This window comes from Elephas maximus, chromosome 22 (genome assembly GCF_024166365.1).
Source record: "Elephas maximus indicus isolate mEleMax1 chromosome 22, mEleMax1 primary haplotype, whole genome shotgun sequence".
In the NCBI taxonomy this organism is placed as follows: domain Eukaryota; kingdom Metazoa; phylum Chordata; class Mammalia; order Proboscidea; family Elephantidae; genus Elephas; species Elephas maximus.
The window spans coordinates 18,077,179-18,351,247 of NC_064840.1; the positions used below are offsets into that span (position 1 = coordinate 18,077,179).

General features: G+C 42.1%; 2 protein-coding genes across 2 annotated transcripts; one reads left to right on the top strand and one right to left on the bottom strand.

Moving 5' to 3' along the window:
- Positions 1-441: 441 nt before the first annotated feature.
- Positions 442-12,003, top strand: ACADS (acyl-CoA dehydrogenase short chain). Its single transcript, XM_049865988.1, has 10 exons — positions 442-558; positions 2,238-2,401; positions 8,848-8,997; positions 9,243-9,354; positions 9,775-9,926; positions 10,153-10,323; positions 10,416-10,553; positions 10,684-10,779; positions 10,998-11,054; positions 11,185-12,003. The coding sequence occupies exons 1-10, from the start codon at positions 507-509 to the stop codon at positions 11,335-11,337; spliced, it is 1,245 nt and encodes a 414-aa protein (XP_049721945.1). The 5' UTR covers positions 442-506; the 3' UTR covers positions 11,338-12,003.
- Positions 12,004-62,921: 50,918 nt separating this feature from the next.
- Positions 62,922-241,736, bottom strand: SPPL3 (signal peptide peptidase like 3). Its single transcript, XM_049866007.1, has 11 exons — positions 241,460-241,736; positions 120,245-120,322; positions 92,574-92,662; positions 87,767-87,886; positions 86,970-87,048; positions 85,972-86,084; positions 68,514-68,620; positions 67,866-68,029; positions 66,921-67,120; positions 65,866-65,975; positions 62,922-65,171 (listed from the first exon to the last, which is right to left on the bottom strand). Exons 1-11 carry the CDS (start codon positions 241,480-241,482, stop codon positions 65,100-65,102), a joined length of 1,155 nt encoding a protein of 384 aa, XP_049721964.1. The 5' UTR covers positions 241,483-241,736; the 3' UTR covers positions 62,922-65,099.
- Between the last annotated feature and the right edge of the window lie 32,333 nt (positions 241,737-274,069).

Here is a 274,069-nt window from a genome sequence, read left to right on the forward strand (position 1 = left end):
GAAGAGAAGAACATTGCAGGCAGAGGAAACAATGATTGCAAAAGGCCCGGGGGCAGGAACAACCTGGCAGTGTCCGAGGAACAGAAAAGCCACCTGGTGTGGTTGGAGCAACGATAGTACGGGAATGGTAAGAATAGGATCGGAGAGGCAGGCAGGGGCCAAGAGTTTTCTGGCCATGGAGTTTGATTTTAAGTGAGATGGGGCAGCTGTCGACGGGTTTTAAGCCGAGGGTGGCTACCTTATTTATGCTTTAAATAGCTCCCTGTTGACTCTGTAGTCAGTCCATAGAGAGGCCCGTGCAACATTCGTATTCATGGAAGACGGCACGGACAACAAGCTGAAGGATCTTGGAGGCTGCACGCAGGCAGGACGCGGGAGGCGGGGCCTCTCAGGCCCCCCCCCCGGCTGGAGCACGTGACCGCCGCGCCCCGCCCCCCGTAGTCCGGAACCCGAGCGTCGGGAGCGGGAGGTCTTCCGGGGGAAGCGAGGTGTTGTCAACGTGGGCCATGGCCATGACCGCTGCGCTGTTCGCCCGGGCCTGCGGCCGAGTCCGCGGAGGTGAGTGCGCTCGGGCTCCGCACGGCGGGGCCGCAGCCTGGGGCCGGCCGAGCGAGCGTGACTCTGGGGGGGCCAGTCCTGCCCAAGACGCGGGCGGGCGGCGGCCCTTTCCGGGGCGCCCATGACCTTTGCCCCAGTTCGGCTGCTCAGACTACCTGCCCCGTCCAGCCCTGCAGTGACCTCCTACCCGGTCCTCCCGTGGCCCACGACCTGGCCCTGCACTGACCCCTGCCCTGACACCCCTGATCCTCTCTGTCCCCTTGTCCCCGCTCCCTGCCCAGACCTTCATCCCAGCCCAGTTCTCACAGCTGCGTGCACCGCCTCCACCGCTGACTTTACTCCCAGAGAGGTGAGGGGTGCGCCCTTCGCCCGGAGCCAGGCCTGCGATTGAACCCAGACCGTGTCTATGACCTTGGGCAAGACACTCACCTCAGGTGTCCCATGTGTATAATGGCTGCAGTGACCCTGATTGTAGCGCTAACCAGAGTTGTTGTGAAACAGTACAGTGCCTGGCATGTAAACAGGTGCTCAATCTATGTTGCTGCTGTTACCACTGATCACTTAATCACGGTTCCTTTCTCATCATTTCTCTCCAGGTGGAGCAGCAGTGACACGCATGGCCAAGGCTCCCTTTTCCTGGCCAAAACCCACCAACCCTGAATAATAATGACAATAGGGGGGAACCCTCAATGAGATGGATTGACACAGTAGCCTTAACAATGGGCACAAACATATTAAAGATCATGCAATTGGCACAGAACCTGGCAACCTTTCCTTCTGTTGTATATAATGTGGCCCTGAGTTAGAGCCAACTGGATGGCAGCTAATTGAGGCTCCTGCCTGCCTGCCAAACTGCGAAACTTACAGTTAGTATCTCTTTAACCCTCCCGCCCCCAGGAGCTGAGTACTAATGGCCTCCACGTTGTATAGAATCTGAGGTGCAGTAAAGTTAAGATCCTTGCCTCAGGTCACAGGTCTATGCTGTTGTTGATATTTGGTGATTGGATGAGATAGAATATGTAAAGTGTTCAACAAACCTAGTCAGAATTCACTTCGTGCAAGGCTTCTTGACAGGGGCGCTGTTAACATTTTGGGATGGGCACCTCGGAAGACAGGCCTAGCGATCTGCTTGAAAACCCAATGGAGAAGTTCTACTCTGCACACATGGGGCCTCCCTGAGTCAGAATTGACTCAAAGGCAACTAAGAGCAACAACAGTTTTGCCATGGGGGCTGTCCTTTTCGTTGTAGGATGTTTGGCTGCGTCCCTGGCCTCTACCCACTAGATGCCAGGAGCACCCTACTCTGCCGTTGTGACACCCAGAGTGTCTCCAGAGATTGCCCAATGTCCTTTGGGGGTCAGAATCATCCCCAGTCGAGAACCAGTGAGTTAGTGGATAACTATTATTATTGAGGAGCCCTGGTGGCACAGTGGTTAAACACTCAGCTGTTAACCGTAAGGTTGGTGACTCAAACCCACCAGTTGTTGCACGGGAGAAAGATGTGGCAGTCTGCTTCTGTAAAGATTTGCAGCCTTGGAAACTCCATGGGGCAGTTCTGCTCTGCCCTATAGGGCCAGTATGAGTTGGAAGTGACTCCATGGCAACAGGTTTTTTATTATTGTGATCACGCAAGGCCTCTTGCCTTCCTTCCCACTGACTCCTGCTCTTCTTGCTGGCAGTTCTGCATCCTCGGGACTGGCGGCAGTTACATACGATCTACCAGTCGGTGGCATTGCCCGAGACACATCTGATGTTGCGCGAGACGTGCCGGGACTTTGCCGAGAAGGAGCTGGTTCCCATTGCCGCCCAGCTGGACAAGGAACATCGCTTCCCAGCAGCTCAGGTGAGAGCACTCACCTCAGCAGCTCAGGATGGTGGCTTGCCCTTGGCTCTTGAATGAATGGTGACAGTGACAGCATGAAGCCCCGGTCAGGGAACTCAGAGGCAGGTCCTGGGACCTGAAAAATGCTTTGGAGGTTTCCCTTATTCAGCACGAGGCCTGTAGCCAGGCTTTAACCTCTGGGATAGCGATAATATTGGTGGTGGTAGACAGGCCGACGATGTGCCAGGCACTGTGCTAATAATAATGGTTATAAGCATTGAACTACTAACTGAAAGGTTAGTGGTTCAAACCCACCCAGAGGTGCCTCAGAAGAAAGGCCTGGCACTCTGCTTCTGAAAGGTCACAGCCTTGAAGACCCTACTGAGTAGTTCTACTCTGCACACTTGGGGTCGCCACGAGGTGGAATGGACTAATATCTGTGTTGGGAATATGACTGTCAGGAGTCCAAACTCTCCCTCCACGCTCTGGACCCACACATGTTCCTTTCAGCAGCTCTGTCTGGCATGTCCCCTCCCCCTTTCAGTGCCACTAGTGAAGATGTGTGTCCCTCCCATGGCACTTTCTCCTTCTCTGCTGGCTTTGATAATTCATTGTAATGGCCACACAGAACTCACAGACGATATTCATGATTATGGGGTTTGTTAGGGAAGCAACAGGTTGCAATTCAGAATCAGGATACAGTTTTTTGATCAGGACAGCCTCTTCCCAGCCGTGCCTAAAGGCAGGCCTCTCTCTGGCCTTTGGCCCCTCAGCCTGGCCTCTGCCCTGATGGGGCAACTGTTACAAAGCTCTAGCTTCACCAATAGGTGCCCAGAGGCACTCCATTCCTCCAGTAAGCCTTAGGCCAAAGGTGCTCAGCTCTCTTGCCCCGTGGTTCGGCAAGCCTAGCTCCACTGACAAGTGACCAGAGGCACCCCACTCTGCCAGTAAGCCTTGGCCCGAAGGCGCTCAGCTCTCTCGCTCCATGCGTTGGACGGAGAGTCTAGTTCTGCCAAACACCCAGAGGCACCCCACTCCACCACCAAAGCCTGGAGGGACTCAGCTTTCCTGCTCCGTGGGCTGAGAAGCTCACCGTGCCATCTCCTACCAGTTTCCTGGTTCTGCTGCCATGTCTCTGCTGCCGCTTCTCACCATCTTGCACTACCTCTGGTGTAACAGCTTTCTCTGTCCGCCTCCTGGATCTAGGACCCTGGGTCCAAAGGATGTACTCCACTCCTGGCTCTTCTTCCTTGGTGGTAGTGAGGTTCCCCTCTGCTGTGGGATTGGTTCTCTTTTAAGTCTAGTGGGATGGCAAAACTAACCAACTGACCAATCCCCTCCTCAGGGTTCTGTACACCTAATTTGCATGGTCCCACCCCTGCAAGAATTCCATGCACCTTATTGTTTGCATTCCTAGCAGGTTGTCCAATCCCCATGATGGGCCACAGACACCTTATTTGCATAGTCCTACCAGTCATTGTGGGAGTTCCAAGACCATGCATGGCTAAAAGGGCCATCTTAAGTAATTCACTGCACCACAGTCAGCCAAGGAAAACCCTATGGATCACAACTGTCTGATCCACAACCAATCGTGGGGATGGCACAGGACCGGGCGGCATTTCAGTCCATTGTGCACGGGGTCACCATGAGTCAGGGGCCAAATCGAGGGTACCTGATAAAAGCATTTGCTTTACGGGGCTGGGGAAGCTGCAAATTCTCCCAGATGGTGGCAGAAGTAAGTGTTTAAGGTCATGGCCAGAAGCCTCCACTTTTGCACGTGGGGGCTGCTCAGAAAGGATTCACCTGAAGCACCCACGTAGCCATAAAGATAACAGCCAAGAAAATCCTATGAAGCAGTTCTATTCGGTAGCCTGTAGAGTCGCCATGAGTCAGAATCGACTCGACAGCAACAAGTTTATCACTATCACTGTCACTGTGTATGGCGCCAAGCTCCCAGTTACAGACGCAAATCCAGGGATAAAGCCGGCAGAGGCATCAAACAACTAGACACACAGAGATAACACGGCATGTTCACAAAATTCAAAATAATACAGTTAGTGCTTTATAAGAATAACGTTAACATTTGAGGGGTTTTATTATATTCCAGGTTGTTGTTGTTGTTGGTTGCCATCAAGTCCATTCCAGCTCATGGTGACTCCATTGTGCAGAGTAAGCTTCCTGAAGGCAGGATTGGGTCCGGTTCATACGCATATCTTCCTGTCTAACACAGCAGCTTGCACATAGTAAGTGCTCAGTGTTCAAAAAAAAGTCTGTTGACATTTTTATTGAACCAGATGGTACGCCCCTCACGTAAGTGCCAGGCTCTGAATTTCCTCATGCCCTGTAGCACACATGCAGGGGCATGGGGCCTCTTTCAGTGGGTTGTTGTCTTTCTCTTTTTTTTTTTTTTATTATTTTGTTGTTGAGAATATACACAGCAAAACATATTCAGCCATTTCTACATGTATGGTTTAGTGACACTGATTACATACTTTGGGTTGTGCAACCATTCATCCTCTCCCTCTTTTTTCCAAGTTGTTCCTCCCCATTAACATAAGCCGACTGCGCAAAGCGTCCTATCTAACTTTTCAAGTTGCTTTTGTTGATTTGCTCGCATGTAGGTAGATCTTGAAAGAGCACAGTGCTCAAGGCAGACACTCTTTACTAATGAAGCTAAACTACTGTTTGGTTTAAAGAAGACTTCAGGGGATATTTTTGGTTTAAGGTTTAAAGATTATCTCAGGGCAATAGTTCCAGCCTCCATGGCTCCAGAAAGTCTGGAGTCTGTGAGATTTTCAGATTCTGCTCTACATTTTCCCCCCTTTGATCAAGATTCTATCGAATTCTTGAGGAAAATGTTCAGTAATGGTGGCCAGGCAGCATCCACTTCTTCTGGTCTCATGGCAAAAGAGGGGTTTTCTCTTGAATAAGCAGCAAATCTCCAACAAGTTAGAATCTTTTATTCTTTAAAGAAAATTAGTTTTGGTTGTAGTGAGAATGGGCACATTCAGCAAAAATTGAATTTTTGAAAAATGCAAGCTTTAGAAGCAACTGAAAGCATTGTTTTAGTATGAAGTTCCCACTGACCTTGCACCAGATATGAAGGCAGCAGGTGTTAAAGGCTCGCTGTTCGCTGCTGCTTGAAAGTGTCTTGCTCTTTCTCACACTTTTTCTTGGAAGTTTGGGGACCATTGAGCTTGGCCTGAGGTCCCTTGGTAATGGAAACAGTTTGCGCTCATCTGCTAACATAAAGGTGGGTGGTTTGAACCCACCCAGGCAGCACTGTGGAAGAAAGACCTAGCAATCTGCTTCCATAAAGATTACAGTTAAGACAATTCTATGGACCAGTTCTACTCTGTAACATGTGAGGTCGCCACAATGGGAACTGACTCATTGGCAATGGGTTTTTTTTTTTTTTTTTCCATGGAGGGTTGGGGTAGAGTTGGCCTATTTAGTGGTGTTGCTTCTTTAGGACGCAGGTCTGGGTTCCAGGTTCAGAGATGAGGGATCAAGAGTAAAGACGTGGGTGGCTCTAGAAGGACACACTTAGATTGCTCCAAGGATTAGGCTTCCCTGGGTAAAATGCTAAAATACCAAGGGAGCCTGGCTGCTATCCACCGACTACCATCAACTCCCTTAGGTCAGAAACAACTTATGAAACTAACACACACACCTTTTTTTTTTTTTTTTGGCTAGTTTTCATTTTATTTTTGCCTTTTTTTTTTTTTTTAATAACTTTTATTAAGCTTCAAGTGAACGTTTACAAATCCAATCAGTCTGTCACATATAAGTTTACATACATCTCACTCCCTACTCCCACTTGCTCTCCCCCTCTTGAGTCAGCCCTTTCAGTCTCTCCTTTCTTGACAATTTTGCCGGCTTCCCTCTGTCTCTATCCTCCCATCCCCTCTCCAGACAAGAGTTGCCAACACAATCTCAAGTGTCCACCTGATATAATTAGCACACTCTTCATCAGCATCTCTCTCCCACCCGCTGACCAGTCCCTTTCATGTCTGATGAGTTGTCTTTGGGGATGGTTCCTGTCCTGTGCCAAGAGAAGGTCTGGGGAGCATGGCCGCCGGGATTCCTCAAGTCTCAGTCAGACCATTAAGTTTGGTCTTTTTATGAGAATTTGGGGTCTGTATCCCACTGATCTCCTGCTCCCTCAGGGGTCCTCTGCTGTGCTCCCTGTCAGGGCAGTCATCGATTGTGGCCGGGCACCACCTAGTTCTTCTGGTCTCAGGATGATGTAGGTCTCTGGTTCATGTGGCCCTTTCTGTCTCTTGGGCTCTTAGTTGTCGTGTGGCCTTGGTGTTCTTCATTTTCCTTTGCTCCAGGTGGGTTGAGACCAATTGATGCATCTTAGATGGCCGCTTATTAGCATTTAAGACCCGAGACGCCACATTTCAAAGTGGGATGCAGAATGATTTCATAATAGAATTATTTTGCCAATTGACTTAGAAGTCCCCGCAAACCATGTTCCCCAGACCCCCGCGCTTGCTCCGCTGGCCTTTGAAGCATTCATTTTATCCCGGAAACTTCTTTGCTTTTGATCCAGTCCAATTGAGCTGACCTTCCATGTATTGAGTGTTGTCTTTCGCTTCACCTAAAGCAGTTCTTATCTACTAATTAATCAATAAAAACCCTCTCCCACCCTCCCTCCCTCCCCCCCTCGTAACCACAAAAGTATGTGTTCTTCTCTGGTTTACTATTTCTCAAGATCTTATAATAGTGATCTTATACAATATTTGTCCTTTTGCCTCTGACTAATTTCGCTCAGCATAATGCCTTCCAGGTTCCTCCATGTTATGAAAGTTTCAGAGATTCGTCGCTGTTCTTTATCGATGCGTAGTATTCCATTGTGTGAATATACCACAATTTATTTACCCATTCATCCGTTGATGGACACCTTGGTTGCTTCCAACTTTTTGCTATTGTAAACAGAGCTGCAATAAACATGGGTGTGCATATATCTGTTTGTATGAGCCTTCTTCTTTTTGATTGAAGTTCCTGAGTGGCACAAATGGTTAACACACTTGGCCGCTAACCAACGGGTTGGAGGTTTGAGTCCACCCAGAGACACCTCGAAAGAAAGGCCTGGCGATTTAATTCTGAAAAATCACCCATCGAAACCCCATGGAGCACAGTTCTGCTCTGACACACATGGGGTTGCCATGAGTCAGAGTCAGCTCCGTGGCCACTACTTCTTTTCTTTTTGATTATATCGTCTCTTCTCTCTACTGCCACCGCTTTTCTTTCCCTTGCTACCAGTCTCCCTGCCCCATTACCACCATTACTGCTTGTGTTGCCAATTTTTTTTTCTCAGAGAGTTCCCACGGCAGGCCATAGGAGGTTGCCAGAAATCTAGAGGTGTGGGCTAGTGAACCACAGCTACCACAACTTCCACCAGACCGAGCCCAGAACTAGGTGGTGCCTGTTACCACCGCTGACTGCTCTGGCTGGGATCACAATAGAGGGTCGCAGATAGAGTGAGAGAAAAATGTAGAACACACACACACACCCACCCCCCCACCGCCCCAGGCTTGCTGGTCTGACAGGCTGGAGAAACCCCAGGAGTATGGTCCCTGGTCACCCTTTTAACTCACTACTGAAGTCACTCCTGAGGTTCACTTTTCAGCCAAACTAGACAGTTCTATAGGGCCAACAATAACACACGTGAGGGACGTGGTGACTAGTTCAATCATGCATACGAAACTAATGGGCACACCAGCCGAAAAGCAAAGATGAGAAAGCAGGAAGGGATGGGAAAACTGGACAAGTGGAAACAGGGAACCAGGGGCTAGAGATGGGGAGAGTGTTGACACATTGCCAGGTTGGCAACCAGTGTCACAAGATGGGTTTGAACTGCTGAACTTTCGGTTAGCAGCTGAGCACTTAAGCACTGCAAAGCCAGGGCTCCTTCTCCATTAAGGTTACAGCCAAGAAAACCCTATGAAGCACAGTTCTACTCTGTAACACATGGGGACACCATGAGTCAGAATCGACTTGATGGCAAAGAGTTTGTGTTTTTTGGTTTACAGGGTGTTACTGATGTAGGAAGCCTCATGTGCGAAGGCCCTGTGGTGGGGAGGGGTGCATGTATGCGTAAGGGACTGAAAGGCGGTCAGTCTGGCACTGTGCTGTCCTGCCCTCTTACCCTGGAGGCCCCTGAAGACTTCCTCTGCCTTCTGCCTGTGGCTATGGACAGAGGTGACCCAGTGTGGAATGTGGGGCAGGAACCACTCTTGAGTGGCTTGAACGAATGGTGCCCTCGTGCAGACCTCAGCTAGGCTGGGTCTTGGACGTCTGGACTTGGGGACCATGAGGTGGGTGGGTGGTGGGATCATGTGGCCCGAATTCCTGCAGGCACTGGCTCATGGCCAGGAGGGCTTGGCGGGGGTGGGGGGAGTTGGGGTGGGCACTGGCCCCAGCAGTGGCCCTTTGCCATGACGACCTCCCCCGGCCAGGTGAAAAGGATGGGTGAGCTGGGGCTGCTGGCCATGGACGTGCCGGAGGAGCTGGGTGGTGCTAGCCTCGACTACCTGGCCTACTCCATTGCCATGGAGGAGATCAGCAGGGGCTGCGCCTCCACTGGCGCCATCATGAGTGTCAACAATGTGAGTGCCCCCGAGACCCTTGGGACACCCAGGTGGGGGGCTTCTATGGGCGGGTGGCACTCTGCCCATCTGTCCCAACGTCAGGAGGCCTGTGGAGGGCATCCAGGAATCTCCCAGCCCCTGTTCCCTGGAAACTTCTCTGGAGTTGGCCCTGCTGGGTCTGTCACCAGAGAGGACAGACCTTAGGGTTGCCCGTGGGCAGCGGTGGCTGGGTGTGAAAGCTCTGACCGCCCTGCTGTCCCCAGTCGCTGTATCTGGGGCCTATCCTGAAGTTTGGCTCCCAGGAGCAGAAGCAGCGGTGGGTCACTCCTTTCACCAGTGGTGATAAACTTGGCTGCTTCGCCCTCAGTGAACCAGGTACCTCGGTGCCCAGTAGGTTTTAGCCTGACCTGACCCTTCCCTCACCCAGAATCAGGGGGACAAGCTCAGATTGGAGCTGAGGTAACCCAAGAGGAGAGGTGGGAGCCCCGGGCCCATGCTGATCTGGGTCAGTGAGGAGAGGCCCTTGGCGTGAACGACATGAATGGCGGGCCAGCCTCTGCTGTGGGGTCTGCGAGGAGGACTTCGTCCTAGGGTCCCTTGGTGGGAAGGTGGCCTTGTCCTGCACGACCCCCGTGCCTTTCTGTGTTCGTCTCTGGGCTTGGGAAGCTTGCTGTCTGGCGCTCTGGGTTGCGGGGTCTCCAGTGCTCACCGGCAGGGGTCGGGGGCCATGGGATGAGGTGGCAGCAGGGGCCCCTGGTGGGATGGAGGCAGCGCTGGACACTGTGTGTGGGGCAGGGAATGGCAGCGACGCGGGCGCCGCCTCCACCACGGCCGTCGCAGACGGTGACTCCTGGGTCCTGAATGGTACCAAGGCCTGGATCACTAACTCTTGGGAGGCCTCCGCCGCCGTGGTCTTCGCCAGCACGGACAGACTCCAGCAAAACAAGGTGGGCGCCCCACAAAGGGCCAGTCGGACCCTGGGCTACAGTCAATTCATAGTCTCTAGATCCAGGCTCCTCGGCTTTGGCTGCCCGCGGTGGGGAGCTGGGGCTGCTCCAGCTCTCCCTGTGGCCTTCCACCGAGGACCAGCAGAGGGCGCCGTGGTCTGGGGTTCCGAGGGCAGTGGGGTGAGAGGCTGGTGGCTGTGGAATACATGGTCTGGGGCCTCTTTAGGGCATCAGCGCTTTCCTGGTTCCCATGCCAACGCCTGGGCTCACGCTGGGCAAGAAGGAAGACAAGCTGGGCATTCGGGCCTCGTCCACGGCCAACCTCATCTTTGAGGACTGTCGCATCCCCAAGGAAAACCTGCTAGGGGAGCCGGGAATGGGCTTCAAGATTGCCATGGTGAGCCTGGGCATGGGGGGCCCTGGGCGGAGGTGGGGGACCCTGGGCAGGGGACCCCCTGCTGCCAGCCACTGACTAGGCCTTCCCCACAGCAAACCCTGGATGCGGGCCGCATTGGCATTGCCTCCCAGGCCCTGGGCATCGCCCAGGCTGCCCTTGACTGTGCCGTGACCTACGCTGAGAACCGCAAGGCCTTTGGGATGCCCCTCACCAAGCTTCAGGTCATCCAGGTACTAGGTGGGCTTCAGGAGCGGGGCCTGGACACAGCCAGCTCCCACAGCCTCCTTTTTTCCCTCCTGTCCTTGGAGGGAAGTGGGGAAGAAGGGGCAACTGCTGACTGCAGGGGCTGGCTTATTGCAGTTCAAGTTGGCGGACATGGCCCTGGCCCTGGAAAGTGCCCGGCTGCTGACCTGGCGCGCTGCCATGTTGAAGGACGATAAGAAACCTTTCGTCAAGGTGCCTCTGGGGCGGGTTCTCCCCAGGCCCAGAGCTTGGTGGGCGAGGGGCTGAGGGGGAAGTTGGTAGGTGCCACTTCCATGGCCTCTGGGGGTTAGAGATGAGGGTGGGCCTGTGGGTTTTTGCTCCAAGGGGCCTCTCCAGATCTGCCCTGCTAAGGGGCCCATGAGATCGCCCCCCGACCAAGGAAATTTCTGACCACCCCTCCCTGTGGTTAGGAGGCTGCAATGGCCAAGCTGGCTGCATCGGAGGCTGCCACCGCCATCACCCACCAGGTGAGCGCCCCAGAGATACGTGCCAGCTGCCCCTCCCCTAGCTGGACCTCTTGGGTGGCTGGTCCTGCCCCTGACTGTTGTCCCCAAGCGGGGGGCCTTCTCTCTCCTGAGCCCCTGCTTCCCACCACAGGCCATCCAAATCCTTGGTGGCATGGGCTATGTGACAGAGATGCCGGCCGAGCGACACTACCGTGACGCCCGCATCACTGAGATTTACGAAGGCACCAGCGAGATCCAGAGGCTGGTGGTCGCTAGGCATGTGCTCAAGAGCTACCAGAGCTGAGCCCGTGCCTGCAGGGAGCCGGGCTGGCCTGAGGACTGCGGGGAAGGGGCACGTGGCCTCAATCGTGACTTTCGCTCAGAGATAGAGGTCTGTGCCTCCTCTTGCCACCACGCCGCCCGGCCCCTGCTCTGGGCTGGATGGAAGGGGCTCCTGTTGCTGCCTGCGGATGCCCCACACCTCCCCCAAACCCACGCTGCCTGGAAGCAAGTCTCAGGAACCCACTTCAGCTCAGCTCCCTGGCTTTGCTACTCCCCTCCACCACTGTGCCTTACTTTCTCCACCTGCATAGAAGTGGCCTTCTGGAGGAGGCAAGGGGGCCTCCGGGGCCCTTTGCTTTTGTTCCTGTTTCCTGAACTCTCTGCAGTCTGCTCTGCTCACAGGGCCCTGGCGCTCAGCGTGAGGACCTGCTGGGGCAGGCTCCAGGCAGCCTCTGCTCTGTCCCTTGAGTTCATGAGTTAAGAGAAGGTGTCTGGTGGGGCCAGAATGACCAGACCTCAAAGTAGCAGAGGCCTGGGGTTCTGCCTATCTTGCGGAGGTGTTGGGCTTGTGGAAATGGCCCAGAGCCCACTCACCCGTTCTTGGTAGGACGGGGTAGGGTGGGCGTTCCAAGTCATGCTCTGGGCCAGTGATTGTGGAGCTGGGTAATAAAGTGAACCTGTGTCCTGGCCTGGTGTCCTCAGCCCTCCGTGGTGCTTCTGGGAAGGAGATGGGCCCCTTGGAGCCGTGCGCGCGCACGTGTGGGAGTCTGTGTGTGTGTGTGTCTGTCTCTGTGTGTGTCTGTGTGTGTCTGTGTGTGTGTTGGGGCCACAGCACCTGCAGTAGGGTTCCATCTCTGCTCCGGGAGAAAGCTTCACTCAGGATTGGCCGGTGAAGTGGTTCAGGAAATAAGCTGGGTCCAGTCGGCTTCACTGAGGGAGCCTGAAGCAGGGAGCCTGAGGCAGGGAGGCTGGGCCAGGAAGGGCCATGTGGGTAAGGGGGTACTCTAGGCAGGCCTGGTGGCCTGGCCTCCCACTGGCTGGGAAGGGGGGACAGCAGGAGCCAGGCTGGAGAGGTCCTGAGGAAGCAAAGACCTTAGAGCATTTTTTCAGCGTAACTAGGTGCTCACTGTGGCCAGCACTCAGCCTGTCGGGAGGGTGACTGGCCCAAGGCCCCCAGTTCCTAATGGGTTGGCTTGGGCCAAGCTACCACCGCAGCCAGAGCGTGAGCTTTTAACCACTTGGTCTAGTGTAGAAGTGAAACAGCTGGAAGAAAAAATGAGCAAAGAAAGATGTCAAAGGAGGTGGGGACTCGTAACAGTAGTTGATGGGAGGTCTCGGGAGGGGAGGGCCGAGGGAGGCAGGCAACCCTTTAAGAGCTGTTATCAAGTGGACCAAAGGTCTTTAGGTGGTGAAAGGGTTTGTGCTCAACTGACTGCTAATCTAAAGGTTGGCAGTTCAAACCTACCCGGCAGCACTGTGGAAGAAAGGCCTGGTAATCTGCCTTTGTTAAGATTACAGTGAAGAAAACCCTAGGAGTAGTGTTACTCTGCACACATGGGGGTCGCCGTGAGTTGGAATTGACTGGACAGCAACTTAGAACAATCTAGTGGCTACTGAACGACCTGTGGCCATCGCTGCACGTGGATTCCTGTGCCAGTGCCCACCCACCACTGAAGGGACCCACCGTGATCCCCCAGCCTGCCTTTAACAGGGGCACCCACCTGAGCCTGGGAAAGGGTGACCCCATGGGAGGGGCACCTGGTGCAATCCACGTGTCAGCCAACTGATGCCCACGTGGTGGTCCAGTGCCCACCTGCTGGGGCTGCTGTAGGGGCTGTGGGTGGGGTGGCCAGGGTGGGCGAGCTGGGTACAGGGCAGCACCTGGGCTCAGGTGTGCAGGGATAGGGATAGAGGGAGCGTGCAGTCCTGGCCCCAGACAGCAGAAAGGCGTTTGTGCTGATTCCATTCCTGCTCCCTGCAACAATGCACAGGTGGAGTGGGTGCCCACGGGCGGGTTAGGGCGGGGCATACTGGGGGAGGGTGCACAGGTGATGGCTTTCCTACCGACAGGGTGCATTGGGGTGGTTGGGAACAGCCTCCTGTTAACACTTCGAGATCAGGCAGAGGGGCCTGGGACTGCATGAAGTTTGGTGATCCCGTGCCTTCCTTCTGGCTCCAGGTAAGCGCCTGAAGGGGCCTGTCTCCTGACTCACCTTCTCTGTCACTGCTGGACCTGCATCTGTCCCCTCCCTGGGCTCAGGTGCAAGAAAAAGGGGGAATGGAGTGGGGTTGGGACTTCTCCCCAGGAGCAGCCAAGTTTGACACCTCCCCCAGGTGGGAGGCAGGTGGAGGTCTGTCATTGCCAGAGTCACTGACCCTAGGCAGAGTCGTGCACGCAGAAACAGTGGGAAGGAGGGTTCAGGTGGTCCCCTGACCACTCCAGCTAGGTAGTACTGGCCCTGGACCAGGTGCGAGCAGGCGAGCAGGCACCGTGGTTATAGTTGTCTTGGGCCATTTTTCTAGCTGTTGGTGGGGGGGGTGGGTTGAGGCTCAGAGACAGAGAGCGAGGCTTCCACAGAGAATGCAGAGGGAGCCCGAACAGCCTCAGTCCTGCTGGGGAGAGCCAGCTCCCGATACTCAAGACTCTGGCCCCCATCTGGCTCAGGTGTTAAGGCCCCAGAAGGCTTCATGCCGTCCCGCCCTGAGAAGCTTCTGGACTTAAAGAGCCAACAGGAGCCAGCCTGAGCCACCCTGCAAAACCCATCAGGGCAAAGGGCTGGGGTGCAGCGGTGAGCCCAGGGCAAGGAGCAGGCCTGTGGATTCCCAATTGTCAGGTGTGAGCTCTGTTTCTGCTCCTCAGAACTGGATGGGCCACACTTCAGATAAGACCTCAGGGCCACAGGGCAGGCCTTGAAGGCTACACTGTCCCCATTTCATACATGAACTGCCCAAGGCTCTGAGCCAAGGGCCAGCCCACTACTCAGGTGCTTCAAGGAGCTACCAGATATCCGAGGCCTGCCTCTCTCCAGTGGGGAGAGATTCAATGCACAAACCCTTGGCTTTGATGAGGAGCAGGCCTGTGCTAGTTGAAGGTAGTAGCTTAGAACTAAATTCTGAACTCCACCCTGTGGTCCATATGAACCTGAACTATTGGAGAGCAGGTTGCAGACATGATGCCCCCTTGTCTAAATACTTCGGTGCGTGTTCGCTAAAGAACAAGCACAGTTACGGAAATTGGGAAGCTTACCCATGATGAACTGTGCCACCCACAGACCTTGTTCAGATTTTGCCATCTGTCTCAATGTGTCTTTCAGAGCGATTTCTCAATGTGTCCAAGGTCACGCATCTCAAGAGGTCTCTTGTCCCCCTTGCTCGGACAGGCCTCCAACTTTTGTGACTCTGGCATTTCTGAAGTATCCAGGCCAGTTGTTTTATAGAATGTCCATCAATCCAGATTAGCCTGCTAACTACCAGACTAGTAGCTAGGTAATTTCATGTTGCATCTTTTTTTTTATATAATTTTTATTGTGGTTTAAGTGAAAGTTTATAAATCAAGTCAGTCTCTCACACATAAACCCATGTACACCTTGCTACGCACTCCCAATTACTCTCCCCCTATTTTTTTTTAATGAGATAGCCCACTCTGTCCCTCCACTCTCTCTTTTCATGTCCATTTCGCCAGCTTCTAACCCCCTCCACCGTCTCATTTCCCCTCCAGGCAGGAGATGCCAACATAGTCTCAAGTGTCCATCTGATCCAAGAAGCTCCCTCCTCACCACCATCCCTCTCCAACCCATTGTCCAGTCCAGTCCATGTCTGAAGAGTTGGCTTCAGGAATGGTTCCTGTCCTGGGCCAACAGAAGGTCTGGGGGCCATGACCACCGGGGTCCTTCTAGTCAGACCATTAAGTCTGGTCTTATGAGAATTTGGGGTCTGCATCCCACTGCTCTCCTGGTGCCTCAGGGGTTCTCTCTTGTGTTCCCTGTCAGGGCAGTCATCAGTTGTAGCCGGGCACCATCTAGTTCTTCTGGTCTCAGGATGATGTAGTCGCTGGTTCATGTTGCCCTTTCTGTCTCTTGGGCTCTTTATTGCCCTGTGTCCTTGGTGTTCTTCATTCTCCTTTGATCCAGGTGGATTGAGACCAATTGATGCATCTTAGATGGCTGGCTGCTTGCTAGTCATGTTGCATCTTTTTGAAGGCAGTATTTTATTTCTGACATGGGTTGTCTGTATTTTAGCTTTTAATTTCCGGTGGTTTATCAATTATGTTAGTCTTTCAAAAACACCAACGATTGGCTTCATTGATATTCGATACTGTATTTTTAAATTAATTATTAATATTTTTGCAACCGTTACCACTATTTATTCCCCAAACTTCTTCATCACCCACAGACAGAAATCCTGTACCCCTTAAACAATAACTCCCCATCTCCCCTTCCTTCCATCCCCGGTAACCTCTAACCTACTTTCTGTCTCTATGGATTGCCTATTCTGGAAACTTCGTATATATGAAATCATACAATATTTGTCCTTTGTGTCTGGCTTATTTCACTTAGCATAATGTTTTCAAGGTTCATCCACTTGGTGGCATGTGTCAGAAATTCATTTTTCTTTATGGTTGAATAATATTTCATTGTGTGGATATACCACATTTTGTTTATCTACTTTTCTGTTGATGGACTCTTGAATTGTGTCCACCTTTTGGCTATTGTATAATTAATTGATTTGGATAGCTTTACTGTTCCCTTCTACTTTCTTTGGGTTTAATTTGCTGTGCGCTTCCCAGCTTCCCAAGATGAATGTTTGTGATTTTCAGTCTTTTTTCTAATAAAAAAATTTTAAATTGTGTATTTCTCTCTAAGCGTGGCTTTATTCTATAGCTTCATTCCATAATTTTTATATGTAATATCTTTGTTGTCACTCAGTTTTTCTGAATTCCCTTGTGGTTTCTCCCTTGACCTCTCAGTGATTTAGAAGCCTATTTCTCATTTTATTAACATGGGGTGTCGTTGGCTATTGATTTTTACCTTAATTGCACCATGGTTTCAAAACATCTTCAGCATTAGTTAGATTCTTTGAAATTTGTTGAGATCTGCCTCATGGCTCCATTTCTGTTCGTAGAAACTGCTGGTTTTGAGATTTTCTTTCTCATGTCGAAGCACGCAGTTGTAGTTAATTTATTTTGATTACTCTGTGGTGTCCTGTTGTATACATGTACTACACATAGTTTATTTGTCCTCCTGGGATGGGCATTTTTAGGTAGTTTCCAGTTTTTTGCTATTATAAACAGCGCTGCAGTGAACATTTTGGAATGTGTCTTCTTGTTTGTGTGTGAGAACTTGTGAGCATTTAACTAGAAGTGGGATTGCTGGCTGTTTGTATTCTCAATTTTGAGAGCAGTGGTGGTTCGGTGGTAGAATTCTTGCCTTCCATGTGGTAGAACCAGGTTTGGTTCCCAGCCAACACACTTCACACACAGCTACCACCTGTCTGTCAACGGAGGCTTGTGTGCGTGTGTCACTAAACAGGTTTAGCGGAACTTCCAAACTAAGACAGACGGGGAAGAAGGGCCTGTGGGTCTACTTCTGAAAATCAGCCAATGACAACCCTACGGATCACAATTGTCTGTGTTCTGTCGTGCATGGGGTCGTCATGAGCTGGGGCTGACTCAATGGCCTCTATCATCAACGACATCTTTAATTTTACCAGATATTTGCCAAGATGCTCTCCAGAGCGGTTATATCAGTATTCACCCCTCTAACAGTATATGGGAGTGTCCATTACACCACATTTTCACCATCTCTTGGTACCATCAGAAACTTTTACAATTTTTTTTTTCCAATCTGATTGCAATTTTGATTCACCTTGCCCTGGTTACTAGCAAAGTTACACGTTTCCCCACATTTATTGGTGAGCCCTGGTGGTGCAGTGATTCGGATCCTGGCTGCTAACCAAAAGGTCAGCAGTTCAAATTCACCAGTCACTCCATGAAAACCTGATGGGGCAATTCTACTTGGTCCTAATATAGTGTTGGTATGAGTTGGAATCGACTCGACAGCAACAGGTTGGGTTTGGAAACTCTGGTGGAGTAGTGGTTAAGAGCTACGGCTGCTAACCAAAAGGCTGGCAGTTCGAATCCGCCAGGCGCTTCTTGGAAACTCTATGGGACAGTTCTACTCTATCCTGTAGGGTGGCCATGAGTCGGAATTGACTCGGCGGCAGTGGGTTTATTGCCTATTCTGGCTTCTGCTGTGAATTGCCATCATCTCCTTTGTCTGGCTCCTTGGTTTGTCTGTTTGTTTCTTATTGATTTGTGATTGTCGCATGTGTACATTCTGGGTACTAACAATTTGTCAGTTCCCGGGTGGCGTAAACAGTTAATGCACTCAGCTGCTAACGAAATGTTGGAGAGTCAAGTCCACCTAGAGGTACCTCGGAGGAAAGACCTGGTGATCTACTTCCAAAAAATCAGCCATTGAAAGCCCTATGGAGCACAGCTCTGCTCTGACACACATGGGGCTGTGAGTTCAATTTGACTCAGTGACAACTGGTTTTAATGATTTATCAGATGTCTCATTGCAAATAGATTGATACTGTCTGGCTTTTCACGTCTTAAAATGGTTTTACATTTTAATGTTCACTCTTTAACTTTTCAAAATGGTTTTAAAAGCTTTACTTTGCAAACATTTCAAATACGCATTTCATGGTAAAAAGTGAAGGTCCCCTTTGCCCGGGGGTAGTTGGGTACACGGACCTTTTCCTGGGCATCTACAAACATCTATCTCATTTATTTTTTTCCCCTCACAAATGGGAATAACACTTTATGTGTTACTTGGCTTCCTTTGTTCACTTTACATTTTCCCACATGTTATGGATTGAATTGTGTCCCCTCAAAATACATATCAACTTGGTTAGGCCACGATTCCTAGTATGGTGTGGTTGCCCTCCATTTTGTGATTGATGTAATTTTCATATGTGTTGTGTGTAAATCTTAATCTCTGCCTGTGGTTAATGAGGCAAGATTAGATTAGGTTTAAAAGGATTAGGGTGGAATGTAACACCTTTACTCAGGTCACTTCCCTGATCCAATGTAAAGGGAGTTTCCCTGGTGTGTGGCCTGTACCACCTTTTATCTTACAAGAGATAAAAGGCAAGAGAAGTGAGCAGAGAGTGGGAGACCTCATACCACCAAGAAAGCAGTGCTGGGAGCAGAGGACGTCCTTTGGACCCTGGTTTCCTGCCTGGGGATGCTCCTAGTCCAGGGGAAGATTGATGGCAAGGACCTTCCTCCAGAGCCGACAGAGAGAGAAAGCCTTCCCCTGGAGCTGATACCCTGAATTTAGACTTCTAGACTACTAGACTGTGAGAAAATAAACTTCTGTTTGTTGAAGCCATCCACTTGTGCTATTTCTGTTATAGCAACACTAGATGACCAAGACACCACAGTACATTTGAACAACTCATTGTTTTATATATACATAAAAACCCATTGCCGTCGAGTCCATTCCGACTCATAGCGACCCTATAGGACAGAGTAGAACTGCCCCATAGAGTTTCCAAGGAGTGCCTGGTGGATTCTAGCTGCCAACCTTTTGGTTAGCAGACATACCTCTTAACCACTATGCTACCAGGGTTTCCATATATATATATATATATATATATATATATTTCTTTTTGATGGCAATATACACAACCAAACATCAATTCACAATTTCTCCATGAACAGTTCGATCACATTGGTTACATACTTCACATTGTGTCGTCGTTCTGCTTCACCTCCATTAATTTTGGTTCTCTGCCTCTTAAAGTTCTCATCTGTGCTTTAGATTAACTGCTGTCAGTGTGCACTCATATAGATAATTCTTATAAAAGGACTATGCTCAAGGCAAACATTCTTAATTAACTGGGATAAACTGTTGTTTAGTTTAACAATTGTTTCATCGGATAGTTTCTGTCCAAGGTTTAAAGATTATTTCCAGGCATTAGATTTGCGGGCTCCCCCGCACTGCATTTGAAGGTATGTTTCACACTCTTCCTCCTCTTCGTCAGGATCCACCTGTTGGGTCTTTGATCAGAACGTTTGGTAATGGTTTGGTTCCCAGCCAACACACTTCACACACAGCTACCACCTGTCTGTCAACGGAGGCTTGTGTGCGTGTGTCACTAAACAGGTTTAGCGGAACTTCCAAACTAAGACAGACTGGGAAGAAGGGCCTGTGGGTCTACTTCTGAAAATCAGCCAATGACAACCCTAGCTGGGCACGATCCATTTCTTCTGGTCTCATGGTATCTTAGTTATCTAGTGCTGCTGTAACAGAAATACCACAAATGGATGGCTTTAACAAAGACAAATTTATTTTATCACAGTCTAGTAGACTAGAAGTCCTAATTCAGGACATCAGCTCCAAGGGAAAGCATTCTTTCTCTCTTGGCTCTGGAAGAAGGCCCTTGTTCTCAATCTTCTCCTGGACTAGGAGCTTCTCTGCACAGAAACACCAGGTCCAAAGGACGTGCTCTGCTCCCAGCACTGCTTTCTTGGTGGTATGAAGCCCCCAACTCTCTGCTTACTTCCTTTTCCTTTTACCTGTTGTAAGATAAAAGGTGGTGCAGGCCACACCCCAGGGAAACTCCCTTTACATTGGATCAAGGATGTGACCTTAGCAAGGGTGTTACAATCCCACCCTAATTCTCTTTAACATAAAATTATGATCACAAAATGGAGGACAACCATACAATACTGGCAATTATGGCCCAGCCAAACTTATACACACATTTTTTGGGGGGATATAATTCAATCTATGACACATGGTAATGGATGCAGTAGTTTATGGAGGCAATTAAACCTGTAGTCTATTTCCTTCTCTGATTCCTGGATCTCCTTCTTCCACTGCCATTCCAGGGCTTGGAGACCAATTGCTGTATCTTGGGTGGATCTCCCAAGTTTTACGACCCCAGTCACTACTCACCGAACTTGGAGGTAGAATAAAAACAATATAGAAAGCCTAAAAAAACATTAGGCCAGTTGACTGGGTAGACCCATGAAGCCATGACCCTAAGCCTTCAAACCAAGAAAACTAATCCCGTGAAGTATTTGTTTTACCTCAATTTCGTGAGTCAGAGCCGCCTGCCGCAAATAGCCAGTTCTTGAGACAGGGGTGAGGTGGGTAGCAAGAGCTTTATTAGATATACCGGTATATGGAGACAGACGGGAATGCTCTCCTCCTAAAGTCGTCTTAAGGGAAAAGAGGCCATAAGTTTTAGGGACTTGTGGAATGTGCACTCTCTTTCTTCTGTTTGGTTTTGGTGGTCGTATCTCAAACATGTTGATCTTTTCCTGCCATTATCCCATCAGCTCAGGGGGTAGCTGGCGCCATCCTTCGTCTTATTTGACAGGCTTAGATCAATATCACTTGTTTTCCACAGTCTTAGAGGAAACATTGGCTAACACTTCACCATTTGGGGAGCTAACTAACATCAGGCTCTGACTTGGAGGCAGGGATGGGCTAGGGGAGGGAAATAAGAGAAAGAAGAAAGAAGAAAAAAAAATTGCCTCAGGTACGGTTCAAGATACGGCTGAGCAGCCGGCTTCCATTGTACCTACATAGTATCAATAGATGCAGAATTTTTTTTTGGCCGCTGTCGTATTGTAAAATTACGTAAAACATTTTATTTGCCATTTCATCTTTTCTTCACCCCCATTGTACAGCTAAGGAAGCCTGGTTGTGCAGTGGTTAAGCGCTGGGCGGCTAATTGAAAGGTCGGCAACTTGAACCCACCAGCTGCTCTGCAGGAGAAAGATGTGGCAGTCTGCTTCTATAAAGATCACAGCCTTGGAAAGACCGGACTTTCTGGCTTGACAGACTGGAGAAACCCTGAGGGTATGGCTCCCAACACCCTTTCAGCGCACTAATGAGGTCACTCCTGAGGTTTACCCTTCAGCCAAATATTAAACAGGCCCACGGAACAAAACAAGACTAAAGGACCACACCAGCCCTGGGGAGAGTCTGGAAGGCAGGAGGAAACAGGTAACCTGGTAATAGGGAACCCAGGTTGAGAAGGGAGAGTGTTGGTGTGTCCTGGGGTTGTTAACCAACGTCCTAGAGCAATGTGTGTACTAACTGTTTGATGAGAAACTAGTTTGTCCTGTAAACCTTCATCTAAAGTACAATTAAAAAAAAAAAAAGATTATAGCCTTGGAAACCCCATGGGGCAGTTCTACCTGTCCTATAGGGTCACTATGAATCAGAATTGACTTGATTGCAATGGTTCTTTGTTTTTGTTTTTTTATTGTTGGTATACCACTTAATGGTAACAGCTACATTAGTCTGGCTGTATAACCATTTCCCTTAAAAATAAAAAAAAACCTGTTGCCGTCAGTCAATTCCAACTCATAGCAACCCTTTTCCCTTGGTCAATGCCAGTTTTCCCATCACCACAGACAAAAATTTGCCACTTCCCAGTGCAACTCATTCTTTTTTAACAGCTTTTAAACATTCAGCTGTTTAGAAAATTTTTGAGCCAAAACCAAACCAACCAACCCCATTGCCGTCAAATCGATTCCTACTCAAAGCGACTCTACAGGACAGAGTAGAACTGAACCATAGGGTTTCCAAGATCGTGGTCTTTACAGAAGCAGACCCTCACAGCTTTCTCCTGCAGAGTGGCTGGTGGGTTTGAACCGCTGACCTTACGGTTAACAGCCGAGCTACTAACTGTTGTGCCACCAAGTCTGCCAGATTGCTCTCTAGTTTCTGTTCCTGCCAGTGCTCTGGCAGGTACTGTTTCCTGCATCTTTCCTGACACAGACAGCATCGGGCATCTAATTTTTGTCAGTCTGATGGTGGAAAATATCTCCTGAGTTGATTTTGTATTTTCTTAGTTCCCAAGGATGTCTGAGCATATTTTTCAAGTGTTTGTTTCTGAATTATCTGAATTTCTTTTTTCATATCCTTGACCTATTTTTTCTCCTCAATGCCTTTCTCCTGGTGAGCAGAAGAGTCTTAGACATTAACAACTCTCCCTGAGTTTAGACACCGCAGGCATCTACTTTTGGTCTGTGATCTCTGTTAATTTGTTCATAGGATCTTTGTGGAATAGAACTCCTGAGACTTTTTAAAATTTATTTTTATTGTTGAAAATATACACAGAAGAGCATACACCATTTCAACAATTTCTGTATGTACAATTCAGTGACATTTATTGCATTCTTCAAGTTGTGCAACCATTCTTTGCCTAGTTGCTTCTCCTCCATTAACATAAGCTCACTGACCCTTAGTTTCCTATCTAATCTTTCAAGTTGCTATTGTCAATTTGATCCATATAAATTGTTCTTTAAAAGAGCACAGTGCTCAAGGCAGGCATTCTTTACTAATTAAGCTAAACTCTTGTTTGGTTTAAAGCAGACTTGAGGGGATATTTTTGGTTTAAGGTTTAAAGACGATCTCAGGGCAATAGTTTCAGGGGTTCATCCAGCCTCTATGGCTCCAGAAAGTCTAGAGTCCATGAGAATCTGAAATCCTGTTCTTCATTTTCCTCCTATTGTAGAACTCCTGAGTTTTGATATAGTCAATTCCATCATTATTTTGTCCTTTCGGGAACATGTTAAAAAAGTCTTTATCCTTACATCATGAAGACTTTTTATCCTATATTTTCTTTTATTAACCTTTATAATTGTGCCTCACAACTCTGTAATTCATCTGGAGTCCACCCTTGTGGATGATGGAAGGCCCAGCTTTATTTTCTCCATGAAGAAAAAAAACCAAAACCAAACCCACTGCCGTCGAGTCAGAGTATAAATAAACCTCTAAAAACTAACGGTTTTTCTAACACAATTCAAAAACCAATTCATCCTTTCCTTATTGTTTTATGGCAAATTTATCAAGTTTTCAATTATAAATACTTACGACTCCTGATCTCTTTATTCTGTTCCCTTGCTTGCTCTTTTGAAAAGAGTCATTTACTATTCTCGCACTATCCTGTTTTAATTACAGTGGCTTTATATTTTGGCTTAATATCTAATAGGGTAGGTCTCTCCTTACTGCTTTTCTACTTCAAGATTGCTGTAACTATTTGTAGGCCTTTATTTTTCCATATATATTTTACAATCAGTTACATTCTTTTAAAAAAACCCAGTTGAGGTATTTTATGGAGATTGGATTTCATTTGTAGAATAATTTGGGGGAGAACTAACATGTGTGTTATGTTATCCTATCCACAAACGTACCTCTCTATTGAAATCACGATCTTTAATAGCTTATATTTTATTAAAAATTTTTTTTATTATACTTTAGATGAAGGTTTACAGAGCAAACTAGTTTCTCATTAAATAAGTAATGCACATACTGTTTTGTGACATTGGTTGCCAACCCCATGACATGTCAACACTCTCCCCTTCTCGACCTTGGGTTCTCTTTTACAAGCTTTCCTGTCCTCTCTTGACTTCTCATCCTTGCCTCTGGGCTAGTTTGCCCTTTTAATCTTGTTTTGTTTTATAGGCCTGTCTAATCTTTGGCTGTAGGGCGAACCTCAGGAGTGACTTCATTACTGAGCTAAAAGGGTGTCCGGGGGCCATACTCTTGGGGTTTCTCCAGTCTCTGTCAGACTGGTAAATCTGGTCTCTTTTGTGTGTTTGTGAGTTAGAATCTTGTTCTACATTTTTTCTCCAGCTCTGTACCAGTCCCTCTATTGTGATCCCTGTCAGAACAGTCAGAGCAGTCAGTGGTGGTAGCCGGGCACCATCTAGTTGTACTGGACTCAGTCTGGTGGCGGCTGTGGTAGTTGTGGTCCATTAGTCCATTTGGACTAATCTTTCCTTGTGTCTTTAGTTTTCTTCATTCTCCCTTGCTCCCAAAGGGGTGAGACCAGTGGGGTATCTTAGATGGCCGCTCACAGGCTTTTAAGGCCCCAGATGCTACTCACCAAAGTAGAAAGTAGAACATGTTCTCTATAAACTATGTTATGCCAATTGAGCTAGATGTTCCCTGAGATCATGGTCCCCACAGCCCTCAGCCCAGCAATTTGTTCCCCCAGGGAGTTTTTGGATGAGCCTATGGAGCTTCCTTGACCTTGCCTTATACATGTTGTGCTGGCTTCCCCAGTATTGTGTACTGTCTTATCCTGCACCGAAGTTACCACTCATCTATTGTCTGTTTAGTGTTTTTCCATCCCCACCCCTCCCCTCCATCATAACCATCGAAGATTGTTTCTTTTTGTGTGTACACCTTTTCATAAATTTTTACGGTAGTGGTCTCATGCAATATTTGTCCTTTTGTGATTGACTTATTTCACTCAGCATAATGCCCACCAGATTCATCCATGCTATGAGATGCTTCTCCGATTCTTCATTGTTCTTTATCATTGCATAGTACTCCATTGTGTATATGTACCATAGTTTGTTTATCCATTCATCTGTTGATGGGCATCTAGGTTGTTTCCATCTTTTTGCTATTGTGAACAATCTTGCAATGAACATGGGTATGTCTATTCGTGTGACAGTGCTTATTTCTCTAGGATATATTCCTAGGAGTGGGATTGCTGGATGATATGGTATTTCTATTTCTAGCTTTTTAAGGAAGCACCATATCGTTTTCCAGAATTGTTGTGCCCCTTATTTCGTTTGCTTGCCTTATTGCTCTAGCTAGGACTTCCAGCACAATGTTAAATAGGAGTGGTGATAAAGGGCATCCTTGTTTTGTTCCTGTTCTCAAGGGGAATGTTTTCAGCCTCTCTCCATTAAGAATCATGTTGGCTGTTGGTTTTGTATAGATGCCCTTTATTATGTTGAGAAATTTCCCTTCTATACCTATTTTATTGAGAGTTTTTATCAGGAATAGGTGTTTGGACTTTGTTGAATGCTTTTTTCTGCATAGATTGTGATGATCACGTGTTTTTTTTTTTTTTATAATTTAGGTTGTGATTACGTTCATTGATTTTCTAATGTTGAACCATCCTTGCATAGCTGGTATGAATTCTACTTGGTCATGGTGTATTATTTTTTTTGATATGGTGCTGAATTCTATTGGTTAGAATTTTGTTGAGAATTTTTGCATCTGTGTTCATGAGAGATATTGGTCTGTAATTTTCTTTTTTGTGTATGTGTGGTATCTTTGCCTAGTTTTGGTATCAGGGTTGTGCTGGCTTCATAGAATGAATCCAAAAGTATCCCTTCCTTTTCTATGCTCTGAAATAGTTTGAGTAGTACTGGCGTAAGCACTTCTCTGAATGTTTGGTAGAATTCTCCAGTGAAGCCATCTGGCCTAGGGGTTTTTTAGTGTTGTTGTTGGTGGTAGTTTTTTTAAATTACCTTTTCAATCTCTTCTCTTGTTATGGGTCTGTTCAAATTTTCAACATCATTTTGTGTTAGTTTGGGCAGGTAATGTGTCTCTGTAAATTTGTCCATTTCCTCTAGGTTTTCACATTTGTTGGAGTACAGTTTTTCATAGTACTCTGTTATGATCCTTTTTATTTCAGTTGGGTCTGTTGTAATGTCCCCCATTTCATTTCTTATTTGGGTTATTTGAGTCCTGTCCTGTTTTTCTTTTGTCAATTTGGCCAGTGGTTTGTCAATTTTGTTGATCCTTTCAAAGAACCAACTTTTGGTTTGTTGATTCTATTGTTTTTCTCTTCTCTATTTTATTTATTTCTGTTCTGATCTTTATTATTTCCTTTTTCTGGTGGCTCTGAGCTTCTTTTGCTCTTCTCTTTCTACTTGTTTGAGTTGTGTAGCCAATGTTTTGATTTTTGTCCCTTTCTTCTTTTTGATGTGTGTATCTATTGCTATGAGTCAGAATCAACTCAACGGCACTGGGTCTGGGATCTATTGCTATAAATTCACCTCTGAACACTGCCTTTGCTGTGTCCCAAAGGTTTTGGTGTGATGTTTTTTCATTCTCATTTGACTCTAGGAATTTTTTTATTCCATCCCTGATTTCTTCTACTACCCAGTGGTTTTTAAGCAGGGTGTTATTCAGTTTCCATGTAATTGATTTATTTTTTTTGCTCTTCCTACTGTTAATTTTTACTTTGATGGTGTTGTAATCAGAGAGGATACTTTGTATCATCTCAATATTTTGGATTTTGTTGAGGGTTGCTTTGTGACCTAAGACGTGGTCTATCCTGGAGAATGTTCCATCTGTGTTGGAAAAGAATGTATACTTTTCAGCTGTTGGGTGGAGTGTTCTATGTATGTCTGTGAATTCAAGTTGACTGACTGTGTCCTTTAGATCTCCTGTATCTTTGTTGAGTTTCTAGATGTTCTGTTCTTTACTGAGAGTGGTGTGTTGAAGTGTCCTACTATTATTGTGGAACTGTCAATTTCTTTTTCCAGTGCTGTTAGAGTTTGTTTTATGTATTTTGGAGCACTTTCATTGGGTGCGTAGATATTTATTATGGTTATGTCTTCGTGAAGGATCATCCCTGTCATCATTATATACTGTCCTTCTTTGTCTTTTATGGTGGATTTTGTTTTAAAGTCCACTTTACCTGAGATTAGTATTGCCACTCCTGCTCTTTTTTGGTAGCTGTTTGCTTGATGTATCTTTTCCATCCTTTGATTTTTTAATAAATTTATGTCTTTGTTTCTAAGGTGTGTCTCTTGTGGACAGCATATTGATGGACCCCCCCTTTTTTTTTTAAATCCATTCTGTCACTCTCTCTTTATGGGTACATTTAGACCATTTACATTCAGTGTAATTATTGATAAGTGTGAGTTTATTACTGTCTTTTTGTGGTGCTGAAATTTTCTTTGTTCTGCGTACTCTTCCATGATGAATTCCTTTTGCTTGTGGATTGTTTCGTTTCTTTTGTTTTTGTAGGTTTGGTTTTTACTGAGACTTTATGTTTTTCTTCTTTGTTTTGATGAGTAGGTTTATTACTTCCTTTGTGGTTGCCTGGAAACTTACCCTGATCTTCCCTGTTTGAACCAGCGTATTATTACTTGGTATCACCTTGCCTTCCTCTCCATTAGAAAGCTCTACACCATTTATTCCCTCTTTTATTGTTCTGACATTGTCATCATTTACAGATTAACCTCTCAGTTTCCCTGTTGTAGATCTTTTGGTTTTGAATAGTCCTTGAGAGTTCATTTCCTAGATTGGTGTCTGGCTGGTGTGATCTTCGGTCCAAAATTCAGACTGTCGTCTGATGTTGTTTGTTCTCAAACCAAAGGACTCCCTTTAATAATTATTGTAAGTTTGGCTTGTTTTTACTTATTTCCTTAATTTCTGTTTATCTGGAAATGTCCTAATTTCACCATCATATTTGAAGGAGAGTTTTGCAGGATATATTATTCTTGGTTGGCAATTTTTTTCTTTCAAGGTTTTATATATGTCATCCCATTGCCTTCTTACCTACATGGTTTCTGTAGAGTAATCAGAGTTTAGTCTTATTGTTTCCCCTCTGTATGTGACTTTTCATTTTTCTCAAGCGGCTCTCAGGATTCTTTCGTCTTTGGTTTTAGCAAGTGTGATTATGATATGCCTTGGTGATTTTCTTTTGGGGTCTAACCTTTGGGGATTCATTGAGCATCTTGGATGGCCAGCTTTTCATCTGTTGTATTAGGGAAGTTTTCTGTCAGCAATTCTTCAATGATCCTTTCTGTGTTTTCCATTTTCTTCCCCTGTTCTAGAACTCTGATAACTCACAAATTTTTGGTTTTGACTGTATCCCATATCATTCTCAGGGCTTCTTTGTTCTTTTTTCTGAGTTTTCCTTAAACAAAGTGATATCCAAGTATTTGTTTTCAATTTCTCTGATCCTGTCTTCCATTGTTTCAAACTTGCTCCTCAGACCTTCTATGACATTGTCCATTTCTGAAATCTTATTATTTATCTTTTGGGTTTTTAATGGTTGTTTTTGTATGATTTCCAGTTGTGAATTTATTTCAACATTTTGTTTCTGTATTAGTTTCCTGAATTCTTGCATTGTTTTATCTGTATTTTTCATGAATTTGTCTGCCTTCTCTATGAATATATCTATTTTTTCCTCATTTTTGTCCACTTTTTTTTCAACTATTTTTTTTTTTTTTATTGGATAGCTCTGAATATTAGAGATTTGAATTCCCTATCGGGTAGCTCCAGTGCCTTTTATTCTACTGGAAAGTCATCTGGTGTTTTATTTTGGATGCTTACTGGAACCACCCTGTCCTGTTTTTTAATATGTTTTGATATTGTCTACTGTCTTCGAGATATTCAGTAATTATTTCCTTCACTTATTGATTGTAGATTTTTTTGTCCTGTTTTTTGTTTTATTTGCTTATGCCTGAGCAGGCAGATTGTGTGTTCTTTGTTGCTTGCTCATCTATGGGCACAATACTTTCACCTTCTCATCCAATGGTCAAGACCAGTCGCTCATCTATGGTGCAGCAGGGCAGATCTAGCAGAAGGGGAGGGCCTATGGTGGGTTGTTTGTGGCATGTACTGTGGCTAACAACATGAGTCGGGGGTCAGGACAGGGCAGGTTCTGGTAGGCCATGCCTGTGCTTCTCGGGGGGTGCGATATTCAGTGCATGGTGCAGATGAGGGGGAGGTTGTGATGTGTGGAGCTAAATTGGGTATGGGAAAGAAGAAAGGAGAGAGAAACAGGAGACAAAAAGAAAAAAAAAGTACTAAAGGAGCCTACCATTGGAGTGGAAAGACAAGCAACTGAGAAATGAAGAAAAAGAAAAAGAAGAAAAAAAAGAAATGCCCCCAGGGATCCCACTGGTGAAGAAGGAAGTAGATCCCAGGCCTTGAGGCACAGCCTATCTAGAAGGGGTGGAGATGGAAGACAGCACCAGGTATTCAGGAGACAGGAAAAGAAGGTTAGTAGAGAGAGACAAGAAATCAAGAAATGAAGAAAAGCAAAAAGGAAAAAAAAAAACAAGGTCTCTTTTGGTTTCTTGCAGAAGTGTTTTGTAGTTTTCTTTGTATAAGTCTTTTACATCTCTGGTAAAATTCATTCCCAAGTATTTTATCTTCTTGGGGGCTACTGTAAATGGTAGTGATTTGGTGGTTTCCTCTTTGATGTTCTTTTTGTTGGTGTAGAAGAATCCGATTGATTTTTCTATGTTTATCTTGTATCCCAGTGCTCTGCTGAACTCTTCTATTAGTTTCAGTAGTTTTCTTGAGGACTCTTTAGGGTTTTCTGTGTATAAGATCATGTTATCTGCAAACAGAGATACTTTTACTTCTCTGTTACCAATTTGGATGCCCTTTATTTCTTTATCTAGCCTAATTGCTCTGGCTAGGACCTTCAGCACAATGTCGAATAAGAGTGGTGATAAAGGGCATCCTTGCCTGGTTCCCATTCTCAAGGGGAATGCTTTCAGACTCTCTGCATTTAGGACAGTGTTGGCTGTTGGCTTTGTATAAATGCCCTTTATTATGTTGAAGGATTTTCCTTCTATTCCTATTTTGCTGAGAGTTTTTATCATGAATGGGTGTTGAACTTTGTCAACTACCTTTTCTGCATCAATTGATAAAATCATGTGATTCTTGTCTTTTATTTATATGATGGATTACATTAATTGTTTTTTTAATGTTGAACCATCCCTGGATACCTGAATCCCACTTGGTTATGGTGAATTATTTTTTTGCTATGTTGTTGAATTCTATTGGCTAGAATTTTGTTGAGGATTTTTGCATCTAAGTTCATGAGGGATATAGGTCTGTAATTTTCTTTTTTTTGTGGTGTCATTGCCTGGTTTTGGTATCAGGGATATGGTGGCTTCATAGAATGAGTTTGAGAGTATTCCGTCCTTTTCTATGCTCTGAAATGCCTTTAGCAGTAGTGGTGTTAACTCTTCTCTGAAAGTTTGGTAGAACTGTGCTGTGAAGCCGTCCAGGCCAGGGCTTTTTTTTGTTGGGAGTTTTTAAAATTACCTTTTCAATCTCTTCTTTTGCTATAGATCTATTTAGTTGTTCTACCTCTGTTTGTGTTGGTTTAGGAAGGTAGTGTGTTTCTAGGAATCCATCCATTTCTTCTAGGTTTTCAAATTTGTTAGAGTACAATTTTTCATAGTAATCTGATATGATTCTTTTAATTTCAGTTGGGTCTGTCGTGATATCGCCCATCTCATTTCTTATTGGTGTTATTTACTTCCTCTCCTGTTTTTCTTTTGTCAGTTTGGCCGATGGTTTATCAATTTTGTTCATTTTTTCAAAGAACCAGCTTTTGGTCTTGTTAATTCTTTCTATTGTTTTTCTGTTTTCTATTTCATTTAACTCTGCTCTAATTTTTATTATTTGTTTTCTTCTGGTGTCTGAGGGTTTCTTTTGTTGCTCTCTATTTGTTCAAGTTGTAGGGATAATTCTTTGATTTTGGCCCTTTCTTCTTTTTGTATGTGTGCATTTATTGATATAAATTGACTTCTGAGCACCGCTTTCACTGTGTCCCAAAGTTCTGATAGGAAGTGTTTTCATTCTCATTGGATTCTATGAATTTCTTTATTCCATCCTTAATGTCTTTTATAGTCCAGTCATTTTTGAGCAGGGTATTGTTCAGTTTCCAAGTGTTTGATTTCTTTTCCCTGCTTTTTCTGTTATTGATTTCTACTTTTATGGCCTTATGGTCAGAGAAGATGCTTTGTAATATTTCAGTGTTTTGGATTCTGCTAAGGCTTGCTTTAGGACCTAATATGTGGTCTATTCTAGAGAATGTTCCATGTGCACTAGAAAAGAAAGTATACTTGGCTGCTAATGGGTGGAGTGTTCTGTATATGTCTAGGAGGTCAAGTTGGTTGATTTAGGCATTTAGATCTTTCGTGTCTTTATCAAGCTTCTTTCTGGATGTCCTGACCTTCACCGAAAGTGATATGTTGAAGTCTCCTACTATCATTGCGGAGCTGTCTATCTCACTTTTCAATGCTGATAGAGTTTGTTTTACGTATCTTGCAGTCCTGTCATTAAAAACAGGGTGCATAAATATTTAATATGGTTATATCTTCTTGGTATATTGTGCCTTTAATCATTATATAGTGTCCTTTTTTATCCTTTATGATGAATTTAGCTTTAAAGTCTATTTTGTCAGAAATTAATATTGCCTCTCCTGTTTTTTTTTATTGTTGTTTGCTTGATATATTTTTTCCATCCTTTGAGTTTTAGTTTGTTTGTGTCTCTAAGCCTAAGGTGTGTCTCTTGTAAGCAGCATATAGACGGATTGTGTTTTTAAATCCATTTTGCTATTCTCTGTCTCTTTATTGGTGCATTTAGTCCATTTACATTCAGCATTAATTACAGATAGGTATGAATTTAGTGCTATCATTTTGATGTCTTTTTTTGTGTATTGTTGACTGTTTCTTTTTCCCACTTAATTTTATGTGCTGAGTAAATTATCTTTATATATTGTCCTTTCCTCATATTCATTGTTGTTGATTTTGTTTCTGCTGAGTCTCTAGTTTTTCCTTGTATTTTATTTTGATGTGTAGGATAGTTATCTCCTTTGTGGTTACTTTATTATTTACTCCTACTTTTCAAAATTTAAACCTAACTTTTCTTTGTATCGCCTTGTCTTCCTTTCCATGTGGAAGATATATGACTACATTTCTTAGTCCCTCTTTACTGTTTTAGTGTTGTCTTCTTTTACATAATAACATCGCTGTTTCCCTGTTTTGAGCATTTTTTTGTCTTGATTTATTTTTTGTGATTTCCCTGTCTGGGTTGACTTCTGATTGCTGTGCCCAGTGTTCTAGTCTTGGGTTGATACCTGATATTACTGATTTCCTAACCAAAGAACTCCCTTTAGTATTTCTTGTAGTTTTGGTTTGGTTTTTAGGAATTCCCTCAACTTCTGTTTATCCGGAAATGTCTTAATTTCACCTTCATATTTAAGAGACAGTTTTGCTGGATATATGATTCTTGGTTGGCAATTTTTTTCCTTCAGTTTTTTAAATAAGTCATCCCATTGCCTTCTTGCCTGCATGGTTTCTGCCGAGTAGTCCGAGCTTATTCTTATTGACTCTCCTTTGTAGGTGCCTTTTTGTTTATCCCTAGCTGCTCTTAAAATTCTCTCTTTATTTTTGGTTTTGGCAAGTTTTATTATAATACATCTTCGTGACTGTCTTTTAAAATCTACCTTATGTGGAGTTTGATGAGCATCTTGGATAGTTATCTTTTCATCTTTCACGATATCAGGAAAGTTTTCTGCCATCAAATCTTCAACAATTCTCTCTGTATTTTCTGTTATCCCTCCCTATTCTGGTTCTCCAATCACTCGTCGGTTATTTCTCTTGATAGAGTCCCACATGATTCTTAAGGTTTCTTCATTTTTTTAAATTCTTTTATCTGATTTTTCTTCAAATATATTAGTGCCAATTGCTTTACCTTCAAGTTCAGAAATTCTGCCTTCCACTTGCTCAGTTCTGCTCCTCTGACTTTCTATTGAGTTGTCTACTTCTGTAATTTTATTGTTAACCTTCTGAATTTCTGATTGCTGTCTGTCTGGATTTTTCCAGCTTATTTAATTTTTCACTATGTTCCTGAATAATCTTCTTAATTTCTTCAATTGCTTTATCTGTGTGTTCCTTGGCTTGTTCTGCATATTGCCTCATTTCCTTCCTGATGTCTTGAAGGGTTCTATATATTAATCTTTTGTATTCTGCCTGTGGTAATTCCAGGAAGGCACTTTCATCTAGAAGATCCCTTGATTCTTTGTTTTGAGAGGTTGTTGAGGTGATCATGGTCTGTTTCTTTATATGACTAGATATTGACTTTTGTCTCCGAGCCATCTATAAGTTATTGTATCAGTTTATTTTATGTTTGCTTACTGTGTCGTAGCTACTTGTTTTGTTTTGATATGCTCAGATGGGTTGCTTGAGTAAGCTAGCTTGATTATTTTCACCTTTGGAGCTCTCATGTTCTGTCCACAGATGGCTACAGCTATCATCAGGTATACCAGTCTAGGAGTCCATTCACTTTTCTTGCATGAATTCAGCTCAGGTGTCCAGGTAGCTGATTATCAAGTATGTGGTACAGGCTCTGTCCTACAGTATTAGAGTGGCAGGGGTGATTGAGTATGTACTGGTATCTGGTTGCAGCAGGGGGTCACACTCTGAACAAGTCAGAGGGCTGAGAATCTTCCCCCACGTGTCTCTGAGGAAAATGTGTCCCTGTTCCCTAGAGTGTGCAGGTGGGTGGGCTCTGCCGATGGACCGTGGGCACCCAATGTTTTTGGTTGTAAAGACTGGGAGGTACCAGTTATCCTTGGACTCCTGTTGTGGATGGCTGGGTGACCTGAGTGGAGCCACCAGTCCTTAGGCCCCTGATATGGGTAGGTGAGGACTCCGTTTAATAGGCAAAGCAATGTCAAACATCAAACACCCACCTCTCCGCCGCATAACTGAAATGGTTGGAGTCTGCCAACAGGGGCCTATTCTCCTGAAATAGGCCCACACAGTTCCATGCAGAGGGGAATGGTACTCAAAGTCCATGGATTGTTTATGCCTGGACAGGAGCTGCTTCTGTCCTGAGCTCCCCCAGTTAGTGGAGCTGGCAAATTATCTTTTCCCTCAGTTGCAAATGTATTCCTTCTCCAAGGCCGGGAGGATGGCTCTAGGTGCTCAGCAGGGCCTATCTCAGGCCCAGGGAAGTCAGCCGCTGAAGCTGGCTTGGGAGAGGGGGAGGGCACTGTAAAACATAGGCAAGTACTTAGCTTTTGTGGAGAGCGCTGTTCTTCTCCGGTTCCAGAGGTCTAAGGAGGCTGTGTGGCTGGCTGCTTCTCCTTGAGGAAACTGAGGCCGAACGTTAGTACTAGCCCGCAGCCGCTGCTCTGGGAATGGTACCTGAGGGCTCCCCGCAATTCAGGTCCGGTAACTCCTCTCCGCTTCCGAACTGTCTCTTCCTCCCACTACCCCTCAGTCCGTTTTCTAAGCTTGTCTTTGATGTTCAGGGCTCCTAGCTTGTCATAAACATACTCATTTCACTTGTTTTTTCAGGTCTTTGTTGTAAGAGGGCTCGCCGGAAAGGTCTGTCTATTCCGCCATCTTGGCTCCGCCTCTTCACTTTGTTACCTCTTTATTTGATGCTCAGGGCTCCAGGATTGTTTGTCTCTGTTTCACTTAGTGTTTTGGGTCTTTGCTGTGGAGGGACAGCATGGTGCTTCTGTCTATAGCTCTGTGTTGGTTCCGCCTCCTGGTTTACAATGTTTAAAGAATCATGTATTTCTGTGTCTTTTCATTCTGGATTTCATTTGCATCCTCTGTCCTGCTTTGATCAGTTTTGTCAGGAACTTGTCTATTTTATTTATTTAAGAACAGGCTCTTCTTCCTCCATCCCTCCCCCTTGCTAGTTTATTGATTTCTGCCTTATTCTTGCTTTTTCCTAACCAGTTGCATTGAATACTTAGATCATTGTTTATAAAATGTTTTGCTTCCTGATAAATGTTTCTAAGGCTATAAATTTCCCTTTATGAACTAGCTACCCATGTCCCACAAAGTTTGGCCTTAAAAAAAAATGTTATTCAGTTTTAAATTTTGTAAATTTCCCTTATGATTTTGTTTTTAACCTAGGAGTCACTATTTTCCAGGTGTGTAATTTTTTTTAAAGATTTTAAAAATTGATTTATAATTGTATTGACTTATATACAGATAACAACTTGTGTGACATTGATTCTTTCAAATTTATCCTTTGGGGATTAGTACATTTTTTACTAACTTTTTAGTCAATTTTTGTAAATATGCCATATGCCATAGGTGCTTAAAAATAATATATTGTCTCTGACCGTTGGTAATAAAATTTTATATTTATATTCAAGCTAATTTTAATTGTATTATTCTAATCTTCTATATAGGATCCTGGGTGGTGCAAGCAGTTTGCAATCATCTGTTACCCTAAAGGTTGGCAGTTCAAACCCACCCAGCAGTTTTGTGGAAGAAAGGCCTGGCAAGCTGTATCCATAAAGATTAAGCCAAGAGAACCCTATGGAACAGTTCTACTCTGTAACACTGGGGTCGCCCTGAGTCAGGGGCTGACTCTATGGTAAGTAATAATAACAACAATCTTGTATATATTTACACTTTTTTTTTTGCCTGCTTTGGGAAACCCTGGTGGCGTAGTGGTTAGGTGCTACCGCTGCTAACCAAAGGGTCGGCAGTTTGAATCCACCAGGTGCTCCTTGGAAACTCTGTGGGGCAGTTCTACTCTGTCCTATAGGTCGCTATGAGTCGGAATCGACTCGACGGCACTGGGTTTGGTTTTGTTTGGCTTGCTTTGTTTCTAAAAGGACTGTGTTAAAATCTGCAACTTTTTGATTCATCTGTGTCTTTATACTCTGTCTGCTGTTGCTCTAATATATTTTGAGGTCATTTTAAGGGTACATTTTTATTCATTTCAGTCTGTTGTTCCATTTTACCAGTATATAAATCTCTTTGTTCTTTGAGTGTTTTCTTTTTTTTTTTTTTAATTTTATTGTGCTTTGGGTGAAAGTTTACAGTGTAAATTAGTTTCTCATTCAAAAATTTATACGTAAATGTTTTGTGACATTGCTTACAATCCCTACATTTTATCAGCACTCTCCCCTTTCCCTTTCCACCCTGGGTTCCCCATGTCCATTTGTCCAGTTTTCCTGTTCCTTCCTGCCTTCTCATGTTTGGTTTTGGGTAGCTGTCGCACATTTGGTCTCGAATACTTGATTGGACGTGTGTAATTGTTTTATAGGCATGTCTAATCTTCGGGTGGAAGGTGGACTTCAGGAGTGGCTTCAGTTCTGAGTTAGCAGGGTGTCTGGGGCCCATAGTTTTGCGGGTTCTTCCCATCACTGTCAGCCCAGTAAGTCTGTTTTTTTTTTTTTTTTTTTTTGTGAATCTGAATTTTGCTCTACGTTTTTCTCCCACTATGTCTGGGACCCTCTGTTGTGGTCCCTGTCAGAGCAGTTGGTGGTAGTAGCTGGGTACCATCTAGTTCTTCTCGGCTCAGGCTGGTGGAGGCTCTGGTTCATGTGGTCCGTTAATCCTTTGGAGTAATATTTTCTTTGTGTCTTTGGTTTTCTTCATTCTCCTTTGCTCCAAATGTGCTGGGACCAATAGATGTATCTTTGATGGCCACTCGCAAGCTTTTAGGACCCAGATGCTACTCACCGAAGTAGGATGTAAAACATTTTCTTTCTGAGCTATGTTATGCCAGTTGACCTAGATGTCCCTGCGACCTTGGTCTCCAGCCCTCAGCCCCAGTAACTCAGTCCCTTAAGGTGTTTGGATGTGTCTAGGAAGCTTCTGTGACTTTGCCTTGGTCAAGGTGTGCTGACTTCCCCTGTTTTGTGTGTTGTCTTTCCCTTCACCAAAGTTAACACTTGTTTACTATCTAGTGATTTCCCCTCCCTCATAACCATCAAAGATTGTTTTTTTTTTTCCTCTGCGTAAACCTTTTCTTGAGTTTTTATAATAGTGGTCTTGTATAGTATTTGTTCTTTTTTGCTTGACTTATTTCATTCTTCTTTTTCTCCCTTTGATTGGATACACTGATTTTTTCTTGTTTTTTAAAATCATGCATTCTAATTTTATTCTTCTGCTGGTTACCTCTAACTCCAACCAGTTCTTACGTTTGCTTTTTCCTGTCAATTTATTGAACTTATATTCACATCTTTTCCCAACACAGGGAAAGAACTTTAGCATTCTCTTATTTTCCTCTGGTCTCTCCTGCCCTTCTTACTCTTCCGTCTCCCTGCTCTTCAGCCATGTTCATATTTTCCAGTGTTTTGGATATTCCTCCTTTCTTCTTTTCCACCCTCTCAACTGCAATAAACCTCCAAGTTATCTTCTCTTTATTTCCTGTGTACCTGACAATTCTCCTGGATTTATTCCTATTCTTACTGAAGTACTTAATCCAGGACTATTTCTTTGAGGGTCGTTGTATTGTAAATATCCCAAGAGCTCAGAGTATCCTTGATTATCTTTTTAACTCTGGTATCATTGTTGAAAAGTCTGATGTTGATCCTACTTTTTTGTTTTCATTTGTAAGTGGTAAATGCACTTTTCTCTCTAGATGGCTTTAAATAATTTTTCTCTTGTTCTTAAATTTTACCATAATGTGCCTAAGGAAAAAAAAAGAAAGAAACACCAAACCAAACCAGTTGCCCTCAAGTCAATTCCAACTCATGGCAACCCCACGTGTATCCGTGTAGAACTGCGCTCCATAGGGTCTTCTTTCTTTTTCCCCATCTGGATCTTCCGTTTTACTCTTTTGTCATTCCATAGTCTGTTATTCATTCCATCTATTGTGTTCTTTATTTCATCTATTTTTCCAAATTCACTAGTTTTTCACTATAACTGCTGTCCCTTCTTTATATGACCAATATACTTTCTTATATCTTTGTGGACATTTATAATGTGTATTTTGAGTTCCTTGTCTGTCTCATTAATTATGGTTCATCTTGTAGAAGTTGTTGGGAGTGTTGTCTATCTTTTTATGGTTAAGATCAAGTGTCTGGTTATTTTTGCTTGTGAACTCATCTTTCTCTGGGGGATACCAGCAATTTTGATAGATATGGTGCCTATTAAAGGAGTCCCTGGGTGGCACAAATGGTTAAGCACTCAGCTACCAGCCAGTAGGCTGGTGGTTTGAACTCACCCAGAAGTGCCTTGGAAGAAAGGCCTGGCTATCTGCTTTCCAAAGGTCACAGCCTTGAAAACCCTATAGAGCAATTCTACTCTGCAACACATGAGGTCACCATGAGTGAAAATTGACAGCACCTACCAACAAAAACATAGTCCATATTTTTCCTGCTGCATTTAAAGAGAGAGGGAGAGGTTTGCCCCAAGGGGAGTAAATGAGCTTAGAGGTTAAATAATTAGACTTAAGGAGCTGTATCCACAATAAGAGGCTTGCCTCAGAACAGAGCCTAACTTCAACGCCTGCCCTCTCACCATGTAACCCTCTCTGCACCTCTCTTTAGCAGAAAGATTTTCCCTCCCTCCTCTCCCACACACACCCTAAGTTGCCCAGCACTAGAGAGAAGAGAGTGCTTGTGGGTCAGTCAACTGGCCTACATCTATTCTTACTTTTCACAGATGTCCCTGAGCAGTGCTGACTTGGTGCTAGACTGGTGTGGCTGTTTCTCTGTCCTTCAGTGATGAGGGAAGAGCTGATCATCTACTTAGAGCAACCTGGTCAAAAGGTAAGAGCAATGCCTATGATTTCCCCTCAGCCTGTTCCTGCAGTGAGGACAGTGTTAACACAGCAGGACTGATTTACTCAGTCTTTGCTGGAGCCGCGGCACTGACCCTTGGACTGAGAACTACACCCTTGGAATTTTCGCTTAGTTACTGATTAAGGATGTTATTCTGTTGGCTGGGGAGCATCGGGGCATGATGCAGCAGATTGTCAAAAATGTTTAACTTAGATGTTAAAATTTATGATGTGTACCTGGTATGCTATGGAGTCCTAAGTTTCAGTTACCACGGCTGGTTACATGGTAAGAATGTGCCTACTTGGCCATCTTTGTCATCAGAAACCTGGGCTCCAAGACCTGAATGGGCTTCCCTGGCAGAGCCATCTTGCGTGTGGTCCTTTGGTTCGCAGCTGGAAAGAAAGTCTGTCAGTGTGACTACTGTAGAGAGAGGGGACTTGGAAGTCTGCTCTTGACCTCACTTTTGCTGTACTAAACATGAACTCTGAGTATAACCTGGTATCAAGTTGTGTGGGTCTTTCTGGTGAATCACTGAACTAGAGAATGGTCATGGGACCCAGATATACTTGTTGTAGCCCCTGTGCCTCCCATGCTCTGGGCTGCTGTGGTTTCTCTCTACATTTGGCCACAAACAAGCCTCTTGCCTGGATTTTTCTTACAGTTTTCTCTCTCTCTTTTTTGAAAATGTAAATGCTTTCTTTTGACTCTATAGCATTCAGAGTTTGGCTGAGGAAGGGAGCTAGCAGCCTGTGCTAATTCACCATCTTGTAGGAAACCAGAAGTTATCCATTATCTTAAAAATTTGTTCATTGCTGTTATATTTGATTTTTTTTTTTTTTTTACTTCTGCACGTTTATCTGGGCATGTGGCAGAACTTTCATGTTAGTTCTTTCAATAGATTGCTTACTCAGAAAAGCTAAGACCATCATCGCTGCAAATATAATCCTTTTAGTATTTATTTATTTCTCTTATTTCTTTCTCTTGTCTGATTGCATTAGCACTGATAGAGTGACCACCCTTGCTTTAATGTGAATGTCTCAAACGTTTCACTCTAAACTATGGTATTTATTTGTTTTAAGTTTCTGGGATATAACTTTTAGCAAGTTAGGAAAATTTTCTTCTGCTCCTAGCTTGTTAAGAGGTGAACTTAATGGACCAAAGGGATTACAACTACTACAACTTTCACCAGACTGAGCCCAGAACTAGATGGTGCCTGGTAACTACCACTAACTGCTGTGGCAGGGATCACAGTAGAGAGTCCTGGACAGAACGGGAGAAAAATACAGAACAAAATTCAAATTCACACACACACACACACCCCAGGCTTGCTGGTCTGACAGAGACTGGGAAAACCTCAAGAGTATGTGGTGGGTTTAAGTCTCCCACTATAATTGTGGAGCTGTCTATCTCACTTTTCAATGCTGTTAGAGTTTGTTTTATGTATCTTGCAGCCCTGTCATTGAGTGCATAAATATTTAATATAGTTATATCCTCCTGGTATGCCTTTAATCATTATGTACTGTCCTTCCTTATCCTTTGTGCTGGATTTAAGTTTAAAGTCTATTTTGTCAGAAGTTAATAATGCCACTCCTGCTCTTTTTTTGATTGTCGTTTGCTTGATATATTTTTTTCCATCCTTTGAGTTTTAGTTTGTGTCTCTAAGTCTAACGTGTGTCTCTAGTAGGCAGCATATAGATGGATCATGTTTTTTTAATCCATTGTGCCACCCTCTGTCCCTTTATTGGTGCATTTAGTCCATTTACTTTCAGTGTTATTATGAGTTTAGTGCTGTCATTTTGATGTCTTTTTTTGTATGTTGTTAACACTTTCTTTTTCCCACTTAATTTTTTGTGTTGAGTAGTTTATATATTATCTTTTTCTCTTATTCATTATTGTTGATTTTGTTTCTGCTAAGTCTCTATTTTTTTCTTGTATTTTGTTTTGATGAGTAGGATTGTTAGTCTCCTTTGTGGTTACCTTAATATTTGCCCCTATTTTTCTGTTTGACCTAACTTTAATTTCTTTATATCGCCTTGTCTTCCTCTCCATATGAAAGATCTATGACTACATTTCTTAGTCCCTCTTTATTGTTTTAATGTTGTCTTCTTTTACATAATGACATTGCTGTTTCCCTGTTTTAAGCATTTTTTTTTAATTAACTTTTTTTGTGCTTTAAGTGCAAGTTTACAAATCAAGTCTGTGTCTGTTACAAAGATTTACATAAACCTTGCCATACACTCCTAATGCTCTCCCTCCAATGAGACAGCACAGTTCTTCCCTCCACTCTCTCTCCTTGTGTCCATTCGGATAGCTTCTGGCCCCCTCTGCCCTCTCATCTCCCCTCCAGAGAGGAGATGCCAACATAGTCTCATCTGTCTACTTGATCTAAGAAGTTCTTTCTTCACCAGTATCATTTTCCATCCCATATTCCAGTCCAGTCCCTGTCTGAAGAGTTGGCTTTGGGAATGTTTCCTGTCTTGGGCTAACAGAAGGTATGGGGACCATGGCCTCCGGCATCCTTCTAGTCCCAGTCTGGCCATTAAGCCTGGTCTTTTTACCAGAATTTGGGGTCTGCATCCCACTGCTCTCCAGCTCCCTTGGGTTCTCTGTTGTGTTCCCTGTCAGGGCAGTCATCGGTTGTGGCCAGGCACCATCTAGTTCTTCTGGTCTCAGGCTGATGTGGTTTCTGGTTTACGTGGTCCTTTCTGTCTCTTAGGTTCATAATAACCTTGTGTCTTTGGTGTTCTTCATTCTTCCTTGTGTTTTGAGCATTTTTTTATCTTGATTTATTTTTGGATTTCCCTATCTGGGTTGCCATCTGATTGCTCTGTTCTGTGTTCTAGTCTTGGTTGATATCTGATATTATTGATTTTCTAAGCAGAGAACTCCCTTTAGTATTTTTTGTAGTTTTGGTTTGGTTTGTATGAATTCCCTAAACTTCTGTTTATCAGGAAATGTCCTAATTTCACCTTTATATTTGAGAGACAGTTTTGCTGAATTTATGATTCTTGGCTGGCAATTTTTTTCCTTCAGTGCTTTATATGTCATCCCATTGCTTTTTTCCTGCATGCTTTCTGCTGGGTAGTCCGAGCTTAATTATTCTTATTGACTTTTCTTTGTAGGTGACTTTTCATTTATCCCTAGCTGCTCTTAAAATTCTCTCTTTATCTTTGGTTTTGGCAAGTTTGATTATAATATGTCTTGGTGAATTTCTTTTAAGATCTACCTCACGTGGAGTTCAATGAGCATCTTGGATAGATATCTTCTCATCTTTCACAATATCAGGGAAGTTTTCTAACAACAAATCTTCAACAATTCTCTCTGTATTTTCTGCTATCCCTCTCTGTTCTGGTTCTCCAATCACTCATAGATTATTTCTCTTGATAGACTCCCACATGATTCTTAGGGTTTCTTTTTCTTTTTTTTTTTTTTAGTTTTTATCTGATTTTTCTTCACATATATTGGTGCCAAATGTTTTATCTTCAATCTCACTAATCCTGCTTCTACTTCCACAGTTCTGCTCCTTTGACTTTCTATCGAGTTGTCTAATTCTGTAATTTTATTGTTAATCTTCTGAATTTCTGATTGCTCTCTATGGATTGTTGCAGCTTATTAAATTTTTCATTATGTTCTTGAAATAACCTTTTTAATTTCTTCAGCTGCTTTATCTGTGTGTTCCTTGGCTTGTTCTTTGTATTGTTTGATCTCCTTTCTGATGTCTTGAAGAGTTCTGTATATTAACTTTTGTATTCTGCATCTGGTAATTCCAGGGATGCACCTTCATCCAGAAGATCTCTTGATTCTTTGTTCTGAGAGCTTGTTGAAGCGATCATGGTCTACTTCTTTATGTGATTTGATATTGTTGTCTCCGAGCCATTTATAAGTTACTGTATCAGTTTATTTTATGTTTACTTACTGTGTCATAGCTTCTTGTTTTGTTTGTTTTGATATGCCCAAATAGGTTGCTTGAGTGAGCTAGCTTGATTATTTTCACCTTTAAAGCTCTAATGTCCTGTCACTAAATGGCTAGAGCTGTTATCAGGTTTGTGAGCCTAGGAGTCCTTTTGTTTTTCTTCTATGGATTCAGCTCAGGTGTCTAGGTAGTTGTTCATCAAGTGTGTGGTACAGGCTCCGTTCTACAGTCTTAGAGGGGCAAGGATGATTGGTGTAGGTACAGGTATCCAGTTGCAGCAGGGGGTCACACTCTCAAGAAGGCAGGGGGCTGACAACTGTCCCCTTGAGTGTCTGTGAGGAAAGCCCATCCCTGTTCCCTAGAGTGTACAGGTGGGTAGGTTCTGCAGATGGACCATGGGCACCCAGTGCTTTCGGTTGTAAGGACTGGGAAGTATCAGTTATCCTTGGACCCCTGTTGCGGGTGGCTGGGTGACGTGAGTGGAGCCACCAGTCCTTAGGCCCCTGATGTTGGTAGATGAGGACCCTGTTTAATAGGCAAAACAGTGTCAAACATCAAACACCTGCCCCTCCACCGCACAGCTTAAACAGTTGCAGTCTGCCAACAAGGACCTATTCTCCTGACATAGGCCCACACAGGTCCATGAACGGGGGAAAGGTATTCAAAGTCCACGGACCATTTATGTCTGGAAGGAGCTGCTTCTGTCCTGAGCTCCCCAATTATGAATTCCCCCAATTGTGAATTTATTCCTTCTCCAAGGCTGGGAGAATGGCTTAGGACGTTCAGCAGGACCTATCTTGGGCCCAGGGAAATCAACAGGCTCCATAGCCAGCTTGGAGGTGAGGGGCATGGTAAAATATATGCAAGTACTTAGCTTTTGCTGAAAGCACTGTTATTCTCTGGTTCCAGAGGTGTGAGTAGGCTGTGCGGCTGGCTGGTTCTCCCTGAGGAAACTGTGGCTGAACACCACCACGAGCCTGCGGCAGTCTTTCTTGGGAATGGTGCCCAAGGGTTCCTGGTGATTCAGGTCTAGCAACTCCTCCCTGCTTCTGAACCATCTCTTCCTCCCCCTGCTGCTCAGCCTGTTTTCTAACTTTGTCTTTGTTCAGGGCTCCTAGCTTGTCATAAATATAATCATTTCACTCATTTTTTTTTGGTCTCTGTTGTAAGAGGGATCACTGGTAGCATCTGACTACTCCACCATCTGGGCCCACCTCCATTTTTGCCTTATTTTGAGAGCCCTTGATGGACTTAGAGGGATGCCATGAGAATGTTTCTGTTTTGAAAAGTTTCTTCTGGCTGTGTGTGCAGAGCAGACAACGAGGTGGTGGGAGGGGGGTAGGTTGGCCAGAGTGAGGTAGGTTGTTGTTGTTAGGTGCTGTCAAGTAGGCTTTGACTCATAGCGACCCTACGTACAACAGAACGAAACAGTGCCCCATTCTGCACCATCTTCACAATGGTTGCTATGTTTGAGCCCATTGTTACAACCACTGTGTCAATCCATCTTGTTGAGGGTCTTCCTTTTTTCTCTGACCCTACCAAGCATGGTGTCCTTCTCTAGGGACTGGTCCCCTGATAACATGTCCAATGTACGTGAGACAAAGTCTTGCCATTCTTGCTTCTAAAGAGCATTCTGGCTGTAGTTCTTCCAAAACAGATTTTTTCATTCTTCTGGCAGTACATGGTATATGCAATATTCTTTACCAACACCATAATTCAAAGGCATCAATCCTTCTCTGGTCTTCCTTATTCATTGTCCAGCTTTTGCAAGAATGCGGGGTGACTAAAAAGACCATGGCTTGGGTCAGGCTCCACTTAGTCGATCTTCATCAGTAAGTGCTTCAAGTCCTCTTCACTTTCAGCAAGCAAGGTTGTGTCATCTGCATAACGCAGGGTGTTAATGAGTCTTCCTCCAACCCCGATGCTGTAGGAGGCCCCTATAATCATTTCTGGTGGAAACAGAGGAGATGGAGAGGAGTGTGTGAATCCCAGGGAGATTTAGAAGGCTACATGGACTGGATTCAGAGATGGATTGATTGGTCATGGGGTAGAGGGAGAAGGGTTCTGACTTGTCCAACTGGATGGATGGTGGTATCATTCTTGAGGAAATGGAACGTTTTGTTAGAGGTGGTGTTGGGAAGAGTGTAAGTTCTGTCTCAGGTACAATGACCTCTTTCTCTACACATTCTTTGTATTTTCTATGTGCATTGTCAAGGACAGAAAGAGGTTGTGTGTCATTCTTCAACTATGTGTTAACTTCTATCAATTTCTTGTTTTGCATTTTTTCTTATGTAATTTTACATGTTTGGCATAAAGATTAATCACAATGGCAGATCTTAGATATGTTTAATTAATGAAAACACTATTGTTAAGCATTCAAAATTATGGACGGTCCCTATCTTTGGCCCCCAACCCCATTCTCATCTCCAGAAGTAACCCTGGTTTATAACTTGGGTTGTGTATTATGGTCCTCACCTTTATGAGACTTTTGTTGGGTTTAATGCTTTTTTTCCAAAATTCAGCTTGATTGGACATTAATATCATGCCCTTGGTTTTTATGTGTATTTGCTTGGTATATCTTTGCTCAAACTTTTACTTTGAAATTCTCTGAGTTATAAAAACCAAAAACAAACCCATTGCCATTGATTCCGACTCATGGCGACCCCATGTGTTACAGAGTAGAACTGGTCCGTAGGGTTTTCTTGGCTGTAATCTTTTTTTTTTTAATTGTGCTTTAGGTGAAGGTTTACAAATTAGTTTCTCATTAAAAAATTCATACACATATTATTTTTTGACATTGGTTGCAATCCCCACAATGTATCAGCACTCTCCGCCTTTCCACCCCAGGTTCCCTGTTTGCATTCCTCCAGTTTTCCTGCCCTTCCCTGCCTTCTTGTCTTTGCTTTTGGGCAGGTGTTGCCCATTTGGTCACTTATTTTTGATTGCTCTAAGAAGCATGTTCCTCGCATGTGTTATTGTTTTATAGGCCTGCCTAATCTATGGCTGAAAGGTAAACTTCAGGAGTGGCTTCAGTTCTGAGTTAGAAGGGTATCCGGGGGCCACAGTCTTGGGGATTCCTCCAGTCTCTGTCAGACCAGGAAGTCTGGTCTTTTTTGTGAATTTGAATTTTGTTCTACATTTTTCTCCCTCTCTGTCTGGGACCCTGTATTGTCGTCCCTGTCACAGTGGTCAGTGGTGGTAGCCAGGCACCGTCTAGTTCTTCTGGGCTCAGGATGGTGGAGACTCTGGTTCATGTAGTCCATTAGTCCTTTGGACTAATATTTTCCTTATGTTTTTGGTTTTCTTCATTGTCTTTTGCGCCATTGGATGTAATATTTTCTTACCCCCCATTGGCTGTAATCTTAACATTAGCAGGTCTTGGAGCCTTTCTTTCACAGTGCCTCTGGGTGGGTTTGAACCACCAACCTTTTTTTTTTTTGTATATAAAAAAAAAAAAGCAAACAAAAAAACCCCCAAACCCATTGCTGTCGAGTCAATTTCGACTCATAACAACCCTGTAGGACAGAGTAGAACTGCCCTATAGGGTTTCCAGGAGTGGCTGGTGGATTCGAACTGCTGATCTTTTGGTTAGCAGCTGTAGCTTGCTGTAGCTCTAAACCAGGTTGTTAGGTGACAGTAAACTACTTTCGCCACCGGGGGACTTCAAGTTTTTTGTGTTAAATGTGAATTGTTTATTTTTTAATAAGGGAATTTATTCCACTTCCATTACTAGCACATTTTTTTTTTTTTAGTAATATTTTGTTGGGTTTTCGAAGGTTTACACAGCAATTTAGGTTCCCATTCAACAATTTCTATGCAAGTTGTTTAGAGACATTGGACAATGTGTGAACATTCTCATTATTTCCATTCTGGTTGTTCTGTTTCCATTAATCTAGTTTCTCTATCCCCTACATTCTCATCTTTGTCTTAAAGTAATTGTTGACCATTGAGTCTCATATATATAAATTTTTAAAGGAGCACAGTACTTACAGTGATATTCTTTATTTTGTGAGCCGATCTGTAATTTAGCTAAAAATTGACGTTGGGGGCTAGTTTCAGTTCAAGGTTTAAAGAGTATCTCAGGGCAATAGTCTTGGGGAGTCTTCCCATCACGACTGGTCTAGTAAGTCTGTTTTGTTCTTTTTAGAACTCAAGGGCTCTGTTCCACATTTTTCTGCCATTCTATCAGGGTCCATCATGTATTGCGGCCCTGATCAAAATGGCTAGTAGTGGTAGCCGGGCACCATCTAGCTTTTCTGGCCTCACGGTAGATGAGGCTGTGGTTTGTGTAGACTATTTGTCCTATAGGGAGCCCTGGTGGCACAGTGGTTAAGAGCTTGGCTGCTAACCAAAAGGTTGGTGGTTTGGACCCTCCAGCTGCTCAGCGGGAGAAAGATGTGGCAGTCTGTTTCCATACAGCCTTGGAAACCCTATGAGCAGTTCTACTCTGCCCTATAGGGTTGCTATGAGTCAGCATTGACTCAGAGGCAATGGGTAATGGGTATTTGTTCTGTAGACTAGTTTCTTATTTGAGTCTTTGGTCTCCTTTCTCTTTTGAGTAGAGACCAATAGTTGTATCTTAGATGGCTGCTTGCAAGCTTTTAAGACTCCAGGCACTACTCGCCCCAAAGGAGGATGCAGAACATAAACTTTATAAACTATATTATCCCAAGTGACCGAGATGTTCCTCGAGACTATGGTCCTAATCCTTGAAACCCAGGAAACCAATCTCATGAGGTGTTTGGTTATGCCTAAGAAGTATTCTTAACTGTGACCCCTCTGTGTTTTATTACCTATATGAATATATGTGCATACAGTCACACAGATGCATATACATATGCATACACATATATATACATACATGTACACATACCTACACACATGTGTGCCTACATACATATATACCCACACATATAGTTTTTGGTTGTTGTTGCTGTTGTTTCAAAATTATATATGTCACAGCAATTACCAACAGGTCCTTTTTTCTTGTGTACATTTTAGTGACATCTTTTACCTTTGTCAAGTTGTACACTTCACTCTTATTTGGTGATTACTAGCAGATTCTTGATCTTAACTTTCACCTTTTTCATATTATCCCCTTTTTTATGCCTCCTTATGTTTTGTGTGTGCTTCGTCTTTTGTCATGTGGACTTCTCTTAGGTAATTTGGTAATTTAAGTCTTTCTAGTGGTTGTTTTAAACTTGAAATAGTATGCTTAGATCTGTATTTCCAGTTTCTCACCTTCAGAAATAAACGGGGTGTCGACTTCTCCCGTGCCTTTCCGTACCCCTCTGCCTTTCACCTCATGTCTCTGCTGGCACATCCCTGGGCTCTTGTCTCAGTTGCTTATGACTGTACCATGTATCATCTACTTCAGGAATGATAAAAATTACACGGTGCTATGTCCTTCATTTCCTTCTGGGGGAAAGAAGAGGAGGTGGTTCTGTCTTGCTCCCCTTCACTCTGGGAGTGGAGATGGCCTGTGGCACCTTTGCCCCTGGAGGAGGGCAGCTGCTGGACACCTCTGAGGAGGTGACTCAATGGGGACAGCTTGGGCAGCCTGGCTGGCCCTAGAGAAGCACAGACCAAGAGACTGACCTGTGACCTAGAGTCTTTGTCAACTGCGGGCTGTCCTGGGGTGTGGGTCCTCACTTGGTGTACACTCTGACCCACTGGTTCTTTCCTGTCTCCAGGCTTTGCACTGGTTGTTCTCTCTGCCTGGCAAAGTTTTCTTTCAATCATTTAAAAAAGCTACTTAATATATTCACATATTTAACAACCCAAACAGTATAAAAGGCCGATAGTGAAGTCAGCCTCCATCCCATTCCACTTGTCTGCAGAGCAGTGACTATTAACCCGTTGCCATGGAGTGAATTCTGACTCATGGCAACCCCATGTGACAGAGCAGAACTGCTCCATAGGGTTTACTTGGCTGTAATCTTTATAGGAGCAGTTCGCTAAGCCTTTCTCTCGTGGAGCTGCTGGGTAGGTCTGAACCACCAAACTTTAGGTTAGAGATGTCTTTGCATGTACGTTGATATCTGCCTGTATCACTTGCTTATAAATAGGCTTACACCACACACTGTTTTGCGCCTGCATTTTCCAACTAACAATGTGTCTTGAAGATCACCTGATGTCAATACTTGTAGACCTGCCTCATATTTTTTAATGTTGTTGTTGTTAGGGCTGTCGAATCGGTTCCAGCTCATAGCGACCACTGCCTGGTCCTGCACCATCCTCACTATCGTCGTTGTGTTTCAACCCATTGTTGCAGCCACTGTGTCAATCTATCTCGTTGAGGGTCTTCCTCTTTTCCACTGACCCTGTACTTTGCCAAGCATGATGTCCTTCTCCGGGGACTGATCCCTCTTGACAATATGTCTATGGTATGTAAGACACAGTCTCGCCATCCTTGCTTCTAGGGAGCATTCTGGTTGTACTTCTTCCAACATAGATTTGTTCATTCTTTTTAATAGCTTCATGATACTTGCTTTTATGGATGTTCCATGATTTAAATCCACAAATCTGAGGACATCGAGTCCATCCACATTCTTTTACTAGTGATTACTGTACGAAACATCCTTGGCACATGGTAGTCATGTATGTGAACTTTTATCATCATCGTTCTCTTCTAATTCTCAAACCTCCATTACTGTTATTTCCATCTAGGATTTCCATTAGATGCAATTTAGACCGTCGCATTCTCTCTTCCGTATTTGTTCAGTTCTTTCTTCCTATTTCTATCTCTTTCTCTTTGTGCTGCATTCTGGGCATTTTCCTCAACTATCTTCAAGTTTAGTAATCCAGTCTCCAAGTATTCAGTCCATCAATTATAGTCTTTTTTTCTTTTTATTGTGCTTTAAGTGAAAGTTTACAAGTCAGTCTCTCATACAAACATTTATATACACCTTGCTATGTACTCCTAGTTGCTGTCCCGTTAATGAGACAGTACACTCCTTCTCTCTACCCTGTATTCCCCATGACCATTCAACCAGCTTCTGTCCCCTTCTACCTTCTCATCTCCCCTCCAGACAGGAGCTGCCCATGTAGTCTCATGTGTCTACTTGAGCCAAGAAGCTCACTCCTCTCCAGTACCATTTTCTGTCTTATAGTCCAGTCCAATCCCTGTCTGAAGAGTTGGCTTTGGGAATGGTTCCTGTCTTGGGCTAACAGAAGGTCTGGGGACCATGACCTCTGCAGTCCTTCTAGTCTAAATGCATTAAGTCTGGTCTTTTTACGAGACTTTGAGGTCTGCATCCCACTGCTCTCCTGCTCCACCAGGGATTCGATTACACTCTTTTTTGTTGTTGCTTTAGAATTTGAAAGCTAATTTTCATGTCTGAAATATTTTAAAGATAATTGCAAGCACAAGCACAGACAAGATTAAAAAATTCTCCAAATGTCGGTTTTACAGGCTATTAAAGCAATACTTTGGGCACTCATGAGCAAGACTCACCCCTGCACCCCCCAAAACATGGATTTCTGAATAACCTTTTTTTCTCAGATGATGGCGTTCTGCTGATTTCTTTCACTGTGAAGTGTGGCGTTGGTGGAGGTTTTTGTAGAAGCTTTTATCAGATTGAGGAAGTTCCTTTCTGTTGCTAGTGTGCTGAAAATTTTTATCATGAATGGATGTTGAATTTGGTCATATGCTTTTTCTACATCTCTTTTCTCCCTCTTTTTTTTTTTTGTCTGTTAATATGGTCAATTACATTGATTTTTGAATGTTAAACCAACTGTGTCATGGAATTAGTCCCACTTCCAAAAAACAACAAAATCCATTGGTGTGGAGTCAATTCCGAGTCCTAGCAACCCTGCAGGACAGAGCAGAACTGCCCCATACGGTTTCCAAGGCTATAATCTTTACAGAAGCAGACTGCCACATCTTTCTTCCATGGAGCTGCTGGTGGGTTTGAACCGCTGACTTTTCGATTAGCAGCCAAGTACTTAATCTGTGCACCACCAGGCCTTCTTAAACCCCCACTCAGTCATGATATATTGTTGGTGTTAGTTGCTACTGAGTTGAGTCCGACTCATGGCGACCCCACATGTGCAGAATAGAACTGCTCCACAGGGTTTTCAAGGCTGTGACCTTTTGGAAGCAGATTGCCAGGCCTGTCTTCTGAGGTGCATCTGGGTGGGGTTGAACCCCCAACCTTCCAGCCAGAAGTCAAGTGTTTAGCCATTTGTGCCACCCAAGGACTCCAATGATACATTACCCTTTTTATATTTGAATTCAGTTTGCTCAAATTTGTTAATTTTTGTGTGTAGGTTCCCGAAAGATACTGGTCTGCAGTTTTCTTATAATGTCTTTTTCTGCTTTTGTTCTTAGAGTAATGCTGCCCTGATAGAGTGAGTTGGGAAATGCTTCCTCTTCTTCAATTGTCTGGAAAAGCTTGTGTAGAATTGGTATTATTTCTTTATTAAATATTTGGTAGAATTCACCATTGACGCCATCTGGGCCTGGACTTTTCTTTGTGGGAAGGTTGTAAACTACAAATTCAAGTTCTTTAATAGATGGTGCAGTGGTTAAGCGTTCGGCTGCTAACCAGAAGTCGGCAGTTCGAATCCACCAGTGGCTCCTTGGAAACCCTATGGGGCAGTTCTACTCTGTACTATGGGGTCACTATGAGTTGGAATCAACTCTGTGGCAATGGGTTTGGTTTTGGTCAATAGATACAGGGCTGTTTAGGTTACCTAGTCCTACTCAAGGAGCTTTGGTGGTTTGTGTCTTTCCAGAATATATCCATTTCAACTAAGTTATCAATTTATTGGCATAAATTTATAATATTCCATTAACATTCTCTTAATAGCTGTAGCATTTGTGCGATGTTCCTGTTCTCACTCCTGATACTGGTAATTTGTGTCTTTTTTTCCCCTCATCAGTCTGGCTAAAGATGATTGATTCTATTGATCTTTTCAAAGAACCAGCTTTTGGTTTCACTGATTTCTCTCTATTATTTTTCCATCTTCTATTTCATTGATGCCTCTGCTTTTACCTTTATTTCTTTTCTTCTGCTTAACATTGAGTTTAGTCTTCCAGTTAGGTCATTGAGACTTTTCTTAATTTCAAATATGAGCATTTAGTGCTATAAATTCCCTTTAAGTATCGCTTTGGCAGCATCTTTTTTTTTTTTTTATGGTTTTATTTTTTCAAGACAAAAAAAATTTTTTTTTTCTACTTTCCTGTGATTTCTTTATAATTTTATTGTGGTAAAGTATGTGTAACACAAAATTTGTCATTTTAATCATTTTTCATCACCCCAAACAGAAAATCATGACTGCTTAAGCAGTAACTCCCCAGTCCTCCCTCCCTATAGCCCCTGGTAACCACTGATAAAGTTTAGTCTCTAGGCACTTGACTATTCTAGACATTTCATGTAAGTGGAATCATATTTGTCCTTTTGTGCCTGACTTATTTCACTCAGCATAATATTTTCAAGGTTCATCCATGTCGTGGCATGTAGCAGGACTTCATGTCTCTTTATGCTGGGTAACATTCCATTGTGTTTATGTACCACATTGTGTTTATCTGCTTATCTGCTCAGGGACATTTGGGTTGCTTCCTCTTTTGGCTACTGAGTACTGCTGCAATGAGCACTGGTGTACAAGTGTCTGAGTCCCTGCTTTCAATTCTTTTGAGTTGTTGGGTCAGATGGTAGTTCTTTGTTTAACCCCAGCAGTTGCACCAATTTACATTCCCACCAGCAATGCAGGAGGGTTCCAGTTTCTCCACATCCTCAACACTTGTTTTTTTTTTTCCTGCTTATCTGATAACAGCTATCCTAGTGGGTGTGAGGTAATATCTCATCTGTGGTTTTGATTTGCATTTCCCTGGGGACAAATGACTTTGACCATCTTTTCACATGCTTATTGGCCATGCGTATATCTTCTTTGGAGAAATGTCTATTCACATCTTTTGCTCATTTTTAAATTGGGTTGTCTTTTTATTTTTTTAATACATATTCTTGATACTAGGTCCTTATTAGATATGTTATTTACAATATTTTCTCCTTTTCTATGTGTTGACTTTTCACTTTGTTAGTGTCCTTTGATATACAGTGTCTTTTAAAATTTTGATAAAGTCCAATTTCTTTTTTTCTCTTTTGTTGCTTGTGCTTTTGGAGTCGTATCTAAGAATTCATTGTCAAAAAATAGTTTCTTGCAGGATTTTTCTAAAAGTTTCATGGTTTTGGTTTTTATATTTAGGTCATTGATCCATTTTCAGTTAATTTTTATATATGAAGTATGGGTCCAACTTCCTTCTTCCGCATGTGGAGATCCAGCTGTCCCAGCATCATTTGTTAAAAAGACAATTCTTTCTCTGTTAAATGGTCTCGGCATCCTTGTCAGAAATCAGTTGGCCATAGATGCTTGAGTTTATTTCTGGGCTGTGAATTCTAACCACTGGTCTCCATGTCTGTCCTTATACCAGTATCATATTGATTACTGTAGCTTAATAGAAGTTGTTTTGAAATTAAGAAGTGTGAGTCCTCCTACGTTTTTCTTTTCCAAGATTGCTTTGGCTATCTGGGGCCCTTTGCAATTCCATATGAATTCAGGATTGGCTTTTTCATTTCTGCAGAAAAGGTAGGCATTGTGTTGAATCTATGCATCACCTTGGGTAATAATTGAGATCTTAACAATATAAAGTCTTCTCATCCATGAACACAAGATGTGTCTCCATTTATTTAGGTCTTTTTAATTCCTTTCTTAAATTATTTTTTAGGTCATTTACTTGAGACTTTTCATTTCAAATATGAGCACTTAATGCTATTTATTTCTCCTAAGCACTGCTCAAATTCCTGGAAGTCTTAAGAGACGAATTTCTGGAGAATCTCCATTGATTTAAGAGATGTAGCAAAAGCAGTAAACAATAGTATCAGACTTTAAGACACTGAGTCTGGGGAGTTCAGAAGGTTAATCTACCTTAACAATGTGCTACAGAACACCAAAAAAACCCCAAGAAAAACAAAAACCTACTGCCATTGAGTCAATGCCAGCTCATGGCAATCCCATGTGTTACAGAGTAGAACTGCTCCATAGAGTTCTCTTGGCTGTAATCTTTACAAAAGCAGATTGCCAGGTCTTTCTTCTGTAGCAGCTCTGGGTGTGTTTGAACTGGCAACCTTTAGGATAGTAGTCACTTGCCAACCATTTGCACCACCTGGGGACCTTACATATACATATGTATGTATATATATGTACATGTATGTGTGTGTTCTATATATTGATCTTATTTCTAAATATTCTGTTATTGAAAGTGGTATATTAAAGTCTTGAACTATTGTTGTAGAACTCTCTGTATCTCCCTTCAATTCTGTCAGTGTTAGCATCATATATCTTGGGGCTCTGCTGTTAGGTGCAAGTTTTCTTTTAGCCCTTTAAGACATCAGTTTATTGTCTTCTAGCCTCCATGATTTCTGATGAGAAGTTTTTAGTCATTCGTATCTTCATATTGTTCCCCTATGCAATGTCTTTTTTTTTCTTTGCTGCTTTCAAAATTTTCTTTTTAATTTCTTGCAGTTTGACTGTAAAGTCCCTAGGTGTAATTTTCTTTGTATTTATCTTGCTTGGCGTTTTCTGTGATTCTTGAAACTTTCCCCACATTTGGAAGGATTCTGGCCATTATGTTTTCAAATATATACATATGGACTTGAAATATACACATATACATTTGAAACACACATATTTGAAATATATATATATATATATAGTATTTTTACACAAATAATGTGCGCCTTCTGCATTTGTTTGCCAGCCGTGAGGTATTTTCATAGGTGCTGCTGTGCTAGTTTTTATATGTTGCTGTGAAAAAAATTACCATAGCACACTTGCGAGGATGTCTCGCGGTGGGAGGGATGTGGCTGGCAAACAAACGCAGGAGGCATGCATTATTTGCATGAAAATAGGGTATACATTCATATTTGAAGTATTTTTTGAAATACATATATTTATGAATATACGTATACACACACAAAATTCTCTCCTCATTCTGAAACTCCAATTATGTATATTTTAGACTTTTCTGTTCTTCACATTGGATAATGACTTTTTCTCTATTTCAGGGGTTGGGAAAGTATGGCCCCTGGCCAAATCTGTTTATTTCATTTACTATGGCTGTTTTTACCGTACAGTGGCACAGATGAGTAATTGTGATGGAAACCTTTGACCTGAAAATTCAAAAATATTTACTGACTCCTTACAAAAAAAGATTTGTGAACCACTGCTCTATTTAAGTTTAATGCTAGTTTAATCTGTCTTTTCCAATATGCTGTTAATCCCGTCTATTAATTTTTTACTTCAGACATTGTATTTGAAGTTATAGAATTTTCATCTTTTTTGGTTTCTATTTTTCTGTTGATACTTCCTACTTGTTCACATTTATTATTTTCCTTTACATCCCTTGAAATAATTATAATAGCTGATTTAAAAATCTTGAATGTTAATTCTAATATTTGAGTCATCTCAAGGTCAGTTTCCATTATAATCGTCTTTCTCATGGGTATGGATCACATTTTCCTATTTCTTCATATGTTTAATAATTTTGAATTACGTCCTGGGCACTGTGAATAATACACTATAGAAATTCTACTGGAGAGTGTTTTTTTTAAGCAGGCATTTATTTTGGCTAAACTCAGATTTCAAACTCTGGATCCCCTGGGGTAGGCAGCAGCTGAATTTTTTTAAGTCTTAGGTTGGTTGCTTGGAGTCTGTGCTCAGGGTTCAGAGATTTTGGCAGAGTTTATACACAGAGTTTGGGGGTCCTTCTCTCTCCTTTTTCGTATTTACTTCTCACTTCTGAGCTAGTTGGGTCATCCTGAACCCCTTCCTTTGGTTCTTGAAGCCAGTAAGATTACAGGTTTCTATCCAAGTCTTAACTAGCCCATGCACTATTAATGGGGCCTTCCTTCAGGCAAAAAGCCATAAAAACAGGCAACTCAGTCCATTCCCTTCCAACCGTGAATTTACCTCTTCTCTTGATTTTGCCTGTTTTCCACTGATTTTTGCTTGTTTTCCACTACGTTTAGGTAGTTGTTTTCTATATTTTGTTGAGAATTTGTAGTTGTCATCTGAAGGAGTGTTGGATGGTTAAGAGCTGTTCTGACATTACCAGAAGTAGAACTCTAAGGCTTTCAGGGGTTATCTTCTGTATTTCATTTGTCTCTTAAAGTTATTTTTAGCTGGAGGAGTGGTTTGAACAAGCAGTTACTGGAGATAGGAACTGGAGATAGGAATAGCAGTTGACAGTTGTTTTTATGGTTTGTTGACTTGTTTTAATGCTTGCAATGGGGAATTCATAAGGTTAACATTGAAATCTAGTTGCTTCAAACGCTTCAAATGGACTCTACTTCTTGGTGGCTCTGCTCCCAAGGTGGTTCTGGCCTTTTCTGGCAGGAATGCACCCTCGTCCCTCCTTTCTAGGGACTCCTGATTTGTGTGAGGCAGCACCTGCTCAGTGAGTAATGGGCAACATTGCTGTAGCATTATGGGGAGGTCTCTGGCTGTTCCTCTGGACAGCAGGTTGGTCACTGCAGACCCCAGGCAGCCAAAACTCCAGCTCTGCCCTGATCCCCCATCACCACTACAGTCCTTCCCTGCTTACAGAAACTCTCCCACAGCTCTTTAAGATATATAAAAGTCATGTCTACCATACCTTCTCGCCGTAATAAATATCTGATAATGTGGACAATGAGCTCAGGCTCTGTTTGGAGGCAGGAAAACTTGAGGCAAATTAGGTGACTGCCTTAAAACTCAGTTTTCTGGTCTATAAAATGGGTAATAAAATCTTCCCTGCCTATACCATATCACAGGGTTTTATTAAAAATCCGAGATGACTATCATTTTGGATTTGGGGAAATGAGGGTAGAGGATGGATTTAAGAATTTTTGGAGCTAGAAGTTGGCCATTGATCCATCACTGAGTGTTTAATAACTTATCTGTATTTTCTGAGGGTGGGGGTCTATTTCTAACTCTGTAATGGGAAGATAGTATAATGGTCAAGGGCACAGGCCAGTGTTTAGAGCTTATTCCAACACCAGCTGGTGATCTCTGGGACTCGGGGAGCTCCTCTGTAAAACAGCAATAGTAACAGCATCTGCCTCGAAAGACTGTTGTGACATATAATACCTGATTATCATTGATAAAGCTGTCTCCATGAACTTTTTCTGAGCTCTCTTTGGGTCACGATTATGTCATTCAACATGTTCATGCTTTCTCCTTGCTTTGTGTCCTCCTGAAATTTGCTAAGCTTGGCAGTCATGTCAGTCAAATTATCAAGAAAAATGTTGAACAGGGCTTAGGGCAAAGCTCTGGGCTGTGCTTCCAAGTTAATATTGAGTTATGCCTCAGCTCATTTTGGATAGGGTTATTCAACCAGCTATTAATCTACTTCATCAAACGATCCTTTAGCCTTGGTTTCTCCACGTTATCCCCAGAGGACAGAGCATTTGCCAATTGCTTTGTTGACATCGACTCTTACTCTCCACCTGTTCTGGCTGCTGTCCCTCTCCTGCTTGGTGGACTGACTTGAGCCAAGTGGCTGAGAATGGCACTGTTCCTTATTTATAAATAGGCTGGGAGTTTGGCCCATTGAATCTGATGTTCCACGGATGTTTGGGAAGAATCTAAAAATTTGAGAACAAGCAATGCGGTCCCACAATTAACTGACAGAAATGTAGCTTCACAGTATAGGCACACTAAATGAGGAAACAGTTAAGTTTTCCTCAAAACAAGCAGCAGGACTCTAAAGTATACTAAAGTACAACAGGGTCCATTAGTATTTATTACAGAAAAAAAATCAAGTATTGCAAAATAAAATACGTCAATGCTGGTTTGTTTACAGAATCTGGCTAGAGGTTGATAATCTTGATCTTAAGAGCCAAAATGTTAAGGATCTATTAAGCAGAACCTGTTCCCAGTTGAGTTACTGCAGGAACAAGTTCTGGGCCTCTTCTAGGTCCCTCTGTGCTCTGCGCTGGAGACATTTCATGCTTCTGTTGTGAGCACTGGACTTAGTCTAGGTTACAAAACAGTTAAGGCTTAAGCTGACCTCTTAAGGAATGGCTCCAGGAAGGCCCTCAGGGATCTGGCAGGTTGCTCTTTAACCCAAGATGGAGCGTGAGGCACACAGGCTGGAGGACTCTCCAGAGGAGCTGTGGTCGCAAAGGGACTGTGCTAACCCCCAGGGCTATCCTGGGACTGCTCAGACATCCCAGAACATGGTCATATAGGATCTACTTGGGCTCACTTGTCACCCCCAAGAGCGAGCTGAGATGCCTAGCTCTATGTACAGAGCTTTGATCAAGTCCTTCAGAGTGAAGAAATAGTCAAAACCCTATACTGGCCTAGGCTTATGGCAAATATCCTATTATCTATTCAGAATCCACCCAGTTTTGAAAGTCTGGACTAGGATTCAAGTGTGGCCCCACTCCCCCACCCTCAAGCAATTGAAAGATAACCGGTTTTCTCAAAGAACTGGAAATATAAGAAACTGTGGTCATTTGAATAACGACATGGTGTGAGTCTGTTTAAATCTGAATATTTAAATTGTATCCTCACTCTCTGAAGACTAGTAACTGTGTGGAGTACATGAGAGCTCAGTAAACCACAAGAACTAAGAACAACAAAAAAACCCATTGCAGTTGAGTCTATGCTGACTCCTAGCAACCCTACAGGACAGAGTAGAACGGACCCACAGGTTTCCCAAGGAGCTGCTGGTGGATTCCAACTGCTGATTTTTTGGTTAGCAGCCTAGCTCTTAACCACAGTGCCACCAGGGCTCCCCAAACCACAATAGTACCAATATTCGCTCAGTACTTTGAGATACCTTTATCCCCATTTTGCAAATTAAGAAACAAAGTCTCAGAGGGTCACTAACCTAAGGTCATATGGTAGCCCTGTGAGGGATAAATGCTGACAGATGCCTTAACACACGTTAGGCTATGGGAGCAATTCTCCTCCTCTAGCTGCTGAGGTCATCTTGTGTATCCCCAAAGCTTTAAGTACCATGTCTAGACTGAAGACTCCCAATTCTTTAGCTTTCTGCTTCACTGGCTAGAACAAAACTCATCTTCTCTTGTCTTTTCCAAGTTTTGGCAATTAGTTGTCATGGACTGAATTGTGTCCCCCCAAAAAGTGTCTGCCAGTTTGGCTACGTCATGATTCCCTTGTATGACTGTCTACCATTTTATCATCTGATGTGATCTTCCTATGTGTTGTAAATCCTATCATTATGATGTAGTAAGATGGATTAGCTGCAGCTATAGTGATGAGATCTACTAGATAATGTCTTAAGCCGATCTCTTTTGAGATATAAAGGAGAGAAGGGAGCAGAGGACAGGGGGACATTATACCACCAAGAAAGCAGCGCCGGGAGCAAAGCGCATTCTTTGGTCCTGAGGTTCCTGCGCTGAGATGCTCCCAGACCAAGGTAAGGTTGATGACAAGGACCTTCCTCCAGAGCCGGGTGGGAAAGCCTTCCCCTGAAGCCAGCACCCTGAATTCAGACTTCTAGCTTATTGGACTGTGAAAGAATAAATTTCTCTTTGTTAAAGCCATCCACTGTGGCATTTGTTATAATGGCACTAGATGACCAAAACAGTTGTTCAGGTCAGAAATCTCTGAATCCTCACCCTCTGCATCTGATCTGGCCAGCAGGTTCTCTCGGTTGGTTCTTCTCATCACCTCCACCACTCCCACCCTAGTACGGGCCGCCATCCTCATCTCTCACAGGCTCTGCCATGGCAGAATGTCTGTACTGGCAAGGGAGGGCCTCCTGGCAAAATGTTACAAAGACCAGGTAGAGCTGGATGGTGATGGGGAGACCCACTAGGCAGTACCAATGGTGCCGGTCCCAGGGAAGGCAGCCTGGCGTGTGCTGGTGGAAAAGTGGACAGTGGTTGGTGGTGATACGGGGCGTGAGGTGAGGACAGGGATGCCCCTCCATCCTCTGTTCAGTGGAGCTTCTGGGTGGGGCCTGGTCTCCTGGCCCCTGTGGAGTGGCCCTGTCCCACCCTTCTGTGTGCTGGTGGGGGCGGCAATGTGGTCTACCACTGTCAAGCTGGCAAGACCGTGACTCGTCCATAGAAGGCTTTCTCATCTTAGGGGCCAGGGCTGCTACTCCCTGTACTATTAAGTCCTTTACTTCCTCCTTGAACTCCTATCTATGGCCTGCCCAGTCAGGTGTAGCTGCTGCAGGATGTTACTACACATCTGAGAAGAAGAAACAGAGCAGTTAAGGTACAATGCAGACAAGACGTGAGAAAATTCACTGTCTCCCAAGGAAAAGGTTCAAATGCAAAGGCTAGAAATGAAGCTGCATGTGTGTCATGGACTGAATTGTATCCCCCCAAAATATGTCAGCTTGGCTAGGACATAACTCCCAGTATTACGTGATTGTCCACCATTTTGTCATCTGAGGTCATTTTCCTATATGTTGTAAATCCTAGCTCTATCATGTTCATGAGGCAGGATTACAGGCAGTTATATTAATGAGGCAGGACGCAATCTACAAGATTAGTCTGTGTCTTAAATTAATCTCTTGAGATAAAGAAGTGAGCAGAAAGACAAAGGGGACCTCACACCACCAAGAAACAAGAGCCAGGAGACTAGCACATCCTTTGGATCTGAGTCCCTGTGCTGTGATGCTAACTGGTCAGGGAAGATTGATGACAAGGACCTTTCCCCAGAGCTGAGAGAGAAAGCCTCCCCTGGAGCCGGCACCTTGAATTTGGACTTCCAGCCTCCTAGACTCGGAGAGAATTTCTCTTTGTTAAAGCCATCCACTTGTAGTATTTGTTATAGCAGCGCTAGATAACGAAGACAACGTGCTTGCAAAAATAAAAACAAACTCACCGCCGTGGAATCAATTCTGACTCATGGCGACCCCGTGTGTCGGAGTAGAACTGCTCCATAGGGTTTTCTTGGCTGTCATCTTTTACCGAAGCAGATTGCCAGGCCTTTCTTCCACAGTGCTGCTGGGTGAGTTTCACCCAACAACCTTTAGGTTAGTAGCCTAGCGCAAACTGTGCCACCCAGGGACCTCACGTGCTATAGCTCTGAAAATCTAGGTGGGCCAGAGGGAATGTCTCAGAAGACTGGTGGGAATCTGCCTGGAGAGAGTCTTAAGGGAGGCAGAGGGATTGGCACTGATTCCCTAGGCTGGAATGCTGGCAAGTGGCCATACTTGCTGCCCTCTATCCATCTTTGTCCTTTGGACACCCACTTCCTGCCTTTCATTCCTCACAAGGCGAAAGCCTGCAGCCCACTGCCTGGCAGAATTCCCGTATAAGGCCTCCTTTCTTCTCCCTAACTGGTTGCCATTTCTCCATCTCCTTTTGATCTGTGAGAATATCCAGTGTGGCTGGAGATAGCTCACGAGCTCCTCTATTTCAGGACGTTTGGGGCCTCTCTACCTGAGAGCCAGTAGCAAGTATGACCAGTCCTACTGATCAGAAGACAGACTTTTTGAAACTGAAGGAGGAAACTGACCAGGCATGATCCAAAACAGAGGACCATAAACTAAGCCTAAGTCTACCACATGAATTTTTAATAACTCAAAATACTGTTTTACACAAATAACACGTGCCTTGTATTTTTTTTGCCAACTGCACAACCCCGCTTGTGCTATTTTTGTTAAGTCGGCTATGTTTCGTGTTATGTGGATGGGCACGTTATTTGCAACAAAATACGGTACCCTTTTTTTTTTAAAGCTCTCTAGTACAAGGACGCGATCCTCGCTAACAAGCACCGCACAAAGTTAGAATTCCCACAACTTACCTGCAGGACGTTTAGATTAAGTGGCTGGTGACTGCTGGCTCTGGGAGTAAGATTCCACACTATGCTGTGACTACAGATCCGTGTGCTTGCTGCAGTAGGAGACTAGCTTCTTTCAGGTGTCACTTTGGCTCAACATTGGCCTGTGTTCCATCTGGGGCACCAGGCATCTCCTGCACCAATATGGCACAGGAGAAAAGAGCACTTAGAACCCTGTTTTCCAACCTTCTCTTTGTGGGGCACCTTCGTTCCTCTGAAAGGATTCTCAGGCCGGGCCTTTGTGATTCACAGCAGGGCCTGGCGACATGGAGAGAAAGCACATGCTTGAGCGCAGTGCTTTGTCACTGCGTGACCTCACGTGTGGGATGTCTGCCACCCAATGTCAGACGGTCTAAAGCGACTGGTACATGACCCCAAGTTGGGAGCAGGATGTTTGGTTTTGTTCACTTGTGTCCAGTCCCTGGTCCAGCCTGGGCTCTGAAACGTGACTGATTTACCTCCAACGAAGGGGAAGTGCTCTGAATTCCAAGTGAAAGGTTGAGGAAAAAACAAATTATGTCTTAAGTAGTCAACAAAAGTATTGTTCTGGGGGAGGCCCCGCAGACATGAGAAGCTGGAGTCTGAAAGGGAAGAAAGTTGTCAGTTGCCGTTGAGTTGAGTCCGACTCCTACAGACTCCCCAGGTGTTATGGAGTTGAACTCCATAAGGTTTTCTTCGCTGTAATCTTAACAGAAGTGGATAGCCAAGCCTTTCTTCCAAGGTACCTGCTGGGTGAGTTGGAATCACCAACCTTTAGCAGTTGAGCGCAAACTGTTTGCGCCACCTAGCGACCTTCTGATGAAGTTAGTCTTGCCAACAGAAGGCAAGTCTATAACTTGGATAGGAGTAGGAACAATTTCTGGATTATTAAAAAAAAAAAAACTCGGCCCTGGCTTCTCTTTCCCGGAAGAGGGAACAGGCTTGAGTCCTAGTACGTGATTTACAGTATCTCAGTAAAAACTCTTGCGGCAGGGCTGGTGCCTGTGTCAGGAGGCATTATTCCTGAAGTGACCGCACTGTCACAAAGTGCCAAAAACACGGGATTAAGGCGACTGGTGGGGTGGTAACCCAGGTCAGCGCGGATGGAAGACCAGAAGCAGAACGGGCTGCGTTCCTTCCTGGCCTGTGCTTAGCCTGCTGTGCTTCTGCGGGGAAGGAGGATCGCACAGTTGACATTCTCAATGAGCGCACTCCACGTACACACAAAGCGGCTACATTCCGAGGCTTTGATGTAAATGTTAGGCTTTACAAAACACAAGTGTCTCCACACGACACTGCATTTGGTTAAGCAGTAATGTGAGAGCTGCTATGCAGACACGGCAGGTTCTATTTTTAACACTTTATCGGCAAAACAGAGAGAACTCACTTTCCCTCTGCCCTTACGGAGAACTAAGTAGTATTTCTGCTTTTTCCGTAACTTAACTTACCTGTTTAACCAAGGCCTGTGCTGGGATGCCACACACACACACACACACACAAAAACACAGAGAGAAGCCTGACTGCCCATGTCTCCACAGTACCAACTGTCCTGATACAGGGAGTTGTGCAGCAGACTTACTCAGAAATAAGGAGAAGCTGTGGTCAAGTAACGGAACAAGCTAGGCTCTGGAGAAACTTTGCTGTGGTATCTTCATTAGTTCAAATCAGACAGAACAAAGTTACCCGGAAGAAGTGATAGTCAACATCGAAGGCCTCTTTGGGGGACAAAAAGCCTCAGATGAGTGAGGCGGCGGGGCGGGGGGACGGGGTGGGGGCCGTGCTGAAACTTTTCAAACATGCCATGGCTAATGGGAAGATTTCCTGAAAAGAAGAACCCCAAAACCATAGCATCTGAGAACCAGAAATAAGATGAGGGCACAGTAGGGGAGGAGGGCTGTAAGGCCCCTCCCACCTCCGTCAGAGGAGCCCTGTGACTTCCAGAACTGGGGGTAAGTTTAGTGTGTCTACAGTGGGGAATTCAGGAGTGAAGTACTAACAGTTTTTCTGCTGATGTTTTAAGGGGTGTTTGAAAGGCTTTAAACTAGCACCTGGAATCCAGGTTACTTTCAGGAGTCCTGTGGAGGTATCTTCCCCTCTAAACCTGCACAGAAGGAAGTATGGCAAAAAAATTTCGTTCCTTCTGTCAGGGTCTCTCTGTCAGTCTTCCGAAAACAGGCAGACCAGCTAGGAGGTGACTTGGGAGCTCTGGTTAGTACCAGCACCCAGAAGTGAAGATCATGTGACAAAGGCTAGAAAGGAGTCATTTAAAAAAAAAAAAAAAAAACCCTCAGCAGGATTTGGAGACAACAGAGAAATGCAGCGTCCTAACTGCGCCATACTCCAGTGACAACAAAGTATGAACCACATCCGGGAGCCATACCCACAGGGACTTCAAGCATCAGAAATGACAGCACGCCAGCTGATGACACAGGGCAAGACAGAGTCCGGTCACTTATTTCAGGGAGAAGCCAGGACATGTGGACCCTCTCCCGCCTCTGCCATCAGGGATTCTCCGGCAGGTTCCAAGCTCCTCACAGCCTCTGAACAACGGGTGATTTCTTACCGGGCTTGGGGCTGCTTAGATGGAGGCCAGCTAGACGTCACTCACACTAGTTGCTCCAGCAAAGAGCTCAGCGCGTGGTCAGACTCTAGGGGGACAGGGCAGCCTGATCTTCCCTCCAAGTCCTGGAATTCAGGGCCCATCTCATTTGACATTTGTCCCCCATACCCAGTTGTCACCGCAGGTAAACCAGGACCACAATCAGAACAGCCAGGACAGGGTTATGTTGCTTTTTTCCTTTTTTTTTTTCTTCTTCAAGGACTGAGGGCATGGAAAATACAGCACACCGATGAAACAAAATGCCAAAAAGAAAAAAAAGAAAAAAAAATACAAAAAAATAGAAAATAGAAAAATGTATTTACAAGTAGTACATTACTGTGATCAGAAAGCACAAAGACACCTGCTGCTATAATACATGCATCGGTTCAAGAAGAAACTACGGAAAATCTGCGAGGGGGAAGCCTGTAAAAAGAAAAGAAGGGCCAAGAAGTTTAGAGTTTTCCATCCCTAATTTGCTACACTGATCAAAAACCAAGTAAGAGTCCCCTAAAGTCCATGAGTATATCAGTACAAATACTACACTGGTTTGTAATTGCAGGTTTGGTTGTGAACAGGAAAGATGATAGCTTATCCATATACAAGGAAGCCATAGCGGACTGCTCTACATGCTAAAAATTACAGCAAGCCCCCATCTGCTATACAGCATGATTTAGCGGGTTTTAATTTTTGTTTATTCATATATATCTATGTGTGTGTGTGTGTGTGTATAAAAACCGTGCCCTTGTTCACTGCCAACATGACATCTGGGGTGGACATGAACTCATTACAACAAATTCTTATGTGTATGTTGTAAGAAGTCACTCAAATGTCTGTGGATTTAATAAGTCACTTCACACCACAGAAAATATTTAATAAATCCAAAAAAAGGAAAGAAGAATATATTGACAGAAGAGCTTCTGTCTCATCTCAGTTCTCTGAAACTGAGTCCCCCAGAGGAAACTGGTCCCCAAGTTCTTGAGGGTTCACTGAAGAGACTTCGGTTTGCTAATTTTTTTCATCCTTTTAGTGTTCAAAAGTTTTAGAACGACTCCTTGCCGTTTCCAGTTTTTAAATAGTCAAATCTCCTTCTCTCCCACAAGTTAACAGTCTGGTGCAGATCCATAAAAGTGGGAGGAAGGAGCGCTGGGGAGGGGCCTGTCACATCAGGAAGGGGTTCCATCTCTGCAACCGTGGGGAGAGAAGGCGCCGCACGGGGCTCCAGCGCCTCTCCTTCAAACAAGCCCCCTGAAAATGCAAAATCTAGTCACGCTCAGTTCCTTCAATGGGTACACCTCTGAGTGCCAGGCCAGCTCTAAGACGAAACACCACCACGCTGAGAGAAAAGGACTAAGATGGCCACTCTCGTCACTTTCTGTGTGCTCCATCATACTTCCAGGAACCGGGAGCTGCTGGACTTGGAGTGGAATGGTTCAGACCACATCCGCCGTAGGTCACCCTGGGAAGGACGAAAAAGCCTAAGTCACAGGTTTAAACAACTTGATCAGGGTGCTTCTGTGAAGGATCAAAGGGGATTCACATTTTACTCACAGAAAGGCAGCCCACCATTCTTAGAAGAACTTACTAGGATAGATGCTCTTAGGCTCCCTGAGCCTTAGGAAAGGCTTCAGCCAACTCTATCCTCATGTAAGTTCTATCACTTAGGAGTCAAATGAGGGAGACAAGTTAATTAACTTGTGTCTGTTTCCTCATTTGTAAAGCGGGGATGATAATCAAATCTTGTAAGGCAGATAATGCTCTCTCTAGGTCTAGTTTTATCATACCTTGCCACCCCACTATTAAATCTTTCATAATTATTTCCAAACTTTACCGCAAGGTATTAAAACACTGTTAGGTGGCCATAAGGTGCCGCTTTTAAGAGAAACAGGAAGTCTCTATAGCTGGGCTCTTTGGATTTCCGTTAATTAACCTGCAACCAGGTGGTACAGTGGTCTAACTCATTACCATTTTCTGCCAGAGGCTTTGAGAATCCAGAAGAGATTGCTAACTCCAGGTTAGCAAACAGATACACATTGTCAAGATCAAGAGCTCAGGGGCTTCAGCAGAACCACCCCCAGCAAGGAGACTACATATCCAAGCACAGGGTCAATGCCAGTACATTGCTTTCACGGGTTCACAGCTCCTTCTCTCACCTTTAAATAGGCCATCGTGAGGAGTGGCAATAAGGTAAATGGCACCAAGTAGAGAAGGGCAGGCTGGGCTGCTCGGTGAATGCGAGATGCCACAGTAGCAGTTAGGAGACCTAGGAGGAGAGAGAAATGTTCAGGAATAACTCAAGGGGCCAGCCCTGAAAGGGCAGAAGCTCTGTTACTTGGTTGCCTCTTGGTAAAGTCTTGAGATTATACGAATTTAATGTGACAAAATTCTATTAAAAATGGAATGTGGAACAGCACAGCTTAAAAAAAAACCTTGGCCTCCAAGGACCTGTGACTGGCCAAGTCCCACTCCTTGCTCAGGATCAGGGGCTCAAACCCTCACTTACCATGTAGCCCAGAATGTGCTTGGCCTCCTTCTGTCTCCTGTGCTATGAGATGCTGGACTTGGAGGCCCAAGACCTGGATTCAAGTTCCAACTCCGCTACTTATGATGGCTATGTGACCTTGGTTCAGGCATTTCACCTCTCTGAGCCTGTTTCCTCATCTGTCTAATGGGATACTAGCACTCGCCTCTCAGAGTTTCGGGGCTAGAATGAAGCCATGTGTCTGAAAGTGTTGCTGGTCAGTAAGAGGCACTGAGGCGGGTGAGGGGCTCCTTCCACTGACTCTGCACTATTCCTTGCCAACTGCTGAAGTGCTCTAAGTACTGCCTTGTCTCTTCCTGTCTGCCCACAAGGGAGCTGGCTACAGAAAAAATGGGAGCTCTGGTCAGAGGTGACAGAGATACTAGAACCAATAAACGTAAAGTAGGAAATAAACATGACATTCATTAAACTCAAGCTGACCATAAGCCATTGTGTGGGATGTTCTTGGCTTTGAGGATCACCCTTGGTCTTCTCACAGTGTGCTTCTGCTGTGCTGCCAGAGGGGCACTGAGCTACTCATGATCGACATCTGTCATCTAATGGGCCAGTAGAGTTTCTCTGGTGGTGTCCTTCCGCCCAGCGTTTGCAGCTGGAAGACCTAATTTAATTCCAGGGGGTTGGAGAACGGCCAGAGGGGCTCGTCTGCAGTCTCTGGTTCACTCTTACCTACAAAGTACCCAATGAGGGTGCAGTGAAAGTAGGAGACCTTCTGCATGCGCCCAGAGATGTTGGCAGGTCCAGAGGCCCCACAGGAGTCACCACTGGCTTGTTTTTTGTAGTTGTCGTAACGAAGGACAAAGCACAGCAGCAGACCGGGCATCACGATGTCCCCAATACCCAGCATAGAGAAGTGACTGCCTGTGGAGCTGGAATGGAGTTTCACATGTTAGGGATGCCACACGCTACAACCCAGTTGCTACTCTTTCTGGGCAAAGTCTGCCAGCTTTTTAAGAAGTCAAAGAACTTCCGGGAATGGTGGAAGAAAAGTCTACTGAACAACACAGATTTTTAAGAGTTTAGAGATTCAAAATCACAAGAGTACTGGCAACAGAGGTCTACCACCTGGCCTGCAGTGCTTCAGCGGGGCACCTCGGAAGTGACTGCTGAAACCAACTGCCTAAGTACTGCCTCCTCTAGCAGTGCCAGGCAGTTCGTTCTTTGTGACACAGTGACTGCCGAGGCTTCCAACGACCACCACCAGACACGGGAGCTTAAAGCAGCAGGTCAACATCCCCAGGATTATACTACCAGGAACTGCAGAATGTCAGCATTAGAACTTATTTTAACAAATGTCTGAGAAATAAAAAAGATCCAGACCCCCCTGTTCATTCCCTCTAGCCAACTTCAGAATGTGGTAATGACACTTAACGATTGGTTGTTTGATAAGATCAGCTGGTAATAATCTTTGTCATAAATTAGTATCCCTCCGTGTAAAACCTTTGTAAGTCCATATTCTTTTCCTCATCTATAAAATAGAGATGACGACTCACTACCCCTTTTCAGTTATGGATTAAAAAGCCGTTGACAAAACACAGACTGATCAAGGCAGGGGACAGACAGGCCCAGGGAGGCAGTGGGCCACCTTCACAAACTGAGGGATGCCACTCCTACCTTGGGAAGACCAGTTTTCCAGGCAGAGACAGGCGAGGAACGTCACGCCCAACATTGGGTCCCAGATGGAGCTTGCGCGATAACACGTCAAGGGGGTTATCAGCTGGCTGCGTGGCCACCTTGACCATGACGTTGCTATTGAAGATGTAGGCTGAGAAAAACACCTGCGGAGTTGGAGAGAGGCCTTTAACAGAGGGAGCTGGAAGCCACCCGCTTTCAGCACGAGCTGTTCTTCAGAGCAGAGTCTCAGAACACTGTGACGTCGCTGCTTTCCTGACTGCGTGTGCCGAGGAGAAAGGGCGTATCTGCCCTTGGTGTGAACTGCAGATTTCTGAACTTCTCTCCACACCCAAAGATGAGCCCTTACTGTGTAACTGGGTGTGCTCCCCTGCAGATAACCATGTCTACCTGTTAACTCTCCCACCATAAGCATCACACGCTGACCACCTACTGTAATACGTCTCAACAGACAAACAGGGTCGGATAGCCGCCTGCTCACCTCTTAAGGCGTACAGCTCAGGACTGCAGGAGTGGTCACAGACAGTGGTCTTGCAGGCCAGATTTTGGACACTCCTGGCTGACAGTTCTCAGGTGTGAACGCACCACTTAAACACAAGGGAGAGCAGGGATGCCAGGAAACACACTCACCCAAAAGACGTCATAGATCAGAAGCCCTGAGAGAAGCAGGCAGGAGACCTTGAGGCTCGGCAGGCGGACAAAGGCGATCATGGCGACACAGAGGCCCATGGCCAGAGCTGGGGAGGAGACAGCACAGGCAGCAGTCAGTGTGTGCCATACTGACTCGTTGTCTTTCCGCCAACTATTCAACTTCTAAATCTAAGTTTTTAATACTTATTACAAACATAGTAACTGCACTGTAGAAAATACAGACAAGCAAAATCTAACAAGAGTTTGCAACTTTTGGCAAAGATCAGGCAGCCCTACGCTCCAGTCTCAGATGTTTGTACTTCACTAGTACAACTTCAGGTTCCTGGGTGGCCCAAATGGTTTGTGCTTGACTACAAACCTGAAGGTTGGCTGTTCGAACCCACCCAGTGATGCTGTGGAAAACAGGCCTGGTGATTGATCTGTTTCCGTAAAGATTACAGCTAAGAAAACCCTATGGAGCAGTTCTACTCTGTAACACATGGGGTCACCATGAGTCAGAATTGACTCAATGGCAATGGGTTTTAGGAGTGCAACTTTAGACCACACTGACCTGTGGTATTTGGGGGAAATTTCTTTTCTCATGCTACAGTGCTCAACTGTTTAAGACCCAGGAGATTCCCTATTTTGAACCACCAAGCTCTAACTTATCAAGAAAGGAAAGAACCTGGTAGGACAGTCACCCCCAACTCCTCTTCCACATATCAATATCCAGAAACCTAAATGTCATAAATGGAGCCCTGGTGGTGTAACAGTTAAGTGCTTGGCTACTAACTGAATGATTGGTAGTTCGAAACCACCCAGCAGCTCTGCAGGAGAAAAAACCTGGCAGTTTGTTCCCATCAAGATTACAGTCCAGAAAACCCTATGGGGTAGTTCTGGGGTCGCTATGAGTTGGAATCAACTCAACGGCATCTAGGAACGACAAGAAATGTCATAAAAACCAGATTTGCTCTGTTTGGGACATCCTAGTTCTTATTATTTCCTTTCCCCCATTACTATGGATAAGTGATCCTTGCTTCCTGTTTTAAAGTCATTTACACCCTAGACCACATCTCTTTTCATTTACTGAAGTATATCGTTTCAGCAAGTCCTCCTCTCCACTAGATTTTTCCCATCAATGTAAAAACGTGCTACAATTTCTTCTATCTTAAAAACCTCTTGTCCTAGAAATTCCCCTCCTAGCTACTACCCCATTTCTCTGCTTTCCTTTGTAGCAAAGGTCCTCTGAAGAGTTGTGTATTTCAGCGGTCTCTAATTCCTTTCTTCCCATTAAGTTTTTAATACTTATTACAAACGTAGTAACTGCACTGTAGAAAATACAGACAAGTAAAATCTGGAAAAAAATTACATCCCTACTACCCAGAAATTACCACTGTTAAGTATCTTCCCAGAATTTTTTATATATGTATTTTTATTTAATCTAAATGAGATTACAAAAGCTGCCTTTTTTAAAAGCCAACAATCTCTAGTGTTCATTTCAGTGAATTTTCATCTTCTTTAATCAAATTTCATCAATTGGCTCCAAGATGTCTTTTCCAGATGGTTTGTCCAAGCCAGTATTGAATCCTGTGCATCTGTGTATGTCTTTAAAATTTCTTTCAGTCTGTTACTGCTGCTGTTGTTAGGTGCCGTAGAGTCAGTTCTGACTCATGGCAACCCTGTGTTCAACAGAAGGAGACACTGCCTGATCCTGCACCACCATCACGACTGTTGCTATGTTTGAGCCCACTGTTGCAGCCACTGTGTCAATCTATCTCCTTGAGGGTCTTTCTCTTTTTTTGCTGATCCTCTCTACCAAGCACGATGTCAATCTTTGAGGAATGGTCCCTCCTGATAACATGTCCAAAGCACGTTGAGACGAAATCTTAACCATCCTTGCTTCTGAAGAGCATTCTGGCTGTACTTCTTCCAAGCTAGATTTGTACATTCTTTTGGCAGTCCATAGTTTAGTCAATATTCTTTGCCAACACCATAATTCAAAAGCATTAATTCTTCTTCAGTCTTCTTATTCACGGCCCAGCTTTCACATGCATGTGAAGCAATTGAAAGTATCATGGCTTGGGTTAGGTGTACCTTAGTCCTCAAAGTGACATCTTTGCTTTTTAACACTTCAAAGAGGTCTTTTGCAGATTTGTCCGATGCCAAGCATCGTTTTTCTTGACTGCTGCTTCCATGGGGGCTGATTTGGGATTCAAGTAAAATGAAATCCTTCACAACTTCAATACCTTCTCTGTTTATCATGATGCTGCTTATCGGTCCAGTTGTGAGAATTTTTGTTTTCTTTATGTTGAGGTGTAATCCATACCGAAGGCTGTGGTCTTTGATCTTCATCAATAAGTGCTTCCAATCCTCTTTGCTTTCAACAAGCAAAACTGTGCCATCTGCAGAACACAGGTTGCTAACGAGTTTTCCTCCAATCCTGATGCCACATTCTTCTTCAAACAGTCCAGCTTCTCAGACTATTTGCTCAGCATACAGGCTGAATAAGTGTGGTGGAAGGATACAACCTTTCCAGATTTTAAACCATGCAGTATCTCTTTGAATGACTGCTTCTTGCTTGGTCTACGTACAGGTTCCTCATGAGCACAATTAAGTGTTCTGGAATTTCCATTCTTCGCAATGTTATGTATGCATCATTTGTTATGATCCACATAGTAGAATGCCTTTGTATAATCAGTAAAACACAGGTAAACATCTTTCTGGTATTCTCTGCTTTTAGCCAAGATTTATCTAACTCTGATATTCCTCGTTCCACGTCCTCTTCTGAATCCAGCTTGAATTTCTGGCAGTTCCCTGTCAATGTACTGCTGCAACTGTTTTTGAATTATCTTTGCAACCTTATACTTGTATGTGGTATTAATGATAATGTTTGATAATTTCCTCATTCTGGTGGATCACCTTTCTTTGGAATGGGCACAAACGTGAATCTCTACCAGTCAGCTGGCCAGGTAAGCTGCTTTCCAAATTTCTTGGTATAGATGAGTACTTCCAGCATTGTATGATTGTTTAAACATCTCAGCTGGTATTCTGTCAATTCTCTGAGCCTTGTTTTTCGCCAATGCCTTCAGTGCAGCTTGGACTTTTTCCTTCAGTACCATCAGTTCTTGATCATGTACTACCTCCTGAAATGGCTGAACATCAATCAATTCTTTTTGGTATAGTGACTCTGTGTATTCCTTCCATCTTCTTTTGATGCTTCCTGTGTTGTTTAACATTTTCCCCGTAGAATTCTTCAATATTGCAACTCGAGGCTTCATTTTTTTCTTCAGTTCTTTTCAGCCTGAGAAATGCCAAGCATGTTCTTCTTTCCTTTTGGTTTTCTAACTCCAGGTCTTTGCATGTTTCATTATAATAAAATTTCAGTCTGGTACAGCCTTCCCCCCACCCCGCTTTTTTAATGACTTCTTGAGGCCAGGTCATTTGTCCTACACAATGTCCAACCTTCTGAATTTCTCTGGTCCTTCCCGATTATGGTTGGCTCTTTCCTCTATCCTGTGTGTTAACTATAAATGCGAAGTTATTATCTAAGGGTTAGATAAACTCAAGCCATTCTCTTTCATCTCTCTTACTTCACTGAAACTGTTTCTCAGGGTTACCAACGATACTCATTGCTAAACCCAATCAATGATCAATCTCTGTATTCATCTTACCTGACCCAGTGGATTGCTCCCTTCTTCTGGAAATACTTTCTCACTTGACTGTAACGCTACCACACTCTCCTGCTTCCTCCTACCTCACAGGCACCCCCTTCTCAGGTTCCTCTGTAGCTCTTGCTCAATTCCCAGACCTCCCTGGGCTCATCCTCAAATCTTTTTCTTACCTCCATTCACTCCCTTGGTAATCTCAATCCAATCTCCAGGCTTTAGAGGCTATATGTTGTCATCTCCCATGTTTTTATTTATCATCTGTGTATCTCCTTTGAACTTCAGACTCATACATGGCCTGAGCGACATCACTACTTAGATGTCTAATGTCGTTGTTAGTTGCCATTGAGTCAGCTCTGACTTCACCATGACCTTATGTGTAACAAAAGAAAATACCATCCAGTCCTGTACTTTACGTATAACAGAAGAAAACAGTATCCAGTCCTATGCCTTCTTCATGATCATCGGTATGTTTGAGTCCACTGCTGTGGCTACTGTGTCAATCCATCTCATTGATGGTTTCCCTTGTTTTTGTTGGCCATTTACTTTACCAAATATGTTATCTTTTTCTAGTGACTGGTCTTTCCTGATGACGTGTCCAAAGTAAGTTGTGTCAAAGTCTCACCATCCTTGCTTCTAAGGAGCATCCTGATTGTATTTCTCAGACTGATTTGTTTGGTTCTCGTGGCAGACCACGATGAAAAACCCTATGGATGTCTAATGAACCAGTTGCCTTTGAGTCGATTTTGACTCATGGTGACCTCATGTGTGTCAGAGTAGAACTGTCCTCCAAACAGTTTTCAATGGCTCATTTTTTGCAAGTAAACTGCTCGGCCTTTGCCTTTCTTCCCAGACACCTCTGGGTGGACTTGAACCTCCAACATTTTGGTTAGTAGCTGAGTGCATTAAGTTTACTGTTTGTACCACACAGGGACTCACGTTCAAAACTCAATTCTAAACAGAGTCCCACCATACTGTCCTATCTCAGTGCATTTATTCTAGTCTTCCATTTGGCCGATGACAACCTGTGGGGTCATTTTGGACTCCTCTCTTCTCTCACAACCAGCCTGAGACACCCACTGTCATCTCTTGCCTGGATGGCTGCAGTAAACTCCCATACCTGTTCTCTGCCTCCACCTTGTCCCCTACAGTCTCTCCTCCACAGAGTAGAAAGATTTTCTTAAAACCGAAGTCAGGTTTTATTGGTCCCCTGCTCAAAACCCTTAACCAACTTCCCATTTCATACAGAGAAAAAGCCAAAATCTTCAGTGGTTGGTAGGGTCCTACTATCTTTCGGACCATCTCCTTGTGCTAGTCACACTGGCCCTGCGGTTCCTTCAATCTGCCCAGCAGGTTCCTGATGCAGTGCTTTTGCACTTGCTGGGCCCCCTGCCTTAAACAATCTTGTCACAAATATTTACCTGGCTCATGCCAACTCTTTTAGGTTTTTACTTAAGTGTTTACTTGTTAACAACAATTCGATGTTCCTGCAAGGTGCATTTAAAATTATACATCCTTCCTATCCTTTTTTTTTTCTCTTGCACCTCTCAACATCTGATATACATTTTTTTTTTTTTAATTGTCTCCTGAAGAGGGCAGGGTTCAGTGTTGCATCCCTGAAGTCTAGAACAGGGCCTGGCAGATGATTGGTCTCTCCCTGCCTTCAGCTTTCCTCCTCTTTCTTCTGAAAACACAGATCTGGTTAGGTCACATAGCTGCTTATGAGTTTTCCATGGTTTCTCACAGTGGGATGAATGTAGACCTCCTTGGTCAGGCACTGCAGGTACACACGGGGATGTTCTCCATTGTGTAGCCCTCTGTTCCCAACATGCACTTCCTGCTGCTCTATTCTCTAGCTGCTCTATTCTCTAGCCACTCACATATCACACCTCCCAATGCCTACTATATTTTTCATGTTCTGCACAGAAGGCCCTGCCCCGGTTTCTTTGCCTGGAAAATTCCTCATTCTTAAAGTGCCAGGTCAGAAAGTCATTCCCCAGGGAGTCTTTCCTGATCTAACCAGAATAAGTTGTTCCTTCTTTGTAATGCCACAGAACTTTGAATATCTCTCAACTCATTCATCCACCCCATGATAGTGTGATTATTTATGTACAAGTGAGTCTACTCCTGAAACTAAGTGCTCCTGGTGGGCAGAAACCAAGTCTCAGTCTTTCTGTGGATCCCCCAGTACATGACACAGTAGGCAGTCAATAAATACTTGCTGAATGAATGAAAAACTATGTGCTATTACCTTCAAATTATTCTAAGAAAGAAAATTTACATGTATAAATATAAAAGTTATATTTATAAAACCAAAAAAGTTTTATTTACAAACAAGTTATATTTATACATAATTTCAGTAGAACTGGTGGTAAATTGTCGATATATGTAACAAAGCGGGTAAAGACAGCAGTTTGGTGGACCCTGGGCACATCAACTCAACAAATATTTAATGAGTTCCTACTACGTGTATTCTGTTGCATAAGCAAAAAATTTCCATATGTACAACAGAGAAAGGCTGGAGAGGCTGGTAACACCAGGAACAATGGCAAGACGTACGTACATGTACTCCCCCGTCACTGCCATTACCAAGCATTCACTGAGGGAGCAGTGCAGTGTGGATTTTGGAGAGGTGGTCAAGGCAAACTTCCTGACTTTATACTAATCTAGGATGCTCGTTATGTGCTAGGGCCTCCTTTAATTTTTTATAAGTTTATAAAAACAGAACCACACTGGTAACGTGTTCAAATTCCTGTTGTGTGAAATGAACATAATGAACTGTGTTTAACTAATTAGGGTTAACTTTTTTTTTTTTTTAGGCCTGGCAAAGATCGGAGCATTCAAAAGTGCAAAGGGAGACTGAGTAGAATCACCTGGCAGTCATCTTATCTGGATAGATGCTGCCAAAATGGCTGCGGCATTAAGAGATATACTTGAAGCCCGTTATATAAATGAACTCATGCCTGCTTTTTAAAGAACGGGATTTCTCATTATAATTATCTGTAAGAAACAAATGTCTGGCTGTGATGTGAACTGATAAACAGCACCTCGGCTGGTCTGAGGTGAGTGGTCAGTAAGCGCATGGGACAGAGGCACGGGTAAGAAACGTGTCTGCGTAAAGACTAGCTGGAGGTGACGGTGAAGGGGCAGCAAAAGGAGGTCTGTTCATGAGCTTACAACCAAATACATGGAATACAAAGCATCAAGGGAGAGGGAGAAACAAAGGCCTAAGATTAAGGATGGACAGGAGTATGTGGGCAGGATCAGAGGACTGACTGATGTATCTCACAAGATAAAGGTCGTGTGGTCTAAGCACCCACTTGCTGCTTTATCACTCATCTAATGCTAATCTTACCCCTACCTGGGTCTAAACTCAACATGGAAAAGGCGGAACTGCTCAGTAATAGGATTTTCCATGACACTAGACAATGTCATTTTATCTGTAATCTTCTAAACAAGAAACTCTGCATTCATTTTCAACTTCTCACAGTCTTTCAACGTATAGGCACTTTGGGGTTGTTGCCTTTGTTGTTCCCGCAGACCTCGGTCATACCTCCTCACGCTCCCTACTTTGACGTGTATCTCCTCTCTTACTGCCTTTTTGTAATTTTCAGGAAATTTATTTAACATTCCCCACATACTCTTCACAGCCATTGTCAAAAATAAGCCTAACACCATCTCCTACCTTAAGGTCAACATGCTCCCTGTTCTGTGATGAATCCTGTCTATATACCTCTATGCTGTCACAAAGCTGCACAACTCACACAGGATGGAGCTCTGCCTTGGAGTCTGTCTGCCTTTGTTTCTTATTCCTCAATCTAGTTCTTCTCTCCTAAATTACGCTGAGCAATATCCTTCCAATCATACCAACTCAATCTTCCTGTTATACTTTAAGTTCCATGTATGAAAAGAAGAAATGAATTCCTTTTGACTATTTCAGAAAAGGTTCTTAATATAAGTATGTTGACTATCCAATTCCCAACTAAATAGGGCCATTTCCCTGAAACACCCTCTCAACTATTCACCTAGGTAGCCTCTTTTTTTCTTCCTTCTTTCATTCAAAAGTGACCCTTAAAAATCTTAAGTTCTTCCAGGGCAAAAAGTGAGAACTATTCCTTGCTCCGTGCTGCCTGAGAAGCTCCCAAGACTCTTCCCCCATAGCTTTAGTAACAAATTTAGCTTTCGATTAAATGTAAAATAATCAAAAGTATTAGAGGAGTAAGTTATTAATCTTAGTCACTTCACTATAATTACTGTTCATATAATCTCTGGACTACATCCTTGTCTACTACAACCAGTGAGGGCAGGGACAAAGATAATGAAACCAAACCAGGCTAAAATGTTCTCTAAAAGGGTGACATGATCTGTAAGGCCTCAGCAGTGCTCACATGCTAAGATGAAGAATCTCTAAAAGCTACACCCTAAATGAACTAAGAGCCAGAGCCTAGCATTTAAAGCGAGAAAAACATCAGTCACTAGATTTCTGACACTACTATTTCCAATCATAGGTTAGCAACAACTCTGATAGGGTGAGGGGGTTGGACTAGACATCTGTCAAGACTCTTCTAGTCCCTGAACTGGTCAGGGGATGGAGACTGTGGCCCCTGAACACTAGGTGAGTGTGCTCGAGATTCACCAGCTTTTAGCTAACACCTATACCACCAGTGCTTTCCAGCCTTTTCCCAAACTCCAAAGGTTAGTTTGCCACATGAAACTGAGTTAGAACACAGGTACAGTAGCACTAGACTTCAGTTCAAGAAAGCTCTGAAGTCTTTTCTTAGTATTTCCTTGGTAACTTCATGCCTTGTCCTAAAATAGCCACATTTATCATCCTGTTTTCACTCTAGATTAACTTCAAAGGACAAGCTTTAATTAAAAATCTCCCGTTTAAAAACCCTACCACCAGATCTCACTGCCTACAAAATGGTTTCTGATTCTGCAGAGAAGTCTGGAAAGACAATTTCCATGCCAGAGAACATATTTCAGCATCCTACAGACCGTGGCTAGAAAGCAACATTATTGTAATAGCAGAAAACAAGTCACATGTCCAATACTAATCTGAGAAACAAGCATGAAAAATTAAATAGCTCAAAGGCTCTTTTTTTTTTTTTTTTTTTTTTTGAAGGAAAAATTCTGTACTTGGTGTAACGGCAATCTAATCAGTGCACAACTGGTAAGACGACAAGATCCTTGGTTAAATAAATATTGGGAAATTATAGTAATTGAAAATGACAGAAAATACCGTAAAGTCTACTACTTAGGGTCACTTAGTGGAGCCTCACTGAAAACTCACGGGCAAGTTTGAACTATTAGGGGGATTTCACAATGGAAATGTATTTCTGATAGTGGTCACTGGGAAAATAAAGTTTGTCCTTTATGACCAGTTTTCTATTGATTCTACAGTATAGAGGAAGAGGACCCAGTAGTAAAATGGACGCTTTTGCTTTCTGAGAGCTGCTTATCCCATTCATTCTTCTTTAGTGAGTCTAATAAACCTACCCCCACCCCCTCGCAGAGCACAATGAAGACAATTCTGCTGACTTGTTCTAAAGTGTGTTTAGGATGGCTGTGTAAATCGTTTATCTTCCAAAGAATGTCATCTTTCACTGTGCCAACCTTTTCTTTTTCTAGTGACATACTATTAGCAATGCTGTTGTTAAGTGCCACCTAGCTGGTTTTGACTCACAGCGACCCTATGTACAACAGAAGGAAACACTGCTCAGTCCTGCACCATCCTCACAATCGTTGCTATGTTTGAGCCTGCTGTTGCAGCCACGGTGTCAATCCATTTCGTTGATGGTCTTCCTGTTTTTCACTGACCCTCTACTTTACCAAGTGTGATGTTCTTCTCCAGTGACTGGTCCCTCCTGATAACATGTCTAAAGAAAGAAGGTCCAGAAAGCTTTACTGCATGCATGCCATTAAGGCTGGCTGTACTCTGAGGAGACAGCTCTTTCCCAGTCAGTTGTAGTCTGAGTGCCTTTCAACCTGAGGTGCTCATCTTCCAGGATTACATCAGACAATGTTCCGCTGGTATTCAGAAGGTTTTCACTGGCCAATCTTTTTTGGAAGTAGACCGCCAGGTCCTTCTTCCAAGTCTGTCAAGTTGTCTTAGTCTGGAAGCTCTCCTGAAACCTGCCCACCATGGGTGACACTGCTGGTACTTGAAATACTGATGGCATAGCTTCTAGCATCACAGAAAGATGTGAGCCATGACAAACTGACACATCAGTGGTGGGCATCTTTGATATGCAGATAACACAATCTTACTTTAGTAATAGTGAAATACTATCAGTAAACAGGTGTTTCTATTCTATGCAATGCTAGGGTAGAGTGGAGATGAGAGGATAAAGAAAATACTGCTTGCTATTTTGAAAGACAGCTAAACTTTGAGTCAACAGCTTAGTAAGGGCTTGAAACTCTTAGCACTACATATAAATAGTATCCCTTGTGTCTGGACATATGAATAAAGAGATCCATGAAAAGAGAGCCTCAAAAAGTTAGTGGGGGGATTACTTGGAACCTTAGACCACACAAGGGGCAGAGAGGCTTCAAGGTCGCTAAATAAACTTTGTTATATGTTTAAGCCTATCATTTACACCGGTGAGCTCTCAACCTGTCATTTAAGGACTCCATCATAAAACAATCTCTTTTAAGAATATGTAGTTCACAGTCATCCAAACAGTTAATTTACAAGGACTGAAATTAGTCTGGTTTAGATTTTAACCAACTAACCAGCATTTCAGGAAACTCTGGTGGCATAGTGGTTAAGAGCTAGGGCTGCTAACCAAAAGGTCGGCAATTGGAATCTACCAGGCACTCCTTGGAAACTCTATGGGGGCAGCCCTACTCTGTCCTATAGGCTCGCTATGAGCTGGACTCGACTAGACGGCAATGGGTTTGGTTTGGTAACCAGCATTTCTAAATAGCTTTGTCCCAGAGGCAGCAGAGAAGAAATGTCAGTGTTGCTTGCTTCCTTATCATGAAGCTACTGGACCAGATCAGACTTAAGAGATATAATCATAAAAATTGCTATGAGACTGATTTGGAATAATATTCATTACCTCTACTCCAATCATTATCATGATCAAGACTCTTTAATATTCTATAATACCTATTTTGAAAAGAAATTAATTCTATGGAAGTCTTTCAAAATCCCTACATGTCCAATTCATGTTCTACTCACTTCCTCTTAACTTTTATTTAACAAATCATTCTGCAGAAATCAAGAGATAATCTTGGGAACAATCTAACACACATACCTGCCACTTTCTCACTCTTAATGATACCCAGCTTACATAAAACAGGCATTCACCCAGAGCAACTAACTCGTTGTGTGACCTTGAATGTAACTTCTTTTCTCAACTTATTCTTTATCAACCTCCAGAAGCAGTGAAGAATTAAATATAAATCTCTAAGAATACTGAAAGCACTAATAATTTATTTGAGAAATTTAGCAGTTCTGATAATCACTTAAAAATCCTATACACTGCACTTCAGAATGCTTATATGCATAGTGGGCACTCAAGGACTGAAAGGGAATCATAGCAAGTGTTTTTTATAAGGAAATGTAGGATACCGAGATGAGAGACCAAGCCTAATGCTGTCAGGAATCTACAAAGGTGAGTTACTGCACAGACCATGCCTTGGGGATTTTGACTCTGCCTTGCTACTCGGAGTCATTAAAGGTCTGTATATAAGTCTACAGGGAACATTTCAATAGCTCAGTATATGATATACACTCAAAAAAGCAATGAACACCACCATATATTTTTTTCTTTCTATGAATTGTAACACAAGTTCAAATTTGTAGAACTACCACCACAGTTGGGGTACAGAGCAGTTATATCACTCCCCAAAATCCTTCATGCTATTATTTCTTTATAATCATACCCCCGCCCCACTCATAACACATGGCAACCATTGATCAGTTTCTTATCACTGTAATTTTGAGCAAAATATATTTAAAATGGTAACTGTCTTACATTTGTATGTTTTACAATTTCAAAAGTGCTTTCACTGTAATTACCACCTTTGATTGAAATAATATAAGTTTACAAGGCTTATGATCCCTCTCTTGTTTGTTCTCTCATAATATTCAGTTACTTTCAGCTTTTTACCAATTTACCTGGCATAGATAAACCCCAAATCATTGCAGTGGTCAAAGTTACTTGTGAGGGAAAAAAATTCTCTTGACGCAGAAGGATAAGTTTTTAGTTTTCCTTCAGGTTTTAAATTTCTTCCTCATTAAGACCATGTATTATAATAACATCCTTAGTTTCCTTTTCGTTGACTGTTTCCTGAGAGCACTGATGTGATACTGATTCTGGGTTACAGCATAAAATGCAATTTAAAATTCTTTTTGCCAAATTCTATTCAATCTGACCATGAGCAGAACGTCCTTGGTCTGGAGTTAATTCACATTTCTGATGTAAGTTTCTGAAAATTATAAATATAAAAACACCACTTAAAACAAACTGCATACCAAATACTACTCAGCAAAGTTAAGATCGGTCACAGAAAGTACGTATATTCTGATGTCATGGTGCTTACAGACTGTCTGAGTAACTTAGCTATTCCTGAACTTAAGGCATGGGCAGGAAGGATCACGCTGGGTGGCCCAGGATCAGACAGCTGGACCACTAAACGACAGGTCCTCTGTGCCCAGCCAGCCTGAGTTGCCCAGCACAGAGGAGCCTCTCAGATTTGGCAGGTGGTTCTAATTTCCAAGGCCTTGACTAACCTTGTGGTTGCTCAAAACAGATAAAGGAATAAATGAAATCCATACCTGTAATTCCCAATTTTCAAATTCCTCCCTTAAACATTCTTCAGGTAGAACAACAAATAGTATAAAACTGACTGTGTTTACACAGTAAAAGCTGGAACCTGTGTAAGGCGGAAACTTGTCAGAGGAGGAAAACTCAAATATTTTCCACTAATACAGAGGGACAGAAAAGTGGTAAGACTGCACCCTGTCAAAGGCGGAAAACTTGCGAGATGTGGAAAAACAAGGCAGTCCTGTGGAGTTCCGGCTCTTACGGATTTCAGCGTATTTTAACCTCTTTCCCTTCTGAACCACCAAAAGAAAGGAAAAGGTGAACAGACTTCGTGAGGCAGAGCAGTTAAATAAAAGTTTCTTGAAAATGAGAGTAACAACTGAATTAAAAAGGAGGTGGAGATAGCTCCAGGGTCTTAAATTATGAACATTTAAAAAATGTCTTAATGGAAAGGGTATAAAAAATAAAAAGTTGCTGTGTTGCTTGTTATGTGCCCTTGGGTCAGTTCCAACTCACAGCAACCCAATGTGCAACAGAACGAAACATTGCCGGGTCCTTCACCATCCTCACAATTGTTGTTATGCTTGAGCCCGTTGTTGCAACCACTGTGTCAATCCATCTCATCAAGGGTCTTCCTCTTTTTCGCTGACCCTCCACTTTACCAAGCATGATGTCCTTCTCCAGGGACTGATCCCTCCTGAGAACATGTCCAAAGTATGTGAGACAGAGTCTCACCATCCCTGCTTCCAAGGAGCACGCTGGTTTTAATTCTTCCAAGACAGATTTGTTTGTTCTTTTGGCTGTCCATGGTATATTCACCAACACAACAATTCAAAGGCATCAATTCTTTGGTCTTCCTTATTCATTGTCCAGCTTTTGTGTGCATATGAAGCAACTGAAAACATCATGGATTGGGTCAGGTGCACCACAGTCCGCAGGGTGGCATCTTTGCTTTTTAACACTTTAAAGAGATCTCTTGCAGACAATTTGCCCAATGTAATGCGTGTTTTGATTACCTGACTGCTGCTTCTGTGGGTGTTGATTGTGGATCCAAGTAAAATGAAATCCTTGACAACCTCTATCTTTTCTCCATTTATCATGATGTTACTTACTGGTCCAGTTGTGAGGATTTTTGTATTCCTGATGTTGAGGTGTAACCCATACTGAAGGCTGTGGTATTTGATCTTCATTAATAGTGCTTCAAGTCCTCTTCATTTTCAGCAAGGAAGGCTGTGTCATCTGCATGTCGAAGATAATTAATGAGTCCTCTAATCCTGATGCCCCATTCTTCTTTCTATGGTCCAGCTCCTTGGATTATTTGTTCAGCACACAGACTGAATAGGTATGGTAAAAGGATACAACCCCGACACACATCTTTCCTGACTTTAAACCATGCAGTATCCCCTTGTTCTGTTTGAACAACTGCCTCTTGATCCATGTACAGATTCTTCATGAGCACAATTAAGTGTTCCGGAATTCCTATCCTCCACGATGTTATCCATAATTTGTTATGATCCACACAGTTGAATGCCCTACCATAGTCGATAAAACACCGGTAAACATCTTTCTGGTATTCTCTGCTTTCAGCCAGGATCCATCTGACATCAGCAATGATATCCCTGGTTCCACGTCCTCTTCTAAATCCAGCTGGAATTTCTGGCAGTTCCCTGTTGATATACCACTGTAGCTGCTTTTGAATGATCTTCAGCAAAATTTTGCTTGTGCGTGATACTGATGATGTTATTCAATAATTTCTGCCGTCGGTTGGATCACCTTTCTTGGGAATAGGCATAAATACGGATCTCTTGCATTTGGTTGGCCAGGTAGCTGTCTTCCAAATTTCTTGGCATAGATGGAGGAGTACTTCCAGCTCTGCAACCGTCTGCTGAAACATCTCAATTGGTATTCTGTCAATTCCCGGAGCCTTGTTTTCGCCAGTGCCTTCAGTGCAGCTTGCGCTTCTTCCTTCAGTACCATCGGTTCCTGATCATTTGTTACTTCGTCCTGAAATGGTTGAATGTCGACCAATTCTTTTGGGTATAGTGACTTTATGTATTCCTTGCATCTTCTTTTGATGCTTCCTGCATCATTTAATATTTTCCCTGTAAAATCCTTCAACAGTGCAACTTGAGGCTTGAATTTTTTCTTCAGTTCTTTCAGCTTGAGAAATGCTGCGTGTGTTCTTCCCTTCCGGTTTTCTATCTCCAGGTCTTTGCATATGTCCTCATGATATTTACTTTGTCTTCTCAAGCTGCCCTTTGAAATCTTCTGTTCAATTCTTTCACTTCATCATTTCTACCTTTTGCTTTATAGCTACTTGATGTTCAAGAGCAAGTTTCAGAGATTCTTCTGACATCCATTTTCGTCTTTCCAGTCTTTTTAATGACCTCTTGCTTTCTTCATGTATGATGTCCTTGATGTCATTCCACAACTTGTCTGGTCTTCGGTCATTAGTTCCACACGTCAAATCTACTCTCGAGATGGTCTCTAAATTCAGGTGGGATAAACTCAAGCTCACACTTTGGCTCTTGTGGGCTTGTTCTAATTTTCTTCAGTTTCAACTTGAACTTGCATATGAGCAACTGATGGTCTGTTCTGCAGTCGGCCCCTGGCCTTGTTCTGACCGATGATACTGAGCTTTTCTATATCTCTTTCCACAGATTCCTGTGTATTCCATCTGGTGAGGTCCATGCGTATAAATTAGCTGCCGTTTATTATGGCGAAAAAAGGTATTTGCAGTGAAGAAGTCATTGGTCTTGCAAAATTAAATGTGGTTTCTGGTGTTGTTTCTATCACCAAAGCCATATTTTCTAACTACTGAAGTTTCCAACTTTCACATTCCCATCACCAGTAACTTTCAGTGCATCCTGATTGCATGTTTGATCAATTTTAGACTGCAGAAGTTGGTAAAAATCTCCAATTTCTTCATCTTTAGCCTTAGTGGTTGGGGCGTAAATTTGAATAATAGTCGTATTAACTGGTCTTCCTTGTAGGCATACGGATATTATCCTATCACTGACAGCGTTGTACTTCAGAATAGATCTTGAAGTGTTTTTTTTTTTAAATAATTTTTATTGTGCTTAAGTGAAAGTTTACAAATCAAGTCAGTCTCTCACATATGAAGTGTTCTTTTTGACGATGAATGCAACGCCATTCCTCTTCAAGCTGTCATTCGCGGCATAGCAGACCATATGATTGTCTGATTCAAAATGACCAATACCAGTCCATTTCAGCTCACTAATGCCTAAGACATCGATCTTTATGCATTCCACCATTTTATTTTTGACGATTTCCAGTTTTCCTAGATTCAAACTTCATACATCCCAGGTTCCAATTATTAATGGACGTTTGCAGCTGTTTCTTCTCATTTTGGGTTGTGCTGTATCAGCAAATGAAGGTCCCAAAGGCTTGACTCCATCCATGTCATTAAGGCCGACTGTACTTTGAGGGGGCAGCTCTTCCTCAGTCATATTTTGAGTGCCTTCCAACCTGAGGGGCTCATCTTCCAGCATATATCAAACAATGTTCTGCTGCTATTTATAAAGTTTGCACTGGCTAATTTTTTTCAGAAGTAGACTACCAAGTCCTTCCTCCTAGTCTGTCTGAGTCTGGAAGCTCCGCTGAAACTGTCTGCCATAGGTGACCCCACTGGTATCTGAATACTGGTGGCATAACTTCCAGCATCACAGCAACACACCGTTATTGTGTTAGGGTGATGAATTACAGAAGTTTTTTGGAAATGTCCTTACAAGATGCTGAGAGTGGTTTTGGTAGTAAATATGAAACATATACAAGGCTTCTGTGACTCTGCATAAGTTACTTAACTTCTCTGAACCTGTTCCCTCCCCTGCAAAATGGAATAACGATGGTATTCACTTCATAGAGTTGGTTGAGGATTAAATAAAATAATTCATGTAAAAGTCACACCAGAATACCCAATTCATAATAAGCAGTCAACACATGTTAGCTCTGTCATAATTTCATGATTATCATCATCAGTGAAGGGTAACCCGCATCTGCTACAGATGGCAGTCTAAGCTGTTAGAGCATTTCTTAGTAATAATATATAAAGATTCTAAAAACAAAAACCCTTTGTTCCAGAGATTTTACATCTAGGAATTCATCCTTAGTAAATAATTTGACACGTACGCCAAGAGGTGGAACAAGAATGTTGACCTTAGGGTTATTTATAATAGAAAAAGAAACGGGAACAATTTAAAGATCCAGCAATAGTTAATTATGAAACATATACAGTGGAGTACTCTAGAGTTAGTAAAAAAGGCTATGATATATCTTTATGTAATGATACAGACATGTATTTCTATCAGTACATAAGAAGGTTACAGAATAGTATAATCCCATTTGTCTAAGAAGAACTGTCTACAGAAAAACGTGGAAAGGAATGCTCATAGAAGCATCACTCGTAAGAGCTAAAAAGTGGAGACGACTAGAGCATGGATAAATAACTGTGGTATAACCATACAATGGATTATTATTCAGCCATAAAAAGGAATAAAGTACTGATAAATGCTACAACATGAATGAGCCCTGAAAAGCTTATGCTAAGGGAAAGAAGCCAGACATAAAAGGCCACAATGTATGATTCCATTTCTATGAATAGGTGAATCCACGGAGACAGAAAATAAATTAGAGGATGGCTGGGGCTGAGGTGGAGGAAAAGAGGGGAGTGACTGCTGATAGGTACAGGATTTGGAGGTGTATGTGATGAAAATGCTCTAAAATTGACTGCAGTGATGGCTGCACAAGTCTGTGAACATACTAAAGCTCACTGATTTGTCTACTTTCAATAGATGGGCTGTATAATATGTGAATTATATCTCAAAGCTGTTATTAAAAAATATGTTTAGAATGTGGGGAAAAAACATTCCATGGTACACGGTAATCAGGGGTAATGTTGCTAAAACACAGAAGGTAGAAAAATAGAGGACAGACCAATTTGACTATTTTAAAACTAAATTAAGCAAAATCCCAACTTGTCAGTTATAAGTTACTCACCATCCATAAGGAGCCAGTGGCCAGTGAGAACCCAGATGAGGACAAGCATGACAGACAGAGAGAACGACAGTAACTCAGCAGCAGTGAAACGCCCACAGCAGCCAAAGGAAATCCTGCAGAAAACACAACATTTATTGGGCTGGTGGGCAGACTTTATTCAATAACCAAACTCTCCTTGGTTCTGTATGATCAGAGTTCATGATGGCCAAATTACAATAGCAGGCAACGCCTAGGTAGCTGGAACCCCCAGTATCCAAGCCTCTTTGGAGTGAGCTGTAGAAAACTCAGAGGAATTGTACTTCTGCACTCACCTGATAACGTACTTCTTTAGCCCAAATGATCAAACATGAGTGTTTAGAACTTTAAAGTGACAATATCAAACTATGGAGAAGTACAGAGGAAATTCCATTCTTACAGGGAAAATAAAATGAAGAAAGTCAATGATTCATTTCATTTAACAAAGATGAACAAATATTTATAAGGTGGTAAATCTATGTGGTTCTCACCAATTCCTGAGAAAATCAGCTGCCTCAAGTGGCTGGTTTCCTAAGTGCACACAGCACCTCCACTCACACAGCACTTTGTTTCCTTAGAGAAATGGCTTTAGGAGTTAACGCTGGGATTAAAACCTACATGATGACTATATATTATATATCATCAAAGATGAAAGGCAGATAACGTTCAAGTTCATTCACCATGCTCCCAGTCCACTGACTCACTAGTAAAGGAATGAAAAGCATGCTTCCAAAGAGAAATGCCCATCTTTCAATAACCTGAGCAGGAAGCACATTACAAGATTTGTTTATACTTCCCCTGCCACGAAAAGATGCAAAAGGAACTACTCTCTTCTAGGTTTTAAGTTCAAACATCTCATTTCCCAGTCTTCTGGCATTTGTATGCTCCAGCCAGTCCCAGATATTCAGACTCCTGATAAGGCAAGTGAGTGTGAGATAAGCACACACAAGTTTATAACCTGGAGGAAAATCCCCAGTACTTACTTGTTCTGAGGTGAACAGGGTCTTGTTAAATACTGGCACATCGGGAGAAGAAGAAAAGCAAAAGCTATCGTTGCAAGAACTAGAGAAAGAAAACACAGGGTTCGTTTTTTTAAACCGATTATAGGAAAATGGCATGCCTTACAGAAACTTCATCATGCCCACAGTGTGTTTCTTGCCAAGTGAATACAACAAAATTAACTACTGAAGAAAAATATCTTCCTTTATTGCTGAACAGATAAGCTCTTAAAAAAAAGTGCCTGACTTGAAGTATGGGAAACATACGCAGGTTTTCTCAATCTCTCGTATCTTGACAAGAATATATAAAGAAATGGTGGGCTAGGGAATGGTCCCCTAAGAAGTCTTGCAGTGTTCTGTTGATGTTCTTTTTATACATTTCCGTCATCACTTAGCTTGAAAACAGATCAGAGAGCTGACAGCCAAATTATCTTGATTAGTAGGGGTTTTTAACCACCCCTTTACCAAAGTAAACCTTCTGGTAACCTACCAGAAATGGAGCTACAGCCAAAGCAATACTGCTCTGGTATCATGAAACACGTATGTTTTCAAATCCCTGGCCTTTCTTTCAGACTATGTGGCAAGTCTGAGCAGGTGATACGTATATCTCAGGTTTCCTTTTCTCAAATGGTTCAAAGGTAGGGTGGGGGGAGAAAAAGCCAGACTTATCCAGAAACACTTGTATGGCATGGTGTATAAATCTTAATTTTTGAATGATGATAAAAAAAAGGTGAAAACATTTCCTTTTACGTATGTTAAGAACAGACAGAGAAACTCATTACCTGCTGTACATATGGTAAAAACTACTTGAACTGAGTCAAAGAAGAAGAACATTACTAGAAGAGAGACAGATGCTCCAATTGGAAGGAACAGGGCCTGGGTAGAGTCAATAGTTTGGATACCTGAAAGAGACAAAAAAGGGACGTATTAACCACTTACTGTGTAAGATGCACTAGGCCCGCATGCTTTATATACGTTTGAACTCATCACACTGATGACAGATCTAATGATTCGCGTATCAACTATGGAATATCCAGGCCCTCTGATTCTCTCCTTCCCTATGAGGTTATGAGCTCCTTGCTATACTCATAGTACCTTCATTATAATAGGTGCTCAAGAAATACCTGAATTGATCTGCTACCTCCTGGTGCTTACCATCTGCGTGACAGGGTGCAAAAAAATAATTAAGAACATTAAGCGATAGTAAAGATTCAGACTAGTCAATCTGAGTACATTTGTAGTCTTGTATACAGGCTAGTAAAAGAGGTCGTTTAAACCCACAGACTAAAATAATTACTCATCTGTGGGTTTAATGGGCTCGTGTGTATTCTTTCCCACTGTTGCTAATAGTTGAGGATTGACTTCGGGTAGAGGGAGGAAGGGAAAAAATACCAAATTAGAAAAATTCTTTTATGGGAACATGTTAAGGTTTCAGAATAGGACATAAATGGAGGAAAACCATCTTTTGGGATAGAGTAGGGTTTATCAAAGTGCTTCTCAATTCTTGGCTGCTCATTAAGATCACCAGGAGAGCTTTAAACAATTTCAATGTCCAGGCCCAACCCCAGAGCAATTAGATTGAAATTTGCGGTAGTTAGGCTCAGCTAAAAACTCCACACACAATTCTGTGCATTCAGGATTGATGACCACTAATAGAATATTTGGTAGAGAAGGGAAACACAGCAAAATTTGAGTTGCTGAATGAGGAGAGAAAAAAGTACTGATTTTGTCTTGTATGTTACCCATTTTTGAATTAAAGTCCATGAAAAGGAGCAAAGAAGAAATGCTCATGTGATCCACTATAAATAAACAAACATTATAAGCAGAAGTCTCTCTTCATGCAACCAGGATGACCAAAATTAGGCACAAAGGGCTGCAATTATCAACCAACATTTAAAAATCACTCTAAAGTATTTAAATTTACCTGCTCCCAAAAAAGCTATTTGGGTGTTTTGGTGAGATAATACATTAAATACTTCTACAAAACAAAACTGCTTCTTAATGGCTAGGGAGATGAGTCAAATAATTCACTTAGGAATAGAGCAATTCAATTTAGGAAAAGTGACCTATGCCAGGACAAACAAGTGATCTGCAGGAGAGGTCTGTCCTGACTGGCAGTCAAGTCCACGCAGCCTGGCCCAGGAATCACACTGGGCAATAGGACTGGGCCAGGAATATGCTTACTTTCAAGTGCTTTATAGACATTTCTAAGAGTTCTAGGAAACTTCTAACTAAACTTCACCTAAAATAGCTTTTGAATTTAAATGCTCTGCAACAGTTCCAGTTAAGAATTAGAGGAAACTCCAGATATCAGATGCTTTTCACAAGAGAAAATAATGGTTTCCCAAATAAATGATTGTTTAGGATAAGCAGCAAATGTCTAAAAAATATTTTATAAATCTTATACATGTCCCCCACCTCCTGTGAACCAAAGCATCATATAGTGTACATATAGTTACATTGGTTCAAAATATGAACAGAAAAAGGGCTGGCTAGAACAAATACTGTTTAGTAAGTCAGGTATTTGTTTATAATAAAAGGAAGTTTTAGAAGCTCAGACTGCAATTAAAATGCAAAACTGAATACACAAAGAACCTTCTAGACTATCAGAATGCAGTTTTTTTTTTTTTTTTTGGAAAGCACAGATTTTTATATCAGAAAGTATCAGACATTGTTGCTTCCAGGTAGTTTTACAGAAGAACGCACAGGAGAGTTTACCAAACAGCAATGTCATAGGGCAAGTAAAGCTCCTTTAACCCCCTTGCTGTTGAGTCAATTCTGACTCATAGCGACCTTACAGGACAGAGTAGAACTGCCCCATAGGGTTTCCAAGGAGTGCTTGGTGGATTCGAACTGCCGACCTTTTGGTTAACAGCCGAGTTCTTAACCACTGCGCTACCAGGCCTCCAAAGCTCCTTTAGTTGCTGACAATATGCTACTTAAAATAGCATACATGACTTCGACATTATACTTCCTAAAGGTTTGGAGAGAGAATGTCCTGGAGGGGAAGGGGCTAATTAATTAGAAATTTTACCCAAACTCCAGCAACATAAAAACAAAACAGACATAACCGGAAGGACAAATGCAGTGCGTTATCTTGAAAGCCAAAATCAACACAAGAGATAGGCTGGTGATGGGATTAAATGTTGTTTACAGACATTATTTTCAGCATTCAATGAGCAAGGCTGCAGGCTAAATACATGTCAGTTCCTGGAACAGACAGTGTCTGATTTTTGTACCTCCATGTGAGAAGCACGTGGGAAACAAGGGATTTAAAAAGAGTCATTTCCTAGGGCAAATGTCCTAAGCAAACACTGCAGTGAAACCATCTGCAAAGGGAAATACTCATTTACAAAGTGATTCCCCCTATTTTGATTTTCGGGAATGAGACAGATTCTGACACTGGGTCTTTACCTGGTTCCTAGTAAGTTACTGGGATGGTATTTTACCTCATACAAGGATCTGTGTCATAAGTTTAAGAAAAGATTCATTCTATTTAAATGATTCTACTTACTGTATTCGTCATGCCCACTGTGCACTACTGGGCGACAATAAAACACATAACTGGCGGAAAACTCGGGAAGTGTAATTTGGTTGACTGAGCATAATGATAACCAGAGACACTGAAGTAGAAATTAAGTGATCTCTTAACATCCAATGTCCTTCATTAATATCTATCAATACATCTAACCTTACATTCAGAAAAACCAAACCAGTAGCTGCTGGGTCAACTCTGACTCATGGCGACCTCATGCATGTCAGAGTGGAACTGTGTTCCATAGGTCTTCTGATTTTTCAGATGGAGATCATCTGGCCTTTCTTCTGAGGTGCCTCTGGGGAGACTTGAGCAGCCATCCTTTCAGTGAGCAGCTAAGCATATTAACTGCACCACCTAGGGACTCCAACCTTGTATTAACCCACCGACATCAAGTCAATTCCAACTCATAGTGACCTTATATGACAGAGTAGAACTGCCCCATAGGGTTTCCAAAGAGCAGCTCATGGATTCAAACCGCTGACCGTTTGGTTAGCAGCCAAGCTCATAACCACTGCACCACCACGGCTCCATTCCTTACATTAGATGCCTGGTATTTCCTTCTTGTTAGGCTGGTGACTTTACCTTATTCTTTAAGTCATGCTCGCTGCCCCCTCTGTGTCTGTTTTATACGCTCTTCTCATCTGCAGCGGCTTCCTCTCCGCCAATCCAAGTTCACTGTTTTGAGTCAAACTCACCTTCTCCAGGGAAGTCCCTTACTTGACCCATTGTTCCTTATCCCCAACTTGCCTTTCTCTTGACTCTCTTTGTACATGGATGTCAAAATGATCTCTAGAGCTTACTCTGATCCATTGAGAGTAGCTGCTCATTCAGAAGGATTCTGAGGCTATCGCGAGGCTCGGTGAGAAAAAGTACCTGCCCCAGATACAGGAGGGAAGTGGTATTCGCCATCTCTTAGCACCCTTTAATACCTTGGAAAGTATTTTGGCCATGCTGCCTATATAACAGCTTGGGTAGCAGCTCTTGTACTTATGTATCTTTCAAAATATTGAAGAGAATGCCAAGCACATGATAGGTATCCAAAATAAATCTTTTAATATTGTAAAGCCAGTCTCCTTATTTCTAATTCACTTCTCTTTAGTAGTTAAGAGCTACTGCTGCTAACCAAAAGGTTGGCAGTTCAAATCCACCAGGTACTCCTTGGAATCTTGAATCTTTATGGGGCAGTTCTACTCTGTCCTACAGGGTCACTATGAGTCTGAATTGACTCGATGGCAGCGGGTGGGGTTGGTTTTCCATAATAAGCATCACCAATTTCCTATAACTCCATTAAGGTATAATATACATACCATAAAATTAACCCATTTTAAGTACATAAATCCATCTGGTTTTTTTTTTTTTTTTGGTGGGGAAGGGGTAAAGCACATTTTCATCAATGCAGTAAGACCCCTCATGCCTGTTTACAGTTAATGTTCCTTCCCACCTCTAGCCCTAGACAACCACTAATCACCTTTTTGTCTCTATAAATCTGCCTTTTTGGAAATTTCGTATAAATGGAACCACTCGATATGTGATCTTTTGTCTCTGGCTTCTTTCACTTGGCAAAATGTTCTGAAATTCATCCATGCTATAGCATGTATCAGCACCTGGTTCTTTGTATTGCTGAACAGTATTCCACTGCATGGGGATACTATACTTTGCTTGTCCATTCACCAGTTTATAGACATTTGCATTGTTTTACAAAGGGCATACTATTATGAATGATGCTGTTGAGTATCTGCCATATAACACACTTCTTTTCTAAAGCAAATATTTTTATAAGGTCCTACATATTAGACGAGATAATAATAATACTTAGTTTCAGAAGTACTTCAAGGAGCTAACTTTTAAGTCACTGAGTGAACTGATGATCAACACCTACAAAAGAATCAACCCCACCAAAATACTTAATGAAGTCATAAGCTGGCAGATACTACCTTTAAGAAAATAAACATTAATCCCTGAAGCCAGTGAAGTATTAACTGGGGGTATAGAAAGAACCTCAAATTAAGACAAGTACATGTGTGTAAGTTAATTAGCATGAAATGTCTTACTATTATTGGTGCTGTTGCCATTAAAAGACCCAGAAGAACTGTTGCTGTCTTTCTCCTTATCTTGATTTTCAAAGTCCATATTAAGAGACCTGTGAAAAGAAATTTCTAGGTTACATTTTGCTTAAGAAAGAAGTACATCAGACAAGTCAGTAATGAGATAATATTTTAAAATGCTAAGGCATTAGGAAAGAAAGGAAGATCTCTTTTGAACAATTTTGCAAAATGGTTCTTTGTTGACATTTAAAAACAAAATAAAACCATCTACATTCTTTCCAATATGTCAGTTCAAGCGTTTTCCTGGCTGCAGGTAAGCATTCCATTATGGCTGAATCTGCCAGATGTATCTCTGTGCACATTCTTAATTACATCCTTATAATAAATACCTAGAAGGAGAAATGCTAGGTCAAAGGACAAGCACAATTTTTTTTTTAAATTGTGCTTTCAAAGTTTACAAATCAAGTCAGTCTCATACAAAAACTTATATATACCTTGCTATGTACTCCTAGCTGCTCGCCCCCTAATGAGACAGCACACTCCTCCTCTCTACCCTGTATTTCCCATGTAGGTTCAACCAGCTCCTGTCCCCCTCTGCCTTCTCATCTTGCCTCCAGACAGGAGCTGCCCACATAGTCTCATGTGTCCACTTACACCAAGATGCTCACTCCTCACCAGTATCATTTGCTGTATTATAGTCCAGTCCAATCCCTGTCTAAAGAGTTGGCTTTGGGAAAGGTTCCAGTCTTGAGCTAAGAGAAGGTCTGGGGACCATGACCTCCCCAGGGTCCTTCTAGTCTCAGTGAGACCATTAAGTCTGGTCTTTTTACGAGACTTTGTGGTCTGCATTCCACAGCTCTCCTGCTCCATCAGGGGTTCTCTGTTGTGCTCCCTGTCAGCACAGTCATTGGTTGTAGCTGGGCACCATCTAGTTCTTCCGGGTTCAGGCTGTACAGTCTCTGGTTTATGTGGCCCTTTCCGTCTTTTGGACTCATATTTACCTGTGTCTTTGGTGTTCATTCTCCTTTACTACAGGTGGGTTGACACCAATTGATGCATCTTAGATGGCCAGAGCAAGCACAATTTTGAGACTATTACAACTGCTGCCAGAAAGGCTGTACCAATTTATTCTTTCTAATAGTGCTTGACTACTTATTTCTCTACACCTTGCCAACTTTGATTCAACCACAACAACAATCTGAGTTTCTGCTGTATCTGGAACTGTTCTAGGTAGAGGGGAGGGATAATAAATAGTGAGGAATAATAAACAGGCTCTCATGGATTTTACATTCAAAGGCGGAAGACCAACAATAAACAAGAAAACTAAGTGAAATATATGGTATATTAATGGAAGTGCTAATGAAAACCAGCAGGAAATGAAAGGGTTAGGCCTTGACATTTTAGATAGGGTGAAGGGAGAAGGCCTGACTGCCCTCTGAGTCAAGTCCTGAAGGAAGCTGTCATTGTTAATCTGATTGAGGAGGAGGCTAAAAATGTTATCTTACGTTTGTTTAAATTTACAATTCTTTAATTATTGAATAATTGTGTGTATGTGGGTCTGTCCATTTGATTTTTCTTTGTGAGCTCTATGCTTAAATTCTTAGCCCATTTTCTATTGGTATGTTTATTTAAAGAGGTTTGTGTGTCCAAAAGAACTTCCTGCAATAATGGAAATGTTCTATACTTTACACTGACCACATAAGCACTTGAAATGTGGCTAGTGTGACTAAAAAACTGAATTTTAAATTTAATTTTAATTACCTTAAATAACTTAAAAGCTAAAGCTGTAAAACTCTTAGAAGAAAATACAGAGGTAAATCTTGTGGGCTTGGATGTGGCAATGGACTCTTAGATATGACACCAAAAATACAAGCAACAAAAGAAAAAACGTGAAAATTGGACTTAGTCAAAATTAAAAACTTCCATGCTTCAAAGGACCCAAGAAGAAAGTGAAAAAACAACTTACAGGATGGGAGAAAATATCTGAAAATCATATATCTGACAAGGTACTTGTATCTAGAATATACAAAGAACTCAATAAGGAAAAGGCAACCCAATTAAAAAATGTGCAAAGGATCTGACTACATAGATATTTCCCCAAAGAAGATATACAAATGGCCAATAAGCACATGAAAAGATGCTCAACATCTTTAGTCATCAGGAAAAGACAAATCAAGACCTTAATGAAATACCACTTCACACCCACTAGGATGGTTACAACAAAAAAGTCAAGCAATAACAAGTGCTGGTGAAGACGTGGAGAAATTGGAATCTTCACATGGTCAGAATTCTGATGGGTTGACTTTCTTGTCTTTTTTTTTTTTTTTTTTTAAATAAAGAAGACTTGGATTTCAGAACATTCATCTGCTCGTATTTAACGTCTGGGAGTCTTATATTTCTCAAGCCATCAGAGAAAGGCACTTTAGCAGAGATTAAAAAGTACACTAGCGGCTCCACCTCAGTCAACCCTAGAGGAACTGTTATAGTGACTGGCTCCCAAGACAGAAAATTTTCCCTGTCAATTTTGATTAGTTCCATAACTAATAACTAGATACACCTGTTTTGCATTATATTTCCCTGCCAGGACACCTGTGGTAGTTTTCAGTACATGGATTCTATGGTTTTTAATTCATGTTTCTCATAGCTAAGCTAATCATTTGTGGGGATCTAAACTCTAGGACTGGTGATATATTTCATGAGAACCTGCCTGCAGTCACTGAAGACTGCTTTTCCCCTGTGGACACGCTTTGGAAAAGATGTGTATTAATTTCAACTGACTTTTTCAAATTTACTTATGAATGGAACTACTACACGTGTTATGCCTACTCAGAATCTGGTGACAGCAGGGTAATTTTACTGGAACTTTTACCCACATCTCTATCCTGGGAGCTAGCTTCTACGGACTGTCAGCTTCTATGCTTTCCTGCTGGACTGTAAAGTCAGCGGGCACCTCTTTCGTTTAACCCTAGGCACAGATGTTACACAGTCTCTCGAGATGGGGTGAATGAGACTGGGTGTTGAGAGTAGTGCAGGAAGGACCTAAGGGTTATTTAACGCCATTTCAATTTGTGATTCGCACAGGACTATTCACAACTCTCTCTTGGTTATTCTGAGGGAAGGATTTCTTCTCTTCAAATATCATACGTTGTGGCTAACCTCAAACCAGTTTTAACTGTTCCATTTTCTTAGAACTTACTTTGACAAGAACTGCTGCTGGGACAGGAAAATCTTAGGCAGGCTAATGAGGTACTCCTGAGGCAGAGGGGCCCTGCTGGCATCGTGGTTAAGAGCTCGGCTCCTAGCCAAAAGGTTGGCAGTTCAAACCTGCCAGCTGCTTCTTGGAAACCCTATGGTGCAGTTCTACTCTGTTCTATAGGGTCGTTACGAACAGGAACCAACTTGATGGCACCTAACGACAACAACTGAGGCAGAGGGAAGAAAAAGAAACAAAGTGCTCTTCTTTGGTCCTTATGTAATTTAAAGTTAACTTTCAATTTCTCGTTGCCTCAAATAAGCTTAGTTAAAATCAAACTCCTGTCAGATCATTAGAAGAAGAGCATGAGTTACTGCTACACAAAACAAAGACTGACTTAAATGAGGTTGTAGGGTCCCTGATGCTAGTTCAAACTGGGAAGATTCATATCTTCAGGTTTAACAAGATGAACAGGCCTAGGTTGAGCAGATCCCAGGCCACTGTGACTGGGGTTCAGTAATGGTTACCCACACTGTGCAGCTGATAGCAAACTTCAGTTGTTTAAGTAAAGCCTTTGCAGACGACTTGCCTCCAGAGCTATCCAGGGACCACTCTGAATCGTGGACCTTTGTCTTTACTTACTTCTTCATCTTTATTAACTCCACAGACATGAAATTGCTCGGCTGGACCTAGAACAGTCTGTTCCATCTTCACAGATACCTGCCCTTCACATCACCCTATCACCATCATAATCTTATATATACTATCAGACATTCTATCCTGTCTTCTTAACAAACAGCCAGTCTGGGTTACTGAAATCAATGTTTAAATGACCAAAAGAAGGACGTGAGCTATGGCTGTTTGATCACAGACAGCCATTTACCACTGCAGAAAATCCACCTAAATTATAGCATAATACTTCCTATTTTTACTTGTCTTTTCATCAACTCTGAAGTGGTTATGGGTCAAGTCGCAGGAGGTAAACAAATTTCCAATTACTGGTGCTCACACAGAACCTACATTAAGACACTAACAGAATCAGGGCAGGGAGACATGGTCTTCTAACTAAGTGCCCGAAAATTTCCTGAGGGTTAAAATAATGATAATTGTTCACCTTTACTGAGCTCTAACTGTCAGACACTGTGCTAGATGTTTTAGAGGCAAAATCTCATCTGATTCACAGAATAACCCTATGAGTAGGGTTACCACATATCCCAGTTCATGTCTAGTGTCCTGGTGAGATTAACATTGCCCTCCTTTCAAAAACACCCCAGTACCTTGGTCTGGATGGTAAAGTATATGATCATCCTGCCTCTTACAGATGCTTTAGTATCCTCACTGTACAGCATGGAAACCAAGGCTCTTATGTTACACTACATTATAGGACCCTGCTTGTCTGTATTAGCTCCCCTTCACTAAAAACAAAACGAAACAACCAGTTCCCATAATCCCTATCCCCAGACGTGTATACATTTGGTAAATATTTGTCTTTTTAAAAAATGAGGATTATCATATATACAACTTTGCAAATTATTTTTCATTCAATAGAATCTCAAGGACATCTTTCCACATCAGTTCCTACTATTTTTTACTCTGTGTTTTAAATAGCTGCATAGCATTTCTCCTTGAATTAACTTGATCTAATATTATTTTCTGGATGAACTTGATATGTTGTCGTCGTTAGGTGCCACTGAGTCAGTTCCAGTTCAGAGTGATCCTGTGCACAACAGAATGAAACACTGCCTGGTCCTGCATCATCCTCACAGTTGTTGCTACGTTTACGCCCTTTGTCGCAGCACTGTGTCAATCCACCTCTCATTGACGGTCTTCCTCTTTTTTGCTGGCCAAGCATGATGTCCTGCTCCAGATAACATGTCTGTAGTATGTGAGACAAAGTCTCACCATCCTCACTTCCAAGGAGCATTCTAGCTGTACTTCTTCCAAGACAGATTTGTTTGTCATTCTGGCAGTCCATGGTATATTCAATATTCTTCGCCAAAACTTTTATTCAAAGGCATCAATTCTTCAGTCTTCCTTATTCACTGTCCAGCTTCCACATGCATGTGAGGAGACTGAAAAGACAATGGCTTGGGTAAAGCACACTTTAGTCCTCAAAGTGACACCTTTGCTTTTGAACGCTTTAAAGAGGTCTTTTGCAGCAAATTTGCCCAATGTAATATGCTGTTTGATTTCTTGAGTGCTGCTTCCATGGGCGTGGATTGTGAACCCAAGTAAAATGAAACCCTTAACAACTTCAATCTTTTCTCTGTTTCTCCTGATGTTGCTTACTGGTCCAGTTGTGAGGATTTTTGTTTTCTTTATGTTGAGGTTGTAATCCATATGTACTAGACTGAATTAAAAATTATTTTCTGAGGAGAACCCTAGGCCTCCTTTGAGAATTTTCACTGCTTGCTTCAGGACAAGGGGAAACATGGTACATAGGCCTTGTCAGGCTTCAGTTTTGATAAAAATACAAATAAAAACGCACTGTGGGAAATGTTAAGACACTGAGGTCTTAACTGAAGTGCCAGCATGGCAGGTCATGTTCACTGCCACCGACATTTACGGAGAGAGGAATATTCAGGGGTAACCAATCGAAGGACAGTCCAGGCACTTCTCCAAATAATCCGAAATGTAACTGTGGATCAAACCAGTTCAGCTGTCAGCTGGGCATCCAGACCGCAGCTTTCTGCTGCCCACTGTGAACCTCCGATTTTGGCAAAACTGCTTTTACTGAAATGCATTTTGGTGCAATGCTACCAGCTTATGCTAAAAAAAAAAGTACTATAATTCATTTGACAAACATTTGAACGCCTACTATAAAATGCTACGAAACTCAGTGTTGTATCCTTTTTAGAGGGTCTTTGGGATAAAAGTCTGGCTGATCTTTCGACCAAGAACGGTTGCTATTTTCCTGAACTTTTTTTTTTTTAAATCTAAGAGCACTGTAAAGTTTTTAATTTCTTGCTTTCCCCCTTTTTTTTTTAAAGTTGGTTTTTAAGACAGCTTACTGTGGTATCTGGGGATCACTAATTTTTTTTTAGAAGTAAGGGTATTGGCCACTATGACACACATTTTCAGACTCACCCTTTGTCTTTTCTTTGGCCCCGTTTTACCTTATCTCATCACAATCTGTAAAACTTAGTAAATGGTCTGAAATCCTTTTGAACAGGGCAGAGCAAAAATATATAATTTTAGGAAGCCAAATGGAACTGAGAACATTATTAGTTTATTGGAAATTATACTTGCACCATCCATCTGAACTTTTATAACTGAGTACGCAGTGAATACTGAAGGAGATAAAAAGGGAAAACTGCAGTGTTTTTTTTTTTTTTTTAATCATTTTATGAGTACCATGTTTTTTGATCATCCTAATATTGGAAGCAGGCACAGTGAAAGGGAGAACTCACTTAACCAAGGTCAAGACTATATGGCTGAACTTGGCTTTCAGCTAAATATGTGTTCCTAGAAAACTTATAGTAGCTTTTTATAAATTTAAAAATACTTACAAATAAGCTGATTAAACTTGATAAACACATAAAGGTGATTGTCTGTGTAGTGCATAATGTACATAATCATTTCCCACATTATCTAATAAATTGTATTTCTGTAGGTGACGTTTTAACGTAGGACAGAAGGTTATGAGATGGCAAAAGGATCGGTTCAAAAGATAATAAACACACTGCACACCATTAGAACATCAATACATTTGTGAACTACACCGAGACCTGTTTTGGTTACCCTGGTCTAGCTTTACAATTATATGCACTGAGTATGAAGGGCAACACAATCAGATGAAGCACAGTTCCTATTATTATCTCCGCAGTCTTACTAACCTGGTGACATCGTCTTCCTACAGTAGCTCTGAGTATAAGCAAATAAACTGCCCTCATCATTAAAGCAAGCCCAGGTAGGTGCTTGTCTTAAAAAAACATAGTAGTTACTCTATAGCTATTTATTTTTTATATAGACGAAAAACCAAACCCATTGCCTTCGAGTCGATTCCAACTTGTAGTGACCCTACAGGACAGAGTAGAACTGCCTCATAGGGTTCCCAAGGCTGAAATCTTTACGGAAGCAAGACTGTCACATCTTTCTCCCGAGGAGGGGCTGGTGGGTTCAAACAGCTGAACCTTGGGTTGGCAGCTGAGTGCTTGAACCGCTGCACCACCAGGGCTCCTTCCTTTTTATATACCAGCTGTTTAATAATATTGAACATGAAGTGTATCTTCCTTTTTGACTTATTTCAAATCTGTTATTTCTTTTGTCCATGGCTCCTGATGGGACAGACTTTCAAATATGGTCTTGCCAGTAATAAACCTAAGATATTCTAAGCCAGCCTCATACTGTAATTCTTGGGTCTATCTGCCCATCAGAATGGTCCTTTTCTATTATTTTCATTTTTTCCCTCCAGTTAGTTTTTTGTTTCTCTAACGTTCTCCTGTAGGTTCGTCAACATATTCTGAAACATACTGATTAAATGTGTAATTATGCTATTTTTTTCTGAGCAGCTGGAAAGAGTAAGGAGAGACAGGTGTCTGCTTTAAGTAATACAGAAAGTCTAGCAAAACTCAGCCAAGCGATGGCAAAGGTAAGGGCTCCTGAAACCTAGGCTTTGCTTGCAATCTAGTTTAATTTGGTATGATTTTTACCACTGTACTTAGAAATGTGAATGCCTAGTGGGAAACAGCCAATGCAATTTATAAATCTTTTATTCAGTATTTTATGATCTTCCCCCTGGTTTATACAGTTTTAAATAAAGGCGATAATTTAAACGAGCAAACAAATATATTTCTATGGTCTCAAGTCAGAAGTGATAAGAACATATTTAAATGGTCAGGCTGTTGGGGATGGGGCAGTAAGGACAGTCTTATTCAAATTCAAGAAACATTTTTGTGCATATCCTATATGGAAGGCAGCATGATAAAAAAAAAAAAATGCATGATAGGATCATGGAATTCAGGGGAGGAGAAAGTTTCAGTAGTAAATGGTGGTAAACCATGAAGGATAAATCAAGGATGAAGACTGAGGGGATTTTTTTTTTTTGACTTAGCAAAATGGAGAACTCTGGGAACTTCAGGGGAGTTACAATTACAATAATCGGGTGTGCAACCTTACCCTTAATCAATGTGATTTTTTTCCATCACCGTTAACTCCTTTCTCCCCCTCCCTCCCACCCCTGGTAACCACTAATAAACTTTAATCTCTGTATATTTGCCTTTCCTTGTCTTTTTATAAGTGGGGTCATACAGTATTTGTCCTACTGTGATTGGCTTATTTTGCTCAGCATAATGTCTTTGAGCCGCACCCCTACTGTAGCACGTATCGTGACTTCGTTTCTCCTGCGGGCTGTGTAGTATTCCACTGTATGGACGCACCACACTTTGTTTACCTATTCATCTGCTGATGGCCGTTTGGGCTGCTTCTCCGTCTTCCGGCCACTGTGCACAGCGCCGCAGGAAGCACTGGTGTTATGAGTCTGGGTAGCTGCTGTCCAGCCTTCTGGTCACACACCTGGGAGTGGAACTGCTGGGTCATATGGTAGTTCTGTTTTTAGTGTTCTGAAGAACGACCACACCCTTTCCACAGTGGCTGTACCAGTCTGCATTCCCACCAGCAATGGGTTAGGGTCCCAATCTCCCCACATCCTCGTCAACATCTGTTATTTCCTGTTTGTTGTTGTTGTTTTCAATCTTAGCCAGCCTAGTGGGAGTGAAATGGTATCTCACTGTGGTTTTGATTTGCATCTCTCTTGATGGCTAATGATGCTGAGTGCCACCAGGGCACCTGGAGAGACTTGTTACTTGCCCCAAATTAAACAGTGACAAGAGTCAAACTAGGACCAGTATCAGTCTCTTGACAAATGATATTTTCTCTGTATTAACAATTTTCCATTAAAAATATGCTTCTCCTACAGGGCTCTCCATCTCAAAAACTGCACCACCACTCTATTCAGGTGTTCAGGCCATAGACCTCGGAGACATCCTGGATTCCTCCCTCCCACATACACTGTATCAATTTCATAAGCAATTCTTGTCCTAAATCTATCCATATCTCACTTCACCAACTATTAGCCTAGTTAAAGTCATCATCATTTATTGTTTGTACTACAGCAATAGCCTCCCAGGCTTTCCTTCTTCTACTCTTTCTCCCTACCCAACAATCTATATCCCACACAGAATCCAGAACAATTCTTCTAAAACACAAACCAGATTATTTCACTCTCTGCTCTCAGCTCTCTGTTGAAAGAGTTGACTGGATTGTTCTGGACCAACACTCCCATTGGTGTATCTAGAAAAACTGGACAAAAAACAAGATGTCTTTGTGAAAACACTGGCTATCTACCAAAGTAGTGAGAATTTACAGTACCTAGTTCTAGAAACGTGAAGCCAGGAATAAGGTAAGCCTGGCATCTGAGCCATTTTCCCCCTTGAAACAATTGCCGATTCTGAAGTTGGAAGAGATGGCTGAAATGCTGAGTAGGTAAAGAGTGCTTTCAGAAGCCCCACTGCACTGAGGAGACAAAAATTTTAAGAGTTCAGGGTCCACTAAGGAGGAGAGGCCCTGGCAAACACCCTAGGCTTTTTCAGTCGGAGCCAAAGGACTAAGTAAGACCTAGTTGTTAGGGTGAACTGGAAACAGAATAAACACAAAAAAAACCCAAACCAGCGCCGTCGAGTCGATTCCGACTCATAGCAACCCTATAGGACATGGCAGAACTGCCCCATAGAGTTTTCAAGAAGTGCCTGGCGCATTCGAACTGCTGACCCTTTGATTACCAGCTGTAGCACTTAACCACTACGCCACCAGGGAAACAGAACAGCCTTCTCTAAAATTAAAGCCCACCTTCAAGTATCTCAATCACCAATTGCATTAAATTAATCTGCCCACAGCCTACATGTCTACCAGAAACTGGAGTAAATTCTCTTTGGAGGAAGATAACAAGTTCAGTTTCACAGCTCTGTAATTTTTCAAAAACCACGTCTGAGAAGAAGTCATTATTTAACTGAAATCCAAAAGAAAAAAAAAAAGCATTAGAAACAAAACTACAGGAGATACAGATGTTGGTGTCATTAGGCATGGACTTTAAAATAACTATGACTAACATGTCTCATCATACATGAAGAAAGCAAAAGATCATTAAAAAGACAGAAAGACCAAAATGGATGTTAGAAGAGGCTCTGAAACTTGCTCTTGAATGCAGTACCTAAAAAGCAAACTGAAGAAATGATGAAGCTAAACGAAGATTTCAAAGGGTAGCTCGAGAAGACAAAGTACTATAATGAAATGTACGTAAGACCTGGAGTGGGAAAACCAAAAGCGAAGAACACACGCAGCATTTCTTGAGCTAAAATAACGGAAGAAAAAATTAAGCCTCAAGTTGCAATACTGAAGGATTCTACAGGGAAAATATTGAACCACGCAGGAGTCATCAAAAGAAGATAGAAGGAATACACAGAGTCACTGTACCAAAAAGAACTTGGTCAATGTTCAACCATTTTAGGAGATAGCATATGATCAAGAAACAACGGTACTGAAGGAGGAAGTCCAAGCTACACTGAAGGGACTGGTGAAAAATAAGGCTCCAGGAATTGACAGAATGCCAACTGGGAAGTTTCAACAAATGCATGCAGCACTGGAAGCACTTACTTGTCTACATGAAGAAATATGGAAGACAGCTTCCTGATTAAACCAATTGCAAGGGATCCATATTCGTGCCCATTCCAAAGAAAGGTGATCCAACAGAATGCGGGAATTACTGAACAGTACCATTAACATCACACTCAAGTAAAATTTTGCTGAATATCATTCAAAAGTGGTTGGAGCAGTACATGGACAGGGAACTGCCAGAAGAAGTTCAAGCAGAATTCAGAAGAGGACATGGAATGAGGGATATCATTGCTGATGTCAGATGGATTTGACTGAAAGCAGAGGATACAAAAAAGATGTTTACCTGTTTATGTGTGTCTTATTGCCTACGCAAGGCATTCGACGGTGTGCATCATAACAAATTATAAGTAACACTGTGAAGAACAGGAATTCCACAACAGATAAATGTGCTCATGTGCAACCTGTACATTGACCAAGAGGCAGTTGTTTAAACAGAACATGGGGATACTGCATAAAGACAGGAAAGGTGTGTGTCAGGGTTGTATCCTTTCATTATACTTATTCAGTTTGTATACTTAGCAAATACTCCAAGAAGCAGGACAATATGAAGAAGAACATAGCATCACGATTGGAGGAAGACTCATCCTTTCATTATACTTATTCAGTTTGTATACTTAGCAAATACTCCAAGAAGCAGGACAATATGAAGAAGAACACAGCATCATGATTGGAGGAAGACTCATACGCAGATGACACAACTTTGCTTCCTGAAAGTAAAGAGGATGTGAAGCACTTACTGATGAAGACCAAAGACCACAGCCTTTGGTATGGAGTATGAAACCTCAACATAAAGAAAACAAAAACCCTCACAACTGGACCAATAAGCAACACCATGATAAACAGAGAAAGTATTGAAGTTGTCAAGGATTTCATTTTACTTGGATCCACAATCAACACCCAGGGAAGCAGCACTCAAGAAATCAAATGATGCTATTGCGTTGGGCAAATCTGCTGCAAAAGACCTCATTAAAGTGTTTGAGCACTAAGCTGCACCTGACCCAAGCCACAGTGTTTTCAATTGCCTCACATGTACGTGAAAGCTGGACAATGAATCAGGAAGACCAAAGAAGAACTGATGTCTTTGAATTATGGTGTTGGCGAAGAATATTGAATATAACCACGGACTGTGAGAACAAACAAATCTTATCTTGGAAGAAGTACAGCCAGAATGCTCTTTAGAAGCAAGGATGGTGAGACTTTGTTTCACATACTTTGGACACGTTATCACGAGAGACCAGTCCCTGGAGAAGGATGTCATGCTTGGTAGAGGGTCAGCGAAAAAGAGGAAGACCCTCAATGAGATGGACTGACACAGTGGCTGCAACAATGGCTCGAGCACAGTAACGACTGTGTGATGGTAAAGGCTGTGTGTCAACTTGGCTGAGTCGCGATCCTCCGTGGTTTGGCAGTCCTATGATGTGATCACTTCCATGATGAGATCTGAGGTAATGTGATCAACTCCATGATGGGATCTGCTATGAGAAGCCAATCAGTTGAAAGGGAGTTTCATTGAGCATGTGGCCTGCATCAAATATAAGCAGACATTCTGGCAAGGCTCACGCACTTTTGTTCACTCTGGATCCTGCAGCTGGCTCCTGTTCGTGTGACCTCCGGTTCGGACTTGAGCTAGAAGCCTACCTGTGGTCTTGGTTTTCAAGCTTGGGATTCATCCATCTTCGAAGCCTGTGAGCAAGAGCTCTACTCTCTGACCTGCTGATCTTGGGTTTGCCAGCACCTGTGGCTACGTGAATCAGGAGAAGCCTCTATTCTGACCCACGGACTTGGGACATTTTAGCCTCTACAAATACATATATTTACATGCTTTGATGGTTTTGCTTCTCTAGAGACAGGCTGTGAGGATAGCACAAGACTGCACAGCATTTTGTTCTGGTGTACACAGGGTCGCTATGAGTCGGAACCAAGTCAAAAGCACCTAATGACAACGTGTTCAAAGAATTCAATGATTAGATGGAAAGTTTCTGCAAAGAACTGGAAATTATAAAAATGAATCAAAACAATAAAAGCAGACAAAATTGTTAAACGATTTCAGAGCTCTGGAAAATTGACCAGAGATACCTGACAAGTTGAGAAATGGTTATTCATGAAACCACTGAACTTTGGGTAAGAACAGTGGGTGTCTATAGCATTCTTCCTTGGGCTGCTCTTATCCCTCCCCCCACACGAGCTCCATTGGTGAGACGGTTCTACCAGCGTGGGCAAGTTGTGAAAACTAATGACTTCACTGCCAGAGGGAGCTGACTTGATTTGGAGCAGAGCACAGAAAAGCCCCATGCCCAGCCCCAGTGGTGTTGCCAGTAACAGTAATGATGTCAATGACAAACAAATGGGGAGACAAGCAGCTCAGCTAGCCTCAGGTTGCAGTCCTAGCTAAGGCAAGCAACAGAGCAGCAGACTTAATAGAAATTAAACAGGGAGATTTAGGAAATGAGACTGCCATTGTGGGTGTCAGTAAGCTTTCCATGTATCTATGCAAAAGAGATTTGAGGGGGCTCAATCAATTCACATATTCCTGGCTGACTATGAGCCTGGGTGAACCTATATAGAAGGTGCAAGAGAATCTAGTGAAAAAATAAAAGCTTGGGCAGACTTGAAAACTGCCTGAACTCTGAACATATACACAGATGGTGGAAGCTTTACTGACTCAAGGTATTTTACTATGACCTCTTACCAATCATTGACTGACTACTAAATTATGCAGACATGGAGGTGATCCCTAAGAAGCCAGGCTTAAAAAAAATTTTTAAAAGGGGGTGGGTGGGTGGGAGGCAGCAATATCAACAGCCACACAGCATAGGGGAAACAGATCCCACAGATTTAGTCCAGGCCAGTTATTAAACAAACAAAAAGCAAAAACTACTACCCTCAGGGTATTTACAATCCAGAGTTTCTGAAATATATTACTGAAAATGTCCATTTTTTTCAAAAGCAAAAAGTATGAAACGTTAAGAAGAAGCAAGGAAGTATACCGAAGGGGAAAAAAAAGTAGTCAAGAGAAATGGTCTCTGAGTAGTCCCAGATGCTGGACTCAAAAAAGACTTCAAAGCAGCTATTATATGTTCAAAGAAGTAAAGGAAACTATGTTTAAAGATTTGAAGGAAAATGTGATGACAATGACTCAACAGAGACTCTCAATAAAGAGAAAAAAAATTTAGAAAAGAACCAAACACAAATTCTGTAGTTAGGGGGTCAACAGCAGATGTACAATTACAGAAGAAAAGAGCTAGTGAACCTGGAGATACATCAACAGAAATCATCCACTCTGAAATACAGAGAAAAAAATGAACAGAGCCTCAGAGACCTGTGAGACAACATCAAGCATATCAATACACGAGTCTCAGGAGGAGAAGAGAGGAGAAAGCGAAGCAGAAAAATTACTTCAAGAAATAATGCTGGAAATTTCCCAAACATTGATTTAAAAAGAAAATCAACGTTCACACCTGAGAATCTCCATGAACCCCAAGATATATTTTCCTAGTAAAACAATCATATCCTAGTAAAACTGCAGGATCAGTAATAGTGCCATGCTGAGCTATAACTGAAGCCTGAAACAAAAGGAAAAAATCAGTAACGCTGACCTTGTCTTTATGTATTGATATATTATTATACTTCACATGAAGGTTTACAGAACAAACTAGCTTCTCATTAAGCAGTTAGTATACATACTGTTTTGTGACATTTGTTACCAACCCCACAACATGTCAACACTCTCCCTTCTCCACCTTGGGTTTCCTACTATCAGCCTTCCTGTCCCCTCCTGCCTTCTAGTCCTTGCCCCTGGGCTGGTGGTGTGCCCCTTTAGTCTCGTTTTGTTTTATGGGCCTGTCTACTCTTTGGATGAAGGGTGAACTTCAGGAGTGACTTCATTATTGAGCTAATATCCAGGGGCCATTCTCTTGGGGTTTCTCTCCAGTCTCTGTCAGGCCAGTAAGTCTGGTCTTTTTTTGTGAGTTAGAGTTTTGTTCTACATTTTTCTCCAGCTCTGTCTGAGACTCTCTATTGTAATCCCTGTCAGAGCAGTCAGTGGTGGTAGCCAGGTACCATCTAGTACTGGACTCAGTCTGGTGGAGGCTGTGGTAGTTGTGGTTCATTAATCCTTTGGACTAATCCTTCTCTTGTGTCTTTAGTTTCCTTCATTCTCCCTTGCTCCTGCAGGGGTGAGACCAGTGGAGTATCTTGGATGGCTGCTCACAGGCTTTTAAGACCCCAGACACTATTTACCAAAGTAGAATGTAGAACATTTTTTTAAATAAACTATGTTATGCAAATTGAGCTAGATGTCCCCTGAGACCATGGTCCCCACAGCGCTCAGCCCAGTAATTCAGTCCCTGAGGGAGTTTGGATATGTCTGTGGAGCTTGATCTTGTCTTTATTTAAAATGTTGTTATTTTTGTTAATCAAGGATTTGTTACACTGATTTTGATTCATTAATTTTTATTTTTAAACACACTGCAGAAGTTATTTTATCTCGGTCATTAGAGTTTTTTGGCATTCCCTTAAATTTTGCACCTGAGGCAAATGCCTCACTAATCTGACTCACCACACCCTAGTCCCAACCCAATGATAATAGAATACACATTTTTTTCCAACACACATGGAATATTCTTCAGGAAAGATCATAAGACAAGCCTCAATAAATTCAAAAGGGCTGAAATCATAAAAAGTATATTCTTTCACCACAATGGACTTGAATTAGGCTATTGACATTCCTTTCAACCACAGAAAGAAATCTGAGATATTCCAAAACATTAGGGAAGTAAGCCATACCCTTGTAAAGGATCCACAGATCAAAGAAGAAATCATCAGGGAAGTTAGAAGACATATTGAACTAAATAAAAATTAAAACACACCAATACAAAATCTATGGAATATAGCCAAAGCAGTGTTTAGAGGCAAATGTGCAGCATTAAATGCCTGTATTAAAAAGGTCTCAAATCATTAATTTGAGCTTCCACTTTAAAGGAGCTAGAAAAAGGAGCACAAACTAAAGCGAAGGCAAGCAGAAGAAAGGAAATAATAAAGATCAGAAACAGACAAGTTCCTAGAAAGACATGAATTACCAAAACTGACTCAAGAAGAAATATAAAATCTGAATAGGCTTGTAAGAAGTAAATAAGCTGAATCATAAATTAAAAATCTTCCTACATGCAATTGTAAGAGAGCTGGAGTACCTATACTGTATTTTTACACAAATAATGCGAGCCCTCTATGTTTGACAACCATTTCCTCTCCCCTCAAGAGGTATTTTTATAAGCGCATTACGCTGATTTTTTTTTTTTTCCCACAGCAACATGTATAAAAAACTGGCATAGTGGTGCTTTCGAAAACACCTCACAGGAGGAGCAAATGGTTGGCAAACAAATGTAGAAGATGTGCACGAGTCATGTAAAAATACAATACTAACATCAGACAAAACAGACCTTAAGACAAAAACTGTTACTAGAGATAAAGAGGGACTTACTGTAACAGATCAATCAATAAAATAGTTATGAATATATACAAGGTAAAAAGACAACCCACAGACTGGGAGAAAAACTCTTTGTAAAGCATTTATCTGATAAATATCTGAACTTCAAAACTCAACAATAAAAAGACAACCCAATCCAATAATGTGCAAAAGGTCTGAACAGACACTTCACCAAAAAAGGTACAGAGATGGTGAATAAGCACATGAAAAAATGCGCAACACCACTAGACATCAGGGAAATGCAAATCAAAACCACATAGCTTATCACTTCATACTCACTAGAATGGCTATAATCAAAAGCACAGATATGAACAAGTTTTGGTAAGGATGTAGAGAAATTGGAATTCTCACAGATTGCTGGTGGGAAGGCAAAATGGAGCAGCCACTTTGGAGAACAGTGGCAGCTCCTCAAAAAGTTAAAACATACAATGACCAAGCACTTCCACTCCTAGGTTATCTACCTAAGAGAAACAAAAAACCTATGTCCACACGAAAAACTTGAAGCAGCATTACTCAGCCAAAAAGTGGAAACAACCTGTATGTTCATCAACGGATGAATGGATAAACAAAATAGAGCATTACCCAGCAATAAAAAAGAATGAAATACTGGTACATGCTACATGATGGATGAACTGCAAAAACATTATGCTAAGTGAAAAAAGCCAGTTATAAAGGGCCACAGAGTGTCTGATTCCGTTTATATGCAATGTCCAGAACAGGCTAATTTATAGAGACAGAAAGTTGATTACAGTGGTTGCATCAGGCTGGGGAAGAGTATGACTGCTAACAAGAACAAGATTTCTTGGGATGATGGAAATATTCTAAAATTGGGTAGCGGGCAATGGTTACACAACTCCGAATAATTCAAAAACCACTGAATTGTGGATGAACTTTAATGGTATGTTAAATATATCTCAATAAAGCTGTTTAAAAAAAACCTACTACCAACACTTGGAAAGGGGGAAAAAAAAGAAAAATGCAGTGAACCAAACAGAAAAAAACAAAAACTAAAAAACTGTTCCACAAAAGGGGAAAACACGAAACAGAATTTCATAATTCTTATAGAATCCGGATTTCTGGAGCCACGGACGCTGGGATGAACTCCTGAAACTACTGCCCTGAGATAATCTTTAAACCTTAAACCAAAAATATCCCCTGAAGTCTTTTTTAATTTTTAAAAATTTTTATTGTGCTTTAAGTGAAAGCTTACAAATCAAGTCACTCTCTCATACAAGAATTTATATACACCTTTGCTCTATACTCCTAGTTGCTCTCCCTGTAATGAGACGGCACCACTCCTCCTCTCCACTCTCTATTTTTGTGTCCATTCAGCCAGTTTCTGTCCGCCCTCTGCCTTCTCATGTCCCCTCCAGACAGGAGCTGCGCATATAGTCTCATGTGTCTACTTGAGCCAAGGACACTCCTCGCCCAGTACCATTTTCTATCTTACAGTCCAGTCTAACCTGTCTGAAGAGTTGGCTTTGGGAATGGTTCCAGTCTTGGGCTAACAGAAGGTCTCAGGACCATTACCTATGGGATCCTTCTAGTCTCAGTCAGACCATTAAGTCTGGCCTTTTTAAAAGAATTTGAAATCTGCATCCCACTGCTCTCCTGCTCCCTCAGGGGTTCTCTTTTGTGTTTCCTGTCACAGTAGTCATCAGTTGTAGCCGGGCACCATCTAGTTCTTCTAGTCTCAGGATGATGTAGTCTCTGATTTATGCGGTCCCTTCTGTCTCTTAGGCTCATAATTACCTTATATCTTTGCTCTTCTTCATGCTCCTTTTGCTCCAGGTGGGTTGAGACCAATTGATGGATCTTAGATGGCCACATGCTAGTGTTTAAGACCCCAGACGCCACTCTTCAAAGTGGGATGCAGAATGTTTTCTTAACAGATTTTATTATGCCAACTGACGTAGATCTCCCCTAAAACCATGGTCCCCAAATCCCTGTTACTCTGGCCTTCAAAAAAAAAAAAGCATTCGCTTTATTCAGGAAGTGAAGTCTTCTTTAGACCAAACAACAATTTAGCTTAATTAGTAAAGAATGTCTGCCTTGAGCATTGTTTTTAAATTGTACTTCAGTTGAAGGTTTACAGAACAAACTAGTTTCTCATTAAACAGTTAGTACACATACTGTTTTATGACACTGGTTAACAACCCACGACACGTCAACACTCTTCCTTCTCAACCTTGGGTTCCCTATTACCAGCTTTCCTGTCCCCTCCTGCCTTCTAGTTCTTGCCCCTGCACTGGTGTGCCCCTTTAGTCTTGTTTTGTTTTATGGGCCTATCTAATCTTTGGCTGAAGTATGAACCTCGGGAGTGACTTCATTACTGAGCTAAAAGGGTGTCCAGGGCCCATACTCTTCGGGTTTCTCCAGTCTCTGTCAGGCCAGTAAGTCTGGTCTTTTTTTGTGTGAGTTAGACTTTTGTCCTACATTTTTCTCCAGGTCTGTCCAGGACCCTCTATTGTGATCTCTGTCCCAGCAGTCAGTGATGGTAGCCAGGCACCACCTAGCCGTACTGGACTCAGTCTGGTGAAAGCCATGGTAGATATGGTGCACCAGTCCACATATGGTTTTTTAAACAACTATCTATGTGGGATCAAACTGACAACAGCTACACGAAAAGTTAGATAGAAAGCTTAGGGGCAGTACATTTATGCCAGTAGGGGAGGAACAATTCAGAAAAAGGGGTGAGAACAGTGGCACAACTTGAAGAATGTAATCAATGTCGCTGAATTGTACATGTAAAGAAATAGCTAAATTGGCATATGTTCTGCTATATACATTTTCACAACAACAAAGGTCCAGGTTTAGATCAATTCTTCCATGGTGAATTCTTTCAAATATTTAAATAACACAATTCTACATTATCTCTTCCAGAAAACAGAAGAGGTAACACCTCCCAACTCATTCAATGAGGTCAGTATTAAGGTGATACCAAAGCCATAACAAGACGTTAAGAGAAAAGCTAGAGACAAATATCCCTCATAAACACAGAAGCAAAAATCCTTAACAAAGTATCAGAAAACCATGTCCAGCAACATATAAAAAGAATTATACACCATGACCACTTAGGATTTATCCCAGGAATGCAAGGTTGGCTTAGCATTCAAATATCAATTAATGTAACGTATCACACTAATAAAATAAAGGGCCAAAAACCACATAATCATCTCAATAGATACATAAAAAACACATGACAAAATCCAACACCCATTCATGACAAAAAGTCTCAGCAAACTAGGAATAGAAGGGACTTCCTCAAACTGATCAAGAGCATTTATAAAAAACCTACAGTTAATACGACAGTTAAGAGTGAAAGGCTAAATGTTTCCCCCTAAGATGAAGAACAAAGTAAGGATGTTTGTTCTTATCAGTTCTATTCAATACTGTCCTGGAGGTTCAAGCCTGGGCTCTAAGTTAGGAAACTCTCTGTATCTTCTGTACAATTTCTCTGTAAACCAAAAACTTCTCTAAAAACAAGTCTGTTAAAAACAAACAAATAGGTGGGGCCAAGATGGCAGAATAATCAGGTGCTTCCTGTCATCCCTCCTACAACAAAGACCCAAAAAAACAAGTGAATCGATTATATATGACAGTCTAGGAGCCCTGATCATTAAAGACAAAGCTGAAGTCAGAGTCTGACTGAGAGGCAGGGGGAAGGATAGACAATTCAAAAGCGGCAAAGATGCGCCAGTCATGAGGCTGCCAGAACCCTGCTGGCTGGGTCAGCCGGTGCATGTGGGCTGGGGTGAGCGGAAGTGTTTGGGACATGTCCCACCACGTCAGGAGAGGCTGGGCAGTGGCATGTCTGCACAAGCCTCCGGAGCTGGATGGAAGTGGCACTGGGCCTGTGAAAGTTAAGTGCAAGTGTCTAGCCCACCATGTGGGGGCAAAATAACCTCTCTCCCTCTGGGAGTTTCACAGTGGAGAAGCTCTTCCTTCCCCTCACCCACCCCCAACCCACTCCTTTCCAACACCAGTCTGGCAGTATTCAACAACTGCCACGTCCCCTAAACCGGGAACTCAGGGCAGGTTGGAAGGCCCTGCCCTTTTGTCTAGCTACTGGCATACGGGGTCCACAGACTCACAGCGCCCTTCACCCCTGCCTAGACCTGTGTGGGCCAATTCAACGCTGCAAGACCTCATTAGCATAAAACAACAGGGTATACATCTGAAGCTCATTTTCAACTGCAGTAGCCAAGCAGGAGCTACAGATTCCTGACATCTGACACCGTCCTGGCCATTAAAGAGAGACCTCACTCACCCACATCAGGAGCCTGAGGGTTGGCGGTACCACCTACTCCATCTAGCCACCTATGACAGGGGTTTGAGAGTAAGTGAAGCCTCCCAGCCCCTCCAGCCAACAACACCAGCTACCCAAGGACTGGCTGCCATACCCCCACCTACTATGTGCCCTAGGAGGACAGGGACACACCCTCCACCCAGGCACCCGGGGGCAGCTGTCAGCTCCCTGTTTTGCCCCGCACATAGCCCCCTATTGCAGCCAGATACCTGTGCATGATCCAAACACCCCTACACAGCCCTGTCCATCTAGGATTGTAGGTGAGAGTCTGCACCACACACTCAGTGACTGATGACCTGTACACACGTGCCACACCTGCACAAGAAAAGTGAACAGACTCCTGGGCTCGCACACCTAGTAGCTGCTCTAACCACCTGAAGACAGAATGTAAGAACTTCAAAGATGCCAATAATCAAAGTAGCACACATGCCCAGCCTACCTGGGCATATTGAAACAAAACAAAAAGCTAGGACACAGTACACTAACATGTTGTTGTTAGGTGCCGTTGAGTCGGTTCAGACGCATAGCAACCCTATGCACAACAGAACGAAACACAGCCCAGCCCTGAGCCATCCTTACAATTGTTGCTATGCATGCACTCATTGTTGCAGCCACTGTGTCAATCCACCTCGTTGAGGGTCTTCCTCGTTTCCACTGACCCTGTACTCTGCCAAGCATGATGTCCTTCTCCAGGGACTGATCCCTCCTGACAACAGGTCCAAAGCATGTACCATCCTTGCTTCTAAGGAGCATTCTGGTTGTACTTCTTCTAAGACAGATTTGTTCGTTCTTTTGGCAGTCCATGGTATATTCAATATTCTTTGCCAGCACTACAATTCAAAGGCGTCACTTCTTCGGTATTCCTTATTCACTGTCCAGCTTTCACATGCATATGATGCGATTGAAAATGCCACGGCTTGGGTCAGGTGCACCTTAGTCTTCAAAGGTGACATCTTTGCTCTTCAATACTTTAAAGAGGTCCTTTGCAGCAGATTTACCCAATGCAATGCGTCTTTTGATTTCTTGACTGCTGCTTCCATGGCTGTTGATTGTGAATCCAAGTAAAATGAAATCCTTCAGAACTTCAATCTTTTCTCCATTTATCATGATGTTGCTCGTTGGTCCAGTTGTGAGGAAATCCCAAACTGAAGGCTGTGGTCTTTGATCTTCATCAGTAAGTGCTTCAAATCCTCTTCACTTTCAGCAAGCAAGGTTGTGTCATCTGCATAACACAGGTTGTTAATGAGTCTCCCTCCAATCCTGATGCCCCATTCTTCTTCACATAGTCCAGCTTCTCGGATTATTTGCTCAGCATACAGATTGAATAGGTATGGTACATACAATAATATAATAACTTATTCACGGCTTGGAGACAACAGTCAATATCAAATCACTTAAAGAAGCAGCTCAAGATGGCTCCAGCAAGCGACTAAAAGAACCAGAAAACCTTCTGGAGGAAGATAAGGTCAAGGAATTACCTGAGTTAGAACTCAAAAGGCTAATATACAGAGCTTTTCTCCCAAAGATCAGGAAGGAGATCAGGCAAAACTCAGATGAAGCCAAGAAAAACACAGACAAAACAATAGAGGAATTCAGGAAAACACCACAAGAACAAAACGACAAATTTAACAGGCTGCTAGAAACCATAGAGAGACAGCAACTAGAAATCCGAAAGATTAACAATAAAAATTTAGAGTTAGACAACTCAATACTAAGTCATAGGAGTGGAATTGAGGCAACTGAAGTCAGTATTAATGAAATGGAAGATAAATCCCTTGACATCAATTTATTTGAGGTAAAATCAGAAAAAAAAAAAGAATTTAAAAAATGAAGAAAGACTAAGAATTACGTGTGACATTATCAAGAGGAAAAAGCTACGAGTGATCAGAGTACCAAAACTGGGCGGGGGGGGGGGGTGGGTAACAGAAAACACAGAGTCAATTGTTAAAGATTTGCTGGCAGAAAGCTTCCCTAATACATGAACAAGAAGAAGATATCTATCCAAGAAGCTCAACCAACCCCATACAGGGTAGATCCCAAAAGAAAGTCACCAAGGCATATCATAATCAAACTGGACAAAACCAAAGACATCTTGAGAGCAGCTAGGGATAAACGAAAAGTGACCTACAAAGAAGAACCAGTAAGACTAAGCTCTGACGACTCAGCAGAGACCATGCAGCAAGACGGCAATGGGATGACATACATAATGCCGTGATGGGAAAAAAATTGCCAGCCAAGAATTATATATCCCACAAAACTGTCTCTCAAATATGATGGTGAAATCAGGTCATTTTCACATAAACAGAAGTTAGGGGAATTTGTAAAAACCAAACCAAAAATTACAAGAGATATTAAAGGGAGTCCTTTAGTCAAAGAACCAACAATATCAGACAACAACCCAAGACTAAAACACAGGACAGATCAATCAGTTATCAACCCAGATAGAGAAGTGGAAAGAACAAATCAAAGACTGAAAATAGGGAACCAGAGACATCAATATGTAAATAATGACAATGTCAAAACAAAAAACAGGGAATAAATAGTCATAGAATTTCCACATGGAGAGGAATTTAAGGTGATACCAAGAAATAAAAATAAAACAAACAAAAAGACAAAAATTAAAGGCATGCAGATTTGAAAGAAGCAAAACTGTACTTGTAGACCACATGATCCCATATATAGAAAATCCTAAGGACTTCATATATAACATAAGCACCGCACAACCAAGGCTCCTACAAAATAACCACTGAAACTAGTAACTGAGTTCAGCAAGCCTTGTAGGACACTAGATTAATATTTAAAAATCAACTGTATTTCTATATACTTGGCAACAAACAAATATGAAATCAAGAAAAAATATTCTATAAAAAATTAAAAAGAAAAAATACTTAGGAATACAGTTAAAAAAGAAGTGTAAGTTTTCTACACTCAAAATTACAAAACGTGACTGAGGGAAATTAAAGATATTTATATGGAAATGCAAAGGACCTAGAGCAGCCAGGTGATCTTCAAAAAGAACAAAGTTGAAGGACTTAAACACTATCCCATTTCAACATTTACTATAAAAGCTACAGCAATCAAGACAGTGTGCTGCTGGTATAACGAGAGACATACAGACCAAAAGAACAGAAATGAGAATCCAGTGACAAGTCCTTACGCTTAGAGTCAACTGATTTTTGACAATGGTGCCGAGGCATTTCAGTGGTAGAAAGGATTATCTTTTCAACAAATGGGTGCTGGAATAATTGAATATTCACAGTCATAAAGCTGGAATTTAGAGTTGAACCTCATGCCATACCCCCAAATTAACTCACGATGAACCACACATTTAAATTTTAAGAACCAAAATTATAAAACGTCTTAAAGAAAACATAAAAGGTCTTTGTGCCCATGGATTGATACAACAGCAAAAGCACGATCCATTACAAAAAAAAAAAAAAATTGGTAAACTGGGCTTTATCAAAATTAAAAATGTTTATGCTTCAAAAGACACAACTATTAAAACAAAAGGCAAGCCACAGACTGGAAGAAAATATGTGCAAATCATATGAATCAGAGAACCTATATCTAGAGTATTTAAACAACTGTTACAACTCAACGTAAGAAGACAAACGATCAATTCAAGAAGGGATAAAAGATTTGAACAGGCATTTCACCAAAGATAAACAAATGGGTAATAAACACACGAAAAGATAAATAACATCATTTGTTATCAAGAAAATGCAAATCAAAACCACAATGAGGTATTAAAAAACTCAGAAAAACTTAAAAAAATAAATAAAACATAAAGCAGTGAACCAAGAAGGAAAAAACAAAAAATTTCCCCACAAAGAAAAGCCTGGTTTCAGATGGCATTGTTGTTGAATTATATCAAACACTTAAACTATCACACCAATTCTATATAATCTCTTCTAGAAAATGTTAGAGGAGGTAACATTTTCAGTAAGGCCACTTTAAGTATATATCATTAAAGACATCATGGTTTACTTTTTGCAGAAAGTGCATTATTGAAGTATAAAAGACATAAGGCACTGGACCAGAACCATTACCAAAGACAATTTCTTTGGTAATGGTTGTCATGTTACATCATCTTGTTGGGCTTCAGATTCCTCATTTGTAAACTAGGGAAGTTCACCAGGAAATTCTTTCCATCTATACGTTACAGTTCTTACACATTTATTATATATATATATATTTTAAACTTGTCCAATCCTATGAAAAATTTGGGAATAAAGGTGATGGCTGAACAGCACGATGAATATAATTAATGTCACTAAACTCTAAATGAGAAGATTGTTGAAATGGCAAGTGTTACATATATATTTACCACAATTAAGTAAACAGACACTTGCTCAATCCCAAATTATTACAATCCTTCTGGAAAACAGTATGTCAATATACAGTAAGAACCAGTGCATATTCTCTGGCGAAGCATTTAGGCTTCTGAGCATTTACTTTAAAGATACAGCTCAACCAAAGCAACACAAACAAACAAAACATAAAAAATGGCCAGTGCAACATCATCTGTAACAGCAGAAAACCACAAACAACCTATATGTCCAACAAGAGTGAAATAAGACAGTAAAACAATTTAGGAAATTACCAAAAACTGGTAAGAAGATGACTGTAGAAAGTATTTTTGTTAGGTGATAAAAACTCAGAAAACACACGCTTTAAACTGTAAGTATATGCCAAACCAAAGGTAATTTGCATAAACAAAAGTAGTATTAGGGCTGTGAAGACGGCTTTTTTTTTTTTTTTAATTTCAAAGTCATTCGAAACACTGCAACACTATATACTCAAAGGGAAAATCAGAAACTTGTCCAAAGGGCTGCTGTTGTTAAGTTGCTGATAAGTCATTTCTGACTCATGGCAATCCCATGTGTAAAGATACGAAATATTAAGATTATGCTGATAAGGTTCTGTGTCGCTATGGTTTGAATAATGCTTCCTAAGAGTCTAGAGTTCTCAATTAAGTCTCAATGATGAAAGCTTTACAAAATAAAAAAACCCCATAAAACCTTTTATCTGTTTACAGTTGAATTATCAAAATTATTTTACTTGTTCTACTCAATGCTGAGGTAAAACCTACATGTGTGTGATTTCACAAAACCCATTGCCGTTGATTCCAACTCACAGTGATCCTACAGGACAGAGTAGAACTGCCCAATGGGGTTTCCAAGGAGCTGATGGTGGAATTGAACTGCTGACCTTTTGGTTAGCTGCCAACCTCTTAACCACTAAGCCATAAGTGCCCCTAAAAGTATGCATTAAAATCCAGATATAAAAAACAAACAAACAAAAACAACTAGATGCTGTCAGGTCGATTCCAATTCATAGTGACCCTACTGGACAGAGTAGAACTGCCCCACAGAGTTTCCAAGGGAGTGGATGGTAGATTTAAACTGCCAACCTTTGGTTAGCAGCCAATGTCTTAATGGCTGCGCCACCTGAGATATAAGATTAGATAGCTCAAAATCCTTATGCCTGGCTGTTTCATTTGTCACCATCACTTTCTAGTTCTCAGTTCAAACTTCTTAAGCAGCCTTCATTTTCAAGTATGTCAGCCACAACAATATTTGGATTATAAAGCCACTAAGCTCCTTTCAAGGAGCCCTGGTAAAGCAGTGGCTAAAGCACTCAGCTGCTAACTGAGAGGTTGGTGGCTCAAACCTACCAGCGGCTCCACAGGAGAAAGACGTGGCAGTTCCACTGTCCTATAGGGTCGCTATGAGTCAGAATCGACTCATTGGCAATGGGAAAGTTCCTTTCAGGGGCGCTGGTGCTGCGGTGGTTAAGTGCTTGGCTGCTAACCAAAAGGTCCGCAGTTCAAACCCATGAGCTGCTCTGCGGGAGAAAGAAGTGGCAGTCTGCTTCCATAAACGTTACAGCCTTGGAAACCCTATGGGGCAGTTCTATTCTGTCTTATAGGGTGTCTATGAGTCGGGATCGACTCGATGGTAACAGTTTTTTTTTTTTTTTTAATAAAGTTTCTTTTAAGTAAGGATAGTGAATAGAAGAAAGTGAGTGTCTGTCTAGCTTTTTGATTTTCCTTGCTATCCCTGTGGCTGCCTGCTAGGACGGAAATTTCACTGGCACTTCGGCGGTCAGCAGAAAGAAATACTTGGTAGTGCTGCCATGCACAGCGTTAATAATATTAGGGTGAACCATCTGAAACTGTCATTCTGTAAGTCAAAAAAGTTGACTGCTGGCAAGTCCATATAGTTCAACCTATGTCAATGTCTTTGAATCAACAACAAAAAAATTCATAAGGGTATCATGTAATTTACTGAAAAGAACTTTAGGACAAGATAAAGAAGTTAACTAGTTTCTTGAGTATATTTATGTTGCGTTCTCTGATCTTTGTAAGTCTATTAAAGCGCTCTCTCTGAGAGCACAGTCCATGGTCTTCACCTGCTGCTGCCACAGTAGATCCAGGGTACCCGTAGTAGAGAGAGAAAAAAAGTTTTCCTACCACTTAAAAGTTGCCTTTTTCTTGATTTAGCATTTGTTTAGTTGCTGCATCCCTCCAATTACTTTTAGAGTTCTTACAGAGCTGAGAGGACCAGTTTCTGGTTGTTGCCCTTGGTGATCACGTGGGAGAGGGGTAAAGTATGGAACTGCTCACCCAGTCATCTTCCAGGAAGTCTCCGGTAATTTATTTTTGCATTTCAAATTCTTTCTATTTAAACTTCCTGTTCCCTTTGAGACTGTAGAATCACTGTCCTGGACCTTAACCTTCCCAATAACGAGCGCCCTTATATGAATCATTATTTTTAGAGCCAGAATATAAGCAATCTGTTTTTGCTTGCTTGCATTTATATGCCAAAGTCATAAGCAAACCCCAGAAGTGTTTAACAGCAGCTAATTAAAGAATAAACATCAGAATTATCTTGTTCTAACTCGATTCCTGTCAAAGTCCTGGTTCCCTTCACAGATTATGTTTTGGTGCCAACACTTTCAGAGCAATACTTCTTCCATTTCCAGTTAAAATCAATCCCACTTTGAGAGCATCTTACCTGAAACTCCCATAGACTATAAGTAGAATGGAAATCAGAAACGTAGACACTTGACTGGAATCCACCAGGGAATAGGCCCTAGAAGAAATAAGAGGGGAAAAAAAAAAAAAAATTAAACCACGCTGCAGCGAGCCCTCGTGGAGTTGAATCCAAGGGAGTTGTACAAACCCCTCTCAGATTTGTTTTTGTCTTTAAGAAGAAAAAAAAAGTATAAATCAGCTCTAAAAAAAAAAGGAATGTAATTAAAATGAAATCTGCTACTTTAAAATGAAGAATAAGTTCACAGGCTCACAGCTAGTGTTAGCTCATGTTCACAGGATGTTAAATCATATACAGTATGCTTATAACAGCCACTCCCGATTAAAAAGTATCAAAATAGCTATCAACTCTGTGCCAATGACAAAAAGTCTCAGTGATTAAACTTTTATCAGTTTACCCTTGAACTACCAATAGTATTTTAGTGGTTTTACTCAGGGCTGAGGTAAAGCCTGCATGTCTCTCCTGAACTGTTTCCATTTTTACTAAGTGTCTATTGATTATCTCCATTTAGGTGTCCCACAGAAGGTTCTTCTAAGTCAGCAGTTTGGAAACTAAAGCTGTTATTCTTCAGACCTGATTCTTTGAAGGAATAGTGCCATCATCCCCTCCAGCTGCCAAAGCTAGAAATCTGTTGCATTCTTGATATCCCCCTCTTTTACTTTACACACATACTGACAGTCAACAAGCCCGGTAGCTTCCGAAGCCCCAGCTACCCACCTTCTCTCAATCCCACTGCCAATTTTTTAGCTCTTAATAATAAGACTTAGCGACTGTTTACGGGAGCTAGGAGAGGGAGGAGTTAAGGATGATTCTCAGGTTTCTAAACAGCCAGCTGGGTAGACGGTTGTACCATTTACCAAAAACGGCAGCCTAGAAGGAGCTCATTTAGAGTTAAGTTTTGGGTGTGCTTAGGAAGACAGCTGGATATCTGGGTCTAGAACTCAGAAACAGCTCTAAGTGATACACAGTAAAACGTGTGAAAGCTGGAACCTGTGTAACACGGAAACCCATCAGCGAACAATACCTCAAATATTTTCCAGTAATAGAGAGCAGCAAGTGTTAAGATCCTTAGTTATTATAGACACATACTGAAGTATTCACAGATGAAATGATATGATTTGAGATTTGCTCTAAAAGAGTCTAGGGAAAAGAAAGTGAGAAGAATAGATCAAACACAAATAGCTAAATTGCATGTAATTACTGAAGCCGGATGACAGGTACATGCACGTTCATTATACTCTTCTTTCTACTTTTGTGTATGTTTGAAAACTTCCATAATAATAAGTTTTTGTTTTTGTATTTTAAAGCAACCTCCTACGCCAGCAAAGTCTTGGAGATTGTGAGCCCATCCAAATACAATCAAAATCATGACAGGCAGGTATATACAGGAATATACATTCTGGGTCATGAGCTCTGTCCCCCAGCATCTTACAGGGGCAACCACAGGCCGGCTACTCTAGCTCTCCCCTAGTCTCTGTCCAGCAACGGAGATTACCTGGACAGGGCTTACCCTCCATGAGATTCCCTGAGACAGTAAATGTCACGCATTAGGAAAACTGATTTAACTAACAATTCTCTTTATATTCTAAAAGTATGTTTCTTGCTCTGACATAATCTTTGCAATTTTCTCAGAAAGAAATTTCGAAAATTAATGAACTCAGTTTACAGAAGGGATATGTTAAAATTAAAAAAGAAAAAACAATGCTTTTGAAGAGGTTGTATGTTCATATGGTACAAAAATTAAAACAATATAAAAAGATACACACTAAGAAGTCTTGCTCCCATCCCAGTGTGCCCCCCCTCCACCTCAAGTCCTAGGTCTCTTTAGATAATCACTTTTATTAGTTTCTTGTGTAGCCTTCTGGGGTAAACATACAATATAAACACATAGAAACATTCTCACCTTTTCTCACACAAAAGGTTGAATATTAAATACACAGTTCTGTACTTTCCTCCTCCCGCCTTTTACAACACAGCCTAGAGATCTTCCTATATCAGTATGTATATTCTTCAATTTTATTTGCGGGAATCAGAAATGACATATGCAGAATGTACAATGCATCATTTGAAAACATTTTTCTTTAATTACCTAATTTATACGGTATATTCACACAATGGAATACTACGCATCGATAAAGAACAGTGATGAATCTGTGAAACATTTTGTAACATGGAGGGATCTGGAAGACATTATGTTGAGTGAAATAGTCAGTTGCAAAAGGACAAATATTGTATAAGACCACTATCGTAAGAACTCGAGAAACAGTTCAAACAGAAGAATATATTCTTTGATGGTTACAAGAGTGGGGAGGGAGGCAGGGAGGGACTATTCACTAACTAGATAGTAGAAAAGAACTACTTTAGGTGAAGGGAAAGAGAACACACAATACAGGAGAGGTCAGCACAACTGGACTAAACCAAAAGCAAAGAAGTCTCCTGAATAAACTGAATGCTTTGAAGGCCAGCGTAACAGGGGCGGGGGTTTGGGGACCATGGTTTCAGGGGACATCTAAGTCAATCAGCATAATAAAATCTATTAATAAAACATTTTGCATCCCACTTTGGAGGGTGGCGTCTGGGGTCTTAAATGCTAGCAAGCAGCCATCTAAGATGCATCAATTGGTCTCCACCCACCTGGATCAAAGGAGAATGAAGAATACCAAGGACACAAGGCGATTAGGAGCCCAAGAGACAGAAAGGGCCACACGAACCAGAGACTACATCATCCTGAGACCAGAAGAACTAGATGGTGCCCGGCTGTAACCGATGACTGCCCTGACAGGGAACACAACAGAGAACCCCTGAGGGAGCAGGAGAGCAGTGGGATGCAGACCCCAAATTCTTATAAGACCAGACTTAATGCTCTGACTGAGACTAGAAAGACTCTGGTGGTCACGGTCCCCAGACCTTCTGTTAGCCCAAGACAGGCACCATTCCCAAAGCCAACTCTTCAGACAGGGATTAGTCTGGACAATGGGATAGAAAATGATACTGGTGAAGAATGCACTTCTTGGATCAAGTAGACACATGAGACTGTGTTGGCATCTCCTGTCTGGAGGGGAGATGAGAGGGCAGAGGGGGTCAGAAGCTGGCCGAATGGACGTGAAAAGAGAGAGTGGAGGGAAGGAGTGTGCTGTCTCATTAGGGGGAGAGCAATTAGGAGGATATAGCAAGGCGTATATAAATTTTTATACGAGAGGCTGACTTGATTTGTAAACTTTGACTTAAAGCACAATAAAAAAAAAAAAATTAACTACCTAATTTAGAAATTGGGAGCGTAAGGATCTGGGAACAGGAAACTGCTCCATAGCTTAGAAAATGTTCTCCACTGTTATCAGTCACCACCCAGAGGATTGTCCCACTTCAGTTTTATCTGCCTGGCCCCAGGAGCCATTAGAGTTTGACCACTTGCTTTATCCTTTGCTTGTACCTGGATCCCTGTTTTCTGACACCGGGATGAAATTCCACTCCATTACATGTATCCTAAACCAGCTTGTGACCTTCCCCCCAAACAAGTCACCACCTGCTTCTAATCCTGGGTCTCCGTCTAACATTGGGACTCCCCCCGCCCCAGTACCCTACCCTTTTATGTCTTGTTTTGGCTCACGGATAAGACACCAATCCCTGGTCTATGGCACTTAAACTGGCACCTGTTACCCACTATTCATGTTTACACTGCTCAGAAAATGACATCTGACGTTAAAATGTTGATCTAATTTAATCAGACTAATTACAACTATATTCATTTTTACTGCTAAGTGTCTAATAAATTGCTAACTTTGAGGGATTTGGACTTAAAGTTTTTAACTACAAAAATGGCAAAATTTAAGAACAGAAAAAATTATGATAATAAAACAGGCACATTTGCTGTACTTGGAAAACGTCATGATATAGAAAGCACTCTTTTTCTTTCTATAAAGAGAAAACTTCTAGATTCAATGAACACAACTTTTAACTACCCGAACATTGCCTAGTCATTTTCATTTTCTGAGTTACTAACAACATCGGTCTCTCCTGGTGTTTCACACAGAGTGCTCATCCTATTTAACTTTTTGAGTTAGGAGGGTTGACTCTAGTTTCTAACCTCCACAGAAAAAAGGGATGCCACTGTCCGTGCCTCTCTTTTTAATCACTTAAGGTTTAATTAAGATAGGAACACTTCTGCAGCCCACCTTTAACAAAGGCAAACCATGGAATCCCACAGGTAAAGATGACGTATGCATCACGATACTGAACGCTCAACTCTGCTGTGAAAACAGTGTTCGGAAGAAATGCATCTTCCATTTTAGCATCAACTCCTATCTACCCCAGAGGAATTATAAAAACATTGATAGTGTAGATGCTACATTTAAAAGGTGTGTAGAAGTTATTTTGAGAAAATAACATCTGCTTAGCAAATGTGAACATGTTAGCACAAACATTTTGCTATCCTAAAACAACTTTTACAATGATTTCTCTTTCCCCCCATTTTCATGAAACTTTGTCACTTAAATTCTTTAAGTTAGCAACTTCTTGGAGTAGACGCGTTCTTTTTACTGAATCTTTTAAGCTGATTTCATTAGAGGCTGCCTGTGTCAAATTCCAGTAGAAATGTGCACTTTACTATTAAGTCTTAACAGAGCCCTGGAACCAGAAGGAACTACCAGCTGATGCTAAGTCCAGGATCTACTTACATAAACACAAGTTCTCCCTCTCCTGCTAGCTGTCTTAGCCAATAAATAATCTGCTGGGTCACACTGTAGCTCAATCAGTAGGAGAATTACAAGAACAGTAAAAGTAGAAGTCTGCATGGAATATGAATTCACATGAATTGTACAGAGCTGTGCTGGTGGTGCAAACCCTAGTGGCGTAGTGGTTAAGAGCTACGGCTGCTAACCAAAAGGTCAGCAGTTTGAATCCACCAGGCGCTCCTTGGAAACTCTATGGGGGCAGTGCTACTCTGCCCATAGGGTTGCTATGAGTCGGAATTCACTCAATGGCAACGGGTTTGGGTGTCTTCGGTGCTGGTGGTGCAGTGGTTGAGAGCTACAGCTGCTAACCAAAAGGTCGGCAGTTCGAATCCACCAGGTGCTCCTTGGAAACTACGGGCAGTTCTACTCTGTCCTATAGGGTTGCTATGAGTTGGAATCGACTTGACGGGAATAAGTTTTTGGTTTTTGGTGGCGTTTAATATGGCAGCCACTAGCAACATGTAGCTGTTTAATTTAAATTGAATACTAATTTAAAACTTCAGTTCCTCAGCTGTACCGGCTGCACTTTAAATGCTCAAGAACTAGTGGTTACTGCATTGGACCGCGTAGACACCATCATCACAGTGGTGAAGAGGTCAGTTGCCAACCAAAAGGTTGGCAGTTTGAATCCGCCAGCTGCTCCTTGGAGTCCCTACTGCGCAGTTCTACTCTGCCCTACAGGGTCGCTGAGTTGGAATCCACTCTGCAGCAATGGGTTTGGTTTGGTTTTTGTAACAACACAGGGCTGTAGAGAAAGATACCTATACGGTATTTTGAAATTGGGGTTTTGGTGTTTTCTTGATGGCAACAGAAACATCTTCTATCATCTTACTGAGCATTTAACTCTCACAACATTCTGTAAGTACTACATGTCCACAACCCCTTATCCAAACACAAGAACAAAAACCCCTAAGAACGTATGTGTTTTCCAAAATTCGGAAATTTTCAGGTTTTACAAAGAAAACGCCCCCGCTGGGACCTGGAGCAGTACTCTGTAATCAAATATCGCTAATTCTGTAGAAAGACATGAATATTCACACTAAGTAGGATAAATAAAAGATTATAAATAGGCTCGTATCAGTTAGGGTCAGATTTCGCTGCCAAACGAGTCACAGAAAAACTGCGTTTTCAGAGGCTGGGTTTTGAGAACTGTGGAGCTGTGAACTATCACCATTTTTGAGATGAAGAGCCTGGTGCAGCTCCAACGTAGGCAGCTTAACTCCAGAGTCTCCTATCTTAACCCGGGGGCAGGAGATCCCAGTTTCGATCTTTATACCACAACTACCTGTGTGATCCTCCCTGGGCAGGCCTTTACATTTTTCTGGTCTCTATTAAAATCCTCTATTGGGCCCAGATAACCTTTAAAGTCTAATTAATTTTAATTTTCAAGATTCTAGGATCTTACATTATATTTTTTCTCCAAAAAATAGATTAGTGGAAATACCCTCTCACAGGTGTCAATCTGCTGATCACTAACGTAAGTAAATCGGCACTGACAAAGATGACGCTGTCTTTAGGCTACACAAAAACTGATGCTATCAATCTTCCTTTTTTAATCACCCAAAATTTCAGATGTAAAAATGGTTTATATAAAATTCTGTATTATACCAGTTGAGGGTGAGCCATTATGGGGGACAGAATCTCTGGTCTAATCAGTTGGAGAAAGTCTTCTCTTGGGTCACTTTATTTGGCCAAACCTAGGGTTTAACCTGGAGCCCTGGGGGTGCAGTGGTTAAGAGTTTGGCTGCTAACCAAAACGTCTGCAGTTTGAATCCACCAGTGGCTCCTCCCTGGGAACCTATGGGGTGGTTCTACTCCGTCCCACAGGACTGCTGAGACAGAATCAACTTGACGGCAATGGTTTCGGCTCTGGTTTCTGGGTAGGGTTTAACCACAAGCTCTTTTTTCCCTCTGCCAAAGAGACAGCTTTGTCCAAGATTTGTTATTTGCCCTCGGTCTGCTGAAATAGGCTCACTTCTGACCTACTACAAGCCCATAAAAATAAGTACATAGCTGTTTCAAAAATGTCTGAGGGTTTTCACTACTGGTCATGACGGGAAAAGGAGCCCTGGTCGTACAGTGGCTAAGCGCTCAGCTGCTAACCCAAAGGTCGGCAGTTTGAACCCACTCAGTCACTGCAGAAGGAAGATGTGGCAGTCTGCTTCCGTAAAGATTACAGCTTTGGAAACCCTATGGGGCAGTTCTACTCTGTCCTATACGGTTGCTGTGAGTCGGAATTGACTCAACGGCATACAACAAGCACGATGAGAAGGAAGGGGGTCCCATCCTGTACCTCTCTGTATTCTTGTCTTTGCTAACAGTGGGTCAAGTAGCCCATATAAAGAATTGAAGTAAGGTTCATAAGTACTTCTGAAGTACACACAGATCCTAGACTTTACTATAGGAACTGGAGTTTAGGAGGGAAAGATATTCCAAGGAAAAAGAGTGAGTAGCCTGGCCAATTCTAGAAAATTAAAGCACAAAAATCTATTTATTTCACAATTTCTCCCTATCCTACCACTTCAGATTCTCCCAAAGCACCAGCAATGTATTGCCCCTCAGGCCCGCCTACTGAGGTGTCTGTTCCCAGAGAGACTCTGGATGCACTACTCTATTCTCTGCAACACAGGCATTCTTAAGGAAATGAAAAAAGAAATTAAAATCTGTACATTTGAGACATGCCAAAATCAGATTAGCCAAAGGGACTGAAAATACTTGAAGACTGTGCCAAGTGATGTATTATTATAGGTCAGCTGTTGAGTTGAAATATTCTATATGGTCACTATGAAAACCTAATTCTTTAACTACACTCCCCCAACCTTTACCTTAATAGACAAAGAGCTACCAGATAGTTCTCTCATATACAAGACTATACTGTAGACCCTTCAGATTTCAAAACCATGTTGGCTGTGGTAACTGCTCTACAGTTGAACATCTATTTCTAGCTGCTTTACCAGCAAGTGCTTGTAACACATATCCTGCTAAAAATCACGCCAAACTGAGACACAGAGAGTACTGTTCTATAATGTGTTCTGTGTCAGCCTTCCAGCTATACAATGAAAGCATTCTTGTCCACCCAATAAACCAAGCAACTACTATTCCAACCCCCACAGACACTGCCTTAGAGGAGCAGTTCTCAAACTTTTTGGTCTCTGGACCATTATACCCTTAAAAATTACTGAAGGCCTCAAAGAGCTTTTGTTCATAAGGGTTATAACTATTGATATTTACCTACTAGAAATTAAAACTGAGTAAAGCTAAAAATATCTACCAATTCATTTCAATAAAACCATTACGCGTTAACACAGAGATGATTTTTTTAAAAGGAAAAATAACATTTTCCCAAAATAGACAAATTTTGTGAGACAAGGGGCATTTTTTTTACATTTTGCACAGAAGTCAGGGGGATTCTCGTATCTGCTTCTGCATTTGATCTGTGTGTTACAAGCACTTGCTGGTACGCTGCTCTGATTCAAGTCTGGGGGAAAAAAAATCCAGCCTTATTCAGATGGGTAGTTGAAAAAGGGAAGAGCGTTGTTTTTTTTTGTTTTTAACTTTTATTGTGCTTTAAGTGAAAGTTTACAAATCAAGTCAGACTCTTCATACAAAAATTATAAACACCTTGCTATATACTCCTAACTGCTCTCCCCCTCATGAGACACCACACTCCTTCCCTCCATTTCTTTTCATGTCCATTCGGCCAGCTTCTGACTCTCTACCCTCTTCAGACAGGAGGTGCCAACACAGTCTCGTGTGTCTACTTGAAGGGGAGGAGTATTTTAATAGCCTTTTCAGGTAACTGCAGTGTTATTCTTTGATAATACACAAAAACTCAACAAGAGGTAGAAATTTCTTAAAAGTTAATTGCCATGCGGAATCTGACACCACATCAATGAGCGTTGTTTTTTCCTATGTTACATTATCGTCCATTGAGTATCCTACACCTTGAACGGCTCTCTTACCCATGGATGATGTGTAACGTGCACTGGTCATCCGGAAAATAGGGGTTCCCTGAGTTATTCAGCCCTTCCAAATGCTGTCAGGACCTCTGGTGACGCAGTGGTTAAGCATTCAACTGCTAACCAAAAGGCTGGCAGTTTGAATTCCCCAGCTGTTCCCTGGAAATCCTATGGGGCAGTTCTACTCTGATCTACACGGCCGCTATGAGTTGGAATCGACTTGACAACAATGGATTTTCAGGTTTCCAAATGCGGTCCTATTTCATAAGCACATTTCATACAATATCTGAAAAATCACATTTATTAATATAATCCCAGAGTGAGTTTTCAAAAATTCTAATTTTCACTTGAAGTTAAAATTATATCGCTGGCAACAAATCCTTTCAATTTTTCTTCTTTCAGTGACAGGCTCACTTTGTTCACTTTTGAGCAAATGTCTGCCAAATAGCCAAGTCTGAATAACTCTAATTTGACCACTAGTCATTCTTTCGAGTAAAAATGGTGTTCTAAGAAAAAAACAGCTCATTCAGCTAGCAGCTCAAATGACTGCACGTGTGTTTTTTCTCAAGCTAACCAGCGGTGCTTCAGTACGTAGCAGAAGACCATCTGGGAACTTTCCATTTTGTCACCAAAAATGTGTGCTCATGGTCTGAGATTTAATAAAAATAATTTTTACTGCTTTGTCAAGAACAGTCTAAGTAAAACTGTCCTTTAAAAAGAAGAAGAAGAAGAAAAAAAAAAACTGCATGGGCACAGTGGCAAAGAATGTAACGATTACTAGTATGGTTTGGTGCCACTGCCTTGATTCAGGTTACAGTGGTTTTACCCAACACTGCTTTTTCACCATGAGAAAAAAATCAAAAGGCAAATAACTTAGAGGAAATGGACAAATTTCATGAAACACATAAACTCCCTATATTAACTCAAGACAAAATAGTGGATCTCAATAGATCTGTAACAAGTGAAGAGATAGAGCCTGTAGTCAAAAACCTCCCAATAAAAGTCCTGAACCACATAGCTTCACTGGGGAGTTCTACCAAACATATATAGAAGATATGACTCCAATCCTACTTAAACTTTTTCCAAAAAAAATAGGAGGGAATACTTCCTAACTCAGTCTATGAGGTGAGCACTTCCCTGACAGCAAAGCCAGGCAAAGACACCACAAGAAAACTACAGACCAATCTCCCTAATGAATACAGATTTAAAAAAACCCTCCAAAAAATACCAGCAAACCAAATCCAAAACGTATTTAAAGGACTGTACACCACAATCAAGTGGAATTTATTCCAGGAATGAAATATTAGAAAGTCAATCAATGTAATACGCCACTTTAATAGAACAACGGAAAAGAACCACATGATTATCTCAATTGATACAGAAAAGGCATCTGACAAAATTCAACACCTTTTCATGATAAAAAGACTCAATAAATATAGGAATAGAAGGGAAATTCCTCAATATAATAAAGCCCATTTATGAAAAACCCACAGCTAACATCATAGGCAATGGAGAAAGACTGAGAGCTCTTCCACTAAGATCAGGAACAAGACAGGGATGCCACTCCCACCACTAGTATTCAACATCATCCCAGAAGTCCTAGCCAGAGCTGTTAGGCTAGGGGGGAAAAAAGTATCCAAATTTGGAAAGAGGAAGTAAAACTATCCCTTTTTGCAGATGACACGTGTGTACATTTAGGCTAGCAATAGCCATGAACAGCTCTGAGTCAGACCATGAAGACAGAGGAGATTTTAAATATCAAAATATTTTCTGGGTTAGAAAGGAAGAATCTCCATTCTTCTTATCCCTTCATTAGTACCATATATTTTATGAAAAGAACATATATGAAACACGCCATGTTAATATTTTACATTATACTAAGACTAAAACCAAAACCAAACTCATTGCTATCAATTCTGATCCATAGTGACCCTAGAGGACAGAATAGAACTGCCCCATAGGGTTTCCAAGAAGCAGCTGGTGGATTGGAACTGCCGATTTTTTGATTAGCAGCCGTACCCCATAATCACTGCGCCACCATGGCTCCTTACTAAGACTAGAACAGTGAAAACTTGATTACTTCCATCAGAGATATAAAATCTGGTGACTGAGTATAAATTCATATGAAAGAAAGGTATTAGTCTCCAGGGCAGTAAAGGTGATTGGAGTCCTTTTGTTTTCAGACACATTTTCCTGCCTCACACAGACAAGAAAGGATTCACATGGGGGCGAAACAGAACGAACAACCCATACTAAAGGCTTCCACAGTAAGATGCTTCAACTCTATGCTATAAATTACCCTCTCAGATGTGTTCTCATATTACGATTTTAGGGGCATGGGCATCTTATCATGATTTGAGCATACATAACTGTGATGCCTCTGTTAGAATGTCGGGAGCCAGGAGGAGCCCTATATATTTGTAAGGTAAAGGAAAAAATTAGGCATTTGGCTTCCTCAGACAAAGGAGATAGGTACAAGCTGGGACAAAGCGGTTTATGCCTTTTCATTTGACCAAGGGATGCCTTTACTGAAAAAATAATTACGATGCACTTTTGAAGACATCTTTGTATCACTATCCAATACTGCTTTAGAACTTGAATAAATTTCCTTAAAAACTTGCAGAAATTTGTGTTTTGCTGGTCAGGATTAAAATTTCATAAGGAACTGCTCCTGAATCTCTAAATGCCTTCTCAGGATACATGCCCACAAAACTTAATAAGGCGGTTTTTTAAAACATTGCTCTTAAAAACAATAACATAACTGATTTTTAATGCCATTTAATACTGATGATAGCTTTAGAAATGATGCTAGAAACAAAACCTTGAAAGCATCCATACAATTCCAAAATCTACAGTTGAAGAAGACAATTTCCAATGACTTATACAAATGGATGCTACAGGTTGACATTATTTCCTGGCAGCTAACCCCTCCTAGTGACAAATCTCTTTCTATGGACAACCAAAAAGAGGCCTAAAAATTTATGTCACTGTGCTTCCATTATTTATATCAGAATAAACCAAAAAGTTCAAAAGGAACTTCTCCTGAGTCTCAGAACAAGGGAAATTTCCAAGACAAACGGCACGGATCTGTGTGAAAATTCCGACCACACATACTGGAACATTTCATGCTCAGAACAGTACGTTTAAATCAGACTCAGGCAGCCCAAGATCTCACTGTGCCTTTTAAAACTGGCTTGCAGTCAGTAGGTTGCAAATTTGAGTTCGGAAATATTTACTTCGGATGTAAACCCTCAATGAGTGGAGAAAGTGCCTCTAAGCGGGACATGTGCCCAAAGCTCAGGTTCCAGATACCCTATGCCTCCTGACTTCCTGGGCGAAATTGATTATTCGCAAAGCATTATCATCTGCAAGCTGATGATTAACAACTTTCTCCAACTCTGTCCCTTCTCAAAATTAGTCACAGATCTCCAATCCCCTTGGGGCACTCTCACTTGCATATACTATGGTTACATCAAATATAACACATCTAAAACCAAACAGAACTCATCATCTTGCAGTAGAGAGCATGTTTGTTACAAGCTCCAACCAGTGTAATGGTTTTTCTGGTCACTGTTACACTGTGTCTTACGTATCACTGCAAAAATCACCCTGTTTAAATTCGCAGGTGCTGTGCTAGGTGCTGGCACTCCGTTAAGACCAGCCCCAACCATCCACCACGAACTGTCTAATGGAGAGACAGAGAAGTAAACAGCCTATCAAATTAAGCCATAACATGGACAGACGTAGGAGTGCTGTCGGTCTGGAGGTCTACAGGAGTGTGGCCTGCTGGGAGACTACGAACAGCTCAGCAGGGCTAGAGAGGAGAGAGAATAAGCATGGGCACCAGAGACAGAGAACAGGCAAGAGCTGGAACACACTCCACACAAGTGTATGTGAGGGGAAGGGGAGGTGGGCGGTCAGGGCAGTTTAGTGACAAGAAGAGATGCCAGAAAGGTTAATAATGCCAGATCATGAAAGGTTATCAAACCCTCTAGAAATTCAGGCTGTATTTGCTGTCTCCTTGACACACTCTGGGGCCCTGGTGCCACAATGGTTAAGAGCTGCTAACCAAACGGTCAGCAGTTCAAATCCACCACCTGCTCCTTGGAAATCCTATAGGGCAGTTCTACTCTGTCCTACAGGGTCACTATGAGTCAGAATCGACTCTATGGCAATGGGGTTGTTTTTTGTTTTTTTGACATATTCTGGCGTCTACTCCCAATACTCCATGGAACTTCCTCTGCCCAAAATCATCAACAATCTTGCTGTTGCTTAATCGAATGGACACTTCAGTCAGTATCTTACTTTGCCCTTTCCCCATCGCCTGCAGGATCTGGCACACCAAAAGCCGCTTCTTTTTCTTGAAACAATTTTATTCCAGCTTACATGGCATTCCCCTAGATTTCTTCCTATCTCTCTGGCTCCTCACCTTAGTCTTCCCTCCGCCCATCAGGACTTGGTCATCCGTTCTCTTCACTTCTTCCTCTACACATTATCTCTGTGTACACTGTCTACTCTCACGGCTCGGTGGCGTAGCGGGTAAGTGCTGTGACGGTAACCAAGAGGTCGGCAGCTAGAATCCGCCAGGCGCTCTTTGGAAACTCTATGGGGCAGTTCTACTCTGTCCTACAGGGTCGCTATGAGTCAGAATTGACTCTGTGGAAGTGGTTTGGATAGGCTGACCAGTCCCTCGCCTAAGTAATAATTTTTTATTAAGTAATGTGTCAAGCACTGTGCTAAATGCTCTACGTTATCCCCATTTTAAAGATGAAGCGCAGTGATGAGGTGAACTGACATTTCCTATTGTTTTTATTATAGTCATTGTGCTTTGCGTTATTCACTGTACTATGAAAAAATTTAAAAGGATGGCATGGAAAACTGTTACATGAAGAAGCAAGCTGAAGAACAACATGTCACGTCATGCTCACTGGGAAATCCCTACTATTTCACATTTCCGTCTGATTGAAGTTTTTAAAACAACACTAATGTTTAAAAAATTCAGTTTAGGATACTAGTGGACACATAAAGACAAAGAAGTGTTTGTGATTTCGGATTTGACTATATTTCTTCACTTATTTTTAACCAAATGCTAAAAGCATATGTTTTACGATTAAATGTAACATCCTATCTGTAGAAGAATTTATTTTTGGAGAGCCAAATTTAAAGATAAAGGTTTTCTTATAAACTTATGAAAGCACCAACATTACAATTACACACACACTTTAAGACTCATTTACTCACATAATCATACCAATTGAGCTCTTCTTGATTTGGCACCAAATGCTACTTACAGGTAAATGTTAGTTTTCTGGTTACTGACACTGCTTCTCACACAGGGAACAGTAGTAAACTCTCATACTCTTTTTCATTTGGAAAGGAAGCTTAAAAAAATTTAAGCAGCTATTTTAAAACATTTAAAAAATTTTGATTCAGAAAGCTTAAGTACAGATGGAACTGAACATTACAGGGTTAAGGGGCTTCTCTGTCCCTTTCCTGTAGTGTATTCTTCCCTACGTGACACGCCCTGAAATCTATTAGGCAGTCATGATATTTAGTAAGACAAACTGACATACTTAAATCACTAAAGCCTTAAACTCATTTTTTTTTAGATAAACAGACCCAAGCTTACGGTCAGTTTGATCCAGAACATTTTTAAAACAAATTCCTAATTAGTTAAATCCAAAATAATGAAGTTTTATTAAATTAATGATCAAAACATTTATAATTAGGCTAGTCAATTATTTAATTTGAAAAAACTATTGTAACACACTAAAATGGTACTCGTGACAAAAGCAGTCCCTAATGCAGTCAACTGAATCTGCAATAAAACAAATCTGATATATTCAGGGGTAATATTTTCTGTGGATTATAAAATAATTTGCAGCATCATTTTATTGAGCACCTCAACGGAGCCTGGTTTGGGTGAGGAAAAAGAAAACAGAGAAGGAGAAAGAAATCCAAAAGCAACAAAGTCAAGATCTTAACCCTCTGAGAAGAGTATACAGGAAGAAAAATGCAGAATAACATCAATCGGAGTGAGTGTCTCTTTTCTTATAGAACGGGAACACCAGACAGGCTATCTGAAAGATTAGCTTCTGTTTAGTGTTGATGTTCTTGTTAGGTGCTGTTGAGTAGGTTCCGACTCACAGCAACACTATGTACAACAGAACAAAACACTGCCCTGTCCTGTGCTATCCTTATAATTGTTGTTATGCTTGAGCTCATTGTTGCAGCCACAGTCAATCCATCTCATTGAGGGTCTTCCTCCTTTTTGCTGACCCTCTACTTTACCAGGCATGATGTCCTTCTCCGGGGAATGGTCCCTCCTGATAACATGTTCAAAGTATGTGAGATGCTCCAACAAGGTTGGCATTAATCCAAAAAACACAAAATAATAAATGTTGGAGAGGCTGTGGAGAGACGGGAACACTTACACACTGCTGGTGGGAGTGTCAAATGGTACAACCACTTTGGAAATCAATTTGGCGCTTCCTTAAAAAGCTAGAAATAGAACTACCATATGATCCAGCAATCCCACTCCTTGGAATATATCCTAGAGAAATAAGAGCCTTTACACGAACAGATATATGCACACCCATGTTTACTGCAGCACTGTTTACAACAGCAAAAAGATGGAAGCAACCAAGGTGCCCATCAACGGATGAATGTATAAGTAAGTTATGGTATATTCACACAATGGAATACTACGCATCGATAAAGAACAGTGAGGAATCTGTGAAACATTTCATAACATGGAGGAACCTGGAAGGCATCATGCTGAGTGAAATTAGTCGGTTGCAAAAGGACAAATATTGTATAGGACCACTATTATAAGAACTTGAGAAACAGTTTAAACTGAGAAGAAAACATTCTTTTGCGGTTACGAGACGGGGGAGGGAGAGGGGTGGGAGAGGGGCATTCACTAATTAGATAGTAGATAAGAACTACTTTAGGTGAAGGGCAAGACAGCACACAATACAGGGAAGGTCAGCACGATTGGACTAAACCAAAAGCAAAGAAGTTTCCTGAATAAACTGAATGCTTCGAAGGCCAGCATAGCAGGGGCAGGGGTCTGGGGACCATGGTCTCAGGGGACATCTAAGTCAACTGGCATAAAAAATCTATTAAGAAAATGTTCTGCATCCCACTTTGAAGAGTGGCGTCTGGGGTCTTAAACGGTAGCAAGCAGCCATCTAAGATGCATCAATTGGTCTCAGCCCACCTGGATCAAAGGAGAATGAAGAACACCAAGGACACAAGGTGATTACGAGCCCAAGATGCTGAAAGGGCCACATGAACCAGCGACTACATCATCCTGAGACCAGAAGAACTAGATGGTGCGGGAACACAACAGAGAACCCCTCAGGGAGCAGGAAAGCAGTGGGATCCAGACCCCAAATTCTCCTAAAAAAACCAGACTTAATGGTCTGACTGAGACTAGAAGGACCCCGGTGGTCACGGCCCCCAGACCTTCTGTTGGTCCAGGACAGGAAACATTCCCAAAGCCAACTCTTCAGACATGGATTGGACTGGACAATGGGCTGGAAAGGGATGCTGGTGAGGAGTGAGCTTCTTGGATCAGGTGGACACTTGAGACTATGTTGGCATCTCCTGCCTGGAGGGGAGAGGAGAGGGTGGAGGGGGTTAGAATCTGGTGAAATGGACACGAAAAGAGAGAGCGGAGGGAGAGAGCGGGCTGTCTCATTAGGACGAGAGTAACTGGGAGTGTGTAGCAAGGTGTATATGGGTTTTTGTGTGAGAGACTGATTTGATTTGTAAACTTTCACTTAAAGCACAATAAAAATTATTTAAAAAAAAAAAAAACGTGAGATGAAGTCTTGCCATCCTTACCTCTGAGGACCATTCTGGCTGTACTTCTTCCAAGACAGATCTGTTGGTTCTTTTAGCAGTCCGTGGTATATTCAATATACTTCACCGATACCATAATTCAAATGAATCAATTCTTCGGTCTTCCTTATTCACTGTCCAGCTTTAGCATGCATATGAGGAGAATGAAAACACCACGGCTTGAGTAAAGTGTACCTTAGTCCCTAAAGTGACAGCTTTGCTTTTTAAGCACTTTGAACAGGTCTTTTGCAGCAGAAATTTCCCAATGCAGTATGTCGTTTTGTGACTGCTGTATCCATGGACATTAATTGTAGATCCAAGTAAAATGAAATCCTTGACAACTTCAATCTTTTCTCCGTTTATCATGATGTCGCTTATTGGTCCAGTTGTGAGGACTTTGTTTTACGTTAAGGTGCAGTCCATACTGAAGGTTGTAGTCCTTGATCTAATCATTAGTAAGTGCTTCAAGTCCTCTTCACTTTCAGCAAGCAAGGTTGTGTCATCTGCATACTGCAGGCTGTTAATGAGTCTTCTTCCAATTTTGATGTCCTGTTCTTCTTCATATAGTCCAGCTTCTCAGATTATTTGTTTAGCATAGAGGCTGCATAAGTATGATGAAAGGATACAACCCCAACGCACACCTTTCCTGACTTTAAACCACACAGTATCTCCTTGTTCTGTCCAAATGACTGCCTCTTGGTCTATGTACAGGTTCCTCATGAGCACAATTAAGTGTTCTGAAATTCCCGTTCTTCACAATGTTATCCATAATTTGTCATGATCCACAGTCTAATGCTGTTGCACGGTCAATCAAACACAGGTAAATATCTTTCTAGTACTCTCTGCTTCCAGCCAGGATCCATGTGACATCAGCACCGACATCCTTCGTTCCACAACATCTTCTGAATCCAGATTGAATTTCTAGCAGTTCCCTGGTGATGTACCGCTGCAATCACTTTTGAATGATCTCCAACAAAATTTTACTTGCGTGTAATTTTATATTGTTCGGTAATTTCTGCATTCTGTTGGACCACCTTTCTTTGGAATAGGAATAAATATGGATCTCTTCCAGTTGGTTGGCCAGGAAGCTGTCTTCCAAATTTCTTAGCATAGATGACTGAGCACCTCCAGTGCTGCATCCGTTTGTTGAAACATCTCAGTTGGTATTCCGTGAATTCCGGAAGCCTTGTTTTTCACCAATGTCTTCAGTGCAGCTTGGACTTCTTCCTTCAGTTTCATCGTTCTTGATCATAGGCTATCTCCTGAAATGACCAATTCTTTTTGGTACAGTGAATGTGTATTCCTTTCATCTTCTTTTGACACTTTCTGTGTTGTTCAGTGTTTTGACCATAGAATCCTTCAATACTGCAACTCGAGGCTTGAATTTTTTCTTCAGTTCTTTTCAGCTTGAGAAATGCTAAGCATGTTCTACCGTTTTGGTTTTCTAACTCCAGGTCTTTGCACATATTATAATACTTTACTTTGTCTTCTTGACTTACCCTTTGAAATCTTCTGTTCAACTCTTTTACTTCATCATTTCTTCCTTTCACTTCGGCTACTCTAAGTTCAAGAGCAACTTTTGGAGTCTCTTCTGACGTCCATTTTGGTCTTTTCTTTTTTTTCCTGTCTTTTTAATGACCTCTTACTTTCTTCATGTATGATGCCCTTGGTGTCATTCCCTAACTTGTCTGGTTTTCAAACGTTAGTGTTCAATGCATCAAATCTATTCTTGAGATGTTCTCTAAATTCAGATGGGATATACTCAAGGTCATACTTTGGCTCTAATGGGCTTGTTCTAATTTTCTTCAGCTTCAACTTGAACTAGCATATGAGCAATTGATGATCTCTTCTGTAGTCGGCCCCTGGCCTTGTTCTGACTGATGATATTGAGCTTTTCCATCTTCTCTTTCCATAGATGTAGTCGATTTGATTCTTGTGTATTCCATCTTGCAAGGTCCACGTGTATAGTCTCTTTATGTGGATTAAAAAAAAGTATTTGCAATGAAGAAGTCATTGGTCTTGCAAAATTCTATCATGTGCATCTCTAGCATTGTTTCTATCACCAAGGCCTTATTTTCCAACTACCGATCCTTCTTTGTTTCCAGCTTTTGCTTTCCAATCCCAAATAATTACCAAAGCCTACTGATTGCATGTTTGATCAATTTCAGACTGCAGAAGTTGGTAAAAATCTTCAGTTTCTTCATCTTTGGCCTCAGTGGTTGGTGCATAAATTTGAATAATAGTCATATTAATTGGTCTTCCTTGTAGGCATATGGATATTATCCTATTACTGACAGTGCTGTACTTCAGGATAGATCTTGAAATGTTCTTTTTGATGATGAACAATGCCATTCCTCTTCAAGTCGTCATTCCCGACATAGTAGACCATATGATTGTCCGATTCGAACGGCCAATACCAGTCCATTTCAGCTCACTAATGCCTAGATATCGATGTTTATGCAGTTCATTTTTGAGGATTCCAAATTTTCCTAGATTCATATCTTGTACATCCCATGCTCCGATTATTAATGGATGCTTGCAGCTGCTGCTTCTCATTTTGAGCTGTGTCACATCACAATGAAGATCTGGAAAGCTCGATTTCATCTGTGTAATTAAGGTGGACTCTACTTTGAGGAGGCAGCTCTTCCCCAGTCATATTTTTAGTGCTTTCCAACCTGAGGGGCTCATCTTCTGTATCAGACAATGCTCTGCTGCTATTTATAAGGTTTTCACTGGCTAATTTTTTTCAGAAGTAGACTACCAGGTCCTTCCTCCTAGTCTGTCTTAGCCTGGAAACTCAACTGAAACCTGTCCACCCTGGGTGACCCTGCTGGCATTTGGATACCAGTGGCATAGCGTCCAGCATCACAGCAACTTGCAAGCCCCCACAGTACAAAAAAGTGACAGGCACGTGGGGTCTGTTTAGTGAGTAGGTTAAAATATAGGGTAGTAGGAGTTACAGATTTAGCAATAGGATTTTGTCTAGTAGCCTTTTAACACTTACTTAGAAATACTACTATTCTTTCATCAGTGCAGTAAAATCATAAAAGTGATATAAAATATTTTTGGAAAATTAATAAGGTAGAAATATTCAGTGTGGATGGAAGGGGCAAAGTGACTGGAATCAAGGAGACAACTAGGAATTGTACAATGATTTAGGCATGAGGTGCTAAGGTTGGATTAGTAAGAAGTAGAAACAGAGGAGGTGATAGTTACAAACTGTATTCTGAAGGAAGAGCCCAGCGAAGCCTGGTGATAAACAGCACAAAGCGAATGAAAGGGGCAAGAGTCAACACTTCTATGGATTATCGTAAACCCTGACCTGACCCACCTAGCCTGCAGACAGTGGTAGAAATCTGACTGGGCTCCAAAATCTGACTTGGGAACTTCACATACATAGCAGAGGCAGCTAGAAGCCACAACCCAGAGCAGACCCCTGTGGACCAGTGATTACACCTAATCAACAAGCTCAAACGGCACCGGCATACAGCAACGTCCGGACACTCTACCTTCCTAATACTGAACTGGGAGAATCTGCTGTCCTTTCCTTTAAAAGACCTATCTCATTTCCCCTCCTTCAAACCTCATCTCCCAGACCCTAGACTCTATCCTGGACTGGGCTGCCTCTTCAGCAGTAAAACATTTCCAGTCAGCAGTCAATCTCTGGTTTCGTTCTTCCTTAACAGTTGGCACACTGGAAATTAGGAGTCACTACCGGGAGAGACTGCTGTTGCTGGGTACAGTCCAGTTGATGCCAACTCATACTGACCCCATGTGACAGAGCAGAGCTGCCCCATAGGATTTTCTTGGCTGTAATCTTTACAAAAGCAGATCACCAGGTCTTTCTCACACAGAGTCACTGGGTGAGTTAGAAGTACCAACCTTTTGGTTAGCAGTACTGCACTTAACTGTTTGCACCACCAGGGGTCCTTACAGGCAGAGATTACAAACAAGCAGAGATTAAAAAAAAAAAAAAAAAAATTTATTAGAGCTAACAAAAAGATCACTTGGGGATGTAACAAAGAAGAGTTGAACAATGAGTGCATGTGCTGAGCAAAATGGGGCAGTGAGATGCTAAGAGACTTGCCCAAGGTTGTATGGATAGAAAATGTCATGCAGACTGTGAACATAGGCAGCATAGCTCCAGAGTCCATGCTTCTAACCATTACCACACACTGCCTCTCAACATAAACAGATGAGTACGAAGATTGAGAACAGGCCATCCAATCCAATTAAGAGAGATTACAGGTGATTTTCAAGAGCTGTTTCAATAGAACAGCTGGTGGAGACAAAGTGGAAGTAAAGAATTCACAGTCATTTCCTGAAGAAGTCCAGCACCAGAAGGCAGGAGTGAAGTTGACTGGTAAAATGAAAGGTCAACAGAGTGACTTTGCTTAAATCCTTTAAAAATAGGGGAAGCCTCTGCCAATCTGAAGATAGGAAAAATAGTTTTTAGAGAAGGAAAGATTAGGAATAATTAGAGAAGGAGGGAAATGATTATGTGGGCAAGATTACAGAGAAAACAGGAATGAAGCGGTTAGCTTTAGAGAGGGGAAGTAACACCTCTACTGAGACCAAAAAGACATGATGAACAATAATGGCCTGCAATAAAGATGACGTTTCATGACAGTACACATGTGAGAAGGTCTCAATTTTCTCTAGAAAGCAGGCTGCAGATTTAGTTACTTAGTATGAAATGAAGACGGTGCCACAGGGTCAAAGAAAGAAAGGGTCTGGAAGTCTCTTAAGCTGAAATTTCCTTAAATTCAAGACTTAGGTTTCATAAAACTAATCACTTACATTTACAAAATTCAAAAGAAATTCTTCGTGGTGAGTTAACACATAAAAGGGGACACTGGAATTCCCTTCAAAGAATACTGAGTACTGAAATGCAACGGAAATCAGGCCAAGTACAGATGCCAAAGAAGGACATCAAGAGTTGGGAGAGGGAACTATGGAAGGTTTCCCAGAAGACTGGTTGAAAAAACAGAGTTACTTTAAGCAGAAGAAATGAGAAATATAATGGTATAAAGATGCAAACGCACCAAATTAGCTTGGAGAAGCAACACCTGAGAAAATAATGAGGATTGGGTTGATGAAGCCGGTGGAGCAGACAGAGAAGTGGCTTGAGAGGTGGTATGATACAGTTAAGAATGCAAACTCTGTGGTTAGACGGCTTGGGTTCAAATCCTGACTCTATCATTTGCCAACTGTGTGACCTTGGACAAGTTCTCTTTAGTTCTCAAAGTTCTCATCTGTAAAATGAGGGTGATGATAATATGATCTATCTCAGAGTTAAAAAAAAATGTTATCTGGTAGATGGGGTGTTAATAATATAAGTTTACACTGATGGGAATCACTACAAATTCTTCAACTAAGGTATGAAATGAGAAGCATGAGGAAAACTATTTTAATAATTCTAACATTAAATAGTACAGCCAGAATGCTCCCTGAAAGCGAGGATGGCGAGACTGTGTCTCACATATTTTGGACATGTTATCAGGAGGGATCAGTCCCTGGAGAATGGGACCCTACTTGGTAGAGAGTCAGTGAAAAAGAGGAAGACCCTCAATGAGATGGACTGACACAGTGGCTGCAACAATGGGCTCAAGTATAACGATTGTGAGGATGGTGCAGGACCTGTTGTACATAGGGTCGCTATGAGTTGGAACCAACTCAACAGCACATAACAATAACAACGGTTAATAGCTAACGGCAATAACATTTATTAAAGATTTGGCTTATTCTGTATAATTTTGTTATTTAATCCTCATTACCACCCTATAATGATTGTGAGGATGGCACAGGACCAGGCAGTGTTTTGTTCTGTTGCCACTATTAGTCACTATGAGTAGGAACTCACTCGATGGCACCTACCAACGACCACCATCCTGTGAGATAGTTAACTTCCATTACCCTAATTTATACTTAAAGAAACCAAGGAACGGAAAGGTAAAATAAGTTGCTCAAGGTTACAAAGCTTGGAAGTTAAGAGTCAGGATTCAAATCCACACAGTTTGAGTCCAGCGCTCTAATGTGCTCTGCTTAATCTGAATACCTGCCATTTTGGATTTCTCAACTAAAGCCTTCCCTCCATTAGTGAAAATAATCAAGGACTGACTGCAGATCAGTTACTGGTCATTTTCCAGCAGACAAAACAAGGTTTTTTTTTTTTTTTGGCTTTAACAAACAAATTAATTTTCTCACAGTTTAGGATGCTAGAAGTCTGAATTCAGGGTGCTGGTGCTGGGTCTAGGGAAAGGCTTTCTGTCTCTGTTGGCTCTGGGGAAGGGTACCTGTTCCTTGGTTCCTTGGATATCTTCATGCGGTATGGACTCTATCTTCCCCCAAATTGGCTTCCTTCATCTGCTCCTTTTATATCTCAAAAGAGACCAACTCAAGATACACCCTACACTAATACAGCCTCATTAACATAACAAAGAAAACCCATTCCCAAATGGTATTATAACCACGGATATAACAACAACAACAAAACCCCAAACTCACTGCCCTCGAATGGATTCTGACTCATAGGACCCTACAGGACAGAGCAGAACTGCCCTGTATGGTTCCCAAGGCTGTAAATCTTTACAGAAGCAGACTGCCACATCTTTCTCCCACGGAGTGGCTGGTGGGTTCAAACCGCTGACCTTTTGGTTAGCAGCCAAGCGCTTTAACTACTGCATCACCAGGGCTCCTTAACCACAAGTACAGGGGTTAGGGTTTACAACACGTATTTTGGGGGGACAAAATTCAATCCATAACAAAAATCTATTATGTGCAGAATCTGTTCCAGGGGCTAGGGACACACCTACGGAAAATCAGACAAAGGCCGGCAAGTGGTGGGTGTCGGTGCTCCGTGTGTATTTGCAGAGGATATTAGGGGCAGGGCAAGGAACCTTCTGGTTAGCCCTCCCATAGCTATGCAGAATGACTTAGTGACCTGGGGCTGCCTGTAGCAGGAAGGAGGGGGAAGAAACCTTAACGCCTGTTGAGGTTGAACTCACTGGGATATGGGCTTCCATTCTGGCTACTTTTCCCTATCCTTCTTCATTTCTACCTGTACTACTACAGTTTCCATGTTCTGGGTTTCAATTTGATCCCCCAAAATGTATTCACCTGCATTGCAGCTGAATTAAGTATTACTACAGAGTATGAGGAAAAGACATATCTACGCTTAGTTTGACAGGAGCCAGGAATGGACAATGGATGAAGGAAGGTTCACAAGACGAACACACAGATAATTTACGTCTTACAACTAAATTGGAAGTAATCCATCAACTGCCTCTATATCAGTTGTAAGGTGTAAGGTTTCCACGCAACATATTCAAAAGCAGAAGCTGCTGGGATTCTTACAGTCTGAATACTGCTTTATTCTACTTCCAGTACACTTCATGACGAATCCAACACCAGAGGTGCTGGGACTGGCTTCAGAATCCGAACAGTGTTCTAGTCACAGCACACTGAATGCGGCCAACATTTATCAACTACTGTAAAAGGCAACTTACGGTGCAGCATTCATGTCAGCCTCTCTGCCCCCAACAAAAAAGCTTTATTCTGTTTTTCCCTGACATTATAAATACATGTTTAGTCTAAAGTCACATCTAAATTCCAAGTTCCTCCTGGCCCCACCCCGCCCTCACGGAAAACAGCTCAACTTCTACCCCTGCGGCTTGCACAGTGCACGCTCTCGTAGACAGAAACGCAGTATCTACTTCACAAGGGCCTTGGTTACAGTGAGGATTTAGTGACTCAGAGGGAACACAAATGATAAGACAGAACTGTAATAATACTGTAATAAAATAAAACTTGGGCTAATGTCTGAAGACAAACAGAAGGGTGACAACAGGTAAATGTTTGGCAAATGTCAACACACTCCAAAAACTCTTAAGTGTTTCCTAAAGCAAGTTCTATGGTACAACAGTTGCTTAGGCTACTTGATAGATTTACACGATGAAAGCAGCAATGGACAACAAGCAGGTCTGATACATGTGGAGCAAAACAAAATTAACTCGGACTATTGAACCTTTTTTTTTTTTTTTTTTAAAAAGTAGAGAACTTAATGAAGCTCACAATGTAATATACTTTCCTGGAAAACTTATCCTTCCCCTCTCCTTTTTTTCCTTAGAGGGCCTAACAGGTTTTATGCTCCATGGCATACACTTTGGGAAGCCCTACTCTAAAAGAAGGAATCTTTTTTCAACACAAGGCCAAGTAAAAACTTGGTTGCTAACCCGTGATTCAGAAATGAAATATGTAACAGCCACAATAATAAAAACAGCAAATATTTGTAAAGCGTTTATTATGTGCCACGTACCATTATATGATACTTAAATTTCATTATTTAATTCTCATTACCACCCTAAGAGGTAGTTACCTTTTATTATCCTGAATTTACATATGAGGAGACCTATCAACCTTTTTTTTTGGTTGACAGGTTTCCTCATATGTAAATTCAGGATAATAAAAGGTAACTACCTCTTAGGGTGGTAATGAGAACAGAGAGGTGTAATAACTTGTTCAGTGTTACAAAGCCACACAGTTTGAGTTCAGAGGTCTTAAAAGTATTCTGTGCTAGACATCTCCTAAGAGTGGCCACTGGCTGTCTAGAGGGGACTCTTCTGTTCAAAGCAGTAATGAATACTTAATACCCTTGTTTTTTCAGAGGCCTACAAAAAGGATTGATGTCTGAGGTCTGAAGCTGGAATCAATCCACTCTCACTTCTCTAAAAAGATTCAGATCAAATAACAGACCCACAAGCATTGTCTAGGACTCCAGAAGGGAAAACCAAATAAAACCTACGAGCAACACAAATATACTATTAGAAAGTGGAACAAGGAGGAGAAACCCTGGGTGATTTTACTTATGAATTTTCTCATTAATCTTGATAAAACCTGAGATAGTCATAAAATAAATGTCAACATTAAAAAGTCACACTAATTGTACTAGTTGGTAGCTATAAAAGGCCCTGGACTCTATACTGCAGATTTCTGGCACTCAGGAGATGTTTTCAGGGAAACGGTTGGTTTAGCAAGAGCCAGATTCTTGGTCAGAGTTTAAATTACGGTATTTTAAGAGCCTGGATTACATAGATTTTTCTAAACTCTCCGTTTAGATAACAAAGGTTATCTGGCTTCCCATAAATAATAAATATGAAAGAAACTTTAATACTTTAAATAAAAAGCTGCTGTAACAACAGCATTAATAACAGCAGGTAATACTTTTGGAGCTCCTACTATGTGCCAGGCATCGTACTAACAAGTCAATCCTTACTTCATTTCATCCTTGTAACATCTCTGTGAGGAAGCTATTATTACTATCAGCTCTAGAAAGAAGGATACTGAACCCTAAAGAGCTTTACCCAAGTTCATACAGCTACTAGGAACAAGAGTTAGCATTCCAGCCCAGGCAGTCTGCCTCCAGATGCAGAGCTGATTTTCTAAACCATTTCACAACATTCCCTCTCAACTTTGCTTGTTCCTCCAACCTCAGTGCAGATCATCAAAGTTCCATCAGGGATCAAATGCAACTTCTAAAAGCTAACGGTAATGAAAGCACACAAAGACACTGTCCAAGCTAGACCACATTCTAGGCCATAAAATAAGTCTCAGTGGATTTAAAAGAACTGAAATCATATAAAATATGTTCTCCGACTGCAATGGAATCCCATTAGAAACCAATTACAGAAAGAAATCTGTGAAACCCCCAGATATGCGGAACAACACACTTCAACATAAACCATGGGCTGAGTAAGAAATCACAAGGAACGTTAGAAAACATCCTGAACTGAATGAAAATGAAAACACAGCATACCAAAATGTGTGGGCTGCCGCTAAAGCAGAGTTTTAGAGGGAAATCTACAGTATTAATTAATCTTTTGGAAAATAAAAAAGATTTCAAATTAATGATCTAAGCCTCCACCTTAAGAAACTAGAAAAAGAAGGGCAAATTAAAACCTAAAACAAGTAAAAGGAAGGAAATAATAAAGAGAAGAAATCAATGGAACAGAAGACTACAAGAATTCTTTTTGTAGAGATCAACAATCTAGTTCTAAAATGTGTACGTAAGCAAAGGAACTAAAAAAAGAATTTACACTAATTTCAAGATTTACTATAAAGCTACAGCACTCAAGACAGGGTATTACTGGCACAGGCATATTGTTTAATGGACCAGAATAAGAGTCCAGAAATGAATCTACTTATCAACTGATTTCTGACCAAGTATCAAAAGGAAAGGAATAGTCTTTCCAACAATTAATGTTTGAACAAATCCACATCCACATGTAGAAGGAACAAAAACCTCACACCGTATTGAAAAACTTAACTCAAAATGGACCAGAGATCTAAACGTAAAATTGAAATCCAAAAAGCTTCTAGAAGAAAGCATAAGCAGAAAAGTCTTTATGACACTGGGTTAGGTAAAGATTTAAGACATAAAATGTGCAAACCATAAAAGAAAAACTGATAAATCAGACTTAATAAAAACTACTGCTCTTTGAAAGACACTGTCAAGAAAATAGAAAGACAAACCACAGACTGATGGAAAATTCTGTAAAACACATTACCTTATAATAGAAGAACATAAATGATTCCCAACTCAATAATAAAAACACAGACAACCCAATTAAAAAAATGGGCAAAAGATCTGAACAGTCACTTTTCCAAAGAGGAGATACAGATGCCAAATAAGTATATGAAAAGATGCTCGACCACCATTAGCTATTAAAAAAAAAATCCATTTCCATCGAGTCAATTCTGACTCATAGCGACCCTACAGGACAGAGCAGAACTGCCCCATACAGTTTCCAAGCAGCACCTGGTGGATATGAACTGCCAGCCTTTTGGTTAGCAGCTGTAAAACTACATCGAGATATTACTACATACCTATTAGAATAGCTCTGACAGGGAACACAACAGAGAGCCCCTGAGGGAGCAGGAAAGCAGTGGGATGCAGATCCCAAATTCCCATAAAAAGACCAGACTTAACGGTCTGACTGAAACTAGAAGGACCCCAGTGGTCATGGCCCCCAGACCTTCTATTGGCCCAGGATAGGATCCATTCCCAAAGCCAACTCTTCAGACAGGGATTGGATTGGACAGTGAGTTGAAGAGGGATGCTGGTGAGGAGTGAGCTTCTTGCATCAGGTGGACACCTGAGACTATGCTGGCATCTCCTGCCTGGAAGGGAGATGAGAGGGTAGAGGGGGTTAGGGGCTGGCGAAATGGACACGAAAAGAGAGAGTGAAGGGAGGGAGCAGGCTGTCTCATTGCTGGGGGAGCAATTGGGAGTATGTAGCAAGGTGCATGTAAGTTTTTGTGTGAGAGACGACTTGATTTGTAAACTTTATTAAATTAAAAAAAAAAGAAGACAATTAGCAAAAACTGACCAAATGAGTGCTGGGAAGGATGCAGAGTTATGAAAATTTCAAACATTGCTGGTGGGAATGCAAAATGGTATGGACCCTTTACAAAAGTTCGGCAGTTTCATAAGTTTAAACATACCCTCACCGTGCAGCCCTAGTGGCACAGTAGTTAAAAGCTCAGCTCCTAACCAAAAGTTCGGCAGTTTGAATCTACCAGCCAGTCCCTGGGATTCCAATGGGGCAGTTCTACTCTGTTCTACAGGGTCACTGTGAGTCAGAATCGGCTCTGTGACAGTGGGTTTGGTTTCTGGTTTGGTACCATGACCCAAGAGACATGAAAATATTATGTCTACATGAAATCCTCAATGTGACTATTTATAGCAGCTTTATTCAAAATTTCCAAAAACTTATAACCAAAACGTCCATCAACCAGTGAATACATAAACAAACTGTGTGGTGCCTTTATACAATGGGATACTGCTTGGCAAAAAAATACCAACTACTGGTAGATGTAATGTGGATGGCCCTCAAATGCATTATGCTAAACGAAAGAAGTCAGACTTCAAAGACTACAAACATGATTCCATTTATAGGACATTCTGAAAAAGGTAAAACTAAAGGGAGAGAAAAGATATCCATTGCCCAGGGCTGGTGATAGGAGGAAGGGACTGATTACAGGAGGCATGAGGGAACTTTACGGGGTGATGGAAATGTTCTATTTCTTGATTGTAAGGACCATTAGTAAGCCGGTAGGCATTGTCAAAGCTCCTAAAACTGTATACCTAGAAGGGTGAATTTTACTTTTTATAAATTATACCTTGAGAAATCGGACTTTTGTTGGTGGCGGGGGCGGGGGAGTGGATGGCTCTGGCTGATGTATTAAGAATAGACTACACTGGGGGATAAGGCAGAAGCAGAAAAAACATGATACTGTATGCAGGCAAAAGATGATAGATGGTGGATGGCACTGGGGTGAAAGTCCTGATAGTAGTGAGAAGTGATCTAATCCAAGACATACTTTGAGTAGAGTCTACAGGATTTCCTGATGAATCCCAAAAAGCGGCATCAAGGATAGCTACCATATTTCTGGCCTAAGCAACTGCAAGGATGGAGTCATCATCAAATGACATGGGAAGCTATAGGTAGAAAGTGTGTGGGGGGGGATGGGGGGGAGGGCATAACCGAGATTTCAGTTCTAAGCTTCTGTCTGCTATAAAATAGAGATAATACTATTGCTTACTTTTTTTTTTTTTTTTTTAATTACTGCATTCCTCTATTTCAGCAGGAAGTCCTATCATGCAAACGTTGTCTGGCCCTAGAAGAAAGCCCAGTCATCATACAGTTCTGCTCACTGCAGTCCGATGGGTCTACCAGATCTCACCGCCCCCACCCCCAAGTAAGATTGCACCTGCTTTACAAAAGAGAAACATGTGACTGCTGTCTATGGCTCCTTTAATCAGTTTCCACTCGTATCCCTTTAGAAGAAATGCTTCCAAGTTACTACTTCTATATTTCACTGTATGTCTACTGTTTACCCTACTATTTATGTGAGGGAGAGTTTAGAAGCTTTGGAATTTCATGTCTTAGCCATCTCTATCTCTGATAATAGCTTTCCCTTCCCATTGTGGAGTTTATCATTTCTGCTAATAATTGTGTGCTTAATAAAATAAAAACAAAACAAAAACTGCTTGTCATTTCCCTATGCCTCTTCAAGCAGTCAGTCCCTCCCACAGTTTCCGAGTCCTTTTACAGAGGTTCTCCACTCTCTCCTCTCCTTTATACTGACCGCTATTTTAATCTGGGAGTTGGGAAGAAAGAATCTGATGCCAAAATAGAGCTCCTATGGATTCCCACTGAAAGCCTTTTTCTCTGAAGGGAGAGCCATCCAGTTCTGGTTCCTACCGCAGTGCTGTCACCTAGAAACCAAAATTCTCAGCTGACGTAACATTTCAAGGCTAATCTAATCCCTAGGAAACTACTCAGCACCATCCAAAACATAAAAACCCTCCGCAGCACTTGCCTTTGTACCACCAACAATCTGCAATCTGAAACTGTCAGTTAAGCACTTAACATATACGGGGTGCCGTGCTGCTGCTGCTGTTAGGTGCCCTCGAGTCAGTTCTGACTCATAGCTACACTATGCACAACAGAACGAAACACCACCCGATCCTGTGCTATCCTCACAATCGTTGCTATGTCTGAGCCCAGTGTTGCAGCCACTGTGTCAATCCGTCTCACTGAGGGCCTTCCTCTTTTTCACAGACCCTCTAACTTACCCAAGCATGGGGTCTTAATATGCGTGAGGTGCTAAGTGTGCTGTGCTAAGTGCTTTAAATCAATTAGCTCACTTAATACTCAAAACAATCCTGTGACAAAGTTACCATTATTGTTATTCCCATTTTAGAGATGAGCAAATAACCTGCTCAAGTTCACGCACACGGAATGGACTCAAACCCAGATTTTACCTCAGAGCCCACGCTCTAACAATTGCAATTTAGTGTAATTTATAATTACACTAAACCACTCATATAGAGTTGGGGCAATAAATATTAAGAGACAGGCAAGAAGCAGCACTGCTTCCTAACTAGCAGAAGTTCCATCACAGAAGACCAGGACCTGTTGTGAATAGCCACGTTCCCCATCATTCAGCAGATACACAGTCTCCATCAGGTTCAACATAATTCAGAGTACCAGAAAGAAACCAACAAAAGCGTCTTCAATTCTAGTAGACAAAGATGTGAATTTTTCTTTTTTCCAACACATTCTCTCAGAACAATCCTGACCTCTTCACTGTTATCCTAGATTATAAGCACCTCAAAATTGACATGCTTTTCTCTCTCTGTATGGTGAAATAAAAATTACAAAAAAACCAGGATACTATGGCAATCTTAGAAATATGCAAACACCAAGTACTTAAAGTTTGAATGACAAATATTTAGGCAGTGTATACTAAAGAGTACAACATTTAATTTTCAAAAGCTTATGAGGGATGGGTTTTTGCCTTATACTATTTTCTGGCTCAAACATAAAAAGGAAGAGGAAAAAGCCAGACCTACTAGACCGACAGAGACAAGAGGAATCCCCAAGACTATCACTCTAAGATACCCTTTGAACTTAGAATTGAAGCTATTTCTGCATATCACCTTTCAACCAAATAACAGACTGGCTTACAAAATAAACAATATCACTCCTGAGTAACGTGCTCCCTTAAACAATTAACTATATGAGACCAAATGGTCAACAGTTGCCCAAAAGGAAAGATAAGAAGGCAAGGAAGGGAAGCTAGATCAATGGAAAAAGAACAAACAGAATGGAAATAATGAGAACGCTGGCATGCCATAAAAAATATAATCTATGGCATGGAACAATTTATATAAAAATTGTTAAAGGGGAACCTAATTTGCTGTGTAAACTTTCACCTAAAACACAACAAAATATTATTTAAAAAAATAAATAAAAATGAAAAGGAGAAGTTTATTTAATAAAATAAGAACAGAAATTGCTCGTCATTTCCCCATCTCTCTTCAAGCAGTCAGTTCTAATAGCTGCTGATCTTTTTTGTTGGTGTGTTCCCTCTTAAGGGGAACAGGTTATTGTAAAAGTTACATTTATGAAAATGAAAACTCTTTATTTTATGTGGAAGTTCTCATATACAAGGAGGGTACCCAAGGTTGCCCTCGTAGCAGGTTCGGAGCTCATCATATACTGCAGTTTAATACCAGAGATCTGTGTTGCACAGGAAGGCCCTTCTTTAAGAACAGGCAGTGTGGGGGACAAATGTTTTACTGAGCCCCTCCGAAACATAAGGGACTGAGGCACGCTATTCAGCACTGTGGAAATAAGGTAATAACTCATGTTGCTCCGGACCTCAAGGTTACAATCTAAGTGCAGAGAAAAGACACACGCGTAAGTGACTCCAAGTGCACTAGAAAAGCACTAGAAGAGAGGTCTAAACTTCAACGAAAGGAACGGACAGCTAGGGACGTTCAGAAGAGGAAGAGACTACTTTCAATTGTGGAGGTCAAATTAGCCTCTTCTGAAGAGGTGTTCTTGAAAAATAAGTAGGATACGGATATGTGGAGCCCAAGAGGGAGAAGCACGTTCAGAAGCAAAGGGAACAACAAGAATAACAATACAATCCCAAGACAGGAAAGTGTGAGGCATGCGTTACGTACCTACACTTACCTGGAGCATGGATACTGGAAAGAGGAGAGAGGAAAACAAGGTTGGCCAGACAGGTTGACAGGTTAAGCAGGACAAGAACCAGAATCAGACCGAAAGACTTCAACTCGTGGCCATCCCATGTGTTTCAGGATAGAGCTGTGCTCCATAGGGTTTCATGGCTGTGATCTTTCAGAAGCAGATCACCAGGTCTTTCTTCTGAGGTATCTCTGGGTGGGTTCAAACCTTTCAGTTAGTGGCCCAGAGCTTAAAGGAGAGACTAAAAGACATCATGGACATTTTTTTTTTTTATTAACTTTTATTGAGCTTCAAGTGAACGTTTACAAATCAAGTCAGTCTGTCACATATAAGTTAATATACATCTTACTCCTTACTCCCAGTTGCTCTCCCCCTAATGAGTCAGCCCTTCCAGTCTCTCCTTTCGTGACAATTTTGCCAGCTTCCAACTCTCTCTATCCTCCCATCCCCCCTCCAGACAGGAGATGCCAACACAGTCTCAAGTGTCCACCTGATATAATTAGCTCACTCTTCATCAGCATCTCTCTCCTACCCACTGTCCAGTCCCTTCCATGTCTGATGAATTGTCTTCAGGGATGGCTCCTGTCCTGTGCCAACAGAAGGTTTGGGGACCATGATCGCCGGGATTCCTCTAGTCTCAGTCAGACCATTAAGTCTGGTCTTTTTATGAGAATTTGGGGTCTGCATCCCACTGTTCTCCTGCTCCCTCAGGGGTTCTCTGTTGTGCTCCCTGTCACGGCAGTCATCGATTGTGGCCGGGCACCAACTAGTTCTTCTGGTCTCAGGATAATGTAGGTCTCTGGTTCATGTGGCCCTTTCTGTCTCTTGGGCTCTTAGTTGTCGTGTGACCTTGGTGTCGTTCATTCTCCTTTGCTCCAGGTGGGTTGAGACCAATTGATGCATCTTAGATGGCCGCTTGTTAGCATTTAAGACCCCAGACACCACATTTCAAAGCGGGATGCAGAATGTTTTCATAATAGAATTATTTTGCCAATTGACTTAGAAGTCCCCTTAAACCATGGTTCCCAAACCCCCGCCCTTGCTCCGCTGACCTTTGAAGTATTCAGTTTATCCCGGAAACTTCTCTGCTTTTGGTCCAGTCCAGTCCAGTTGAGCTGACCTTCCATGTATTGAGTGTTGTCCTTCCCTTCACCTAAAGCAGTTCTTATCAGCTAATTAATCAGTAAAAAAAAACCCTCTCCCTCCCTCCCCCCCTCGTAACCACAAAAGTATGTGTTCTTCTCAGTTTATACTATTTCTCAAGATCTTATAATAGCTGTCTTATACAATATTCGTCCTTTTGCCTCTGACTAATTTCGCTCAGCATAATGCCTTCCAGGTTCCTCCATGTTATGAAATGTTTCACAGATTCGTCACTGTTCTTTATCGATGCACAGTATTCCATTGTGTGAATATACCACAATTTATTTACCCATTCATCTGTTGATGGACACCTTGGTTGCTTCCAGCTTTTTGCTATTGTAAACAGAGCTACAATAAACATGGGTGTGCATATATCTGTTTGTGTGAAGGCTCTTGTTTCTCTAGGGTATATTCCGAGGAGTGGGATTTCTGGGTTGTATGGTAGTTCTACTTCTAACTGTTTAAGATAACGCCAGATAGATTTCCAAAGTGGTTGTACCATTTTACATTCCCACCAGCAGTGTATAAGAGTTCCAATCTCTCCACAGCCTCTCCAACATTTATTATTTTGTGTTTTTTGGATTAATGCCAGCCTTGTTGGTGTGAGATGGAATCTCATCGTAGTTATAATCTGCATTTCTCTAATGGCTAATGATCGAGAGCATTTTCTCATGTATCTGTTAGCTGCCTGAATATCTTCTTTAGTGAAGTGTGTGTTCATATCCTTTGCCCACTTCTTGATTGGGTTGTTTGTCTTTTTGTGGTTGAGTTTTGACAGAATCATGTAGATTTTAGAGATCAGGCGCTGGTCGGAGATGTCATAGCTGAAAATTCTTTCCCAGGTCTGTAGGTGGTCTTTTTACTCTTTTGGTGAAGTCTTTAGATGAGCATAGGTGTTTGATTTTTAGGAGCTCCCAGTTACCGGGTTTCTCTTCGTCATTTTTGGTAATGTTTTGTATTCTGTTTATGCCTTGTATTAGGGCTCCTAGGATTGTCCCTATTTTTTCTTCCATGATCTTTATCGTTTTAGTCTTTATGTTTAGGTCTTTGATCCACTTGGAGTTAGTTTTTGTGCTTGGTGTGAGGTATGGGTCCTGTTTCATTTTTTTGCAAATGGATATCCAGTTATGCCAGCACCATTTGTTAGAAAGACTATCTTTTCCGCAATTAACTGACACTGGGCCTTTGTCAAATATCAGCTGCTCATATGTGGATGGATTTATATCTGGGTTCTCAATTCTGTTCCACTGGTCTATGTGCCTGTTGTTGTACCAGTACCAGGCTGTTTTGACTACTGTGGCTGTATAATAGGTTCTGAAATCAGGTAGAGTGAGGCCTCCCACTTTCTTCTTCTTTTTCAGTAATGCTTTGCTTATCCGAGGCTTCTTTCCCTTCCATATGAAATTGGTGATTTGTTTCTCTATCACCTTAAAAAATGACATTGGAATTTGCATTGTATGTATAGATGGCTTTTGGTAGAATAGACATTTTTACTATGTTAAGTCTTCCTATCCATGAGCAAGGTATGTTTTTCCACTTAAGTATGTCCTTTTGAATTTCTTGTAGTAGAGCCTTGTAGTTTTCTTTGTATAGGTCTTTTACATCCTTGGTAAGATTTATTCCTAAGTATTTTATCTTCTTGGGGGCTACTGTGAATGGTATTGATGTGGTGATTTCCTCTTCGATGTTCTTTTTGTTGATGTAGAGGAATCCTAGTGATTTTTGTATGTTTATCTTATAACCCGAGACTCTGCCAAACTCTTCTATTAGTTTCAGTAGTTTTCTGGAGGATTCCTTAGGGTTTTCTGTGTATAAGATCATGTCATCTGCAAATAGAGATAATTTTACTTTCTCCTTGCCAATCCGGATGCCCTTTATTTCTTTGTCTAGCCTAATTGCCCTGGCTAGGACTTTTAGCACGATGTTGAATAAGAGCGGTGATAAAGGGCATCCTTATCTGGTTCCCGTTCTCAAGGGAAATGCTTTCAGGTTCTCTCCATTTAGAGTGCTGTTGGCTGTTGGCTTTGCATAGATGCCCTTTATTATGTTGAGGAATTTTCCTTCAATTCCTATTTTGGTGAGAGTTTTTATCATAAATGGGTGTTGGACTTTGTCAAATGCCTTTTCTGCATCAACTGTTAAGATCATGTGGTTTTCGTCTTTTGTTTTATTTATGTGGTGGATTACATTAATGGTTTTTCTGATATTAAACCAGCCTTGCATAAATCCCACTTGATCGTGGTGAATTATTTTTTTGATATGTTGTTGAATTCTATTGGCTCGAATTTTGTTGAGGATTTTTGCATCTATGTTCATGAGGGATATAGGTCTGTAATTTTCTTTTTTTGTAATGTCTTTACCTGGTTTTGGTATCAGGGAGATGGTGGCTTCATAGAATGAGTTGGGTAGTATTCCGCATCATGGACATTTTAAGAGGTAGGATGGACAGCACTCGGCAGCTGCTTGGTCTACAGAGAAGGGAGAAGTAGGAATGACGCTAGGCAAACAAGAGGATGGTAATCCATGAAGAAAAATACAGAACAGAGGAGAAAAAAACAGATGCATGTGGGTAGGGAGAAGGAAATGAGTGTTCCCTTTTTTACGTACTGAGCTTCAAGTCGTAGAGAAACACTTAAGTAGTGAGAAACACCTTCAACTTAGAGAATTAAAGTGGGCTGCCAATGTGCGGCTAGAACTCATATTAACATGTAAGTATTGAAAGCTGACTAAATTTGCATAACAGCGATCTACGAAGACTGAGAATAAATGCGTCAAACGTTAGACACTTCCACGTACGTACATTCTCCTTTAACCCTTGGGAGAGAAATACTATCATCACTGAAGTTGCATTTGGCTTGAAAGTTCTTCCTAGCTCAGGAGCTCACAATCAGAATCTGCTGGATGTAGAGACAAAGAAAACTTCGCCTCTGAGTTTTAAAAGTTTTCAGTTCATATGGACAGCTGTGATGGTTGAGAATCTCTCCGTTCATTTTCACTCCTCTGAGCTCCCTGACCTCTTCAGCACAATCACGCATACTAAGTGGTTCCAAGTCAACTGTGTCCATGGTTAACAACTGGGTGATGGAGCGGTGAAGTGTGCTCAGTGGCTGATGAAGTCTGACTGGTTGTTTCCAACAGGGATTGAGCTGGGCTGTGAGTGAGGGTGGCTGGCAAGGATTCTGTCCTCCGAAGTACCTTTTCAGAGACTGCCATGTTGGAGACAGATGGGCCACAAACAACTGCCATATGCACACCTAACATTCAGGAGATGGGGAGCAGAAAAGGACCAGCGATGTTGCCACAGACAGGCAAGTCAGAAATGTCTATTAGAACAAAGGAAGACCTTTCCTCCCAATGTCTAGGCAACACCTCCTTCTGCAATGTTAAACTTGTTCTCCTTTTCTCTCACTGTGAACAGGGATCAGCTGTGTTATTCTTACCATGCATGTGAAAAGCACTAAATGAAAGTCCTGAATTACTTTGCTTTTTGATGGCACTGGGTTTAACCAAGGATAAAAACAACCATTGGGTTTCCCTTTCTGTAATTCTGTATTTCATTAATGAGTAACAAAGCAAGATGGATAACTGTGCCAAAAAATGCAATAAATCTTTCAAATTATCACATGGCATCAGATAGATCTTATAAAAATGTATACCTCCCCCCCCGCCCCAATTAACAGCTGAAACATACATTTCAAAATCAGAGTACTTAAAGGCAGAAGAGAACCAGTCCAAATTTATTTTGCAGGGCTGAAAAGTGAGGGTCAGGCAGCTTAGCTTGTTGTCTCTAATATTCTCCTTATTTTAAACCTCTTCTAATGGGATCACCTTGGGATTACACGTCAGCTATGTACATCTTCTTTGTCCTCTTAGACCACAAGCTCCTGGAAAATAGGGACCCTGTCCTAATTTTCTTTAAATAATGTCTAACAAAGTGTTCCACACATAGAGACCAAATAGTAAATGTCTGTAAAATCAAAGTTATCACTCAAAAGGGAAAGCTAAACGGAAACTCTTAGCCAAATAATGTATTGCTCCAAAACGCAGAGAGAAAAAATTTATTTCTCTCAAGCATGGAGCCCTCACTGAGCAGTAAACCAAAAAACCAAACTCAGTGCCATTAAGTTGATTCCAACTCACAGTGACCGTATAGGACAGGGCAGAATTGCCCCATAGGGTTTCCAAGGCTGAAAAATCTTTACGGGAGCAGACTGCCACATCTTTCTCCCAAGGAGCGGCTGGTGAGTTCAAACTGTTGACCTTTCAGTTAGCAGCTGAGCGCTTTACCCACTGTGCCACCAGGGCTCCCACTGAGCAATAACTCTTATCTCTCATTCCAGAAATTCTATGAAAATGTATCCCTTACAGTGTAACAGATGATCAGGAATCCTACCCATGAAGTTCAAGACCTAACCTCTGACCCTGCTTCACTGCCACTCTCACAACAAAACTAAGGAAGTCTCTAACATTTCATAGTCAGAAAAATCTTGAGAAAATGCTCTCCTGGCTTCAATCTTCAGCTATAACGCCTCTCCTCAACCGTACTCCCCCTTAAAAGACCTTTTCTCTGAAGTTGAAAATATCTTGAAAAACAATATTCTAATGCCTTACCTAAAAAAACTTAATGCAAAGAGGAAAACTGGTATGGTCTCTCAAAGTTAGTATTATAGAAATCTGGAACTATGTATACAAAAACCAAAAAAAAAAAAAAAAAGCTCTGTTGCCACTGAGACTATTCCGACTCATAGTGACCCTACACGACAGAGCAGAACTGCCCCACAGGGTTTCCAAGAAGCAGCTGGTGGATTAGAACCGCTGACATCTTGGTTGGCAGCTGAGCTCTCAAACACTGCATCACCAGGGCTCCCTAGGTATACAAGTCCCTGCTATTTTAAGATCACAAGAAACAGCCAGCCTGGGAAAATAAGAGAGGTGAACTATTCCTAACATCTTAACAGCCACTTCAAGCAACTACTTGTTCTGCAAATACCACAGTCCCCTTGGGAATCCTCAGATTTGGTTGATAACTTGAGCTCTGGCAACTTGCCTTGCAAGGCAACTGTTCTATCTGAAACAGGCATTAGCAGTAGCAAACTATCACATTCTATTTTATACTTTTATGGGATTTAAACTAATTCAGATTTCAAAATGAAGTGATGGTAACATTTACAAAAGATCAAAGGAATAATCCAACCACCTTGTTTGAAGTGTGCAGCAGACTGTCTGCAAAGGTGGCCACCAACAGTTCCTCCCATCCTTGCACATACCTGCTGCTCCTCCCATCAAGAGGTAGAGGCTACATCCCCTCCCCTTGAATCTGGACTATCTTTGTGATCTGCTCCAACCAACAGATTGCTACAAAAGTGGGGCTATGCCAGTTCTGGGCCTAGGTCAGAACAAGGCCTGGAAGCTTACATTTTTGCTTTCCTGGAGCCCTCAGTTGCCAGGTAAGGAAGTCCAGGCTCCCCTACTAGAATATGAGGCCACATGGAGGGGCCCTACAGGAGAAGACACTACATGAGAAACGGGCCATGAGGAGCAGCACTAAGACACTCCAACCAAAAGCCAGCACCAAGATTCCAGACATGTGAAAGGGACCGTCTTGGATCCTCCAGTTCCAGCGGAGTCCAGGAGACATCATGTGGAACAAAGACAACAATTCTAACGGAGCCCTGCCCTCACTGCAGATCTGCAGAATGAGCAAATACAACACTTCTGAAGGACAGAATTTGAGAAATGGCAGACAAATCAGTGGTTGCCAGAGGCTAGGGGTGGGTGTGAGGGTTGGAGATCAGCACCGGGAGGCAGGTGGCATAGTCACAAAAGGGCAACAAGAGAGGTATCTTTTGGTGCTGGACCTGCTCATTATCTTGAATGTGGTGGTAGAGATAAGAACCTACACAGGTGAGAAAATTGTACAGAACGTAATACACACATACAAATGGGTGTAAGTAAAACCGGGGAAATTTGAGTAAGATCAGTAGATTGTATCTATGTCAATATCCTGGCTGTGATATGATACTGTCTGTGGTTTTGTAAAATGTTACCACTGGGAGAACTGGGCAAAGTGTGTAAAGGATCTCTCTGTATTATTTTTTTTTAAACTGCATGTGAATCTGTAATTATCTCAATAAATATTTCAATCAAAAAATGGTTACTTTAAGCTACTAAGTTTTGAGGTAGTCTGTTACACAGCAACAGATAACTGCTACAGAGTAGTAATATTTCAATGTAACTTGTTAGCTTAGCTTTATCTGAAAAAACTAACTGTGCGCATAACTGGTATTAACAAATGCTATTTTATTAGTACGGTACATTATTTTTGCCTAGTTTATCTGCATCTGACCAAATAGTTCTCAATTACATACAATAATTATCCCTTCAACTGGCTAAAACAAAAACCAAACCCGTTGCCTGTCGAGTCAATTCTGACCCACAGCAACCCTAGAGTACAGAGAACCCCCTCAAAGGGTTTCCAAGGAGCGGCTGGTGGATGTGAACTGCAGGCCTTTTGGTTAGCAGCCGAGCTCTTAGTCAGTGTGCCACCAGGGCTCTTCAACTGGCTAGTTAAACTGAAAATGGGAGAGAAAAGCCAGACATAAAAAAGATTAATACTATCAAAGACATACTTTTTCTACATTTTAACATCTCTGAAATTGCAGTGCATCTTAAAATTGACAGCATTGTCTTTCCTTTCTTAGTGGTACTAAAAATAATGGTCGAAGTTAAATCAACAGTTTCAGATTAGCTGAAATACATTATATTAAAATCCAAGCTCTTTTTGATCTAAATACGTATTTTGTTGCATTTCAAAGCACAAAAGATTTCTGCATATTCTATGTGATTTTTTTCTGAAAGTAAAAAATCAGCATTCTATTTTGACTTACTTTTTACATTTATACACTACCATTTCATTTAGTGAGAATGAAAGTTCTACGTGTCAACAGATAACTAAAATTTATCCTTTCAGGTACCACGATTTTATTAAAATAAAAAAATAAACACCTACTCATCATTCAACAATTATTTACCAAATGCCCATTGTATACCCACTATGTAGCATCCTCTTGTTTTACAAAGGACTGCAAGCTTCCTCCCAAAATCTGTTCTCCACCTCCTTCTTGGTAACAGAATTCTTGTTTTTAAATAAATCCTCTCCCAACCTTTCCTGCAGCTAGGTATAGCAATGTGATTAGTGACTAATTTCTGGACAATATTGAGGTGGCACAGATGTGCTGTATGGAACTTACAGGAAGTCTTAAAATGGAAGAAGCAAGTCTTCTCTTCTTACTGCCTGGAATACAGAAATGATGAATGGAGCTCAAGCAGCCACCTTGAACCATGAGAAACACACTCAGGATAGTGGATTAACAGGTTAGAAAGGGCCTGGATCCCAAATGACAGTGAAGCCACTATACCAACACGTCTACTTCTAGCCACCTCCTATATGAAGGAGAAATCAGTTACTTTGTTTAAGCTACTGTTGAGTTTTTCTTACTACACATAGCTGAACCTATGTATCCTAACACATACATATGGCCTACAACCTTGTTACCCAAAATACAGCCTACAGAACCTTAGTTTTTCAAAATACTCTTCTTGGGGAAAACAGGTCCATACTTAAATTAGTACAGAAAACACTGTATTCACCCTTAAAACCTAGATGCCTCAAATTCTACGTTATCATTGTACACCATCCTGGGAAATTCTCTAAAAAGATAAAAACAAACAATTATTTATACAGGCATTGCATACAACGTTCTGAAGTGTGCCTCCGGTTACTTAGATTTTAAGCGTAATTTTTAAAAATAATTTTATTTTGTTGTTGAAAATATACACAGCAAAAACATACCAACTCAGCTTTCTACATGTATACGTCAATGACACTGATTACATTCTTCAAGTTGTGCAACCATTCTCACATTCTTTTTCTGAGCTGTCCTCACCTGTTATCATAAACTCATTGCCCAATGAAGTTCCTATCTAATCTTTCCAGTTGCTGTTGGCAATTTGACGCCAATATATTGTTGCTGTTAGGTGCTGCTGAGTCGGTTCTGACTCACAGAGACCCTGTGTACCACAGAATGGAACACTGCCCGGTCTTGCACCATGCTCACAATCGTTATTATGCTTTAGCCCACTGTCGCAGCCACGGTGTCAATCCACCTTGTTGAGGGTCTTCCTCTTTTCTGCTGACCCTGTACTTTACCAAGCATGATGTCCTTCTCCAGGGACTGATTCCTCCTGATAACATGTCCAAAGTACCTAAGACACAGTCTCACCATCCTTGCTTCTAAAGAGCATTCTGGTTGTACCTTTTCCAAGACAGATTTGTTTGTTCTTCTCGCAGTCCATGGTATATTCAATATTCTTCGCCAACACCACAATTCAAAGGCGTCAAGTCTTCTTCCGTCTTCCTTATGCACTGACCAGCTTTTGCATGCATATGATGCAATTGAAAATACAATGGCTTGGGTCAGTCTTCCAGGTGATGTTTTTACTTTTCAACACTTTAAAGATGTCCTTTTCAGCAGATTTGCCCAATGCAACGTGTCTGTTGATTTCTTGAGCCCAATATAGACGGATCTTAAAAGAGCATAATGTTCAAGGCAGATATTCTTTACTAGTTAAGCTAAACTACTGTTTGATTTTAAGGAGATTTCAGGAGATATTTTTGGTTTAAGGTTTAAAGACAATCTCGGCAATAGTTTCACGGGTTCATCCAGCCTCCACGGCTCCAGAAAAGTCTGGAGTCCAAAAGAAGTTGAAATCTTGTTTCATATTTTCCCCTTTTTGATCAGGATTCTTGTACAGAATCTTTGATCAAAATGTTCAGTAACTGTAGCCATGCACCATCCAGTTCTTCTGGTCTAATGACAAAGGAGGCAGTTGTTCATGGAGGCAATTAGTCACACATTCCATATTGCTGTTAGGTGCCACTGAGTAGGTTCCGACTCATAGTGACCCTATGTACAACAGAACAAAACACTGCCTGGTCCTGCGCCATCCTTGCAACTGTTGCTATGCTTGAGCCCATCATTGTAGCTACTGGGTCAATCCATTTCATTGAGAGTCTTCCTCTCTTTCACTAATCCTCTACCAAGCATGATGACCTTCTCCAGGAACTGTTCCCTCCTGACCCATTCCATATCCTCCTCCTATTCCTAACTCTTCTTCTTCCTCTGTTGCTCCAGGTGAAAAGAAACCAGTTGTTGTGCCTCAGATGGCCACAGGCACTACCTAACGAACTAGGATGTAGAACAGAAGCACTAAAACATGTCATCAGGTCAATTATCTGGGCTGTCTCATGAAACCATGACCCTAAACCTTCAAACCAAGAAACCAAATCCCATGAGATGTTTGGTTGTACACAGCAGCCTCAGCAGCTCCTCTTTTTCTGTTGTTGTTGTTTTAAGTGTAATTTTAAATGTTTCACCTTTTCACTAATTCTCTATCCTAGCTATTATGAAATCCTTTTAAGAGCAGATACATAAGTTGACTAATTAGTAGTCTGCCAAGTTTTAGAGAAAGAATGGGAATAAGAGTTGGTTAATAATTTAAGAACGACCACAAGCAAGAATTTCAGCTCTTTTTACAACTTACAGGACGGGCTAGCGTTAGGAATTACTAAGCAATTTAGCAAATGTCTTTAGACTTGGAAGTAGAGGAGTTGAACATAACCCTGCCATATTTGCTTTCTCAGGGGTAGGAGTAAAAAAAAGTATCATTTATTAATTTAATTTGAACATCAATGGTTTTAATCAGACTTAAAATGTACACAATTATATTATTCCATAATCCTAATTTACTCACTGTAAAGAGAAATCTGCTTTTGTCATAGTTTTATGCATCTTTATTTCTATGATAACACCTACAGTTAAGTAGATCATCACTCCCAATCGTTCACTCCTTTCCTTATAAAAATTACATACCCATGCTCTTTGCTGTATGACTTTGCAGTACCTACCATTGTGGAGAAACGTATTTTCTGAACCCACTGACACTGTGGTTGGCCATGTGACTTACTTTGGCCAGTTAAATTGAGAGGAAATATAAACGCACCAGTTTCAAGCTGAAGACACTTCATGTTTCCACTCCTCCTTCTTAGATGCCACACTGATGATCTTACATGAGAAGAACATGCCCAGGTAGCCACTGCCACTCAGCCTAGGTCCCAGGATAAAACCATAAAATAACCCTAAATTCAGCTAAAAGCCTGAAGTCCAGGCTGGCCTACCTGAGCAAAGCCTAGATGAGCAGAACTCTACCAATCTGTAGACCCATGAGAGTTAAAACAAACGCTGGTTGTAATCCACTTGAGATTTTTGGGTTGTTTGTTTACGTAGCAGGGAAGAAAAAAAAGACCAAATAACACAGCTATGTAAGCTAAGTTACTGAACTGGATAGTTCACAGGATATGTAGAAATTCACTTAGAGCCTAACTGCGTTAAAACAGCATAGTTAATTCTCACTGATTCCCAGAGGAAAATGTTTAAGCCTCCCTTATTACTCCTCTGGAGTCCCTGCGTGGTACAAATGGTTAAAGTGCTCAGCTGCTAATCGAAAAGTTGGCAGTTTGAGTTCACCCAGTGGTGCCCTGGGAAGAAAAGCCTGGTGATCTACTTCTAAGAAATCAGCCATTGAAAGAAAACCTTATGGAACGCAGTTCTACTCCAAAACAAATGAGGCGACCATGAGTCGAAGTTGACTCAACCGCATCTGGTTTGGTTTCATGGGTTTTGTATTACTGGTAACAACTTATCAGAATTAGCTGCAGGAGTCATAGAGAAGCTTCTTTAGACAAAACTCAGGTTGCACTGATCACTAAAAACCTAACCCTTTTATAAAGTAAGATACTATCAACTGAGCAAAAACAAAACATTCTTAACTGTGACAGGCATCTCTGTAATACTAAAACTCAAACACTGTGATTACCACATGAACATGCCCACTCCTAACACTTAAAACAAATGAGTTGCTTTTGTTTAACAAAGCGATATAAGATTTAACCAAAACAAATACTTAAGAAGGAGAAGGCACAGAATATAAAGGATCCTCAGGAAAGGCGAGAATGAGAACGAGTTGGCCTCTGGGGAAAGATGGGCTTTGTGAATTCAGTAGCCAGATATTGCCTCAAATGCAGGGAATACATATTTGCTTTTCCTTATCAGCTCTCTAGAATGACAGGTATGACTCTTTAGTGCACTCTTGTTGGATCTATTTTCAGCATCCATTCTTTCTTCCCTTCCTAGTAGAACCCTGATTTGCACCCATTCCCAGACCTAATTTACCCGAAACCCTGACTAGAGACGAGTACACAAACCAAGGCAGGTTAATCGGGGCCAGTAAGATTCAACTTGGGGACTTCTGTTAAGCCATCAGAGAGCTCTGCCCTATTCAGAGTGGAAGATCAAGTCTTGCCTGAAGTCAGTACTACCTGGAGTTCTCAGTTCCGGTACTAGAAAAGCCTCGTTACTGCTATGCCACTGGATTTTCTGTTGTTTATTTGCATCCAAACGTTCAACTGATAAATTTTTTTGAGTAACCAGAGAGCAAATGTGAAATTATGACTAGTGGTAGTATCAAAGTGCCAAAACCAAAACCAAACCCACTGCTGTCAATTGCGACTCATAGTGACACTACAGGACAGAGTGGAACTGCCCCCACAGAGTTTCCCAGGAGCCCCTGGCGAATTCGAACTGCCGACCTCTTGGTTTACGGCCGTAGCACTTAACCACTACGCCACCAGGGTTTCCTATCAAAGTACCAAAAAAAAAAAAAAAACCAAACCCACTGCCTTCGAGTCGATTCTGACTCATAGAGACCTTATACGTAAGTCTTAATTCCAAGAAGGTGGGCAGACTAAAAAAAAAAACTTGATCAGTTTTCCTCACCTTACCTTAAATGTAGGAGTCTTTCTCTTTAAATAACAAAAGGTGCAAACAGCCTATTAAAATCTCTAGTTCTGTGGCTAAATGCCTTTTTGGCCCAGCAATTCCACTTTCAAGTCTATACCCAACAGAACTGAAAACACATATCCACACAAAAACTCATATATGAATGTGTTAATAGCAGCATCGTGCATAATAGCCGAAAAGTAGAAATAATTCAACGTCCACTAACTGAAGAATGGGTAAAGAATATTATTCAGAATAAAGACTATTACTCAGCCATAAAGAGAAATAAAATACTGAAACCTGCTATGACGTGGATGAACCTTGAACTTGATATGCTCAGTGAAATAAGTCACACACAAAGGAACTAATATTGTATGATCCCACCTACACGAAATATCTAGAGTAGGCAAATGCAGAGACAGAAAGTAGATCAGTAGTTGCCAGGGGCTGAGGGGAGGGGGCCATGGGGAGTGACTGCTAATGGGTACAGGTTTCTTACTGCAGTGATGAAAATTAGACAGAGGTGATGGCTGCACAACTAAAAACCACTTTAAAAGGGTAAATTATATGCTATGTGACTTATCCCTCAATAAGGCTGTTATTAAAGAAAATAAGATAAAAGTTTTGAACTGTGCAGATGTTTATTATTCACTAGTGTTCTTTGTTACTGCACTTTTCAGTGAAAAGAATAGATTACTTACAGGCAAAACATCTGGGCTGCCCCCCCCACCACCACCTCAGTTTTTCATTCTTACAGTGTTCTGAAACCTTCATGCTGTAAGAGGGTGAGGAATAAAAGCCCAAGTTGCATATTTCCCCCAAAAGAGTGAAAAGAAACTGCCTTCAGTTATTTATTCATATGAATAAGGTTAAATTATTTGACTGTGTAAGTTAATAGTTCTGATGAAAAGCAAAACAAAATGTATTAATTGGGCAAATCCCAGTCTGTGCTTATACAATTAGCCCAATGTTACAAAAACAAGTAGCCCTTGTTATCCAAATATATTCAGTTTCTAAGTTTGGAAAGTGAAAAGTCAGACAATGAATGATAACTGAATTTTCCTTTGGTCAGGGAGGCTCAATATCTGACTACCTACCAATCACAACTTCTTACTTCAAAGTCAAATAATCATCAACATAATACACCTTCCTGCTTTTACCACAAATCCATAGCCTGGGTCACAGAACCACTGGCTTGCACAGTTGAACAACTGCCAGCACTACTGGATATTTAAGGCAAAATCTGGCATTTAATAACTCTGATATCCTAGTGCTACTTTACTATCCGGAATAGTTAAGTCTGAGGATTCTGCAGGCTAAGTTAGTTTTGATCACCAATGTAGGCTGCCTGTGTCTCTTCTTGTGGACTACAACAGCCAGAGAGGAACTAAAGCACACATAAAACCTGTGAAGGCAAGAAGCAAAGAGTGCGGTTTTTTAAACAATGGGTAGAAGCACACACAGCAAGTGGATTACTTTTTAGGTAAAGTAAGGAGAGAGAAAGGAGCCTTGGTGGCGTGATGGTTAAGCACTCGACTGCGAACCGAAAGGCTGACGGTTCAAACCCCATCCAGTGGCTCTGCAGGAGAAAAGGCCTGGAGATCTGCTCCCATAAAGACTGTAGCCTGGGAAATCCTACGGGGGCAGTTCTACTCTGTCACACAGGACTGCCATGAGTTGGAACTGACTCGATGACACACAACAAGGAGAGAGAAAATGGTCCTAAAAAAAGTCCCCTGAGCATCTACTCAATTGAGAAAAATTATAATGCACCACAAAATCAAAGACATTTAACAGACAAAACCTAGAAACTCTTGTCACCAAACCTAAGATAATGGCACAACACTGTAAGACTATACACCAAGAAGATGCAGGTCAAGGAAAAAGCTTTACTGGTAGCATACGAAAAATTGTTCCTGGATAAATTATTTTTCAAAAATGGTGGAAATGGAAAAACAATATTGAAGAGTGCCCTAGCAAACACTCACAGTTACTGGAAGGAATACCAAGAAGACACTTTTTAAAAAATGCAGAAGAGCCTACCGATCAGCGATTTGGAAGCCCAGAGGCACTACATCAACTGTGCACTGTGTACTATTTCTAGCTTGAAACATTTAAAATCACAGCCTGAGACTAGTCAAGTGAGTTACTTCGCACATCCCGGGAGTGCGGCTACATGAGGAACTCTGTGGCCATGCTCCATTCAACAGCATTCACACGGTGACGAACCACAGTTCTACTAATGCATATCTGGGGCAGCACTTCTGTACGTCCACACTGGGAATAAAGTACATGGCTGCTATCCCTATTCTCTTCTAGAAAATATCGTTATTACCTGTGATATCTATCCTTGACATAATCCTCTGTGATTTAAGCGTTGTCTCTAATCACCATCTTCTTACCCACTTCTATTCTCTCCTTGACCCATTCAAATCTATTCTACGGATAATGCTCTTGTTAAAATTATGAACGACTCTCAAAGCCAATGTCACTGTTGTTCTTATCTAACTTGACCTCTCAGTAGCATCTGACAGTTTCCACCCCGCCTTCTTGGAACTTCTGGTTTCTCTTCTGGTTTCTCTCTGATGCCACAATCCATTGGTTTTCCCCCACATCACTGTCTGTTCCTTCTCAGCCACCTTTGCTGGCTCTTTCTTGTGGAGTGCCCCAGGGCACTAGGTCTCCTCCTCTTCTCAACCCATACAATTTCCCTCAGAATTTTATCAAGTCTAATGGTTTTAAATGCTTGCTGTCTGCTGCTTAATCCCAAATCTACACCTCTAGCCCTGGTCTCTCTCTCCCTGGAACTCCAGAGTCATATATTCAATCGCTTATTTGACATCTCCAATTGACTTTAGTAATAGGTATCTTAAAATTGAAATGGACAAAACTCCTAATTTTCCTCAAAAGCCTGTCCTTCCCCCAGTTTTTTTTACTACATCAGTAAAGGTACCATCCACCCTCCTTCGAAAGTCAAAATCTGCAACACAAGCAAATCGGCCATACCTCCAAAACATATCCCAATCTGTCCACTTTACACTGTGTCCATTATTAGCAAACTAATTCAAGCCACCACCATCTCTATCCTCAACTACTGCCAACTGCCGACTTGGTCTCCCTCTGATGGTTACTGTTATGCGTCAAGTTGGCTAGGCTATAATTCACCGTGGTTTGGCAGACACTATGTATCACCTCCCATTTTTCTGATCTGATATGAGCAGCCAATCAGTTGAAAGAGAAGTTTCCTCAGAAATGTGGTCTGCATCCATGATGTAAAAGAATGTTCTGGCAAAGCTTCCTCTCTTTTTGGATCCCACAATATTCTTGGCGTCTGGCCTAGTTCCTGAGATGTAAACTAGCAGGGGCCTCCAGCCTGTTACCTGACCTGCAGGTTTTAGATTCATCAACCTCCGCAACTCCGTAAGCCAGCAGAGGCCTCCAGCCTGTCCCCAGACCTGAGGGTTTTGGATTCATCAGTCCCCGCAACCGCATGAGCCAGGAGAGGTCAGAGTGATGTTATCAGCCTCTTGTCTGACCACCCAAAGATTTGGGACTCGTCAGCCCCTACAATTGTCTGAGCCATTTCCTCGAAGTAAATCTCTCTCTCTATATGCATCTATATACATTTCACTGGTTTTGCTCCTCTAGAAAACCCACACTAAGATGCCTTCCCAACAAACACAACCATTCTTTACACCTAAATTGCAGTATGTCTGGCCTTTGTCTAAAATCCCCCAATGACTTCCCACTAAATTGATAAAATCCAAACTCCTGTCTATCTGACTTTAATCTTACCTTTATTCTTTGGTCCCCAACCCCTCCCTGTCACCCCAACACAAATACTGTGCTTCACTCTCAGTGGCCTTCTTTCTGTTTTTGAACCCCCAACTCATTTCCACTTTAAGACTATTCCTTCTGCTTAGAATTTGCTTCCTCTGATGTTTGCATGGCTGGCTCTTGTTATGCAGACACCAGCTTAAATGTCACCTTCTCAGGCATTTCCGGCCTACTCAATTTCAGAGTCACTCAATCACTGTATCATCCTATTTTAATTCATTGCTCAGAAATCATTATTGATGTTTTCCTTATTTGTTATAGCTCCCTGCTAATCCTCACCCCTGCCAGAAGATAACCTCCATGACAGGAGGGGCCTTGATGCCTTTATTCACTGCTGGATCCCAGCACCTAGGACAGTGCCTGACTCATAGCAGGTGCTCAGAAAATACTTTAAATGACTGAATGACTGAAAAGTAGGAACATTCTAAAAGGAATGATAACATAATTTTCTGATTTCATCAATTCATTTCAAACACAGGCAAGTATGGCACATTTGTTTAGTGTGTGTCAGTTAATTTTACCAAAGATACACGCTGATCTCTTCAAACAGATTTTTAATTATATTAAAACCAATGAAATTTTATTGTTTTAAACTGATGAAATAATTTCTTCAGTCTCTGGTTCACTTACATAGCTGTTATTTCATCTTAAACTAGTTGTTTTAGAATTCTAAAGCCTGAACACGTTTCATCCTATAAAGTCTATGGAGAGCAAAAGAGTGAGTCAGGGAGGCTGTTTTGCTTATTTAGGGTATGTTACTTAAGAATGGAAAGAGAAACAAATCTTAAAACTGGATTTTTAAAAACCTGTAACAAGTTAAATTTATTAAAAATACAATAGTAAGGTTCTCAAGAAAAGTAACCATTTTGATTTTTAAAAGTGGTTTGGAGAAAGCTGGCAAAATGGAACAGATGTAGCAAAGTTTTAAGCCTTTCACTGAGCCATTTATAAAGTTTTTAAACCAGTTTTCATAGAAGCTCTTGGGACAGATTCCATATTTTTGTTTGCCAGATAGAGGGCAGGAATAGAAAGCCCAAGAGAGTCACATGGTGGAAGTGTGGAGGCTTCTTTCAGGCACTCAGCTGGGTATTTACATTGTGACAGCAAACTCTGTGGTTAAGCCTGTGCAGTAATTAAGTAGTGTGTTTATAACTTAAATCTCAGTGGATTTTTCTAAGATTTCCCCTTAGGCTCAGGAAGAAGTGGAATAAGATTCCAACTTATAAACACAAATAAATGAAGCTTTATATGTTACTGAATACCTGCACTGATTGCCTCAAGCTGAAATTGACCACACACAGAACCAAACATAAGGAAAAAGGAGATTCAAACAAACAGAATAACGAAAAGAAAGGAAGCTATAACACCGATTTCCACAGTAACCCGGAAAGAAGGAAGGATGGGAAGGAGGGAGACAAGAGAGGAGGGAGGGAGGGAAAGAGGAAAAATCAGATTAATTTCGTTCATCTCTCCGGGGAGGCTGGAAATATGAATTGGGTTTATTTTTAAGGTAACCGTCTGAACTGGAAGAGAGATGCCAAGCCACATGAAGACTACCCAGGAGCAGCTCAGAAGAAACAAGAACCTCCCTCCAGAGTCGACAGAGAAAGGAAGCCTTCCCCTAGGGCCAGCGCCCTGAATTTGGATTTCCGGCCTCCTAAACTGTGAGAAAATAAATTTGTTTGTTAAAGCTATCCACTGTGGTATTTCTGGAAACCTTGGTGGTTAAGAGCTACGGCTGCTAACCAAAAGGTCAGCAGTTCGAATCCATCAGGTGCTCCTTGAAAACTCTATGGGACAGTTCTATGTCCTATAGGGTTGCTGTGAGTCAGAATCAACTTGACGGCAATGGGTTTTTGTTGTTGTTGTTGTTCTGGGTGGTATTTCTGTTACAGCAACACTAGATAATGAAGACAGAATTTGGAACCGGAAAAGCGGGGTGCTGCTTTAACAGATACCTACAGTGTGGAAGCACTTTGGGAATTGGGTAATGGGTAGAGGCTAGTAGAGTTTCAAGGTGCCTAATAGTGAATAAAGGTCTAGATTGCCTTGAAGAGACTGTTGGGAGGATTATGGACATCAAAGGCAATTCTGGTGAGAGCTCAGAAGGACGTGAGGAGAGCTGCAGAGAAAGGATCATCTTAGAGAACACATATGGCGCCAGCGACAGAATGTTGCTACCAATGTGCTCCTGGTGAGGCTTTAAAAGAAAACAATGAGCATGGGATTGGACAATGGAGGAAGTGCGACGCTTTTTACGCAGTGCTGAAGAACTTGTCTGAATTATGTTCAAATGTTTGGTGGAAGGTGGAACTTGCAAGTGATGAACTTGGATATCTGGCTGATGAGATTTCTAAGCATGATCTTGAAGGGGCCGTGTGGTTTCTCCTTGCTCCTTGTAGCAAAATGCTAGAGGAAAAAATAAATTTAAAAATGAACTATGCAAAATGAAAACAGAACTTAAAGATCTATATACTGTTGTACAAATTAAGGACATGTGTCCTAGAACGTTCACCAAGGATGTGACTACACAAACTTTTGTTAAAGAAATTAGGCCTGTGACTGATGGATCTAACCAACTACCACAGCAAAAAAAACCATCTGCTTAGACTGAGGGCAAAAGACAATGAACAAAAGGAAAAAACACTGTCTGCATCTCGAATTCTATAGGCAAGAAAGAGACCAAAAGGGCTACTTCTGTTGTCCTCCAAGAAAAGAAAAGGACCATCCCTGGAGCAGCTCGGAGATTAGCGGAACTGTTGGAAGGAGCACAGGAAGCAGGGCCTTCATGGTTTCAAAGGGTGGTACCATGGTCTCTTGCCTCTCAAAGAGCAGGGCCATAGCCTCCTAGGTTTCAAAGTGTTGGTCTTCGCCAACTCATTTCTGGAGAGTAGGGCTGCTGTTAAGGTGTGCCAGGGGGATGGGGCTGGTGCCCAAAGCTGAGGGGGAGCGGCTGCCATGCCCAAGGGCAGAAGAATAGGGCCTGCTGGGGCTGAGGGGGTGGGGCCAACACTCAGATAGACTAGGAGAATGGGGTCACCCAAAGCTGAGGGAGCAGAGCTGCTATCCCAGTGGGCCTGGAAGGCTGAGGGGAAGCCCAGGGCCCAGGGGCCTCTACCTAGAATCGAGAGGGTGGGGCCAACACCCAGAGTTTGGAGGGTGGGGCCGTTATCCAGCGAAGTCTCAGAGAACAGTTAGGATTGTTTTCAAGCCTTGAGAACTAACGTAAATTGTTCTGTTGGGTTTTGGACTTGCTTGCTGCCTGTTATCCCTTCTTTCTCTCTAAATTCTTCCATTTGTATGGAAATACCTACTTTGTCCCTGTTCCACCACTGTACTTTGGGAACAAATAACTTGTATTCTACATTTTACAGGTTCACAGATGAAGAAGAATTTTCCCCCAGGAAGGAATATGCCTGAAGTCTCACCCATATTTGATTTAGTTGATTCAGAAGATGAGGTTTTGCACTTGGAACGGATTTAAGACTTTTGGGATGACATGACGGGGTAAATGTGTTTTGCATGTGGCAAATGGGGGGCCAATGGGTGGAATGTTATGGATTGAACTGTGTCCCCCAAAAATATGTGTTGTACTTTGGAGAGTGGCGCCTGGGGTCTTAAATGCTAGCACATGGCCATCTAAGATGCATTAATTGGTCTCAGCCCACCTGGAGCAAAGCAGAACGAAGAACACCAAAGATACAAGGTAATTATGAGCCCAAGAGACAGAAAGGGCCACATAAACCAGAGACTACATCAGCCTGAGACCAGAAGAACTAGATGGTGCCCAGCTACAACCCATGACTGCTCTGACAGGGAACACAACAGAGAACCTCTGAGGGAGCAGGACAGCAGTGGGATGCAGACCTCAAATTCTTCTAAAAATACCAGACTTAATGGTCTGACTGAGACTAGAAAAAAAAAGGACCCCAGAAATCATGGTCCCCAGACCTTCTGTTAGCCCGAGACAGGAACCATTCCCAAAGCCAACTCTTCAGACAGGGATTGGACTGGACTATGGGATAGAAAATAATACTGGTGGGGAATGAGCTTCTTGGATCAAGTAGACACATGAGACTATGTGCACAGCTCCTGTTTGGATGGGAGATGAGAGGGCGGGGGGGTCAGAAACTGACCAAATGGACACAAAAATAAGAGAGTGGAAAGAAGGGGTGTGCTGGCTCATTAGGTGGAGAGCAACTAGGAGCATACAGCAAGGCATACATAAATTTTTATATGAGAGACTGACTTGATTTGTAAACTTTCACTTAAAGCACAATAAAAATTAATATATATATGTGTGTGTGTGTGTTATAAACTCCAATCTCTATGCCTGTGGTTATAATTCCATTTGGGAATGGGTTGTCTTTGTTATATTCATGAGGCAAGATTAGTGTAGGGTATATCTTCAGTCAATCTCTTTTGAGATATAAAAGAGATTAAACAAGCAAGCTGGGAAGCAGAGGTGGGGGGGGGAGAGACGCCAAGCCATATGAAGACTGCGCGGGAGCAGAGGCTCAGAAGAGACAAGGACCTTTCTCCAGAGTCAACAGAGAAAGAAAGCCTTCCCCTAGAGCCAGCACCCTGAATTTGGACTTCTAGCCTCCTTAACTGTGGGAAAATATATTTGTTTGTTAAAGCCATCCACTTGTGGTATTTCTGTTCTAGCAGCACTAGATAACTAAGATGGGGCGGGGCGGGGGCAACACCAGCACCACTGTTTCTTGTCCAGTCTGAATGACTGAGAATAATGGTACCATTAACAAAGTGGTAAGAGTTTATTTTAACTAATTTATTTGTTTGTCCCGCCCCTGCCCAGGAGCGAGCTAACTTAACAAGTATATTTTAGAGTTGTTGTACTACTTTAACCATCTGCATATTTTACACAGATTTGTCTAATTAATCTACATATTTAGAATTAAAGTTAACTACTTTCTGATTGTTCCATTTCCAAAAGTCATACTTCAACCCAAAAAGTGGCAAAGGGAAAGGCAAGGTTTCTCGGAGGTGCTTTAAGCTGCCGCTCATTTAATGCATCTCATTATATCTAAAATATAAAGAAATAGGAAGATAAGCAAATAGGAAAAATACTCCTATGACTACTCTTTATCCTCTACATGTAGACACTGATACCAAACAATGAGCAAGCTAGAGATCCTCTCTCTGATATTCAATTTATTTTTTACCATCATTCAAGGCCCAGAACCTAATATAAACATGATTACTGTGTAAATGTTTTTACATTAATAAAAGTAAAACTAGCTAAGCTTACTCACACATACCACTGATTTAACTCTAACAAAGCTACCAGGAATGGGATCATCAACTCCAAAAAGCTTTACTGTATATATCGAAAGATCAGCCTTCTGAGGGTAAAAAATAATTTCATTTAAATGGTATCAACTGGTAGGACAGTTTCCTGAACTCTTGTTAAATAGCTACTAATGGACTAAGAAGCCACCATAGACCAAAACCAAACCCATCGCTGTTGAGTTGATTCCGACTCATAGCGACCCCACAGGACAGAGCAGAACTCCCCCATAGGGTTTCCAAGGCTGTCATCTTTACAGGAGCAGAATGCCACATCTTTCTCCGGAGGAATGGCTAGTGTGTTTGAACTGCCGACCTTTCAGTTAGGAGCCGAGCACTTAACCACTGCACCACCACAGAGACAGGTAAAATAGGGTGACCTGTTTATACTAGTGGAGTACCTGAGTGGTGCAAACAGTTATCATGTTCAGCTGCTAACCAAAAGTTTGGCGGTTGAAGTCTATCCAAAGGCATCTCGGAAGAAAGGCTTGGCAACCTACTTCCAAAACAATCAGCCACTGAAAACCCTAAGGAGCACAGTTCTATTCTGATACACACGGGGGTCGCCATGAGTCAGAACGGACTCAATAGCAACCGGTTTATACGAGCAACTGCTTAAAAGATTTGAGGCAGTTAAATTACCAATATACAGAATACATACAGGTAAAAATAGCGAATTTTACTTAGAAAATTCAAATCACTCTAGAAAATTGAGATCAATATATTCTGTATGAAGTGATTTTTGCAAGTGGCATAAGAATACGTCCAAGAAAATACCTAACTTGTAGTGGGTATTCTAGTTAGCTATGAACTAGCTTCACTAGTGAATAACACACTGAATCTTTACCTTCTGGCACTAGGAAACTTCTACTTAACTGAGATTCCAGAAAACACCTTTGAGTTATAAGTACTAACATCTTCTCATGTATACCCTCCCCCACAAAGTTTTCATGTCAAGTCTTACCACTTACGATTGCTGTTGGTTTATGAATCCATAATTCCACAGTAAAACATTTTTCATTTGAAAATGTAGGATTAAAAGGATTTTGACAAGAACTCAGTAAAAACAACCACTCCTAACAGAGTGTAACAGATCTATACAGGCAGACACTGGTCAGATGCTTCCCTCGGCTGAATCACCTGGCCATGGAAAGCCCCTCTGGTGTGCAAACTTAAAACAAACTAGCTTTCGAGAATCTTCTAAAGCAACCTGCTGGACCAAGCTAGGTTTAGAAATCTGATGAATGACTGGAGAAGGATAGCTCCTAGGGCTGCTGGGGGAACTCAGTTCCAGGAACCCCTTCTGTAAAATTAAGCCCTTCTGAGACACTCTTACTTAGACCTCTCCAGAGGCTTATAATCCTTCCCCACTGCCCCTTTCAAATCTAATTACTTTCTCAAAGTCTCTAGAGTCATCAGAGGGTTAAGAGCAAAGGAAACCTCAACATGTCCACACCATAGAAGATTATGCCACATTGTAGGCAACTCTTAAAAGTCTCACACTATGAAAAAGAATATTGGGTCTTTTGACAACAAGCTAGTGATTTCTTAGAGAACTTTCCCTTTTCCAACCCTGCATTAAGTTTTCTATTGTTGCTGTAACGAATTACCACAAACTCTGGGCTTCAAGTAACACGTATTCCTTCTCTTACAGTTCCAGAGGTCAGAAGTCTAAAATGAATCTTATGGAGCTAACATCCAGGGCTGGTTCCTTCTGGAGGCTCTGAGGAGAATCCATTTCCTTGCCTTTTGCAGCTTCTAGAGGCCGGCCTGCTACCTTGGCTCACAGACCCTTCCTCACATCACTTGCTTCCATGGTCACATCTCCTACTACTCACTCTGATCCTCCTGCCTTCTTCTTCTAAGGATGCTTGTGATTACATTGGGCCCACCCAGATAACCCAGGATAATCTCTCCAGCTCAAGATCCTTAATTTAATCATATCTGCGAAATCCTTTTTACCACATTCACAGGTTCCAGGGATTAGGATGTGGACATTTGAGGGGTGAGGGGGGAATTACTCAGCCTACCACACATCTGTATATAGTTTTTAAATTTTAAAAGGCACAGTGTTTATCTACAGTACCTCATTCAATTCTTTTGTGGTGGTATCAAGTCTTATTTTACGGATGAGGAAAAACTGCAGTTCAATAAAGTTAATTTCTTGGCCACAGCCATACAGCTAGCCAAAGACCTAGGACTCAAAATCAGAGCCTATGGCCCTAGAGATCACGCAGCATCACTATATACTGCCTTCTCCTCCACCACGCTGCGTACAATTCCTTTGTCTTTTTCTCCTCTCAGTTTCCTGTACAGCTTTTTACCATACCTAAAGTCCAAACTGCAATCTACAAAAAAAGTTGCCTTAAACTTTCTCAGGTATGGCTTCCTTAGAACTCAGCCTAGGACAAAAGAAATGCCTAATAGCTCTGTTAAGTCCAAACTTAAGCGATATTTTTGTCCTTAAAACTTAGCACCTTTTGAGTACTCCACAACTTCTCAAATCTGGGAATCAGGCCGGACACCGTCGCCTTCATTTCCTGTTACACGCTGATTTTCATACGGTAATTGTTCCCCCCCACCCACAAAAATGGCCAAAATCCCAGCTTCATAAAGATATGACATCATCAAGGTATGTAGGAATTTAACACTGCATTGTGGACTACCTTGAGCTAGTAGCTTGTGTGATATTTGACAGATGTCACTGTTTCCGTGGAAAATTAAAAACAGCCTGTGGTGCCCAGGTGAGTTTGCTGGGGCACCGTATGGTGCCCGAGCAAACTGTAACTGTAGGCCTACACCCTTTTCATTATTGACTGTACACACCAATCTTGACAAAAATGTGCTCTTCAGTATGCAAAGTACATAGCTGTATCTCCAAATAATGACCTAAGACAAACAATACAGGGAACTCCCAGTTTGTTATCACACATATTGGCATGCCAATATGACATTTTCTATTACAGATAGATTCTTCATCATCATCTCATCTGCTCACTCTGCTCTTTTCTCCGGCAGAACGCAAGCAGAATACAGGAAAGTGTCTGTAGACAGTAGGATTCTGCTCAGTCTCCAGGACTATGTTGCATCTAAAAGCAGAGAATTCCTGTGCAAAATTAATAAAATACACTGACACTTTTATCTACCCAAAGGAACTGTACTTATTAAAACGTCACAATGAGAAATACTCGACCAAATGCCAAAAACAATTTTTCAGTGACTTTAAAAATGTACACAATAGTAGCAAAGTGAAAAACTAATACAGTGTTTACACATTTGTCATATTTCTTGATTTTTGATACCTTTTTAAAAAATCGTTGTTGAAAATATACACAGCAGAAATACACCAATTCAACAATTTCTCCATGTACAACTCAGTGACAATGACTACATTCTTCAAGCTATGCAGCCATTCTCATCCTCTTTTTCAGAACCGTCCCTCCCTCATTAACATAACCTTATTGGCCTCTAAACTTCCTATTTAAACTTTCGAGTTACTGTTGGCAATTTGAGCCCATACGTATAGTTCTTCAAAACAGCACAATGATCAAGGCGGACATTCTTTACTAATTACATTAAGCTACTGTTTGGTTTAAAGAAGACTTCAGGGGATATTTTTGGTTTAAGGTTGAAAGACTGTCTCAGGCCAATAGTTTTAGGGGCTCACTGCCTCAATGGCTCCAGAACGTCTGGATTCCATAAAAATTTAAAATTCTGTTCCACATTCTACCCCCCTCCCATCATGATTCTTCTACCGAATCTTTGATCACAACTGTTGATATCATTTTAGGCCTAATGTTAGGAAGGAAGGACATGATACCATCAAAGCCTGTGGGAGGGAGAGTTTCAGAAATTGTCCAAAGTTACGCAATGAAAGTCAAGAATCTTCAAGAGCAGTGCATCGGAATCGCCTGCAGGATCTGTTAAAACACAGTTGCTGGACCCCACTCTAGAGCTTCTGGAAACCCTGGTGGCACAGTGGTTAAGAGTTCAGCTACTAACCAAAAGGTCGGCAGTTCAAATCCACCAGGCGCTCCTTGGAAACCCTATGGAGCAATTCTACTCTGTCCTTCCTATAGGGTCACTACGAAACCAACTCAACAGCAACAGGCCTGGTTTTTGGTTTTACCCGAGAGTTTCTGGTTCAGTAGGTCAGAGACAGAACCAAGAATCTACATTTCTAAAAAAAATTCCAGGTGGTGCAGATACTATTTGTCTAGTGACCACACTCTGAGAACAACTGCTCTAGATAAAATTCACATTTTCTTGGCAATTCAGAAGAGCTACTGAGTGTATTTTAAAAGCTGGTAAGGAGATAAATTTGTGTCCAAAATAGCAAAAAAAAATTTTTTGCAATTTGCTATTTCAAACCGAATTCAAACAGAATAAATTGTGCTATTCAAAACTTGGCTACTCATGGTTTGTGCCAGTGATTAATTTACCCTTTATCGACCGCTCTGAGAGGATTAAATGTGATGATACATGTAACAGCCTCCTGTGAGGCGGGCAGAGGCAATTAAGGCTCAAAAAAGCAAAGGGTTCACCATGAAGTGCCAGAATAATTCTCAATATTTGGAGGAGAGTGTTAAAATTTGTAAACATGGCCTACCTCTCCCCCTAAATCATTTTCGAATGCTGAAGAAATATTTTGGTGATGCTTGTCAAATTATACTCTAGCAGTCAGATACAGGTAAATCTAGTTCTGCTGACATAATATGGAGCAAAGAAGTAAGCAACCAGGTAACAGCTTTAATTTGGTTGGTTTTTATTTTTTACATCAGGGGCTATGTGCTCTGGTCAGTTACCTCTTTCAGCATCTATCTACATCTATAAATCAGTAAAACAGTAACTGATGGGCACGAGCCCAAGGTACTACGAAAGCCTTATTGGTCAAATAATTGTTAAATGGCATTTGGCATACTTTATTAAGGCAAGAAAGTGTACTAATACATACTTAAAAAGATTTTTTACAAGACTCAAACAGAAATGGCTATTAACAGGGTCAACCTAAAACTCAGCCAGCCTGGATGCACCAACGTCTAAGCGTCATTACAGAATTTTGAAAGGTTATCAACAATGAAAAGTGAAACTTCCTGTTATTTCTTTTCCTTTTCAAAAATAGCCACCATCAAATGTTTCCAAAGCAGAGCATTTTGTTTTCTGTATAATCAAGATCTGCTCAACTGAGAGAAAGAGTTCAATAATCAGATATTTATTTATTTGGACCTAAAAGCAAGTCAGGCTTTTCAGCACATGCCTGTACCTGTCTGGTGATGACTTTCCACAAGAGGAGAAGGAGACAGAGACCAGCACACAGGACCTGCCTGAGCCTACCTCTAGTAAGCAGGAAAGACGAGAGGGAAATGAGTATCCTTCTAGCCACTGTTCCTTCGTTGTACAAAATGACCACAAGACCCCAGAAAATACAAGAACGACTGGGGAAGTAAAGCGGACTATCACTGATTATATCCTTTTTCTGCTACCATGATGAGCATCAGAAGAGTAAAAAATAATATTCTGGTGATGACAAGTACTAGAACAGTTCAGCTCACATCCACATTCACAGTACCAACAACTTATGAAGTGGATCCTTCGGTTTACGAGCTTCCAGATAGCACAATAAATGAACAGAAATAATATACTTCACTGGTTATTTTTCAACTCCCCAATTAGAACCTGACAAATGTATATAGACCAATTTTTGTCAAGTAAATCATAGGGCCCTGCTATCTAGCATCAAGACTTCAAAGATTAATTTTCAAATACAATTATTGTTCTCAAGGAAACAATAAACCAGCTGCTGTTGCATCGATTCTGACTCAACGGAGACCCCATGTGTGTCAGAGTAGAATGGCGCTCCATAGGGTTTTCATGGCTGTGACCTTTATGAAGTAGACCGCCAGGTCTTTTTCCAAGATGACTCTGGGTGGGTTCAAACTGCCAACCTTTCAGTTACTAGCTAGTGCTTAACCATATGTGCCACCCAAGCGACTCCATTAAGTAAACAATATTGTGTTCAGTCCATTCTCAGGCAGTAAAACAGACTTAATGCCTTTCACACACCAAGGAAATGCATCATTCATGCATAGGAACGGTGAACAGTGATATACTTGAAGCCGAAGAGCCACGCCAGGGTGGTCTCACTGTCAGATACTGTGCTTGTTCACCATGTAGTTGTCCCTGGAAGGTGGGATATTGCTGAGAGTATCCCAGTTTTAAGATTGAGTATAATTCTGAAAATTAGCAAAACAGATAAAGCAGACACTGCTGGCAGTCTCTTCACTGCCATTCCCTCAAATTTCCCCTTCAGAAGGGAACCTCAATTTTGCTCAAGTATCTGCTCTTCTCCCCAGGACCATGTACTTCAGGAAAGGCAAGCCTAGAAGGTAAATCAGGATCAGTCGAAGTCAGCGCTGTTCAAAAGAACCTTCTATAATGATGGGAATGTTCTGTATCTGTGCTGCCCTGTAAGGGAGCCACTAAACTCGGGTGGCTATAGAGCACTTGAGATGTGGTGAGTGCAACTGAGGAACGGAATCTGTAACCTTATTTTTCCTTTTAATAAGCTGAAATAGCTCCATATGGCTAGTGGCTACCTTAAAGGATGGCACAGCTCTGAGTCAATCCTGGAGATCCCAGGCCCCCTGGTCGCGATTTGGTTATGTCTAAGTTTATGATGCAATTCTGGCCAACGAGATAGAGGGAGAAAGTTTTCCTTCATCTAAACAGAAAAGAAAAGGCACACAAGGAAGACAAGGCCCTTTTTTCTGCCTCTGGATGTGGTCTAGAGGATGTGATGTCGAGGAAATGTAGCAGTCATTTTGTGAATAGGAGGGCAGCAGGCCTGCAGGCAGATGAGGTGGATATGCTGAAGAAAGCAGGGCAAACGGGAAGAATCTGAGCCCTTGAAAGAAACCGAGCTGCCCAACCACTGCTTAAATAATAAAAAAAAACATACAATTTTTGATTTATTTATTCACATGTATATACATTTTAGATATTTTCATTGATTCAGATATTTCCTGGGCATCTACTAGGAATACAACAGTGAGAAAAATAGATTAAAATCCTCGTTTCACATGAATTAAACAAATTCTTGCTGTTTAAGTCAGCCCTGTCAGAGTTTTTTGTGATTTGCAGTTGAACATATACTTACTTACATGAGAAATAAAGTGAAAAGGGGATAAACTGTTTTCCTTGGAATGGTAGTGAAATAAATCTAGATATTTAAAGATCAGATATTAATGGCAATTCCAAAGAAGTACTCGTAGAACAAACATATCCTAATAGCAGGCCATATATACTTAACTAAAAATAATTTTGTTAGCATAGATTAAGGCCAGGCTAAGAAAAATAAATATGATTTATAGTAAACTAACCACCTGTACACTACCATCCAAGGACTCATTTAAAGATATATTAAAGTGTAGCTACAAAGAGAAAACTTTTCTAAATTATTTTTTCCTCATTTACCTCCCTATCAGAAAAAATGAAATAAAAATGACCTTAAAATGGATGCCCAAATTTTCAAAAAGGTTATATTCTAATAATTGAAATAAGGTATATCCATGAACTAACAAATGGATAAATACATTGTGGTATACAGGCAGTGCCTGGATTACGAATGAATTCCATTCCTAAATCTCTCTTTAAGTCGAATCTGTATGTAAATCCCAACAGGTACGGTTCGTATCTAACATTAATCAAATGTGTCTTAGTATGTTGTATATACTGTACCTTCCTATGCATAAAAAAAAAAATGAAAGAAACACTTCCAGATACACTAACACATCTTTAACACAACAATACAATAATAATAATGCTTTGATGTATGTCGCAAAATAGTGCCGGTTTGTTATTATGACCAGTCTGTGTACCTTTAATTTTTAATATAATAGGCTTTAAGAGACTTGGTTCGTGACTTCTGATGTCTGTAACCCAGGGACTGCCTATATACATACAATGGAATATTACTCAGCCATAAAAAGGAGTGAAGTACTGATTTCTGCCACACTGTGGATGAGCCTCGGAAAAAATAAGCTACAGGAAAGAAGCCAGATACAAAAGGTCACATACTGTAGGATTCCACTGATATGAAATACCCAGAACAGGTAAATCCATAGACGGAGAAAGCAGCTTAGTGGTTGCCAGGGCTTGGGGGAGAGAGAAACGGAGGGTAACTGCTTAACGGGCACAGGGTTTTATTTTGGTGACGGGGATGTTTCGCAACTAGAAGGAGGTGGTGCGTGCACAACACCCTGCATGTACTGAATGCCAATAAACCATTCGCTGTAAAATGGCTAATTTCACGCTATGTGGATTTCACCACAATTTAAAAAAAAGATCTGTCCATAAATAATCAAAATGCAAGGAAAAAATTACATTAACTTTCCTACTAGACTAGACCCTATGTTGAGGGCAAGATTCATGCCTGATTCATCTTTCCATTTTTTCTGCCAAACACATTAAAAAAAAAAAAAAACCTATTTGTTGAATGAGTAAGACGTGAGTCAGTAGTAAGGGTGGGTGGGTAATTACTCTTCCCTTTCCACAGATGAGGAAACCACAGGGAAAGAAAGGTTCCTAGCTGGTGAAAAGCAGATTTAGGACCAGATTCCAGATTTCCTAACCCCTGTTATCCAGGCTTTCCCATCAAGCCCTGATGCCTCGCACATATAAGAAACAAAATCCCATTAACAGTCAGACTTCCAACAATCTGAAATCAAACTATGACACTTAAAAGATACTCAGAACATCTCTGAAGAACAATCCCTCAATTTTAAATTGAGGGCCAATAACTATACTACAGAAGCAATAAGGGTAACAGACATGTGACCGAGAAGGAAAGGAAGAGAAGAAAGCAATCTTCAGGATATGCTCTGGATCCCTGATACCTAAGAGTTTTGAAATATCAGAAGGAGAGCAGAAGAGCTGTAGAAGTGTTATGGGTAAGCGAGAGCACTGGGAACTGGCAAAGCCAAAGGATGGTGTCTTAGGCATCTTGTGCTGCTATAACAGAAATACCACAAGTGGATGGCTTTAACAGAGACAAATTTATTCTCTCACAACCTAGTAGGCTACAAGTCCAAATTCAGAGTGCCAGCTCCAGGGGAAGGCTTTCTCTCTGTTGGCTCTGGAGGAAGGTCCTCACCATCAGTCTTCCTTTGGTCTGGGAGCATCTCAGCGCGGGACCTTCAGGTCCAAAGGACGCGCTCTGCTCCCGGCAGTGCTTTCTTGGCGGTATGAGGTCCCCCCTCCCCCTGCTTGCTTCCCTTTCCTTTTCTCTCTCGAGAGCTAAAAGGTGGTGCAGACCACACCCTAGGAAGACTTCCTTTACATTGGATCAGGGATGTAACCTGGTAAGGGTGTTACAATCCTACCCTAATCCTCTTTAACGCAAAATTACAATCACGAAATGAAGGACAACCACAGAATACTGGGAATCATGGCCTAACCAAGTCAATGCACACATTTTTAGGGGGACATAATTCAATGCATGACACCAATCTTGGCAAAGTGAGGGTCCGCGAAAAAGAGGAAGACCCTCAAGGAGATGGACTGACACAGTGGCTGCAACAATGCGTTCCAGATGGCCACAATTGTGAGGATGGCACAGAAGCGAGCAGTGTTTCGTTCTGTTGTACGCAGAGTCGCTATGAGTCAGAAGTGACTTGACGGTACCTAACAACAACGACAACATTAAGATTCACTGGCCTACTTGCACTTTGAATAGATCTTTAGTCATGCATGTTTTTGTACCATTATGCATTGGTGATTTATCCAATATTGGTTTCCTTACTTAGGCAGCTCTTCCAAATGTTGATACATTTCATTATTCAATATAAAAAATTCACATTGGTTAGTATTACCACCAATCTCATAAGAGGAGTCCTGAAATGTTGGGAAGTTGTCAGGCTCAAATTTTATCACCGGCAACAAATACTGTTAGGTCTTCCATTTTTGACAAAATGTCTGCCATATATTCAAATATGAATAACCAGTCTGTCTGTCAGTCATTCTTTCAAAGAAAATGGTGTTTCATGAAAAAAGTGGCTAGTTGAGCATGCAACTCCATCCTGCAAGTGCTTTCCCTAAATAATCATGGTACTTCAGTATGCAGCAGAAATGCCTTATGCATACTTTCGTACTTTCCATTACATCATAAAATAGCAAAAAGATGTGTGCTCTAGGATAGAGATTTAAGAAAAGGAATACTTTCGATACTACATCAAGGACATTCTTAATTGAAACTGGCACTTTTTGAAAACTGCGGAATATGATGGTGAAGAATACAATGGCTACTTCCGGTGACACTGTCTTGAGTCACGCTTAGGTGCCAGGAGTTTAACCCACGGTCATGGACTAAACTGTGTTCCCCAAAAAGACGCATCAACTTGGTGAGGCCATGATTCCCAGTACTGTGTGGTTTTCCTCCATTTTGTGATCTAATTACCCTGTGTTGTAAATCCTAATCTCCGCCTGTGGTTAATGAGGCGAGATTAGGTTATACTAAAGAGGATTAGGGTGGGATTCAACACCCTAACTCAGGTTGCAGCCCTGATCCAATATCAGGGGAGCTTCCCTGGGGTGTGTGGCCTTTTATCTTACAGGAGATAAGAGACAGATGTAAGAATAGAGAGAGGGACCTTCTACGACCAAGAAAGTAGAGCCAGGAGCAGAGTGTGTCCTTTGGACTCAGCGTCCCTGCAATGAGAAACTCCTAGACCCACGGGAGGACTGATGACAAGGACCTTCCCCCAAAACCAACAGAGAAAGTCTTCCCATGGAGCTGGTGCCTTGAATTTGGACTTCTAACCTCCTAAACTGTGAGAGAATAGATTTGTTTGTTAAAGCCATCCACTTGTGGTATTTCTGTTATAGCAGCACTAGATGACTAAGACACCCACCAATGCATTTGTACTAGCAGTGTATCAACACAGAGAAAAAGGCATAGCTTCTTAATACTGTTAGGAAAATAGGTTTGACCTCGAGGATCTCCTGAAATGGTCTTGAGGACTTCCAAGGGTACAGAGGCCCCATTTTGAGAACTGCTGATTTAGAGACGCATCAACTGATCACTCTGTGGTCCTTCAGGATTGCTTACTGTTTGAACAGAACTGTTTATTGTCCTGGCTTTACTTTTTCACACATTCATGAGGCATTATTCTATTAAGCATTCTATCTTTTTTGAAGCTATTTCATGTTTTACCATGTCTCTTCATACTCAAAGTAAATTGTACACTACTCTACAATGTACTGTGTAACTAGCTTAGCTCAGCATTTGACCTGTAATAGTCAGCATAATGTCGCTAAGAGCACAGGCTCTAAATTCAGTTTGCCTGGGTTCAAATCCTGGCTCCATCACTTACTAGCTGTAAGACCTTATACAATACATTGTTGTTGTTGTTGTTGTTGTCAGGTGCCATCGAGTAGGCCTCTGACTCATGGCAACCCCATATACAATGAAATGAAACATTTTCTGGTCCTGCATCATCCCCATGATTGGTTGTAGATCAGACCACTGCGATCCACAGGGTTTTTGATGCCTGAGTTTCGGAAGTAGAACACCAGGCCTTTTTTCCTAGCCCATCTTGGTCTGGAAGCTCCACTAACATCTGTTCAGCATCACGGCAACACGCTGACGGATGGTGGCTGTACGTGTGGTGCATCAGCTGGGAATCAAACTCAGGTCTCCGTCGTGGAAGGCGAGAATTCTATCACTGAACCACCAATCCCCCAGCAACACATTAGGGAATTCTTATCTTCTCACAAGGTTGGAAAACATAACTCTAGAATGAATACCATATTTATGGAATTTAGATCACGTCTAGAAGGAGTTCTGTTGGTGCAGTGGTTAAAGCACTCGGCTGCTAACTAAAAGGCTGTCAGCTCAAACCTACCAGCTGCTCTACAGGAGGAAGACGTGGCAGTCTGCTTCTGTAAAGATTACAGCCTTCAAAACCGTATGAGGCAGTTTTACTCTGTCCTATAGGGTTGTTATGAGTCGGAATCAACTCTGCAGCAAGGGGTTTAGATCATGTCTATCTATCATCACGCAATCAATGCATTTATTTTATTCCGTGAGTTGCGTGAAGTTCACTACAAGGGTAACTATTAAAAGGTTGACATGTACAGTCATTGTCTAAACACGATGAAATGGTAAGGAAAGGGTATAATCTGCCTTGAAAATGGCATGTTTCAAAAGAGGAGAGAATTTAAAAGGGAGAAAGAACTCATTTCTTTCATCTTAGGATGCCACCTATCGTAAAATAATAGCATACATTTCTCAAAACAATTATATACCACATTCCTCTTCAGAATGACAATCAAAGTTTGAATCAAAACTTTCTTCACATTCAGAGTCTAACGATTCTTCTGAACTTTGTACCATCCGCGGTTACGCATAATATCAGAGTAGCATGTCACTTCTTGAAACCCATAATATTGAGACTTTAACATCTTTGAGACTGACAGCATAATTCTGAGGCAAAGAGAAAACAACCTGAATTCTTCTGCATTTTGTATTTAGTTAAACTCAGTTTTGTTTTTCCTAAACTAGGTATCATCAGAAGCTATACAGGTCCTGTGATGGTTAATGTTACGTGTCCATTAGGCTAGGCTATGATTCTCAGTGGTTTGGCAGACACTGGACTGACTGCTCTCCCATAATACAATATAATGTAATCGCCTCATGATGAGATCTGATAAAATGTAATCACCTCCATGGTAAGATGTGCTATTGAGCAGCCAATCAAGTGAAGGTGCAGTTTCCTTGGGAGAAACTGACTCCAGTGTATAAATGTATATTCCAGCAAGGCTTTCTCTCACTCTGGATCCCGCATCTGACTCATCATCATCTGACCTCCAGTTCTTGGGACATGAGTCAACAGCCTGCCACCAGCCCTCTGATTCTGCATTCATTAGCCCCTGCAACAAAACCTCCAGCCTGACACCTGAATCGCGGATTTGGGGCCTGCCATCCTCCACAACTTCAAGAGTCATTTACTTGAATTAACTCTCTATACACATTTATGGAGCCCTGCTGGCACAGTGGTTAACAGCTTGGCTGCTAACCAAAAGGTTGGCAGTTTAAATCTACCAGCCCCTCCTCGTAAACCCTATTGAGCAATTCTATTCTGTTCAGTAGGGTCACTATGAGTCAGAATCAACTTGACAGCAATGGGTTTGCTTTGGTTTTTGGTATATATATTTATATGCATATGTTTCACTGGTTTTGCTCCTCTAGAGAGTCCAGCCTAAGGCAGTTCCTCTTAAAAACCAGAAGGAATTTTTTTTTTAAGTGTTAGTGTTTGAGTGATTCATGTCATGAATAAGTCACACCCAACTCCCTTATCTCTCAAAATCTATAATATCTTCTACAGATTTAGCAATTTCTCTTGCTTTTAATTGTATTATCTGTCTTGGTACATGCTATCTCCTAGATACACAATAATTTCTGCAGCATTCTCTTTTTGAAGAAATGTAAGACAAATTAACTACCTAAATTTAAGTTAAAATTCAGCCATGTGTGATGTTGTCAATTCAAGTAACTTTACTGAGGTGACACAAGTGAAAAGACACTACTACATATGGCTAAGTTTATACATACGTAGGCAATGCCATCGGCAATACAAAGTAATCCCCTAGCACTTGAGGAATTTCTTGTAATCATGGATTGCAAAAGCACATCAAAAACACTTAAAAGTGCTGAAAAAAGTTCTTCCTAGATTTGAACAAGTATGGTTATCAGGTAATTCAAATAAAAATTATAGTAATAAAAACAAATGATCAGATTTCCTTATAAAATTGATTTCAGAATGAATTAAAACTCAAATTCAACAGCACACTGATTGTAAATGACAGGCTAAAAGTAAAGGCAGACTGAAACGGAACCAAAATAAAGAAGAGTGTTGGAGTAAAAATTATAATATCTGACAAAGTAAAGCACGGAGCAAAAACAGTAATGGAGAAAAACAAGGTCAATATATAAAAACAAGACAGGATTTACAGCAAAGTGTAGTCCAGGGACCACTGGTATTACCCAATCATCCACCAAGAGGCTGAAAGATAAATCGTGGTAATTTTCAAGAAAAACGGATAAGATAATATTTCTGTATACTTTGGAAATGTGAGATTAATGACGCTTCCCCACAGAAACACTGCAGTAACTGTGAAAGCTGTGCATGTGCCACAGGGACTGTGGGACTCAGTTCTCTCCGCTAGAATTCAACCAAGTCAGCGGCTCTCAAACCAAGTGGACCCAATACCTCCTATCTATAATAAATTCCTTTTGCAACAGTCCCTTTATTACCTTTGAAATTATATTAATTGATAATAATTTACCTAATTCACATAATTTCACAAAGAAGTCATCACAATGCCCTAACTACAGTATTAGGGATAAAAGGAAATTAATTTATTATAAAATACTGTTTAATATGAACGCTCAGGCACCAATATGTTAAAAGATAACATGATATAGTGAAATGCCTGTACCAAGATGAAGAACCATCAGCATATGACAGCTATAAACACAGACTGAACCAGGTATATCAAATGGTGACTAAAATACCATGAGAGGTACTGCTGTAGATAATGCATTTTTTCCAAAATGGTAAACAACTCTTGGTATAGTTCTAAATGAAAGGATATTAATCACCCCTTGATTTACAAAGCAGTTCCATTCATTAAACCATGAGAAAAATGCTTTGTGTTTATACGTAAAATATTTTAGACTCAGGTAATTACAAGAGCTTCAAACATCCTAGGAGACAGAAGTTATTCAGTGTACAGCACTGTCTGGCACGCCGTAAGAGATCTACCAAAGCTCGCCCCTGTCCACTAAACACCTGTAACACTCTCCAACTATGGTGACAACCAAAAATGCTCCCATGAATTTCTAAAATGACCTCCAGATGATGGTGCTGTCCTAGCTGAGAACTACTGAGCTAAGTGGATATACACGAATAGGTTAGGATATTTAAAATCGTTGTATACTACTGTTTACTTTTTAAATTAGTATTTTGTTACTAGGTAGTATTGCTTTGTAACTGAAATTCACCATAATGGATCAATGTAAAAGCAGTTATGAAAAAAGAAACTAACAGTATATCTACGTACATCACAATATATGTACCTGAATGTGGTTCATGTACAAACCAGAATAGGGATATATATATTCTGGAAAAAAATCATTTTTGAGTGCCATGATTTCAAATATGCAGCTGAAAATCCAAACATAGGAATATCTGAAAATTGGATTATGCTGGCAGCAAACCACTCATCACCACAGCATGCTGTCCCAGGTGAAAATCTGTCAAATAGTGACAAAGTCACTGAAGCTTTCACACTGTTTTCAGAGAACTACAAGTAAAATTGTTTAACCAGTTTATTTGAATTCTTGAAGAATTCTTAAAAAAAAAAAATGGCTATAGAATGGCAAATGTTCTAGCATTTCAAAAACTGTGCATATCAATTTTCAGGATGTAGTGTTATAAAAGAAATGTATCAGTTTAAATTATTATGCTGGCAGCAAAAAGAAATAGAATATATCTTAAGATTCAGAATAAAAACAATAAAGAAAAAGGCAAAAATAAAGGTGGAAATTTAAAAAGTAGAACTGACACAAAATCCACTGGCAAATCAAACTGATAAGATTGTTGAAAAGTCTCAACAAAATTTAAAGAGAAAGATTTCCACTTCTGAACATAAAGTTGTAACTGCTACAGGAATTGCCTACCTGCTGTAAACAACTAGAAAACCAGACAAAATACATGAAATAACAGTTTTCAGACACTGGACAAAAGGCAGCACAACTCCGTGATCCTTAAAGAAAGGAAATAAAGTTCTATGATTAAACAAACTTACTGCCTGCAAACAGTTTCCAGGCTTCACTGCAGGGAAGGACACTGAAACAGAACCCTGGGGTCTCACTGAGTTGAGGAGACAACAGAGTTGGAGGAAGCCCAGACAGCTAGAATTTGAAGGAGAGAGTAGTACAGAGGAAGGAGAATGCATAGACAGCATTAAACAGCTACAGAGGCATTCCCTTGAATCTTGGATTTGCAAGTGCACAAGAGGAAATAGCCTCCCCAAGGTCAGGGGATAAGCTACCAAAAAGCAGTAGGCCCAGCAATTCCCAGGGCTCCCAAAGGTCTGGGAATAGTTTTTGATCCCGCTGGTCAGAGTCAGGCTTTGGGTACAGCGTCCAGAAAAATCACACCTTAGCTGTTGTTGTTAGGTGCCACCGAGTTGGTTCCAACTCACAGCGACCCTATAGGACAGAGCAGAGCTGCACCACAGGGTTTCCAAGGAGCAGCTGGTGGACTCAAATTGCCGGCTTTTGGGTTAGCAGCCAAGTCCTTAATCATCATACCACCAAGGTTCCACCTTAATAATCTGTTGCCGTTGAGTCGATTCTGACTTATAGTGGCCCTATAGGACAGAGTAGAACTGCCCCTTAGAGTTTCCAAGGAGCACCTGGTGTAGTGGGACTAAATTATCAAGGATAAAGACTGCTCTGAACCAATCTTAAAAACAAGCTTCACAATGATCAAACTGGGATCCAAAAGTAAGTTATTGTGTGACAGGATAAAATCTAACACTCTTTAAAGAAATACAGCAAAATCCAGTTCCTAGTAATGCGAAATTCGTAACGCTTGTCATCCAACACAGTCATCAGGCAAGCGAAGAAGCAGGCAAAGATGACCCATATTCAGAAGATAAAACTAATTAATCAAAACAAACCTGTAAATGATACAGATAATAATTAGAAGACAAGGACACTAAAATGGATTATCAATATGCTTCATATGAACATGACGCAGAAAGGAGAGAAATGGGAAATTAAAAAAAGTAAAGATCCAAACAGAACTTACAGACATTAAGAGCATAATATCTTTTGAAATGAAAAATACACTGGATAAGAATAAGAGCAGATGAGATAATGCAGAAAAAAAGTCTGGTGAACTTTAAGACAGCAATAGAAACTGTTAAAAATAAGCAAAACTCAAACTGAAACATAAGGGTTATTTTGAGCAGTTATTTTATATGCTTATAGTGAGACCATTCTGTTTCTAAAAAAAAATAAATGTCTTGAAGTAGGCTAGTTACAATGAGGCTTATAAAGAGGCGGGAGAAGAGTGTAAGATCGAACATTGGTTAATTTTAACATGATTGATTGAACCCTGCCCTTCCCCTTTTACTGAGATCAACTGGTATCAGATTACTAGGTGGTCTGTGCATCACTTAATATTAAACAACATAAGAAGCATCAAAAGAAGACGGAAGGAATACACAGAGTCACTATACCAAAAATAACTGGTGGATGTTCAACCACTTCAGGAGATAGCATATGATCAGGAACCAGTGGTACTAACGGAAGAAGTCCAAGCTGCACTGAAGGCACTGGAAAAAAACAAGGTTCTAGGGATCCACGGAATACCAACTGAGATGTTTCAACAAACAGATGCAGCGCGTGAAGTGCTCATCTGTCTATGCCAAGAAATTTGGAAGACAGCTTACCTGGCCAACTGACTGGAAGAGATTCATATTTATGCCGATTCCCAAGAAAGATGATCCAACCCAATGCAGAAATTATCAAACAATATCATTAATATCACACACAAGTAAAATTTTGCTAAAGATCATTTAGAAGCAGCTGCAGCAGTATACTGACAGGGAACTGCCAGAAATTCAAGCCGGATTCAGAAGAGGACGTGGAATGAAGGATATCACTGCTGATGTCAGATGGATCCTAGGTCAAAGCAGAGAATACCAGAAAGATGTTCACCCGTGTTTCACTGATTATACAAAGGCATTCGACTGTGTGGATCATCACAAATTACGGATAATATTGTGAAGAATGGGAATTCTAGAACATTTAATTACACTCATGAGGAACCTGCACACGGACCAAAAGGCAGTTGTTTGAACAGAACACAAGGATACTGCATGGTTTAGAAGTCAGGAAAGGTGTGAATCTGGGTTGTATCCTTTCACCATATTTATTCAATCTGTATGCTAAGCAAATAATCCAAGAAGCTGGATTACATGAAGAAGAACGGGGCATCAGGGCTGGAGGAAGACTCACTAACAACCTACAATATGCAGATGACACAACCTAGCTTGCTGAAAATGAAGACGACTTGAAGCATTTACTGATGAAGATCAAAGACCACGGCCCTCACTAAGGATTGCATCTCAACATAAAGAAAACAAAAAATCCTCACAACTGGACCAATATGCAACATCACAACAAACAGAGAAAAGAGTGAAAGTGTCAAGGATTTCATTTTACTTGGATCCACAATCAACATCCATGGAAGCAGCAATCAAGAAATCAAAAGATGCATTGCATTGGGCAAATGTGCTGCAAAGGACCTCTTTAAAGTGTAGGAAAAGCGAAGATGTCATCTTGAAAACTAACGTGCGCCAGACCCAAGTCATGGTGTTTTCAATCGCCTCACACACATGTGAAAGTTGGACGACGAATAAGGAAGACTGAAGAATTGACATCTTTGAATTGTGGTGCTGGCAGAGAATATTGAATATACCATGGACTGCCGAAGTAAGGAACAAATCTGTCTTGGAAGAAGTACAATCAGAATGCTCTTTAGAAGCAAGGATGGAGAGGCTACATCTCACCTACTTGGGACATGTTATCAGGAGGCATCAGTCCTTGGACTTTACCACTTTATCACACTTGGTAAGGTGGAGGGTCAGTGAAAAAGAAGACGACCCTCAACAAGATGGATTAACACAGTGGCTGCAACAACGCTCTCAAGCGTAACAACGATTATGTGAATAGCGCTGGACCAGGCAGTGTTTCGTTCTGTTGTACATAGGCTCGCTATGAGTCAGAACCGACTCGATGGCACCCAACAACAAGTCTTTTTTTTTATTAAATCATGAGATAATGGTTTTGCAACTGATGGCTCTTAGAACAGCAAAGAGCCCCAGTGATGCAGTGGTTAAGCACTCGGCTACTAACCCAAAGGTTGGCAGTTCAAATCCACCAGCCACTCTGAGGGACAAAGATGTGGCAGTCTGCTTCTGTAAAGATTTACAGCCCTGGACACCCTATATAGGGTCGCTATAAGTCAGAACCGACTGGATGGCAATGGGTGTGTTTTTGTTGTTGTTTGTTTTCCTGAACAGTAAAGAAAAGTTAATTAGCAACTTTGGGAGAAAAAAACAGACCAGGGAAGCCACAAACAGGATTAATTTGGGTCTGTAATTTTTAGGTTCAAGTTATGAAAAGCCTATAGAAATAAAAGTATAATACCTATTTTTAATTTTAAAATTTATTCCACAAAATTATCAAAAGAAAGACTGAAAAAAAAAATTGAGCTTCAATAAGGGTAAAGGAAGAACAGGGGGGAAAAAACTGACAAAACAATTGTTGAAAATTTTACACATTTGATGAAAACTATAAACCCACAGATCCAAGAAATTCAACAGGTGCCAAGCAGAAGAAACATAAAGAAAGCCAAACTCTGGGCTAAAGAATTTAACTTTCCCAAATTAATTTAGTCTTTGCCCTTGTTGCCTGAGAACTCTAAACCCTTGGAATTTCCTGAGTTAAATGAGGTGCTTCTGTTATCTAAAGCCTCCAGACCTCACCTGAGGGCTTGTGCTAATGAGTGGCAGCTAGCCTGCTATAAATGGAAAAGTTTCAAACTGGAGATACTTGTGTCAGACCTAAGAATGATGGGGCCAACATACACTCCCAGGACACAAAAGGTCAGGATGTAAACCATTTGAGATAGATGTGTCAAGATGTAAACAACTTGTTCCTCCCACAGGAAAAAAAAAAAAAAAGTTTTCGTGACTACAATCACATATAACTATATAATCATGTATAACCAACTACAATTATGTATAAACAAACCAGATGGTGCCACTCACCTGGGTGTCAACTCACTCCTTCCCAGCCAAGTGGCTGATATTTACATTTTAAAGGATTTCAAGCTAAAGCTGATCTCATCTACAATCATTAACCCCCCTACTTTTCCTTTGTTCTCTCTGTATACAGACCTCTCTGCTTGAATGATTGAGGGTTTTGTATTTTTACTTTTACCCAGCTCAAGCTGTATTGTCCCTCAATAGAGCTCCTTTTCTTTTACTCCTAACAGAGTATGAGATTTTCTCCTTTGACATTTCTGGCCTCAGAAATGGAATTTCCAAGGTGCATTATCTATCATGATCTCTGGGGAATCCAGAGATGGTACCTGCTGAGCCGCTTTGGGCTATCTGCTTCCACAAATTCTTGGGAAGCATTTAAAGTTTAAAAAAAAAAAAACCTCCCAAATCTGAGCTCTGCTCCCTTGCATTGATAGCTCTTCCAGTTTTATTGTGGATTTTTGTTGTTGTTGTTGTTCTTACAAGTAAAAGTTTGTTTCACTCTAACTGTCATTATAAAAGGGGGAATGTTGTGTCTAAAGGAGATTTGGAGCCACCTTCTCGAACTCTGCTCACTACATGAACAAGCATTATGGTCCCCTATCATGCATGTTCTTTTCTACCTGGCAGAACCTCACTCAAGATAATTTGGAAAATCAGTGGCCGCTCTGGGGCTCTTTTGATCTAAGTTAACTTCTCTGAACAGTAAGTTAGAAAACCGACAGAGACTCCATTAGCCTGAGACCAGAAGAATGAGATGGTATTTGGCTACCACCAATGACTGCCCTGATAGAGAACCCAACAGAGAGTACACGATGAAGCATGAGAAAAGTGTGGAGAAGAACTCAAATTCACATAAAAAGACCAGGCTTAACGGTCTGACTGAGACTGGAGGAACCCTCAAAGCCACGGCCCCCGGACACTGTTAACCCAGAACTAAAACCATTCCCAAAGCCCACACTTCAGAAAAAGATTAAACTGGACTATAGAACATAAAATAATACTCGCAAAGAGTGTGCTTCTTAGTTGAAGCAGATACATGAGACTAAATGGGGGCTCCTGACTCGATGCACTGGGGTTTTTTTGGATCCGGAGGCAAGATGAGTAGGCAGAAAGAGACAGGAGCTGGTTGAATGGACGCGGGAAATCCAGGGTTGAAAGGAGGAATGCGCGGTCACATTATAGGGATAACAACTAGGGTCACAATGTATGTATAAATTTTTGCATGAGAAATTGAGCTGTAAACTTTCATCTAAAGCACAGTAAGAAATAAAATTGCAGTGATGCTGAGGATTCCATTTGTATCATGTTTGCCCCGTGGACACGCTCATAATTACAGAGCATCATGAAAGATTTTCCTCAACTCCATGAAGAGTCCTACAAATTTTATGAAGCATTTCAAATTCTTGTTGAAGCCTACCAGCCTGGGCTTCCCAGCTTATCAGCTTATTCACGTGATTACTGGCACAGAGGAAGCCCACTTATGGCTAGAAGAGGCTGGATGGAAAGACCCCAAGGGCTTTAGCCTTAAATACTGATAAAATGGCCAACACGCTGTTGGAGACTCTCAGTTCGTCAGTGAAAAACTGCTAGAGGCTATACCAAAGGCCTTTCCTCCACTAATGGACGGGATGAAAATTAACTCTTGCAAACAAAAATGAAAGTGTTTATGATTATTAGACTTGGCTGCTCCACAAGTTTTCCGAACACTCTGCACTTAACTTTCACCGCCACCTGGTGTTTCTGGAGCTTTCAACGCTGTTTTCATATCTGTTCTTAAGCCTGCGATCCCAGCCTTAGTAAAGCAGCCATCGATTAGACTGAGAAACAGCTCCTATTGTCAAGCTAATCAACTTAGCTTACCAATTTTCCCAGACTCTTGAAGCTGAATGGGTTTCTGAGGCTAATAAATTAATGGCCCTTCAGTTACAATTAATATCTCCCAGTCAAAAGAAAAATGCTAAACCTTTCAATGACACAAAGGCCAGTATTTTTCACTATACGGCCATTAGAAAAATGAATGCTGTATGTCAAAAAATTAAAAGATTGACACAGCCCCCCTTAAAAAAAAAAAATCCCACAATCTGATTCAGAATGAAAGGGCTCTGGGGTCAAAATAGGGACTTTTCCTGTGGTGGCTCTTAATCTGCAAGGAGAAATTATCTGTTAATGGAGAACCTAGCGAATTTTTAATTGACGCTAGAGTAACCCTGTCTGCTATTAACTCCACCTCTTTACAAAAGCCCCTGCCCCGGAGCACTAAAACCTCAAAAGCAGTGGGAGTCATCAATCAGGAACAAACACTGATGCATTCCCAACCTGTTCAGATACCTTTGGTGCTACTGAAGATTTACACCTTTTTTTTGCTCAGTTCTGACACCTTTGTCAATCTATTGAGAAGAGATTTTTTATCCAAATGGAATTACCTTTTACAACTTGATGAAAAGGGGGAAATATTACTGAGTCTGCCTGATATCCCTAAGTCAACAGAGACAGGCTCTGAGTTAGACAATACTCCGGACAAAGAAGCCATTTGCTATATGCAAGCACTCATCATGCCTCTCCAAAATTCAGCCCAGCCTAATCCTCTCCCTTCTGACATCTTTTCCCTAGTTCCTGAAATGTTATGGGCTACCGCATCCACAGATGTAGGCAAACTTTTGTCAGCTGAACTGATTAAAATTCAAATAGATTTATCTAAACCTCTGCCAAAAATTCCCCAGTATCCACTCAAACGAGAAGCAAAATGACTAGCTTCCATCATACAAGATTTCCTTTCTAAAGATTTAATTGTCCCTTGTACCAGCCCTCATAATACTTCTGTTCTTCCAGTTAAAAAAATCAAATAACAGGGGCTGGAAATTTGTTCAGGGTTTGCGTGCAATGAACCATATTGTTATTCCTAGATTCCCAGTAGGTCCTAATCCTCATTTATTACTTTCCAATGTCCCTTCAGAGACAACTCATTTTACAGCTGTGGATCTCTGCTGTGTCTTTTTCAGTATTCCCGTGCATTCTTAAAGTCAAGATCTGTTTGCTTTCACCTGAGAAAATCAACGATTTACCTGGACTGTAATTCCCAGAGGATTTACTGAATTTCCCACCTATCTTTCTCAGATTCTGCATGTGGCTCTGCAGCCTTTACAGTTTACAAATCTACACTGCTGCAGTACACTGATGATTTGTTAGTTTGCTCAACCTCCCAGCAAGCCTGACTTGATGACAGTGTAGCTTTATTAAAACATCTGGCTGCTGCTGGACATAAGGTTTCCACAGAAAATTACAGTTGGCTCAATCTTCTGTTAAATATTTGGCCACCTAAGTTCTGCAGAAGGCATCTCTATTGATCCTAAATGGAAAGCAGCTATTCTTGTCCTTACTATACCAAAAACAAATAAACAGCTATGGGGGTTTCTAGGACTCTGCAGCTATTGCTGAACCTAGATTTCCCAATTTTTCTTTGTTGGTTCATCCTTTATACACATATTTATAAGTCCCCGAGCCAGATTCATTCCAAATTGCACTAGAAGATCGAGAAGCCGTAGTTCAACTGAAAGTGGCTTTAATGAACACTCCTGCTCTAGGTTTTCCTAACTACCATATAGATTTTTCCTTATTTGCACATGAAGTATCTGGAAACACACTCGGCATACTAACTCAAAAACATGGAGGACAACAAGCCTACAGCTTGACCAGGTAGCCAGAGGGTACCCTCCCTGCTTTGGGGCTGTGGCTACTACTGCCAAACTAATGGAAGCCATAGCAGATGTGCTGGGAAACATTTTAGATGTCTGTGTGCCCCAGGGAGCCCTGGTGGTGTAATGGTTAAGAGGTCAGCTGCTAATAAAAAGGTTGGCAGTACAAATCCACCAGGCTCTCCTTGAAAACCATATGGGGCAGTTCTACTCTATCCTGTAGGGTCACTATGAGTCAGAATTGACTTGATGGCAACAGGTTTGTGTTTTGGGTGTGTGCCCCATGCTGTGTTTACCTTACTTAATTCTGCCTTGAGACAACATCTTTCTCCTCGTAGGCTCTGCTCCTATGAAGTTCTCCTACTGGCTGCTTCTAACATTAGACTACACTCTATGGCCTGCTTAAATTCAGCTACTCTTTTCGCTGCAACCAGTGAGCCTACACGTGACTGTCTAAACTTGACTGAGCAACTTTTAACCCCTCAGAAAGACTTAAAGGAGATCCCTTTAACTAATTCTGATTTAGTTTTGTTTGTGGATGGTACCTATTTATACTAAGCCTACTAGTCCTCACTATCAAGCTGGATACACTGTACTGACTTCTACTGAAGTCCTTGAAAGTGAAGCCCTCCCTGAAGTCACTTCAGTCCAACAAGCCAAATTAACTGACCTCACTAGAGCTTGTAGAATTGCTTCAGGAGAATGTTAACATTTTTATGGAAAATGGATATTGTTTTGGAATGATACACAATTTTGGCATGTTATGGAAACAAAGAGGATTTAACCTCCTCCAGAAAGGCCATAAATAAATGGAGCTTTAGTAGCAGCCGTTCTAGACACTCTATTACTTCCTTCTAAAATTGCTTGATAAAAATACAAGTTTACCAATTAAAAAGAGCACCCAAAACTGAGGAAATAATCTTTCTGATATGGCGGCCAAACAAACTGCCTCTCAAGTCATTATTGCACTTACAATAGATAAAGAAAGGGACTCCCCAAATTTGTCTACTGATAACTCCAACCTTCGTGAAAAATTTTTAAAATAACAACTAGCCAAAAGAGATGAAATTAAGGCATAAAAAAAAGGCAGGCTACTACCAATATCCTGCCACTAAATTGTGGACTGGGTCTAATAAGAAAACTGTCTTACCCAATTTTCTGCATGTTCCTATGGTGCAAACCTCACACAAAAATTCCCACATGGGACAAGAGAAAATGACTGAGATCTTAAAAAAATATTACTGGGGAAAATTTTTTCAAGGTTGCCGAACATGCTGCCACCCATTGCCCTATTTGCCCTTGCTACGATCCTGGAAAACACCTTTAAGTCCTACCTGGACAATACCATTTACTTTCTGGGCCTATGCTTAAATGGTAGCTCTATTTTATTCAGCTTCCACACTCAGTTATAAATATGTATTAGTAATGATTTGTAGATTTTCACATTGGGATAGAAGTATTCCCCTGCCATCATGCTACTGCAGCCTTTGTTGCAAAGAAACTTCTTGAAAACATCATACTCACCTGGGAAGCACCAAAACTTCTTTGTAGAGATCGGGGAACTCATTTCACTGGTCAAATCCTCCAAGAACCGTTTCAAGTTTTTCCCATTTATCAAAGACTATGCTGTCCCCAACATCCTCAGTCTCCCGGCCTAGTAGAAAGAACTAATGGAATAATAAAGACCCACAGAGCAAAGCTTTGTGAAACTTTAAGTTTATTCTGGACTAAGTTCCTTCCCTTAGTTTTTTTAAATCTGAGGTTCAGGCCATTTGGATCTCACAAACTTACCCCCTATGAAATAATTACTGGAGACTCACGGTCCTTCCTTTTTGCAGTGCAAAGAATTACTTAATATGGCCCTTCTAGCCATGGTCTTTGTGGCTCACACGTAACGACTGAGTGAGACTTGCGAATAAGGTATATGGAACCTGTGATGGTTGGGGTTATGTGTCAACTTGACTGGGCCATGATTCCCAGGACTGTGTGGCTGTCCTCCATTTTACGTGTTGTGGATCCCGGCCTCTGCATGCTGATGAGGCAGGATTGGTATAAGGTATGTCCTAGATTGCAGCCCTGCAGGACAGTGTGACTCAAGCCCCACTCTTACCAAAAAGTTACACCCTTCCCTGGGTTGTGGCCTGCATCTAAGATACATATGTGTCCTGGCAAGGCTCTCTCTCTCTGCATCTAAAGCCCGCCTCCAGTTTGTGATCAACTGACCTCCCCAGAGGCCTGCTGTCTGACCTGCCAATTCTGGGATTCGCTGGCCTCCACAGTCCCTTGGGCCAGTGGCCTATCATGTGACCTAATTTGCCAGCTTCTGCAGCCTTGCGAGCCAGCAGCCTGTGGTGTGAACTCCTGGTTTGGGCCAGTTGGGTTCGTTGGCTCTTGAAGCCACATGAGTCAGGAGAAGCCTATGCCTGACTCATGAATTTGGGACTTGTCAGCCTCCACAATCGCATGAGCCATTTCGTTTAGACAATTCGTGAGTTCTATGAGATGTTGCAGTGAATTAGGGAACCCAAAGATGGGAGGGAGAGTGCTGAGGGGAGAGGAAATAGCTGATATTAGAGACGACGGAGTGGTACTGCGTTTGGAAAAGTTGGACTTTTGAGACATCTTTAACCTCCACCTCAGAGGAACCAGCTTTGTACAGATCCTTATAAAAGAAATTATTCATTTACTTATGTTGCCTGCACCAACCCTAACATTGTTCAACCTGAGTTACTGAAGTACTGCCAATCTTTAACCCAATATTCTAAAGAGTATCTTTCACAGGTTAGACAAGCCTCTGACAAACAGAAACTAGACTCCCAAAGTCCACCTAACATCACGCTAGGAGAATATGTATATTGGAAGAGACATCAAATAAAAGACTCGTCAGAACCTCGTTAGAAAGGACCATACTTAGTCCTCCTCACCAATTCATTTGCAGTCAAATTAGAGGGAATAAAAACTTGGATCCATCTGTCACAGTTAAAGGCAAAGACTCCTCTATAGACTAGCCAACACACCGGAGAATTGAAGGTTACATTTAAATGCTCCTGTGACTAGAAGCAGATATCTGAGGCAGATGGCTGACTCAAGACCAGGCCTGGAAAATGTACCCCTTTATCTTTTTACCTTTGCTGCAGTCATGCCTTGACTGATGTTTTCCTAGATATGGCACACACTTATGCTCACCATTTTAAAAGGTGTAACTGTTGAATATGTGGTGCCATCCCAGCCCCTGGTAAGTCTCTCCACTACAGGGATCTGACTGGGTTCCTCTTGATGCATGAATACAAGAGCAACACCGAAATAGTTCATTACTACAGGAAATCACTATTAACTGGATTTTCTATTGATAAATGGCCTCTTTTTGGTTGTGAACAAAAGCCAGGCCATAATTTAACTTTTAGCCCTAGCACAACTTGTACTTTACTAAATAAAATCACCCAAAAAGGGTTAGCGCAAGAATCTTCTGAACCCACAAACAGTACTTTTCATATTGTAGGCCCATTATCAACAAATGCAGGGCAGATTCATCTGGTTAACTCTCCAAACGGGGAGGTTAAGTCAAGTTGCTCCCCTTTGCTAAGAACAATCTAACCACACCTATATGAATAACCCAGCTGTTACCAGACCTATGGGATGGCTTCCAATGTCTGAATGTACATCAGCTATAACCCTACAAGCTAATAATTGATTTGCCACTGATTGCTTATGCCACTCAGGTATCTACTGGGTAGCCCCTAACAGCACATTATGGCTATTAGAACCAACCTTTGGCCTTGTCTCCCCCCAGACTGGGTTGGAGAATATACTCTGGGCCAGAGTTGGACCCAAAAGACATATTTTAACTGAATTCCCTTTACCAACTAATGTACCCATATTAAGACCTCAACGGTCTCCATTAGTGTTTACTGGTTTGATCATTTAGCGACAGTATTCACACCTCAGGTAGGACTTGTAGATGTTATGGAACTTGTAGGGCTCTTAACCAAGTATGTACAAACTGCTCTACGTGACAGTGCCCGAGGACTTCAAGAGATCAATAATGAAACAGCAATGATGAGAAAAGCAGTACTCCAAAATAGAATGACCCTTGACATTCTCACTGCAGTCCAAAGGGGGGGTACTACAATCATGTATAACCGACTACCAAACCAGCAGGTACCACTCACCCAGGTGGTAACTCACTCCTTCCTAGCCAAGTAATGACCTTTACATTTTAAAGGACTTCAAGCTGAAGCTGATCTTACCTACAATCAATCATTAACCTTTCCTTTTGTTCTCTATGTATACAGATCCCTCTCTCTGCTTGAACCATGGAGAGCTTTGTATTTTCACCTTAGCACTGCCCAGCTCGAGCTGTATTATTCCTCAATAAAACTCCCTTTCCTTTACTCCTAACAGAGTGGTAAGATTTTCTACTTTGATACTGGCCAGAAAGACCATCATGTGGCCTGGTATCAGCAGACTGGGGGTTAGGGGGGATATGACTCAATCAAGTGCTGTGCAATGAGAACGTAATAAAGGATCTGCACATGGAAGCTCCATGGGCTTCCTGGTTGGTGAAAGACATCAATGTACATGGGAGGATAGCATGTCCCTTTTTGAGACACGGAAGCTCTGCACTGGGAACCTCCCCAGACTTTGGCCTATGCATCTCTTTGTTTATATCTTTTTTTTTTCCCATAATAAAGCTGTAATCGTAAGTACAGCACTTTTCATGAGTTCTAAGTCATTCCAGCGAATTATCAAACCTGAGGAAGTAGTGGGAGCCAGCAGGTCCAAAGAAAGTGAAGGGGGCCAGGACCCCTAAACTTATGGTTGATATCTTGTGGAGGTAGAGGGAACCCTCAAATCTGTAGCCAGGTCAGAAGTAAGGAAGACCAGGGGGGGACCCCCAAACTTGCAGCTGGTATCCTGAAGTAGTAGTGGGAAACCCCCGAATTTGTAACCAGCAGGTCAGAAGTAAGGGTGTTGTGTGGACTCCCAAACTTGTGGCCGGCATTTGGAGTCCTGGGCCTACTGAGCAGTCTGGAGGGCTGTGTCTCTTAATTTGTGAGCTCTGACCTAGCTCCAGGTGCTTAGGGACAGAGGAAGAAGTGCTGCATGAGCAACTGATGTCAGAACTGAACACAGAAGTGTAAAGTGGGGATTTGTTACACCCTCAAAGTTGGTGTCGGAAAAGGTGGAATTTGAGACTTATCAACTCACAACCAGGGCACATTAAAATCAAATGCTAAAAAAAAAACTGATAAAGATAAAAACTTCAAGCATCTAGAGGGGAAAAGTCAATTATGCACAGAGGAACAAACATAAAAACGAAAGCAGTCAGTCCTCCTATTAGGTATCATGCGGGACAGAAGAGAAAAACACGCTGAAGAAAAAAAAAAAACCTGTCAACCTAGAATTCCATATCAAGTGAAAATAGTTTTCAAATGTGAAAACAAAATACTAGACCAATAAAGGAGCTGAGATAATTCATCATCAGCAGAATTCTACTACAAGAAATGCTTTTAAAGAAAGTTCTTCTGGCAGAAGAACATTGATACCAGGTGGAAATCTGGATATACACAAAGTAATTAAGAATGACAGGAATGGTAAATATGTGGATAAATATAAAAGGCATGTTTAAAGCAAAGTATTATAAGTATATAAGTATAATAAGGTGTTATAGTTTATAACACACAAAGAATTAAAACATCTGACAACATACCACAAAAACAGGAGAGAGTAGGTAGATTGTAGTTTTCAAAGATTGCCTCTCATCCCAACCCACATGCTCTGCTTCCAATGTGACACTGATATTCCTCCACCAAGATGCGGGGGGGGGGGGGGGCCCTATGTTCCCTACTTGAACCTGGGAGCTCTTTCAACTGCCTCCACCAAGAGAATATGGCAGAAGTGACACTGCATGACTCTAGGTCAAGGCTAGGTCATAAAAGGCAATACAGCTTCTACTTGGCTCGCTTTCTGTCAGGATACTTTCCTTTAGAACCCAACCACCAAGTTGTAAGAAAAATTAGGCCACACAGAAATGCCATGTATATGGGTTCCAGCTCACAGACAAAGCTAAAGTCTCAGTTGAGAGCCAGTATCAACTACTTCACATGTGAGTGAGCAAACCTTCAGATAATTCCTGTCCCTAGTTTTGAGCTGACCCAGCAGAGGCTACAGACATCATGCGACAGAGACAGACAATCCCCAATGCGCCCTATTTGAATTACTGTCCCATAGAGTTGGTTTACAAATTAATAGTGTTGTTTTAAGGAACTCAGTTACCAGCAGCTTATGTTGTGAAAGTTAATGGAAGAGGGGAAATTAAAGCTCCTTAAGTTATAAAGAACTTAGGAAAACATTATTTTGACACAGATGGCGATAAATTAAAGATGTATACTACAAACTCTTTATATCAACCATTAAAAATGTAAAACAAAGATTTACAGTTAGTGAACCAAAAATGGAGTCTCTGGGTGGTACAAAAGGTTAACACACTTGCGGTACAGTGACTTGTACATTAAAATGTCTGATATTAAGAAGACTAACAATACCCAGATTTGGTGAGAATGGAGCAACTAGAAGTCTCACACACTGCTAGTGGGAATGCAAAATGCTACAGCCTTTGGAAAGCAATTTGATAGTTTCTTTAAAAGTTAGACATATACTTACAACATGACTCAGCGATCCCACTAAGTATTTATGCAAGAGAAATAAAAACATGCGGCCATGAAAAGACATACTCAAATGTTCACAGCCACCTTATTCGTAACAGCCCTGCAGCGCAATGGATCGTTTTGAGTGGCTTTTCTAGCCATGGTCTTGTAACTCTCACCCAAGTCACTGGGTGGGACTGTGCAAATAAGGTAACTGTGGCCCATCATCCTGAGACCAGAAGAACTAGATGGTGCCTGGCCACAACCGATGACTGCCCTGACAGGGAGCACAACAGAGAACCCCTGAGGGAGCAGGAGAACAGTGGGGTGCAGACCCAGAATTCTCATAAAAAGACCAGACTTCGTGGTCTGACTGAGACTAGAAGAATCCCGGCAGTCATGGTCCCCAACCTTCTGTTGGCCCAGGACAGGAACCATTTCCAAAGACAACTCATCAGACATGGAAGGGGCTGGACAATGGGTTGGAGACAGATGCTGATGAAGAGTGAGCTACTTGTATCAGGTGGACATTTGACACTGTGCTGGCATCTCCTGTCTGGAGGGCAGGTGGGAGGGTAGAGAGGGCAAAACGGTCACGAAAGGAGAGACTGGAAGGAGGGAGCGGGCTGACTCACTGGGGGAGAGTAAGTGGGAGTACGGTATAAGGTGTATATAAGCTTATATGTGACAGACTGACTTGATTTGTAAACTTTCACTTAAAGCACAATAAAAATTATTAAAAAAAAAAAAATTAACTGTGGCCCGGTAAGGGGATTGGTCGGTTTTGCCATCCTGCTAGATTTAAACGAGAACCAATTCCAAAGCAGAAAGAGGATCTCACTGCTACAAAGAAAGAAGAGCCAAGAGTGAAGCATGTCCTTTGGACCTGGGATCCCTGAGCTGAGATGCTCCAAGAGTATCGACAGAGAGAGAGAGAAAGCACTGTTAACACTGAAGATAGTGAGAAGCGTAGCAGAGAAACAGAAGCAGAACCAGGAGACAGTGCAATGGGCTTCCAAGCCCGAAGAGTGAGAAAGCTGATTGCCTTTGGGCAGTAGGCTTGCTAAAGGGGTAGGGTACCTCTGGAAACTTGGTGGAGCTAGGTTTGCTGACCCACAGAGGTAAAGCTGAGCACCTTCGGGCCAAGGCCTACTGGCGGAGTGAGGTGCCTTGGGGTACTTATTGGCAGTGCTAGAAGAGTTTTGTAACACTTGCCCGAGCATGGTATAAGCCCAGGGCCAGAAAGAGGCCTGCCTGTGGGCATAGCTGAGAAGAGGCTATCCTGACAGAAGAACTGTATTCTGAGTGTTCCTGAGCCTGAATTGTAACTGTTACTTCCCTAATAAACTCCGTAATTGTGAGTATTGTCTGTGAATTCTCTGTGGCCATCACAATGAATTCTTGAACCCAGCAGAGAGGTAGAGAGTGTTGGGGAAGGGACGGCTGGTGTCATAACTGGTAAAGATGGCAGAGAGAGGAGGCATGTCTGATCTCCGCCTCACAGGAATCCACCTTGGGCTGCTGATCTTGACTCGCCTTCCCCCTTGTGAAGTTGGAGGAGGTCAAACACTGCCTCCATGCCATTTTTACAAGGCTAAAATAAGAAACAGCCAAAATATCCATCAACTGGTGAATGGCCAACTGTGATACAGAGGACTATTATTCACCAATAAAAAGAACAAAATTCTGATATACACAACATAAAACCAAAAACCAAACCTGTTCCCATCGAGTTGATTCCAACTCATAGCAACCTTACAGGACAGAGGAGAACTGCCCCACAGCGTTTGCAAGGAGTGCCAGGTGGAATCAAACTGCTGACCTTTTGGTTAGCAGTCATAGCTCTTAACCACTATGTCATCAAGGTTTCCATCCACACTTAGATGCTAACAAATTTCAAAACTTAAGTTCAATGAATAATATGCTATTAAAATATTAAATACCAAAATTAATAAAGAAAACTTGAGTAAACAATCTGTAACAGAAGACACGAACCAAGTTACAAAAAAATAACTCAACCATCCCTTCCTCACCCCCACAAGCACACTAAACCTCAACACACGAATCAAAAACCTTCTAAGAAAAACAAGGCATTCCTGACCCCAAAAGGTTGTGGAGGAAATACTGCTCACGTCTTAAAGCTGATAAAATAAAATTTAAAAAGAAAATTATAGGACCATCTTGTTTATGAATAATGATGTAAAAATCTTAAGCAATTAAAACAATACCTCAAGGAATTATTAAAAACTACTAAACAGGTTTTCCCCCACCTGTCTGTCAGTTTGACGTACTGTGGGGGCTTGCGTGTTGCTGTGATGCTGGAAGCTATGTCACCAGTATTCAGATACCAGCAGGGTCACCCACGGAGCACAGGTTTCAGCTGAGCTTCCAGACTAAGACAGGCTAGGAGGAAGGACCCAGCAGTCTACTTCTGAAAAGAATTAGCCAGTGAAAACTTTATGAATAGCAGCAGAACATTGTCTGATATAGTGCTGGAAGATGAGCCCCCCAGGCTGGAAGGCACACAAAAGACGACACGGTGGCTGCAACAATGGGCTCAGGCATAACTACGATTGTAAAGATGGCGCAGGACTGGGCAATGTCTCGTTCTGTGGTACACAGGGTTGCTATGAGTCAGAACCGACTCGACGGCACCTAACAACAACAACACTAAATAGATTTTATTCCAAGAATGAAAGTTTTTTTTAAAAAAGGCAAAACTACTGATACCATACATCATGCAGGAGATTCATGCAAGGAGTCAGGATAGCAACAGACTCTACAATTTGTAAAATTCAATCAATCCCACTTTTACACAAAAAAAAATAAAGAGCTTTTTTGTTTGTTTTAACATAATTAATACAATCTACATCGCAAATTTGACTTAGTTATTTATAACAGTATATTACATATGCTTTCCTCCAGGTTAGTTCTCTTAAATAAAAAAAGAATAAAAACTAGAATGATAAATATCACTACTTAATTCTGTATCTATAAGACTTAAGCAAAGAATTATTAGAATAATTATTCTACTACAGCTGTTGGAGGAAGAGCGAAGAACTGAAGCCTAATTGTGGTGTTGGCAAAGAATATTGAATATACCACGGACTGGCAAACAAACAAAGAAATCTGTCTTGGAAGAAGTACAGCCAGAATGCTCCTTAGAAGCAAGGATGGTGAGACCAAGCCTCACACACTTATCAGGAGGGACCAGTCCCTGGAGGAGGACACTCTGCTTGGTAAAGTACAGGGTCCGCAAACACAGGAAGACCCTCAACAAGATGGAGTGACACAGTGGCTGCAACAATAGGCTCAAGCATAGCGATGACCCTGAGGATGACAAAGGACCGGGCAGTGTTCCGTTCTGTTGTACACAGGGTCGCTAGGAGTTAGAACCGATTCCACGGCACCTAACAACAGCAACAATACATGCTGGAATATAAAGCAAATCCACAAAAACCGGTAGTATTTCTGTAAACCAGTAATAACCAGCTATAAAAAGAATGGGAAAATATTTCATTTAAAACAGCAATAAAAAGTGTAAAATACTTGGTAATTAATGTATTGAATGTATTTTTTTTAAAGATTACCTAAACTTTAATGCGAAAAAAATCCTGATTAGTTGCAGAGATGTAATTAACCGTAACATCATGCAGAAGACAATTTTATCCAAGTTAAACAATAGATGTAATGTACTTTCAATTAAAACATCAACAAGATGCTTTATAGAATATGACAACTTGAAAAATTAAATGGACAAAAATGTCAGAGGACGCAGTTTAAAAAAAAAAAAGATAAGACTGCAATTCCTAAAGAGGGATTGGGTTTCAATTTAGCCTACAAATGACTTTATGCCGCAGAATAAATGCAAATAGACTGCTGATTCATTCATTTGCTGACCATCTCTGACACTAGTTTCCGTCCAATGTTCAAATAATACACCCATAACAGACACAGTCTTTCATTTCCTAAATCACAGCTTACATTACGTGTGGTTTAGCTAAAATGAACAATCCACGACCAAGTCTGAGTCCTTAACTCAAAGCTCATGTGTGAAAAGCACTGCTGGTCAGATGTATTTTTTTAAATCTCTCTACATGAATGTCCAAAGTCCTTTTGCTGTATTATAGTTTTCACATATCATACACACTGAAATAAAGCCGGCACTTAACTGTTTTCTTTGTCACGTGGAAAAGAGAAGTCGTAGTCGCAGGCAATTTACCTCTGGAAAAACACCTGTCCTTCTGAGTGACCCTGCACTACACTATGAGGCATCTGCCGTTCCCCACCCTCCAAAAAGCTACACATTTGGTCTGTGTTAGGTAGGAATTCTATGGGCTGCTTCTCCTCGTCACCAAGTTAGGAGTTAATTTCCTGTCCTTTGCCTTTCATGAGATTTGATACAAGAAAGGAAACACAACTGTGATGGCACTTCTGAAAATAACGTTAAGGAAGAACTGTTCCAGGTATTGGTAAGCATGACAAACTCTTCCCGTGTGTTTTAACATTTAAAACCAAGTTAAACAGCCATGGAGGCTGGATGAACTCCTGAAACTATTGCTCTGAGATCATCTTTAAACCTTAAACCAAAAATAGCCCCTGAAGTCTTCTTAAAACCATAGTTTAGCTTAACTATCAAAGAATGTCTGCCTTGAGCATTATGCTTTTTTAAAAACTCTCTATATGGGATCAAATTGACAACATCAACTTGAAAGATCAGATAGGAACCTTAGAGAGCAGTGAGTTTATGTTAATGGGGGAGAAACAACTCAGAAAAAGACGGTGGGAACGGGTGCACAGCTCAAAGGATGTAACCAGTGTCACTGAACTGTACATGTAGAAACAGATGAACTGGCGTATGTTTTGCTGTATATATTCTCAACAAAATTTTAAAAATTAAAAAAAGTTAAATTGGTTCCTTTCTTACTGCTTGACTACTCAGGAGTTTATAATATGGTAATTCAGATTATGAATTTCCAAGAGAGGGACTGAATATGTACTTTTTCTCAAGCTCCCTTTATTCTGTGAGAATCATTTAATGGTAAAGAGCCCTGGCTTTGGAGTCAAAAATGCCTGTGCTCAAATTCTAGCTCTGCCACTCATTAACAGTATATAGCCGTCTTGGTTGAGTAATCAGTTTTCTCAACTGTAAATGGAAAAAAAGCCTACATTTCACGGGACTGATTTAAGGATAAATGTTGTATACATTAACAGTTAACAATGAACCTGACAAACTCTCAATAAAACCGCAATTTGTCCTCCTGAGAACAAAATTTGATGATATTCATACCCATATTCTTTCCATCTCTCTTCTGTTCCCTGCTTTTGTCTTCTCCCTTTCAGATTTCATTCCTGAGTTTAACATTCTCCTCGTTCTAGCTGTTAGTTAAGGTAGCCATATTCAAAAGCTCTCCTACACCATACAACTGATTACTAGAGGACAGGTAGAAGAGGATATCAATAGTTAGTGTGGTTGAGATATACTGTTAAGGGAAAAAAGATATAGCATCAGAGGGTGTATGGTATGCTATGATTTTGACTGCTGAAAACAAATACAAAAAAAAGAGGGGGAGAGAGAAGCTGGTTACAAGTTTTCTAGAGAGGAAAACTGGATGATCAGGAATGAGAAAAATTTTTAATTTGTATACCTTTTTGAGCTACCTGAATTTATTATTTAAAAGATTAACACAATAATATAAAAAGAATAGTGGGACTGAATATAGTAAATCCACTAAACCAAACCAAAACCAAAAACCCAGTGCTGTCAAGTAGATTCCATCCAACTCATAGCGACCCTACAGGACAGAGAAAAACTGCCCCGTAGAGTTTCCAAGGAGCACCTGGCAGATTCGAACTGCTGACCCTTTGGTTAGCAGCCATAGCACTTAACCACTACGGCACCAGGGTTTCCGTAATCTAGTAAGTACCCACTAAAAACTGATGTATGATACATTTTACTGGCTAATACTCTTCAGAAATATTAATAATCAGAACCTGCAATGTGCAAAGTATGAATCTAGGAAAATTAGAAATTGTCAAAAATGAAATGGAACACATAAACATCAATATCCTAGGCATTAGTGAACTGAAATGGACTGGTATTGGCCATTTTGAATCGGACAATCATATAGTCTACTATGCTGGGAATGACAACTTGAAGAGGAATGGTGTTGCATTCATCCTCAAAAAGAACATTTCAAGATCTATCCTGTAGTACAATGCTGTCATTGATAGGATAATAGCCATACACCTACAAGGAAGACCAGTTAATACGACAATTATTCAAATATACGCACCAACCACTAGGGCCAAAGATGAAGAAATAGAAGATTTTTATCAGCTGCTGCAGTCTGAAATTGATCAAACATGCAATCAAGATGCATTGATAATTACTGGTGATTTTAATGAAAAAGTTAGAAACAAAGAAGGATCAGTAGCTGGAAAACATGGCCTTGATGATAGAAACAATGCTAGAGATCGAATGGTAGAATTTTGCAAGACCAATGACTTCTTCATTGCAAACACCTTCTTTCACCAAAACAAACAGCAACTATACAGATCGGCCTCGCCAGATGGAGCACACAGAAATTAAATTGACTATACCTGTGGAAAGAGACGATGGAAAAGCTGAATATCGTCAGTCAGAATAAGGCCAGGGGCCGACTGTGGAACAGACCATCAATTGCTCATATGCAAGTTCAAGATGAAACTGAAGAAAATCAGAGCAAGTCCACAAGAGCCAAAATATGACCTTGAGTATATCCCACCTGAATTTAGAGACCATCTCAAGAACAGATTTGATGCACTGACCACTGGTGACCGAAGACCGGACGAGTTGTGGAATGACATCAAGGACATCATCCATGAAGAAAGCAAGAGGTCACTGAAAAGACAGGGAAGAAAGAAAAGATCAAGATGGATGTCGGAGGAGACTCTGAAACTTGCTCTCGAAAGTTGAGCAGCTAAAGCAAAAGGAAGAATTGATGAAGTAAAAGAACTGAGCAGATGTCAAAGGGCGGCTCAAGAAGACAAAGTAAAGTATTATAATGACACGTGCAAAGAGCTGGAAATGGAAAACCAAAAGGGAAAAACGCACTCGGCGTTTCTCAAGCTGAATGAACTGAAGAAAAAATTCAAGCCTCGAGTTGCAATAGTGAAGGATTCTATGGGGAAAATATTAAATGACGCAGGAAGCATCAAAAGAAGATGGAAGGAATACACAGAGTCATTATACCAAAAAGAATTAGTGGATGTTCAACTATTTCAAGAGGTAGCATATGACCAAGAACTGATGGTACTGAAGGAAGAAGTCCAAGCTGCTCTGAAGGCATTGGCGAAAAACAAGGCTCCAGGAATTGATGGAATATCAACTGAGATAGTTCAACAAACAGATGCAGCACTGGAGGTGCTCACTCGTCTATGCCAAGAAATACGGAAGACAGCTTCCTGGCCAACCAAATGGAAGAGATCCATATTTATGCCTATTTCCAAGAAAGGTGATCCAACCAAATGTGGAAATTATAAGACAATATCATTAATATTACACTCAACCAAAATTTTGCTGAAGATCATTCAAAAACGGCTGCAGCAGTATATCGACAGGGAACTGCCAGAAATTCAGGCCAGTTTCAGAAGAGGACGTGGAACCAGGGATATCACTGCTGATGTCAGATGGATCCTGGCTGAAAGCAGAGACTACCAGAAGGATGTTTACCTGTGTTTTTTCGACTACGCAAAGGCATTCGACTGTGTGGATCATAACAACTTATGGATAACGTTGAGAAGGATGGGAATTCCAGAATGCTTAATTGTGCTCATGAGGAACCTTTACATAGACCAAGAGGCAGCTGTTCAGACAGAACAAGGAAATACTGATTGGTTTAAAGTCAGGAAAGGTGTGCGCCACAGTTGTACTTTCACCATAACTATTCAATCTGTATGCTGAGCAAATAATCCTAGAAGCTGGACTATATGAAAAAGAATGCGGCATCAGGATTGGAGGAAGACTCATTAACAACCTGCATTATGCAAATGATACAACCTTGCTTGCTGAAAGCGAAGAGGACTTGAAGCACTTACTAATGAAGATCAAAGATCACGGCCTTCAGTATAGATTGATTGCACCTCAACATAAAGAAAACAAAAATCCTCACAACTGGACCAATGAGCAACATCATGATAAATGGAGAAAAGATTGAAGTTGTCAAGGATTTCATTTTACTTGGATCCACAATCAACACCCATGGAAGCAGCAGTCAAGAAATCAAAAGACGCATTACACTGGGTGAATCTGCTGCAAAGGACCTCTTCAAAGTGTTGAAGAGCAAAGATGTCACCTTGAAGACTAAGGTGCATCTGACCCAAGCCATGGTATTTTCAATCGCATCATATGCATGTGAAAGCTGGACAATAAATAAGGAAGACCAAATAAGAATTGATGCCTTTGAATTGTGGTGTTGGCAAAGAATACTGAATACACCATGGACTGCCAGAAGAACAAATAAATCTGTCCTGGAACGAGTACAACCAGAACGCTCCTTAGAACCAAGGTTGGCGAGACTGCGTCTTACATACTTTGGACATGTCAGGAGGGATCGGTCTCTGGAGAAGGACATCATGCTTGGCAAAGTATAGGGTCAGCGGAAAAGAGGAAGACCCTCAACGAGGCAGACTGACACAGTGGCTGCAACAATGAGCTCAAGCATAACGACAATTATAAGGATGGCTCAGGACCAGGCGGTGTTTCGTTCTGTTGTGCACAGGGTCGCTATGAGTCAGAACCAACTTAACGGCACCTAACAACAACGACGATACATTTAATGACATGGAAAGATGTTCAAGGCATAATAAACAGAAGAAAATCAGGTAAAACATTATTTACCACGTTAATGTTATTTTCATACATATAGATGTGCAGGAGCCCTGGTGGTGCAGTGGTTAAGTGATACCGCTGCTAACCAAAAGGCCAATGGTTAAAATCTACCAGTCACTCCTTGGAAACCCTATGGGGCAGTTCTACCCTGTCCTCTAGGTTCGCTCGCTATGGATCGGAATCAACTCCATGGCACCGAGTTTGGAGTTCTTTTTAATAGATGTGTGTATATATATTTATGTGTGCATATCTGTATTTATCTAGGCATCACACACATACGCAAGCACATACACATACGAGAAACAGATTCAAAGGTGACATTACAGATCACTGAAGATAGGCAAAGAGCCCTGGCAGTACAGTGGTTAAAGCAATCGGCTGCCAACTGAAAGGTGGCAGTTCAAAACAACCAGCAGCTCTGCAGGAGAAAGATGTATCAGTCTACTTCAGTAGAGATTTACAGCCTTGGAAACCCTACAGTACAGTTCTACTCTGTCCTATAGCTTCGCTATGAGTCAGAATCAACTCAGTGGCCATGGGTTTCGAGGACAGGTGGGACTAGTCAAGAAATGGTGCTGGGAGAAACCCCAAGAATATGGCTCCCGGATACCCTTTTAGCTCAGTAATGAAGTCACTCCCGAGGTTCACCCCTCACAGCCGAAGATGAGACAGGCCCATAAAACAAAATGAGACTAAAGGGGCACAAGAGCCCAGGAGCAAGGACTAGAAGGCAGGAGAGGACAGGAAAGCTGGTTAATAATAAATAAATAATAAACCCAAGGTCGAGAAGGGAGAGTGTTGACATGTCGTGGGGTTGTTAACCAATCTCATAAAACAATATGTGTACTAACTGTTTAATCAGAAACTAGTTTGTTCTGTAAACACTCATATAAAGTACAATATAAATAAATAAGTAGTGCTGGAATGACCGGATCCCCACCTTACCCATATACAAGTAAAAATTAATTCTAGATGGATTAGGAACTTACACACGAAAGACAATGCATTAAACCCTAACTCCTTGTTGTTTTCAGTTGCTGGTGATATCGATTCCAACTCAAGGGGATCCCACGTGGGCAGAGCAGAACTACCAGGGTTTTCAAGGCTGTGCAACTTTTTGGAAGCAGGTCACTAGGCCTGTCTAGCACTTAACCATCTGCGCCACCCAAGGACTGTTCCTATTTACCCCCCCCCCAAAAAAACCAAACCCATCGTCGTTGAGTCAATTCCAACTCACAGCGGCCCTATAGGACAGAACAGACTGCCCCATAGGGTCTCCAAGGAGTGGCTGGTGGATTCGAACCGCCAACCATTTGTTTGGCAGCCAAGCTCTTAACCACTGCACCACCAGGGCTCCACTACTCCTATTTAGAGGGAAATAAAAGAGAATACCTTTAAGTCCTCTGGCTAGGGAATATTACTTATGACACAAAAGCACTCAACCATAAAAGAGACTGATAAATTCTACTGCTAGGTACAAATACTAGGAAAACTGTTAAACACGGACAGCAGCAGGAGGTACAAGAAACGTTCACAGCACAACTCTCTGAAATAGCCCCGCAGCGGAAAACTAAATATCCATCAACCAGAAAGTGGATAAATTACGGTACATTCATACCATGGAACACTACACAGCACTAGAAATGAGGAACACATGACAACAAAGACAAATCTTAGAAATCATTTTGATTGAAAAAAGCAAGTTATAGAAGATAATATACATTATAACATCTTCATAACACTGAACTTTATAAAAACAAATCAAAACTAAACAATAGGTCATACAGTAAAACAAAAATGTAGTAAAACTAGTTATTTTTAAAAAGGAACGATAGACACAAAATTCACAATAGTAGTTATCTGGTGGGGACAGAGGTAGGAAGAGGGATCAAGGAGTATGCAGTGACCAGTAAGAGTACTGGAAATGTTTTAGCTCTTTGGTCACCTGGTGAGGTTCACAGTTGTTTACTATGCTTCAGAACTTACATATAAAACCAAACCAAATTCATTGCTACCAAGTCGATTCCAACTCACAGCAATCTTGTAGGAGAGCAGAACTGCCCCATATGGTTTCCACCTTTATGGAAGCAGACTGCCACATCTTTCTCCTGCGCAGAAGCCAGTGGGTTCAACCCGCCAACCTTTTTTGGTTAGCAGCCGAGCACTTAACCACTGCACCACCAGGGCTCCTTACATCTACAGAACGCATATTTTTCTATGGATATAGTATGAACCTGTTCTCGTTTTTGTGTTAAGAAAAAAAATCTATTGTTCCCACAAATAATTCCTAAAAGGGTAACAAAAAATCTTACCAAGAATTCTTTAGGGAAGTAAAACTTTGGATAATTTTCATTTTTTATTACCCCTTATTCAAGATTTCTGATTTTTCAACAACAAAACTTATTTTGTGTAATTAAAAAGTAAAAAAAATTAACAGTCACAATCATATGCATATTTTCAAAGAGCTGACATATATGCACCAAATTTAACAAAGGATCTCAGGATTGGTGGAATTACAGGTGGGTTTTATTTTCTTTTTCTGTTTACCTACATTTTCTAAAATTTCACCAATAAAGTAAATTTTACAGTCGATCCTCATTATTCACCATACTCCGTGAATCTGCCTACCTGGCTAGAACTTATTTGTCACCCTAAAATCAATACTCATGGTGCTTTCTCAGGCATTTGCGAACATGCACAGAGCAGTGAAAAACTTGAGTCGCCCAACACGCAAGTCCCCAGCTGAGGCTGAACCAGGCAACGCTCTACCATTTGTTTCTGCCCTCATACTGTAAATTAAAGTATCCTTTTTCTGATCTATTTAGTGCCACCTTTTTCACATTTTTGTGCTTTGTTGCTGATTTCGCTGTTTAAAATGGCCCCCAAGCCCGGTGCAGATGTCCTATTTAGTGTTCTTAAGCGCAAGAAGATTGTGCTGAGCCTTACAGAAAATATTCGTTCAGGCAAGAGTTATGGTGCTATTGGCTGTGAGGTCAATTTTAATGAATCAACAATATACATTAAATGTACCTTTAAAAAGAAACACACGTTAAGCAAGGTTATGTATTGATCAACTGAAGAAAATTTGTGACCAGAGGCTTGCAGGAACCTCGTCCTGTATTTTCCCTAGGAGCAATGGTTTGGTATTCACTCATTCAGTGTTCGTGGCAACTTTACAGAATATAACCACCATGAAATAACGAGAAATCGACTATCACGGTTCCAGAATTCCTTGTCTGATACCCTTGCAGCCAGATATGTTTCGGGATCCTCATTTTTTTTTTCTTCTAGACAGATAACACAGTTCATACGTTAAAGATTACCTAACATCTCCGGCAGAATCTCTGGTGGCACTTCATAATCAAACACATTAATATTTCTGCAGCACAGTGAATGAAAAGTCACACTGAGATAAATGGATACTACAATCTCACATCAGTTAAAGTTGGCTTTGCTACCAAAAGAGGTCCAAGTTAGGTTTTCCCACCAAAAAAACAAACAAACCCACTGCCGTCAAGTCGATTCCAACTCACAGTGAGCCTACAGGACAGAGTAAAACTGCCCCACAGGGTTTCCAAGGAGTGGTTGTTGGATTCAAACCGCCAACCTTTTGGTTAGCAGCCAAGCTCTTAATCACTGCACCACATTATTTCGGTGCTATTTAGGACTAGAGAAGAGGTAAGGCTTCCATTTCTGTTCCCACTGGTTCAACTTGCTTAGAACTTAGACTGTGCACTCAGCTGAGAATTAGATAGCCCTTAAATTTATATTTTATAATACCAACAAACCAAAGTGTTTCTAACTCCGTAAATAGAAGACAAGGCTAAAGCTTTCAAGCACATTTCAAAAATGAAAAAATTAATAAAGTGTCAAAATATGAACTACATGGAAATTATAAGAATCATGATGTATACCAAAAATTCAACACAGCCTTCCAAGTGTTGGCCAAAAAGTGTCATTCAGGGTATTCTTTAATTTGCAGTTGTACACTTAAGGCCTATGGCACATAATGCATTTCATGTGGCATTCATATTCAAATCCACGACTCACAAATTGGCCTATACTGCTAACCAAAAGTTCAGCAGTTCAAATCCACCAGCAACTCCACGGGACAAAAGACCTGACGATCTGCTCCCTTAAAAATTCCAGCCTAGGAAACCCTATGGGAACAATTCTACTCTGTCATATAGGGTTGATATGAGTCGCAATCAACTCGATGGCACACACCACCACCACCACAAATGACAAGAGTTGAAAGATGAATGCACATCCTTATAACATGTTAAGTTTAGTAGAGATTCTCTTCTTCTGGTTAGAATACCATTCACAGACCCCAATACAAAAGCATGTGGATGCCATTTAGAGTAACCATGTCCAGGCTCGGAAAAGCAGAATGATGGCTGATGGAACATTTGTGAGAACGTTAAGGCATTCAGTAGCAATACATAATGCAATGGTGAAATATGGAGAAAAGGATTTGTATTTAAATATGCAGGTGCCCATAAGATAGCCTTTTTTTAATCCACTGTCACTGGGGCACAGATCAGCCATCTCCTTACCCCCATCTCATCACTGAGGCAATGACCAAGATGTGAATACCTGGGGTCACAATTCAAATGCCTTCAGGACTAGGTGGCAGTGGTGTTTTTTCCTTCCACTGAGTCGGCCCTCAACTGACGGTGACCCCACACACAACAGACCAAAACACTGCTCGGTAGTGAGCTACCTCCACAGTCAGCTGCAGATCTGATCACTGTGACCCCACAGGGTTTTCACTGGGTGATCTGCAGAAGTGCATTGCCAGGCCTTTCTTCCTAGTCCATCTTAGTCTGAAAGCTCTGCTGAAATCTGTTCAGCATCACAGCAACATGCAAGCCTCCACTGACAGACGGGCGGTGGTTGCACATGAGATGCTCTGGCTGGGTAGCAAACCTGGGTCTCCCACAGGGAAGGGACGAAATGACTTCTACCACAGAACCACCAATGCCCTTCACGGGTTAGGTCAATGATATAAACCAGTGACACAGAGACTCAGTGTAGAGAACAGAAAGCAGTGGGGACTGAGTCAAATTAGAGAGTGTAAGCTCGGAGTAAAAGCATTCAAATACTAAGACATCGCTTCTGACCAAATTTTAGTTTCCCCAGTAATCAAATAATCGACTGGGACACACAGTCCGTATAATGGCCCACTGCAAAATCTCTTTTCTCAGAAAGCTGTCTTAACTGCATTTGTTGGCATCTGACACCCAGTCTCTAAAAACACTGTAAAGTCCTAGAATAGACAGGACCCTACTTATTCTGTTTTAGTTACTATGGCAGAGTCCCAACAGGCATAATGTCATTCGTTAAATATAGAGATCAAACCTGCCACCTTGTTCTGTCTAACCCAGTGAGCTAAGCGGCCAGACAACACCAGTAGGACACAACCGATAAAGAACAGGCCGAAACACAGCTCAACATCTGGAACAACTGGACTAAGGCCCACGCACAGCCGTTTCAACAGATTTCCTTCATTTGCTAAGAACTGTAATACCTGTTGCATCTCTAATGATGAGGGTGAAGACATTTTTTTCTTCTCTTGCTAACTACCAACAACCAAAAACCGAAACTATAAGGAGCTCATTATCTGTACTTCTCTAAATTCATTTGACTACATAGGCTTTTTTTTTTTTTTTCACATAGGCTCAATAGCCTAAAATTGCATTAAAATCTCTAAGAGCATAAGAAGACCCTCTCCCAAGTTACCAAAATAAATCAGTAACGATATAAAATTAAAGAACCAGAAATACAGGCTGACCAATCACCCATCTGTTTTTCCTAAAGATAATGCAGATAACTAATTTTAGATACAGGAGCAAAAATCTAGATCATAAGCTCTTAGATACCCCAACTGTGTTATTCAATATGGTAGTCACTAGCCACTAGAAATGTGGCTAGTCTGAACAGAGAAGACTTTGTACTGAAAATGTAAAATACATCATAATAATTTTTAGACTGATTACGTATAATCAATGATATAAGATTTCTGATATACTAGGTTAAATAAAATACATTATTAAAATTAATTTCACCTGTTATCTTTTTACTTTTTAATGTGCCTACTGGAAAACTTTAAACTACATATGTAGACAATGCTGCTCTAGTAAATGCCATATTTTACAAACTAATTCCTCTGGTGATTCACCTTCCTGACAAGGAAGTAATATGCGGGAGGCAGAGACTCTAGTCATTAAACCAGTCATACTCTCAGGTCAAATGACGATGTAGCAGGTTGCAGGCGTAATTTAGTCATTCACTTACTCAAAGGGAGGGAACCAGTTTAATAATCATTTCAAGCCAGTATCTTCCTAAGACAGGAGCTCTGGTGGTGCAAAAGGTTCAGCGCTCAGCTGCTAACTGAAAGGTTGGCGGTACAAACCTGCCTAAGTCACTCCATGGGAGAAAAGCCTGGGGATCTGCTTCTGTAAGCCCAGAAAATCCTATGGGGCAGTTCTAGTCCGTCACATGGGGCTGCCATGAGTTGAAAACAACTTGACAGCAGCAAACAACAGCTGCAACAACATCTTCCAAAACGATTCTAGTACATAAAAGAAATAAGGAGTAGCCTTATTAGAAAAAAATCTGTGAGCCAAAAGAGCTATTAATTTTTTTTCTTGATGCTAGACTTTCAGAGATCTAAAACTGAGGTTCAACTTTGGTACTGCACTGTTAAGAACGAACAAGTCTGACGTTTTAAACGACTGCTTTTTTCCCTCTATAAACCCTTTATTAAATACAAACATTACACAAATAAAAACAACCATGAGTTACCACTTCACGCTCACTAGGATGGCTATAATCAAAAAGATGGATAAAAACGAGTGTTGTCAAGGATGTGGAGGAAATGAAACGCTTCTATGTTGCTGGTGGGAGTGTTTAACAGTGCAGTCACTTTGGAAAACAGTTGAGCAGCTTCTCAAAATGTTAAACACAGAGACACCATATGATCCAACAATTCCACTCCTAGGTATTTAGCCAAAACAAATGAAAACATACATCCGCATAAAAACTTACACACAAATTTTCAATAGCAGTATTATTCCTAATAGCGAAAAAGCAGAAACAACCTAAACATCTATCAAGTAATGAATAGATTTAAAAAAAAAAAAAATGCAACATATCCATACAATGCAATATTATTCAGCAATGAAAAGGAATGAAGCAATAATACATGCTACCATATGGATGAATCTTCAAGACGTTATACTAAGTGAATGAAGCCAATTACAAAAGACCCCATAGTCTTAAACGCTAGCAAGCAGCCATCTAAGATGCATCAATTGGTCTCAACCCACCTGGATCAAAGGAGAAATGAACACCAAAGACACGTGGTAATTATGAGCCCAAGAGACAGAAAGGGCCACATGAACTGTAGACTACATCATCTGAGACCAGAAGAACTAGATGGTGCCCAGCTACAACCGATGACTGCCCTGACAGGGAACACAACGGAGAACCCCTGAAGGAGCAGAAGGGCAATGGGATGCAGACCCCAAATTTTCATAAAAAGACCAGACTTAATGGTCTGACTGAGACTGGAAGGACCCCAGTGGTCATGGCCCCCAGACCTTCTGTTGGTCCAGGACAGGAAGCATTCCCAAAGCCAACTCTTCAGACATGGATTGGACTGGACAATGGGTTGGGGAAGGATGCTGGTGAGGAGTGAGCTTCTTGGATCAGGTGGACACTTGAGACTATGTTGGCATCTCCTGCCTGGAGGGGAGATGAGAGGGTGGAGGGGGTTAGAAGCTGGAGAAATGGACGTGAAAAGAGAGAGTGGAGGAGGAGAGCAGGCTGTTTCATTAGGGCGAGAGTAACTGGGAGTATGTTGTTTTTTTTTTTTTTTTTTTATGTAGCAGGGTGTATATAAGTTTTTGTGTGAGAGACTGACTTGATTTGTAAACTTTCACTTAAAGCACAATAAAAATTAAAAAAAAAAAAAAGACCCCATATTATATGATTCTGTTTACATGAAATGTCCAGAGTAGACAAATCCCTTGAGAAAGAAAGGTAGATTTGTGGTTGCCAGGGGCTGGCGGGAGGACGGATGGGAGTGCCTGCTTAATGGGTAGGGGTTTCTTTCTGGGGTGATGGAAATGGTCTACAATTGACTGTGACGATGGTTGCACAATCCTGTGAATAGTATACTAAAAACCACAGGATTCTACACGCTAAATGAGTAAATTGTACATTATGTGGTGCCCTAGTGGCACAGTGTTTTAAGTACTCGGGTACTTACTGAAAGGTCAGCAATTCAAACCCACCATCCACTCCAAGAAATAAAGATGTGGCAGTCTGCTTCTATAAAGATTTACAGCCTTAGAAACCCGATGGGGCAGTTCTACTCTGTCCTATAGGGTCGCTATGAGTCGGAACCGAGTAGATAGTTGTGGGTTTGCCTTTGGTTTTGACTATATGAGTTGCTTTGGCCAAAAGAATGAGGCAGAAACGGCAGTGTACCAGTTCTGAGCCTGAGCCTTAAGAAGCCTTTCAGTTTCACTTGCCTTCTTGTGTCCATGCCTCTGCCATTAGAAGTGCTTCCTCTGGGGAGCTGCTGCCCACTCAGCCTGGGCCCCCAAATGAACAACAAGAAGCAGAGCAACCCCAATCGACTTAAAGAGTTTTGGAGAATTTGAGTTCCTCCAGCCATCACAGCCCCAGTCAACCTGGAAATCTGTGAGAATAACTGGCTGCTATATTATGCCATTCAGTTTGTAGGTTAATTTGTATGCATTATTATTGTGACGATAGCTTGCCAATATAGTAATCTACTCTCCCACTGTATTTTAAAAACAGTGATTATCAAGGAAGGTCTGTCCTGATACCTTGAACAATGTTTCATTTACTCAGCTAAAGAGAGTAAGCTACCCAACGATATTTGATGCTTGTTCCTTTAAGCTCTTAACTCTGAAAGCTGACAGTTAACAATAATTTAAGATTTCACGTTCTCTTCTATCTTTTTTTTTTCTATCTAACCATATTTCTTAGGGTTACCACTATGAAAATCAAATACAGAATATTACTTATTTTAATAAACTGTAAACACAGTGATATGAACAAAATACAATCCATGCCCTCAAAACCTTAGGTGGAGATGAACAAGAAAAAAAAAAAATTGAAAGAAGCAAGCACAGAGAAGAGTCGTCCAGGAACAAAGATTTAGGGGAACAAAGACAGGAATGAAGAATGGGCAAAAAAAAAATGGGGGGTGGGGGGGAGGTGGGGGAGACAAAATTGACAGAATTTACTGGTTTATTTGATGAGAATCGAAAATGTCTGAGGTCCCTAGCTAAGATGCTGGAAGCAGATGTTCTCAATAGCTACTGAAAAGGCTAAGACTGCCCTATCATTAAATGTTGACTTGCTTAGTCCAAACTGAAGTACAAAGCTGGAGTTCCAGAGATGTACAGGGCCATCTGTACCAGTGCGACGCAATGACTCTGGTTTAGTCTCCTGTTTCCTAGCAGCTGGCTCCATTTTCCATTTGGTCTCACTTCTTGATGCTTCCTGATAGCTCAGGTCTCTACCTCTGCTTCTATTGCACGGTCCCATCTGCTATTACCAAGTCTCCCCTACTTCTACTCACTAGTCTCTTTCTTCTAAGTTCGTTGATAACGTTCAACCTTGGTGTTTACAACCTTTGCTATCCATGAATACCAGCCTGATACATCATCCTTAGGCCTGTAGCTTATTTTCACCACAGCACAGCATACAAAGGTTCAAAAACAAGAACTCCCAATTCCCCAAGCTTCTGGTTTATGCCTATTCCAGATGACTAAATTCCCTAATTCTGACCTAAAACTGATGTCCTGCTATAACTATTAAATTTCAAACATGCGCATACCAGGCCAAGAGATTTTTTAAAAAGATTGCCCTGAGTTAACAATTATTCAACAAAAGACAAGAAATTACTTAGAAGAGAAAAACAGTCTTTTAGAAACAAGACAAAGATGAAGGTAAAGTAAATCTTTTTTTTTTTTTTTTTAGCTTTTTAAACAAAAGCTTAAATACAAGGAATTTGAATTTCTGAAATACTGGCCAAAAAAAGAAATGTTAAATTGTCCAGAAGGTAGTTTCCATACAGCATATACTTTATAGCTCTTTATACATCAAAGGAAGTTTCCTGCAAAATATTTTCATTTGAGCATGTTACTGGAATTTTTTTTCCTAAAATTGTTTTGCTCACTCCAAAAAAAAAAATTGCCAGAGCTTCTCCACTTAAAAAAATAACACATGCCACATATTTAACAAGTGCCTGTTTGGGAGAGAAAGTATAAACAAGCTGATCACAGTCAGTCCATGACCAGGTTCAAAAAGACTGAGGATAAATAAAAAGGGACTTTAAAGGGCCCGGAGTCTTTTATGGTAAATGTCTCCCTTCAGTGTTCAGTTCCTGGGCTGAGGTAATTTTCTTCTATGTGCTGTCTGAATGTTACGAAGTTAGGCGAATCTGTCCACAATACTTGACCCAACTTGACAGTAACAACTTTATTTTTGCATTTTCTTCAAAGAACAATGATATGCTAGGAAAGTACTCTCTCCTCTCTTCCACGTGCCCTGTCACCGTATTTTCAAGGAGACATCTTAATCTAAAATACACACACACCCCACACCCACTGCCGTCGAGTTGATTCTGACTTTTTACTACACAATAGGACAGAGTAGAACTGCCCCATAGCGTTTCCAAGGAGTGCCTGGTGGATTCAAACTGCCAACCTTCTGGTTAGCAGCCATAGATATAGCTCTTAACCACTGCGCCACCAGGGCATACAGTACCAGGCAAATTTCATATAGGTCCTTCTGTGCTAAAATATTCATTCTTTAAAAAAGATAAATAATAAATCTGAGTACCTACTATGTGTAGCTCTCTCTATCATGACATTAATGACTTGTATCCTACACCTTTGGAGTCCCTGGGTGGCACCTGACTACTAACCAAAAGGTTGGTGATTCAAACTCACTCACAGGCACCTTCAAAGAAAGTTCTGTCCATTTGCTTCCGAAAGGTCACAGCCTTGAAAACCCCACGGAGCACAGTTCTACTGTGCACATATAGGGTCTCCATGAGTCAGAGTCAACGGCAACTGCTGGTGGTGGTATCTCACCCTTGTAAGAGCTCACAGTCAAGGTGGGAGGACAGCTACATAAACACAGTACAAGGCCAGAAAATCACAAGTGGTGCTATATGACAGGAACAAATAAGAGCCATAGGCGTCAGGAAAGTATTTTTACTGGGTCAATCAGAAAGTCCAGTAATGAGGGGACGGCACTTCAGGTGGTCCTTGAAAGATAGGTAGGACTTACACATTTAGAAATTTGGGAGAAGGGCTAACCAGGTAGAAGAAACCAAACCAAACCCCTTGCCATCGAGTTGATTCCGACTCACAGTAACCCTACAGGACAGAGTAGAACTGTCCCATAAGGTTTCCAAGGAGTGACCAGTAGATTTGAACTGCCGACCTTTCGGTTAGCAGCTGAGCTCTTAATCACTGCACCATCAGGGCTCCAACCAGGTAGAAGAGTCAGCTCAAATAAAAGTACGAAGAGCAGCTACTTAGGGGAAATCGTAAGCAATTCAGTCTGGCTAAAATAATAAGCATTTTAAATGAAATGTAAGTGACGTAGTGGTTAAGCGCTTAGCTGCTAACAGAAAGGTCAGCAGTTTGAGCCCAGCAGCCGCTCCACAGGAGAAAGACGCGGCGGTCTGCTTCCTTAAAGACCGAGCCTTGGAAGCCCTCTGAGGCAATTTTACTCTGCCCTATAGTTTCACTATGAGTCGGAACTGACTCGACAGCAACGGGTTTGGTTTTTTGCTTTCATGGTTACAAGGCCAGGTGGTTTTAAAAGTCAAACTAAAGGGGCTGGATTTCACACTGTAAGTAATAAAAAGCCCCTAGGACACCCAAATACAATACAATCCAAACTAGTGATAACATAAAGACCAAAAGAGACAAAAACTACATGTACCCACCAAGCATTTGCCATTAAGTTCTCTTCACAACTCTTAATGGAAACTCGTGAGAATAAGAAAGCAGGAGTCTTAAACTTACTGGACGAATGGCCATAGGAACCTGGGGTGGAAAGGCGGAGCGTGCTGTCACATTGTGGGGATTGCAACCAATGTCCCAGAACAATATGTGTATAAATTTTTGAATGAGAGATTAACTTGAGCTGTAAACTTTCACCTAAAGCACAATAAAAAAAATCTTAGAGTACAGTATTTTCTGTTTAAAAAAAAAAAAAACTCTCTCTTTCCAAGATCAATTTTTCCTTTTCCTTGCCTTTGAATACACAATTCTCTCCTTTTACTTTAGAAAATAAAAAACTCCTTATGACCCTGCTGTCTATTTCCTCTTTCCTCATTTTTTTCACATTTTCTCAAATGGCCATTCCCCAAAACATGCTTTTATTTACCCATCCCTAATTTGGCTTTCACCCTCACTACTCTGATCTTTATTAGTGCACTTTCAATAATGACTTCCTTTCCAAACTCAATAGCCTGTTGTTTCTTCATTCTCTTTGAACCCTGTTGCTTTTTACACTGCTGCCCCTAAAAATTCTCTTGTGCCTTTTTTTTTTTTATCACCATTGCACTTTACTGATTATCCTACCTCTGATGGAGCTTCCTTTAACTTCTCTTCTTCCTCACATTTCTCAATTGTGAGTTTCCCAAACCTCAATTTCTGGTCTTCTTTTTTTTTTTTTAAGTCTTTCCTCTCTATACACTCCCCCTTACAGGTTAATGGTCTTATCTCAAATCTTCAACTCTAGCCAGCCTAGCTTTGGTCCCAGAGGGCATTTCCAAAGAGGCCTATACTAATCAATGACTTAAAAAAAAAATGACTTACATAAGGGAATTTGTTCTTTAAAACTAATTTTTACTTCTAAGACTAGAGGTATTTCTTCAAGCATTTTTAGAAATGAGTACAAATTTCTGGAAGCTTATTTTTTTTATCAAGTCAGAAAATACAGTCCAAAGGTTTAAAAGTCCAGGCTGTCAGGCAAGGCCTAAAGATTTAGCCAAGTTTAGAAGGTCAAGCTGGACAACTTGGGGGAAAATTTATGACAAGGAAATTACAAATAAAGTCATAAGGAAACTACAAAATAAAGGCAGGCACCGTGCCTAGGATAAAATGTCTGGATAACCACGTTGAAGCAACAGTTAACAAAACGTGGTTACATGTGTCCTATTTAGGTCAAGAGTGAAGCCCCAAGTCTGTAGCCCTTAGATGAAGGGAAGTGGGCGTGCCTGGTTGATCCGTTTCCTCGCTCCATACCAAATAAGCCAGGCACGCCCACTTCCCTTCAAGGAAGGGGCTTCACTCTTGACCTAAGTAGGACAAATGTGGCCAAGCTCTGGTAACCGTTGTCCCAACCTGGTTATCCAGACATTTATCCGAGGCACGGTGCCTGCCTTTGTTTTGTAGTTTCCTTATGACTTTACTTATAATTTCTTATCATAAACTTTTGCCCACAGTTTTCTAGGTTGACCTTCCAAACTTGACTACATCTTTAGGTTTTTTGCCTGACAGCCTAGACTTTTAAACCTTTTGACTGTATAGTCTGACTTTGTAGGCTTCCAGAAATGTGTACTCCTTCTCAAAAATGAGCCCTGGAGGTGCTGTAGTTAAGTCTTTGGCCACTAACCAAAAGGTCAGGGATTCAAACCCACCAACCGATGCACGGGAGAAAGACTTGGTAGTCTGCTAAGTGAAGATTAAACCAAAAACCAAACCCAGTGCGGTCGAGTTGATGCCGACTCATAGCGACCCTACAGGACAGAGTAGAACTGCCCCGTTGAGTTTCCAAAGAGTGCCTGGAGGATTCGAACTGCCGACTCTTGGGTTAGCAGCCACAGTATTTAACCACTACGTCACCAGGGTTTCCCTGTGAAGATTAAAAAAAAAAAAAAAATTTTTTTTCCGTGAAGATTACAGCCCTGGAAATCCTATGCGGCAGTTCTACTTTCTCCTATAGGGGCACTATGAGTTGGAATCCACCGGGTGGCAAGAAGTTTGGGTTTTTTTTTTTTAAGAAACAGATAAGAAATTAATGCCCCTTCCTCAGGCATCCTTGTTGTTAGTTGCCATCCAGTAAGCTCAGCCTCAAGAGGACCTTATGTATAACAATGAAACATTGCCCTGTCCTATGCCATTTTCAAGATTATTGGCATGTTTCAGTCCATTGCTGTGGTTATTGTGTCAAGCCATCTCATTGAGGGTTTCCCTCTTTTTTGCTGACCCTCTACTTTACCAAATATGATATCCTTTTCCAGTGACTGGTCTTTCTCCTGATGACATGTCCAAAGTAAGCATGATGAAGTCTCATCATCCTAACTTCTAAGGAGCATCCCAGTTGTATTTCTTCTAAGACTGATTTGTTTTTTTTCTTTTGGTAGTCCACTGCATAATTCAATATTCTTCCCCAACACCACAATTCAAACTCATCATTTCTTCCTCTGTCTTTTCCCAGGCATTCCACAGAAAACCAGGAAGGCCTTGAGTTATCCATACCACTGCTCTTCCTTCATTTTAGTAGATTATGAAGAAAACTATCTTCAAAAGATCAAAATAAAACTATCGTATGAAAAACCTTAGCCTCTATTCAATTCACAGTTTTGTTTTGCGAAATACAGCAATGGACTGTGAAACTTTTAAGGCAACAGTCTACATCAACGACAATTTGCTAACTCCTTTACTTTTATTCCTTTTTATTTGGCATTCCCAATAGAAAGACAAGAGTATAGTCACCTCAAAGTTCAAACACTGGCTAAATTATGAAATAAAGCCTCCACCAGACTGACTCCAGTACAACTAGATGATGCCCAGCTACCACCACCAACTGCTCTGACAAGGATCACAATAGATGGTCTCGGACAGAGCCGGAGAAAAATGTAGAGCAAAACTGTAACTCACAAGACCAGCATTACTGGCCTGACAGAGACTGGAGAAAGTCCAAAGAATATGGCCCCTGGACATACTTTTAGCTCAGTAATGAAGTCACTCCCAAGGTTCACCCTTCAGCCAAAGATTAGACAGGCCCATAAAACAAAACAGGACTAAAGGGGCACACCAGCCCAGGGGCAAGGACTAGAACGCAGGAGGGGACAGGAAAGCTGGTAGCAGGGAACCCAAGGTTGAGAAGCGAGAGTGTTGATATGTCGCAGAGTTGGTAAGCAATGTCACAAAACAATTTGTGTACCGTTTAATGAGAAGCTAGTTTGTGCTGTAAACCTTCATCTAAACTACAATAATAAAAAAAGAAAAGAAAAAAATAAATTATGAAATAAGAAAAATCATTTCTATAGTGAGCGAATCCATCCAGAACCTATCTGGAGCCACAAATAATGTAGAGAACAAATAATATGCCTTTATAAAGTACTTTACAATGTATAAAAGGCATTTTCACCATCTCAATGAATCCTCACAAAACCCTGTAGAGGACGGGCATACCCACTGTACAAATTACAGCACTAGGACTAACCAGTTGCCACAGTCAATTCCAACTCATGACCACACATGTGTGTCAGCACAGAACTGCACTACAGAGGGTTTTCAATGGCTGTGATCATTCAGAAGTAGACCGACAGGCCTTTCTTCCAAGGCATCGCTGGGTGGATCTGAACCATCGAACTTTCAGTTAGTAACAAAGCAGTTAACCGTTTCCACATCACAGTTAATCGGAGATGAAAATCATCTTGAAACTAAAGATTCCCTGATTCAAGAAACCAGAAGTAAGCACTTTTTCGGTGGTCATTTAAATTCAATATAAGTCACAGACATGTTAAAAGAAAATTAAGGCACACTTCTACTTTAGAGTTTTGTTTTGTTTTTTAAATCTTTCAGTGGTTCTTCACTATCGATATCGAAACTCCAAAAGAGAGATTATCAAATTTTCCTACCAGCTTAAGGTAAACCCTACAAACTAGGAAAAGGAATTTTCTGTAAGGTCTTTATTGTAGCTGTTAGTGCCCTGAAGTCAATTCTGACTCATGGCGACCCCATGTGTGCAGAGTAGAACTGCTCCACAGGGTTTTCAAGGTTGTGGTCATTCAGAAGCAGATTGCCATGACTGTCTTCCGAGGCCCCTTGGGTGAGTTTAAACTACCAACCTTTCAGCTAGCAAGCACTTAGCTGTTTGTGCTACCCAGGGACTCAAAGGTCTTTATCAGGCTTATGCATAATCATTGGTCTAATACTTTAAAGCTGTAACTTTTTCAGAAGGTCAATCTAATCTGAATGGGGCTGGGTTTTGTCTTTTTTTTTTTTTTAAAGCTGTGGCCCTAGTGAATATCTGACGGACCCATTAAAGAAATCTGAGCAGGAACCATTCATCACAAGGATCTTGTGAACTAACTGTAGGTATTTTCCAGAAAATTGAATTTGGTCACCTAGAGCCTCTAGACACCTAAGAAGTTAAAATTCTCAAAGAGGAGCATTCTGTGTCTCTTTAAGTGAGGATAAGAAAATATGCTATAGAAACTCAAAGTTGCAAATGTGTCTTGATTTACACATACAAGAAATAAAACCACCACAATGAGATACCATTTCACTCCTACTAGGATGGCTAAGGTTAAAAAAGAAAATAATAAATGTTGGTAAGGATATGGGGAACTAAAACCCTTTTGTTGGTGGGAATGCAAAATGGTACACCCGTTATGGAAAATAGTGTGGCGGTTCCTCAAGAAACTAAAAACAGAACTACCGTATCACCTAGCAATCCCACTCCTAGGTATATGCTCAGAAGGCTTGAAAGCAGAGACTCAAACATAACTGCACACTAATGTTCACTGCAGTACTATTCACAATAGCCAAAAGGTGGAAACAACCTAACTGCCCATCAGTGGATGAATGGATTTAAAAAATGTGGTACATACATACAATGGAATACTATTGAGCCAGTAAGAGAAACGAAGTCTTGATACATCCAACAATACGGATGGAGCCTGAAGACATGCTGAGTGAAATAAGCCGATCACAAAAGGACAAATATTATATGACCTCACATATAAAAAGATAAGAACAGACAAACATATAGAGACCAAAGTTCTTTAGTGGTTACCAGGGGTAGGAGGGAGGAGAAAAAGCTGGGTTACTGCTTATGTTTGCACTGAGTTTTAGTTCATGCTGATGGAAAAATCCCACTGATTAAAGGCAAGGCTGTACAGCTGAATAATGTAATTGCTGTCAGTAAGTTGTACACCTGTAAAAAGTTGAATTGGCAAAAGTTGTGTGACAGATATATTTACAACGACCAAAGCTGCTGAGACTGCTATATACAATCCAACACCTCATGGAATTTGGTTCCTGCATTTGGAAACTCAGGGTCATGGTCTCATGGGACATCCCAGTCAACTGACCTAATAACGTGTGTAGTGGTTCTGTTCTACCTCCTAGTTTGCCGCATAGTGTCTGGGGTCTTAAAAGCTAGCAAGTAGCCGCTCAAGGTGCAACAACTGGTCTCTATTCACCTGGAGCAACAGAGGAAGAAGGAAAGGCAGAAACAGAAGGAAAATATGTAATGTGTGACTAATTGCTTCCATGAACAATGTGTCCTTTGCCATGAGATCAGAAGAGCTGGATGGTGCCCAGCTACCACTTCTGAACATTTTGATCAAAGATTCTATAGAAGACTCCTGATCAAAAGCGGGATAATGCAGAACAGAACTTAAAATTCTCATGGGATCCAGACTTTTCTGGAGTCATGAAGGCTGGATGAACCCTTGAAACTACTGCTCTGTGATAATCTTTAAACCTTAGATGAAAAATACCCCTCAAGTCTTCTTAAAATCAAACAATAGTTTAGTAAAGAATGTCTGCCTTGAGCATTATGCTCTTTTAAGATCAATCCATATGGGAGCAAACTGACAACAGCAACACGAATTAGAAAGGAAACTTAAGGGGCACTAAGTTTATGTTAATGGGGGAGGAACAACTTAGGAAAGGAGGGTGAGAATGGTTGCACAATTTAAAGAGTGTAAGGAATGTCACTGAATTGTACACGTAGAAATTGTTTAATAGGTGTATGTTCTGCTATGTATATGCTCAATACAACAAAAAATATTTTCCACATAAATGAAACCGGTATTTTTCTTTCTTTCTTTTTTTTAATTGTGCGTTAGGTAAAAGTTTACAGCTCAAGTGAATTTCTCATTCAAAAATTTATACACATATTGTTTTGTGACATTGGTTGCACTCCCCAGAATGTGACAGCACGGTCCCTCTTTCCACCCCAAGTTCCCTGTGCCCATTCGTCCAGTTGCTGTCCCTCTCTGCCTTCTCATCTTGCTTTTGGACAGGAGTTGCCCATTTGGTGTCGTATATTTGATCGAACTAAGAAGCATGTTCCTCAAGTGTTATTTTTTTTTTTTTAATAGGCCTGTCTAATCTTTTTCTGAAAAGCGGACTTTGGGAATAGTTTTAGTTCTGGGTTAGCAGAGTGTCTGGGGGCCACAGTCTCGGGGGGTTCCTCTGGTCTGTATCAAACCAGTAAGTCTGGCCTTTTTTTGTGAATTTGAATTCTGTTCCACATTTTTCTCCCACTCTATCCAGGATGGTATTTTTAACTTCAAAAAAGAGCTGTTAAACTCCAGAAACATATCAAAAGTAGATTATAGAATTTAAAAAATCAAATTATACATATGGCTCCAACACCACGGGCAGGAATCACATAAAGGTTCAGGCGCCAAATACGCCAACTAAAACAACACTTAGACACTCTTCTTAGGACATCTCTTGATTTTTCTATCTGGTTTGATGAAATAGATTAGAATGATGAAAACGAGGTAAGTTATTACTCTTAAAATACAATGATATAGAACCACACAACCAGCGCTGGCAAGTTGATTCCAACTCATAGCAACCCTATAGGACAGAGTAGAACTGCCCCATAGGGTTTCCAAGCAGCATCTAGTGGATTCGAACTGTCAACCTTTTGGTTAGCAGCCAAGTTCTTAACCACTGTGCCACCAGGGCTTCACATGAACATTAGGCATTTTAATTCATAGTATCACTTGACAAATTACAGGCTGATGTGGTTATAAACTCTTGAACTCTTTTTTTTTTTTCTCCCCAACACCTTAATAATAAACATTGAGGAAAACGATTTAAATATAAATTCATGATTTTAGCTTTGGCTAATTTTAGTTTAAATCACATAACACCAAAACATCATCAGGGCACTTTAACTGTAAGAAAAATTTTGTTTTAAAACTGGCAAGCACATAATAGTTTAGCTTAACTAATAAAAAAAAGGTCTGCCTTGAGCATTATGCTCTTTGAAGAACTATTTATACGGGATCAAGTTGACAACTGCAACTTGAAAGATTAGACAGGAACCTTAGGGCGGAATGAGTTTATGTCAATGCGGGAGGAACAACTCAGAAAAGGAGAGTGAGAATGGCAGCACCACTTGAAGAATGTAATCAATGTCAATGAACTGTACATGCAGAAACTGTTGCACTGGTGTATGTTTTGCTGTGTATATTCTCAACCACCACAAAATAAATAAAATTAAACAAGGGGCAAGAGCTACAATTACTGAATGTTTTGATCAAAGAGTATATGGAAGAATCTTGATGAAAAGGGGGAAAAATATAGAACAGAATTTCAAATTCTCACATACTACAGAGTTTCTGGAGCCACTGAGGCTGGATGAACCCCTGAAACTATTGCCCTGGGATTATCTTTAAACCTTAAACCAAAAATATCCCGAGACTTACACAAAGAAGACTACAGTACACTTCTGCAAGAAACCAAAAGAGACTTACATAAGTGGAAGAACATACCTTGCTCGTGGACAGAGAGACTTAACGTTATAAAAATATCTATTCTACCAAAATCGATCTATACATTTAATGCAATTCCAATCCAAATCCCAAGGACATTCTTCAATGAGATGGAGAAACAAATCACCAACTTCATATGGAAGGGAATAGAGGCCCCGGATAAATAAGGCATTACTGAAAAAGAAGAACAAAGTGGGAGGCCTTACTTTACCTGATTTTAGAACCTATTATACCGCCACAGTAGTCAAAACAGCCTGGTACTGGTATAACAACAGATACATAGACCAATGGAACAGAATTGACAATCCAGACATAAATCCATCCACATATGAGCAGCTGATATTTGACAAAGGCCCCAAAACGGTTAAATGGGGAAAAGACAGTCTTTTCAACAAAGGGTGCTGGCATAACTGGATATCCATCTGCAAAAAATGAAACAAGACCCATACCTCACTCCATGCACAAAAACTAATTCAAAATGGATCAAAGACCTAAATACAAAATCTAAAACGATAAAGATCACGGGAGAAAAAATAGGGACAACGTTAGAAGCCCTCATGGCATAAACAGTATACAAAACATTATGAATGTAGAAGAAAAACTAGATAACTAGGAGCTCCTAAAAATCAAACACCTATGCTCATCCAAAGACTTCACCAAACGAGTTAAAAGACTATCTACAGACTGGGAAAAAGTTTTTAGCTATGACATTTCTGATCAGCGCCTGATCTCTAAAATCTACATGATACTGCAAAAACTCAACTACGAAAAGACAAATAACCCAATTAGAAAATGGGCAAAAGATATGAATAGACACTTCACTAAAGATGACATTCAGGTAGCTAACAGATATATGAGGAAATGTTCACGATCATTAGCCATTAGAGAAATGCAGGTCAAAACTACAATGAGATTTCATCTCACTCCAACAAGGCTGGCATTAATCCAAAAAACACAAAATAATAAATGTTGGAGAGGCTGTGGAGAGACGGGAACACTTCTACACTGCTGGTGGGAATGTCAAATGGTACAACCACTTTGGAAAGCAATTTGGCGCTTCCTTAAAAAGCTAGAAATAGAACTACCACACGATCCAGCAATCCCACTCCTTGGAATATATCCTAGAGAAATAAGAGCCTTTACACGAACAGATATATGCATACCCATGTTTACTGCTGCACTGTTCACAATAGCAAAAAGATGGAAGAAAGCAAGGTGCCCATCAACGGATGAATGGATAAATTATGGTATATTCACACAATGGAATACTATGCATCGATAAAGAACAGTGAGGAATCTGTGAAACATTTCATAACATGGAGGAACCTGGAAGGCATTATGCTGAGTGAAATTAGTCAGTTGCAAAAGGACAAATATTGTATAAGACCACTATCATAAGAACTTGAGAAACAGTTTAAACTGAGAAGAAAACATTCTTTTGTGGTCACATGAGGTGGAGGGTAGGAGTAGATAAGAACTACTTTAGGTGAAGGGAAAGACAGCACACAATCCAGGGGAAGTCAGCACAACTGGACTAAACCAAAAGCAGTTTCCTGAATAAACTGAATGCTTTGAAGGCCCGCGTAGCCGGGGCAGGGGTCTGGGGACCATGGTTTCAGGGGACATCTAAGTCAATTGGCATAATAAAATCTATTAAGAATACATTCTGCATCCCACTTTGAAGAGTCGCGTCTGGGGTCTTAAACGCCAGCAAGCAGCCATCTAAAATCCATCAATTGGTCTCAACCCACCTGGAGCAAAGGAGAATGAAGAACACCAAGGACACAGGGCGATGACAAGCCCAAGAGACAGAAAGGACCACATGAACCAGCGACTACATCATCCTGAGACCAGAAGAACTAGATGGTGCCCGGCTACAACAGATGACTGCCCTGACAGGGAACATAACAGAGAACCCCTGAGGGAGCAGGAGAGCAGTGGGATGCAGACCCCAAATTCTCAGAAGACCAGGCTTAATGGTCTGAAACTAGAAGGACCCTGGTGGTCATGGCCCCCAGACCTTCTGTTGGTCCAGGACAGGAACCATTCCTGAAGCCAACTCTTCAGACATGGATTGGACTGGACAATGGGTTGGAGAAGGATGCTGGTGAGTAGAGGGCTTCTTGGATCCGGTGGACACTTGAGACTATGTTGGCATCTCCTGCCTGGACGGGCGATGAGAGGGTGGAAGGGGTTAGAGCTGGTGAAATGGACACGAAAAGAGAGACTGGAGGGAGAGAGAGGGCTGTCTCATTAAGGGGAGAGTAATTGGGAGTGTGTAGCAAGGTGTATATGGGTTTGTGTGTGCGAGAATGACTTGATTTGTAAACTTTCACTTAAAGCACAATAAAAATTATATTTAAAAAAAATTCCCTGAAGGTATTCACTAATTAGATAGCAGACAAGAACTATTGTAGGTGAAGGGAAAGACAACACACAATACCGGAGAGGTCAGCGCAACTGGAATAAACCAAAAGCTGGTGAGGAGTGAGCTTCTCGGATCAAGTAGACACATGAGACTATGTGGGTAGTTCCTGTATGGAGGGGAGGTGAGAGGGAAGAGGGGGTCAGAGGCTGGCTGAATGGACGTGAAAATAGAGAGTGGAGAGGAGTGTGCTGCCTCATTAGGGGGAGAGCAACTAGGAGTGTATAGCAAGGTGTATATAAATTTTTGTATGAGACTGACTTGATTTGTTAGCTTTCACTTAATGCACACACACACACACACACACACAAAAAAAAAACCCTGAGGTCTTACTAAAACCCAACAATAGTTTAGCTTATTAGGTAAAAAATGTCTGCCTAAAGCACTGCACTCTTTTAAAGACTATCTATGGGATCGAATTGCCAACAGCTACTCAAAAAGTTAGACAGAAAGCTTAGGGGGCAGTGAGTTTATGCTAATGGAGGAGTAACAATTTGGAAAAGGAGGGTGAGGATGGCTACACAATTTGAAAAATGTAATCAATGTCACTGAATTGTACATGTAGAAATTGTTGAACTGGCAAATGTTCTACTTTGTAAATTTTCAACAACAACCAAAATAAAGGAAAGGGAAAGAAAAAAGTAATGGACAAATCTAAATTCTATGTTAGACACACATTTTCAAGTACACAGTTTCTCTGTGAAAAACTGTCAGATACAATGATCACAAGGTATACACACAACAGTAACCTGAGTGTAGAACTGACTACATTAGTTCTGGAGATTAGTTTATTTTTCACTCTAGGTTTAGCACTGCTTGCAAGTACATGACAAAACAATGACCATTATCACAATAAATCACCTCTATAAAATGATGGCAGTCCTTAGGCTAGACGTTAAGATAGGTAGAGCAGAGGAAAGCATTTCCGTTCATTTAGTTAATACTTGTTGTGCCATGGAGTCGATTCTGACTCATAGTGGCCTTATGGGACAGATGAAAACTGCCCCGTAGGGGTTCCCAGGATATAATCTTTACGGCAGATTGCCAGGTCTTTTCTCCCATGGAGCTGCTGGGTGGGTTTGAACCACCTAACTTTTGGTTAACAACCGAGGACTTAACTGTTGTGCCACCAGGGCTCCTTAATATTTACCAACCACCTATTATGTGCCAGGCACCAGCAACTGTACCAAAATAGTACCAGCATTACCAAATAGTACCAAGCTATTCTAGTTTGTTTACCATCTGTCATCCCACAAAGAAACTCACCAGGCCAAACAATGAAGAGTTGCACTAAGGGAACTTGGATTTTATTTTAAGTGTGACCAAAGCCATTGAAATGATCCGACTTAGGCTGTTAGAAGGCCACTCTAGCAGTTGTGTGGAGAATGAACTGCTGAGGAGCGAGGGCAGAAGCGAGAATCCAGTGATGAGCCTGGCTGCTACAGGGAGAGAGAGCTGGTGGAGAGTTGTAGTTGTAGAAGCACAGTGGACAGATTCGGTATCAGTGGTAACAGCCTCAGCTTTTAATCCTTTTACCATTTACACCTTTGGGCAAGTTACTTCAACTCTTTGAGCCTCAGTTTCCTTACTTAGCAATGATGCTTGTGAAGTCCTAACACACAGAAAAAAATACATAATAACTGTGACAGTACTTGGATAACTAAACTTACTTGAAAGTGGTTCAGATAGACTGGCTTCCTTTTACCCCTACACTAACACTAAACTTTAGCAGGGTTCAAGTACGGTTATATACAAATACTGCATTCACTCCATCAAGGGACAAGCTCCTGTTTCTCATGGAACTTACGCTAAAATGACTGCTCATAAATATACATTGAGTAAGCTGTTTCTCTCAAATTAGTACAAGTCTAGTTTGCACCTTCAATTTTGTGTTTTCACATGTGTTCTTTCACTTCCTCACCGTATAAGAGTGAAAAAGATATAGGTAGAATCTTGTAGTTAAATCATGATAAAGATTCTGGTGTTACTACCAATTAATTTCTTCTGTCAATAGCTTTTATTTAAAACTTTATTAAGGAAAAGTATTTCTTATTTTTACAACACTGGGATCCCAGGAAACAAAAAAAAAGCACCAAAAGTTCCCTTTTATAAGTGTAGAGATTACAGACATTCATCTTCCCCTTAAGCTTAATATTCTTTCAACGAAGGAATAACCACCCTCAAGACTTACTATCATATTCGATCACTCAATATTTACTAAAGCAAGCGCTAAGTGCAAGGCTCTGTGCTAGGAACTCCAAGAAAGTTAATTTAATATGGCCCTTACTCTCAAGGAGTTTACAATCTAGTCAGGAGACTAGGTATTTTACATGAAAAACCAGGAGTGATGCAGACAGAAATACAAGTGATAAAAATAGAGATCCCTTTTAAAAGGGGTGGTCAGAAAATGTTTCACAGGTAGGTGGAATTTAAGCTGGGTCCTGAAGTAACAGGATTTTCATAGAATTTGCTAGGAAGAGAGCAAGCACCAGAAATCCCAACACTCTGAACACACATTTAGGGGCTTTATGAAAAATTTATTATGAAAAATTTAAACATGCAAAAGTAGACACTGAACTTCAACAGTTACCAACTTATGACCAATCTTGTTTCATAATTTCCATGTCTTATTTCATGAAAATCCTAAGGAGCCTATTTTTATATGCTTCTACATTCTTCACCAATTCCATTCTCAGACAAATCTACAGTGCCGCAGGAGTCTCCACAAGGATGATTTTTTCCTAAAGGCCACATACCATAAAATAAAGGGCAAGTCTGTTTAAAAAAAAAAAAAAAAAAAAAATCAACCGAACTCTTGAATATTTGTACAAACCAAAGGAATAGTGACAAAGGTACTGCAAAATGATAGATAATCCAATTACTTTTGGAATATCTTTTCCATATTTATATTTCAATGAGAATAAATAAAACGGTAAAATTCATAACAAACGAAATAAAGCATCACAGGTACTAAAGTACCTCGGGCATTTCACTTGGCCTCCTGAGCCTCAGTTTCCTCCTCTACAAAAAAGGGAAATATCACTACCTCAGGGACTTGTGAGAATGAAATGAGTGTATTATCAAATGCCACATGTATGCTTCTTTAAGTTATTACCTAAGGACTCAGGAAGAACTAGAAAGCTGCCCCGTTTCCCAGTTGTCTCCCCTCATCCTTAAAGATGACATAAAAGCTTTCTCCATCTCGCAACATGCTAAAGGTGAGGGATTAATAAGCATTCTGATTTCAAGGAACTTCTTTGCCTGTATCACAAACGGAGGTGAGACTGGAGGAAGTACCTTAGTAGACTAAAACTTGTGAACTGTCAAACTTCACATGATAATGTCCCCTTAACTAACAGAGCTGACCAAAATCACATGGAGGTAGTGAATGGTCAACTTATACAGTCAAAAGCACGCTCATTTCCCCCCATTTCTTGACTACTGTGCTGTCTGCACCTTCGGCCATCCATAGTATATCCGACACAGCAAACGCAGCAAGGCGGCCATCAGGCCTCTCAGCTGCCCTTCATTTCTTACCCTGTCCGTAAGAGAGCTAGAACTGTAACCCTGTGTTCCGCATCGCTTGCTGCTGAGATGCCGCTCACTGTCACTCAAAACTCTCAAATCAGTTTAAACGTCCTTTAAAAAGTACCTGTGCACAAACGTTTTGGTGTGTACATTTGCACCCCAATCAAAAATGAAAGTGTATGCGCAGTCACAGCTGTTCACCGAGATTTTAATTTCTCCCTCAGTTATTCTTTCAGTCTCTTGGTTACCTTATTCCTGAGATGTGTATATGCATCACTGGAGTCCCCTTTGAACTATAACCTTCAATCACTAATCCTCTTTCCCTATGTGAAGACACAATGAGTTCTTGACTTATCACCACCCCAAAGGACACAAATTATTCACCCAGTTAATGCCTTCCACCCAAAGCTGTTTTTCATTTTCAAAAACATTACTCATTTCTTTGATGTTTCCCTAAAAAATTTATAACTAAATAGTAAAGTATAGCACTTTCCAGTTTGTTAAATTTTGCACAGATTTTCATTTAATCCTACAGCCTGTGAAGAAGGTCTGTTGTTGTTAGCTCCTGTCAAATCGATTTCGACTCAAAGTGACCCCAGGTGACAGAGAACTGCCCCAGAGGGTTTTGTTGTAGCAGATTGCCAGGTCTTTCTCCCACGGAGCCCCAACCTTTTGGTCAGCAGTCAAGCACTTAACCTTTGTGTCACCAGGGTTCCTTATTTTATAGGTAAGGAAAAAGAAATGGAGAACTACCTTGTCCAACTCATAGATCCAACATGTTAGAAAGCAAGTTAGTGGCCAAAAGGGGTTCCAACCCAGATCTTCTAACTCCAAACACCATGCTCTTCTCACTCACTCACGCCTCTTGATAAGAAGGGAAGTCTACAGTTCTGTCCCAAACCGCATTTGCTTCAAAGAGCAAACCATCTTCAAACAACCTCTCTAGATTGCAACCAGACCTCCTATCACGCCTACAATCATCTCATGGCTTGCTTCCTCCCGCTCCAGCTATGGCTCCCTCCCCACTATCCAATATCCTCTCATGGTTACAATCATCATTCCTTCAACCCTTTCTACAAACATTCCACCTTACATGCTCAAAGGAGGCCTTCCCCCCCCCCCCGCCCCCTTCCCCAAACCTTGGCACATTCTTCTCGGAATATGCACGCTGTCACTCCGTAAACCAGAGCACGCTTCTCGGTCCTGCTTAACTTTAAAAGTTCCGCAAAAGGGGGCATAACTTGCAGACCCTCCACCTCCACACTTGTCCACTTCAAATTCTGAAGAATAGAGTACCAACGCTGCCCATGCCCCACAGTCACCAACAACTTCCTTTCCAGAGTCCGGTCCCAAAGAGCCTCCTCTTCCAACCCCTTTGCCACTGACTCCTCTGCCTGGTTCCCAAGACTCTCCCCCTCCGCAATTTTCCGTCCCTCCCTCCTGAGCCTCTGTGCCCCTTACCAACTCTTCCTTTGCTCCCCATCCCAGAGTGAAGCAACAGTCCCACGGCAGAGGTGGTTCCTCCTCTTTCCCAACTTCGAAGTTCTGCCTCTTTTATCACCTGTTCTCACCAGAGCTCCCTCTCGACCCTGTGGCCCACCTTGGCCCCGGCCCACCTCTCTCAGTCCATTCAATTCCTCCAGCCCAGGACCCACCCCCAGAAGTCAGTTCCGGGGTGTCTGTCGAATTCGACTTCCCACCCGCGGGATTCCCACCCCCGGGGTCACGCTCCCCTTCTCCATCACCTGCTCCGCCCATGGCCAGATGACATCCGCTGCCGCCTTCTCCTCCTCCATCCCCCTTCTCGGACGCCGGTCCCCGCCGCTCGCCGCCGTCCCCCAGCGTCCGGGGTGAGGGGGGCGTGCACCCCCACCCCGCGGCCCCCCAGCACGCACCTGTTCCTCCTCCTCCCCCTCTCCCCACCCCGCCCGCCGGCCGCGCCGAAGCTAGGCCCCCTCCCCGGCGGCGCCCGGCCGCCCGAAGCCCCGCACTCACCAGGAGTAGGTCTGCTCCGCCATGGCGCTGACTCTCCCGGGCGCTGCTGAACGTTGGGCCGGGCCCGGCGGCGGGTGGACGGACGGACCGCCGGACGGCGGGCGGGCTCGCTCGCGAGCGGAAGGCGCGGCCGGGGCCCGGCGCTCGCTCGGTGCGGGCGGGGAAGGCGGCTGGCGGAGAGAGGCCGGGCTCCGAGGCAGCCCCGCTCCCTGGGCCCCGGGCCGGGGCGGGCTCCGCTCTCGGCCTCCCTCACCGGCGGCGGCGGCGGCGGCTCCGCTGCGGCTCTAAACCCAACATGGCGGCGGCGGCGGCGGCGCTGAGAACAAGGGGGCCCCGGGGCGGGCGGGCGGGCGAACCGCAGAAGGGCCCGCGCTCACTGCGCGCTGGGCCGCGGGCGCGCCGCGCTCGGGCGGCGGCGGCGGCGGCCTGAGGACATGGCCGGCGGGCGTAGGCGGCGGCGGCGGCTGAGGGGGGCGCTAGGCGGTGAGGCGAGGCCGCTCCGCTCACACCCGCGGAAGGGAGGAGGGGCCGGGCGAGCCTTGGCCCCGCGCGAGTCACGTGCCCAAAACACGCTCACGTGACGCGCGCGCCCCGCCCCCCGCGCCGGGCCCATGCGCGGAGATGTGGGTTGGTTGGTGCGAGGCGACTACTGCTCGCCCGGCCGCGGGCTGTCGGGCCGCCTCCCGCCGCCTTGGGCCGCCCCTCTCCGCACGCGGAGCGGCCGCCTGGCACCACCCCCTCCCGCCCCTTTCCTAGGGTCCGCTGCGGCCAGCCAATCAGGAGCCCCAATGCGCGTGCGTTGGCTGTCACTCAGCTGTCAGCCGTCAATCAACAGTCTGGCCAGGGCCCCCAACTGCCAATCAACCTGTCAGTCTGCCGGCAGAGGGCTGCATTCATTCCTTCGTTCTTAAGTTCGGTGGTTCATTCATTCGTCCATGTATCAAATTGACCACGCAGCCAACCTTTGTCACGCCCAGGCTCTGTGCCAAGCCCTTGGAGTGCCAAATCGGATACTCCATATTCACCTTCATTTAATCAATCAACGTATTTATTTGGTGGTCATTCCACTAGGTTTGTGCCCGCTGGGAGCTTACATTCTAGAGGAAGAGACATAGACAATCTGAACCAACAAATAAATGAAGATAATTTCAGATGCTGCTAAGCTTTACAAAGACATTAGCCCAGAGAGCAAGCAGGGGCGAGGACTACTTTAGAAAGGGTAATCAAGGAAGGCCTCTCTGAGGAGGTGACATTTGAGCTGACACCTGAAGGATGAAAAGGAGCTGGCCATGGAAAGATGTGGGAGAAGAGAGTTCCTGGCAGAGGAAACAGCAAGAGGAAAAAAGCTCAGGCAACTCTCTATCTGGAGGGCTGGAGACAGGAACAGGGTTAACATAGTAGACCTAGACCAGAGACCAGCACATAAAGAAAACAAAAATTCTCACAGCTGGACCAATAAGCAACATCGTGATAAAAGTAGAAAATATTGAAGTTGTCAAGGATTTCATTTTATTTGGATTCACAACCAACACCCAAGGAAGCAGCAGTCAAGAAATCAAACAACATATTGCATTGGGCAAATCTGCTGCAAAGGACCTTTTTAAGGTGTTGAAAAGCAAAGGCGTCACCCTGAGGACTAAGGTGCACCTGACCCGAGCCATGGTATTTTCAATTGCCTCATGCGCGTGCGAAAGCTGAACAATGAATAAGAAAGATTGAAGAAGAATTGATGCATTTGAATTATGGTGTTGGTGAAGAATATTGAATATACCATGGGCTACCAGAAGAACAAGCAAATCTGTCTTGGAAGAAGTACAGTCAGAGTGCTTCTTTGGAAGCATGGATAGCAAGACTTCGTCTCACATACTTTGGACATGTTACCAGGAGGGATCAGTCCCTGGAGAAGGACATCATGCTTGGCAAAGTAGAGGGTCAGTGAAAAAGAGGAAGCCCCTCAACTAGATGGATTGACATAGTGGCTGCAACAATGGGCTCAAACATAGCAACAATTGTGAGGATGATGCAAAACCAGGCAATGTTTCATTCTGTTGTACATATAAGGGTCACTATGAGTCAGAACTGCCTGGACAGCGCCTGACAGCAACAATGGAGAACAGCACCTTAAACCTGTGGCTGAAGGGGAGGGAGAATGGAGAGAGCAGTTGAGCCTTGGGACACTGGGCAATGCTTTCTCCTGGGCTGGATGAGGCGGTCTGAAAGGATAAGAGGCTCACCAAGAGAAAAGGTATTCCCAAGAATCAGAGAAGGACCTGGACTGTAGGTTTAATTGCCTCCGTAAAGTATTACTTGCATTACCATGAGACTGGAAGGAATGGATGGTGCCCAGCTGCCATTATTGAATGTTTTGATCAAGGACCCAATAGATGGATCCTGATGAGACGGAGGAACAGCACGAAACAGAACTTCCAACTCATATGGAAACCAGACTTGAAAGTTGTTGAGACTGGGGGAACTCCCAAATCTAATGCCCGGAAATCATCTCTAAACCTTGAACTGAATCTATCCCATGAAGCCAACGCTAAACTAAACAACAGTTTAGCCGTTCATAAAGAATGTTTGCCTCAAACTTAGGGCTCTGATTTAAAAAATTATCTATGAGTGTGCACTGACAATAGTTAATCTAAAGCACAGATGAGAACTTTAAGTGGCAGAGAGCCTAAATTAATGGTGAGGAAACAATATGGACAGAGACAGAATGATGACACAACGTGAAGTATGTAACCAATGTTATTGAACTGTTAACGCAGAAACTGTGAACAGATGTATGTTTGGTTGTGTATACTGCCACCAAAAATAAATAAAAATATTTTAAAAAGAGAGAGAAAGAAAAAAAAGGGGGTGGGGGGACATTCCAGGAAGAGAGAAGGACATTAGGCAAGGCCCAGGGACGTGAAGGTTCCGGGTGAGCTTGACAGTCAGGAGCGAGGTGGAGGATTTGTGCTGGGCAGTATTGAGAGAAAAGACCAGAAATGTGCACTGAGGCCAGATTTTGAAGGACCTAGCTAAGCCTCCCTGCCAGTTACTATGTTCATAAATCAAATGATCAGTGCTGCTCCTTCAGGCTTTAGAATCACGTGTTGGCAACAGGCACACTAGCCCTCCCGGACTCCCTGTTTCTGTTGGGAGCAGAGCCCGCATACGTGAAACCAGTATCCCCTGCAGCTTGCCCAACTTTGGGCCGGGATCTAGCTCTCCTCCAGTTTCCCAGGGCCTGCCCAGGCTTACGGAGAACACCACACCCTGAATCTATCTCCAAGTCAATCGGTTGGCCATTGCCCATACACCTGCTGCTTGCCTGTTCCCCAAGGGGAACCCTTTAATGAGAAAGCCAAGTACAGTTTTCCTTCTTCCTCCTTCCCTCTCTGCTGGGTGCCAGGACCAGTCAGGCTGGATGCGTTTCCTCTGATGCCCCACCTGAGCAGAGAAAGGCTCAGCTTATAAGCTTATGATCCTGGAGAGGGTTGAGGCAGGGCCCCAAGAAAATATCAAACCACCGGGGACCCCTCCTCTCACCATTCACAGAAAGATACCAGCCCGTAAATATCTACCTAGCCATAAATTGCACTGAATGTGGGCATAACATGAGGAGACGTGAGCCTAAATTCTTGACATTTGTTCAGCTCTGACAGCCTCGCCAGGTGCTTTTACAGAAAGCCAACTGTACCCTTGAACATGACACACAGACCCTCTGAGTCTTCAAGAGGCATGAGCGAGGCTCCAGACCCCACGGGAAAAATGGCTTTGGGAGGTGCAGAAGCGTCTTCTCTGGAGAGCAAAGAACAAAACAGAACAGATGTGTCACTGATGAAATGAAAACGGCACGCTGAGCCCTGGGCGACTCACTTGGGCTTCAGTTCCCAGAGAGTGATAGACGGCAAAGCCAAGTGAAAAATTGGTACTTGGCGAATGAAACCAGGAGGTGGTGAGGAAAGAAAGTCCAGGCCTTCCCAGAAGCCCAAAAGAGGCCATTCTTTCCAATGAGAAAAATCTGGTGGAAGGGAGGAGGGGAAAGAGATTTGGGTGAGAGTTGTTGTTAGATGCCGTTGAATCAACTCTGACTCATGGTGACCCCGTGTGTCAGAGTAGAGCTGTACTCTATAGGGTTTTCAAGGCTGTAACGTTTTGGAAGTAGATCACCAGGCTTGTCTTCTAAGGCACCTCTCAGTGGGTTCAAATTGCCAACCTTTCAATTAGTAGTGAAGTGCTTAACCACTTGGACTATCCAGGGATTCCTGAGAGTTAGGGTATGGAGCCAGAAATGAGAAGAAACGTTTTCTTCTCTCCATCCAGACTGGAGGCCCCCAAGTGTCTCTTGGGAAAACATGTAGAATGCAGACCTTATTAGGAGCCAACCAGCAGTCAGCAGAGCTGGGAGGTCACAGAAACACTGTGTACATGGTTCCAGGAGGACCAAGTGTGTACCCAGAGAGTGAGGGCTTGAGCATAGCAGGATAATGTCACCGAGACGTAGAAGGCCCCTCCAGCTCCTAGTCAAGATCTCTGCAGGCTTACAATCCCCCCAGAAGGCTAGACTGAAATAAATTCTAAGCTCATGGGTTGGCTGGAGGCCACCCAGCCTGTGGCACTTGGGGAGCAACTTTTGGTTCCCCTGCCAGCAGTACTCAGCTCCAAGCTGGAGCAACCCCAGGTGTATCTATAGCACCTCTGGGCCTCAGCTGGGTAATTAAGTGTACTTGGCAGGAGATACAGGCATTGGCTCACCTCCACCTCCTGCCACCACCACAGGGGGTGCCTAGCTCCCCTAGAGGTGACAGGGTCATGGCTTGTGCAATGTTTGTTGAAAGAGGCCATGGAAGCTCCTCTAATTATCACCACGGTAATTATAGGATCACTCCTTCTACTGAATAGGTTCAAAAGTGACGCGGTGAGTCTCCCAGGGAGGCATCATGAGCCTCCAGCACAGACTCCTGAGAGCACGCTTTGCTAGGACTGACTGGGCTGCTTAGGCACCGCCTTCTGAGAGAGTCAAAGGCTCGAGTCTAAGCCCCTTAGAGTGGCTTACATGGCCCTTAGTAATGCCTGCACCTTCCTGCCCCTCTAGCCCATTTCTCATCTGTATCCCCCAAACCCTAAACTACACCCACAGACATACATACACATACATTGTTTATATTCCACAGCAAGCTGCTTGCAGCTTCCCAATGGGCTATGTTCTTTTCTGAAAGTCCTCAAGTAGAGCAAGCAGTTTGTGCTTGACCTCTAACCTAAAGGTTGACTGTTCAAACCCACCCAGTGGTGCCACAGAAAAAAGACCTGACCATCTGCTTCTGTTAAGATTATAGCCAAGATGTTTTCTTAAAAAGTTAGAAATAGAACTACCATACAACCCAGAAATCCCACTCCTCGGAATATACCCTAGAGAAATAAGAGCCTTCACACAAACAGATGTATGCACACCCATGTTTATTGAAGCTCTGTTTACAACAGCAAAAAGCTGGAAGCAACCAAGGTGTCCATCAACAGATGAATGATTAAATAAATTATGGTATATTCACACAATGGAATACTATGCATCGATAAAGAACAGTGAGGAATCTGTGAAACATTTCACAACATGAAGAAACCTGGAAGGCATTATGCTGAGTGAAATGAGTCCGAGGCAAAAGGACAAATATTGTATAAGACCACTATTATAAGATCTTGAGAAATGGTATAAATTGAGAACACATACTTTTGTGGTTACGAGGGGGGACGGAGGGTGGGAGAGGGTTATTTACTGATTAGTTAGTAGATAAGAACTACTTTAGGTGAAGGGAAAGACAATACTCAATACACGGAAGGTCAGCTCAATTGGACTGGACCAAAAGCAAAGAAGTTTCCGGGATAAAATGAATGCTTCAAAGGTCAGCGGAGCAAGGGCAGAGGTTTGGGGACTATGGCTTAAGGGGACTTCTAAGTCAATTGGCAAAATAATTCTATTATGAAAACATTCTGCATCCCACTTTGAAATGTGGTGTCTGGGGTCTTAAATGCTAACAAGCGGCCATCTAAGATGCATCAATTGGTCTCAACCCACCTGGATCAAAGAAGAATGAAGAACACCAAGGTCACATGATAACTATGAGCCCAAGAGACAGAAAGGGCCACATGAACTAGAGACTTACATTATCCTGAGACCAGAAGAACTAGATGGTGCCCGGCCACAACCGATGACTGCCCTGACAGGGAGCACAACAGAGAACCCCTGAGGGAGCAGGAGATCAGTGGGATGCAGACCCCAAATTCTCATAAAAAGACCAGATTTAATGGTCTGACTGAGACTAGAGGAATCCTGGCGGTCATGGTCCCCAAACCTTCTGTTGGCCCAGGATAGGAACCATTCCCGAAGACAGCTCATCAGACATGGAAGGGACTGGACAGTGGGTAGGAAAGAGATGCTGAAGAGTGAGCTACTTGTATCAGGTGGACACTTGAGACTGTGTTAGCATCTCCTGTCTGGAGGGGAGATAGGAGGGTAGAGAGGGTTGGAAGCTGGCAAAATTGTCACGAAAGGAGAGACTGGAAGGGCTGACTCATTAAAAAGACTCATTAGGGGGACAGCAAATGGGAGTATGGAGTAAGGCGTATATAAGCTTATATGTGACAGACTGACTTGATTTGTAAACATTTACTTAAAGCTCAATAAAAATTCTTAAAAAAGAAAGAAAAAAAAAGATTATAGCCAAGAAAACCCTGTGGACCACAGTTCTGCTCTGTCACACATGGAGTTGCCATGAGTTGGAATCAACAGCAACAAGTTTAGTTTTGGTTTGGTGTGTTCTTTTCTGCTCTCAGATCTCCCAGATCTCCATCAAGCCCCGGAGGCTTTCCTGTTGCCTCCTAACTGCTGCTCATCACTTTCGAACTGGGCTTCAGTGCCACTTCCTCCAGGAACTCTCTCTTGACTGAATCTAAGCTGCGGTAGAGATTCGTCGCTTGCCAGACTCCACAGGCCCCTGAATTCACCTCCGTCCTAACTCTTACTACAATGAACTATCATTGCCTGTTTACTTGTCAGTTTCTCCCTGGATGCTGAATGCCTTGTGGGAAGGGATTGTGGCTTGTTGCCAGTTACCTCCTCATGCCCAGCCCTGAACTTAGCTCAGAGCAGAAGCTTGAAGTTTATGAAATGAATGCTCAAGAGAGCAAGAAGGCAAGATTCAGAAAACTGGTTTTACCTGATATTTCCATGATTCTCTCCATGATCTCATATTTCCCATCCCCCATTCCCAGCAGAATGAGCATCATTAAGGGCAGAGAAATCTGTTTTTTAGAGACATTACGGGAAGACAGAAGATTGGAAGAGGTACATCGTGAGCTTATTAGGTATCAGGTCACGTACATGCTTTGTCCTTGGGTTTTTTTAGAAGCATTTTGTTTAATTTCCAAATATTTGAGGCTTTCCCAGATGTCTTAATGTTATTGACTTCTAATTTAATTCTTTTGTGGTCAGAGAATGTATTCTAGAAATTCCATCTTCTGAAATTTATTCAACTTATTTTATTACCCAGCATATGGTTTATTTTGATGAATATTCCATGTACATTTGTGAAGAATTTGTGTTCTATTATTTTGGGATGCATTGTTGTTGCTGGTTACAGGCAAGTCAATTCCGACTCACGGCAAACCCATGTGTGTCAGAGTAGAACTGTGCTCCATAGGGCTTTCAAGGCTGTAACCTTTCAGAAGCAGATCTCCAGGCCTGCCTTCCGAGGTGCCTACAAGCAGATTCGAACTGCCAACCTTCCAATACTTAACCATTTGCACCTCCCGGGGACTCCATACTTCAGGTTAGGACACAGCCAGTGTATCTCATGCACAGCCACCTCCCATCTGTCACTGGAGGCTTGCATGTTGCTATGGTGCTAAACAGGTTTCAGGGGAGCTACCAGACTAAGACAGCTAGGAAGAAAGGCCTAGTGACCTACTTCTGAACTCTATGGATCACAACGGTCTGATACTATTGTGCATGGGGTCACCAAGAGTCAGGCGTGAGCTTGACAACAGCTAATGACAACAACAACACAGTAATATAGCTATCATTTGTTGAATGCTTATTATATGCCAGGTACTGTTCAAAGTACGTTATATCTCTTATCTCAAATAATATTTGCTAGATATAAAGTTTGATAACTCTGTGAGGCTAGACTCTTTATTCCCACTTTACATAAGAAGACACTGAAACAAAGAGAAGATAAAGAACTGGTCAAAGGGCACACAGGTAATAAATGGGGGGTGAGGCTCTGAAGCCAGGGAACAGTGACACTCCAGGAAGTGAGGAGGTCTGGGGTTCAGTGAATGAGAGGGGAGTATGGTGAAAGAAACAAGACGGGCCTTGATGGGGGAGCTTCTGAGGAGGAAGGAGCAAAGGTTCTTATTATTTGGTGGGGGTCACTGCCAGGTGACTGCATCAGAGAACACTTGTGCCAGATGCTACAACAAAGCCCTAGGCCTCACCCCTAAGAAATGCTGATGTCATGTCCTCCAAGGACCACACCCCTTTGCACAGGAAGGGGTGGAAATGAACCTCAAATTTTACTGTGGCCACTGTGGGGTGTGCATGGGGGAAGGGTATGGATCTTACTTCAATGAGGAAAAAAAAAGAAAAACAACCTTGGTGGTCAAGTTGATTCTGACTTACGGCAACACCATATGTTATAGAGTAGAACTGCTCCCTCAGGTTTTCTTGGCTATAATCTTTATAGAAACAGATCACCAGGTCTTTCTCCCATGGCACTGCTGAGTGGGTTTGACCTGTCCAGCTTTAGGTTAGTAGTTGAGCGCAAACTGTTTGCACCATCCTATGAGTCCCAATTTCAGTGAGTGCCTGTGGTCAGGTCTGCCTCCTGACACCTAGACTCTGAGGCACTGGCCGGGGTGACAGAAGGCTCCCAAGCATTGCCTGTGGTGAGTCACAGGTGATGCCCCTGCCCTGGAGCCTGGGCCTACCTGGGCAGGTAGGAACACATCCCAAATCCCTTTCACCCCTGCTGGTGGTTCAGAGGGCACCCACCCACTTGGCCTTATCCTTCAGGCCGGACCCCCTGGGATTGTCATGCTGAGAGAGTCAAGCCCGGTGGATCTCTGCAGAGCGGCTCTGTCTCCTGGGTAAGCCGCTCCGTGGATCTGACCTCTCAGGTAAGACAAGGACCGCGACAAGGCCAGGCCTTTAGGGAGCGGTGCCTACTGAAAAGGACCCATAGATGTGACCCATCTGCTCCTAGCTCATTGTATGTCACGTCTGCCCTGGTCACCCAGCCCCACCCACCCCAATCACTCCCTCTCGTCACCTGGTTTTCTTCACTACAGTTATCACTGTCATATTGATTCATCCGTTCACAGGTAGTCCCCAACTTATGACATATTCTAGTTACGACAAACAGCACTTACAGCAGTTTTTTTTTTTTTTTTACATCTATCGTTAGTAATACATACAATGTACAATTGTTGCAGGGGATAATATGCTGATATTATTCTCATATGGTGAAAAGATATATACTGAGAATGATAACAGCAGCAATTTATAGGCTGCAACACTGTAAGTAGTACATATTACTAATGATGAGATACACACACACAAAAATAGAATGGTCATAAGTGCAGTTCTTCGTAACTTGAATACTTTGTAAATTGGAACTACCTGTAAGCACCATACTTTTTCAATGTGTATGCTAAGCAAATAATCCAAGAAGCTGGACTCTATGAAGAAGACCATGGCATCAGGATTGGAGGAAAACTCAGTAACAACCTGCGATATGCAGAGGACACAACCTTGCTTGCTGAAAGCGAGGAGGATTTGGAGCCCTTACTAATGAAGATCAAAGACAATAGCCTTCCATATGGATTACACCTCAACATAAAGAAAACAAAAATCCTCACAACTAGACCATAAGCAACATCATGATAAACAAAGAAAATATTGAAGTTGTCAAGGATTTCATATTACTTGGATCCACAATCAATGCCCATGGAAACAGCAGTCAAGAAAACAAACAACATATTGCATTGGGCAAATCTGCTGCAAAAGGCCTCTGTAAAGTGTTAAAAAGCAAAGATATCACCCTGAGGAATAAGGTACACCTGACCGAAGCCATGGTATTTCCAAAAAATCACTTCATATGTGTGCAAAAGCCGGACAATGAACAAGGTAGACAAAAAAAGAATTGATGCCTTTGAATTACGGTGATGGCAAAGAATACGAATATACTATGGACTGCCAGAAGAACGAACAAATCTGTCTTGGAAGAAGTACAGCCAGAACACTCCCTAGAAGTGAGGATCTTGAGACTTTGGACATGCCATCAGGAGGGACCAATCCCTGAAGAAGGACATCACGCTTGGTAAAGTAAAGGGTCAGCGAAAGAGAAGAAGAACCTCAACAAGATGAATTGACAAAGTGGCTGCAACGACGGACTCAACCAAAGCAGCTATTGTGAGGATGGTGCAGGACAGGGTAGTGTTTCATTCTGTTGTGCATAGGGTCGCAATGAGTGGGAACCGAGTCAAAGGCACCTAACAACAACAACATCATTCTCAGATGTTCACTCACAGATGTTCGATTTATGCCTTACTGTTCAAAACACAGCCATATAGATTTATTTTTCTAAACTAAATCAGGGGCTTCAGTTGCTTGAAAACATGGACCCAAATGCTGATAGCTTTGCTGAAGTCAGTAGGCAGGTTCCGGAAGCAGTGAGATGTTCTGGCAAAATATATGACGGAATAAAGAAAAGAACCATATAGACCATTCTTGTTAATTTTCTGACTAGAAACACCATCCCTATTCCTGGGGATAATCCAGGCAATCCAGAACCCTCCACAAGTAGGGTTACTACCACGACTGACAAAATGGTCAATGTCATCCAACTCTTCGTCGTCAGAGTAAATTTTTATGAATTGTGTATTTTTTATGTATGTATAAAAAAAACACTGCCATTGATTTCGACTCATAGTGACCCTATAGAACAGAGCAGAACTTCCCCCCAGAGTTTCCAAGGAGAGCCTGGTGGATTCAAACTGCCGACCTGTTGGTTAGCAGCCGAGGCACTTAACCACTACGCCACCAGGGTTTCCAATGTATGTATATATGTATTAAAATATATCTGTAAGTTTGTATAGTGTTTCCTACCCCGAAAGGCAAAGATTGGATTAATAAAGATACCGATAATAAAAGGCAATGATAATGAAAACTAAAAAAAAAAAAAAAAAAAAGAGGTATTTGACTCATGCCAGAACTCAGTTAGGACAGAGTTGTTAGAATGGAACCCTGTTCTGATTCCCCCACTACCTGGAAGCTCCATGAGGGCAGGGACGTGGTCTGTAGTTCGCCACTGTACACCTGGAACAGAGCTTGGCACAGGTGCTCAGTGAGTATACAGCGAGTGTACCCAGGGCACATTGACAGCCATACCTTCGGTCCTGTCTTTCACATGGGTAGCCTTTGACAAATATTCCAGTGATCCCCTGGGTGCTAAGCAGGGCTCTCTCTGAACTCTGGGATGGGAGGAGGTGCCTTTGATGCACTAGAGCTGCTGCCTGCATTCTGAAGACCCTCTACTCACTGTCTGAGGGTCCCAGGTTCTGTACCACTGCCAACTCCCTCTTCTCCCCCACACACCTGTCTACCTTAGGAGGCTTTTTGCTGACTTCTCTTTCTCTCTCTCTGGCCAGAGCTCCCCGGGTGGCACAAGTGGTTTGCACTCAACTACTAACCTAAAGGTTGGCAGTCTGAACCTACCGGGTGGTGCCACGGAAGAAAGGCCAGGTGATCTGCTTCCACAAAGATAACAGCTGAGTAGGTGAAAAACTTAGGAGGCAGTGAGCTTATATTAACGGTGGTGGAATGATTTGGAAAAGAATAGTGAGAATGGTTACACAATTTAAGGAACGTAGTCGATGACACTGAATTGTACATGTAGAAATTGTTGAATTGGTGTATGTTCTGCTGTATATACGTCACCAAAATATGAAATAAAAAAAAAGAATCTCCCTGCCCCCACCAAAAAAAAAAAACAAAAAAAAACCAGAAGCTTACAGCCAAGAAAAACCTATGGAGCAGTTTTACTCTGGAACACATGGGGTCGCCATGAGTTGGGGGTGACTTGACAGCAATGGATTTCGTTTTGAGGGTTTTGTTTTTTTTTTTGGGGGGGGGGTTGCCCAGACACCTGCAACGTCTCCTGTCAGCTCTTTCAGAGAGAAATCCTGCAACAGGGCTGTTTGGGTCCCCAGCCACCCTCTTCTTGCCTTCAGACCGCCGCCTTCTCTATCCCAAAGCAAGTGAGTACTATGTGAGGTTCCAAACACAGCCTCAGAGTGTTCCTCAAACCTCTGTTCCCTCCCATCTCCAGGCCCCAGCCCTCCCTTGGGCCCCCTCTGCCAGATGCCTTCCACCTGCGACCCTCCCTTCCCCTGGGGCTCTTTTCCTCCGTCTAGCTTCTGTCTGCCCCTGCCAAGCTTGTTGGGCTAGTTTGTACCTGTCTAAACCCAGGTTCTCATACCTGCAGAGGGAGTCAGTTCTTTCCCAAGAAGCCTGTGGGTCCTACACAATTCAGGGGTACAGCTGGGCATCTTCCATGAGGTGGCATCCCACCCCCTCATACCTAATATTCCATAGCTATTGGAGGGTTAATCTGGTCCTAGCCCATCAGACACTCTGCACTGCACTGTGGGCTGATTGCTCAGCCCTAGGCGGCCAAAAGGTCCTCCATCCAGCAACTGTCCAGAAAACAAGAAGCTGGGGAAGAGAATGGACGTTTCCCAAGCACCTACTCTGAGTCCATCCTGCTAAACTCAAAACCAAACCCATTGCCGCCCAGTCGATTCTGACTCATAGTGACCCTAAAGGACAGAGTAGAACTATCCCATAGGGTTTCCTAGGAGCACCTGGTGGATTCGAACTGCCAACCTTTTCGTTAGCAACCATAGCTTTTAACCACTACACCACCAGGCTTTCCATCCTGCTAGGCCGTTTCTGGGAGGCCCTTCCAAATTTAAGGTCCCAGAATTGCTTAAGTCTCTAACAAACTTTTAGTGAACACTACTCAGTGTTATGTGTTCCTAGCCTTACCTCAGTGAATTTTTACAGGAGTCTTGTGAGCTGTTACCTTCAATTCAGCTCTGAGGGGCCTCAGGCTCAGAGAGGTTAAGGGACTTGCCCAGGGTTATACAGCTGGTAACCAAACCAAACCCATTGCCACTGAGTCAATTTCTGACTCACAGAAGACCCATAGGACCGAGTAGAACTGCCCCTATAGGGCTTCCTGGCTGTAATCTTTACAAGAACAAATCTCCAGGTCTTTTCTCATGCGGAGCAGCTGGTGGATTTGAACTGCTGACCTTTCGGTTAGCAGCTGAGCACTTAACCACTGTGCCACAGGGCTCCTTTTATACAGCTAGTAAGTTACTCCAAAGCCTCGACTCATGCGGCCACCTCCTCCCCCCAGTTGTGGTCTTAAAAGACAGGCTCAAGAAAACAAGGCAGGAACCACCAGTATATTCTCTTTTTCTGCACAAAATGTGCAAACTCAGATACTTCCTGGAGCCAAATAGATTTAAATGAGTGCAACAGTTCAGATGTGAAACGATAGGGGTGGGTGGAGATGGCTGATAATTGGAGAAGTCACACTCCATCTGAAGGGGGCACTTGCTACTCAACTCTACCTAATGGGTGCCAGGTGGAAATGTGGGTCGGTGTGGCCAGATTCTTCAGTCTATCAAGAAAACTTGGAAATCTAAAACTTTTCTGTGACGCTCCAAACAAAGCGTATCGGTGTGTTGGCTGATATACTCTCAGGCTGATAATATGTTCCCTGGACTTGAAAGATGTTCCCTGACCTTTGGAAAGATTCCAACCCTATAAACCAGGTGTTTTTGAGGATGGCACTGTGTTTCAGCCCTTGAGAGTCTCCTCTCCCAGTCCATCCAGAGCCCCAGAGCGGGCAAGCCACTCACCCTAGGACACACACAGCCAATAAGACATTGAGTGGAGGCCTTGAGATCTGAGAGTTTCTGAATCCCAGCACTGCGTGGCCCCTCAATTCAGGGAGCAGCTCAGACTCGGGGCTAGGGACTCCCTGACACATGTTCCACAGTTGTTGCTGCTTCTACTTTTCTCCAGATTATACACTGAGGGAAGCCGGGACTCATACAGGGCCATTCTCTGCTCCCCTTCCTCTGCTGGCGAAACCCACCTCCAAAACATACCCCAAATTCAACCACTTTCCTCCACTGAGTCCAAGCCACTGACTCTTCTTTTTTTTTAATTGAGATATAATTCACATACCATAAAACCCATATTTTGAATGTACAATTCAGAAGTTTTTAGCATATTCACAAAGTTGGGCATCTATCACCACCATGTAATTCTTGAACATTTTCATCACACCAAAAAGAAATCACATATCCATTAGCAGTCATTTCCCATTTCCCCGCCCCCCAAGCCCTAACCTAGTAACCCACTACCGTTGAGTCGACTCCGACTCATAGCGACCCTGAAGGACAGAGTAGAACTTCCCCACAGAGTTTCCAAGGAGAGCCTGGTGGGTTCAAACTGCTGACCTCTTGGTTAGCAGCCATAGTACTTAACCACTACGCCACCAGGGTTTCCCCCCAAGCCCTAGGCAACCACTAATCTATTTTCTGTCTCTATAGATTTGTCTCTTCCGGGCATTTCATGTACGTGGAATCATACCACTTGTGGTCTTTCGTGTCTGGCTGTTTTCACTTAGTACAATGTTTTCCAGGTTCATCCATATTGTAGCATGTATCACTACTTCATTCCTTTTGATTTATGGCTGAATTATATACTATTGCATAGATATACCCCATTTTGTTTATCCAGTTACCAGTTGATGGATACTTGTTTGTTTTTTGTTTTTTTCCTCCACCTTTTGGCTATTATGAACAAGGTGGACAAATTTTTGTGCAGATACCATTACTTCTTGCCTGGACCAGACCACGAATTCCTTTATTGGGCTCCCTGTTTCCACCCTTCCCTTCCAAGAGTACAACCGGAGGGATCCTTTGAAAAGGCAAGTCAGTTCATGTCATTCTTCTGTTGTAAACCTCCAGTCGCTCCCTGCTGCCCCAAGGAAAAAGTTCAAAGACCAGCATGATCTCCATGCCACCTCCAGCGAGATGTCATCAGCGGCTGTCTGTCCTTTGGCGTCACTGGGTTTCTCTCAGTTCCTCAGATGAGCTATACTCCTACCTCCATGCCTTTGCAAGTGCTGGCCCTTTGCTTGGAGTGCTCTTTTTCCCTGCCACCTTGTTAACTCTACTTCGTCTGTAAAGTGGATATACTGTCACATCTTGTTGTTTTGTTATGTGCTGTTGAGTCGATTCCGACTCATAGTGACTCTATAGGACAGAGTAGAACTGCCTCATAGGGTTTTCTTGGCTGTAATCTTTACAGGAGCAGATCACCAAGTCTTTTCTCCCAGGGAGCTGCTGGGTGGTTTCTAACAACCCACGTTTTGGTTAGCAGCTGAGTACTTAACCACTGCACCACCAGAGCTGTTTACTATGACATACAAAAACCAAACGAAACCCACTTCTGTAGAGTCAATTCTGACTCATAGCGACCCTATAGGACAGAGTAGAACTGCCCCTTAGGGCTTCCAAGGAGACCTGGTGGATTCAAACTGTCGACTTTTTGGTTAGCTGCCACGCTCTTTAACCACAGTGCCACCAGGGCTCCTTTAACATAAAAAAAAAAAAAAAAATTATTTTTTATTTTTTACATACCTCGTATTAATTGGGATTAGTTGGAACCCTGGTGGCTCAGTGGTTAAGAGCTCAGCTACTAACCAAAAGGTTGACAGTTCAAATCCACCCAGCTGTTCCTTGGAAATCCTATGGGGGCAGTCCTATTCTGTTCTACAAGTTTGCTATGAGTCAGAATTGACTCGACAGCAACAGGTTTGGTTTTTGGTTTGGTAAGAAATAACCACAAAAATCTCACTGGGTTAACACAACAAAGGTTTATTTCTTTCTCATGCAAAGCCCAGGGCTGATGTTCTGGTTGAGAGGGCAGCACAAGGCAAGTTATCCTTCAGATGCAAGGGGGCTGGGAAATGTGGTCTAGCTGGCGCCCAGGAAGAGGAAATGGTTTGGGGAGCCCTTGGCTGCATCTCCGACACACACCTCGTGGGGTTCTTCCTCCTCCTCCTCCTTCTCTTCCTCTGAATGAATGAATGAAATGAAGTGGTACGTGGCAGAAGTTCAAATGTGTCAGCTGCCTTTTCCATTCTCCCTTCCCTTTATGACTGACTCTGGGTATGACTGCTCCAATTCTTCCAAAATTGATGTTCTCCTCAAAAGTTCGGTGTAAATGGAGCCGACATGTTTATGTCTGGTCGGGGAAGAGGGTGGGGTGGACTAGAGGCAGGGTGTCCATTTCAGGAGCCCTGGAGAAGAGATCACTCCTTCCACTCCACCCTCATGCCACCCGAATAACCCTCTAACCCACTGCCATTGAGTCGATTCTGACTTACAATAACCCTATAAGACAGAGTAGAACTGCCCCATAGGGTTTCCAAGGCTGTAAATCTTTACGGAAGCAGACTGCCACATCTCTCTCTCACAGAGCTGCTGGTGGGTTCGAACCACTGACCTTTGGGTTTGCAGCTTAGCACTTAACCACTGTACCACCAGGACTCCTGTACCACCAAAACCGAAAAAACCAAACCCATTGCCATCAAGTTGATTGCAATTCATAGCAACCCTATAGGACAGAGTAGGACTCCCCCATGGGGTTTCTTCCAAGGAGAGGCTGGTGGATTCGAACTGCCAACCTTTTGGTTAGCAGCTGAACTCTTAACCACTGCATCACGGTTAAACCTTCAATGCTTCCCCATGGCCCTCAGGGTCAAGTCTAAACTTCTCGTGGCTTTCTGCATCATGTCCACATTTCTTCAGTTTTTAGAATGTGTCTTGCGTCTTTTGGCCTCTAGCTTTTGAGCGCTAACCTCATTCCACACTCTTGGTTTTTCATTCGACACTTCCTCAGGGAAGCCCCTCTCCCTGACCCCTTAATCTAGACAGGATTCCACCACTCTGCCCCTGCGTAACTCTCTCTCCTTTTCCTCTGTGGCAATGATCAAAGTTGTAATTTGATAATGGTTTTTCCCACTGGGGTGGGGTCTGTTCTGTTTATCGCTGTACATGCCCAGCACCAGCCAAACCAAACCAAATCCACAGCTATCGAGTGGATTCTGACTCATAGCAACCCCATGGGGTTTCCAAGGCTGTAAATCTCTCATGAAGCAGACTGCCACATCTTTCTCCTGCAGTGCTGCTGGTGGTTTTGAACTGCTGACCTCTCGGTTAGCAGTTGATTGCTTTAACCACTGCACCGCCAGGGTGCCTTTGTGTGGGCCCAATGCTTTAATTTTGTTACCTGTAAAATGAGAATGGTAGGATCTATTTTAAATGTGGTTTTCAGGATAAAATGTTTATACCTGTGGAGCATTTAAAATGGCGTCCTGGGCATTTTAGTGGCTTCCTGTGAAAGCTGAAACTCAACCAGACTGCTTTGTTTTTCCGGGTCTCACAAATTTTCCGCCTTTGACAGGGTGCATTCTCACCAGTTTTCTATTGCTCGTCTCAGTGGAAAATATTTGCATTTTTCTTCTCTGACAGGTTTCCACCTTACGCAGGTTCTGGCTTTCACAGGTTTTACTGCAGTTAGTCCCTTTAGTGAGTAAGATTGTCACACACCAGATGTAAGTATTTGCGGAATGAACAAACACAGCCTATTTACAAGTTTAAGTTCTTACGTAACGACTTTCTTAAAGTGAACTCATCCATATTGTCTCAGGATACGTGGACACAGATGAACTCCTTAAAAAAGACTTATAAAAACAAAAATACCGAGTTGAAAGGGGCAGGTGGATAGGAGAGGCATGTGTGGCTCCAGCCTTTTTTTTTTTTTCCTAGTGTGGCTACCAAAGGACCCCTTGACCTCTTTTTCCTTCTTCCGAAACATCTCTTACCCCTGGAAGAAACCCCTGTGGGAAAGAAGAGAAAGTTTGATGGGTCGAACCTTTTAAAGAGCAGCTGACATGGAAAAGACACTCAGCTTTAGTTTAGTTCTGTGGGAGTCCACAGGTGGCACAGACAGTTGAGTACTTGGCTACTAACTGTAAACGTTGGCTGTTAGAATTCACCCGGAGGTGCCTCAGAAGAAAGCTGTGGGAATCTACTTCCGAAAGATCACAGCCATTGAAAACCCTGTGGAGCCCAGTCCTACTCTACAGCACATGGGGTCACCATGAGTTGGAATTGACTCCATGGCAACTGGGTTGATTCTTTATGGGAGTAAACAAACCCAGTGCAATCATACGCTGGGGTGAGAAGACGCAAGTTGCTGTCCTAGTTTCACTGGCCCCGGGTTGGAGCCTTGGTGACATTGCTGAACCTCAGTTTCCTCATCTGGAAAATAGAGATAATATTATCTAGTGCACAGAGTTGTCGGGGAAACCAAGGAAGAGTGTTTTGTAAAATGTTAGTTATTGTATTTCTAAGTTGTAGGGAGTGACTTTACATGCAGTATTTAGTCTCCATTTGGTGGTTCAAACTCACCCAGTGGTGCCGCAGAAAAAGACCTGGCCATCTACTTTGGTTAAGATTACAGCCAAGAACATATCTACACCAATCATCATTGCAGCACCATTCATATTAGCGAAAAGGTAGAAACCACCTAAAAGCCCATCAGCAAATCAGAGGATAAACAAAACGTGGTATAGGCATACAATGGAATCCTACTCAGCCAGAAACAGAAATGAAGTTCTAATATATGCTACAACATGGATGGAGCTTGAAGACATTATGCTGAGTGAAATAAGTCAATGACATAAGGACAAATATTGTATGACCTCGCTTATATAAAAAGACAAGAACAAACAAATATATAGAGGCCAAAGTTTATTGCAGCCCTGGTGGCGCAGTGGTTAAGAACTTGGCTGTTAACCAAAAGGTTTATTAGTGGTTACCAGGGGCAGGAGGGAAGGGGAAAAGGAGCATTTTTGGTTACGGAGCACTGAGTTTCTGTTTATGGCGATGGAAAATTTACATTAAGGGTAATGGTTGGAAAGCCAGTTAATATAACTGATGACAATAGGTTGTACACCTGTAAAAAGTTGAAATGGCAAAAGTTGTATGATATATATTTTTATAAAAAAAAAGAAAAACAATCAGCAGCTGCTGAGGCTTCTAATGTACAACCACATACCTCGTGGGATTTGGTTTCTTGGTTTGGAGGTTTAGGGTCATGGTTTCATGGGACACCCCAATTAACTGGCCTAATGTCACTTTTAGTGCTTCTGTTCTTCCTCTTAGTTCATTGCATAGTACCTGGAGTCTTAAAGGCTTGCAAGCAGCCATCCAAGGTACAACAATTGATCTCTATTCTCCTGGAGCAATAAATGAAAAAGAAGAGTCAAGAACAGGAGGGGGAAACGGAATGTGTGGCTAATTTCCTTCATGAACTAATGCCTCCTTTGCCATGAGACCAGAAGAATCGGATAGTGCGCCCAGCTACCATTACTGAACATTTTGATTAAAGAGTATATAGGAGAATCTCAATCAAAAGGGGAAAAATGTGGAATGGAATTTCAAATTCTCATGGACTCCAGACTTTCTGGAGCCACTGAGGATAGATGAACCCCTGAAACTATCGCCCTGAGATAATCTTTAAACCTTAAACCAAAAATATCCCCTGAAGTCTTCTTAAAACCAAACAATATAGGTTAACGTAGTTAGTAAAGAATGTTTGCCTTGAGCATTGAGTTCTTTTAAAGAGCTATGTATACGAGATCAAATTGCCAAGAACAACTCGAAAGGTTAGATAGGAAGCTTAGGAGGCAGCGAGTTTATGTTAATGGCGGAGGAACAATTCGGAAAAGGAAGGTAAGAATGGTTGCACAACTTGAAGGATATAATTGATGTCCCTGAATTGTACGTGTAGAAACGGTTGGTGTGTGTCTTGCTGTGTGTATTTTCAACAACAATAATTAAAAAAAAAAAAAAGATTACAGCCAAGAAAACTCTATGGAGCAGTTGTAACACATGGGGTCACCATGAGTTGGAATTGATGGCGATGGGTTTGGCTTTGTATTTTTGGATCTAATCATAGGGATACCAAGTAGACACTGAGAGACTTGCCCAGTCCAGCCCACAGATATCTGTTGGTTAGATCTCAAAATTTGAATGCATTTATAGACTGGACATAAGTTCTCTTTGCCGCAGTCTCAGCCATTACCTATGGCGTATGCTTGCTTCACTTTGCTTGTTTACAACACCTGCCAACTCTCTAAAGGCTTCTCAATTTGTAACTTCTCGCCTAAATCACGGAGTTCTCGTCTATGCTAGTCAGACGGTATCTGGGATGCTGTATTAATCATCCCAGTCGCTGTTATTTATTGAGCCAGGCACCAAGCTCCATGTGTAATATACGTAAGCCAAGTATAACCAGGATTCTTGTTGCCTGGTCTCTGCATGGTGATGTATTTGGCAGAAAAATGCAATTGGAAGTAATTAACATTTTTTCTCAGCCTCTCGAAAAATGCCAAGGGAGTAGTTTTTTTTTGTTGAGGTATAATTGACATGGGATATATTGCACATATTTAAAGTGTATAATTTGATAAGTTCTGAGGTAAACATGAAACCATCACCACCCCCAGGATAATGAATATAACCCCCAAAACTATGGCCCCCGGATACCCTGCTAACTAAAAAGCGAAGCTACTCCCAAATCCACCTTTCAGTCAAAAATTAGACAGGCCTGTAAAACAAACAATAACACACGTGAGGAACGTGCTTCTTAGTTCAATCAAATGTCTGAGGCCAAACACCTGCCCAAAAGCAAAGATGAGAAGGCAGGGAGGGACAGGAACCTGGATGAATGGACACTGGGAGCCCAGGGTGAAAAGGGAAAGGGGAGAGTGACACATTGCGAGGATTGTAACCAAAGTCACTAAGAAATTTGTGTATAAATTTTTGCAGGAGAAACTAATTTGCGCTGTAAACTTTTACCTAAAACAATAAAAAACGAAGGAAAAAAAAAAAGAGAATGAGTATAACCATTTCTAAAGATTTCCTCATGGCCCATTGTAATCCTTCCCTCCTTCCTCCATTCCTAAGTAACCACTGGTCTGCTTTCTATCACCAAAGATGAGTTTGCATTTTCTAGAATTTTTAATAAATGGAACCATACAGTGTGTACTCTTTTTGTCCAGCTTCTTTCACTCAGTATGATTGAGATTCATTCATGCTGTACGTATCAACAGTTCATTCCTTTTTACTGGCAAGTAATATTCAACGGTGTGAATACAGCCCACTTTGTTTATCTGTTCACTGTCTTGCTGATGGTCATTTGGGTTGTTTCCAGTATTTGGTTATCCTGAATAAAGGTGCTATGAACATTTAGGTGCGAGTCTTTCCACGGACATACGTTTTCACTTCTCTTGGGTAAATACGTAGGAGTGGAATGGCTGGATCATATGATAATGCTATATACTTAACTTTTAAAGAAACTGGAAACTGTTTTCCAAAGTTATTTGTGCCATTTTGTCTTTCCACCAGCAGCGTCTGAGAGTTTCAGTTGCTCTGATCCTCACCAGCACTTGGTATGGTCAGTCTTTTAAATTTTAGCCATTTTAATAGAGGTGATGTTGGGGTTAGTACTTTTTTGTCAAATATCAACTGCTCATATGTGGGTGGATTTATGTCTGGATTCTCAATTCTGTCCCATTGGTCCATGTATCTGTTGTTGTATCAGTACCAGGCTGTTTTGACTACTGTGGCTGTATAATCGTTTCTAAAATCAGGTAGCGTGAGGCCTCCCACTTTGTTCTTCTTTTTCAGTAATGCTTTACTTATCTGGGGCCTCCTTCCCTTCCATATGAAGTTGGTGATTTGTTTCTCCATCTCATTAAAGAATGTCATCGGAATTTGGATTGGAATTGCATTAAATCTACAGATTGCTTTTCATAGAATAGACATTTCTACGATGTTAAGTCTTCCTATCCATGAGCAAGGTATGTTTTTCCACTTGTGTAGGTCTCTTTTAGTTTCTTGCAGAAGTGTTTTGGAGTTTGCTTTGTATAAGTCTTTTACATCTCTGGTAAGATTTATTCCTAAATATTTTATCTTCTTAGGGGTGTAAGTACTTTCTTAATTTTTTTTAAAAGGTGCTTTAGGTGTAAGTTTACAGAGCAAATAAGTTTCTCATTAAACAGTTAATACAGAAATTGTTTTATGACATTGGTTGCCAACCCCATGATGTGTCAACACTCTCCCCTTCTCTACCCCGAGTTTCGGTTTCCATTCATCCAGTTTTCCTGTCCTTTCCTGCCTTCTCGTCTCTGCTTTTGGGCTGGTGTGCTCATTAGCCTCATATGATTGAACTATGAAGCACATTCCTCACATGTGTTACTATTGGCCCTATAGACCTGTCTAATCTTTGGCTGAAGGGTGAACCTCAGGAGTGACTTCAGTACTGAGTTAAAAGGGTGTCCGGGGGCCATACTCTTGGGGTTTCTCGGGTCTCTAGCAGACCAGCAAGCCTGGTCTTTCTGTGTGTGTGTGTGTGTGAATTTTTTTTTTTAATAATTTTTATTGTGCTTTAAGTGAAAGTTTACAAATCAAGTCAGTCTCTAACATATAAACTTATATACACCTTACTCCATACTCCCATTTCCTCTCCCCCTAATGAGTCAGCCAGCTCCCTCCTTCCACTCTCTCCTTTCGTGACCGTTTTGCCAGTTTCTAACCCTCTCTACCCTCCCATCTCCCCTCCAGACAGGAGATACTAACACAGTCTCAAGTGTCCACCTGATATAATTAGCTCACTCTTCATCAGCATCTCTCTCCAACCCATTGTCCAGTCCCTTCCATGCCTGATGAGCTGTCTTCGGGAATGGTTCCTGTCCTGGGCCAACAGAAGGTTTGGGGACCATGACCGCCAGGATTCCTCTAGTCTCAGTCAGATCATTAAGTATGGTCTTTTTATGAGAATTTGGGGTCTACATCCCACTGGTCTCCTGCTCCCTCAGTGGTTCTCTGTTGTGCTCCCTGTCAGGGCAGTCATCGGTTGTGGCCGGGCACCAACTAGTTCTTCTGGTCTCAGGATGATGTAAGTCTCTGGTTCGTGTGGCCCTTTCTGTCTCTTGGGCTCATAGTTATCGTGTGACCTTGGTGTTCTTCATTCTCCTTTGATCCAGGTGGGTTAAGACCAATTGATGCATCTTAGATGGCCGCTTGTTAGCATTTAAGACCCCAGACACCACATTTCAAAGTGGGATGCAGAATGTTTTCTTAATAGAATTTATTTTGCCAGTTGACTTAGATGTCCCCTGAAGCCATAGTCCCCAAGCCCCTGTCCTTGCTCCGCTGACCTTTGAAGCATTCATTTTATCCCGGAAATTTCTTTGCTTTTGGTCCAGTCCAGTTGAGCTGACCTTCCCTGTATTGAGTATTGTCCTTCCCTTCACCTAAAGTAGTTCTTATCTACTATCTAATCAGTAAATAACCCTCTCCCACCCTTCCTCCCTCCCTCCCCCCTCTTGTGTGTATGAATTTGAATTTTGTTCTGCATTTTTCTCCCGCTCTGTCTGGGCCCTTCTACTGTGATCCCTGCCAGAGCAGTCCGTGGTGACAGCTAGGTACCATCTGGTTGTCCTGGACTCAGTCTAGTGGAGGCTGTGGTAGTTGTGGCCTATTAGTCCTTTGGATTAATCTTTCTGTTGTGTCTTTGATTTTCTTCATTCTCCCTTGCTCTACACAGGGTGGGACCAGTAGTCCTACCTTAGATGGCCGCTTACAAGCTTTTAAGAGGCAGTAAGTACATTTTTAATGCAGAGTATGTTGTCATTGTTGTTAGCAGCTGTTAAGTCAGCCCAGACTCACCCAGTGACTCCATGGACAATGGAACAAAACCCTGCCCGGTCCTGTACCACCTGGACGGTTGTGATCCATCAGGTTTCACTGGCTGATTTTCGGAAGTGGATCACCAAGCATTTCTTCCTAGCCTGTCTTAGTCTGGAAGCTCTGCTAAAATGTGTTCAGCATCATAGCAACATGCAAGCCTCCACAGACAGGTAGGTAGGTGGTGGTTGTGCGTGAGGTACATTGGCTGGGTAATACTCCTTCTTCTCTCTCAGAGTTCTTCCTGGGGGAAGCAGTCCCCTACGGAATATACTCAGGTCTCTAAGTCTCTGGCCACTTTTCCCCCAAGATGTACCCCATTGCTGGGATTCTGCACAATAGAGAAGAGGTATGGAGCTGAGTTGTTAACAATCCTCTTTTCATAGAAGGTGGGGAAGGAAAGAATATAAAAAGATCACACCTGAATAATAACAAATTAGCTCATCTAATCCTCATATGGAAACCATGGTGGTATATGCTTAAGAGCTGTGGCTGCTAACCAAAAGGTCAGCAGTTCGAATCCACCAGGTGCTCCTTGGAAATTCTGTGGGGGCAGTTCTACTCTGTCCTGTAGGGTCGCTATTAGTCGGAATTGACTTGACGGCAGTGGGTTAATCCTCATACCAGCACCAAGAGCTTATAAAGATCCTTAACCAAATTGCAGTGACTAGGAAGCAAGCCGAAAGAAAGAAAATGACTTGCCCAAGGGTTTGAAGCCAGGTCCACCTGGCTAGTTATGGAATCCCTGGGTGATGCAAACAGTTAACATGCTCAACTGCTAACTGAAAGTTTGGAGTTTCAAGTCTACCCAGAGGCACCTTGGAAGAAAGGCCTGGTGATCTTCTTTTGAAAAAGCAGCCCTTAAATACCCTATGGAGCACAGTTCTGCTGTGACATGCACAGGGTTGCCATGAGTCAGAATGAACTCAATGGCAACTTATATATGTATGTATGTTTATACATATGTATTTCATATTTTCCCCTTAGTAACAGAATCCTGATCTTGTTGTATAGAAGAAAGACATTTCTCAGCCTCCCTTGGAGCTAGGTATGGCCATGTGATTATATTCTATTCAATGAACCGTAGGTAGAAGTGTAGTATGAGACTTCCAGAAGATTCAGTCTTAAGGTTCATCACTTTTTTCCCTCACATCCATTTCACTATGATGGCTGGAGCTCCAGCAGCCACCTTGGACCTTGAGGTCATCTTGAATACAGAAGCCACCCACTGAGGATGGTGGGCCAGAAAAGTAAAAGCATTGGTGAAGTTGTGGTGCCCCCAAACCAGTTTTAGAGCACCTTCTTCTGGAGGGAATAAATCCTTATGTGTTTACACCTCTGTTACTTTGGGTTTTCTGTTGTAGGTAGCCAAACATAATACCTGACTGATACGATGTTATTTTCAGAATGGACTGAGGATGGAATGACATCCTTGGCAATGTCGGGGGTTTCCTGTTCCTGGAAGTGATCAAGAAGAGACTAGTCAGAGATGATGAGGAGAGGAATCATTGGTCAATTCATTCTTCATGTGTTTAATGAGCACCTACTAGGTGCTAGGTCTTGTTCTAGTCATGAACAAAACCAAGGCCTCATAGAAATTACAGTCTGGTGAGAGAGACAAATGTATAATTACAAATGTTAAAAAGAGCCACGAAGGAGCAAAGACAGTGCAGGGATGGAGAATAATAGAGGCGAGCTAGTCAGGCATGGTTTTGTGTAAAGGTAACATTTAAGCTGAAAAGTAGGCTGTCTTAGTTATCTAGTGCTGCTATAACAGAAATATCACAAGTGGATGGCTTTGACAAGCAAATATTTATTCTCTGACATTCTAGCAGGCTAGTGTCTGAATTCTGGGTGCCAGCTCCAGGGGAAGTCTTTCTCTCTCTGTGGGCTCTGGAGGAAGGTCTTTGTCATCAGTCTTCCCCTGGTCTACGAGCTTCTCAGTGCAAGGACCCCAGGTCCGAAGGATGCACTCTGCTCCTGGCACTACTTTCTTGGTGGTATGAGGTCCCCATGACTCTCTGCTCCCTTCTCTCTTTTATATATCGAAAGAGATTCACTCAAGATACAACCTAATCTTGTAGATTGAGTCCTGCCTAATTAACATAACTGTCTCCAATTCTGCCTCATTAACATCATAGAGGTGGGATTTACAGCACATAGGAAAATCACATCAGATGACAAAATGGTGGACAATCACACAATACTGGGAATCATGGCTTAGCCATGTTGACACACATTTCTGAGGGACACAATTCAATCCATAACATAGGCAAAGGATGAGAAGGGGCTAATGGTAGAATGAAGACCAAGAAGAATGGTTCAGGCAAAAGGAACCTCATGTGCAAAGGCCCTGAGGCAAGAAGGAGCTTTGCATATCTCCTAGGAGCTGAAGGCTAACCTGGAGCACAGTGCTGTAGTGGAAAGTGGAAGGAGGCAACTAGGGAGGTGGGCAGTGTCCCATCCTCCAGCCCCTTGTAAGGCAGCTGGATTTTACATGCAGCAGGTAGTCATAATACTAGATCTCCGCTTCAATGCAGTCTTAGAATTTTCCATCTCTATTAAGTAGGAGGAAACCTTGGTGGCGCAGTGGTTAAGAGCTATGGCTGCTAACCAAAAAGGTCAGCAGTTCAAAGGCACCAGGCGCTCCTTGGAAACTCTGTGGGGCAGTTCTACTCTGTCCTATAAGGTTGCTATGAGTCGGAATCGACTTGCCAGCAGTGGGTTTTTTTTTTTTTTTTTTTGGTATTAAGCAGGATACTTTAGGTTACAAGTAGTAGAAACTCAACTCAAAATACCTTCAGCGAAAAAGGAGGATTGATGGAAAAAATTCTGGAAGAGCTGACAGCATTTACCTTTTTCTTTTCAGATGATCTGTTCTTTGAATGTGTAACCCATGTGTCTTGTGGGCTTATCTGTCAGCCTCCAGAGTTGCCTTCTGTTCCGGAATCCAGTCAGCTCAGTGCAGGCCTCTCCCTTGCTCTCTGGCTTGTGATTGGCTGTGTGTAGCCAGTAACCCATTGCCATTGAGTGGGTTCCAATCTGACTCGCAGCGACCCTATATGTGTCAGAGTACAACTGTGCCCCATAAGGTTTTCAGTGGCTGATTTGTCAGAAGTAGATGGCCAGGCCTTTCTTTCAAAGCTCCTCTGGGTGGACTCGAGCCTACAAATTTTGGTTAGCAGTCAAGTGCAGTTAACCCTTTGCACTGCCCAGGGATTCTACTTTGGTTGGTTTTGGCTAGTGGAGAGCCTAGGAGAAGGCTGGGAGGCAGGACAGGAGCTAAGGTGACAAAACTCCCCACATTGTGTCACCTGGCTTTGATGGAGAGGTTTATCCTCCCATGGCAGCTCTTTCCAAGGTGCTGGTGGCTGTTCCCGCCTTTCACATGGTCAGGCCCAGGGTTGGTGACAGCTCCCCACTGTTACTAGCCCAGCCCCCACTGCAGACCACTGTCTCCCTTGGGTCTCCTTACATCTGCTCCCACTTTGCTAAATGGCCCCTTTATGAAAGCCTCCTGGAAGCATCTAATTGGAGAATGCCAGCTGTATCCTGCCAGGACCCTGCCCCATTCACTCAGGGTGTAAAAATGAACAAGCACAAAAGGGAAGCCTGTGTCCCACTCCATTCCCTGGTCTCTCCGTTCCCCTCTCAGAAAGAACCAACATTCCCAGGTTCTTTTGTGTCCATCCAGAAACACTACTCCATGATTTTTTTCTTTTTTTAATTCTCAATAAATCAGTGATCGAGAGGAGCCGTGGTGGTGCAGTGGTTAAGAGCTCGGCTGCTAACCAAAAGGTTGGCAGTTTGAATCCACCAGATGCTCCTTGGAAAATCTTGGGGGCAGTTCTACTCTGTCCTATAGGGTCGCTATGAGTCAGAATCAACTCGACAGCAATGAGTTTGGTTTGGTCTCCAGGGGTGTTCCTTGGCCTTTCTGAACCTCAATTTCCTCTTCTGAAAACTGGGGAATAAGAATAGTCCTGGGTGGACAGGAACCATTCCCGAAGCCAACTCTTCAGTCATGGATTGGACTGGACAATGGGTTGGAGAGGGACGCTGGTGAAGAGTGAGCTTTTTGGATCAGGTGGACACTTGAGACTATGTTGGCGTCTCCTGCCTGGAGAGGAGATGAGAGGGTGGAGGCGGTTAGAAGCTGGCAAAACGGACACGAAAAGAGAGAGTGGAGGGAGAGAGCAGGCTGTCTCATTAGGGGGAGAGTAATTGGAAGTGTGTAGTAGCAAGGCGTATATGGGTTTTTGGATGAGAGACTGATTTGATTTGTAAACTTTCACTTAAAGCACAATAAAAATTATTAAAAAAAAAAAAAATAGTCCTGGGCTCCCAGGAGCCCCTGGTCTCCGTTCAAGGGGAACGCTGGGGGCGGGGGGAGGGGGGAGTGGACAAGTCATCTGGGATTCCTACTTCTCCTTCCTGGTCTCGGCCCCACCCTGCCCTAGTCCCCAGCTATCCCGGCTTTAGGGCCACCTTCTCTAAGCTGAAGCTGAAGGAGCCCTGGTGGCTCAGTGGTTAAGAAGTACGGCTGCTGAACAAAAGGTTGGCAGTTCACATCCACCAGCTGCTCTTGGAAACCCTATGGGGCAGTTCTACTCTGCTCTCTAGGGTTACTACGAGTTGCAATCGACTTGAAGGCAATGGGTTTATTTGTTTTTTGGTGAGTGAAGAGGCTCCAACCCAGGCCTTTAAATAGATGCAACTGGAACGCAGATCCCATGGAGACTGGGTTCAGCTTGATTTCCCTCTTGACCTTTTGCGTCCCTCACAAGGGCCCTGTTTTCTGCGAGGGGAGTCCAGAAGTTGTGACTTTCTCGGATGGTGAGGTCCTGGATTAAGGCAGTGACTAATTGACATATGTCTTCCACAATAGGTGGCTTTAGGGAGACCAAGACACTGGGACTTCCTGGTCTGACTCAGGTGTGTGCAAGGCAATCTGTGCGAACTGGAAGAACTGGGAAGCCCAGCTGGGGTGGTCTGGCTTCAGCTGCTTCCGGGACCTGCTCAGCTGAATGTTCGCTCAGCTTTTCACAAAAGAAGCAAAGGGGCAATTTCAGTGACTTGACGGGATGCTGTAGATTCATTTTCCTGAGGCTCTTTCCTCCTGGGGCTCAGAGCCAGGCTTCCTAGGTTCAAATCCCAGTACTGCTACCTCCTAGCTGTGGAGCTTTGGGCAAGTTGCTTAATATCTGTGCCTCAGTTTCTTTATCTGTGAAATGGGGATGATAATAGTAATAAAAACAAACCCATTGCTGTCGAGTTGATTCTGGCTCTTAGCAACTCTGTAGGACAGAGTAGAACTGTGTCATAGGGTTTCCAAGGCTGTAAATCTTTGTGGAAGCAGATTGTCACGACTTTCTCCTGTGGAGTGCCTGATGGGTTTGAACCACCGACTTTTTGGCAGGACTTCTAAGAATTTGCATTCCCCGCCCCCCCATATACACTGAATCAGAGTCTAGATTTTAACAAGATTCGCCCAGCTGATTCTTATGTATATGAAACGAACCAGTTTGAAGTCCTGCCTTTCAGCTAGCAGCCCAGGGCTTAACCACCGGGCCACCAGGGCTCCTCGGGAATAACAGTAGAACCTATTTCACTGGGGTCATAGTCAGGGTTAAAGGAGTGAATAAATGTAAAGCTTGGCACATAGTAAGTGCTCAAAAATGTGAGTTATTTTTATTAGGATGAAAACTAACACTTAATCAAACACCTGCTTGCTATATTAAAAAAAAAAATAGTTCCTGTCAAGTCAGTTCCGACTCATGGCGCCCCCATGTGTTGCAGAGTAGAACTGCTCCACAGGGTTTTCAAGGTTATGACCTGTTGGAAACAGATTGCCAAGCCTTTCTTCTGAGGCACCTCCGGGTGGGTTTGAGGCACCTCTGGGTGGGTTTGAACCACCAATCTCTCAGTACTTGAGTGCTTAGCTGTTTGCGCCACCCAGGGTGCCTTTCTCACTGCAGGCACACTGCATTTGATCTTGTTGAACACTTATAACAATTCTGTGAGTTAGGTTCCATATCGTTAGTACTTTATAGGTGAGGAAACTGAGGCTCAAAGTGGTTATGGGACTTGCTCTGGGTCACACAGCTGGTGCATGGCAGGGCCTGAGGCAGTTTGCTCGGTGGGCTGCACCCTTGACCAGCCCCCAGGCCCAAATGGGAAGTCCCAGCTAATGTATTTATTGGCTGACTTTGATTGGCATTCTTGTCCTGTCATAGTAGATCCCTCTGGGCTTTTGCTTGTAGGAACCAGGCTGTTCATCTTTACTTGGAAGTGCTTCCAGGGCAGGGGCCACGTCTGGGACGCCCAAGAAACTATATGAGACCTTTTCGGAAACTTGCTTGAGTATGAGAGTGGCCTGAGGTGCTTACCCTAAAAAGAGATTCTCTGGCCTTTCTGCTAGAGAGTCTGATTGAGGAACAGTGGGGGTGGGGCCCTGAAATTTGAATTTTTTTAACCCTGTGGCTCCTGCGGGGAACTCTTAGGATAAGCCAATTTGGAAACTTTTGCTGCGTGGAAGTAGAGCGCCCTCTGCTGTCGAAGAAGAGAATGACAACAAAGCAGACAGGCACACCTGGGCTCTCGTCCCTTCCTTCCCCGTGTTTTTCCTGCCTCACGTGACTGTCTTACCATTACGGGTCGCTGTGTGTCCAGACCGGAGCTGGGCAGGGACAAGGAGAAGAAAAGCGAAGCCACGGTCATCCTTGCCTTCCCAGAGTTTATGACCTAATTGAAAATCATGAGAAATCCATCCAGGTAGAAGACATGTTTGAGAGACAAGGCAAACATGGAGACTCCTGAATTCAGCCACCGATAAGACGGGGTGGGGTGGGGTGGAGTGGAGGACAGGGGGAAGAAACTGAAGGAAACTGAGGCTCACAGCTTGACTGCCAGAGGATGGGAAAGCTGACTACCTAAGCCGAGGAACAGAGATGGAGTAGGTTGGGGAGCTGGTGGGATAATTTTGTGAACAGGGGTGGTCAGGGAAGGCTTCCTGGAGGAAGGGCATTGTCAACATCATCGCAGCAGCCAGCACTTACTGAGTCCTAAGTGCCAGGCACTCTGCCAAGAGGATGTACATCACGTTTGTTGTTAGTTGCGGCTGAGTTGGCTCTGACTGGTGGCGACCCCATGCACAACAGAATGAAAGGTTGCCCAGTCCTGTGCCATCTTCACAGTCATTGGTGTGCTCCAGTTCGTTGTTTTGGCCACTGTGTATTTTGAGTGCCTTCCAACCAAGAGGGCTTATTTCTAATACTGTATCACACAATATTCTGTTGTGAGCCACAGGGTTTTTATGAGCTAATTACATTTAATCCTCAGAAAACCCCTGTGAGTTAGGTATTGCTATGACCTCTAATTTACAATAAGAAGTAGGTGCAGAGAGATTCAATCCACTGCCCGTAGCCACACAGATCGTAAGTGGGAGATCCGGGATCGAAACTCAGTTCTTTTTTTCTCTAGAGTCCATCAGGAATGGAGGGGGCGGGGGTTCAAGTAGGAGGAATAGTATCAATGGTGTGCTAGTAAATATTCAACAAGAAGCTCTCTGAAAACAGAATAAAACCAAACCAAACCCTTACTTGTTGCCTTTGCCTATTTCCATGGTGTAAATACTCCCAACATGACTTATTTCAGGCTGTCAAAGCAACATCACCGAATACGGAGTTGAGAAGAGATGTGCACAATCAACCTCTTTGGAAGCTGAGTACTGGTTGACAAAGGCCTGGAACGGAGTAGGAGCGGGTGTTGAGGGTGGTGAGGAGGCTCTGTGGACTGGAGAGGGGAGCTAAGAGTTCAGGCTGGTTGGAGAGTGGGGTTGAGTTATTGATGGCCTTGAAGGCCGGGCACCATCTAGTTCTTCTGGTCTCAGGCTGATGGAGTCTCTGGTTTTTGTGGCCCTTTCTGTTTCTTGGGCTAATATTTTCCTTGTGTCTTTGGTGTTCTTCATTCTCCTTTGCTTCAGGTGGATTGGGACAAATCACTGCATCTTAGATGGCCACTCACAAGCTTTTAAGACCCCAGACACCTCTCACCAAAGTGGAATGCAGAACATTTTACTAATAAACTTTGTCATTCATGTGCAGAACTTTTAAAGAGGAGAACTCAGCCTGACAGAAGGGAGTTGAGCTGTCATGTTAATAATCATATAACAATAATCACTCAATGGTGGGAGTGCTTACGGTGTGCCAGGCACTGTGCTTTATGTTGTTAGGTGTTGTCAAATTGATTTCAACCCCTAGTGACCCACTGTGACAGAGTAGAACTGCCCTATAGGGTTTCCTAGACTGTAATCTTTACAGAAACAGATGGCCAGATTTCTTCTGGTGGTGCCACTGGGTGGATTTGTTTGAACCATCAACCTTTCAGTTCAAAGCCAAGCGCTTAACGGTTGCGCCACCAGGGCTCCTTGTGTTTTACGTATAACACCTCATGAATCCCCCTAACAACTCACGTGGCAGATAGTATTCTCATCCCCGTTTTAAGAAGAGGAGACGGAGACACAGAGAAGTCAAGCAAGTTACCCAAGGTCACACAGCTGGTAACTGGCAGAAAAATTCTGGAGCAGCCTGGCTCCAGAATCTGTATTCTTAACCACTGTATTTTATCCCGCTGGAAACTTAGTCTCTTCATCTGTAAAAT

Coding starts and splice junctions, on each gene's coding strand:
- ACADS (XM_049865988.1), top strand. CDS start 507: ATGGCCATGACCGCTGCGCTGTTCGCCCGGGCCTGCGGCCGAGTCCGC. Junction 9,927..10,152: donor ACAGACTCCAGCAAAACAAG/GTGGGCGCCCCA, acceptor GGGCCTCTTTAG/GGCATCAGCGCTTTCCTGGT. Junction 10,780..10,997: donor ATAAGAAACCTTTCGTCAAG/GTGCCTCTGGGG, acceptor CCCTGTGGTTAG/GAGGCTGCAATGGCCAAGCT.
- SPPL3 (XM_049866007.1), bottom strand. CDS start 241,482: ATGGCGGAGCAGACCTACTCCTG. Junction 87,887..92,573: donor TGGCAACAGCACCAATAATA/GTAAGACATTTC, acceptor TGTCTCTTTCAG/GTATCCAAACTATTGACTCT. Junction 67,121..67,865: donor GGAAAACTGGTCTTCCCAAG/GTAGGAGTGGCA, acceptor ACTCCATTCCAG/CTCCACAGGCAGTCACTTCT.